The following is a 262817-nucleotide window of genomic DNA, read 5'->3' on the forward strand; positions in this document are numbered from 1 at the left end:
GGTGTCACCTGATTGGGTCAATGTGATGGCCCAGTTCATCCAGATCCTGCTCCTTAATTCAACATTAGGCCAATGTCTCCTCTGGTATAACCTCCTGAAATTGATGGGCCAGCTTCAGCAATGGTCTGTTTCCACTAGCACAGACGCTACCAAACCAGGGATGTTGTACATGCCTGTTACACTGCTATAGCTCCCCACACAAGTGCAGCACTGTGGTGAATCTGACCAAGTGTCAGCAGTTTCCATTAGTGATCATGGTGCGATCAGGACCCTGTTGTGGTTCACACAGACACAGTCCCTGTCCCCAACACCCTGACATATAAGTGAGGCAAAGAGGAAAAGGGGAAACTGAGGCACTGACAGGGATTGACATCAGGGACAAATTTGGTCTCTGACCCATGGGCTTACTCGTATTCACAACCTCCCCCGGCTTACCTGTAAATCACTCTGGGGTGGGGGGAGGGGATGCCTCCCTGATCTCCACCCCACCCCCGTCCCAGCCACCCCTCCAGCCTCTCCACTCTAAGCCCAGAGATGCTCAAGCCAGTGAGATCTGCTGCTCTCTCTCTCTCTCTCTCTCCTCACACCCCCGAAGAGGCCCCAGCAGAGAGAGAGAAGCATTAGCCTCCGTTGCTGGCACTCCTTTTCCTTCCCCGGGCCTGTGGATTAGGGGTTTATCTCCCATCTTGCCCTGGTCCTTGGTTAAAGGCTTAAAAGCTAAAGTCCTCACTGGAAAGCCCCAGCCATGTGGCCAGTCCCATTCATCTGCTTCTGGCTTCCCCACCCCACCCCCTGAGCTCCCCTTCACACATAAAACCGGCTCTCTGCCCTCCCGGGCTTATCCTGCAGTTGGGAAGGAAGAGAGAGGATAGGAGCTGGAGGTGGGGCGGGTAGAGGATGGGAACAGCACAGAGGCCATCAGGTGGCAGTGAGAGTTGGGGATGGAGGGGCTATACCCATAGTCCCCCTTCCTTCCCAGCTAGCCAGATTTCAAGGAAATTTCACCCTCCATCCAAGGTGATCTGAAGGGCATCCTGCCAGCACCCAGTCCCCCCCTCCATGAGCTGGCACCTCCCTGGCTACCGGGAGCAGGTCCTGGTGGGTGGCAGGTGTTATCCTTCCTTCTGAGACTTGGGCAGAGGGCTGTCCATCAGGGGTCCTGTGGGGCAAGCTGGGGGTTCTGCTTCTCTCCAGGCCAGCTGAGGATCCCCTTTTTCCAGTGAGTAACACCAGGTTCTTCAAGAAGCCCCATTGGCATCAACGCTGGCAAGGTGCTACCCAGGAGCAGGGTGGGGGAGGAGGCTTGCAAGGCCTCTCTTGAAGCCCAGTCTGGGATGCGGGCAGGCTGGGAAGCAACAGGAATAGCCCCACAGAACTCCAGGGGTGGCACAAATGAATCTCAGCTCCCTAGCTGCGCTCCCTATACCCTCTGGCCTCCATGGAGAACTGTAAGAGCCTGCCAGGAACCAGCATGGTGCAGCATACTGGCCTCCTCCTGCTAGCACCACTAGCACTGCCTGCTCATGGGCTTTCACATCGTGCTAGCCTCACTGCCCCACCAGCTCCTCTGTCATGGGCTGGCAGCAGTATGCAGGCAGACAGGGTCAGAGCAGCCCCAACAGCTCCTCTGCCATGGGGCAGCAAGGGGCTGTGAACAGATAGACAGACAGGGTCAGAATAGCCTGAAGGACTCAGCTGTTTGTGTCTGCATTTACCCCGTGGGTTGTCTGTAGAGCCAGAGTGATGCAAGTTTCCAGCTTTCAGCCAGAAAGTCCCCTTGAAACAGGGACCTTGCTTCTCCCCACATTGACCAGTCCTGACTTAGCTGCAGACTCCTACCTGCCTTGGGCTGCCACGTCCCATCCCGGACACCTGGACCCCCCCTTCTGCACCCCAAAGCCTGCTCCAGCCCAGTGCCCCCTTCTGCACCCCAGTCCCAGCCCCAGCCCAGTGCCTCCTTCTGCACCCCAGCCCCCACCCCAGCCCAGTGCCTCCTTCTGCACCCCAACCCATGCCCCAGCCCAGTGCCCCCTTCTGCACCCCAGTCCCTGCCCCAGCCCAGTGACTCCTTCTGCACCCCAACCCCTGCCCCAGCCCAGTGCCTCCTCCTGCACCCCAACCCCTCATCCCCATGCCCAGCTGGAGTGCTCATCCCCCTGACCCCAACCCCCCTGCCCCAGTGTGGTGAAAGCGAGTGAGGGTGGGAAGTGCAAGCAATGAAGGAAAGTGGCATGGATTGAGTGGGGACGCAGTCTCAGAGAAGGGCCAGAGACTTGGGGCAGGGGCTGGGAGGGGTGTCCGGTTTTGTGCAATTACAAAGTTGGTAGTTGGGGCGGAGGCAGTACCTTAATCAGTCAGTACACTAATGAGGTCCTGGGATGCATGCACAGGGGAATGTCCCAGGGGGTGGAGAGCTTATTCTTCCTCTGGGTTTGGAATAGAGCTACCACTAACCCTCACCATGGGACCTGCAATTCAGGAAGGAAGGTGATGAATTGAGGGGGAGCAGAGCAGAGCCACAGGAATGATTCCAGCATTAGAAAACCACAAGAATGATTCCAGCATTAGAAAACCAGCCAGGTGGGGCTGGACTCAAGAGCTTAGTCTGATCACAGTATGCCAGTACCTACTGGGAACCCCTGTTTAATGCTGGGCTCTTTGTCTAGCAGAGAACAACCTTGCACAGTCCTATGGCTGGAGTCAAAGTGGCTGCACTTAGAGTGGGACTGAGGGCTACATTTCTGTCAGTGATGGTAAATAAGCATAGGCCCAATTTACCAAGGGCATCCACAGCTTCTTCGTCACTGATGAATTTTAAATTGGAACAAAAAATCAGTCAAGTAGCACTTTAAAGACTAACAAAATAATTTATTAGGTTAGCTTTTGTGGGACAGACCCACTTCCTCAGACCATAGCCATACTAGGACAGACTCAATATTTAAGGCACATAGAACCAAAAATAGTAATCAAGGTGGACAAATCAGAAAAAAAAATAATCAAGGTGAGCAAATCAGAGAGTAGAGGGGCAGAAGGGGGTGGGGAGTCAAGAATTAGATTAAGCCAAGTATACAAAGTAAGCCAAGTATGCAAATGAGTGTGCAAAGTATGCAAAGTAAGCCAAGTATGCAAATGAGCCCCATAGGCCATGTCTACACTAGCCAAAAACTTCGAAATGGCCATGCAAATGGCCATTTCGAAGTTTACTAATGAAGTGCTGAAATACATATTCAGCACCTTGTTAGTATGCGGGCGGCCGCAGCACTTTGAAATTGACGTGGCTCACCGCTGCGCGGCTCATCCAGACAGGGCTCCTTTTTGAAAGGACCCCGCCTACTTTGAAGTCCCCTTATTCCCATCTGTCATAGGAATAAGGGGACTTAAAAGTAGGTGGGGTCCTTTCAAAAAGGAGCCCCATCTGGACGAGCTGCGTGGCGGTGAGTCATGTCAATTTCGAAGTGCCACGGCTGCCCGCATGCTAATGAGGCACTGAATATGTATTTCAGCTCTTCATTAGTAAACTTCAAAATGGCCATTTGCATGGCCATTTCAAAGTTTTTGGCTAGTGTAGACGTAGCCATAATGACCCAGAAAATTCCCCTCCCGGTTCAAACCACACATTAATGTGTCGAATTTGAATATAAAAGAGAGTTCAGCAGCCTCTCTTTCAAGAGTGTTGTGAAAATTCCTCTTCAGTAAGACACAAACTTTTAAGTCATTAACAGAATGGCCCATTCCACTAAAATGCTGGCTGACCAATTTGTGGATCAGGAGTGTTTTATGTCAGCCAGAACTTTAATGGCGTGGGCCATTCTGTTAATGACTTAAAAGTTTGAGTCTTACTGAAAAGGAATGTTCACAACACTCTTGAAAGAGAGGCTGATGAACTCTCTTTTATATTCACATTTGACACATTAACATGTGATTTGAACCAGGACGGGACTTTTCTGGGTCATTATACGGGCTCGTTTGCATACTTGGCTTAATCTAATTCTTGACTCAACCCCCCCGCTTCTGCCCTTCTACTCTCTGATTTGCTCACATTGGTAATTTTTTTTCTGATTTGTCCACCTTGATTACTATTTTTGATTTTCTGTGCCTTAAATATTGAGTCTGTCCTGATATGGTTATGGTCTGAAGAAGTGGGTTTGTCCCATGAACGCTCACCTAATAAATTATTTTGTTAGTCTTTAAAGTGCTACTTGACTGCTTTTTTTGTTTTGATAGTATATAGACTAGCACGGCTTTCTCTCTGTTTTAAATTGAGTGCTTTATGCTCAGCTCTAGCAATCACAGGGAGCAGGGGACCGGGCTGCGTGCGACACAGGCTCAGACTAGAGGGTCACAGTGGTCCCATCTGCCTTGGGAATGTACAAAACCTCTCCAGTGTGTCAGCCCCTGCTGTCCCTGTGTCCCTGAAACTAGCCCAGTACATGGGCTGGAGACCAGCCTAGAGCATGTGTGATGACTGGAACTCTGGTCTGGCTGGGAAACAGACCAGAGCATTGGCTTCCGAGGGCCCCGAACCCACCTCGCTCTCCCAATGTTGAGCTTACCAGAACTGTCAGCCAGGGCCACCCCCCAGCTAGCAGTGGAGCAGGCTGCATGCATGGAGCAGCCTGGCTCTGTTCACCATGCACTCTAACCTCTTTTGGTTAGTAATGATAAAAATAGGAAAATAAAAACCCAGCAACTCCACAACATCCCTGAGCAACACTGTTGAGCACTCATCCCCACCCATCCAGAGCCTAGGCACACTTCAGAGGTTAGTGGCGGGGGAAGACTGTCAAACTGGCCAGCATGCCAAGCTGCTGTGGGGCTTCACTCAAAAAGCCTCATGGCTGGTGCACTTACATTGCAACTAATGATGGGCAGCAAGCACCATAATCCCAGTACCCAGCTTGCAGGGGGATAAGCCCTCCCCCACTTCTCTCAAATGAGATAAGCCACAGATAAAAGTAAGGGGACCTGTGCATGACACAGGGAGCGGGCTCCCAGATGGACCGTCCCTCCTGTTCCTGCAGATGCCCCTAGTGTGCACGGGGGTGGGGATAACACAGGATGGGGGTGCAGCCAGTTGATTCCTACACAAGAAAGCTCTTTGCTGGCATCTGGGCCCTAATGGAAGAGTCATGTCAGATTCGCCCAGCTGTTGTGAAAGCCCATCTGCAAGGGCCCACGCCTGCAGGCGGCTGACTCCAGGGAGGGGGAAACTCATGCGGAATGGCAGATCTAGGCCACTGTGCCAGCACCGAGAGGGGGTGGAGATGGAGGGGCTGCACTGCAGAGTCTGGATCCAAGAAGGGATCAGGAAAACCGTGGCTCTTTCCTGCACATTGAGGGCTGACCTGGGGGTGTGCACCCAGCAGAGGAGGCACTGGCACTGTCCTGCCCGCATGCTGCTGCCAACCTACCTGCCCTCATCCCAGCCTTGGGGGCTGGCAGAGAAGTGACAGATTCCCTCTTCCTTGCAAGCTGCTTCTCCAGCCTGTGCCAGCTCCTCCAGCCATCTGGCTGGCCTGGGGAGGTGTGCAGGTTTGGGTCAAGCAGAGGGAGGGGAAAGGTCCTTGGCACAGCATCTCTGTGTTCTGCCATGGCTTGTGGACTCCCCCACCCCATGCTATGGTCTATGCATGGCTCCTGCTCCCTGCAGTAGCTGTGTTCTGAGAGCAGGAACCTCCATGCTTTTGGGGAAGATGCCTGTGGAAATTCTGTCTGGATGCCCAGACAGCTCCAGGCCCCTTAGCGCCCATACTCAGTGTATGCCATGGGGAGGTGCTCCTGGGAAAGGAGAGGAGCTCAGAGTCTGTGGCTGCTGCACGCCTGGTAGCTGAGAGGGCTCTGACCTGTCTGCAGGGGGTGGTTAGCTGTACAGCTTGGGCAGTGCCCAGGAAGAAACAGGAGCAGAGCTGGGCAGTGGGAGAAGTTCTGACTAATGACGGCTGAACGTATAGTGTGCCCAGCCTGCATGGGCCTGTGCCTCTAGGCCCCACGCACCTTCACAAACTCTCCCTGTTCTGTGGAGAAGGACAAGGAGACCCAGAGAAGGTCAAGCCAAGGTGATGATTCTGAGATGCATTCACAGGAGTGTTGTGAGCAAGTCATGAGAAGTTATTCTTCTGCTCTGCATTGATTAGGCCCCAAATGGAGCACTGTGTTTAGTTCTGGGCACGACATTTTAGGAAAGAGGTGGAGAAATTGGAGAGGGTCCAGAGAATAGCAACTAAAATGATTAAAGGTCTAGAAAATAGGACCTATGAGAGAAGATGAAAAGAACTGGGTTTGTTTAGTTTGGAAGGCTGAGAGGGAACACGATATTAGCTTTCAAGTACCTAAAAAGGTGTTACAAGGAGGAGGGAGAAAAACGATTGTCCACAGCCCTGGAAAGTAGGACAAGAACCAACGGACTTAAACGGCAGCAAGGGAGGTTTAGGTTGGACATTAGGAAAAATTTCCTAACTGTCAGGTTGGTTAAACACTGAAATAAATTGCCTGGGATGGTAGAAGCATCTCCATCATTGGAGATATTTAAGAACATGTTGGATAAATATCTAACTGGGATGGTCTAGATGGTGCTTGGTCCTGCCATGTGTGCAGGGGACTGGACTTGATGACCTCGCGAGGTCCCTTTCAGTTCTTGTGGTCTATGACTCTAAGGTCATCCAGGGCAAAACTGACAGCAGAGCCCATGAGCCCTGATTTTTACCCTTGTTTCCAGTCTGCAGAGCTACCTGCCTCAGCCTACCTGGCAGGTTTCATCCTGCTGAGCACTATTACGCCGGCAGAGTGCTGGGGAGTAGCAAAGGGAGACTCTCTGATCTGGTGGCTAGAGCAGGGCCATGTTTGTGAGGAGATTCTTGTCCTCACACTGCTGGTGGCCTGAAGCAGGTCTCTTTGTACCTCTGCTTGGGCTCTAAGCTCTTTGGGGCTGGGGATGGCTATGGCTCAGGGCCTCAAAAGTATGTAGAAGCTTAGGTCTCACTGAAATCAAAGAGAATTAGGTGCTTAAGTACCCCTGAGGTGCAGGGTCTCTTGGCCTAGAATAACAGAGCCCTTGTCTCAGCCAGGGGCTCACAATTAATAAGAATGTTTTGCAGAGACATTGACTTCCCCCCCTACCCCCCACCACACACACACAACTTCATCCGTTCCTCCAGGGCTCTACCCCATGACTTCACTCCTCCACTCGAACACTTGTCTCTTCCTGCCCCATTCCCCCCCACCTCCTGCCCAGCGTGTCCCCATGCTCAGTCTCTTCCTCCCCTTGCTCCTTCCCCTGCCCAGCACCTCCTGCCCCTCAGTCAACAGCTGGTCCTCACCAGACAGGAGAGGGAACAGCAGATCAGCCAGGTGGGAGGTGCTGCGGAGGGGCAGGAGCTGATCTGCAGGACCCACCACTGGCTGCTGAGAATCCCCCGATGGTCCCTCTAATTTTTTATGTCCTATTGCAGAATGAATGTTGTTATGCACCCCCAGATGGAGGTGATGGGGAGGGGGCTGAGGGGTTCAGAGTGTGGATGGGGACTCAGTGTTGGGGCTGAGGGTTTCAGTGCTAGGAGAGTGTCAGCTCCAACTGGGGGTGCAGGCTCTGAGGTGAGGCCAGTAATGAGGGTGTGGGGTGGAAGCTGCCCTGGGAACAGGACCAGTGCGTTCTCCAGCCCTCTCAATGCTGGCAGCAGCTTCCAACCTGTTCTCCTCTCCACCCACGTCCTACCTGTCCTCTCCAGGCCTCTGTGGCTATGCAGCTGCATGGCTGTGCAGCACTGAGGGAGCTTAGGCAAAGTCTAGACCACTTGATGGTTACAAGGCTGCCAACCAGTTCACACCATCATGTTGTCTAGACTTTGAGCAGGATTAAAAGGCCTGAGGAGGAGGAGCTCCATGGATCTGAAAAGTGTTTCTTTCTCACCTGCAGAAGTTGGTCCAATATAAGATATTGCCCCCTGCTCCCTGGCCTTGTCTCACTCAGGATTCAATGAAGTGGGTAAAAGGTGGGTGTCCTGGCTACACTAGCCCTAGGGAGCCATGCTGGTGGGAAAGGGGAAGAACTGCTTGCATAGACACTTCCCTTTGGGAAGTAGCCAAACAAAATGGAAACAGTTGCTTTTAAACAGCTGAAGAGCCTGTAGAAATGGCCTTCCACACCCACACACCTGCCACCCCTATTGCCTGAGTGCCTGGGTGAGGACTGGATTTCAGAGGCCCAATCATTCTTAACTAACCAGCTCCCATCCAGGGAAGATCAATGCAGCCTGCTAACACAATGGCAACTGGCTAAGCCAATTAATGAGAACCACAGAAATCAATGCTAACAGGCCAAGGCTGGATAAATGACGGCCCCCAGCCAGATACGGCTCTTTGCATTCATTCTCCCCTGTTCTTTATTTGTAAATTGCCAGTGAGCAGCCTCTGGGCCAAACTCAAGCCAAAAGCAATGGACCTTACACTGTACTCAGACTGTTACATCAAAGAAGATTTACTTTCTCTTAGGCCAATACTACACAAGACCTGAAAGTTCATCTTATTACCTTAATTTATGCTAGAGACCACCCGAGGGTTACACTCCGATGCAGTTTATTAAATGCCACTATTGTACTGTAGGATAAAAGGGAACTAGCTTTCAAGCGCACACACACCCCACTTACATAGGTGAACACAAACAGGTAAAAAGTTGCACAGGGACAGCCGAGGAAGCCGAAGTATAGAAGGTCCAGTGTGTCTGGCGGAAGCCATGAATCCAGGGTGGTGAGCTGATTGTGTGACCTCCTTTTCAGCTTGCTCTTTTATCTGTGTAGTGCTTGGGAGCAGTCAGTACCAGCCAGAATGGAAAGAGGAAAAGGGGCCCAGACCCCTGGGCCTCCTCCTGCCTCCCCAGCCAGCTGAGAATAACTCTTGCAGAGAGGTGATGGAAAGAAGAAGTGTCTATAGCTTTGTACCCATTTTTACATGTTTCCCTCCATAGCTCTTGTCCTGTCCCATTGCCCCACAGTACTGTATGACCTTGAGTCATCAGCTAACAGCATGTGGGACTTTGATATTCTCTTGATGTGGCCTCTTTCTCTTTCTTGGGTGGCGTCTTTTGCAAGGCTCAGCTCCTATCATTCTCCAGCCATCAAGGTGCTTCTGGCAGCTGGTTGTCCAGGCAAGCTGGCTTCAGGGACTGATCGCTTTGCACACACCCACATTCACACTTTCCTCACTCACATAAAGGAAAGCTCACTTCAGAGAAAAAAATGTCTTTTACAAAGGAGCAGCCAGGATTTCTTACAGACTCTGATGAAGTGGGTTTTTGCCCACAAAAGCTTATGCTGCAAAATATCTGTTAGTCTATAAGATGCCACAGGACTTCTTGGCTGTGTCTACACTAGCCAAAAACTTCGAAATGGCCATGCAAATGGCCATTTCGAAGTTTACTAATGAAGTGCTGAAATACATATTCAGTGCCTCATTAGCATGCGGGTGGCCGTGGCACTTCAAAATTGACGCAGCTCGCTGCTGCGCGGCTCATCCAGATGGGGCTCCTTTTCGAAAGGACTCCAGCTACTTCGAAGTCCCCTTATTCCCATCTGCTCATAGGAATAAGGGGATTTCGAAATGCCATGGCCCCCGCATGCTAATAAGGCGCTGAATATGTATTCAGCTCTTCATTAGTAAACTTCGAAATGGCCATTTGCATGGCCATTTCAAAGTTTTTGGCTAGTGTAGACATAGCCCTTGTTTTTACAGACTTCTGGTATCTATGCGATGTCTTACTAACTTATCACAGAAAGGTAGCCACATTAGTCTGTATGTTCACAAAAAAAAAAGCAGTCAAGTAGTATTTAAAGATCAATAAAATAATTTATTAGGTGATGAGCTTTCGTAGGGCAAACCCACTTCTTCCAATTTGGAATAGTGATATTCCAGGGGAATATCCCTGTTAGGGGATATGGGTTTGGGCTCTCGGTAGAGTGCCCATGAAAGGCACCCTCATCCCTAACAACAAAGCCAGTCTCAGCAAGAGGCTGTGGTGGAGTGGGGGGAGTGCAAATGCGAGACTCAGGCTAGATATGAGAAACAAGCAGAATAGCTCCCAGTGGCTAAGGATGACCCTGGGGCTACACCTGGCAGGTAACACCTCTGCCCTGAACAAAAAGGAGGGAGGAGCTGAGCGGGGGTTTGAATCAGGGGCGGCAGTTAGAGGCTGGGGGAAGAGAGAGCTGGAAGGCAGCCAGCCAGAAGACGGGGAAAGCTACACCCCAGAGGGGCACCCCTTGGGGTCTTCGCCCCAGGACGGGTTGGAAGGACTGTCTCTGACTGCTGTACTGTCGCTTCTGTGAGAAACTGGGCATCTGTTGCCTAATAAACCTCCTGTTGTACCTGCTGAGTGAGTCATTCCTGCCAGCGGACGGGGTGCAGTACAGGGGGACCCCTGAACCCCATCACAGAGGCCAAGGTGTAAGGTGCTATTGGAGATTGAACTCGGGATGGTGGCTGCTCCAGGTCAGAGTCCTGGGCAAGGCAATCATAGAAACCTAGAATCCTAGGGCTGGAAGGGACCTCAGGAGGTCATCAAGTCCAGCCCCCTGCCTAAAGCAGGACCAACCCCAACTAAACCATCCCAGTCAGGACTTTGTCAAGCCAGGACTGTTCCCTGCTGTCAGTGACACCTTTGGGTCCATAGCTGGAGATCCAACCCATTTGTCTGCAGATTGCCAGCAGGATTGGACTCCCTTCGCCTCACAGAAATGCTACTGCAGATCCTCTCCCCTTTCTGTGCTGTATGGCTGGGCTGGGGGAAAAGACACAAGAACCAGTTCCTTGGTCCCTTTGTGTGAAGCCTGATTGTTTTGGGGAGTGATTTCCCTGTGTGTTTCCAGATCCTTCATTCTAAGCAACAATCACAGCCAGGGGTGGGCGTGGAAGAAAGTGGGTCAGGCACATTGGACACCATGTACTTTTCCTCCCCTCTCACACTCCTTATCACAATCCAGAGGGTAAACAAAACCCCTGTCTCCCCAGCAACGCAGACAGTCACCATGTGGTGCTTACAGCCAAGCTCAAGGTGGGTCAAGCAGCCGCGTGCGTAACAGGGAAAGGAAAACTGGGCCAGTGGGGTCTTTGGAAAACACCCAAGGGAGCAGATAGGAAGGGTGGGTCTGCAGCAAATTGCCTTAGGAGGGGTCTTGGCCCGTAGGGGCTGCCTGCCCCACAAGTAAAGGTGGTCACTATTCATTCCCTGGTGTGGTCTGCTGTCCTAATTACCAAGGGAGCCATCCCTGGTATATACAGAGCGTAATCTGTATGGTTCCCTCAGTAATTGCCCCTGAGTTCAATTCCCTTAGAAGCTCATCACTAGTCGCTGTCAGAAGCCAGGATAGTGGGATAGGTGGCCCACCAGTTCTAGGAGATGTACCTCACTGCTGAGGTACTTTACGGGTCCCTGGTCCACTGAGGATATGAGTCTGTGACAACATCCGTTATGGTGCCTTAGCTTATGCGCTAGAGCTCTGGCATTTAGCTCTGGAGGTAGGGACACCAGAATAGAGGAGACCAGGGGCCATGTTCCCCTTTCTTTTCACTTGCTGTAACAGTCAGTGGTGCAGGGTGGTGGGAAGGTGGGGCTTCAGAGAGAAGAGGTGGTTTGGAGGAGGGCTGTTGTGCCCCCTCCCTTTAGGGTGCTTCCTCTGGTTCTGTCTGGAGGTTCCCACCTCAATCCCTGGTGCACCCACCCAAGATGGTGACCATCACAGAGCCAACCTCTCTCCTGAGGAGTTTCCACTTTCAATAGCTGAGAGAGAAGGATTAGTATCCCCATTACACTGCTGGACAAGCAAGATACAGAGAGTACTTGGTTCACATAGCAGAGCTGGGAATAGCACCCAGACCTCCCTATTGGGTACTTTATCTATTAGTCTATACTGCCTCCCTGAGTTATGTACACAGGTTCCCGAGGGTCATTGCATGGGGCCTTTATGTACAGGGCTGTGGCTAGGATGTTAGAGAACTCTACATTTCAGCAGATGCTTGCTGGGAGAAGAGAGAGCATGTGGAGAAAGGAATGCAGCTGGAACGAACCCTGTCTTGTCTCTCCATCCTTTTCCTGCTTGATCGCTGAGCTGTCCCTGCCCCAGTTGTCGTGGTCTGTGGCTTACAACAGGCTGTTCTCACTCAGCAGTGAGGCTCACTTGGAAAAAATAAAAAGGGCAACATTTTGTTGCTATTTCTAGCCATTTAAACTCCTGCACTGTGAAAAAGAAAGAAAGTTGCCTTGGTGTGGATTTCAGATGGTTGGCTTGTTGGTGGGAGAGGGATAGCTCTGTGGTTTGAGCATTGGCCTGCTGAACCCAGAGTTATGAGCTCAATCTTCAAGCAGGCAATTTGGGGCATAAAATAGATTTTAAAAAAGGGGTTGTTCCTTGGCTCTGCCAAAAGGGTAGGGGACTGGACCTGATGATCTCCTAAGGTCCCCTCCAGCTCTATGAGATGTGCAGCTCCATATTTATTTATGTATGCAGGAGTCCTGATGTCCAGCCTGCTGCTCTAGCCAACGGATCATACTGCTTTCCAGAACAGGAAAGGACCCCAGGAGTTCTGTGTCTGCCCCTCACCTAACCACTACACCTCACAGTCTTCCAAAAGCCAGGAATAGAACCCAAGTGTTCTTAAAGGTCAGTGCTTGCTTTTTCTTTTTCTTTCTTTCTTTCTTTCTTTCTTTTTCATTCTTCACCAGAGATGCAAGAGTTTGGATTTTTTTTTTTAATTCTTGGATTTTCTGCAAGCAAGAGATCTATGTCCATTAGACACAAGAACTAAGAATAACTCTGTCATGAACAAGCTTCTGAACTGGTTTGTATTTTGTGTAGCCTTATTTGTGCATTTTGTGTAGCCATATTTTGCACAAGTCTTTCCCATAACAGCTCTTCATCTTTCCTTGGTTTTTTTTTTTGTTTGTTTTATGATTGTTTCTTTTCACATATTAACAAGCAGTAAAAGCCAGAAACACCAGACTGTTGGGCTACTCTGTTTTTGGACTCATGTTGCATTTGATTATTTTAATTGCTCAAATCTGTGGCATTTAAATCTCCTCCCTGCAGTAAGAGAGAGGGTTAGGGTTGAATAACACCAGGTGTATTGCTTGGTTTTGTCACTTGTTCTTTCCCTCCATTGTTTGGTCCATAACTTTTTAAAATGTTGCCAACTTGATTGCTCCCTGGTAAACTACCAGCCCCACATCCCTGTGCTATCTTCACCCAGTCCCATTTCTATGCAACTCAATGTGTACCATGGCTCCCTCTCATGCCTACTGCACATAGGATAACAACTTACTACTTCTGCCAGAGCAGCTCCATCAGCTTAAGGCAGTGTCTAGATTGCCAAGAACTGTTGGCAAAAGACACAAAAATTGCACAACTCATTTGCATATCTCCTGCGGAAAGTTCTGTTGGGAGAGGCTTTCCTGACATTTGGCCTGGCCACTTGGGGCTAAATGTCTGGAAAAGCCCTCTCTGCCAAAACATCCCTGTTTTCCTTCTTCCACAAGGAAGAAGGGATGTTGGCAGAAAGCTCCCGATGCAGCAGATTTCTTTCAGGATACCTCTGTCACCCAGCAAAAGCCTGCAGTTTAGAGATAGCCCATGTGCTACAGGCTGTGCTGTGGGGCCAGATCCCCACTGGTATGTTGTTACACATGCAAAGACCAGCTACCAGTTTCTGAAGGAGGCAACTGGTGAGACTCCTGGACATTAAGGACAAACCTCAATAGACTGTGTTTGTGTTTATCCTTTATAAAAAGCAATAGTTAAGCAAAGAGTACCCAAACATACTTATTCCATGCATCCGGGAATGGCTAGTTAGCTGCATGATACTGACTAGCTTTTCCAAGCATCAACTGGTTCCTTTGCTGGATGATCCAGGTGTTTATACTTTGGTTGTCCTGGAAACCAGAGGGGCTATCTTTAGGACATTTGAGTATAGCATTCTCTGCTGCCTGGATTAAACCCTTGCATAGCTGTCACATTTCACATCAGAGGTAACTGCATATAAGTGGTGAGCAAATTGATTATTCCATACTGTATATTTCTATCACTTCCTTTCCCCTGGGATCTCAAAGCCCTTTATAAGCATCTGTTAACTAAGCCTCGCAACCACCCAGATTCTGTTTTACAGGAAGGGGAAACTGAGGCACAAAGAGGAGCAAGTGACACACTCTGGAAAAGGAGGAGCAGCAGCAGGACTGGAACTCACCTCTGCAGATGCCAATGGCCGGAATTAACCCCCAGGGCCCCAAAACCAGCAGCAGTGGAGGTCAGACCATGGCAACTCCTTCCCAACCTGCACTGTATTTGTCCCACTCACCCCACACACACTGCTTTGCAGGAAGGGAATTCTTCTTCCAAAGGCTACAAAGCAGCTGAGCAAAGGGCCTTGGCATGGACCCCGCTCCCCAGGCAGCATGATGAGAAGCTAATTGGAACATTGAATTTCTTCATTAAGGGCAGCTCAGGCTCACCCTGGGATATTGGAGAGGAATTAGACAGTGAGAAGCTCCCACGGCTGGCACAGGTGTCATTCCCGTCTGTGCATATGCCAGGCTGGTTACTGTCATTAAGGGAGGCAAATGGAGCTTTATTGAATCACAGCTGCTGCTAATAAGTTCCCTATTAGTCTCAACTGATGCACTTGGGCCAGAGTCCCACTTGGGCTGGGCCAATCTGGGTAGCAAGCTAAGATGCTGTCTCTGCCTGGTTCCTCTCACACAGGGACATAGCTGGCATGTAGCCACAATATGTCTGTCTGTCTTGAAATCATCCCAGGTTGATGACAAATCTGCAACTTCTTAGCAGCCAGGAGTCCTGAGTGCAAGTCCATTGCTCTAACCACTAGATCACACTGCTTCCAGAGCCAAGGACAGATCTGAGGAACCTTACCCTCATCTCCTTCCCTAACCCCATCCACACTCCCCACCAAAAGCCAGCATTAAAATCCAAGAGTCCTAAGTCTCAACCCCGTTAACCAAAATGGCAGCAACAGACTTCAGGGATCATGAGTCCTTGTTCCCTACTTTTATCACTGGCCATCCCTCTAGTCTTGGAGCACAGGACAGAAGGCAGTGTCCTGACCGCATTCCCATGTTTTAGCCACTGGACACCAATGTTCCCCCCTATTTTTTCCATCCATGCACAGAATAATTTTTCTATGTGCATTGAGGCATGTGTGAATGTGCACCACCAGTAGAAATGAAAAGTTTAGCTGTGGGCGCTCCACTTATCAACTGGGCACCATTTGACTCTATCTTTGGGAGCTGCACAAGCAACTGGCTTACAGGGAAGACAGATTGACAGCCTTCCTTCTTAGAATAGAACCCAGTCCCACTGCTGTAACCATTCAGCCAGGCTGCTCCCCTTCTTAGCAGAACAGTCAGAGTGAACAGGGGTGCTGGCTGACAAGTGGAGGCCTGGCAGCGCAGGTGCAAGACTCATTCAAAGACTGGGAGGTCAAACTGCCAGGGGCCCTGCTTGCCCAAACCTCTTGGCTGATCACAAGACTTGCTCCTGAGCCCAATCTAAACACCACCAAAGCTTGCAGCTGTTTGAACTCCTACTTCTGGGCCATGCCTGTCTGCCCCAGAGACCAATCCTACCCCATATCCACAGGCGGGGGCAGTGGGTCCAGTCCTTGGAGCACTAGAGCAAGCAGGGCCTTTGGCTGGACAGAAAGCTGGGGAAGGGGAAACCAGGTGATACTCTTTGTACTGCAAAGCAACTGAAGTATCAGTATCAGCAAAGTGCTGGTGAATGTCTGGAGCAGGTGCAGGGCCAGAGGCGTTCACTGCAGATCCTGGCTCTGATCCTCTGCACAGCAGTGAAGTTCACAGAGTAATCCCGCGCCCCCTGTAGAGTCTGCTGCTTCACCTACTGCAGTCAGGCCCAGACAGATTTAGGGCCCTGTCTGTCCTCAGCCATTCTGCCTTCCTACAACAGCAAAGGAGCAGGAAGCACAGGGCAACAAAGGGGTGGATGCACGAAGATGCTCAGACACAGAGGCTTGAATGTACGAAAGGCGTCAGGTGCGTAAGCCCCTATTTTAGGCACTTAAATTCCAGTTACCAGTTATCGTTACCCACATTCTCCATGCCCACTGCCTTGTGGGTTATCCTGGGAAGGAGCAAGGCTAAGGGAGTAAACCCTGACAGAAAATCCAGAGGGGAGTCCTAAGGCGGTTCTGTGCCAACTTCTGGCATTGACCTGGCAACTGCTGCAGCTGAGCTGGTACCAGACGTAGAGGTTATCCTCTCCTTTGGACTATATAAGTAAAGCCAAGAGGGGGATGCTGGTGTCTGGGCAGATCAGGGTCCCAAAAAAATTGCCCAGGCTCACACCTGGAGAGGTACTCCAGCCTCGCTTAACAGCGTTGAACGAACACAGGAGGTAACAGATACTAGTTATCAGCTCTTGCTCAATTGGTGTAGAGAGCGAGCACCAGGGGTTGCCTTCGACAGTGGGAGAGATCATCGCATCTCACTGGACAGTCACCGCCTGCCTCAAGCTGGGCAGCTCCCAGCCAGAAGGGTACTGTCCCGCCACAGTTCACCTGCCTCACTGGGTGCGTGAGGCTTAAGGTTCCCAAACCTGACAAGTGACTGAAATTTGAGTACCAGGCAAACCAATAAGAAAATCAACAAGAAAAGGAAACCATCGAAGTTTTAAGCTTGCTTGCTGGAATGTGAGAACCATGATGACTGGTTTCACTGAAGATCTTTGGGACATCAGTGACACCTGAAAGACCACTGTCATCAATGAGGAACTGAAGAAGCTCCACGTTGACATTGCTGCTCTTCAAGAGACGCAACTCGCAGATTCGGGATCTCTAAAGGAAAAGGACTACACCTTTTTCTGGCAGGGTAAAGCCCAAGGGAGCATGGTGTTGGATTTGCCATCAGAAACACCCTTCTACAAATGGTGGAATTAGTCATGGGCAGATCAGAAAGAATCCTTCAGGTCACGCTTCAAACTTGCGCTGGTCCTGTCCACCTGATCAGCGCTTACGCTCCAACCCTGTACGCTGCACCAGAAGTAAAAGACAAATTCTATGACATGCTTAGTGCTGCCATAGCGCAAATACCTGCTTGCGAACAACTGTACATTTTGGGTGACTTCAATATGAGAGTTGGAGCAGATTGTGACTCATGGCTTTCCCGCTTAGGCCACTTCGGTGTGGGAAAAATGAATGAAAACGGACAGCGTCTGCTCAGACTTTGCATGTGCCACAATCTGTGCATCACAAACACATTTTTCCAAACCAAGCCACAGCACAGAGTGTCATGGAGACACCCACGCTCTAAACATTGGCATCAACTAGACGTGGTCATCACTAGATGTGATAACCTCAAAAACGTCCTTCTGACATGCAGCTATCATAGTGCCGACTGCAATACAGACCACTCACTAGTTTGCGTCAAACTCAAGGTGAGACCGAAGAAGGTGTACCACTCTAAACCAACTGGAAGGCCCCACATTGATGCCAGAAAGACAGCAAACTCAGAGAGAGCCGAAAAGTTCAGAGTGACCCTCAAGGAGAATCTGCACAGCAGCCCTGGGGGGTGCCGATGTGACAGCCAGATGGCCGCATCTGAGGGATACAATTTACAACATGGCCTTGTGGGTGTTTGGAAGAAGAGCTAGAAACACAAATGACTGGTTTGAAGCTAACGCCGATGAGATGATTCGAGCCATCGAAAAGAAGCGCGCTGCGCTCCTGGAGTACAAATGCTCACCAAGCCAGAGTACCCTGCAAGCGCTCAGAGCAGCCAGAAAAAGAGCACAGCAGACAGCCAGGTGCTGTGCCAACAACTACTGGCTCGAGCTATGCAGCAGCATCCAGACCAGTGCTGACTCTGGTAATCTCAGGGGAATGTATGAGGGCATCAAGAAGGCATTAGGACCCACCCAGAACAAGATGGCACCTCTGAAATCCAAATCTGGTGAAGTCATCACTGACAAAGCCAAACAGATGGAGCGCTAGGTTGAGCACTACCGAGCTGTACTTACGTGAGAACATTGTGGTTGGTACAGCCCTCGATGCCGTCGAGCTCCTACCAGTAATGGACAAACTGGATCAGGAACCAACTGTGGACGAACTGAAGAAAGCCATCGACAGCATTGCAGTAGGAAAGGCCCCAGGGAGGACGGTATACCACCAGAGTTAATCAAGCATGCCACGGACATCCTCCTGGAACCCCTACAGGAGCTACTGTGCCTGTGCTGGAGAGAGGGAGAGGTTCCACAGGATATGTGCAACGCTAACATTGTAACCTTGTATAAGAACAAAGGAGACAGAAGCGACTGCAACAATTACCGTGGAATCTCCCTCCTAAGCATCACTGGTAAACTGTTCACTCGCGTCATCCTTGGCAGACTCCAGAAAATTGCTGAAAGGGTGTATCCTGAATCACAGTGCGGATTCTGCACAGAGAGATCTACCGTTGACATGGTCTTCTCTCTGAGGCAGCTGCGGGAGACGTGCAGGGAGCAGAGAAAGCCCCTCTGTATTGCCTTCATCGACCTGACCAAGGCCTTCGACTTGGTCAGCAGGGATGGACTGTTCAAACTGCTCCACAAGATAGGCTGTCTGCCACAGTTACTCAAGATGATCCAGTCTTTCCACGAAGACATGAGAGGAACCATCCAATACGATGGCACATTATCAGATGTTTTCAGCATCAGGAGCAGCGTCAAACAAGGATGCGTCCTTGCTCCGACATTGTTCAGGATCTTCTTCGCACTCCTCCTGAAGCATGCCTTTGGATGTTCAACAGAGGGCATCTTTTTGCACACAAGATCTGATGGGAAACTGTTTAACCTTGAGAGGCTGGAAGCTAAGTCTAAGGTGCGAGAAGTCCTCATCAGAGACATGCTGTTCGCAGACGATGCTGCTGTAGTGTCTCACACAGAAGACCAGCTTCAGAAACTGCTGGATCAGTTCTCCAAAGCATGCAAGGACTTTGGGCCTACCATCAGCCTAAAGAAGACAAACGTACTTGGTCGGCATGTTGCTGAACCTCCATCAATCAGCATTGACAACTATATGTTAGAGGTTGTCCACAAGTTCGTTTACCTCGGGTCCACAATCACTGACACCCTGTCATTGGAGACTGAGCTAAATAGGAGGATCGGAAAAGCAGCCACAACTCTGTCCAGACTCAGCAAGAGAGTGTGGAATAACATCAAGTTGTACACCCACAGCAAAATGCAAGTCTACAGAGCCTGCATCCTCAGCACCCTCCTTTATGGCGGTGAGTCTTGGACCCAGTACACCCGCCAGGAAAAGAGGCTGAACATCTTCCACTTGCGCTGCCTCAGGCACATCCTTGGAATATCATGGAAGGACAGAGTGTCCAACACCGTCATCCTTGAGAAAGCTGGAATCTCAACCATGCACACCCTCCTCAGGCAGCGGCGGCTCCACTGGCCTGGCCACGTCCACAGGATGAAAGATGGAAGGATCCCAAAAGACATCCTGTATCATGAGCTAGGCTCTGGCAAAAGACCTCCCGGACGCCCCCAATTGCGCTATAAAGGTGTTTGCAAGAGGGACCTCAGGAAGGTAGACATCAAGCAGGACAGCTGGGAGGAGTTGGCAGACGATCACAGCAGATGGAGGCAGGAACTACACAAGGGCCTTCAGAAGGGTGAGATGAGGATCAGACAGCTTGCAGAGGAGAAGCGAGCCCACAGAAAGCACAGTAAGGCCCTGCCAGACACCCTTTACACATGCAACAGATGCAGCAAGAACTGTCACTCTCGTGTGGGCCTTCACAGTCACAGTCGACGCTGCAAGTGATGATTCCAAATGGAACTACGAAGGGCGCGATCCATCATTTACGTAGACTGAAGGATGCCTTCTACTACTACTAAATTCCAGTTTTCACTTCATTGCAATATACAAAACTCTGTCTGAACCCCAGAGAGATTTACAGTCCAGGGGAAGATGGGGGCTCAGTCAGCTAAGTCATGTGTGGGGCCCCATCTGCGAGGCAAAGATAGAGGTTGCCTGCCAGCCCTGCTCTCATTCGCAGACGGAGAAGTGGGGAGGGCTGACCTTGTAACATTCAACCCAGTGGCTAGAGCAGCCCCCTGGGCTGGGGGGAGGCCCATGTTAATTCCCACCAATCTCCAGGCAGTGGATGAAAACAGGGGTCTCCCCAGGGCTGTTCTTAGGACTTCTCGGGCCCCACACAGTACTACTAAACTGGCACCCCTGTGCCTGATGTGGGGAGTATGGGGGGCAGTGAACTTTAAGAGATATGATTTTATATCTTCAGAAACACAGTAGTGAAATATTTTTAAAACAAATTTTAAATTCAAGTCCTGTTGATTCTCACAGCAAATTCAAAAACTGACAGTATAGACATGGATTTGGCAAATGTCAATGAAATGGCTTCTTCTTCTTGGCAGTCACTCGATAACGAGTAGGACATCTTCATGTCACTTACGTATCTGTGAGTCTGTTGATGTGTGGTCAGTCTGATTTTGGAGCCACAGGTCTTATCACAGAAGGGGCAGGTGTTGGTAGCTGCTGGAGGGGCGCAGGGCAGTTTTTGATGCTCTTTTCTTCTCCTTTGCTGCTCCTTCTTTGCTGGTCCTCCACTGCGATGGGACCTCTCAGATTGTGCTGCCCCTTCACAGATTACTGCTCTCCACTGAGGACAGTCTTGGACAAGGTTTTCCCAAGTGTCCACACTGATGCTGAACTTTTTCATGTGCGCCTGCAGCATGTCCTTATATCGCTTCCGCTCGCCCGCAACACTCCTCTGTTCTTCTTCCAACTCAGAAAATAGAATCTGTTTTGGGAGGCACTGATCAGACATCCAAACCACATGACCAGTCCAACAAAGTTGTTGATGAATGATAATGGCTTCAATGCTGGTCATATTTGACTCTTCCAGGTCACTAGTGTTCGTGGGCCTATCCTCCCAAGAGATATTCCGGATTCCTTCATTACCTCTTGAATGGAACTTCTGATGTTCTGTTCATATGTCTGGGAGGCTTTTTCACTTCTAAGCTAACCAGATCCTTTCTGGAGAACCACAGCCACAGAACAGAGATAGAAAGAAGCAGATGCATGTTCTGCATGTGGGTAAGGATGGCCCTGGGTCTCCCACCTTGCCAGAGAGCTCGAACCCTGGAGTAAGGGAATAGTTGGAAGTGGGGCTCCCTGAGTGGCTCCTGTCAACGCTGTTTTCTGGTTGATTAAATACTGACAGTTACAAGGAATGTAAAGGAAAGCCATACCAGGTCAGAACAAAGGTCCACCTAGCCCAGTATCCCATCTGCCGACAGTGGCCAATGGCAGGTGCCCCAGACGGAATGATCAAAAATCAGTCATCAAGTGATCCTTCCCCTGTTGTCTACTCCCAGCTTCTGGCACACAGGAACTAGGGACACCATTTCTGCTCATCCCAGCTAATAGCCATAGATGGATCCATCCTCCATAAATGCATCAAGTTCTTCATTGTCTGTTTGTTTAAACCTTATTATAGCCTTGGCCTTCACAATATCCTCTGGCAGGGAGTTCCCCAGGCTGACTAGAAGAAAAAGAAGGCCGGTACACAAGTCCCCCATTGATATAGAGATAAGTAATCGCTTTCAGGCCCTCTCCACTGGTTCTGCAGTGGTGAATGCTTTGGAAGGAGTCTCACAGGGAAAAAAATTGCAAGGGAACTGCTTCTACTGCAGGACATGGGATGTGTAGTCCTAGAGGTGAGGGTTCAATGACCACCATGCCCAGAAGAAAAAGATGGGTGGTGGTGGTAGGGGACTCCCTCCTAAGAGGGACTGAACCATCCATCTGCCAACTGGACCTGCAATCTCGTGAGGTGTGCTGTTTACCGGGAGCTCAAATTAAGGATGTGACTGAGAGCCTTACAAAACTGCTCAAGCCTTTGGAATACTACTCCTTCCTACATCTGCATGTGGGAACAAATGATACGCCAAAGAATGACCTTGAGTGGGTTACTGCGGATTATGTGGCGCTGGGAAGAAGGGTCAAAGAATTTGGAGTGCAAGTGGTGTTCTCATCCATTCTTTCTGTCAAAGGGAAAGGGCTAGGTAGGGACTGTCAAATTGAGGAAGTAAATGCATGGTTACGCAGTGGTGTCGGAGACAGGGCTTTGGATTCTTCAATCATGGGACGCTGTTCCAGGCACAAGGATTATTGGAAAGAGACGGGGTCCACCTAACCAAGAGAGGAAGGAGCATTTTCGCAAGTAGGCTTGCAAACTTAGTGAGGAGAGCTTTAAGCTAGGTTTGCTGGGGGAAGGTGACTGAAACCCTGTGGGTAGAAAGGAACTTGGAGGCCAGGAAGAAATGCAAAGAGGAATGTACAACAAAAGTGGACCCTTGGTTTGAGTAGTGAGGGCAGGGAGATCGACTGGTTTTCTAAGGTGTTTGTACACCAATGCCAGAAGCCTGGGTAACAAGCAGGAGGAATTAGAAGCCCTGGCCCAGTTCAAGAACTATGACTTGATTGGAATAACAGAGAGTTGTTGGGATGACTCGCATGACTGGAGCACTGCCATGAAAGGGTATAAACTGTTCAGGAAGAACAGGCAAGGGAGAAAAGGAGGAGGAGTTGCACTGTATGTAGGAGAGCACTTTGATTGCTTGGAACTCCAGTACATAGAGGGAGAAAAGCCTGTTGAGAATCTATGGGTCAAGCTTAGTGGTGAAGGCAGCACTGGCGATGTGGTGGTTGGTGTCTGCTACAGGCCGCCAAATCAGGATGATGAGGTAGATGAAGCTTTTTTTGGACAACTGAGAGAAGTTTCCGGATCACGGGTTCTCGTTATTGTGGGGGACTTCAATTACCCTGACATCTGTTGGGAAACCAATGCGGCGGTACACAAGCAGCCCAGGAAATTTCTGGAGAATGTTGGGGATCACTTCTTGGTACAAGTGCTGAAGGACCCAACCAGAGGTCGTGCGCAGCTCGACCTGCTGCTTACAAACAGGGAGGAACTAATAGGGAAGGTAGAGGTGGGGGAAAACCTGAGAAGCAGTGATCATGAGATGATAGACTTCAGGATCCTGACCAAAGGAAGGAAAGAGAGCAGCAAATTACACACCTTGGACTTCAGAAAAGCAGACTTTGACTCCTTCAGGAACCTGATGGGCAGAATCCTCTGGGATGCTACCACGAAGGGAAAAGGAGTCCAGGAAAACTGGCAGTATTTTAAGGAAGTCCTGTTGAAGACGCAGAAAGAAACCATCCTGATGAGCAGCAAGAGACGCATATATGGTAGGAGACCAGACTGGCTTACTGGGGAAATCCTTGGAAAACTTAGGCACAAAAAGGGAGCTTACAAAAAGTGGAAACTTGGACAGATGTCTATGGAGGGGTATAAACATATAGCTCGAGAATCTAGGGCAGTTATCAGGAAGGTGAAAGCACCACTGGAATTGCGACTCGCGAGGAATGTGAAGGATAACGAAAAGTTTCTACAGGCATGTTACCAAGAAGAAGATGATCAGAGAGGGCGTGTGGCCCCTACTGGATGAGGGAGGTAACCCAGTGACAGATGATGTAGGGAAAGGTGAAATACTTAATGCTTTCTTTACCTCTGTCTTCACGGACAAGGACAGCTCCTGGACTAATACGATAAGTGATGCACTGTGGGGTGAAGGTGGACAGCCTTTGGTGGAGAAAGAGCAGGTTAGGAGCTATCTAAAAAAGCTAAACATATAGAAATCGATGGGCCCAGACCTAATTCATCCTAGGGTTCTGAGGGAGTTGGCATATGTTGTTGATGAGCCCTTGGCTTTTATCTTTGAAAAGTCGAGGAGATTGGGAGAGATCCCGGATGATTGGAAAAAGGTAAACGTAGTGCCCACCTTTGAAGAAGGGAAGAAGGATGATCCAGGGAACTATGGGCCGGTCAGTGCCTGGAAAAATCATGGAGGGGCTTCTCAAGGAAATCATTTTGAAGCACTTGGAGGAGGGGAGAGTGATCAGAAATAGTCAGCATGGATTCATGAAGGGCAAGTCATGCCTGACCAATCTGATTAGTTTCTACGATGAGATAACTGGCTCTGTGGATAGGGGAAAATCAATGGATGTGATTTATCTTGACTTTAGCAAAGCTTTTGATACGGTCTCCCACAATATTCTTGTCAGCAAGTTAAAGGAATGTGGATTGGATAAATGGACAGTAACATGGATAGAAAGCTGGCTAGAAAGTCGGGCCCAGGGAGTAGTGATCAACAGCTCGATGTCTGGATGGTGGTCCGTTTTGTAGTGGAGTGCCCCAAGGTTCAGTTCTGGGTCCTGTGCTGTTCAACATATTTATCAATTACCTGGATGAGGGGTTGGATTGCACCCTCAGCAAGTATGCTGATGACACTAAGCTAGGGGGGAGGAGGTAGATACGCTGCAGGGTAGGGACAGGGTCCAGAGTGACTTAGACAAATTGGAAGACTGGGCTGCAAGAAATCTGATGAAGTTCAATAAGGAAAAGTGCAGAGTCCTGCACTTGGGCTGGAAGAATCCCAAGCATTGTTACAGCTGGGGTCCGACTGGCTCGGTAGTAGTTTTGCAGAAAAGGATCTGGGAGTTGTAGTGGACAAGAAGCTGGACATGAGTCAACAGTGTGCCATTGTAGCCAAGAAAGCTAATGGCATATTAGGTTGCATCAAGAAGAGCATTGCCAGTAGATCCAGAGAAGTGATTATTCCTCTTTATTTGGCTTTGGTGAGGCCACATCTGGAGAACTGTGTTCAGTTCTGGGCCCACAATTATTGGAAGGATGTAGATACACTGGAGAGGGTCCAGCGGAGGGCAACCAAAATAATTAGGGGGCTGGAGCATATGACCTACGAAGAAAGGTTGAGGGAATTGAGACTGTTTAGTCTGCAGAAGAGAAGACTGAGGGGGGACTTGATAACAGCCTTCAACTTACTGAAGGGAGGTTGCAAAGAAGCTGGAGACAGGCTGTTCACAGTGGTCACCGATGGCAGAACACGGAACAAAGGTCTCAAGTTGCGGTTGGAAAGGTCCAGGTTGAACATTAGGAAAAACTTTTTCACTAGGAGAGTGATGAAGCATTGGAATGGTCTACCCAGGGAAGTAGTGGAGTCTCCATCCCTGAAGGTGTTTAAGTCTTGCCTCGACAAAGCCCTGGCAGGACTGATCTGATGGGCTTGGTCCTGCTTAGAGCAGGGGGCTGGACTCGATGGGTTTTTTAGGTCTCTTCCAGCTCTGTCGTTCTATGCTTCTGTGATTCTATGACTGTGTATTAAGTGAAGAAATACTGCCATTTGTTTGTTAGAAGCCTGCTACCTATTGAGTCCATTGGGTGATCAGCAACGAAGGGTCCTGTGGCACCTTATAGACTAACAGAAAAGTTTTGAGCATGAGCTTTCGTGAGCACAGACTCACTTCATCAGATGCTTGTCTTGGAAATCTGCAGGGCCAGGTATAAATAAGCCAGAGCAAGGGTGGGGATAACAAGGTTAGCTCAGTCAGCAAGGGTGAGGCTTACTGACTGAGCTAACCTTGTAATCCCCACCCTTGCTCTGGCTTATTTATACCTGGCCCTGCAGATTTCCAAGACCAGCATCTGATGAAGTGAGTCTGTGCTCACGAAAGCTCATGCTCAAAACTTTTCTGTTAGTCTATAAGGTGCCACAGGACCCTTCGTTGCTGTTACAGATCCAGACTAACACGGCTACCCCTCCGATACTTGACATTGGGTGATCACTAATTCTTGTCTTAGGAGAATCACTAAATAACCCTTCCTTGTCCACTTTCTCTATATCTTCTCAGGGTGTAACTTCACTACTTGGAATGTTGACTCAGTCAGAGTCGACCTTCCAGGGTTCATTTTCATGCACCTACCGGTGACATGCAAAATCAAACCATTGGAGGTCAGCTGGCAATTCCTGTACTCGTCAATATCGCAAGGAGTAAGGGAAATCAATTTGAGAGTTTTGCCCATCAACCGCCCTCTGTGAGGACAGCCAGGTAAGTCAACTGTAGATAAGTCAGGTGTAACTTGCAATTGATGTAGCTGGAATTGTATATCTGCAATTGATTTTAAGGTCTAGTGTAGACCTGGCCTTCATTTGGTGAGTGCATCTCCGGACTCATGTCCTGGGCAGCCAGAGGAGCCCCACCACCAGCGCTGCCCATCTGCAAATTGTAGGAGGTGGCAGAAACCTGCCTGCAGCTCAGACGTAGTTGTCTGTTGTGGAGCGTGGGGCAGGGTTAGCTTCCAGCCTCTGGTCAGCAGCGCCCGCTGCCCAACGCCCAGCTGAGTAAATTGTACTAACTCTGCCAATGTCAGTCAGCATGTCCTGGGCAGCAAGCTGGTACACTGACAGTCTGGACTAGAACAAGTACTGGACTCAGGGTCTGCCTAATCCCAGAGTAGCACTCTAACCACCAGGCAATGATCTCCTGGGGAGATTTACAGCTTGCTTCTTGGGGAGCAGGCAGGGGTCCCAAAGCCAGGAAGACAGACAGAAAAGTGACACTAGACAGCCCTGGGTAAGCCCAGGGAAACTGGCCTGGCTCAGGATACCTTCTGAGCTGGCCACTCAGCCATTGTCTCCCCACCCCAAGTCACACCTGCAAACCCTTTCCCCAAGGGAAAGGGAGAGATTTCAGGATCCCACTTGGGGAAGGTTCAGCTGAGCTTTGTGATTCCCTGCAATTTGGCGCAAACCTGCCTGAATCACGCCCACCTGGGGGCTGGGCTATGCCCATCAGGACCTTCATATTTCCTATTTTATAACAATGCCCATTTGAGATTATAACCCCGTTGTGCTAAGAACTGGACACACAAAGTGGGAAAAAGGCCCTGGCCCGACCATCTAACAGTCAAACTGGGCAAGACAGGTAAAAAGTGTGGGAAACTGAGGCACAAAATGGTGACAGATGTTTCCCAAGTCTGCCCTTAGTTCCCTGGTCACTATGGATACCTGCCCATACCTAAATATGCCAGGCGGGTGCCTCCTAGTTTAGTTGCCACACTGTAGCTGTGCCAGCTCCATGGAGCTATTGGAGCAAGAGGGGCCTGAGGAAGGGTCAGTTCTGCCTCAGGCATCACTTTGGCAGCCTCCCACTCTTGACCTGTGCTGGGAATCTCAGGCCCATGCACCCTGAGCACATGTGGGGCCCAATCCTGAGGGTCTGCCAAGCCCCACAACTCCCTCTGATTTCACTGAGGGGACCAGAGCAGGGGAGGAAGGAGAGGGACAGACACCCAGCCCAGAAGCAGTTTATTAAAGACACCCTGACACCACCAAGGTTGGAGTCACGAAGCTGCAGAGTGCTCCCCTAGTGACAATCTAGAAAGCACCGTATCTCTCCCCTGAGGCAATCAGCACCTTCAACGAGCAGGCCCCATGCGCAGCATTGGTCCTTTCGGATTTAACCTCCCCCCATCCAGGGCAAGGCAGGGAGAGGTGGGGTGGTCAGTGCTCTGCTCTGGGCTTTCTGCTTCTTTAGCACTTGTCTCTGTCCTGCCTTGCACATTAAGGTAACCAACTAAGCTGTGGTCTTGGCAGAACTGGGATCCTATTACAAGAATGGAGAGGAAAAGAATTTTTAGGACTAAGCTGCTTGTGCCAAATTTGGATGGACTTAAGGGACCCGCTCCTCCCACAGTCTTAATCTGTGAAAACACCCCTGCTCTGCCACTCCAGGTGAGAAAGGAAGTGTGAGAGACTCAGCTCATGTTGAACAAGGTGAGAGAAAACCTGTCCCACTCTGATCTACAGACAAGCTCCCATCACAACTCCCCTGCCACTTTATGAAGGACTGGGACTCCCCTGTTACAGCCTGGGAAACTGAGGCATGGAGTGTTTACAACCTCACCAAAAGCCTCCAGACTAGCAAGAGAACTCAGGCATCCTGCACTCAGCTGCACTAACCCCTGCACTGCACTGCCTTCAGATGTCAAAGCACCAAACCAAATACAATCACACTGGTGAGTGGCTGGGACACACTGGCTCCAATATTCATGGCTCTATTAAGGTTGAGAGAGTAAACTTTGCACAAGGGCCAAGCAAGTCCTAATCTCTCACCTGGAATCAGTCTCTAAGCAATGTGCAAAGGAGGGCAGTATCGTCAGCACCACGGGTGGAAAACCTGAGGAATGGGGTGGGGGGTACAGTGCAAAATGACTTGCCCAATATCACCCTGCCTGGAATCTACGTGTTTAGAGGCCCAAAACAATGTTCAGGCCACCAGGCACCTAGCAGAGTGTGGCATATAGCCAAGGAGCTTCCAAGCCCTTTGTTCTAACCACTAGCACATGTAGTAGTAGGCGTCCTTCAGTCTACGTAGACTATGGATCATGCCCTTCGTAGTTCCATTTGGAATCATCATTTACAGCGTCAACTGTGACTGTGAAGGCCCACAAGAGAGTGCCAGTCCTCGCTGCATCTACTAGAGCGCGCTACATCCTTATATACCCATCTAGAAATACTTTCTGAGCCTGCTTCTCCTGTCTGTCACACCAGTGACAATCAAAGATCTCACTGAGTTACAGCAACATGCCAGCAGCAAGTGAAATCTCTTGGCTCAGTAAGCAGTTCACTGAGGACTCAGCTGTATATAACATTAAGCCTCCAAGTGCTGGCTTTTTCCAGCGTGCCAGCCAGAGAGGCTCTTAGAGGGCCCAGTATAGAAGTGACCAAGCGGCTCAATGGTGCAGTGTGCTAATCTGCAGCCTTTCACCTCCCCAGCCTGGCTGTAAGGCTTGGGAAGGTCCTATCAGGAAGACGGAAGCAGTGAGAGGTTGGGGGTAAACGCTTTGCTCGCCAGGGAAGCAAGGACCTAGTATGCTCTGACAGGACCCACACTGCATAGGCTGCAGGCCAGACCTGGAGACTCAAAACCCAATGCTCTGGTCTCATGTCCCCAAAGTTTCAATCTTAGAACTAGAGACAGGAGGCAATTGACTACCCTGGCGTTACCCGGCTGGACCCCAAGGTGGCATTACCTGGTCTCACCTGGTCTCACCTGGCCAGATCCCCTAGGGTGGCGTTACATGGCATCACCTGGCATTACCTGGCCTGACCCCTAGGGTGGGTCCTGGCAGGGCGATTACTCCAGTCACTCTCTGCACCTCCTAGACCCAGGGAACTGCCCTGGCTGCTGAGAACATTCAGTCCGGGCCGCCAGTGAATGGTCCGACATCCCTTGGCACCTCCAGCAATGCCTCTAATGCCCTTCTCCAGTTTCTGCCCTTGTCTTGAAGCCAGGTACCAACTACCTAAGCATCATCCCCTGCTGCATCTCTCCCAGCCCGGCCCCATGGCCGCCATCCTTCAGGCCACCTGAGGGCTCTGTTCCCATCTCTCCCAGTCCCATGGAAGCCAGCAGAGCAAGGGGCAGGGCCCAGCTCCGCCTCAGACCAGGGGCCCCTGCTGCAGGGACCAGCCCGGGCTCCTGTCTGGGGCAAGGGGAGAAGATCCCAGCCCTCCTAAGCTGGCTCAAGTGGCACCCTCTAGGTCACAGGAGTCCTCCAACAGTTCCTCTTTGCCAGGCGGGATATGTGGAGCATTAGGAGGATGGGGGAAGAAATCTCAAGGGAGGGGCAAGGGCTTGAATGAGGGGGTGCAGGAGCATTGCAGCCAGGTGGGCAAGGGGCAGGAGTGTCTGGTGGCAGGGGAGGTTGAGGAAAGTGGAGATTCTGGCACAGCATTGAAAATGCACACTTGCTAGGCAAAACAAAAAGCAGTCAAGTCCTTCAGCAAAATGCACCTGCCCAGGTTCACCAACAAACACAGCAGCTGCTAGATTCAAACCCAGGGCCTTCTGCATTAAGGCACCAGTTTCATTTAAGCAGGTTTTCCCCAGCCCCTGATGGCCACAGACCATAAAGTTGCTGGGCCCTACCATTGGAGGCAGATACGCTCCAAGCCAGCCTATTTTGCTCACACAAACACATGTGCCTTCATATGGCACATGCATGCAACAGCACATGCCTCACAGAGTTCGTTGTGCTGCCTCTGGCAGGTTTCCCATGCTGAAGAAATAGCAGGCTGCAGCAGCCGTAGCAGAGCTGAGCTGGTCTCTTGCATGGGTATGTCACATGCATGCACACAGTGCCCGGAGATCCAAATAACTAATCCCTGTGACCCTGAGGTGCCATTCCCAGGAACACATGCCCAGCATGCAGGTCAGGCCCAGGAAGAGCGGCTCAGGCTGACCTGTGAAGCTGGTAGTCTTGCCTAGTGGGTGGAGTACCAGACCACTGAGGCAGTATTCCTAACTGTGTCCCCCGTCACCTTTTTCCTATGGAGACTAAGCTCTCCAGGCAGCGTGTCTCTCATTCTGTGGCCATGCATGAGCTGAATTACCACCATCAGGGGGAGTGCAACTCCCTGTCATGCAGTGCCTGAGGCAAAGTGGCCCTGACCTCAGGCATCTTGGTGCTACTTTAACACACACTAACAAACAGCAGGACAGAGGACAGCAGAGAAGAGGCCCCAGTCCCCTTCAACCAACTGGATCCGGAAACATTCACAAACAGTCAGAGCTGCCGCTGGTCACAGTGTATTCACCTGGGTCCCATCCTTGCTCTCCCAACCATTGTGGCCTCCAGCTAACCCCTGGGGGCAAGGTCTAGGGGAACCCGTGAACCTGCAAATTGGCTCAGCCAGGCTAGATCTCAGCGAGCTTATTCCCCTCACTCCGCATTAATGGGCTCACTTTGGCCAGCAGCTTTCCCACTGACCCACTGATCTTTGCTATTTCAGTCCCCAGCATTAAGAGATTGCAGGGACCAAAGCCCAAGCTGTCCCTGGCTCAGGGTCTGCAGGTAAGAACATTGCCAGGGAGGGTGGGTGGGAGGAGAAAGGAGCTGCCCACTCGGAGCCAGTGACAATTCCACCATCAAAGCAGGCAGCACGCTGCCCCACTCATTGGCACAGGGTCCTTCCTGCAGACAGTACCACAGGCCTCCCCGAGCCGGGTTACCATTGGATCACAAGTTGCTCAACAGTCCCAATCACTCAGACCTCCCTGGAACAACATGCCAAGTGCACTAGATAGATAGCTAGGTAGATAGATAGATAGAAGTGACTATTCAAGAGAGTGGTCTAGTCTGTTGTCATAATAATTAATGATAATGCTATAATACAACTACCAGAGGAGCACCTAGATATCCCAGCCAGCATTCAGGCCCCATTGTGCTAAGAATGGTGTACACACACACACACACACGCACACACACACACACTACACTACATTTAATATTTAGGTGGCCAAAACTACATTACTCAAGGGGGTGAAAAATTGCACACCCTGAGCACTGTGGCTGACTCACTCTCTGCGCAGATGTGGCTAGGTCAACAGCCATTTTCTCCCACCGAGCTCGCTATCGCTGCAGATTGCTGTCACTGTAGTAGGTGTGTCTACACTATGGGGTTACTGTGCAATAACCACAGCCTGGTAGCTCTGCCCTTGTGACCACTGCCTCGGTACAAACAAGCCCACAGTGAGAGATATGCTCTGCCTTGAAGATCTCACTGTCTACATGCACAAGGAAAGAAGGTCAATTAATGCTAAACTACAGATGGGGAAACTGAGGCATGGAGTAACGGCATGGATTTACCCAGGGACACATGGGGATTCTGTGGCAGAACTTGCAATCCGAGCTGACTCTACAGTCTCCTCCAGCCTTTTTCTCCCCATCCCTGAGAAAAGCCTCATGTTGTACCAGGTGGTGGGAGGCTGGCTATCCCAGATCGGACTCCCACAGCACACTGTTTGAAGAGCCTGCCCGGTGAGGCTGCAGATTGTAAATGAGGGCAGGTCTGGGTTCAGGTGCTGCTCTGGGAGCTGCTTTGGCCTGATGGACCACTCTGCCAACAAACTTTGGCTGGAGTCTGACCTTATGGGACACTCTGCATTGACACCAATGTTCCTAGGACCAGAGGATCTGGGCCCCAGCCAGCCGCAGGTGTGTGATGGCCGGACCGGAACAAGACCGTGGCCCAGTGCATTCAGGGCCAGTGCAGAGGCTGTAGCCATCTCCCTGGTAGCCCTAACTTAACAGCCACTGCTCTTGGCTGCAGCCTCTCCAGCTGCTGCATCCTAAGCCTGAGGAGATTGTCTCAGCCATGCCCCTCGCCTGCACGGAGATGAAGGCAGCACCCGCCAGCAGCCAATGCCAGACCCTTGTTGCTCCCCTCGCTCCACTTGGATTGAAGCAAGACTGGATGGCCAAGAGGAGAGCCTGCAGTTTAACAAGTCGCTTTCAATTCTTCTCGTGCCTCCTCTGCCAGAGAGGTAGACATCTCATTAGCAAGGGCTGCCTGCCTTAATGACAGCCTGAGCTGGCTCACCACAGCTGCAGACCAGTGCTTCGGAAGAGCCCTGTAGCAAGGAAAAGGCCAGTGTCCTCACCCACTGAGCTCAAAGCACTTTAAACAGCTGGGCACATTTTGCTCTCCCCAGTAGCAGAGCCAGGCAGGAGCCAGTTTCCCCAGACCCTGAAAACAGTTCAGCTTTAGAACTCATTTACTGGGCTGAAAAGTCAACATCTTGGAAAACATCAAACTGAAGTCTTGAAAAGAAAATCACTTGAAAGGCCTGGTTTCAACCACTTCATTGCAATTTGGCCTATTTGTAATGTGTGTTTTAATTAACTGAGATTTCAAAACACAACCATTGCAAGAACTTCCAAACTTGTTCCAAACTTCCAAATCCTTTTCAAGTTGAAAGATTTGTCAAAACCAACCCTTTCCCATGAAGATTTTCAGTGTAGATTAATCAGCATTTTCCGCTGGAAAAGAGTTTCATACAAAAATACCAACCAGCTCTACCTCTACAGATGGTAAAATTGCCTCAGAGAAGAAGCTGTATGAGTCTGTAGGTTTGCAAAGAAACAAGCAGTTCTATAGCGCCTTAAAGACTAACAATTTTATTTATTAGGTAAGACCCACGTCATCAGATAGGGAAACTGAGGCACACAATAGCGACAGGACTAGAGCGTCTTCTTGTCATCTCATATGATGGCCAAATATGGCCCCAATCAGCTAGACAAATGGTATAGGTGTTCCCAGCTAATCCATGGTGCAGTGATCCATTGCAGGTCCGGCTGGTCATTACTGTGTTTGCAAAAAGGCAGATGGGTTGCTGTCAGACCCCAAAAATTTGTGAGATTCTTCTGTTGTTGTGTGCCTCTTCCCACCCCTTCACCCCAGACACAGACCCCTGTGTCATCAGAAGCCAAATGTGCCCACAGCAGTGCAGCTTCATGAACGTTGCACAAGCGCACAGTCCCATTGCCACAAACTCCCGTGCACAGACGTGATATAAAAGCATGACAGACATGATACATAATCATGCACAAAGCCACATGTGTGTTTGCGTATGTCCACATAACCCAAGGAACACAGACCAGTCAGCACAAAGACACACACAGATGACTAGAAATCCACATACACAGAGATATACACATGACCAGAGATACACACGCCCTCCTCAGGGCCCTAGATGATCCCTGATCACTGACCCTCCTGGGGAAACATTGTCCTGTTTCCTACCAGGGAAGAGGGCATTGATCATAAATTGAATAAGCCTGTAAATAGGCTTATAAAGGGAAGCAGCTGTGTGCATCCTTATTACTGCTCAGTGTTGGCTGTCGAGCTAGCAAAGCCACATCCAAACAGCATGTCAGAAAAATCTCATCATGCACCTTTGCAGGCCAGGAAAGAGCTTCAGAATCGGAGCAGGCTGGGAGGGAGGAGAAGAGGATGAGGATGGTGGACTGCAAGGAAAAAAGGAAAATCATGAGGTGACTTGATCTAGGTGCAGAAGCACCTTCCTAGGGAGAAAACGTCAGGCACTGAATGCTGCTTAACCTAGCAGAGAAAGGCAGAAAAAGAACCAACAGCTGGGAGTCTGAGCCAACCCAAATAAAGTCAGAAATAAGGCAAAATTTCGAATGGTGAAGGTGATCAAGCCTTGGCACATGCTCCCAGAGGCAGTGGTGGATTCTCTCTCTCTCTTGCTATCTTCAGCTCACGACAGGCTGCTGTTCTGAAGGACACTTCAGCCAAACATGAGTTACTGGGGTTTAGGCACGGGTAACCAGGTGTAATCCCTTGGCCTGGGCAATGCAGAAGGTCAGAGTAGGTGGTCTCCTGGTCGCGCTTGGCCTCGCAGTCCATAAACATAGGGGGTGCGTCTACGCCACAGCTCTGTTTCGAAAGGACGGTTTTCGAAATAGAACATCAAAAGACTGCCTTTCAAAACAGAGCATTCACACATGCCAACAGGGACCAAAGGTTCAGTCCGTTCTTCCAAAAGGCCCCAGCGCAATTTCGAAAGTGTGTGTCCACACATACCAGGGCGCTCCTTCAAAAGAACAGGGGCAGAAAGCGGCACGAACAGGCTCGCATGGCAGACAAGCCCTTCCAGGGTTGCCACTGGTCTTCCCTTTAAAGGGCCCTCCCCATAGGCCTTGGTCTGCACACACCAAGGGCCAGCAACCTGTCCCCAGGAAGGTCAGGAGAGAGGGTGGAGGAGGCATTCCAGGCCCCCATGGATCCCGAGCAGCATCCCCCCAACATCAAGGCCATGGCCAATGCATTGGCCTCGGTCCTGGCCACTGTGCTACAGCAGCTCTGGGTGGTCAGTCTACTAGCCGCCCTCCTGGAAGTTGTCCTCAGGACACGACGTCCCCAGCTGGTCTCCTGGGTCATCCACTGCTTGTGGAGCTTCTTCACAAGCAGCGACTGGTGGGATCGGCTGGTGCTGGAGGACTGGGCAATGACCGGTGGCTACAGAACTTCAGGATGGCCAAGGGGACATTCCTGGAGCTATGCCACTGGCTTGTCCCAGTCCTGCAGTACTGTGACACCCGCATGAGGCTGGCACTCCCCCTGCAGAAAAGGGGGCCATCACCCTGTGGAAACTGGTCACCCCGGAGAGCCACCAATCCGTCGGTCACCAGTTTGGGGTGCGCAAGGCCACCATAGGGGCTGTCCTCAACAAGATAAGCCATGGCCAGGTCACACCCATACCGCATGCAGGGAGCAGGGAGCACCCCAGCAAGGGGCATTATGGGGGACTGGTGGGGCATCCCCCGCCGGGAGCAAGGGTGGAGACTGGTGGGGCATCCCGCTCCAGGGACAGGGGTGAACAGGGGTGGGGACTGGTGGGACATCCCCCGCTGGGGACAGGGGGAGAAGGTGGGGAGAGGGCGGGTGTGCAGGTTGCATTCCAGGCCACACTCATGAGTGTGCCCCCCACCGCCCCGCAGGTCATTCATGCCATCAACAAGGTGCTCCTGCAGCCGCTGATCTGCATTGGGAACCTGGACGATGCCATATGGGGGATTTGGGCTTGTTTAGTTTACAGAAGAAAAGACTTAGAGGTGATTTAATAGCAGCCTTCAGCTTCCTGAAGGGGAGCTCTGAAGAGGAGGGTGAGAAATTGTTCTCAGTGGAGTCTGATGGCAGAACAAGGAGTAATGGTCAGAAGTTGAAGAGGGAGAGGTGTAGGTTAGATATTAGGAAAAACTTCTTCACCAGGCGGGTGGTGAAGCATTGGAATGCGTTGCCTAGCCAGGTGGTGGATTCTCCATCCCTTGAGGTTTTTAAGTCCCGGATGGAAAAGGTCCTGGCTGGGATGACTTAGTAGGGGTTGATCCTGCTTGAAGCAGGGGGCTGGACTAGATGACCTCCTGAGGTCCCTTCCAGCCCTATGATTCTGTGATTCTGCTTTGGGGCCCTGGACAGCACCCACATTACCATCAGGGTCCCAGTGCACAGTCGTAGGACCTATGTAAACCAGAAGGCTACCACTCAGTGGTCCTGCAGGCGCTCGTCGAAGCCAACAGCCAGTTCCAGGACAAGGGGGAGGAATGGGTAATGGGGGCTGCGAATAACTATTTATAGGGGAGTGGAACAGGTAATGGGGGCAGGGAGTAACTACAGGGGGTGAAATAGGTAATGGGGGCTGGGGGTAACCATTTACAGGGGCAGAGCTGCCCCAGGTGGGCTTCCAGGGAGCCCTGGGGGTCATCCATGGAGGGGGGTGGCATTAGCCCGCCAGGGGGCTCTACAGGTGTGATCCCCGTCGCCCATGCCCCACCCATCCTGCCTGTGTCCAGTGCCCTATCAAGGGCTGGGCTGGGGCCGGCAGCATGGGCAGGTAGGGGCACAGCTGGAGCAACACTTCTATGGGTTCTGTGGGATTGGCACAGGGGGAGCATGGTGGGGAGCCACAGCCTCCTCCTGCCTAGCCCTGGCCAGCATCCTGTGGGCCAGCTGGACAAGGTTGGCCAGGGGCAGGTGGGCCGGGACCAAGGCAACGAGGTCGGGCATTTGAGGGGGTGGAGTCAGAGGGCAGACTGGGGTGGGGGAGGGAGGTTGGAAGGGGGGAGGCTAACTGGGGAGGTCAGAGGGGGGAAGGTGGGAGGGTGGGGGGGTAGGTAATGGGCAGATGGGGGATGGTGGGGTGGAGGTGGGAAGGGCAGCTGCGGGAGTGGTTCATGATGGGGCAGCAGTCAGGGCCAGGCAGCTGGCCACAGCCTGGGTCAGGGTGTCAAGGTTGGCTGCCACCTGGTCCCAGGCCTGCTGTTCCATGGCCTGCCACTCCCACGGCATGCTGGAAGGGTCCCACAGTGCTATGATGTGGGCCTCATCTCCCATTTCCTCCTCCCCACCCTGGTGGCACTGGGGGATGCCCAGGTGGCAGGCCCAAGCAGGGACAGTATGCGGTCTGGGCTGCTCCGTCTCACCCTTGGTGGTTGGGCTGGTCCAGCCGCTGGCTATAGGAGCTGTGGAGACAAAAGGGAAGAGCAGAGATGGGGGAAGGGCATTAGTCCTGGGCACAGAACCTTGACCCCCCATCCAACCTGGGTGCCCTGTGATGTGCAAGTCCCGGGGTTCCCTGCATGGGTGCCAAGGGCGTGGGCTGTCCCAAGCTGCCCCCTGGTCCCTCCACAGACGGCCGACCTGTGGTGCTGTCCCGCCCATGTGGTGCTGAGCAATGCACTTCAGTCCCCACACCCAGGCCTGGGGAATACGGCCATCCATCTACAGGCCCTGGGGTGGTGGGCATGTGGGAGGGCTGTGGCCACCCAGGGCAGGACTGAACACCCCCTCCCCAGTCCCTGGGGTGGCTGGGGTGTGGGCTACTTACCTGTGGGTCCCTCCAGGAAGTTGGATGAGGTACAGGTGGATGGGGCCTGGCTGGATGGCCCGGATGGCATGTCGATGACCAGGGCTCCCTCTCTGGACCCCTCATCATCACTGGTGGTATCCAGCCTCCATGGGCACCTGGTGCTGGCCGGAGGTCTGGGACGGTCCTCCCCTTCAGTCCCTGTCCCAGGCTCTTGCTCTATCCCCAGGACTGCAGTGTCCAGCAGCACGGCCAGGGGTCCCACCTCCTTGGGCCCAAGGAGGCGGTCCAGTTCTTGATAGTAGGGGCTTTTGGTGGGTGCTGCCCCTGACCGCCAGGACGTGTCCTGGGCCTGGCAGTATCCCTGGTTCAGCTCCTTCACCTTGCACCTCACCTGGAGGTGAATGCCTGGCTGCATAAATGGTGTCACCAGGAGGGCTTTGGCTTCTTTGACCACGGGATGCTATTCCAGGAAGGACTTCTAGCATGATTCTGGGATGCATTAACAGGTGTGTTGTGAACAAGACACAAGAAGTCATTCTTCCACTCTACTCTGTGCTGGTTAGGCCCCAGTTGGAGTATTGTGTCCAGTTTTGGGCACCGCATTTCAAGAAAGATGTGGAGAAGTTGGAAAGGGTCCAGAAAAGAGCAACAAGAATGATCAAAGGTCTAGAGAACATGACTTATGAAGAAAGGCTGAAAGAATTGGGCTTGTTTAGTTTGGAAAAAAGAAGATTAAGGGTGTCATAAGGAGGAGGGAGAAAACTTGTTCTCCTTGGCCTCCGAGGATAGAACAAGAAACAATGGGCTTAAACTGCAACAAGGGAGGTTTAGGTTGGGCATTAGGAAAAAGTTCCTAACTGTCAGGGTGGTCAAACACTGGAATAAATTGCCTAGGGAGGTTGTGGAATCTCCATGTCTGGAGATATTTAAGAACAGGTTAGATAAGTTTCTATCAGGGATGGTCTAGACAATACTTGGCCCTGCCATGAGGGCAGGGAGCTGGACACAATGACCCCTCAAGGTCCCTTCCAGCTGTAGCATTCTATGAGTCTATGATTCTATGGTCTGGGGTCTGGGTGGGGTGACCCCAGCCGGTGAGGCCCGTGGCAAGGTGCTGGAATGCTTCCGTGTTCCTGTGCCGGACCCCTGTCTGCTGCAGGACCTCCTCGTCTGCCCAGAGGGCAAGGAGGTCCCACAGCTCAGCGTCCATCTAAGAGGGGGCCTGACACCTGGGGGGCTGGCTCCCCTCCTGGGAGAGCTCCCCGGTTTCCTGCGGGGCCCCTAGGGTAGGCAGAGGTCAGGGCACTGGCCATGGTGCCAAGGAGGGCGTTCGGCTGGCTGGAGCATCACGATTGCCGGCTGGCTGGGCAGCAGCGTGGGCTCCCTGCTTTCTGCATGCTCTCAGCTTCCTGCCTGTGGGTTTCTGGGAGCCTGCATCCTTAGAAGCAGCCAGACGCTGGAGCCATAGAGCTCCGCTTGTGCTGTGAGTGGTGCCGCCGCCTGACAGCTGATTGCGGCAATGGAGGACTCTCTCTTTCAAAAGAGCAGGCCGCAGAGTGTCTACACTTGCTTTCTTTTGAAATTATCTTTCGAAGGCGGGCGCTCTTCCCATCCCGGGAACAGAGGACCAACTTCGAAAGAGTGGGGGAGTTCTTTCAAAGTTAATTTCGAAAGAGTGCCATGTATGTGTAGATGCTCTGTGGGTTCTCTCGAAAGAACTCGGTTTTCCGACCTGGATTTCAAATGTACTCGGTAGTGTAGACACACCAAGGGAAGGGATGGGAAGCAACATGAGGAACGTGCAGACACACTGTGGATGTTTGCACAAGTGACACTGGTATTTAACCACCACATGCAGGGTGCTCATGTGCGTGTGTATGGGTAACCCAGCTTGTGCACAACTGGCCTTGACTGTTACATCTGTGGGTGCAAGTCAGGAACTGTGTCTGAAGTGCTGCCCCAATGGATGGAAATTGTCTTGTTTGACCATGAAATAATGTGTTCCCCTTGATGTGCTCTGAAGCACAGGTTCTAAACCAGCGCCCATGTAGCCCTGGGGGTACACAGAGATCTGCCAGGTGGTACATCCTCTCAGCTAGCTATTTCCTAGTTTGACAACAGGCCACATTACAAAGCACCGGCCAAGTCAGTACAGACAAGGACTTGTTTCAACAGCTTTTTAAACTAGACACTGAACTGTAAGTACAATATTTGTATTCCAGTTGCTTTCTGGTGTCTGGTAACAATGGGGAGGTAAGCCAGGTGTCCAACAAAGCCTGCTGTGACACTTTCCTATGTTTATGGCCAGTTTTGTAAAGCAGGTGGTGTTTAAGTGAGGGGGCACTTGGGGACAAACCAGACGCCCAAGAGAGGATAGTAGCCTGGGAAGGTGGAGAGCCCTTGCCTTTGGTATCATACAGAATGGCCCCAAAATTCAGCAACCAGATCCCAACAGCCTGTGCTGCAGCCCAAGGCCCACAAAAACAACAGTGCAGATATTTAAGCAAGGCCCCTTCAGTCTGGGGACCTGGGCTGCAGGTGTAACTGCCAACAGGCAGCCTCAAACCTCCCTAAGTGTGTGCATTACACAGGCATTAAACTGCCTGTGCATTATCTGGCCCTGCCAGGCCAGAGGGGATGGGAATGGGGCACCGTTGTGCACTGCTGCCCTCCTGTCCCCTCCCCATACTCATCATTATGAGTGCCCAGGGAAACTCAGTCCACATGCTACCCTTGTCGGCAGGCTCTGCCCCCGCAACTCCCAGCCAATGGGAATGGTGGGGGGCGGTGCCTGCAAGCAAGCCCAGGGCAGCACAGCTGAGCCACTTGCTTCCATCCACCACCACCAAAGGGGCACTGCCCTAGGGAAGTGCCCTGCACCCAAGCCCCCTGATGCAGCCCTGAACCCCCTCACACAGCGTAACTCCCTCCCAGACCCTGCACCCCAACCTGTCCTGAGTCACCCACACTCCAAACCCCTTGGCCCCAGCCTGGTACCCTCTCCTACACGCCAAACTCCTCATCTCCAACACCACTCCAGAGCCCCCACCCCCAGTTGAAGCCCTCACCCCCTTCTGGCTCAACCCACAATCCCCTTCCACCCTCCAGACTCCTCAGTTTTTGCTCCAATCTGGTTCATAGGGGGTCCCACAAAATCTAGTTGCCATGGCTCCCCAGACAAGTTAATCAGGACCTGCCAAGAGCCCTGAGCCCAGACACTGCACCAAGAGACTTGTCTCTGGAACAGACCCCAAACAGAACGCCAGCCTGCAGCTACTGGCCCCAACCTGAGGGCTGAAACTACTGGGTACAGACTGCTTAAGTGCAGCTGCAGATAGAAATACTCACATCCTCTCTGATGTACATGTTTCTTGTGCCTCTGAGCTGCATCTGCAGCTCTCCTTAGCACAGGCCCGGAAGGCGCCGCCAGCGCTAACGGAGAACCAGCCAGAGTTTTTTTTGCCCTGTGCAGGAGCTCAGTGGCAAGATAAGTTGGAGTAAGCTGGAAGCCCCCAGGAGTTTCTGATCTCCTGGTGACCAGGCTGGTTTGAGGAGCCCATGAGACCCCCAAAGCCCTTTACACCCATGTTTGTTTTCCCTGGCAAATGTCATGGGCAGCAGGTCAGGTGGCAAATAACTGGGTCATTCAGAGGTGCCCATTCTGCCCCTAGCATCTGGGTCGGTGACAAAGCTCCTCCAGGCCTGTCTGGTTCTGGAAGTCTGACCAGTCCACCAGCTGTGCCTCAGGTTTTTCAGCTCTGTTCTCCGCCATGGGTTTTTGTTTTTTTTCAGGCAGCCTCATTTTCACTTGCCTTCCAACGTCCTCCAAGGCAGCCAGGGCATGGGAATAATTTAGGTGCAGCCCACATTTCCTGTGGCTCATAGCGACCTCCAAACAGTGTGTGTACAGCTATTGAATGGGCTGGAGACCTATCCCCGCACACCTGGGATGTCAGCTCTCCACCCAACCTCCTCCTTCCAAATATCTGACCTGTAATTTATTTGCAAATTTGACTCCATTAACCATGGATTAAACAGAGACTGGGAGCGGCTCGCAGCTTACAAAGACAGTTTCTCTGTTCTGGGTGTTAATAGCTCCCCATTAGACGCTGACAATGGCTCACATCCCCCTGTCTGATCTGACTTGTTTTTTCCTCTTTTGATAACTACTGTTGATACTGGGCTATTTCCGCCTTGCTGAGTAGACCTTGTCAGCTCTGGCCCTCCCCCTTTACTGGGACCTCACTCTTTAAATACCCCTCTGAAACCACTCCCTCCCGCCACTCATCCATCTGATGAAGCAGGTCTTTGCCCACGAAAGCTTATGCTCCAAAATATCTGTTAGTCTATAAGGTATCACAAGACTTTTTGTTGTTCTCGAAGCTACAGACTAACACAGCTACCTCTCTGATACATCTGTTGACAGGGAGTTAGTGACCAAATAGATTGGACATCTTAATGTAATGGCTGTTTTACCATCCCCTGGCATGCCCAACCCCAGCATGCATCCCTGCAAAGGCCAGTGAAGCGTTTGGCATTTGCTGTTACCTCATTCTTGGTGTGCGAGCTGGGGTCAGTTACATGCATCTACCAGGGTGCCCCTCCCATCCTCCTGACTGCTTTCACATACTAGACTAAGTGGAAGTTTAAAAAATCCTGGATTAAAGGGGGCATCTGAAAGTCCTCTGTTTCCCAGGATGATTTGCATTATCTGAATATCTAGCAAGACCATCCTGGAAGTTAATTTTGCAAAGATGCACAGAGCAAGAAATAGGGGAGGGAGGAAAGGAAGGAAGGAAAACAGACAGCCACATAAGTGGATGCCTTACAGCAGCCATCATCAGTTCCCAGTTCCCTTACAAACAGGGGCTTGCTGGATGTCTATGATTGCTTCAGCCACGTGGGATGAGAATGGAGGGTGGGGGCTGTCAGCAACTCCCAGTTGTGAGGGAGTTCTAGGAGGGTTACCCACTGAACAGGGGTACCCCGCTGTGGAAGATAAATCATCCGTGGCAACTCTCAACTCTCCCTCTGAAATGAACATGCCAGACCTGCAAGGAAGCACAAGTGATTTGCTGGGGAAGGCCCTTTGCCAGAGCTGCCACTGAGTGAGATCAGGCACTGTCAGGTCCTTGGCCAGGAATCAGGATTGAGCAGAGCATGATGCTCAGTGTAATTACTCCTGCCAGCAGCCACAAACGCCTTTCCAGGGCTCATGCAGGGGCAAGATGCTTGGTTGTCCCAGGATGTGGTGCCTCTGCAAGGCATGGCCTGGTCCACTGACTCTTTGTGGGAGCGCAGAACCTCAGAGAGTTTCTTGGCTGTGGCTGAATGCATTGCTTGAGGAAACAGACACATAAGAAACAGGCTGCCAGGGTGAGGGCTGTGGCTCTGAGCACTGGCAGGCAAGTTCTGGATGGGCCTGTCCCGGAGGCTGGAAGTGTCCCTTGGGCCTTGCAAGGGTGGCCACAGTGAATGAAATCTTCATGTAATTCCAAAAGGAACTTGTGCAGCCCAGCTAGCTCCTGTCAAGAGCAGGGCTGGGGAGCGCTACTGCTCTTTTATGGATGTGGGGACCAGGGGGCTTTTGCTCCTGGGTGGGGCAGGGAGCTTGCAGGGCAGCAGGTGCAGGAGGTGCTGGGACACTGGGGCACAGGGAACGGCAGGACCCACAAGGAAAGGTGGGGAGGCAGCAATTGGTTTGAGGGTGGGAGGCTGATCTGGCTGCAGCTGATTTGGTGGCATCTCATAGAGCGGGGATTTTGGAGAGATAGATGTCAGGGCAGAAGGGCAAGTGGGGCAACATAGGGCACAGAGGGAGGTGAGGCTGGCTGGAGGCGAGGTTGGAGGGCACCAGAGGAAGGTGAGGGATTCAGGTGCAGGCTCCTGGGGGTGGCATGGGGGAGAACGCAGAGAGGGGCATGTCAGTGAGGGACAGGGCACTAGCAACAGGGCCAGGGAAGCTGCCAATTCTCTTTCCAAGCCCAGCCACTGGGAAAGTGAGAAAGCAGCCAGCAGTTGTGGTCCCAGTCAGGAAACCGGGCTGGGAACTGGGCATGTGGGGATCATTCCAATGTAACCAGCTTTCACAAGAGAATGTCAAGTCACCAGAAGTGAGATCTTTGGTGGGAAAAAGCCAGCTTAGATGGAAGGTTTGGTGGGAAAGGGGGTGCTAACCAGAGGTGATTTAATCTGGGTGCAATCAAGGCTTATGAAGACTCAGTCAGGAGCCCCAGAACAATCCCCTGAGAAAAAGAGACTTCTCAGGGGTTCCAAATACAGAGCACACCAGCAAAAGGGTAAAGGTGCTACTGGAAGGAACAGGTTCTGTAGAGTGGAGGAACCAAGAAAGGCCCAGTTTTAAAGTAAGTGTCATGTCACTGTGAAGTACAAACCACTCCACAGGATAGTTGTAGCACTTGGACCTCTGAAGGTGCCCTGTGTCCAACGTGGAACCCATCTCCAGATGATGGTGGGGGCCTGGCTCTGGCAGATGGTCCCAGTTCTAGCAGGTCTTTCTGGTGCAATCTGTACAGAGGGGTTGGACTGAGTTACCCAGGGAAAACAGGCCAATATTAACTACCCTCTCCCCCCAGGTGGGCCACCAGGGATGAAGACTTGCTGGCATGCCTGCTGGGCCTTTGGTTAAATATACTAGACCTCAGAATGGCCACTGTTCACTACAGAACAGCCCCACTGACCTTACTGAATGCCAAGCAGAGGAAAATCAGGCAGTGATGCACCTGTTGCACCATGCCTGGCCAGAGGGGGTGTGCCTAAGAGATCTCCATGTCATTACAGGGGGGCACTGATTGATGGGTGTTGGGTTTTTCTAGGACAGATAGATTGCATGCAACATTCCCTATCACCTGCTATTTTGTGTGCTTTCCCCTTGTAGGCACACATAGGAAGCAGCAGCAGCTGCCTGCAAATCGCACTTAATCCCCACCTATCTGGATCAATCTCAACAAAAGTATATGCTCTTTGGAGGCTGCTCTGTGCCCATCCCTGCTTTGTTAATATCTCTGTAATTAATGCCCAGGAGCTGCAGAGAATGGAGCTCCTTCCCTCCCAGGATTCTGCCACCAAAGAGCCCTGCCTCCAGATGCTCACGCTCGTTGCAGAGGGAGAATATTCCAGATCAAGTCACTGAGCCACCCTCCTCCTCTGCAAAATAATCCCCACAGGAAGCGGGGGTCCACACTGTGGGTTTCCTACAGCTTGCTGGCATAGCAAACTGGCCTGAATGGTTTTATTTCTCCTCCACAAAGAGGGTTGGTTTTCTTCTCACTTAATTTCTTTTTCACCTAAAACTATCAGGTCTTGGTGGGAGGAGTCACACAGCCGTTGGAACATTTTTCAGTGAAAAATGCTGATTTGAGGTAATCAAAACCTTTCACTGACATATTGCAGGGCATTATCGAAACTGTTATTTTCCTGGAAGTCACAGAAATGAAGGGCTGGAAAAGGTCACCCAGTCCATCCCCTTTGACAGGCAGGACAAAGCATACTTGGACCACCCCTTGGTAGACATTTGTCTACCCTGGTTTTAAAAATCTTCATATGTACATATTCTATTCTATTCTATTCTATTCTAAACTGGTTGAACCAAAATATTTTCACATGATTGCTCTAGTTTGGCACAAACCCAAAGATTGAAATCTCAGAATTCCCTGGGCCTGGCTGCTCTGAATCACCACCCACCCGAGACCCAGAGACATTGACTGTGAATTCAGGGCTTGCATTGGAGAGCTTTATGCTCAGGGAATGGTGTGGTCATAGGATCAGAGGCAGCAGTTTGTGGTTGGTTCTTCCCTTATGCCTGGTGGGAACTGATCTGAGCCACCCAGCACCTACACCCCAAACCCTCCCCCCTCTGCACTGGCCTAGCTACTGGCTTGGGCATATGAGGCAGAGCCCATGCTGTGCCTACTGACTCCCTACCCACCTGTACATGCTGGACTGGTGACAGGATATCTCACACAGCTGAATAAAGGAGCAGTTTATGCCTTTTCAGACCCCATGCACGGGCACAAGTGGGAACCCAGTGGGGCTCAGTGTAAGGAAGCAAGTGCATTGCCAGGCCCCAAATCATTAACCTTCCTTTAGGGTAATTGCAGTCCCTGAATCTGGCTGGATGACGCCACAGGAGAAATTCCAGGGGGGAAATGGAGCTGGCAGATGAACTCACTGGAGAAAAGGGGACGGATATGTTCCAGGACAGTTTGGCAAGGCCTGAGCAATGGGGCATCCTTACTGCAGTTGCTCGCTTCCAGAATAAATGTGCTCAAGTGAGATTATCAGAACACAATCCCCTCCTCTTCCTGCTAAAGTTTCTGAGTCAGGCAGGCCACCCCTTCTGTGTACTAAGTACTACAATTTGAACGAACACTAGGGGGCACTCAAGCCCCCATCTGCACCTCCATTCTGCACCATCCTCTGCATCAGCTTATCTGGAAACAAAAAAAAGCAGTCCAATAGCATTTTAAAGACTAACACAATAATTTATTAAATGTAAATTATTTTGTTAGTCTTTAAAGTGCTACTGGACTGCTTTTTTGTTTTCATAGTATATAGACTAGCACAGCTATCTCTCTGTTACTATTCACCTTAGCTGGAGTTTATGAGCAGAAGTCCCAACAGAGGGGTCTCATTGTTCAGTGGGAGGCTTTTGCAACAGCTTCATTTCATTCTCAATTTCTCAGTTAGTCTTCCTGGAGCTTCCTCTGTAGCTCCACATCCTGCCCACAGTGCCAGGTGGATTTCCAAGCCGATCACTTGCTGTTCTGGCATCTGTAGTGTTGGAAATGCCCAGAGCCAGACTTGAACCTTCAGTCCCTGGAGATTAGTGCAGGACCTTCTACAGTCTGAGCTAAAAGCTAGCTATCCCTCAGCTAAAGCAGTAGAGAAGACTGAGTCTTTCTCTTTGTAAGTGGCCTCTGTGCCACTACATGGGACAGGGAACCACACCTAGCAGGTGTGTGGGCTACAGTTTCACAATCATTTAGTTCCTGACCCACCAGTAAGCTGGCTGAAAGTGTATATGTGAGTGGGAATTTCATAGAAGAAACACTAAAGCAAATGGTAATTTACTTACAAGCCCTTTGGGAAGCAGAGATGGAGCTGCTGTTGTACATCAGGGCCTTCTGCTCTCCCTGAAAATTTATTAGCATCCAGAACCCAGGAAACACACAGAGAACTGCAAGCAACAAGCTGCTCCAGTAGCATGTGCACTGCTATAAGAGCCTATGCAAGGTGCGAGGCAAGGGGATTAGGGCATAGCAGCAGTGAATAGTCTTGACGCTGATCAGTGTGATCCACCTGCCAAATGGCCCCCAAAACACACCCTGGAGACACACACCTGCCTACATTCAGGATGGGAATGTGATGAAGCTGGATCAGACTTCTGTGAGAAGGATGGCCTGGTGTCCAGAACTAGTGGGAGAACAGGGAAGCTGGGTTGGGCTTGTAGCCACAAGTGTATCAGAGAATTCAACAGTCTTGTGCCTCAGCTCTTCATCTGTAAAACGGAGATAATAAGTCTCTGCCTCCCAGGGTGCTGCCACTATAAGATCTGAAAGTACGGTAACATGATGGAGTAGCTGAGACTATGTTGTGGTGTTGAGAAAGGAGGCTCTGCCCTGTACTTGTCCCAGGTATTGACCTTCTGCTGGAGGCAGGCAATGGGACTTGATGATTGAGTGCTCTGAGCTGGAATGCAAATCCTAGGAAAGCACGGCTCTGGCTACAAAAGATGGCCTCTTGTTACCCAGCCCTGAGTGCAAAAGCATGGGAAGAAAGCCTCTTTGCCTAGGGCGGCTCTGCTACTTTTAGCATGAGTCAAGATGAAGTGGGACCTGCTCTGGGGTTATACTGGGACAAAGGCTGGGAGCTGCATCATGGCTGAGCTGGGCCTGGCTCCAGTTCTTAGGGAACATGCTGGAATTTGTCCCACTAGCCCTGCAGAACCAGCCCAGCTCTGGGGACATCTAGGTTCCATTCTACCTTGCACATCAGCTGCAGGATCTTCATGCTCTAGAAATGAGTTGAATCCTCTCCTCCCTTACACCTGTGCATCCCCCGGCCTGCAGCACTGAGTGCATGGCTGCTACAAAGAATGGAGTTTGCTCCTGCCAAGCCTTTTTAGCAGGTCACATTGAGTGCCACCCAGCTGATTACAGAGCACGCATAGCAAACAGCATGTGTTTCTAATGGTGGTGTACATCCATACATGCCTTGGTGCACATAACAAAATTTATTCCACCCATGGATGATAAAATTAGAGGGAACACTGGCCCAGAACATGGTTTGACTGCACTTTGGCTCTTCCACAGGGTATCCTGGGAAGTGGACTTGGAGTTAGAGCAGCTCTGCACAGCCCCATAACACAGGGATCACTAAGTCTTCTTTAAAGTAACCTCCATCACCCCACAATCCAGGTCCTGTCCTCCTAGTTCAGCCACAGCCCCACCAGTGAAATAGCTGTGAACCAGGCTCCTCAATTTCCAGTGCAGTTGAGTGATGGGTATCGATTCAGCACCCAGCTGCTTTGCCAGAATAAAGTGCTGTGGCTGTTCACAGAATCACAGTTGTTTGTCCTTTTAGCACCTATCTCCCTGTAGGGCCCCTCCCATGTTAGTGAGACCCAGCAGGAAATGGGTGCAGCAGGGCTGTTACGTACACAGGGCTCCATGCACAATTGTGCCATGTACTTGTCACTGGCCATCTCCCCAGTCATGGTGCCAGCTCTGCTCAATGACATAAATTCAGTTATGTCATGTTTACTGCAATTTCAGAGGTGTTCTCTGCAGTGGGTCTTCTGTAATATAGCCTCTCTCCCTCTCTCTCTCTCTCTCTCTCTCTCTCTCTATTAGTGACAGAAAAATCACTGATGCTGGATAATTTTGTTTGCATTAGTGACTGCTGAAGCAAAAATAGAGAACTTTGGGGAGGGGGATCGGCATTTGGTATAGATGCAGCTGGCCCAGAAATCCCAATCCTTATTCTTATGTTGGAGCAGGGCACGGGACAGAGGAAAGCGCAGAACTGGAATGATTTTGCAATTGACACTTCTGTGACAGAATACACCCACTATTGTAGTATATGTTGTACAAGATGCAGGCATTTCTTGGGGAGGAGGGGCTCCTTTTTTTTTTTTGTACAGAGGGACTGCATTTTTTTAAATATAAAAGTGTTCAAAATAGTCATGCAATAAGTGTACCTAAGAGAAGTTAATGAACAATTTGAGTGGAAAAAGTGACTATGAAGACCCACACGAGAGTGACAGTCCTTGCTGCATCTCTTGCAGATGTAGTGGGTGCCTGGCAAGTCCTTATTGTGCTTTCTGTGCACTCGCTTCTCCTCTGCTAGCTGTCTGATCTTCATCTCGCCCTTCTGAAGGCCCTTGTGTAACCCCTGCCTCCATCTGCTGCGGTCATCTGCAAGTTCTTCCCAGTTGTCCAGCTCGATGTCTACCTCTCTGAGGTCTCTCTTGCAGACATCTTTGTAGCGCAACTGGGGGCGTCTGGGAGGTCTTTTGCCAGAGGCTAGCTCACCATACAGGATGTCTTTTGGAATCCTTCCATCATTCATCCTGTGGATGTGGCCAAGCCAGCGGAGTAGACGCTGCCTGAGGAGGGTGTGCATGGTTGGAATTCCAGCTTGCTCGAGGACAGCGGTGTTGGTCACTCTGTCCTTCCATGATATTCCAAGGATGCGCCTGAGGCAGCGCAAGTGGAAGACGTTCAGCCTCTTTTCCTGGCGGGCATACAGGGTCCAAGTCTCGCTGCCATAAAGGAGGGTGCTGAGGATGCAGGCTCTGTAGACTTGCATTTTGGTGAGAGTGTACAGCTTGTTGTTATTCCACACTCTCTTGCTGAGTCTGGACAGAGTTGTGGCTGCTTTTCCAATCCTCCTATTTAGCTCAGTGTCCAACGACAGGGTGTCAGTGATGGTGGACCCGAGGTAAACGAACTCGTGGACGACCTCTAACGTATAGTTGTCAGTGCTGATTGATGGGGATTCAGCAACATCCTGACCGAGTACGTTTGTCTTCTTTAGGCTGATGGTAATCCCAAAGTCCTTGCACGCTTTGGAGAACTGATCCAGTAATTTTTGAAGCTGGTCTTCTGTGTGAGACACTACAGCATCATCGTCTGCGAACAGCATGTCTCTGATGAGGACTTCTCGCACCTTAGACTTAGCTTTCAGCCTTGCAAGGTTAAACAGTTTTCCATCAGATCTTGTGTGCAGCAAGATGCCCTCTGTTGAAGATCCAAAGGCATGCTTCAGGAAGAGTGCAAAGAAGATCCTGAACAATGTCGGAGCAAGCATGCATCCTTGTTTGACGCCGCTCCTGATTCTGAAAGCATCCGATAATGCGCCATCATATTGGATGGTTCCTCTCACGTCTTCGTGGAACGACTGGATCATCTTGAGTAACCGTGGAGGACAGCCTATCTTGTGGAGCAGTTTGAACAGACCATCCCTGCTGATCAAGTCAAAGGCCTTGGTCAGGTCGATGAAGGCTATGTAGAGTGGCTTTCTCTGCTCCCTGCACTTCTCCTGCAGCTGCCTTAGAGAGAAGACCATGTCAACGGTAGACCTCTCTGCACAGAATCCGCACTGCGATTCAGGGTACACCCTCTCAGCAATCTTCTGGAGTCTGCCAAGGATGACGCGAGCAAACACCTTAAGTGGGTATTGTAGTTTCAGGAAAGCTTGGTAAAGGTCTTGTAGATGTTTGTCTTTGTCTGATGGATTGGAGCAAAATCGGTTGTCCCTTAGTGCCTGGCTATATACAATGGATTGTGTAGTGTGCCCTGGATGGATGCTGGAGGCATGTAGATAAGCATAGTGGTCCAAAGGTTTTTGGTATAGGGTGGTATTTATGTGACCATCACTTATTTGCACAGTAGTGTCCAGGAAGTAGATGTCTTGTGTGGACTGGTCCAGACTAAGGTTGATGGTGGGGTGGAAACTGTTGAAATCACAGTGGAACACTTCAATAGCCTCTTTGCCCTGGGTCCAGATGATGAAGATGTCATCAGGAAGCACAGGTAGAGGAGAGATGCCAGTGGACGAGAAGTGAGGAAGCATTGCTCCAGGTCAGCCATAAAAATGTTGGCATACTGTGGGGCCATGTGGGTGCCCACAGAAGTGCCACTGATTTGAGGATATAAATTGTCCCCAAATCTAAAATAAGTTGTGGGTGGAGACAATGTCACAAAGCTCCTCCATCATTTGTGCCTCAGTCTCATCAGGAATAACGTTTCTAACAGCTTGAAGTCCATCTTCATGTGAGATATTGGTGTAAAGGGCCTCTTCATTCACGGTGGCCAAGGTGGTGTTTTCAGGAAGGTTACCACTGACCTGTAGTTTCCTAAGGAAGTCGGTGGTATCTCGAAGAAAGCTAGGAGCACTGGTAAAATAGGGTCTGAGTAGAGAGTCCACATATCCAGACAAACCTATAGTGAGAGTGCCAATACCTGAGATGATGGGGCATCCAGGATTCCCAGGTTTAAGGATCTTGGGTAGAAGGTAAAATGAACCTGTTTGGGGTTCTAGGGTGTGTCTGTGTAGACTTGTTCCTGTGTTTTTATAGGGAGGGTCTTAAGCAGATGCTGCAGTGTCTTTGGGTATTCCTCAGTGGGATCCTGGGACAGTAGCTTGTAGAATGTGGTATTGGAGAGTTGCCTGGCAGCCTCTTTTTGGTAGTCTGTCCCATTCATGATGACAACAGCACCTCCTTTGTCAGCCTCTTGGATGACAGTGTCAGAGTTGTTTCTGAGGCTGTTGATGGCATTGCGTTCTGTGCGTCTGAGGTTCTGGGGTAACCAATGCTGCTTTTTCACAATTTCTGCCAGTGCATGTTGGCAGAAGCATCCTATGTATAGGTCCAGTTTGTCATTTCGACCACTGGGAGAGTGCATGAAGAATTATTTTTCTTGTACTGTAGGTGGGAGGGTAAGTGCTGTGTCTAAGACACACTCATAGTTAGTTTCCTGCTGCTGGCATGCTGGGAAGTCTAGCCACTTTGCTGAGGGGAAGATCTCAGTGGCTTGAGCATTGACCTGGTAAACCCAGAGTTGTGAGCTCAGTCCTTGAGGGGGCCATTTAGAGACCCAGGGTTAAAAAAAAAAAAGAATGGTGCTTGGTCCTGCCAAGAGGGCAGGAGACTGGACTTGGTGACCTCCTGAGGTCCCTTCCAGCTCTATGTAATGTGTGTCTCTTCTATGCTCCAGGGACAGCTCTCTAAGCAGGGAGCTGGCCAAGAAGCTACAGCTCCCAGGGTGCCTTGTGTTTCCCCATCATGCCCTGCAGGCTTCCCCTGCACAGCACAGCAGGGAGAAAGGGAGAGAAACCAGACAGGGTGGGCAGGGTGTTCAGACACCCTTGTGTGTCCAGGTCTGAGATATGTCTTGGAAGTTATCAGTTGAAAATTCATAATTTGCTGGTCAGTATTGTATGGATAAAACCTGTGTGGCAATATTTCTCCTGTATGTTGTTATTAACACACATTACAAACCCCACAGCCCTTCCCAGGCAGCAGTGAGGTCTGTCCTAAAAAGAGAAAAAGGAATGTGTGTGCCTTAATTTGCATTTAAGCAGTAAACAGGGTCATCAGGCAGAAAGGGAAAACAAAGGGAGTTCGAACAGGTGTTACAAAAGCATCAGGGAACAACCTTCTACACAGACTGTTTGGCTCCTCGTTCTCAGCTGGAAATGTTTTGTAAGAGGAGGACTGAAGGTATAAAAAGGAGGGATAAACACCCCAACATACCCCTCTCTCTATTCCTGCCTACATCATTCTGTGGTCTGGATTGTGTCCCAATATGTCACACCAACCTAGGGCCAGGACTTTCTAAAGAGCTCAGAGCATTGGTTGGTCAGTGGTTGGAAACACAGCCCTGAGCTCTATTGGCTGTTTGTCTCTGTGACTAGAGAACTAGGCCAGGATTCAGAAAATCAGGGTGCCATTTCTGGCTCTGCCACAGGTCTGCTGAGTGGCCTAGGGCGAGTGGCTTGCGGTTTCTGTGCCTCAGTTTCCTCACCTGTAAAATGGAGCTAAGAACTACCACAATGGCTCAGACCTATGGTCCATCTAACCTAATATCCTGTCTTCTGACAGCGATCAGTGCCAAGTGCTTCAAAGTGGATGAGCATACAGCCAATCACTGAGTGATCTATCCCCAGTGCAACCAATCACTGAGTGATCTGTCCCCAGTACAGCCAATCACTGTGTAATCCATCCCCAGTGAAGCCAATCACTGACTGATCCATCCCTGGCCATCCGCTCTTAGCTACTGGCAGTTAGATGCCCAAGGAGTGGCCGGGCTTGGGGCCACTGCGGGCCAATAGCTAGTGACAAACCTCTGTCTGGGGGTGGTGCTGCCCTTAGTTGTAAGCTGCTTGGAAATCTAGCAACAAAAAGCACCATAGAAGAGTGAGGGAAGATTATTTCTAAGCAGCCACGCCACGTGCATGAACTTCAATGCCCCAGGCCTCCCTCGGGATCCAGATGGTACCTCTGTCCATGTCTCTGCTTCCTGCTCGTCTCTATCAACCTCCACCTCTTTGGTGTCCCTCTCTGCCAAACCTGGTCTTCCTGCTTTCCCAGAGCTTCCCATCCCCACCAGACTCCTGGCCAGATTGCCCCTCTCCACTTCCTTTTTGCTTCTAATGAACCTGAGCGAGGGGTCCACTCGTTCAGGCTCAACTGAGTATTTCTGAGCCACTGCAAGGGGAGAGCAGAGCAGCTGCAGCTGCTAAGGATCAGGAACCGAAAGAGATGGAGCTGCTTGGTTCACAGGGTAAAATTCCTGGCACCCAGAGCCAGTCTTCTGCTGCCATGAAGGGGCATTTGCACCAGCTGTTTCCAAGCAGCCTGTGGCAGGCCCCTCAGAGCAGAGATGGCTCCAAGCAGTGGCATGTGTGCTCTCTTCTGACTTCACTTGGGAGCCATCAGCATTCCCTGTAAGTGGAGCACTTGGGCAGCCCTCCAGGAGACAGTCTAGTGCGGCCCAGCTGATTGGCAGAGCGCCCACAGCCAGCAGCATGTGTTCCTCTGGGTGGTGCCCACCTGCACCTGTCTTGGTACACAGAACAAAGTTTATTCCACCCATGGATGGAAAAAATTAGAGGGGACACTGCAGCCCCTAAGCATCTCACTCTGCAGCAGGAGAAGCCCTTGTTGGCTGGGGCCTGGCAGTATTAGGAGAAGATGAGACTTAGGATGTGGCTACACTGCAGTCAGGGATGCACCAGAGCTAGCACTGCCCTAGCCAGCACACACACCCAAGAGCAGTGAAGTCACAGCACTGAAGCAGAAGCATGGCCTAGCCACATGAGTACACATCTGGAGTCCACACCACAGCAGGACAGCCTGTGCTGCTCCCTGTCCGTCCCCCACCCCCTGCCACACAGAATCACAGAATCATAGGGCTGAAAGGGACCTCAGGAGGTCATATAGTCCAGCCCCCTGCATCAAGCAGGATCAACCCCCACTAAGTCATCCCAGCCAGGACCTTGTCCAGCCAGGACTTAAAAACCTCAAGGGATGGAGAATCCACCACCTCTCTAGGAACGCATTCCAATGCTTCACCACCCACCTGGTGAAGTAGTTTTTCCTAATATCTAACCTACACCTCTCCCTCTTCAACTTCTGACCATTACTCTTTGTTCTGCCATCTGACACCACTGAGAAGAGTTTCTCACCCTTCTTTTTAGAGCTCCCCTTCTGGAAGTTGAAGGCTGCTATTAAATCACCTCTAAGTCTTCTCTTCTGTAAACTAAACAAGCCCAAATCCCTCAGCCTATCCTCATAGGTCTTGTGCTCCAGACCCTTAATCATTTTTGTTGCCCTTCGCTGAACCTGCTCCAGCAAATCCACATCCTTTTTATACTGGGGGGCCCAAAACTGGACACAATATTCCAGATGTGGCCTCACCAGTGCCGAATAAAGAGGAATAACTACTTCTCTAGATCTGCTCGAAATGCTCCTCCTAATGCACCCCAGTATGCCGTTAGCTTTCTTGGCTACAAGGGCACACTGTTTACTCATATCCAGCTTTTCATCCACCATAACCCCTAGGTCCCTTTCCATCGTACTGCTGCTGAGCCAGTTGGTCCTCAGCCTGTAACAATGTTTGGGATTCTTCCGCCCCAGGTGAATCCTACCTCTCTGAATCACACACACCTACCTCTCTGAATTCTAGGTATCTCTATATCTGCTGCAATCACAACTCTGCTTGCACTGTAGACACACCCTCAGTGAGACATGACCCCACCCTCCAACCGACACTCCCACCCACCTTATCCCCCATGAGCAGGAAGAGGCACAGTTGTTCTAATGATGCCATCTGCTAACTTTGCTCTGAGCCCACTGGCCAGGCCTCTCAGGCAGGAGGACACATCAGCTGGAGAGCAGAGAGGGCTGCTTCCCCCAGTTTGCACAAGGGGCATCCTTGCAGTCCCATGATAGTCAAATCAGCAGCTTTCTCCACCTTCGGAGCCTGGTACCCTGATGTCCCTGGCCTGTGAGCATGTCAATAGGCCACTGGTGGCTGTTGCAGGAGCTGACCTTTGGCTAGATCAAGCCTAGTGCTTGAAGTAGGGATCACAGAATTTTTGGCCCTGGGGGCGATTAGATCATCTAGTCTGAGCTCCTGACCCAGCACCTGCATGTCGACCTCACCAGCCAGCATCAGACCCTGTGATGGTGTGGGGCGTGGAAGGATTTTATTCCCCTGGTTAGGTTGCATGTGTTTCCTCCTGTCCTATAGTAACCCAAGGTGAATGTCTCTGTTTCCCTATGCACAGCATCAATGAACAGTTGTTGGTGATGGAAGTTTCGATGTGATGATTTCTTATATGTACTCAATGGTCCTCCATAGCCTTTGTAACCCAGGCAACCAGGTGACACCTTTCTTGCCCAGGAAACAAGACAAAGGAGGAATGAGGGGCCTGGCTAGTTTTGGAGCTGGGCAGTTGAGTGGGGCAGTGTCTCCGGCTGGAGAAGGGGGAATGATGGCTGGGGCCCCAGCTCCAGAACCCTCTGTGGGGCCCCTTTCCCCAAAATGGATTGTACTTAAGATTTCTGCTTTCTGTTCTGACAAGTTTGTTCAATGCTGTGTCTGTCACCTAATAAACCTTCTGTTCTACCTACTGAGTGAGAGTCACATCTGCCTGTAGATGGGTGGCAGGGACTGGGGACCTCCCCACTCCATGACAGAACCAAGTACTGCAGCCCTCCAACAAACCAACTGTCCCAAGTGGGCAGGGGGGGACTGGTTATAGATCAGCTGTTCCTCACTGATGTATCATAGAATCATAGGGCTTGAAGAGACCTCAGGAGGTCATCTAGTCCAGCCCCCTGCTTCAACTAAGTCATCCAAGACAGGACCTTGTCGAGCCAGGACTTAAAAACCTTGAGGGATGGAGAATCCACCATCTCTCTAGGCAACGCATTCCAGTGCTTCACCACCCTTCTGGTGAAATAGTTTTTCCTCATATCCAACCTACTCCTCTCCTTCTGTAACTTCAGACCATTGCTCCTGGTTCTGCCATCTGTCACCACAGACAACAGCTTCTCTCCATCCTCTTTAGAGATCCCCTTCAGGAAGTTGAAGGCTGCTATTAAATCACCCCTCACTCTTCTCTTCTGTAAACTAAATAGACGCAAATTCCTCAGCCTCTCCTCCTCACCTCATAGGTCTTGTGCTCCAGCCCCTTAATCATTTTTGGTGCCCTCTGGTGAACCTGCTCCAGCACATGCACATCGTTTTTATACTGGGAGGGGGACCAAAACTGGACACAATATTCCAGATAGCAACAAAGGGTCCTGTGGCACCTTATAGACTAACAGAAAAGTTTTGAGCATGAGTTTTCGTGAGCACAGGCTCACTTCTTCAGATGCTGGACCAGTCTGTGCTCACGAAAGCTCACGCTCAAAACTTTTCTGTCAGTCTATAAGGTGCCACAGGACCCTTCGTTGCTGTTACAGATCCAGACTAACACGGCTACCCCTCTGATAATATTCCAGATGTGGCCTCACCAATGCCAAATAGAGGGGAACAACTATTTGTCTAGATCTCCTCACAATGCTCCTCCTAATGTATCATAATATGCCATTATCCTTCTGGCTACAAGGGCACACTGTTTACTCATATTTAGCCTTTCATCAACCATAACCCCTAGGTCCCTTTCCGCTGTACTGCTGCTTAGCCAGTCGGTCCCCAGACTATAAAAATGCTTGGGATTCTTCTGTCCCAAGTGCAGGACTCTACACTTCTCCTTGTTGAACCTCATCAGATTTCTTTTGGCCCAATCCTCCAATTTATCCAGGTTACTCTGGATGCTATATCTCCCCACTATCTTAGTGCCATCTGCAAACTTGCTGAGGGTGCAAACCAGTCCCTCATCCAGGTCATTAATAAAGATGTTGAACAACACCAGCCCCAAAACCAAGCCTTGGGACACTCCACTTGATAACAACCGCTATCCAGATAATGAGCCATTGACCACTACCCATTGGGCCCAACCGTCAAGCCCGTTTTCCATCTATCTTATAGTCCATGGATCCAATCCATACTTCCTTAACTTAGGAGCAAGAATGTTGTGGGAAACGATACCAAAAGCTTTGCTGAAATCAAGTATATCACAGCCATTGACTTCCTCATGTCCTTACAGCCAGTTACCTCATCATAGAAGCTAATCAGATTGGTCAGGCACGACTTGCCCTTGGTGAATCCATGTTGACTACTCTTGATCACTTTCCCCTCTTCCAAGTGCTCCAAAATGGATTCCTTGAGGATCCCCTCCATTATTTTCCCAGGAATTGAGGTAAGGCTGACCAGTCTATAGTTCGCTGGATTGTCCTTCTTTCCTTTTTTACAGATGGGCATTACATTCGCTTTTTTCCAGTCATCTGGGATCTCTCCTGATCTCCAAAAAGTCTTCAACAATAATGGCCAAAGGCTCAGAAATGACGTCTGCCAATTCCCTCAGTACCCTTGGGTGCAATAAATCCATACCCATGGATTTGTGTATATCTAGTTTTTCTAGGTAGCTCATAACTCATTCCTTCCCCACCGAGAGCTTCCCTCCACCTTCCCATACCACATTGTCTAGCACCATAGTGTAGGAACTGTCCTTGTCCACGAAGACGGAGGCAAAAATAGCATTGAGTACTTCAGCTTTTCTTACATCATCTGGCACTAAGTTACCTCTTTCATCCAAAAATAGCATCCAGATGTAGCCAGGCATTCACCTTAGATTCAAATCTAGATTCCCCAGGGCACCCACAAGTGGCTTTTACAAGTGTGTAGAAATTAGGGCACTTGCTTCTGGGTTCTCTGATTGCCCGCCCCCCCACCGTGCCCCCATGAACAAACAGCTCTTCATCACAAAGAATATTCTTCATCACAGGTACATTGTATGGGAGGTCTGAGTCACTTGATAATAATAGTGCAGGGGAGAGACTCTATGAAGAACTAGGTTATTTTGACCCTTAAAAAGACACCTCCTTTTTCTTTGGGGCTGTCGTCCTTTTCAGCCTCATTAGCCTGTTCTGGCTGTAATGGAAACTAATTAATCACCTACAGAAAGCTTTACAGTGGGATGTATAGCTCAGTGGTTTGAACATTGGCCTCCTAAACCCAGGGTTAGGAGCTCAATTCTTGAGGGGCTCATTTAGGGATGTAGAGTAACAGTCTTTTTTTTTTTTTCAAAAAGGGATGGTGCTTAGTCCTGCCAAAAGGGCAGGGGACTGCACCTAATGACCTCCCAAGGCTCCTTCTAGCAATATGTGATGTGTAAGACCCCACCAGGGTCTCTGGGCTGAGGACCCAGTTCTCAGTTTTCCAAATCAAAAAGAAATTTGCCATTATTGCCCAAAATGGTTTAAAATAGGTGGCTGTTGAATGTAATGAGCCAAGTTCAGTCATGGAGCAACACTAGCTAAATTTGTCCTAATGCTTTAGCAGGCAAAAAAATAAGGATGCCGTTAAAGGTGTGACCATAACCAAGTAAAATGGTTAAATGTTACAGCATTAACAGGAGCTGAGCATAGCAGTGTTTCTTGGGCCAGGGTTCCTGGCTAGTTTTCTGGAGCCTGTCTTCAGGCAACTCCCTCTCTGCTCAAAAAATCGTCCTTGCTCCCAGTGGACTCAGAGAAATGCCAGTCTGGATTTTGGAACCTGCTGGGGGTCACAATCTTGCTGAGTCTCTGGTGTACAAAAGTGCCCCTGAGGGCAAAAAACACCAGAGATGAACCCAGAAGCACCTCCGAGCAATCTGAGGTGGTACCAGAAGCCATGTGTGTTTCTAGAATTGGGAGCACTGGAGCGGGACCCACTGGAGAGATGGACAGAGCAGAGCAGATCGGGGTCAGCAACCTTTCTGAGACAGTAACAGAGAGTAAGCCGTGCTAGTCTATACACTATCAAAATAAAAAGCAGTCAAGTAGCACTTTAAAGACTAGCAAAATAGTTTATTAGGTGAGCTTTCGTGGGACAGACCCACTTCTGGTCTGAAGAAGTGGGTCTGTCCCACGAAAGCTCACCTAATAAACTATTTTGCTAGTTTTTAAAGTGCTACTTGACTGTTTTTTCTTTCTGAGACAGAGTGCCGAAATTTGACCTTTTGCACTCTATGTACAGTCCAAGTGCTGGTGATACTTTTCAAAGTCACTAATAGTCCTACTTACAACAGCTTCATTAATATATAAATTAAGATGCAGAGCTTTACTGTTCAGGGGCGGTTGGTAGTGTTAGCTGGTCTTTTGTTAATCCACAGGCAGCATGGCTTTCAACACGTTCCTGGCTGCATGGCAGGAGGGGCAGGGCTGAGTTCCCACCTCGTCTGCTGATGAAAATTGGCTCACATGCCACTCTTGGTACCCGTGCTAGGGGTTGCTGACCCCTGGTGTAGATCTTAGATGTGGATTTCTGCTCATTGGTCTCTGAGTGGAATGGGATTTGGAAGAGCTGGGTATTCCTGGCTCTGCTACTGGCCTACTTGGTGACCTCGGGCTCCTGCCTGTGACTCAGTTTTCCTCTCAGCCTTGAGCTATTGACACTGTCAGCATAATGGGTCTCTAGGTGCTACAGTAACAAGGCTGGTATCTCTCAAATAACACACAAGGAGCTGGTTTAGGATTAAGGCTGATAACCCTCTTTCACCCTGACAATGCACGTGTTTTGCAGTGCATCCTGGAAATGAGCTGATGAGGAGCGAACCTTTGGAGAGCCAGAAGCTGGGCAAGCAATTGTGAGACACCTAGAACTGCTCCCAATTTTTCAAATGTAGCAGTTTTTAGTCAGAAAATACTAATTCAACAAAACCGAAACATTTCATTTCAAATGAAGGAAAACCAAAACATTTCATCCATGTCATGGACATTTCCAATGGGCAGTTATGGAATCTGTTGCTTCAGTATGGCTGGAATATGTCATTGACTTGTATATTAGGTTATAATATTTTAAAAATGCCCAAATATCTACATGTTGTTCCTGTAGTATCTGCACTTTCTATACAACATTAATAATTCACAGTCATAGATTCCAAGGGACCGCTGTAATTATATAATCTGAACAACTAGGTTTGGAATTACTCGAGTTTTATCAGTAAACTATTAGTAAATGTCAGTTTCACTATACACACACAAACTGATGAAAAAAATATGTCCATCAATAATAATGGAAATTTGTAGATAGGCTAAATAAGAAAAATGCTGCTGGGAAATGTATTAGAGTTTGATTTAAGGCTGTTTACTTTGTCTATTTTGGTACATGATGTCGACAATTTGTGTTTTTACAGTTGTGAGCCATTCACTGTTTTAATCTCAACATCAGTGGCCATTCAGTAATTATTGTCTGACCCCACCCCCACCCCCATTTTCCCACAACTGTGAAAAATGTAAATCAAAAGCAATATTTTAAAATGCTTGCAGCTATCCAGCCACGTTATCCATTGACATTATTTTTAAACACTCAAATTTTGACATGCATGTGCACGGCACAGGCTAAAGGACTTTCCTAAAATCATTCCTGTTTGAACTACAGCAGAAGCTGCAAATAATCCCATCCCAGACAAGTTGGGGGTCTCTGCTACTCTTCTTAATGGACAGCTGTTGTCTGGCAGATTCAGCATAGGCCTCCTGGCTTCGAAGCCCAGTTCCGCCACTGATTTGCCATGGGTACACACCATCTCCACTCTGTGCCTCAGTTTCCATCTCCTGGTAAACTGGAAGCCAAGACTTAATTGCCCAGTTCTGCAGGAGGGAACTTGATATCTGGTTCAACCCTACCTGCTTGTTTGGCACAGGCACCATAAGCAGGTGTGGGCATTGCACTGGGTTGCTGTAAACAGCTGGAGGGCAAGAAATGCAGCTGTGGCACCTGCTACCAGACCAGTCTGGCTTGCAGCACTAGAGAAGCAGCTGTAACTTAGACCAGCCCCAGGGCTGCCTTAATTATTCCCTAACCATTCTCTCCTGCAATCAATCACTATGGGGCAGATCCTGGCTCGAAAATTGCCATTGATGCAAGAGGAACCAGACTGGAACCCTATGACCTAAGCAATATTCTGCGTCTGAAATTCCTTAGGTTAAAGATTTTCTTAAACGATTCCAGATGCTTTTATTCCCACCTGATCTTGGGTACCATCAGGCTGAGGGCTGAAGGGTTGGGAAGGGGATGTGAGAGAGAGAGACAGAAATTCAGTAAAAAGCAAATCCCTTGAAACATATGATTGTGCCTCAGAAGTTCAAAATGAAGGAAACCTAAAAAGGCAACATGAGAACCAAACTCCTTTGAAGGTGTCTAGAGATTAGCTCAAGGCCAAGATGGAGGCACAGAGACTTTTACAGTAAACCTCATTAACTCGCAGATCAGGGGGTGGTGGTGAAAAAACCTTCTGAGCAACAGGGAAAATGTTTGATTCAGCAGAAACAAGTATGGGGAGGAGACACAGATACCTCTCACCGTGCTGCTGCTCACCTTTTTACCTGACCCCCCAGGGAATCAAGGATGAATGAAAACCCAAGCCCCTTTTCAGTTTCCTATTTATCTCTTAGTTATTTTGCTGGAGATTTAGCTGAACCATTCAGCATCCAGGCCAAAGGAAAATATAACACCACCAATCACAGCCATGGAGTATCTGCAACTAAGGGAGACCAAAGCCAGCTATGAGCTAGTAGGAGTGTCGTGGGCATGGCTGGGATTCAGTTTTGCTTTCTTAATGTGCACCTGCATTTTCCCCCCTCCTGCCATCCCCCTCAGAAAAAGTGGGGAGTAGAAGGGGGCAGAGGATGAGTTTAAGGGGAATGAGAGGAACTGTAGGGGTTGGGTGCCCTTGTGATCAGACATAGGCTTAGATCAGCATTCCCCACAGAGCCAACAGCTACTTCAGGCCCTGGGGGTAAAGTGGGAGGGGAACATCTCCGCACCCTTGGAAGGGGTGAGCTAAAGGTGGAAAAGGCCAAGGCGGTCACCCTTAACATTAATGGGATTGTGGTACCAGCACGCTAAAGGAGTTGTGGGCCCCCTTGAAAGGCTGGGCTTGGGGCAACTGTCCCTTTTGTGCACCCATGTCAGTGGGCCTGGTGTTCCCTGTAAGCTGAGTGCCTAGTCAGCCATTCAGGAGAGATTCAGGTGCCGCTCAGCTGATTAGCAAAGTGCCCACAGCCGGCAGCATGAGTTTCTATGGTGATACACATCTGCACATGGCTTGGTGCATGTAACAAAATTTATTCTGCCCATGGCTGGAAAAAAATTGCTGGGAATCCTGGTTTAAACCCCAGCTCAGCTTTGTGTGACAGACTGGGCAAACCATTAGGAGCCAAATTTTCAAGCAGCAATCGTCTGAAGTTACAGAAGGAGAGGAGTAGTTGGATATTAGGAAAAACTACTTCCTCAGGAGGGTGGTGAAGCACTGGAATGAGTTGCCTAGAGAGGTGGTGGATTCTCAATCCCTAGAGGTTTTTAAGTCCTGGCTTGACAAGGTCCTGGCTGGGATGACTTAGATGGGGTTGATCCTGCTTGAAGCAGGGGGCTGGGCTGGACTAGATCACCTCCTGAGGTTTCTTCCAGCCCTATGATTCTAAGAGCTTTGCTCCCTTTTAAGGATTGAAATGAGCAGCCAGATTTTTCAAACACCGCACACTCTTGAAAATCTGAAAGGGAGCTGAGCTGTCAAAAAAAGAGTTGCCGGTACTCAGCTGGCTCCCCGCCCCCTCCCACCCACAGCCAATCCCTAACTGGGGCTGCCGAAATGCCAGCACTCAGTACCAGCAAGTATTGGCACAAAAAAAGAGGACTGGCTAAACATAGGGCACAGTAACAGCATGCACTGTGCAGGTTCTTTCCAACTGCATATGCAGAGCAGGAGTCTGCTATTTACTAAGCATGTGGCACTATGGAAAAGTATCCCATAATTCTCTGCTTCTCTGTTGAGCAGGGTGCATGCTGGGATTTTGCTCACTGTGAATTGTGGATTGCACAGCAGAAGTCAATGAAATGCTGGGACTTCAGGCTAGCCACCAGCAGCAGTGTAACCAGCTGAGAGCTGCAAACAGAGGACTGCTAACAAAGGAGTTTGCCTTGGAGCTCATCTTGCGGGGGGGAGCCCCATATTATTATTTGTTTTCTTTTTTATATGCAGTTTTGTCTATCTTCTGCCCTAAAGATCGGCTCTAATATCTTCTGAGGGACTTCTCTGACAAAAGGAAAAAAAAAACGGATAGTGACAAGTCTACTGACAAGTTAGCTGTTGTGACCTGCATGGCATGTGCCATGTTTGTCTTCCTGGAGCATGGTCATGGAAAGTTATAAACTGTTTAGGACGGACAGACAGGGCAGAAAAGGAGGAGGAGTTGTGATCTATGTGAGGGAGCAGTATGATTGCTCAGAGCTCCAGTATAAGGAGGGAGAAAATCCAGTTGAGTGTCTTTGGGTTAAGCTTAGAGGCGGAAGTAACAGAGGTGGTATTGTAGTTAGAGTCTGCTATAGACTGCCAGATCAGGGAGATGAGGTAGATGAGGATTTCTTCAGACCATTTAGTGAAGCTCCTAAATCACAGGCCCTGGTTCTCATGGGAGATTTTAATCATCCAGATGTTTGTTGGGAGACCAATACAGCAGCACACAGACAATCCAGGAAGTTTTTAGAAAATGTTGGGGATAACTTTCTGGTACAAATGCTGAAGGAACCAATCAGGGCCATGCACAACTTGACCTACTGCTCACAAACAGGGAAGAACTAGTAGGAGAAATAAAAGTGGGTGGAAACCTGGTCGGCAGCGACCATAAGATCATAGATTTCAAGATCCAGACAAAAGGTGAGCAGTAACATACAGACCCTTGAATTCAGAAGAGAAGACTTCAACTCCCTGAGAGCTGATGGGCAGGATCTCCTGGGAAGCTAAAACGAAGGGGAAAGGAGTTCAGGAGAGCTGGCAGTATTTTAAAGAGTTCTTGTTGAAGGCACAAGAACAAGCCATTCCAATGCACAGTATGAAAAGCAAATATGGTAGACAACCAGCTTGGCTTACAAGGGAAATCTCTGGCAAGCTTAAACTCAAAAAGAATGCATATAAGAAGTGGAAACTTGGACAGATGACTAAGGAGGGGTATAAATATATGGCTGGAGAATGCTGGGGAGGGTAACCAGGAAAGCGAAACCACAACTGGAACTGCAGCTAGCAAGGAATGGGAATGGCAACAAGAAGGGTTTCTACAGGCACGTTAACAATAAGAGGGTTATCAAGGAGGGTGTGTGGCCATTACTGGATGAGGGAGACAATCTGGTGACAGATGATGTGGGAAAGGCTGAAGTACTCAATGCTTTTTTTGCTTCAGTCTTCATTGACAAGGTCAGCTCCCCAACTACAGCACTAGGCAATGCGGTATGGGAGGGAGGTAGGCAGCCCTCGGTGGGGACAGAATGAGTTAAGAGCTACTTAGAAAAGCCAGAGGCACACAGATCCATGGGTCCAGATTTAATGCATCCAAGGGTACTGAGGGAATTGGCAGGTATCATTGCAGAGCCTTTGGTTATTAACTTTGAAAACTCAGGGAGATAGGAGAGGTCGCGGATGATTGGAAAAAGGCAAATGTAGTGCCCATCTTTAAAAATAAAAGAAGGACAATCCAGCAAACTATAGACCAGTCAGCCTCACCTCAATCCCCAGAAAAATTATGGAGGGGATCCTCAAGGAATCCATTTTGGAGCACTTGGAAGAGGGGAAGGTGATAAAGAGTAGTCAACATGGATTCACCAAGGGCAAGTCATGCCTGACCAATCTGATTAGCTTCTATGATGAGATAACTGTCTCCAAGGACATGAGGAAGTCAATGGCTGTGATATACCTTGACTTTAGCAAAGCTTTTGATACAGTCTCCCACAACATTCTTGCCCATAAATTGAGGAAGTACGGATTGGATCCATGGACTATAAGATGGATAGAAAATTGGCTTGATGGATGTGCCCAGCAGGTAGCAGTCAATGGCTCAGTTTCTGGTTGTCAGATGGTTTCAAGTGGAGTGCCCCAAGGATCAGTTCTAGGGCCAGAACTGTTCAACATATTTATTAATGTCCTGGATGAGGGGCGGGATTGCACCCTCAGCAAATTTACAGATTACACTAAGGTAGGGGATCAGGTAGATACATTGGAGGGTAGGGATAGGGTCCAGAGTGACCTAAACAAATTGGAGAATTGGGCCAAAAGACATCTGATGAGGTTTGTAGCAAGGTGCTGTGGCCTCCTCCAGAATCAGAGGCTGAGGAGGCTGCTCAGAGGCCCTGGTGGGCAGGCCCTGAGCCGGAACACCAGTGCCCTGCCCCTCAGAGGGCGGCACCTAGAGCCAGAAGGGCCACGAGCGGGGCTCGAGACCCATTAAATGCTGGGCCGCCATGCCGGGAGGAGGCCAGGGACCAGGCTCCTGGGTGCCAGGGGTGGGGGACCTCCTGCCACCACCCAGCCTGTCGGCAATAGCTACTCCCCAGCTGCCCAGACCAGCCTGGGCAGCCACAGATAAGGATGGCCCAGGGATGCTACCCGGACTTCCCGGACCTGCCAGGGTCCTCACGCCATTGGAGGGCCCCTCCCCTCAGGCCTGGCCAGGACCAGAGAGACTGCCCAGGGCTAGTTATGCAGGGACCCCGCAAGCACACGATCCCGGAGTTCAGCCAGATGCCCGCAGTGCAGAGGCCTCCAACCACCTAGAGCCCACAGTCCTGCCACCGCTGGACTACCCCAGCGACATCGAGATGTCCAACTGGCTGGAGCCCCCGAAGGCAGACTACTCAGATGAGATCTGCCAGCCGGGACAGCAGACCAGGCCGACTGGGACACCTCGCCTGTGAAGCTAGAGGTAGGAAGTGGCTCGGGGAACGCTCCCCCGAGCCAATGGCGGTGTGTTGCGGTCTGGATCCCCACTGCCAAGCTCAGGTGTGAGCAATCCATAGGGCCCCGGGCCAGGTCGCAGTGGAGTGAGAGTGCCTGAGACCCCCTACCCACTCCCTGGCAGCGTAACCCCTTGCCTCTCTAAAGCCACCCCTGTTTCAGAGAAGGAAATGTGACTACTGCTCCACCCTGGACTGAGGGCTGGGCCTCCAAGCCACTCTTTGTGGAACTGCTGCCCTGCCCCAAACTGAGGGCTGGGCTCCCCAAACTGTTCAATTTAACTGTAGCTTCACCCTGAGCCAAGGGCATTGCTCCCAAACTGTTTGTGGAACTGCAGCCCCGCCGCAAATTGTGGGCTGGTCTTCCCAACTGTGCACTTACCTGCAGCCCTGCCCTGAAGTAAGGGCTGGGCATCCAAGCTGAGGGCCAGGGCCTGTAAGCTGCTGTTTGGCCACTGTCCAGCCCTGGAGTGAGGGCCAGGCTTCCCAAAACAGCTTGTGGGACTGCGGCCCTGCCCTGAGCAAAGGGCGGGCCTCTAACTGTTTGGCTGATGGCTGCCCTGCCCAGATTGTGGGCAGCGCTGTCCAGCTGCTGGCCAGCCGCCAGCCTTCCCTTAAAGGGGACAAAGCCCTTGGCCAGCTAGACCGGGAGGGCGAGCTGTGTTAGCCCACGCCGCCCAGAGGGAGCACTGCCATAGGCCAGGGCATTACAAGGTTCAACAAGGACAAGTGCAGAGTCCTGCACTTGGGACAGAAGAATCCCAAGCATTGTTACAGGTTGAGGAGTGACGGGCTAAGTAGCAGTGCAGCAGAAAAATACTGGGGATTACAATGGGTGAGAGGCTGGATATGAGTCAACAGTGTGCTCTTGTAGCCAAGAAGGCTAATGGCATATTGGGGCGCATTAGGAGAAGCATTTCCAGCAGATCTAGAGAAGTTATTATTCCTTTCTACTCAGCACTGGTAAGGCCACATCTAGAGTATAGCATCCAGTTCTGGGTCCCCCAGTATAGAAAGGATGTGGACGCATTGGAGAGGGTTCAGTGGAGGGCAACAGAAATGATTAGGGGGCTGGAGCACATGACCTATGAGGAGAGGCTGAGCAATATGGGCTGCTTTAGTTTGTAGAAGAGAAGACTGAGGTTTGATTTGATAGCAGTCTTCGACTTCCTGAAAGGGGGCTCTAAAAAGGACAGAGAGAGGCTGTTCTCAGTAGTGACAAATGGCAGAACAAGAAGCAATGGCCTCAAATTACAGAGGGAGGGGTGTAGGTTGGACGTTAGGAAGAACTATTTCACCAGGAGGGTGGTGAAGGACTGGAATGTGTTACCAAGAGAGGTGGTAGAATCTCCATCCCTAGAGGTTTTTAAATCCCATCTTGACATAGCCATGGCTGGGATGATTTACTTGGCGTTGATCCTGCTTTAGGCAGGGGGCTGGAGTAGATGACCTCCTGAAGTCCCTTCCAGCCTACTGGTTTACAAGTACCTATAAGAGTGTTACAAGGAGGAGGAGAAGAGTTGTTCTCATGGGACGCAAAGGATAGGACAAGAAGCAATGGGCTTAAACTGCAGCAAGGGAGGTTTATGTTAGACCTTAGGAAAAACTGTCAGGGTGGTTAAATACTGGAATAAATTGCTGAGGGAAGTTGTGGAATCTTGATCACTGGAGATATTTAAGAGCACGTTAGATAGATCTCTAACAGAGATGATAGATATTGTGCTTGGCCCTGCTGTGAGGGCAGGGGACTGAACTTGATGACCTCTTGTGGTCCCTCCCTGTTCTAGTGTTCTATGATTCTATGGGGAGAGGCCCAGGTAGTTCCCTAGGTAGAAGGCTGTGTGTGGTCTGGAAAGACAGAAAAAGGGGTAGTAACAGAGAGGTAGCTGTGGTAGTCTGTACTCCAACAAAATAAAGCAGCAGAAATGTAGCACTTTAAAGACTAACAATGATTTATTTGGTGATGAGCTTTTGTGGGACAGACCCACTTCTTCAGATCTCTCAGATCCTGAAGAAGTGAGTCTGTCCCACGAAGGCTCATCATTGAATAAATCATTTTGTTAGAAGAGTGGGTAGTTTATTTTTTTTTCCATTATGTGTCTCAGCACAGATAGGGTTGTGCTTGGGAAAGGTTCAGTTAGCACCATGGCAGTTGTAACAGGTAGGGGGAGTGTAGTGGGGCAGAGTAGAGTAACCCGTAAGAGGAGGAACCCTTCCAGGAGCCATTTGGTACTGAGTCTGGCCCCTCCCAGTCACCTGACCAGAACTCAGGAGGCAAGGCCCAGGCTATAAAAGCCCAGCCTGAAGACTCAGTGGGGACTGAGCCTGCAGAGGAACCACAGGCTGGATCTGGGATCCCTGCCTAGGAGGTTGAGGACTGGCCAAGCAGGACTGGGGCCTGGATTGGGCTGCCTGGGCCCCTGCTGGTCCTGGTAACCTCTGGACCCCCATGGAACCTGCCTGCAGAAGACCAGCTGGGCCTAGAGAACCGACCTGAGAACCACCCTGAGCCTGCACCCCAAGCCAGCCGGAGACAACAAGAGAACTACCCTTAGCCTGCACCCCAAGCCAGTCTGAGGCAGTGGAATTGATAAGCTGCTTTCATCTGGATCGGGCCAGCTGGACCTGGAACGCCCACAGCCCCAAGAAATTCACTGGACACAGGGTATGTGCCACTGGGAGGAGACTGGAAGTGGCCCAGAGGATGAGAGAGGACTGCTAAAGGGCCTCGGGTTGGCATGTTATAGTGTGGATTCCCTGCTGGCCCTCACAGCCCCTGGGCCAGGGTGTGGTCGAGTGGACAGGCCCGCATCCCTGCTGCCACCCACCTGCCGGGTGGCATTCTCCCCCTGTCCGCTGGCACAGGCAAAGTGTCTGTGCCCATCTGGAACTGGGTACACTATGTGAACTGGGTGGGTTGCCCAGCCCTGAGCTAGGGCCAGGGATCTCCTGAGTAAGGCAACAACTGGTGAACTGTTTGTTTGCTGCCCCACCTTGAGCTAGGGCCTGGGATTTTTTGGCTGTTTGTTGCCCTGCCTTGCACCAGGGCATGGGCTCTTCTGCTTGTTTGCTGCCCCACCCTGAGAGAGGGCCTGGGCTTTCTAGAGACGGTTGGTTTTGTTGCCCTGTCCTGCACCAGGGCCTTTGCCTGCCCCACCTTGCACTAGGCCAGGCTAGGGCCAGGGGCCTTCTAAGGCTGTGGGCTTGTTGTCACCCTGAGCTAAAGCTAGGCCCTGATATGGGCTAATCTCCCCAGTGCCTGCCTGATGCAAAGTCAGGCTTGTGAACTGCCACCCTCACCCACCTGAGGCAAGGTGGGCTAAGAACTAGTGACTTAGGTGTTTGTTGTGGTACTCGTGGCAGTGGGGTGGAGTGGCTGCCCACTGACCCAGCAGGGGAGGAACCCTTCCAGGAGCCTGAACTGGCTACAGGGAGGTACGGTAATAAGATCGGGACTGGCCAGATAAGAGGAATGAGTTTTCAACAGTTGTGTACGATGCCTTGTTCCGGTCCTGTTCCCAGCCTCAGACTCTGGGAACCTTCACATCTGGCTGTCAGCCTGGAGGGTGCTGTTGTTGAATGCCAGGTTGGTATCCCACAAGACAGCTATCATCCATAATTTAATCCTGGCTGAAGTAGCCAATCTGGCTTGCATTACTGAGACCTGGCTGAGAGTGGAGGGAGGCATGGACCTTTCCCAATTGTGCATGGCTGGGTTTTTGGTACAGCACCAGCCATGGCTCAGTGACCGGAGGGCAGAGTGGCAATTGTTTGTCGGGAGACAATCTCACTGACCAGGGTCTTGATTCAACAAAGTGTTAGATTTGAGTGTTTGTAACTGATTTTGGGTGACCAGGGTAGGCTGGGTGTTCTACTTGTATATCACCTACCTCATTGTATGGCAGATGCTCTGCTAGAGCTGGCTGAGGTAGTCTCAGACATGGTGTTGAGGACACCCAAGGCTTTTGCTTTTGGAGGATTTTAATATTCACACCAAGGCTGTCCTGTCTGTCCAGTCCAAGATTTTATGGATATTATGACAACTTTAGGACTATCCCAAGACATAACTGTCCCCACGCACATTGCAGGTCTTGTGCACGATCTAGTCTTTTGGACTAAGGGTGATAGAGCTCTTGGGATAAAGGATGTGATTACACTCCCTTTGTCATGGGCTGATCAATACCGTGTCAAATTTAGACTATCTGTTAACCGTCCCCTCTGCAGAGGTGAGGGACTGATTAAGATGGTTCACCCCGAGGCTGAAGGACCCAGAGGGTTTCTTGAGGTACCTGAGAGATTACTCAGATGACAGGACCATGTGCCATAACAATGTCCTAGTCAATATGTGGAATACCGAGGTAGCCCAGAGAGTTGATATGATTACTCCTCAGTGCCCTCTTTGAGCTAGTCGAGCCAAATTGGCTCCCTGGTTCTCTGGGGAGCTGATGGCAGCAAAATGATCTGTGCAATGGCTAGAAAGCAGCTGGAGGAGAACCAGAGCTGAGTCCAACCAACTGCAGGTTAGAGGTGAAGTGCGAGCTATGCAGCAGCATCCAGACCTGTGCCAACTTTGGTAATCTCAGAGGAATGTACGAGGGTATGAAGAAGGCATTAGGACCCACCCAGAACAAGATGGCACCTCTGAAATCCAAATCTGGTGAAGTCATCGCTGACAAAGCCAAACAGATGGAGCACTGGGTCGAGCACTACTCCGAGCTGTACTCACGCAAGAATGTTGTGGTTGACACAGCCCTCGATGCCGTTGAGCTCCTACCAGTAATGGACGAACTGGATCAAGAACCGACTGTGGATGAACTGAAGAGAGCCATCAACAGCATTGCAGCAGGAAAGGCCCCTGGTCAGGATGGTATACCACCAGAGGTAATCAAATGTGCCGCGGACACACTCCTGGAACCCCTGCATGAGCTGCTGTGCCTGTGCTGGAAAGAGGGTGAGGTTCCACAGGATATGCGTGACGCTAACATTGTAACATTGTATAAGAACAAAGGAGACAGAAGCGACTGCAACAACTACCGTGGAATCTCCCTCCTAAGCGTCACTGGTAAACTGTTTGCTCGCATCATCCTTGGCAGACTCCAGAAGATTGCTGAGAGGGTATACCCCGAATCGCAGTTGCGGATTCTGTGCAGAGAGGTCTACCGTTGACATGGTCTTCTCTCTAAGGCAGCTGCAGGAGAAGTGCAGGGAGCAGAGAAAGCCACTCTACATAGCCTTCATCGACTTGACCAAGGCTTTTGACTTGGTCAGCAGGGATGGTCTGTTCAAACTGCTCCACAAGATAGGCTGTCCTCCACGGTTACTCAAGATGATCCAGTCGTTCCACGAAAACATGAGAGGAACCATCCAATATGACGGCGCATTATCGGATGCTTTCAGAATCAGGAGCGGCGTCAAACAAGGATGTGTGCTTGCTCCGACATTGTTCAGGATCTTCTTTGCACTCCTCCTGAAGCATGCCTTTGGATCTTCAACAGAGGGCATCTTGCTGCACACAAGATCTGATGGGAAACTGTTTAACCTTGCAAGGCTGAAAGCTAAGACTAAGGTGCGAGAAGTCCTCATCAGAGACATGCTGTTCGCAGACGATGCTGCTGTAGTGTCTCACACAGAAGACCAGCTTCAAAAACTGCTGGATCGGTTCTCCAAAGCATGCAAGGACTTTGGGCTTACCATCAGCCTAAAGAAGACAAATGTACTTGGTCAAGATGTTGCTGAATCCCCATCAATCAGCAGTGACAACTATACGTTAGAGGTTGTCCACGAGTTCGTTTACCTCGGGTCCACCATCACTGACACCCTGTCATTGGACACTGAGCTAAATAGGAGGATCGGAAAAGCAGCCACAACTCTGTCCAGACTCAGCAAGAGAGTGTGGAATAACAACAAGCTGTACACTCACACCAAAATGCAAGTCTACAGAGCCTGCATCCTCAGCACCCTCCTTTATGGCCGCGAGACTTGGACCCTGTATGCCCGCCAGGAAAAGAGGCTGAACGTCTTCCACTTGCGCTGCCACAGGCGCATCCTTGGAATATCATGGAAGGACAGAGTTACCAACACAGCCGTCTTCGAGCAAGCTGGAATCCCAGCCATGCACACCCTCCTCAGGCAGCGTTGGCTCCGCTGGCTTGGCCACATCCACAGGATGAACAATGGAAGGATTCCAAAAGACATCCTGTATGGTGAGCTAGCCTCTGGCAAAAGACCCCCCGGACGCCCCCAGTTGCGTTACAAAGATGTCTGCAGGAGAGACCTCAGAGAGCTAGACATCGAGCTGGACAACTGGGAAGAACTAGCAGACGACCGCGGCAGATGGAGGCAGAGGTTACACAAGGGCCTTCAGAAGGGCGAGTTGAAGATCAGACAGCTAGCAGAGGAGAAGCGAGCGCACAGAAAGCACAATAAGGACTTGCCAGACACCCACTACATCTGCAAGAGATGCAGCACGGACTGTCACTCTCGTGTGGGTCTTTATAGTCACAATAGACGCTGTAAATGAAGTCTTAAATTGAAACTTTAAAGGGCGCGATCCATAGTCTGTGCAGACTGTGCGAGCTTAGTCTGTAGCTGTGTTGACAGCAAAGAAAAAACATCTGTATTCCATCTGCACAAACTGTCCAACAGAACTGTTTTGAGTGTTGTGGGGCCTGTTACAGTCTGGCACTTACGATGACATGGGGGCACTTTCAGCTTCCCACTGTGATCCGTTAGTGAAGCACTTTGCAGCTAAGACCACTCACATTTGATCAGATTTTCACTCTGGTTGCTATGTAAGTCAGGTATAGAGTGTGTTGAGTGCACCATCCAGTCTTTCCTTTTTGGAACAGTTTCAGTTATTGCAGATCAAGGACGCGGACAAGGAGGAGGAGTGCATCTGACCACATGCTCCCTGAAACCCAGCCCTTCCTGGCTAATTAAATCTAGCCGGGAAAGGACCACTGCCTGGTTCCAGAGAATTATTAATGCTTCTTTTAGATCTGGCATAGTTCAAGCTGCCTTGAAAGATTCAGTGTTAAAGCTGCTACTTAAAAAGCCTTCTCTGAACCCACATGATTTGAATAACTATTGCCCAGTTGCTAATGTTCCATTCTTGGGCAAGGTGCTTAAGTGAGCAGTGGCATTGCAACTTCACACATTCTTGGAGGAAACAGACATTTAGATCCATTTCAGTCTTTCTTTAGGCCAGGTTTTGGAACCAAAACCACCTTGGCTGCCCTGGTGGATGACCTATGCCAAGAGATAGACAGGAGGAGTGTGTCCCTGTTAATTCTCCTGGACTTCTCAGCCACTTTTGACACCATTGACCTTATTATCCTTCAGGAACCGCTGGAGGGGTTGGGTATCAGAGGCACTGTTTTGCTGTTGTTACAGTCTTACCTGTCAAGGGCTACGTCTACACGTGCCCCAAACTTCGAAATGGCCACGCAAATGGCCATTTCGAAGTTTACTAATGAAGCGCTGAAATGCATATTCAGCGCTTCATTGGCATGCGGGCGGCCGCGGCACTTCGAAATTGATGCGCCTCGCCACCGCGTGTCTCGTCCAGACGGGGCTCCTTTTCGAAAGGACGCCGCCTACTTCGAACTCCCCTTATTCCCATGAGCTGATGGGAATAAGGGGACTTCGAAGTAGGCAGCGTCCTTTCGAAAAGGAGCCCCATCTGGACAAGCAGCACGGCGGCGAGGCACGTCAATTTCGAAGTGCCACAGTCGCCCGCATGCTAATGAAGCGCTGAATATGCATTTCAGCGCTTCATTAGTAAACTTCAAAATGGCCATTTGCGTGGCCATTTCGAAGTTTGGGGCACGTGTAGGCACAGCCAATATGTTTCCAGAAGGTGGAACTAAGGGGATGTTTGACCCTATTGCAATTGTACTGTGGGGTCCCACAAGATTGTCCTTTATGCTGTTCAACATCTACATGATGCTGCTGTGAAAGGTCATAAGGAGTTTTGGAGGACAGTGCCACCAATATGCAGATACCCAAATTTATTTCCCTGTGACACCAGAACCAGGCATGGTGGTAACTGATGTAAACCTGTGTCTGGGGGTGGTGGTGGATTGGACAAAGCCTAATGAGCTGAATTTGAAGCCAGGTAAGACTGAGGTCCTGTGGATCAGGAGAACATGTATTCAGGAATGTGGCGTGGCATGGCATCTGTTTTAGACGAGGTTACTCTTCCCCTGAAAGAACAGGTACGCAGCTTAGGAGTCCTCCTGGATCCTTTTCTAATATTTGAAAATCAAATTTCTTCCATGGCTTGGAGTGCTTTTGGGCAGCTTCATCTGATACGCTAGCCATGACCCTTCCTGAGCAAGCATGACTTGGCCACAGTGATCCATGCTCTTGTCACGTCTCGGCTGGATTATTGCAATGCACTCTATATGGGACTGCCTTTAAAGAGTCTTTGGAAACTCCAGCTGGTCCAGAATGTGGATGCCCAAGTTTTAACTAATGCGCATTATATGCAAAACACATTATGCCAGTGCTCTGGCAGCTGCACTGGCTTCCAGTATGTTTCCAAACACAGTTTAAGGGCTTGGTTATGACTTATGAAGCCCTAAATTGGTTGGGTCCACAGCATTTAAAGGACTGTCTTTTCCCGTGTGAACCTGCCTGGGGATTGAGGTCAGCTGGAGAGACTCTGCTCTGCTTCCCCCACATAGGAAGAAAAGATTAACATCGACCTGAAGCAGGGCCTTCTCAGCCTTTGCTCCCAGGCTGTGGAATTCTCTTCCCTGCAATATTGCATGGCACCAACATTAACATTTTTTTGGCTAAAGCCACCCCTTTTACTTTTGCTTTTGTTGTGGGGGGTGTGTGTGTTCATGCGCATGCGCATACCTTTTGAGATGTTTTAGTAGGTTTTGTGTCCTTTTGGAGTTTTATATTTTTAAATCTTTCTATATATTTATATTTTTAAAACCTTTTTGTAAGCCGCCTCAAATATTTTAAATAGAGAGGCAGGGTAAAAATATTTTAAATAAATAAGCCCCATTTTACAGGTGAGTAACTGAGATTCAGACTAAGCACTTTGGCCAGAGTCATGTAGGCAGACTGTGGCACAGCAGGGAACTGAATCTGGGGAACTCCAATTAGGAACCTGGGCACCTGGACAAGCTCCTGGATGGAGCATCCCTTGACAAAAGCACACCAGGCCCTGGGCTATGCATGTCGTGATAGATTATTGCACTGCTGTAGCCCGAGGTGTTCAGGCAAGGCTCAACCACCTAGGGTGCAAGGTGCTGTACAAACACAGAACAAAGAGAGAGACTGACCCCAAGGATTTGCAATTCAAGTAAAAATGGTAAAAGAAAATGGATGCATTCCATCTCAGCATTAAGCCCTGCTGGGTGTCAACACCCCCAGACCTTCGTTGACAAACTATAGCAAAGTGAATCAAACCACCTGCTAATTAGCCCAGTTTTCCACTCCAAATGAAGGAAACCTATTGCCATGTCCCTGCTCCTTCCATTCAGCTGTGGGGCTCCAGGTATGGCTGTTGCTACAGAGGAGCTGCATTGTCCACGTGCCCTGTGCTGCAAGTAGATCAAACTAATTAGGAGACAAGGCCTCTGTGTGATACTCACAATGGGGACACTCGCTGCCTGTCGGAAGTGGTGCTTTATTAATGAGTCTATTTCTCACGGTGGGAGATGACGTCTGAAAGCGTCGGCTAGCTCGTCTCTGATAGGACTAGGGTGTATTTTGTTTCCACAGATGTGACAACAGAAATCATATACTGTCAACACACTGGGTTTTTTTCCCACTCTTCTTTAGCTACCTGCTGATTTCACTCTAGAATGACCCACAAAGATGTCTCTTTATAATTGATTAGAGATACTCAAAATAATGCAGACAGAACAGTTTTTTTCTGATGAACAAGGTAGTTGCATTGAAGGGGTTTATAGGGAACATAGCGATTTTAGTGAAATTTTCAGCAGAAAAATGTGGAAACAATTCAAAATCCACATGGTCCTTAGTTCATTTAGTTCAGACTTTATCATTTCAGTTGGGATTTTAAAGTTGGTAAAACTTTTTAAAACTCTTACTTTTAATATTATATCATTTAATGGTAAGTTTAATATTATATGTTACAGCTATGTTATAGCTATTTTCTTTTTAATATTTTCTATATATTTTGTGTTCTGACATTATCCAAATGAAATAGTTCAATGAGCTCATTTGATAAAAAATAAATTAAAAATTTAAATAAAAATAACAAATTTCAAAGCAAACCTGTTTAATTTTTAACCTCCTGATGTGGGGAGGTCTGACTTTTGTGACTTTTTTTTTTTTTAAATCTCCTTAATGGGGTGCCCTAACTATAGGCACCTCTGGACTCAGGCCCATGGACATACAAAGGACAGGTCCTTGCCACATTGTAAACCCAGGCATGTGGACTTGGTGTTTTGACACCCACCCTTGAGCACTCATTTTGCAGTACAAATCTGGTCATTCGGACCCATGGTTCCCAGCCAGGCCATACCGCACTACACAGACCTTCTGTCTCAGACTCGCAGCCACACGGTATACTGACAGGACCTGCACCCAACCCCACCAGGACTTGAGCTCTCACAGGAGTCAGACTGACTTGTGCATGAATGGAAGAGGATCTTGGGCAGACATCCTGGGACTGGTGTGCTGTGTTAACAAGCCTTCAGAGACTGTCCCTGCCCTGAGCACTTATGATCCAAACAGCCATCCATGTTAGGTACTGATGTGGTCCCTGTGACCATAGTAACTGAGTGCCTTGCCACACCTGCTGGGGCAGGGCAGGGCAGTGCAATCATCTGGGGAGCTGAGGCCGCAAGAGGCCCAGACTTTGACGGTTGTGTAGGTGTCACTGCACTTAGAGTCACAGGGCTGCCCTGCGTTAGGGGCCTAAATCTCATGTCCAAAAGGATTTGGGCACTGAGTAGAATAACTCTTGCCACTTGGCAGTGCATTTTAGACTCCTACATGCCTGACCCCTTTAGGCTCCTAAGTCACTTAGGTGTTGCAGTACAATGCCGTGATGCCGGGAGCCTTGAAGGATGTGGGCCTCAGGGAGATGGCCAAGGTCACACAGCATCCATGGTGAGCAGGGAACTGATGTCTGTCTGCCAGGTCCCAGTGCCCTCAGCAGGGCTGAGGGTAGTGGAAGGGGTCCAGATGTATCAGGGCCCCAAGCTCATGTGGAACCCCCAAATGTTTATAGAGGCTGTGTCCTGGGAATGAGCTTGTGAACAGGGTGTTTGCTAACAGAAGGGAGTTTTGAGAGGCGCTCTCCTGGTGAAGGAGGGGGCAATTTATGACACCTTGGGGTAAGTGGCTGTCTAGAGCATGTGGGTGTTTGTTTGGGGGTTGAGAGCTTGAGTTTGTTTGTTTGAAAGGCCATGTGCTCAGGCTGGCAGTTGGAAGCTCTGAGCCTTAATTAGGATTTGAAATCAAAAACTCTCTGCTCATAGGTCGAGCCAATCAGCCAGAGGGAGGAGCTATCAGGAAGGCCAGAGCTTTATAAACCCTGCTAGTAAGTGACCAGTGTGTTTGCTAACAGGAGGAAGTTTTGAGAGGGAAGTTTAGAGGGGGTGCTTGGAGGGCACTAGTTACTTCTGACCACCTTTAGATGTAAAACTTCTTAAAACTATAACTCAAACATTTAAAGAAAAGCCCTCTATATAATCCATAGAATCAATCATAGAACACTAGGACTGAAAGGCTACGTCTACACGTGCAGCCAACATCGAAATAGGCTATTTCGATGAATAACGTCTACACGTCCTCCAGGGCCGGCAACGTCGATGTTCAACTTCGACGTTGCTCAGCCCAACATCGAAATAGGCGCAGCGAGGGAACGTCTACACGCCACAGTAGCACACATCGAAATAGGGATGCCAGGCACAGCTGCAGACAGGGTCACAGGGCGGACTCAACAGCAAGCCGCTCCCTTAAAGGGCCCCTCCCAGACACAGTTGCACTAAACAACACAAGATACACAGAGCTGACAACTGGTTGCAGACCCTGTGCCTGCAGCATAGATCCCCAGCTGCCGCAGAAGCAGCCAGAAGCCCTGGGCTAAGGGCTGCTGCTCACGGTGACCATAGAGCCCCGCAGGGGCTGGAGAGAGAGCATCTCTCAACCCCCCAGCTGATGGCTGCCATGGAGGACCCTGCAATTTCGACGTTGCGGGACGCGGATCGTCTACACAGTCCCTACTTCGACGTTGAACGTCGAAGTAGGGTGCTATTCCTATCTCCTCATGAGGTTAGCGACTTCGACGTCTCGCCGCCTAACGTCGAAGTTAACTTCGAAATAGCGCCCGACGCGTGTAGACGTGACGGGCGCTATTTCGAAGTTGGTGCCGCTACTTCGAAGTAGCGTGCACATGTAGATGCAGCTAAAGGGACCTCGAGAGGCCATAGAGTGCAGCCCCCTACCCCAATGGCAGGACCAAGTACTGTCTAAACCATCCCTGACAGACATCTATCTAACCTGTTCTTAAATATCTCCAGCAATGGAGATTCCACAACCTCCCTTGGCAATTTCACTGTTTGACCACCCTGAGAGTTAGGAACTTTCCTAATGTCCAACCTAAACCTCTCTTGCTGCAGTTTAAGTCCATTGCCTCTTGTTCTATCCTCAGAAGCCAAAAAGAACAAGTTTTCTCCCTCCTTATGACACCCTTTTAGATATCTTAAAACCGCTATCGTGTCTCCCCTCAATCTTCTCTTTTCCAAGCTAAACAAGCCCATTTCTTTCAGCCTTTCTTCATAGATCACATTCTCTAGACGTTTAATCATTCTTGTCGCTCTTTTCTGGACCCTCTCTAATTTCTCCACATCTTTCTTGAACAGTGGCGCCCAGAACTGGACACAATACTCCAGCTGAGGCCTAACCAGCGCAGAGCAGAGCGGAAGAATGACTTCTCATGTCTTGTTCACAACACACCTGTTAATGCATCCCAGAATCATGTTTCCTTTTTTTGCAACAGCATCACACTGACTCATATTTAGCTTGTGGTCAACTATAACTGCTAGATCCTTTCTGCTGTAGTCATTTCTAGACAGTCTCTCCCCATTCTGTATGTATGAAACTGATTGTTCCTTCCCAAGTGGAGCACTTTGCATTTGTCCTTATTAAACTTTATCCTGTTTACCGCAGACCATTTCTCCAATTTATGCAGATCATTTTGCATTATGACCCTAGCCACCAAAGCAGTTGCAACCCCTCCCAGCTTGGTATCATCTGCAAACTTAATAAGTGTACTTTCTATGCCAATATCTAAATCATTGATGAAGATACTGAACAGATCCAGTCCTGACACAGACCCCTGTGGAACCCCACTTGTTATACTTTTCCAGGAGGATTGAGAACCATTAAGAACTACTCTCTGAGTACGGTTATCCAGCCAGTTATGCACCCACCTTATAATAGCCTCATCTAAATTGTATTTGCCCAGTTTTTTTTATAAGACTATCATGGGAGACCGTATCAAATGCTTTACTCAGGTCTAGGTATACCACATCTACTGCTTCTCCCCTATCCACAAGGCTCGTTATCCTATCAAAGAAAGCTATCAGATTAGTTTGACATGATTTGTTGTTTATAAATCCATGCTGGTTGTTCCCTATCACCTTACCACCTTCCAAGTGCTTGCAGATGATTTCTTTAATTACCTGCTCCATTATCTTTCCTGGCGCAGAAGTTAAGCTGACTGGCCTGTAGTTTCCTGGGTTATTCTTATTCCCCTTTTTATAGATGGGCACTATATTTGCCCTTTTCCAGCCTTCTGGAATCTCTCCTGTCTCCCATATTCTTAAGAGAAAATGCATGCAGAAGCCCAGCAGCAGAGTGGGGACTATGGCTACGTCTACATGTGAAGCCTACATCGAAGTAGCTTATTTCGATGTAGCAACATCGAAATAGGCTATTTCGATGAATAACGTCTACACGTCCTCCAGGGCTGGCAACGTCGATGTTCAACTTCGACGTTGCGCAGCACCACATCGAAATAGGCGCTGCGAGGGAACGTCTACACGCCAAAGTAGCACACATCGAAATAAGGGTGCCAGGCACAGCTGCAGACAGGGTCACAGGGCGGACTCAACAGCAAGACGCTCCCTTAAAGGGCCCCTCCCAGACACAGTTGCACTAAACAACACAAGATCCACAGAGCCGACAACTGGTTGCAGACCCTGTGCCTGCAGCATGGATCCCCAGCTGCAGCAGCAGCAGCCAGAAGCCCTGGGCTAAGGGCTGCTGCCCACGGTGACCATAGAGCCCCGCAGGGGCTGGAGAGAGAGCGTCTCTCAACCCCTCAGCTGATGGCCACCATGGCGGACCCCGATATTTCGATGTTGCGGGACGCGGATCGTCTACACGTGCCCTACTTCGATGTTCAACTTCGAAGTAGGGCGCTATTCCCATCCCCTCATGGGGTTAGCGGCTTTGATGTCTCGCCGCCTAACGTCGATGTTAACATCGAAATAACGCCCAACACGTGTAGCCGTGACGGGCGCTATTTCGAAGTTAGTGCCGCTACTTCGAAGTAGCGTGCACGTGTAGACACGGCTTCAATTTCATTTACCATTTTGTTGCCCAGTCCTACAGCTTGGTGAGATCTTTCTGAAGTTCTTCACAGTGTGCTTTCATCTTGACTATTTTGAATAGTTTAGTATCACCTGCAAACTTTATTACCTCACTACTTACCCCTTTCTCTAGATCATTTATGAATAAGTTGAACAGGATTGGTCCTAAGACTGACCCTTGGGGAACACCAGTTGTTACCCTTCTCCATTCAGAAAATCTACCATTTATTCCTACCTTTGTTTCCTGTCTTTTAACCAGTTCTCAGTCCATGAAAGGACCTTCCCTCTTATCCCATGACAATCTAATTTACACAAGAGCCTTTGGTGAGATACTTTGTCAAAGGTTTCCTGGAAATCTAAGTATACTATATCTACTGGATCCCCCTTGTCTGCATGTTTATTAACCCCTTCAATGACTTCTAATAGAGTAGTAAGATATGATTTCCCTTTACAGAAACCAAGTTGACTTTTGCCCAACAAATTATGCTCTTCTATGTGTCTGACAACTTTATTTTTCACTCTTGTTTTGACTAATTTGCCTGGTACTGACATTAGACTTATGTAGGCATCCTTCAGTCTGCATAGATTATGGATGCCTATATAAGTCTAATGTCAGTACCAGGCAAATTAGTCAAAACAAGAGTGAAAAATAAAGTTGTCAGACACATAGAAGAGCATAATTAGTATATTTCGAACCTGCTCATTAACATGCCCCTTTCGAAAGGAAGGGGCACGTGTAGACCCAGCCCAAGTGTACATACAGTATGATGGGGGCTAATTTAGCTACAACTCATCAGAAGAAAGATCTTGGGATTATCTTGGATAGTTCTCTGAAAACACCAACCCAGGCTGTGTCTACACTAGCCGAAAACTTCGAAATGGCCATGCAAATGGCCATTTCGAAGTTTACTAATGAATCACTGAAATACATATTCAGCGCCTCATTAGCATGCAGGCGGCCGTGGCACTTCAAAATTGACGCGGCTCACAGCCGTGTGGCTCATCCAGACGGGGCTCCTTTTAGAAAGGACCCCGGCTACTTCGAAGTCCCCTTATTCCTATGAGCAGATGGGAATAAGGGGACTTCGAAGTAGCTGGGGTCCTTTCAAAAAGGAGCCCCGTCTGGACGAGCCGCGTCAATTTCGAAGTGCCGTGGCCTCCCGCATGCTAATGAGGCGCTGAATATCTATTTCAGCACTTCATTAGTAAACTTCGAAATGGCCATTTGCATGGCCATTTTGAAGTTTTTGGCTAGGGTAGACATAGCCCCAGTGTGCAGCAGCAGTCAAAAAAAGCAAATAGGATGTTAGGAATTATTTTAAAAAGGGACAGCAAATAAGACAAAGACTATTTTACTGCCCCTTTGCAAAACTATGGTAAGCCCACATCTTGAATACTGCATACAGATGTGGTCTCCTCCCAAATTTTGTCGACAGGGCTGTGTCTCCCCACTAGACCATCCTTCCTCTGCGGGAGAAGGGACAACCTAGTCACAGAGACTGTCTCCAGCTCCTCCTTCAGGTGAGTGGCCAAACTGGGCATACACTCCAGCTTCCTTGTTCCTAGGCACTCACCATCACCTCCACAGCCTCACCCAAGGGAAGCAAACTGCCACCATGTAGGGCTCTTTCCACTCCTCCCTCCTGCCCCCCTGCCCAGCTCATGCCACATTAGTGGGAATGTGGAGGAGGGATCAAGAACTAGAGACTAATAAAGGTGACCCAGGCTGTGAGGAACCCCCAGAACCCCTCTATCAAAGTGTTAGAGTCAGTCATTGCAGCTGGGTCCATACTGAGGGGTTCTGTTAGCAGCTGAGCTGCACTAGCAAAACTCATGTCTTGGCCCAGCATGCAATGGGCTCTGCATGTTTTGTGACTGGCCTGGTTTGCCTTGCTGAAGAAGAAGCTCCACTCTGGCTGTAAGAGGCCTGGGTTTAAGCAATTTGTCCAGATTTGGCTCTCTTAGCTGTGTCGGGAAACCTCCTGTAGATTGTAGTGCATTACCCTGAGTATTTTGGGCTGGAGCCTCCTCCCCTGCCCCCACTTAGTGCCTGGGAGTTCCACACACATCAAGCTGTGGGGTGAGGCAATGAATTAAGCAGCAGGTTCCCAGCTGGCAGTCCTGCGAGCAGGTGGGCTTTGCCCCACTTCACTGCCCCAGGGAGCACTCTTGGAGGACTTTGGCCCAAGACAGGGGTCAGGTTCCCAGCCTTTCCCTTCTCTGCCACTGACTCAGGGGGTGACTTGGTAAGTCACTGCCCTGCTCTGTGCCCTGATTTACCCATGGAAAAAATAACATTTCTGTGTCTGGACTTTTATGCAGAAAGGCAGGATCCAATGTCAAGCAACCCTCCCCCCTCACCCTGTGCTTTGTTTTCCCAACAGAGAAGTACCCAGCTGTTCAGCATCCTGGGTACTTCAGTCCAGCTGACATCAGCTGCACATAGGAGGGCCAGGTCAGACCCAGCCTGCAAGGGCATGCTGAGCACTGCCATGGGCTGGCATGCCAATGCTTGCCTGCACTGGTGGGGAATTAGGACATTTTGTTAATTGCATGCACTCATAATGGGGCAGGGGGAAGGGGGAAGAGTCATTTATCTCTGAGTCTATCTGGGAGCACAGGCCAATGCCCTGCCCTGGGAACCTCCTTTCCCCCATGGGGATCTCTGCTGCCACAGGGGTCCCCTGGAGAAACAATCCCAGCATCACTGGAAGGCCTGCGAGGTGAGCAAGTCCCAGGTGGCACCATGTCTTCCCAAGGTGCTGTCAATGCAGGGTACCACCTATAGACAATCCCAGCCTAGGAGTGCACAGGGCTCTGGGCCAACTCCCTTGGAAATTCCCATCCAGAAATGCCAGCTGGTATCATCAAGGCCTAAAATTTGGAGCCTAAAATATCCTAGATTCATAGAACACTAGAACTGGGAAGGACCAAGAAAGGTCATTGAGCCCAGTCGCCTGCACTTATGGCAGGACCAAGCACCATCCCTGACAAGTGTTTGTCTAATGTGCTCTTAAAAATCTCCAGTGATGGAGATTCCAGAATCTCCCTAGACAATTTATTCCAGTGCTTAAGCACCCTGGCAGTTAGAAAGTTTTTCCTATTGTCCAACCTAAACCTCCTTTGCTCCATTGCTTCTTGTCCTATAATATATAACATACCAGACTTATGTTAGCTTTTTTTTACAACAGTGTTGACTCACATTGACGTGGCTGGGGTATACTGAAATGTGAAAGGGAAACAGGCTTATGATTGGTCCTCAGGAGACGGGCTCATTCCTAGCTCTGACTTAGCTCAGGGTTTGGTTCGCTGCTCATGGGCCCAGCAGAAGGGTACAGCTTGACCTTCTGTGGCATTGAGCTCCCTACTCTAAATCCAGCAGCATCTTGTGCACACACCGCTCTTCTGAGCCCGGAGCACCTGGCAGGATGAAGCAGGGGCAGAATGGGGCAGAGACGAGATGTTTGCTGGAAGCCCTGAGAGGCATTCGCGTAATGGTGTTCTCTTCCATGTCACTTAGTATGGAGGTGCCACGCAGCCAGGGCCTGGCCCTGGCACCTTTCCTGTATGTCCTCAGCTCACCCTGAACTCAGGGGATTGCAGCTGGCCATCAGCAGCATGTGTGACTGCAGAGGCTCTGGCTGGGCTGGGCTGCGCTATCCCCACCAAGGGTGTGACTGACTGAATGCTGGAGTTGTCTGCTAGGAAGTTGCTGACTGGAGCAGGTGGGGATGGGACAAGGCTTGTTGCTCTAGCAAATTAACAGGATAGGGTGGGACCTGCAATAGCAAATGCTACTGGGAGTGGGAAAGGGGCTAAATTGCTGCCTTTGAACACATCTCAGAGCCAGGTAAAACCAAGGGGCAGGAGCACAACACTACCCAGAAAGGACCTGGTTCCCCATGGGAACAGCAGAAAATCCAGCATGGGGGAGGGAGCTGAGGCTGAGACAGTCTCTAGGAGGGCTAGGGCACGACAGCAGTCAGAGACCTGAGCCCTGCAGCATGGTCACCCCCTGTTCCCACTGGCTCTGATCTTGTGTCCCTTAACCACTGGCATAGCCCTTGTATTCACATTCCTGTCAGTTTAGGCAAGTCAGGATTATTCACAGAGTGCGGAGTGCAGGACTGGCCCCAAACAGCGCTTCTGCCTTCCTTCCAGGTGGGTGGAACCTCAGGGTGAGGTTCGTGACCCTCTGGGGCTCCTACAACCCTGGATCAGTGACCAAGCACTTCCTGTATGCGGGACACCAGATCTGATCACTTCAGGAGGCAGAGCTAAGACAGCCCATGGTTGACTCCAAGGAGGAAATCCTGTTGTTATTGTATATTTCCCTGAAAGTGCTTCCAGATGAACAAGGCACTAGGTCTGTGAGCTATTTCTCCAGCTGTCCGTAGATTCTTCCAAAATGGCTCCTTTTTATGATGTTTGTTTTACTGTGTGAGTGGGTACTAGTGGGTGACCGCATGTCTATCAATGGGGCGAAGCTATTGTGGGGAGACTCTGCCAGGCAGCTGGGAGTTTTCTTTGGTTCTGAATGTGGTCTCTTTTTTCTTGTACCAGGGAGTTCCAGAGTCTAGCTCCAGCTCCCACAAACCTTTTGTTGTCTGCCCTTGCTAGCAACAGTGTTGTTGTCTATGTGGAACACAGCTCTCATTGGAGCATCTGACAGCAAAAAGAGATGATGTCTCTGGGAGCTGTCAGGCACCCCTATGCTTAGTACTGGTGGTCGATCTTTCAAGGTTTGGTTTGGGGCACCTAATGGGGACACGCAAAATTGAACAGTCAGGGCTCTGCCATCACCCCCAGCACTCCTTACAGTAACAAGGAGTAGGGAAGTCTCCCACAGACCTCCCTTTGGGGGGAGGGCGGTAAAAATCCATTTAAGGTATGTCCACTCCAGCTATGCAATTCTTGTATCTGGAGTTGCATATCTTAAATCAGTTTTTCCCCCTAGTGTACACCTGGACTAAGAGTCCTGTTTACACGCACAAATTCACCTGCCACTGACAACAAGGGTCAGCAATAGCTGCAGCTGATCCTGGTTTAGCAGCCAGTGAACGAGAGACGAGGACAAACCTCAGGCAGCACCGTTACAGACATGCCAGGCGAGTTTTGTGCCACGTATGACTCCCAGGGAAACTTGTTTGGGCCTGATGCCTAGATAAGTCATTCCAGCACAGTTTTACCCAGCCCCCAAAAGGAACCTTCTTCAGCTGCTAAGCTGAGCCTACATCACAAACTCAGACCAGCCTCTAACCAAAGCTTTTCTGCAGCCAAGGCTGGATCTTTCTCCCACTGATCTCAAAGTACTTTGAAAACATTAATGAACTACACCCCACAAGAAGCCCTATGACACAGGGGAGGAGAAGTATCAAGGCCATTTTACAGGGCAAACTGAGGTACATAGCTAGGAATAGAAACCAAGAGCCCTAACTCACAAGAACTACTTCTAACCATTAGGTGGTACTACTTCAAAGCAAACCCCAGCACTCGGCCCCTTTTGTACACAGTGTAGTTGCTCTGAGGTGACTAGGAAATGGCTGGTGAGGGCAAGGCCTGTTACTGTGGGGAACCTTCCCTTTTGTCCCACCAAGAGCTTGCCTTCAGGTGCAGATTCCTCAGGAGGTAGAGTGTGGGGGGGAATGTTTCTGGTGTGAGAGCAGCTCAATACCAAATTCCCTGTCCAGCCCCTTTCCATTGTCTGAGGTTTGGTGACAACATCCCAGCCCACAAGTCCCATCTTTCCCCGGACGGCCGCGACATTTACTGCAGCGAATATCACGCTGCTGAGGACAGGCAGCCTCGAAATAGCAGCTGTACCTGTGAAGCTGCAAAACCAATTTGCGGCTGGGGGCGAAAACACATCACCCCCAGAAAATCAATACGCAAAAAGCTCCAGTGTGAGATAATTGCAAGAGGAGTCTCTTAACGAAGACAAAGAGATGGACCAAAGCCGAGTAGAGAAACCGTCAATAGTGTCTCTAAAATACAATAGGTGACCAGAGCGTGCTGTGGTGCGGGGGCAGGTGAGAACTTGCATAAAGTGGGACCTATGCTGAACTGCCACCCAAATCGAACCTCAGACAGAATTGATGCTCTCCAGTCTTGACCTAACCCCAAGCCTGGACTCAGCCTCCCAAACTCTGACACAGCCCCTGCTGCTGCCCAGCCCCCAAAAGGAACCTTCTTCAGCTGCCAATCTGACCCTACGTCACCAGCTCAAATTAGCCCCAACCCAAATCTTTTCTCCTGCTGGGGCTGGAGCTTTACCCCACGCTCCACCCCAAACCATTCCTGAGGCCCAGAAAAGTCTGGCTAACTCCTCCCTCCCTCACCACCCTCCCTTTCCAATGCTTATTTTACCTGGCTGCCATGGCCTTTCTCAGCCATGGCTGAGGCTCAACATGGACTCCATCTGGCACCTCTGTCCAGGCTGGTGCAGCAGCTCCACCGTCTTTTTTTGTCCCTAGCTTCCTCCATTGTCTCCCTTGCCTGAGCTCCCTGTAGTGCCCTGGAGCTGTGCTGCTCAGACTCATTCCTGCCTGGTTCCTTTTACTGCACTCACTTCCCAGTGGGCTTGGAAAGTGCAGAGCTGGGCTGGCTTCTGCCTCCATGACCCATGTGGGAGCATCTCCCTCAGGGCTGAAGCAGGATCCAGCAGTGCCCAGCCACTACCAACCTGGGCCCCTCCACTGCATAAGAAATACCCAAGATCACCCGTGGCAAACTAGTCTGACCATTCTCACCCCGATGAACTCTTGCCTCTGTCCTACCTCAGAGGACTTGATTTTCCTAGAAAGCACCAAGCACAGAGCAACCATTCCCTGCCTTGCTTCTGCCTTGGGCTCACTGCTCTGCCTGCTGTCAGACAGTGGTAGCCCAGTGCCAAGAGTTCTGCCATAATTCACCCCTCTCACCAGCCTTCTGGCAGAATTACTGAGCAATGCCAGTGTGCCCAGCCTCTCTTCCACCTCCTGACACTCCCTCCCTGGAGCACCTGGCCTCTCTCACCAGGCCCAAGGCGCCAGCCTCTCCTCCTTCAAATCCCACTCATGCTCACTCATTTCTTCCATGAGGCTGGCTCAGTGAAAACAGTGCCCCAAATAGAGCCCCTCAATGGCCATCTGGCCTGGCCTCATCACTGCTGGTCCCAAAGCACTGCAACCACTTTGTATCTACACACACCCCATGGCTGCTCTGGGAGGGGGCCCACTCTGGGTCACCCACTCGGTTTTGTTCAGTCCCTCTTTGCACACACTTGTTTCTCAGTTGCAGCTTTGGCTCCTTCTGGGTCCCACACCAACACGCCACAGGGATCATAAAGACCATCGTGACCCTTCCTACCATCTCCAGGAAGTTGCATACCACTCCACTGGGACCAGCGCAGGCCCCTGTGTGAAGCTTGCCCCTTGCTATGAGAAGTGCTGCCACTGTCCTTTACCCAGCTCAGCTCTGTACCCTCTCAGCCTTGTTCCCCATTCTCCTGCCCCTGTGTACGGGTCATGTACACCAGTGTATGTTGCACACCCAGTCAGACTGGTGGTGAGTGACTTGTGCTGTGTACATCCCTTGTGACTCAGCCTCACCCAGATTGAGTTCTTATCCACACAGGTGGCATGATCCCACCCTGCCTTGTGCCACATGTTCTCTTGTTCCAAGTTCATAGGAGCATCGATTCCCAGACCAGAAGGGACCCCTGTAATCAGCTAGTCAGCACACCGCCCTCTGACTGAATTCCTGTTTGAACTAAAATACGTCTTTCAGAAAATCCAGCCTTGCTTTCCCAAGTGCCAGTGATGGAGAAACCACATCAACATGTGGTAAGTTGTTCCATGGCTGGTTCCTCTGCCTGTTGCAGATACACCCCGTATTTCCAGCCAGTTGTTCTGGACAGAGCACCCCCACTGGCAGAGCGTTCTGACATGGCAGGGTGTTTATAGAAACACTGCATAACCCACACACCTAGGTGTGGGTCACTGTCCCATGGAGTGGCACCTAGACCACTTATAGACAGAAAGAATGAGCCTTCCTGAGAGCCAGCTGGCTTTTTTGCTCCATCTCAAGAGGCTCATTCACTAAGCTCCAGACATCTCAGGTTCAAGTCTTCCTGTAGGCAGTTACAAGTGCACAGAGAAGACATAAGGTGTGGAGCATGGGAGAATGACATCTTGGACCACCAAAGTGTCCCCCCATGTTTCGGGGGGGGTGGGATCTTTGAAATAGATCCCAGTTTATTTTCATTTTGATGGAAAATTATGACAAAGACCAACAGAACTTCGTGTTTGTGGAAATTTCCCACAGATGTTTCTGAGCTCGAGTGGAAGAAACTGGAACTTTTCAGCTGGAAAGTGCTCCAGAAAGTGACACAAACCAAAGGTTTGCAAGACTGCCCAGTGTGTGTCAGTGGCAGCACAGGCCAGAGCGTTTTCATGCTTGCAGCAGCCTCTGGCCAGCACAATAAGGTTGGAGGTAGGAGCGGGATGTTGGAGATCATCATCAGCACTTCACCAGGAGTGAAAACAGGGGAAGACAATGAAGTGCTCTGTGGTTTCCTAGCACCCTGGCCCACTAACCTACTTTCAGCATAATCATAGTTAAGAGCTTGGAGATGGCCATAGCCACAGGGCTATTATGTTTATAAAAACAGAAGAGGAGAGAGAGGGCCACGCAAGCAAGGAAGTGAGGGCTTGTTTTGTTAAAGCCGAGACACTGACACCCCACCTGCTGCTTCTGCAATAAACTGCCAGGGAGCCATTTAACTGGGCAGCAGGACAGGACGAAAGCAATAAAAACAGGCCAGCAAAGCTGATATCTAGAAGCTGGGATGCATTGGGCCAACTCTGGAGCCAAGTGTTACAATTTCGGGGTGTCTACACCTGTCTCCCTTCTCTGTGGCCTGCTCCAAGAACGCTCAGGTCTTCAGCCACCCCCTGGCTCTAGGCAGGGATCTCTGTCCCACTCCCTTCTGCCCAGGGGGTTTTGAAGTTATCCATCTCCCTGCAGAACACTGTGATATCTCCTGCTCACTTGTCTGCCTAACCAGCTCACACCTGTGCCTTGGTTTCTCTCTGCGAGCTCCAAACAGCATATTGCCAGGAACTGTAGGCTCCTCCAGCTCTTTCTAAGCAAGCCCCTGTATTCTTAAGGTAAAAGCGTTACCACAAAAATATAATCAACAGACGTGAACACACACTATGCCCAGCGGCAGCCATCCAGCAGGGTTATGGGGCTCAGGGAAGGGGCCAATGCTTTTCTGACCTTCCCATGAGGGTCGGGGCCCCTTGAACAGAAGGAGCTGTCCATTGGCTGGATCAGAAAGAAAGCCCTGAGGCAATTTAGCCCCATCCACATCTTTGTCTGTTAAAAAGCCAAGTCTTTGTCTGGAAAAAACCCTGTCTAAACCAGTCTGTGCTAGCTGGGGTGCTGACAGAATTGCTGAGCCACTGAGCAAGAAGGGGGTGTGACACTGTGCTCCTGGAAGGATCGGGTCTGCAGGCACCACTGGGACCACGCAGCATCACCCTCGTCTCCCCAAAGCTAGCTCTCAGTGCGGCCCAGAATGTGCCACACGATGTCCTGGCAATGATTTAAAGGGTCCAGGACTCTGGCCTGGAGCTCTTAGCCCTTTTGTATCACTGGGCCCTGGGGCAGTTGACCCCATTGTCCCCCACTGTTGGCAGGCCTGTGTGTGAGCTACATGGGAATGGCACATCTCTGGAGCTGCTCACAGCCAGTGTTATTCCCCTTAATCACACACACACACTGCTTCTAGCTCCTGGAGAGCTGCAGTAAGCTCTCCCTCTAAGAGCTGCATGCATGTCTGGATCACAGCAATGTTTTTAGGGATCATTTTTGTAGAGTGTAATTAGAAAAGTGTAGCAATACAGATGCTTTATCCAACATGGCATCCAATGGTTTTTCCTGGGGTTGCAATATCTGTTGCACTAGCATGAGCAGCTGTGCAAAGGCGAAGCCTGGGTCAGGTTTGGTGCATACTGAGGCATTTCTCTGCTACCAGTGTCAGTCTATATCAGGCAAGTACAGACTAGCTAGTTAAACCCTGTCCAGGACCTGAAAAGTGGGTTATTTTGTGTTTCCAGTCATTGGCTTTGCTCTCCTGGCAGGCTGGAGTTCAGAGCCCCAGGCAGGACAGCTTCTGTGTTTGGCAAGTTTGTCCAAAGGATGAAAGTGAACAATCGTGGGATGACTCAAAGGCCGGACTCGGGGAAGGATACTGGGGCTCCTCCCCTTGTGCCACCCCACCATCCCTGGTCTGGGAAATTCTCTCCAGTCACCTGCAGTTCAAGCAATTCATTGGTAGCCAGGAGAGTGGGGACATACATCAGCTCCAACCTCACTCTTCCACTGCCTCCCCCTACCTGGTACCCCATTGAGCTGGACGCCCCAAGTCACAGAGTCATTGCAGCCCTACATCCCACACCAGAGCATCACCTCTGTCATACTGCAGCATGAATCACCTGCAGATGTAGCTCTGGGACCAATATCAGCCCTGTAGTGACCAAGAGGACTGAGCATATCCAGTGGGTCAGAAATACGCAGTCAACCCCCTACTCCCTGCTTTACTCTGTGTGACCCACCAAGACGCTCCAAGCAAATCTCCTCCCAGGTGAGGGCCTGCTGTGACCTCACTGGCTCCCCGTGGATGCGGGGCAGGATCAGGGCCCCTCTGCTTCATTACTCTCCAGCCCCCTAGCAGGGATCCACAGCTGCTAATTGCTCCTGCAGCCCCCTCTGTGCTCCAACCCCAGCAGCGAGAGCCTTGGGTAAGTCAGGCTGCTTCAAAGGCCCTAGCTAATGGGCCACACGCACTCAGCTAACTAACATTAGCTTTTCATTACATGGCGCCAATTAGTTTGCCCTGATTGACCAGTGTAACCGATGATGCCAGAGAGCCAGGTGACTGTCCTTGTGGTTATATGCCCCTTACATAGTCGCAGCAGTGTGGCCATTACATAAGCAAAGGACATTATGTGACCAGGTTGTGCAAACAAATGATGCTCCAGTTTTAGCTCCAAGCTCTAAGAGGAGTGTAGGCAGCATTACATAGCACAGGGGGTGTGACGGATCAGACACTTCCATGCTTCATGGACTGTCTGATGCTATTTGACCTGCGTCCCTGCATCTTGGGCTCCGAAACTAGCTCAGACCCCTACGACCTCTGCTATGAGGAATGTGCAGAGGTGATCAGATCAGATCAGACCAACAACTGGGGAAGCTTGTGCTCCTGTTGGCAGAGGGGTTTTGAGTCAGAAGAGCAGGGCTTTGAGCCCAGATCAGCTTTCCACGTGTTCTGTCACCATGATCAGTCCTCCATGTCTCAGTTTCCCCTGCTACTCCTTGTCTATTTAGACTGCTGTTCTTTGAGGCTGGGATTTTCCATCACTGTGGGTTTTTACCACACAATATAGCCCTAACTGGAGCCTGCAGGTGCTATTGTGTTACTGGACTGGAAGGGACCATGAAAGGTCATCTGATCCAGTCCCCTGCACTCAAAACAGAACTATGCAATAACTAAACTAGCCTTTGTCTAACCTGTTTTTAAAAACCTCTAATGATGGAGATAATGCAATCTCCCCAGGCAATCTAGTCCCGTGTTTAAGTACCCTGACAGTTAGGAAGATTTTCCTATTGTCCAACCTAAACTTTCCTGGCTGCAATTTAAGCCCATTGTTTCTTGTCCTATCCTCAGAGGCCCAGGAGAACAACTTACCCCTCTGCTCCTTGTAACAACTTTTTATGTACTTGAAAACTGTGATCATGTCCCCGCTGGGTCTTCTCTTCTCTGGACTAAACAACTCCAGCTTTTTCAGTCTTTCCTCACAGATCATATTCGCTTGAACTGCCGTCACTTTTGTTGCTCTTTCCTGGATTTTCTCTAGTTTCTCCACATCTTTCCTGAAATGGGGTGCCCAGAACCAGATATAATATTCCAGTTGCAGCCTAATCACTATGGAGTGGGGAAGAATGACTTCTCTTTCCTTGCATACAACATTCCTGCTGATACATCCTAGTATGATGACTGATCCCCACACCATCTCCTTCTTAGCCCCACATTGTAATAATATCCTGCCCAATGATGACTGAGGTTTCAGAGGTAGCCAGAAATCCCCATGTCCCTGCCCAACTGGACAACACTGCAGAGTGTCCTAAGAGATGTTCTTGTTTTGCTGGGTCATCATTCACTTAACAACTCAAGGCAGAGGCCTCTGGGTCCCTGTAAGGATGTGGGGTGTGGCTGCAGAGCTCAAAGGCCTCCCTCCATACTGGCAAACTGTGCTGTAGGAGACAGCAAGAGCCTGCAGCAGGTTCTGAGTTCAGGGCGCTAGACTGTTTACTCAGAGGGACATTATGTGGCAAATGCTGGCTCTGGGAGCACAGGATACAAAGCCACTATTTCCCCTGTTAAGAAGGGAGCAACAAGAGCAAGGCCAAAAATCAGAAGATTGGCCCCCAAAAACACATGGCTTATCTAGTAACAGAGAGATAGCCGTGCTAGTCTATGTACTATCAAAACAAAAAAGCAGTCCAGTAGCACTTTAAAGACTAACAAAATAATTTATTAGGTGATGAGCTTTCGTGGGACAGACCCACTTCTTCAGATCATAGCTACATCAGAACAGACTCAATATTTAAGGCACAGAGAACCAAAAATAGTAATCAAGGTTGACAAATCAGCAAAATATTATCAAGGTGAGCAAATCGGAGAGCAAAGGGGCAGCTGGGGATGGGGGGAAGTCAAGAATTAGATAAAGCCAAGGATGCAAAAGAGCCCATATAATGAGCTAGAAAATTCCCATCCCAGTTCAAACCATGTATTAATGAGTTGAATTTGAATATGAAAGAGAGTTCAGCACCCTGTCTTTCCAAGCTGTTGTGAAAATTCCTCTTCAGCAAAACAGATACTTTCAGGTCATTAACAGAATGGCCCACTCCATTAACGTGATGACTGACAGGTTATTGAATCAGGAGAGTTTTTATGTCTGTTTTATGCCCACTTTGTCTAAGAGAGTTTGAAGTCTGTCCAATATCCAAAGCATCTGGGCATTGTTGGCACATGATGGCATATATGATGTTAGTTGAGGAACATGAGAATGTGCCCATGATTCTGTGAGTAACCTGCTTAGGTCCAGTGATGGTATGTCCAGAATAGATATGGGAACAAGTTGGCAATGGGCCTTGTTGCAAGGAAAAGTTCCAGGATTGGTGTTCCTGCGTTATAGACTGTGGGTGTTGGTGGGAATCCTCCTAAGGCTGGGAGGTTGTCTGTAAGAGAGAACAGGCATGTCACTTAGGGCCTTGTGGAGTGTGGCATCTTGATTAAGGACAGGTTGTAGGTCATTAATAATGCATGGCAGTGGTTTGAGTTGGGGGCTGTAGGTAATGACCAGTGGTGTTCTGTTCTTGGCTTTTTTGGGCCTATCTTGGAGTAGCTGGTCTCTGGTTATTCGTCTGGCCCTGTCGATTGGTTTTTTTATTTCTCCTGGTGGGTAATTCAGGTTTATGAATATTTGGTAGAGATCTTGTAGTTTTTGGTGTCTGTCAGTAGGATCAGAGCAAATGCGATTGTACCTAAGGGCTTGACTTTAAACTATGGATCTAGTTGTGTGTGCAGGATGGTAGCTAGCTAGAAATGTGTAGGTAAATATAGTGATCAGTGGGTTTCCAATAGAATGTGGTACTGATCAGACCATCCTTGATTTGTACTGTAGTGTCCAGGAAAAGTATCTCTCGCATGGGGTAGTCGAGGCATTATTTGATGGTGGGATGTAGATTGTTAAAGTCTCTGTGGAATTCTTCTAGCATCTCTATACCATGGGTCCCAATCATAAAGATGTCATTGATGTATCATAAGTAGAGGAGGGGTAATAGTGGACAAGAGCTGAGGAATCATTGTTCCAGGTCAGCCATAAATATATTAGCAGATTGTGGGGCAATGGGGGTGCCCATAGCAGTTCCACTAATCTGGAGGTATAAATTGTCCCCAAATTGGAAATAATTGTGGGTGAGAACAAAGTTACGGAAGTCAGACGCCAGACTGGCTGTAGTGACATCAGGGATGGTATTCCTGATCACTTGTAATCCATCTTTGTGCGGAATATTAGTGTACAGAGCCTCTACATCCATGGTGGCAAGGATGGTGTTGTCAGGAACTTTTCCAATGTTTTGTAATTTTCTCAGGAAGTCAGTGGTATCTCAGAGATAGCTGGGAGTGTTGGTGGCATAGGGTTTGAGGAGGGAGCCCACATAACTGGATAGTCTGGTGGTAAGTGTGCCAATACCCAAAATGATAGGGTGTTCAGGGTTTCCAGGTGTGTGGATTTTGGCAAGTAAATAGAATAATCCCGGTTGGGGCTCAGATGGTGTATCTGAGTGAACAAGGTCCAGAGTAGCAGCAGAGAGTTCCTTAAGTAGCTGTTGTAATTTCTTTTGGAATTCCAAAGTGGGATCAGCAGAAAGAGCTCTGTAAAATTTGGTGTTGGAGAGTTGTCTGGCTGCCTCCTGTGCATAGTCTGAGTTATTCATAATGACAACAGCACCCCCTTTGTCAGCTGGTTTGATTATAATGTTTGGATTATTTTTGAGACTCTGGACAGCATAGCATTCAGCATAGTTGAGATTCTATACCTCAAGAACACTAGTCCTGGAACTTTTCCTTTCAACAAGGCTCATTGCCAACTTTGTCCACATATCTATTCTGGAGATACCATCACTGGACCTAAGCAGGTTATTCACAGAATCACAGGCACATTCTCATGTTCCTCAACTAACATCATATATGCCATCATGTGCCAACAATGCCCAGATGCTTTGGATATTGGACAGACTTCAAACTCTCTTAGACAAATAATTAATGGGCATAAAAAAGATGTAAAAACACCCCTGATTCACAAACCTATCAGTCAGCACTTTAGTGGAGTGGGCCATTCTGTCAATGACCTGAAAGTCTGCATTTTACTGAAGAGGAATTTTCACAACAGCTTGGAAAGAGAGACTGCTGAACTCTCTTTTATATTCAAATTCACCACATTAACACGTGGTTTGAACCAGGATGGGAATTTTCTAGCTTATTATAGGGGCTCTTTTGCATACTTGGCTTTATCTAATTCTTGACCCCCTCCCCTCCACTCCCCTGTTCTGCCCCTCTGCTCTCTGATTTGCTCACCTTGATAATATTTTGCTGATTTGTCTACTTTGATCACTATTTTTGATTCTCTGTGCCTTAAATATTGAGTCTGTTCTGGTATGGCTATGGTCTGAAGAAGTGAATGTGTCCCATGAAAGCTCATCATGTAATAAACTATTTTGTTAGTCTTTAAAGTGCTACTGGACTGCTTTTTTGTTTCGATGGTTTAATCTAATAATTTTTCATAATTTCATAATGTATCAGTTTGGTGACTTTCTAACTCCCCTCTGCCCCAGGTGGGTGAGGCAGTCTGGTGGAAAAGCCAGCCTTTGAGGCACACAGAAATGCATGTCTCTTCCTGGGTGCTCAGATGGAAACACCATAGCCCCTCACCTGCCCCCAAGCTGGAGGAGCCTCCAACCCTGCCTATTACTGCCTCAGCCCAGCAGCAGCAATCCTCTGCCTCCTGCTGGCTCAGGACTTCTCTGTCTGTGATCCAGCAAGGCCACGTTCCCACCTCCCTCTTCACCTGCCACTGTCCCAGGACTCTTTCTCTCCTGTGGAGCCATACATGAGGGCCAGGCTCCAGGTCTGTGTTGCTAGCCATGGTGGAGCTTCTTGTGTTATTGCAACAGCACCTCTTGCAGGGGTCCAAACTCTGTGGCTCCATTCCATACTGCAACGTGGCCTCCATCAGCCCCTCGGAGGGGATCCCTGTCCCCACCGGCGCCCCCAGCTGGTGGAGCTGCCAATCCACTGCCTGCCACACCACTGTCCTCACCTCCCTCTAGCCCCCAGATCACTCTGAGTCATCCCACTGTCCCCCATACGCCCAATCCCTCAGCCTCCCTCCTTATCACACATCATCCCCAACACCTCTTTTCCCTGCAAACCCTAAAGCTGTCTCTTGATGCCCCATGTTCCCATTGCTGTAACCCAGAGTCTTTGCCACGCCTCACAGTCTCAGTATCACCCAGCCATGACCCACGGCATGCAGCCACTGTGCCTGGGGGCCTGGCTTTAATCTCATTGCACACTGGCAGGAGGTGGTAGAGTGGCAGCCAACTTCATTGAAGGCAGCCTCCACAAGTGGTTAGACAAGTTGCACTGGCTTCAGCCCCAAGGCCCATACTGGGAGATGGCCGCCATTTTGAATCAGGGACAGTTCACTGAGTTGGCACTTTTCATTGTGAGACAGGCACACACACGCTCCAAATCGCAAGACTCACAACAAAATTGTGAATTGAAAACACTGCAGAGAACAAGGCCGAAGGGAACAGTATTGCCGGCCACATAAGATTGAAAATCGTGAGTCAGGCCTCAAAGAATGAGATTGGATTAAAAATCATCATTTTTGCAGGATGGGTTAAATAAAGAGTTTGAATGGCTGGTTTCTGAGCCTTTAGGTTCATGCTTGGGTCACATTTTGAAGTTTTTATCCACAACCAGCAGAACTAGAACAACTTTGTTTCCTTTAAATTGAAACTGAGATGCTCACGTGATCCTGTGACTCTGGGGACTGGGGCTTGAAGAAAAACACCAAACATTTTGAGACTGGTGATAAAATCGTGAGTGCTGGCAATGGCTGAGGGAGGTTTCTGTTCGCTCCCTAACAATCTGACAGTCTGAGCCAGTTGAAATTGAAATTAACCCTTTTTCACAGCGGAGCGAGGTAAGCAGTGGACTCCTCCAAGGAGCTGTACTGGGACCAGGGCTGTTCAACATAGTCATCAATTATCTGGAAAGGGCACTAAAGAGGGAGGTGGCAAAATTTGCACTCACAAAATTACTCAAGATAGTCAAGTCCAAAGCTGACAGCCAAGTGTTCCAAAGGTATCTCACAAAACTGGATGATTGGGCAACACAATGGCAGGCAAATTCAGCGCTGTAGAGGAATGCATATTGGAAAACATTATCCCAGCTACCCCTCCAAAATGAGCGGGGTCTCAATTAGCTGTTACCACATAAGAAGGCTCTTGGAGTCATTATAAATAGTTCTCTGAAAGTCCTGGTCAATAAGCAGTGGCAGTCACAAAATGCAACAGCCTGTTAGGAATGGGATGGATAATAATATCATAAATACCACAATGCCACTCTCTAACTCCATGATACGTCCACACCTTCAATACTACATTCAGTTCTGTTCACCCTGTCTCTAAAAAGATATATTAAAGTTGGAAAAAAATACAGAGAAAAGCAACACAAATGCCCAGAGCAGTGGGGAACAACTCCTATCTAGGAAGAGATTAAAAAGACTGGGACTTGTCAGGGTAAAAGAGAGATGACCAAGGTGGGATATGCTAGAAGTCTGTACACTCATGACTAGGATGAAAACAAAAAGCAGTCAAGTAGCACTTTAAAGACTAGCAAAATAGTTTATTAGGTGAGCTTTCGTGGGACAGACCCACTTCTTGGGTCTGAAGAAGTGGGTCTGTCTCACGAAAGCTCACCTAATAAACTATTTTGCTAGTCTTTAAAGTGCTACTTGACTGCTTTTTGTTTTGATAGTGTATAGACTAGCACCGCTTCCTCTCTATGACTAGGATGGAGATGGTGAACAGAGAAGTGTTATTTACCCCTATATGTAACACAAGAACCAGGTGACACCCAGTGAAATTAGTAAAGAGATGGTTTGGCAGGAGGGATAGCTCAGTGGTTTGAGCCTTGGCCTGCTAAACTCAGAGTTGTGAGACCAGTCCTTGAGGGGACCACGTAGAGTTCTGGGGCAAATCACTGGAGTTTAAAAAAAAAAAAAATCTGTGAGGGATGGTGGTTGGTCCTGCCAAGAGGAAAGGTGACTGGACTTGAAGACTTCCCCAGGACCCTTCCAGTTCTATAAGCAGTGTGTATCTCCATAAGTTTTAAGATAAACCTAAGGAAATATTCCTTCACACAACACTCAGCATGGTCATTGCTGTGTTAAATAATAACACACTAGAGCTGCGTCTACACGTGCACGCTACTTCGAAGTAGCGGCACCAACTTCGAAATAGCGCCCGTCGCGGCTACACACGTCGGGCGCTATTTCGAAGTTAACTTCGACGTTAGGCGGCGAGACGTCGAAGTCGCTAACCTCATGAGGAGATAGGAATAGCGCCCTACTTCGACGTTCAACGTCGAAGTAGGGACCGTGTAGACGATCCGCGTCCCGCAACGTCGAAATTGCTGGGTCCTCCATGGCGGCCATCAGCTGTGGGGTTGAGAGATGCTCTCTCTCCAGCCCCTGCGGGGCTCTATGGTCACCGTGGGCAGCAGCCCTTAGCCCAGGGCTTCTGGCTGCTTCTGCGGCAGCTGGGGATCTATGCTGCAGGCACAGGGTCTGCAACCAGTTGTCAGCTCTGTGTATCTTGTGTTGTTTAGTGCAACTGTGTCTGGGAGGTGCCCTTTAAGGGAGCGGCTTGCTGTTGAGTCCGCCCTGTGACCCTGTCTGCAGCTGTGCCTGGCATCCCTATTTCGATGTGTGCTACTTTGACGTGTAGACGTTCCCTCGCTGCGCCTATTTCGATGTTGGGCTGAGCAACGTCGAAGTTGAACATCGACGTTGCTGGCCCTGGAGGACGTGTAGACGTTATTCATCGAAATAGACTATTTCGATGTTGGCTGCACGTGTAGACGTAGCCTAGTACTTTTCAGTCATTAGGTCTCAATGCTCATTATGAAAGAAGTCAGTCTCATTTCCCCCATTTTACAGATGGGGAAACTGAGTCAGAGAAAAGCTAAGTGGCTTACACAAGGGCATCTAGTAGGCCAGTAGCCGGACCAGGATTGGGACCCTTGTTTACAAAGTCCCTGACCTTTGTGCTATCCCACAGTGCTCTGACAAGAAAGGAGAGAACCTGTGGAACTATTGGCACAGTTAAGTACCAGTCATTAGGTTAACAGAACCAGAGACTGTACAGACCAACAGATTTGGAACAGCTCAGCTGCAATAGCAGACACATCACCACATTTTGGATGATGTTACCAGTTGACAATCAATGTCAACTTCATGCGGGGCATTTGTCATCCGCTATAGGATCTTGCTTCGTGGAGTGGGAGCCCAACATCCTGAAAAATAAAATTCACCCAACTGTCACCTATTTAACTGGCTGGATTTTCATCTTTTAGCTTAGGGGTTACAATGATGTGTCCAAACTAAGACACTCGAGCCTCCTTTTCATTGATGATATCACCTTCCTGAACAATCTGAGCCCCATCATGCAGGGCAGCAGGTGTTCAGCCATTCTGTATGGCCGAGGGCTTTGGAGTTGCCTGGATAAAGCTATGGAGCAGGAAGTTGTTTGCAAGCATCACGGTGCTGAATTCTGCCTCTCTCATCCAGCTGAAGTGAAGTGGAATCTCTATCCTCTTGTTGCCCCTTTTGGTACTCAGGGATTTGCTAGCTTATTTCTGTTAGCGGAGAAATTGATGCTGTAAAGCCGTGTCTACACGTGCACACTACTTCGAAGTAGCGGCACTAACTTCGAAATAGCGCCCGTCATGACTACCCGCGCCGGGCGCTATTTCGAAGTTAACTTCGACGTTAGGCGGCGAGACGTCGAAGTCGCTAACCCCATGAGGGGATAGGAATAGCGCCCTACTTCTACGTTCAACGTCGAAGTAGGGACCGTGTAGTTGTTGCGCGTCCTGCAACTTCAAAATAGCGGGGTCCGCCATGGCGGCCATCAGCTGAGGGGTTGAGAGATGCTCTCTCTCCAGCCCCTGCGGGGCTCTATGGTCACCGTGGGCAGCAGCCCTTAGCCCAGGGCTTCTGGCTGCTGCTCCGGCAGCTGGGGATCCATGCTGCAGGCACAGGGTCTGCAACCAGTTGTAGGCTCTGTGTATCTTGTGTTGTTTAGTGCAACTGTGTCTGGGAGGGGCCCTTTAAGGGAGCGTCTTGCTGTTGAGTCCACCCTGTGACCCTGTCTGCAGCTGTGCCTGGCACCCTTATTTTGATGTGTGCTACTTTGGCGTGTAGACGTTCCCTCGCAGCACCTATTTCGATGTGGTGCCGCGCAACGTCGAAGTTGAACATCGACGTTGCCAGCCCTGGAGGACGTGTAGACGTTATTCATTGAAATAGCCTATTTCGATGTTGGCTTCACGTGTAGACGTAGCCTAAGTCAGGCATTTCTCTGACTGACAAATGACAAGGGGCTCTTTCCTTGTGCTGAAATCCCCAGGTCTGCCCTAAAAGAGCTCTGTGCCCAAGAAGCCAAACTTACAGCTCCCTCTCCTGACCTTCCTGCTTCGAACCAGCATCCTGCAAAGTGGCGTTCTAGCCTTTCTGTTTTCAGCCAAGACAATTCATCAATCCATGTAGTTCAGTTCTCTTCTGCCATGTGCCTTGGGCAGTCACCTCTATAGTCTGCAACTCTCTAGCTGTGTCTGCACTTGCATTACTCTTTCGAAAGAAGTTCTTTAGTTCTCATTTGTATGCCCCTTTCAAAAGAGAAATGCAAGTGTAGACACAGCCTCCCTTTCATATAAAAAAGCTTCATTGCTTCTTTTGTGGGGCCTGACTCAGGGTGCTTGGCATTTGCGTGGTTTTAACAAGGTCTGTGATTATCTTTAGATCAAAGTTCTGACTGTACCTGTCAGCTCCTTTTGGCAGGATGCTGCCATTTATCTACCACACAGCATAAACCATTCCCCCCCATTTGATGGGGCTTGTAATAAGTATCAGTTGGATGAGGCAGACCATGTGGTACGAGGAGCGATGGGGCCATCCCACCCAGGCCAGGCTGAGAACTTTCCTTTTGGGCTGCTCAGAACAACCTTTGGGTTTGATTATCAAAGCTCTTTGAGCACCTAACTCCCATAGATTCCAGTCTGGGCCAGTGTCCATGATCAAGGAGGGTGATTCTCAGCTGGGGTCCCTAGCTCTCACTAAGCTGTGCGACTGTATGGCCACACACTGGCTATTAAGCCCCACACAGGAGCCCAAGGATGCAGTGGGGCCATGGTTCTCTGCACATTGGCCCTGCTCTGAGAACTGGGGTGCAGAGTGGTACCCCAGGACAGGCAGACACCTGGCAGCCTGTCTTAGCACCTCTGTGCAAGTACAACTGAGCCACAACTTCTGCCCCAGCCTGAGCCCCCAAAGCTGGGACCCACCACCTGCATCCCAAATCCCTCATGCCCAGCCCCACTCCAATGCCCACAACCCCACAATCCAGAGTCAATATCCCCTCCTGAACCCCCAACTCCCAGGCCTGAGCCCCTTCATAGCCTGGAGCCACGTCCTGCACCCCAAACCTCTCATGCACAGTCCAAACCCAGAGCCCCCACCCCCTGCTGTGAGCCCACACCCCTACTTGTCCCAGCCCAGCTCCTCTGCCACACACAGAGCCCCCAGTTAGAGATGAACCCCCATTTACAGCACTCACCCCAACCCCTTGGCCCAATACCCACCATGCACTGCCCGTGCTATGTGATGCAGACCTGTGTATTGGTGCACAGAATAAAAGCCATTCTGTGCATGACCATAAAAGATTAGAGTGAACTCTGCCATGGCCCCCAGGCACTTGTGAGCCCCAGCGCCCCACAAAGTGGGAGCTGTGGCCCTAAGCCCTGGTACCCCCTGGATCCAAAGCCCTGAGCCTGCTGCCCCTTCTCCCCCGATGACTGTAGACCAGAACTCAGCTCTGCCCCACTTAGGCCTGGAGTTTTTAGAGCAGGTGGGCGAGGGGAGCTCAGACAGAAAACAGGTGAGAATTCCTGATGTAGGAGACTTGCCTCTTTGGTGCGACAGACACTACTCTTGGATGACTGCAAAAAGGAGGCAGCATTCGAGCACCTCCTCCCTGGCTTTCCTGCCTGACAGAGCCCTGCCACCCTGGGGAGACAGGCTCAGGAGCACTCTGTGTCATGCTGCTGGCATAATTCAGCCTAACGCTACACAGGTCTGCATCAAACGGTCATTTTCCCCACATTACAGATGGGACCCAGACCAGGGAAGACCTGGTCTCATGTTCACTAGCAGCTAGTACAAAAGGCAGGCATGGAACCAAGGTTTCCTGAGCACAAGGTTGATGCTCTGCCCTCTAGACAATACTGTCCCTGTGGTAGCTAGGCTACACAAAGAGAGGTGTCTGTCGCCTGCCTTGGCCACATTTACCAACCCCCTGATTGTAAGCCCCATAAGCACAAGGCCCTGGCACTGACAGCCTGTCCTGTCCACTGTTTTGCAGGCAGTAGTAGCCAGTTGTTAGAGTCCCTGAGGGCAGCCAGCAGAGGGAGACATGCCTACACACTGGGCCCATGTGTTCTGCCATATAGTTTTTCTGTAGGGCTCTTAGAACCCAGCAGGGCCCTATGCTCTGCAAAGCCCCTAGTCTCAGAAGAGTGGCCAAGATAGTCTGTAGCTCCACGAAAACAAGCAGTTCTGAAGCGCCTTAAAGACTAGCATTTATTTATTAGGTAATGAGCTTGAAGAAGTGGCTCTTACCCACAAAAGCTCATTACCTAATAAATACATTTGTTGGTCTTTCTGGTGCTCCAGGACTGCTTGTTTCCCAGCAGACCTCCTTCGCTCTCACACCGTCATACCACACCCTTGTGCTAGCTCGTTCCCCCTCACACTAACCTGCCAGCTGCCCAAGGTTTGGGTGACCCACGTGGGAGTCAGGAATGGTTTGTGTGTCTGCACCTGTGGCCATAACTGGTCTGCTCTGTCAGGAATCCTTCAGGGGAAACTTGGAGAGGGAGGATGGGGTGGGGGGGCCATCTGGACCGACCTAATCCTCCCTCCGAAGAACATTTCCCCAGCAGGGTCTGGAGATAAGGGCAGCTGAGTGGCAAGAGCACCAAATGGCTTTGGAGGCAGAGGAAAACTGCAGAGAAGCAAAGGAAGGGATTTCTTTAGCGAACGGGTCCACTGCCAAGTGCTGTTAACAAACTCCCCGTGTGGGACAGACCTGAGTGTATTCCATCCCCACGAGGCCTGCATGAGGGGGTAGATGTGTTGTCTCCGCACCCTTTCCTTGGGCACAAGATTTCAGCCTGGCTCCTGGCCCACCTGTCTGCAGCAGGGACTTGGCAACAAGGTGCCCTTGCTAGCAAAAGTTCATCTTTGCTGCATGAAGGGATGAAAGTGAAGTTGTTTGGAGATTAAAATGCTGCTGGGAGCGGAAATGGGAGCTGCTTCTCTCAGCTCGCCAGCCGAGGAGGGAGATGCTCGGCTTCTCAGAAGGAAGGCTAAGCCGGGACTCGGTTGCAGTCTGCCCGTCCATCTGTGAGGATTGGATATTTACTAATGGGCTCTTCCATCAAGCAGAGAATGGTCTAACACGATCAATGGCTGGTGGCTGAAACTGGAAAGATGCAGAATGGAAATAAGGAGTAAATTTTTACCAGTGGAACAATTTCCCAAGGGTCACGGTGGAGCCTCCATCGCTGTTGGCTTTTAAACAGGTCTGTGCTGGGAATGATCGTGGGGCCTGGCACCAGACCAGATGATCCCAGTGATGCCCTTGGGAACATGGACTCCAGGCAATAGGGAGCAGGGTGCAGGAGGTCAAAGCTGGGCTGGTAACCTCTGAGGGGAAGTTATAAGTCAAGGCTCAATGGCTTTCTTAGTGCCAAACATGGCTGCCATTACATTGAAAGAGCAGTGAACACCACATAAACAAGCCAACCACTGTATTATTAAGGCTGGAACATGGGCACTTAGGTCTTAGTACCCTAATGTCCTAATCCCAAGCATCCTGGATTTGGGGTGGGATTTAAAGACTGGTGTCTGTGTATGAGCCATGGGGTCTGTATTTAGGTTGCCCATGGAGATGGAGGCTGCTTGCTGTTCCTAAGAGCTATCAACCCATCCACAGCTGTCCTGGACCACAGTCAGGGGATGTTCAAGGAGTAAATCCCACTAAGGATTTCAGGCTCTTTAGCCCAACTTGGGCCCCTATAAAAAGCTTCGGAGCTAGGTCCAGGTGTGTATGCCCCCAGCATTCATGCTGTGACTTGGAGGTGGGTGGCTTGGGGCCATCTCCAGTAGCAATGGGCTGTCAGGCCTGATGCCAGAAGGTGTCATTCCATTGGCTTGAAGGCACTCTGGGTTAGGCCCAAAGTGCCCACTGGGGGACATTTTCAGTTGCACTGCAGATGCAATGTAATCTAGTGGATGGGGGAGTTAGGTGACCTGCACTCTCTTCCCAACTCTGTCCCTAAGCACCAGAAAAGGCTCCAAGCAGGGTAAGAACTTGCCCAGGGTCATGCAGCAGGCCTACAATGCAGGCCTCTGGCCTCACAGGCCACTGTCACTGTGTTGGGGTCTTTGGGCTTTCCCCAGACATCTAGCAATGAGCACTTTGCTTTAGCAATCCCAGTAGATGAGCATGGCCATCGAAGGGGGACTTCGTCTGGAAAAACAGGATCTCCCGTCTGTCTGCCTCATCCTCCTTAATCCTGCTCTCAGCTGTGTTCCCATGGCTTTCTGGGTAATCCTCTTAGCCTGAGGCACTTCTCCTTCTCAGCTCTAACAGCTCCAAGTGGCGGGGAGCCAGCCACTGCATCCTTGGGATCCCCACTGGCTTTCTGGAGCCTCTGTGGCCATCTTGGACCCGGCAGATCATTGGTTCCCAACCTGTGATCTGCAGACTTCTGGGGGTCCATGAGGATATTGCAGGTAGTCAGTGAAAAAACAAAAGGTAACTAAAAAAGAACATAGCAAATAAGTTTTAAATAAATTGCAAAGTTACAATCAATTATCATTTTTAAATTAAATAGCTTTTAGTAATAAAAACAAAAAAGCAGTTATGTAGTACTTTAAAATGCTACATGACTGCTTTTTTGTTTTCATAGAATCATAGAATCATAGAACAATAGAGCTGGAAGAGACCTAAAAAAGCCATCAAGTCCAGCCCCCTGCTCTAGGCAGGACCAAACCCATCAGATCAGTCCAGGGCTTTGTCAAGGCAAGACTTAAACACCTCCAGGGATGGAGACTCTACTACTTCCCTGGGTAGACCATTCCAATGCTTCACCACCCTCCTACTGAAAAAGTTTTTCCTAATGTTCAATCTGGACCTTCCCAACCGCAACTTGAGACCTTTGTTCCATGTTCTGGCATCCGTGACCACTGAGAACAGCCTCTCTCCAGCCTCTTTGCAACCTTCCTTCAGTAAGTTGAAGGCTGTTATCAAGTCCCTCCCTCAGTCTTCTCTTCTGCAGACTAAACAGTCCCAATTCCCTCAACCTTTCTTCATAAGTCACATGCTCCAGCCCCCTAATTATTTTGGTCACCCTCCACTGGACCCTCTCCAGTGTATCCACATCCTTCCTATAACTGGGGGCCCAGAACTGGACACAGTACTCCAGATGCAGCCTCACCAAAGCCAAATAAAGAGGAATAATCACTTCTCTGGATCTACTGGCAACGTTCCTCTTGATGCAACCTAATATGCCATTAGCCTTCTTGCCTACAATGGCACACTGTTGACTCATGTCCAGCTTCTCGTCCACTACAACTCCCAGGTCCTTTTCTGCAGAACTACAACTGAGCCAGTCGGACCCCGCCTGTAACAGTGCTTGGGATTCTTCCAGCCCAAGTGCAGGACTCTGCACTCGTCCTTATTGAACTTCATCAGATTTCTTGCAGCCCAGTCTTCCAATTTTTCTAAGTCAATCTGGACCCTGTCCCTACCCTGCAGCATATCTACCTCTCCCCCTAGCTTAGTGTCATCCGCAAACTTCCTGAGGGTGCAATCCAACCCGCCATCCAGGTCATTGATAAATATATTGAACAGAACAGGACCCAGAACCAAACCTTGGGGCACTTCACTAGAAACAGACCGCCATCCTGACATTGAGCCTTTGATCACTACCCACTGGGCCCAACCTTCTAGCCAGCTTTCTATCCATCTTACCATCCATTTATCCAATCCACATTCCTTTAACTTGCTGACAAGAATATTGTGGGAGACTGTATCAAAAGCTTTGCTAAAGTCAAGACAAATCACATCCACTGATTACCCCTATCCACAGAGCCAGTTATCTCATCGTAGAAACTAATCAGATTGGTCAGGCATGACTTGCCCTTCATGAATCCATGCTGACTATTCCTGATCACTCTCCCCTCCTCCAAGTGCCTCAAAATGACTTCCTTGAGGAACCCCTCCATGATTTTTCCAGGGACTGATGTAAGACTGACCGGCCTATACTTCCCTGGATCATCCTTCTTCCCTTTTTTAAAGATGGGCACTACATTTGCCTTTTTCCAATCATCCGGGATATCTCCTGATCTCCACGACTTTTCAAAGATAATGGCCAAGGGCTCGTCAACGACATACGCCAACTCCATCGGATGAATTAGGTCCAGGCCCATGGATTTATGTATGTTTAGCTTTTTTAGATAGCTCCTAACCTGCTCTTTCCCCACCAAAGACTGTCCACCTCCATCCCACAGTGCATTGCTTATCGCATTAGTCTGGGAGCTGTCCTTGTCCGTGAAGACAGAGGCAAAGAAAGCATTAAGTGCTTCAGCTTTCCCTACATCATCTGTCACTGGGTTACCGCCCTCATCCAGTAGGGGCCCTACACCCTCTCTGATCACCTTCTTCTTGCTAACATGCCTGTAGAAACTTTTCTTGTTAACCTCTTGTTTTGATAGAATACAAACTAACACAGCTCTGTCTCTGTCACTGTCTTCCAATAACATTGTTAATTGTCCGAAAATCGATGTTGTGTTTACCTTTTTCATTTGATGAAGTGCTCCTAGTGGCTAGAATTGGCTTTGATGGGGGGTCTGCAAATGACTCAGGGGGGTTGATTGGGGGTCTGCAGACAGTTGAGGAGGATGATTGGGGGTCCACACTAACGAAAAGATTGGGAACCACTCTGATAGGTGACTCAAGAAAACAAAATAAAAAGTCTCCCTCTGAGGCAGGCAGGACTAGTACTTGGGGGTCTAGGTTGAAGAGGGTTTGGTGGCCCATGGTCTCCTGCAAATGATCAGAAATAAGCCAAGTGTATAGCGGGGAGAAAATACCAGTCTAGAAAAGTATATTCATGTCACCAGACAACATCTGGGTCAGGCCACAGCTGGAATCCTGAGCACAGCTGTGGTCCCCATGCCAAAGTCTCAGAGGGGGAGCTGGGTTAGTCTGTAGCTTCACAAATAACAAGCAGGCCTGTGGCACCTTAGGGATGAACAAGTGTATTAGGTCTTGAGATTTTATGGGTGAAACCCATGAAAGCTCTTGGCCTATACATTTGCTCATCTCTAAGGTGCCACAGGACTGCTTGCTACATGTCAAGGTAGCTGAAGGCAGATTGGAAATGGGGTGGAGAAGGATTCTTGGGCTGAGCAGGTGAGTAGAGGCTCATCTGACTCCAAAAGGCTCAGTGAGCGAGGCTCGATAAAGTCAAAGAGGGAAGCGAGGGCTACCTATGAACGTATCAGGAGGCTGATATCAGCACATGGACAAATGAGGCCAGGCTGGCAAGGAGAAGAAGGTTTCCACCTGTTAGAAGAAGGAGGATCTGGGGCAGCCTCTGCACAGAAGCTGGGTGGGGGACATTATAGTGAGTCTGAAGATGGCACTGAACAGACCACAGCAAATGCAGGCGGCCAGGCTCAATGAGAGTGTAGGTGGCTGCCCAGGAGAGATTCAGGTGCCCCCCCCCCAGTTGATTAGCAGAGCGCCTACACGCACTCACACCTGGCAGCCTGCATTTCTATTGGTGGTGCACATCCAAACGTATTGGTGCATGTAACATTTATTCTTCCCATGACTGGAAAAAACTAGAGGGAATGTTGTCAGTGACCTGAAAGGGTTGATGATGCCTGTCCAGGATGGGGCACATGCCCAGAGGTGTTGCTAAGGGAAAGGCACTGCCAGAGTTGCCACATGACAAACAAGAGGTAAAACTGAGATCTTGGAGACCTTTGAAATACCCCTGGGCTGTCTCTGAGAAGAGGAACATTACCCCAGCCAAGGGCTGAATCATTCAGCTCTAACTAGCCCTGCAGTTTCACTACTAGACAGGAGTCTTCCCAGCTCCCTGCCTTATGCTGGTGCTCTGAGCTGGTAAAGATGGGCCCTGTCTCACCACACCAGAGGTGGCTGTTTGCAGTGGTGAGTGAAGGAATTCCTTAGAGGAAAGCCAGGGAGTAAGGGGTGCTGCACAGACACAGAGCCTGCCCCAAAGCATTTACAGAGTCAGATAGACAAAGGGATGGGACAGAAAGAAAGAGAAGACTGCACAGTCATCGGAGCAGAGTGAGGGACTAGCTGGGGCCATGGCCCTTCCTCCATTGGAGACCTGGGCACCTGCTATGCAAACTGGCTGTGTGTGTACCCTGCATTGGAGTCCCTCTGGGCAGATTTCACTAAGCTGGGCCAACCCTTGCCTGACAAGGCTGGGCACTGTCCACCAAATCCAGATGGTTGTTTCACAGAGGCCCTGCCCAGGTCTCAAAGGCTGGTGGGGTACACTTCTCCACCTCAGAGGCTTTGGGCCAGATGTTTAAGGTATTTAGGAAGCACAAGATGCAGAGAGCTGTCCGGATGCTTCTGAAAATCTCACAAAGTGCTAAGCTGCCTCTTTAGCATATAAATCTCTTTGGCACTCTGACCCTGCCAGAAGAAAGATTAATTTTGGACCCTTCAACCGTCCCATCCCCACAGCCCAGCCATTCTAGGCATCAGCCCAGTTCTATGACCAGAGTGTCCAAGCACATCCTCATCCTCTTCAAGAGTTAGCCCCATTGCACAGCTGGAGAAACTAAGACAGAGAGTGACTCAGGCCCAGATCCTCAATGGTATTTAGGTCAATGAGAGTTAGGCACCTCTAAAATACATACGGTGATCAGTAGGAGTAGGGTGCCTAAACACCTTGGGTGATCTGGGGCTAAGTGACATGCCCAATGACACATGAATTATGTAGCAGAGATGGGGGCTGACCCCTTTATGAGGCTACAACTCCAACCACTGGATCATCCTTACCTGGACACCTTCTGAGACAGCTGCTAGCTCAGAGAATGCTTTCCACAACCCCAGCCTGTCCCCTGGTTACCCGCACATTCACACAGCAGGCCTTTAGGTGGCCAGGCTGGTTTTCTTGGTTCAAGGAGCGTCAGTCGGAGGACACAATTAAAGAGGTTTGATCCAGAAGCTGGGATGAGCCTTATGGAAACTTCCTAATGACAGGCTTAGCTTTGGAACCTGTCCTTGGGTGGGGTGCTACAAAGAGCAAACCAGTTGTAATTAGCCTGATTCGCCAGGGGAGATGGCGTAATACTAAATTCCTGTTACCGGGAAGAGAGATGAGCTCGGGGAGGGGACATCTTTTACTGGACCAGCATCTGTTGGCAGATGGGGCAATCTTTCACCCGTACCCAGGTCACAGGCAATATGTCAGCATTGCAGTTAAGCACCTGTGGCTGCTCACTTGGGCTCTGTGGTTCTTTACTTCCAGTACAGCTATTCAGGCTTGAACCCTGCAAGTGCCCACCCCAAACATCTGCACTCGCTGGAGCCTGAGTCAGCTGATCCAGGCCAGCAACGAGTGTTTAACTTCACAGGCCACATAGTCCAAAAGCTTGTCCCTTCCCATCAGAAGAAGGTGGTCCAATGAAAGACCTCAGCACCTGGTCAGAGTGGCCATGATTTGCGGTCTGAGTGGGTATTTTGCCTGAATCCCTCACACCCGGGATGGCAGCCTGGTGGGACATGAGTTCACTGCACAAGCTCCTCTAGGGCTGCGTATGTTATGCACCATGGGGCCAGGAGATGGGAGCACAGCAGCCTGAAAGCAGCTGCTTGATCATCACCTTCCTGCAACTCCCTCAGCTCCTCTGGCCCAGCCTCTGACTCTATCGCCCATCAGTTGAAGGGGTAGCTGGGGAGTCTCCTGCCCCGTCCTGTGGCTCAACTGCAGGGCTGTGCCCCAGTGCCGAACACATCTTCATGCCCTTCCCCCACAGGACCTCCTGACGGATGTTCTGGCTGGAACAGACGCAGAGTTCCCTCTATTTTTTCCAACCATGTGTGAAATAAATTTTATGCACACCAAGGCATGTGCAGATGTGCACCAGCAGACAAAACACCGGCTGGCAGCTGTGGGTGGCTGTGGGCAGCTGTAGGCACTCTGCTAGTTATCTGGGCAGCACCTGAATCTCTCCTAGGTGTCCACAAGAGCTCAGCATGCAGGGGACACTTGATGGGGCCATGCTGGGGAAAGGTGCTGTTGCCCTGGCTGTCCCCACTGCTGCTAGGCCCTGGGGTGGGGGTGGGGGTGGGGGATGGACTGTTACTGCCATAAGAGTCCATCCAAATCAGCCAAGCTGCCTAGCACACAGCAGAAAACCACCCTCAGCCGTTCCTGCCAGGGAGCCAAGCCAAATATGGGCAGCCTCTGGCTAAGGGAGACACAGTTGGTTCCCTCCCCACCCCACTACCCCCAGTGCCTGTGCCCAGCCCAACCTGTGATGAACCCTGCCAACTACCTACAACTGCCCCACCAGGGTCAAAGTCAGAGGGGCTCAACTGGGTTCGGTGGTGTCTGAACTGGTGTATCTCTGGAGGTGTGTGTGACTCCAGTCGAGGAGCACTGGCCTGTGAAGACTGTGCCCAGAGGCTCCACCCCAGGCAAGGTCAAGGCCCAGTTTGCAAGGTGTCATACAGATCAGGGGGCAGGAGGTGAGCTTAAACTCAGCTGCACCCTGCCCCTGAGGCCACTGGAGAATTGGACAGACGCACTGTTTCTGAGGGTGGGCTTGCACAGGCTTGGCTGAGCAAATGTAGTTTCACCTGCACAAACCCACAGTGTACATGCGCTGTATGGGGCTTGCACTGTGTGATTAATGTGCAAACCCATTTTGCACAAGCATGTATCTCTGAGAGGTTTCCATCCAGGCAATTACCTTGATGTCATTACCTCAGTCAGAATTTCCTTAGTCTAGACGGTCTAACTGAAGCTCTCCCTGCCACTGTTAAAGGCAAAGGATGTGCTGTACATCCAAGACATTTTAAGATCCATCCCACTCTTTGTAATTCACCTGTTTGTACCTGTCCTCATTTTGTAGTCACCCTGCTTTGGAGATTTATTGTAACAAAAAAAATTCTGCTAACACTCACAAAAAATAACTGAAGCCCAGACAGACATGCAGAGTCACAAAGAACCTCGCTGCCAGAGCATATCAGAAATGAAATACAAATTGTGCACAGGAGTCAGGCACTGAAATGCACCCACCTCTGGGGAGGAGCAAGGACACCGATATGCCCACCACAAACAAGAGGAGCAATATAGCTAATTCATGATTAAAAGGAAAAAGGGAAAAAGTGTACCCAGTGGAAAAAGCAAGGGGAATTTAGGTCAGTGGAATGTAATTAGCCAACTTGGAATTTGGCCAGGATGGCAGCTTTTGTTTTGGTTTGCTTTGTTCCACCACTGTAAAGTTTTTGCTTCTTCCCTTATCAGCTTCTGCATAATTATTTCCTCCTCAGTTGGGTGAGTGTGACCTCGTTGCTGATATCTAGAGCTGCCAGTTCCTTCCGTGATCTGGATCGATCCCTGCCCTGCTGTCAGCATTACGTGGTTATATATGATTCCCCAAATGGTCTCCAAGGGCACAGCAGATGCCCTTTCCCAGGGCAAGATGGCTTCTCATTCCACTTCCCACACAGGGTCTGTCTCTCTAGGTATCCCTTCAGCACAGGGTCTCAGCACTTGAGAAGAGAGGGGATTTGCTAGTCGGCATCTTTCTTCTGCAGGTTGGCACCCCACACTTGCAACTCAAACACACATCAGCCAAAGCCATGTAAGACCCAACCAAGAGACTTCCCTGTGCAAACCCCATAAGTCCCAGCTGCCCCTCTTCTCCCCGACCCCCCACCAGCACCAATCATTCAGTGATTTTCAGAAAAGCTAAGGCAATTCTGATCAATGCTTTAATTACTGCATCCATATGGATCAGATGGATTACACAGCTGGCAGCAGGCCAGCCCAGAGCACTAATCCCTGGAAATGTTGGCAAATGATTGGCATGGGGCAGAGATTTCAGTGAGGCCCCATGGGCCTGGGTGTGTCCCATGCTGTGAGACAGGGTGTGCCCTTTGGAATGTTTTAAGATGGTGCATGGGACAGTTTGGAGGGTGTGGGGATGAGCACCTGAAATATACACAGAGGTGGGAAACCAGATTCCTTCTGCATCAGCATCTGTGTCATACCCGATAGAGACTCGGCACTAGTGAGGCCACATATGGAGTATTGTGTCCAGTTTTGGGGCCCCCAGTACAGAAAGGATGTGCGTGCATTGGAGTGGGCTCAGCAGAGGGCAGTGAAAATGATTAGGGGGCTAGAATACATGACCTATGAGGGGAGGCTGAGGGATTTGGGTTTATTTAGTTTGCAGAAGAGAAGGGCAAGGAGCAATTTGATAGCAGACTTCAACTTCCTGAAGGCAGGAACCAAGGAGGATGGTGAGAGACTGTTCTCAGTAGTGATGGATGGCAGAACAAGGAGCGATGGTCTCAAGTTGCAGTGGTGGAGGTGTAGGTTGTATATTAGGAAAAAGTGTTTCACTAGGGGGTTGGTGAAGCACTGGAATGCATTACCTAGGGAGGTGGTGGAGTTGCCATCCTTAGAGGTTTTTATACCCCAGCTTGACAAAGCCCTGGCTGGGATGATTTAATTGGGGTTGATCCTGCTTTGGGCAGGGGGCTGGACTCGATGACCTCCTGAGGTCCGCTCCAGCCCTAGAATTCTATGACTCCCACTCAGCTCAAAAGGGCAAAAACAGTCAAGGCTTTGCTGTGATGCCATTAGCAATAAGTGACCCTCAGTGTGCTTGGATGAGCTGGTTCCAGGGGATAATACAGGAGTTGGAACCTTTCCCCTCTGGGAAACACGCCTCCCCATGGTGACTCCAGCATCAATGCAGAATGGTTCCCTGGAAGTTGGTGGAGTGACTCCACATGGACACAGTGCCAGCAGAAGCAGAAATTAGTTATACATCTCCAGTTTGTTCCAGTCCACGGAACTCAGAGTCACTCCCTGTCTCCTGTCTGCTCAATGGCCCCAGAGGTGTCCTCAGCTCAGTTCTTACTTCATAAAGCCCTCTTATGAAGTAGGAAAAACTACTTCACCAGGAGGGTGATGAAGCATTGGAATGCGTTGCCTAGAGAGGTGGTGGATTCTCCATTCCTCAAGGTTTTCAAGTCCCGGCTGGACAAGGTCCTGGCTGGGATGACTTAGTGGGGGTTGATCCTGCTTGAAGTAGGGGGCTGGACTAGATGACCTCCTGAGGTCCCTTCCAGCCCTGTGATTCTCTGATTCAAAGTTGGACACGGATGGTGGTGGTGTCTTCTCTCCCATGTGAACTAGAAAAAACAAGAAGTCCTGTGGCACTTTATAGACTCACAGATTTTTTGGAGCATAAACTTTTGGGGGCAAAGACCCACTTTATCAGATACATCTGATGAAATGGATCTTTGCCCACAAAATTTATGCTTCAGTAGAGCTGTTAGTCTATAAGGTGCCACAGGACTTCTCATTGTTTTTGCAGATACAGATTAGCACAGCTACCCCTCTGATACATTTTAACCAGAGAGTTCATCTGGGCCAGGAGATGGGGGAAGAGCGGAGGTGCTGGTTGGTGGGCTTGGTGCTGACAATAGTCCTTCCTTTGACCCTGTGCTAATACATCAGTGTGCTCTGAGTCTCAGAGAAACCACCTCTCAGACATGAGGGAGGCAGCATATTCAAGCCAAGCCACGCCACAATACCAAAGGCCATGGCCTCTTGTACCCACTAGGCTCAGCTTCGCCAGAGTCAGGTGTTTAACTCATGCATCCCAGTCACATCTCAGTTCTGTTCTGCTGCCTTATAATTCATCCCTGCTCTTTCCAGTGGATACTGTAGCTGTCTCCTTTGGACAGCATTGCTGTGAGCTTCCAAACAGTGGTCATGTTCCTCCTCAGAGGTGGCTTCATTTCAGTGCTGAGTGAAAAAGTCTCTGTGGGTGGACTGAGATTAAAACTGGTACTGCTTTCGGGGCTTTGTCTGTTCCAGGCATGCTCCATATCTGTGCACTGGCAAATGGGAGTAACTAGCTAAGGTTGCCAGTCAAAACTTCTCAAGAATATGCCTCATAGTTCCTGGGTTTTGTAGTACCAAAACAATTTGTTTTGCACTGCAAGAGGCTTCCTCAGTATGGGGCTCTGCATACTAATGGACAGAAGGATGTTATAACAATGCAGGCGCTGGCTGACCTTACTGGTAACAGGTATTTTTAATTACACAGGGTGTGTTGTGGTTAGTTATATAACCCTGGAGTTTTTGTTTTGCGTCTATTGTACCTTTACATCTTTGTGTGTCTGGCACAAGAGGAGCCACTGACTGAGGATCTGATGTGTCACCCAAATATTAATTAATAGTAATCATGGACTAGTGGATAAGGTATGGGACTTGTTTATTCCTAGCTCCGCCACCGGCTGTTTTAGCAAGTCCCCAGTCTGCTGTGGCACTAGGTTTGCCCATCTATAAAACAGAGGTAAATAATCCAGGTTTCCTTAGCAAAGCCCTTTGAGAGCTGAGCTAGAAAGCGCTATGTAAGAGCTAGGTTTAATTAAGGAATCTGCTGGTTGTGGCCATCTTGTAATCAGACATACACACTGTGCTCTCTCTTAGGGAGACTGTTTTGGTTCTTTGTTCTTCTCTTAGGCTTGAGGAAAGGGGACTCAGCTCTTGTTTGAGCTCAGAACAGAAGCAAAGATCAACACCCACTTTTTCTCAGGTTGGGGTGGCAATGTTCTGCCTTGGCGAGAATGCCCCTCTCTCCAAGCTGCCAGGACTACCTTGCCAGCATCACAGGATGGGCTTTCAGGACTCTGGGGGATGCATAGTTTATAAATACTGAGCAGATGTGTCAGCCTCCATCTGCGTCTGTGTGTCTATCCAGGTGGAAAAGACTCTGAGGAGGAGGTGAAAGGCAGGGAAGAAAAGAGAGACTCTGAAGAGCATTAGAAATTAAGAAGATCCTATTTGTCCTCAGCAAAATCATCCCAGGCAGCAGTAGGCCACAATGCCCTTCCCTGGCTCTGTGTGTTTGGCAAGCTGCTGCCCATTCCCCTCACCTAGAGTAGCGCTACTTCAACACTTTTTATGGCAGGCCTTGCAACAAGTCAGGGGATAGCAAAGAGCACATCTGTGTGTATATGGGGAGTTTGAGCACTGCACTGGGTGAGGGATTGTTATTCTGCAGAGGACATGCATCATTTTAATGGGAGCAATGCCTAGTTTTTTTCTTCAGATGATCTCACTGCACTGTACAAAGGCTGGTCAGTAGCCTCACTTCCTAGTAGGGGAAACTGAGGCACAGACCTAGGCAGTGACTAGTTCACAGTCACCCAAGCAGACAAGCCAGGGCTCCTGGATGTGAGGCCAGACCAGGCCACACTGCTTACCCTTGGATTATCCCATCCCTACTGAACAAAAGCTTGAATCCCAGTGGGATGGGGCTTACCCAGGACAGTGGAAGCTTTGGGCACATGCACTGCTGAATCAAGCCCAGATGCCTCACCAAGGCAGCTGTCAAACCATCCAGGGAGGGGCTCTTTGAGTTACATACACCAAACTCACATTGTGACCTAGAGCAGGAGTTGAACCCAGCTCTAAGCCCCTGTGAGGGCCATGTGACCTACATATTTACCACAATCTCTCACTCTGGCCTGCTCATTCCTTTGCACCTGTGGCCCTTTCGTTCCACAAATCTCCTCTCTCCCCTGCCTCAACCAAGAAAACACTCCTCTTCAAGCCTTGGCACTCTGCCGCGCCCGGGGCCTGCACCTGGCCACATGGCATACCTCTTCCAGGCTGCTCCCTAGCCAGTGAGCGTGTCAGGTCAGACTTTACTGTCATGGGCAAAGGCACGCAAGACAGGCGTGTGGAACAGATTAGGTCAGGGCTGGGACATCCTGGCTGCTGGAGCCGGCGCAGGGTTCATACGGTGGCTGAAACAACATCAGGTCCCCAGCTGCCAGCGCTGCAGAAACCAGGGCTGTAAATGACCTACTGGAGGAGTAGAGATTCAGATGCCTTTTCCCTGCCAGGACTGTTCCATGCAGCATTTTCTCCACTGCTTCGGCCAATCTAGTGATGCTTTCATCACTTCGCCACAGCAACTCTGCCACAGGCTGCAAGCTCTCACTCATTCCTCTATCCAATGGACACTTTCCAGTGCTCCTACGGCCAATGCCAATGGTAACACTCTGACCTCAGCAGGCTCCAGACCAGGCCCTGTCTCATCCCACCCCCCTCGCTCTGGGATAATAGCTTTTGCGCCATCAATGGAGCTCAAATGGGTTAGCAACCAGCAGTGCATGGGGCAAATGCCCAGCAAGAGACAGCGCTGGCCCCGACCAGCTACCAGTCAACACAGACCAGAAGGGGAGCCAGGTACAGACAGGACAAGGTCCCCTGCAAGGCAGAACTTCTCACACACCCTCTTGAGACCCTTCAGGTGTTTTCTGCCCTTCCTGCAGGAATGGCTGGGGGGATTCTTCTGGCTACTGGGTGAGTTGCCTGGCACCTTCTGAGATCTGCCCCTCCCACTCTCTGACACTGGAGGGAGCAGTGGGCAGTGGTATTTCTTTGGCTGTAGTTTCCTGCTCTGTGGCTTGCAGGTGAGTCATCCCTTGGCATTTGGCTCCAGAAGCCTCTCAGATGCTGGCACTACAGTGTCTGACCTTCGGTCTGGTGTTGGACCCAGGGAGCTGAGAGCTCCCCAGCCTCTCCCTGGCATCCCTCACAACTCCCCTGCTGTCCCTGGTTGGTGCCTTAAGCCTCCCTTCCAGTTGCAACCCTCAATTTAACAAAGCAGCACGAGGCTTTGCAGTATTCAAAGAATGGCTACTTTGGGCTTTGTTCAACCTGGAGCAAAGCTGTGAACACTGGACTCCCATAGTCCCATGTCTGTTTGGTCCCTGGAAACAACCTTTCTGCTTTGCACCAAGCAGAGTATGGCCAGTCAAGGGGAAAAGGGCAGATTAAATTCCTCTTTCTGGCTTTCTCCCCCGACTTCACTCCTTGGCATGGCAAAGCGAATCAGCCAAACTTTCCAGTCTGCCAGGGACTCTAGATGACAGATGACTATTCAATTTCTATTTACAATGACTGCTCGTGCTCTGCTATCCCAGTTCTCACACCACCATTTTAAGGCATGGCACATAATACAGCACTAATAAAAGTCTGGTCTTTGGGTCCTGGCCCACTCAGCTAGTGTGGGTGTGGGTTATAAAAAGCCCACACTAGCAAATGGCCCAGGGCAGTAGCCACTGCTGCCAGAGTCTATTCCCATCAGGGTCACACAGAAAGGATCCTTGGCACAATGCCACAGCACATGCAGCGTGAGATCCCTTGGGCTGTGCACTCTCTGCTGCAATGCCACATTGCCAGCTCACCTGTCCCTGGTCTCTTCTGATGCTGCGGAGGAGAGAGGATAGTGACCGCTGCCCTCATCAAGTGGACTGAAGTGACCTATTGCAACCTTCACTCTCAGCTCTAAGAAAGAGCAGCTGGTCTCAGCTTCTGAACAACGAAACAAATTATAAGGGCCCAGATTAATGATTATAGTTATTTATTGTTTGTACGACTGCAGCACCTAGGAGCCCTAGCCCCACACCACCTGCCACCATGCCAGGTGCCATACAAACACAGGACAAAAACACAGCCCCTGCCCCACAGAGCTCCCAATCAAAGTACTGTATAAGAAAATAGACAACAGATGGGGAATATGGGGAAGCAGTATTTCTTTATAACCTCTTAACGTTTCAGTCTGAACCATTGTGGGATACTAAGCAATTACGGGTTCTGAGGCTAGAAAGGACCATTCCAGTCATCTGTTCCAGTGGTTCTTGGCCTTGTGGCCCAATTAGCACATAGCTGCAGCCCATCTGACACCCTCATGACCCCAGAGGTACCATATATGTCATGTGGATACAGCCCCATAACACAGAGAGCTGCATGTGCAGTCCACAATGGCGGATAGGTTGAGAACCACTGGTCTAGTCTGACCTGGTAGCGCAGATATGAGAACCTCCCAGCTAATTCCTGTCCAAGGGCCATCACTTGTGGCTGAACTTTGAGCACATTATGTAGAAAGACAACGCTGGCCACTACCATGCAGGCACAGAGTGCTCCTTAGTGCACTAGTCGTGTCTTTTTTCAATGTAGCTTTCCCTTCCCGCCAGCCTCAGAGGTTAATGTTGGACAGTTCTCCCTCCCCTAACTCCCAAGGGTTTTAAGATGATGGGAGAAATTGACGACGGTGGGTGTTTGCCCATTACAGAGCCTGGTGCTGCTCACGTGTGTGGTTCCATGCTGATGGGGTGAACCTGAGAGACGCTGTCAGAGAGCCGTGGCCCCTTTAAGAGAGTGGGAGGACAGCACCTGAACTAAGCACCTGTGCTTAGAGGGGCTTAGGGCAAGGCACCTGGACCTGGGAGACGGACATTGACGAGCAAGACGGGGACAGCTACAGATGGGATTCTCTCAACTCCATGAGTGCAGAAACAGGCCCCAGGAAAGCCAAGCTGTGTTGTCCCCAACAGGCCAGGGAGGTCTGGAGGGAATTGATTTTATAGAGTAAAACTTCTGCCAGGCTCTCCCCATGCCTCTGGCTGTGTGCAGGTCTTAAAGGGCCCCGAGAGAAGGAGAAACCGAGGCAGGTTTCCACTGCACCGTGCCCAGCCAGCAGGAGGCGCTTGGGAGGCTGGCTTACCATTTTACAGGTACCCAGTACCTGCCATTCCCATGGAGCCAGGAGCAGGGGCAAAGACATCAAAAGAAGTTGAGAAGCACAGGATGGACTGTAGACTGGAAAGTGCCTGGAGGATCAGGCCGAGCCATGTAACCCTTCCAAGAACAAGGTGACACTGGGCTGGTGTGAAAAGCCCCTGCCCAGGGGCTCTGTCCTGCCCTGTTAATTCACTCTCCTGGCTTGAAAAAGCAGCCAGGTTCCAGGAGCCTGGATCTCATCAGAGAGGAGCCTGTGAGAAGGGGGAAGATGTCTAAGAAAGTGGCTGCAGGGCGCTGGGGCTTGGGGGGGAAGGGGCGGGGCCCAAAGTGAAACTGACTGGCAGTGGGTGGGGCCTGAGCTGGGCTTGTCATGTGAATTTCCACATGCTCCATCGGCTACGGCAGAAAGTAGGTTAGCAGAGCTATAGCAGGGACTGTCAGCCCAGGAGAGGGAGCGAGAGGGGCAGGTACCTGGAGCGGCAGAAGAGGACGCTCCACTTGTCCCTAATTAGGGGAGCAAAACATCAACCCAGAACAAAGATCCAATCCTGAAGGCTTAATTTATCACAGGAATTGCTGTTGTTCTAGGTACCTGGGCTGCATGTTTTCACGATCGGCTCCGCGCAGCCCTGACACCAGAAAGCCCCACGATGCGAGGTAAGATTATTATGATGCATGCACCAACTTTCTCTTGAGTCTCATCTGGTTCTCTGTTTGTGCAGCACTTCCACTGGCATAGCCAAGTCTGGTAACATTATCCTGTGTGACTGTTAAAAATTATGGAAGATTTTTTTTAAAGTGCATTTGAAAAAGCACAGCGCAGTGTGCGAGTTGCAGCAGAATGTTTGTTTTCAGTATGTTGAGAGCTCTTGGAGAGATTTGGCCTATTACGTATATTCCTGGGGGCATTTTTGGTCGTTTTGTTTTTTGTAACGTAGGGTGCACATTTTTCTTACATTACAGTTGTTTTGTGGGATTTGGGAAGAAGATACATCCACTCATTGCTTGGCACACAGAACATGCACCAAATCATATTTTTTTCTTCTATAATCCACTGGTTTAAAAAAGTCTGCACAGCAGACAAGGGAAATATTTTTCCACTGCTAAAGTTGTTTGTTGCTAGGAGGGGTTTGGAACTGACTGTCTATTTGGGTGGAAATACATATGGGTAAATCTGGCTTTCAGGTCAGGGTGATGAACGGTTTGTGATTATGAATTCAATTCTTATTTGTTTTGTTTCATTTTATGCACCAGCTTAGACCTCACTTAGAATTTCGCTGCTAGGAAAAGCTCTTAAGCTCCTTGTCAATATGTTGCTTCTGTTATAGTTTGATATGATTATTACTGTTAAGGCTTTTCATGATTTTCCTTTGAGGGGGGCCGCGGGGGTGGTTAAAAAAGTGTTTTGGAGCAAATGATTTGGTCTGAGAAAAGGAGGAGGGAATAAGTATTCGTTTGAGACTACGCTTCCCTGATAATAACTGACTTGGTCAGAAATTTCCATCCCAATGATGTGTCCATTCAAATCCCCCTGGTTTTATTATCAACGCCAATTGCCAGCCTTCCTTTTGAAAAAAATGAAAATAGGACTCAAAAGAATGAGGTGCCAGGGGAAAACAGAGGAGAGAGAAATTATCTTGGGAACAATCCTGCAGGAAGTGAGATTCTGGACAGATTCTGCCCCAGGAGCACAGAACGGGTCTGATGCCCACTGGAGGAATGCACAGTGATTGGCCTTTTCCCATGGTAGATGTGTATATGTAGTGTGAGGGTTGCGGTGCACCGATTTCATCCTTTCAAGTGAGTTTCTGTTTCCATCCCATTCTGGTGACTTTTCTGGGATTAGCAATGCCTCAGGTTTCCTGGATGGCTGTCTGAGGAGCTGTTGGATGTTGCAGGGTGTGTGTGTAACCAACCTCACACTACTCCTTAAACAGACACAAACTGGTCTGATTTTACTTTGCTGCATAGATCTTCAGTTTCTCCATCCCCCTGGCACAGCATGAAGCAGATGGAAAATGCTGCCATATCAGAGCAATGACGGGTTACAGGCAGTGGTATACATGCCCAGCACAGGGCACAGGCTGGTGGGGAATTGGGCCCATGTGGTCGCTGATTACTTTTTCTGTCTCTATATGACATCCGTGCTTGTTGACAGGAGGAGACTGTTGACATCCTCCTAATTAATATCAGCGCCCAGGCGTTATGTAGCACCTCACATGGCCAACATGCAGCACAGATACTGAGCAATTAATTAGCTGGTGGGTAAATTGTCCCTCCTTTGAATTTTGTGGGGGGTTAGCTGCCTTGGCGGTGGAGGATGGATCATCCGATAAACCTGGCAAGCACAGGTTGGATTCTCCTTTCCAATTCTAGCCAAGGACTGTCTCCATTCGAGGTGTCTTTTTACAACCACCTCTGTACAGATTCCTTCCCTGTTAATTACACTTGGCTGTTTGCTCCTCTCTTGTGCACTGCCCACCCTTCACTGTTCCAACTGGATATGGCTGTAGTGTGTATTGATTGTGAGGCGCGAGGCTCGCGTTGTATAATCCGATTGGTTTTAGTTTTATAAACCTCCCGGCCTCTTGTTTTGAAAGGCAGTGTGGCTCAGAGTGTGCTGTGGGCTTGGCAAGTATTAGAAGTTGTCCTAGTGACCTAGATCTGTCATTAGAAAATTAGAAAGGGGGAGAGGGTAGGAGGAGCTTCCTTTCCCATTTATGCAGCATGTGTACACTCATCTGGATGAGAAGGGACCCAGCTTGAGTTACTCTATCATTGCACGCGATGTGGAGGCACCAGGAACCTTGGCCTTCCTGTTGAGCTGTGGAGTTGTGAAGGACACACTTTGGCCACAGCTTCCACCCTGTGCTGGGAAAGAGATCATATATGCTGGAAAAGTAGCCTGCCTCACTGGGTAATGCCAGAGAGCCAGTTAGGCAGCAGTAACTGAGTCTTCAGACTCATCCAGGATAGGTATGCTGCATAGATGAGAGTAGCCTGGAAATTTCAAAGAATCATAAGAGAAATCAGCAACCAACTCCTGCTGCAATACAGCAGGGCTCTACACCCCACCCCACCCCTACCGCTAAGAGATGCCACATAAGAACAGTGATTCCAGACCCCTGTAGCCACTTACATGTTAAGGGCCCAGCTGTAGCATCCTTACCCACATGAGTAAAGGTGTCAGGATCAGGTCCTCAGTTTCTGTCTGGGACGGGTGTGTCTGTGAGGCATGTCAGTGCACACATAATGTGTATTTGTATAATTTGGGTGTCTGTGTGTATAGGAGTGTGTGTTAGGATTTGGTGGGCTACAGCCCAGAGTTAAGATTTCAGTGGCCTCAGTTGAAATATACATTCTGGAACTTGGTAGCCAGCTGATATCTGCTAGAGAGAGAGAGAGAGATGGATGCATTTATAAACCCAAAACAAACTTCCCTTCTTCTGCCCTTGTGTTTAGGGGGCTCAGTTCCCAGTCCTGCGCTGTTGAAGTTGCAGAGAGTTTTGACTTGCAGGGTGGTAAGTTCTGGCCCCAGCTGAGCATCTCAGCTGGGGTTCTGTCTTTCCCCTATGTAGATGGCACATTGTCAGGGTTGCCAGATTTTCATATTTATGTAGGACACGAGCCCCACCAGCACCCCGGCCACAGGAACCCCGGCTGAGGAATTTTCATGACGAGTCCCGCGTCCCACATTTATGCAAAAATGCCCCGGGGGGCTGGCAAGGTCCCTCCACCCCTACCCCCAGGTCCCTGGGAGGGGATGGGGCACCTTGGCAGCCACGCAGGACATTTTTGCATAAATGCAGGACGCAGGACTTGTCATGGAAAATAGGGACTGTCTTGCAAAGATTGCAGGATGTCTGGCAACCCGATGGCATGGTAGATGCCAGCGAGTCATTCTTCAGGCATGTGCCCTGTATGGCAGCGCACCTTGCTGCTGGAACACTGACAAGCTGCACACACCCTCTCCGTTCTCTTATGTAAAATCTGGGACATGATGAAAAGGCCCTGTGTGCTTCACTCTCGCCCTGCAGGCAATTTGGATCTGAGCCTAATGCAACAGCAAGTCGGCTGTGTCGGAATAAACAAGGGGTGTGACCATCTCCTCCCCACAGCCCTGTGCCAGGGCGTCATCTGGTGTAATTATCCACAGCCAGGATGCAAAGCACAGGCCGTTCCATGCATGGCACCCAGGGGCTGACCTCTACCTCTGATTCCCATTGATGCCGGAGACCCTGTCTGACCTGGACAGCCTGCCCCTAATGGTCAGTGAGTTGTGCCATGGCTGGGGCAGCATAGGGGGCCTCTGAGGCAGGGAAGCTGCATTCAGAGCCAGACTTCTGAACCTGATGCAATGCCTACCCTGCCCCTATCAGCGTGCCATGCACAGCATGGTGGTGTTCAATCTGGCCTGGCACCATCTCACTGGAAGCTAGTCACCTGCTGAACATATGCTCTAGTGCTCCCCAGCCTCTGAGCCACAGGTGGAACCCCCTGCCCTCTTAGCTGAGCACAGGGTTTCTCTGCAACCTGCACAGACTTTCCCAGCAGAGGGAGCTGCTGGCTCTTTTCCCAGGGCCTCTCCACCTGCGCACCACAAACAGATGTCAGGGGGTCACAGCCATCCTGCCCTTCCCATATGGCTAACAGAGACAGGAGGTTCTCCGTACGGAACAGGTTAAACCCTCACCGCCCCTTCTTGTAGCAGCGATTGTCCCAGGAGTGAGCCAGGACAGAGCACACATTGCTTAGTGATCCAGGAGACAAAGGAGTGCCTGTGCATTTTTCAGTGCCACTGTCAGCAGCAGGATTCTCTTATTCTAGCACAGGGGCGCTGCACCTTTCCAAGCTACCTTACCCCCTTCAGGACTCTGAGCTGACCTACCTGCCCCCAAGTTTCACCTCACGGAAAAACGTCTTGATAACAAAATACTGCAGTGTCAGGGCCGACGGAGAAACGGCTGCTTCTCACATTTTCCCATATAATTCTAAAATCAATCAACTGGAATATAAATATCTTACTTACGTTTCAGTGTATGGTAGTGGAGCAGTGTACACAAGTGACTGTGTGAAATTTTACCTTGTTCTACTGACTTTGCTAATGCTTTTTATGCAGCTTGTTGTAAAACTAGGTCAATGTCTAGATGAGGAGGTGAAGTAACCCCTGAAATATTACTGCTGAGGATCTCAAAGCAAGACCTGCTGAACCTCACACTAGCTCACTTATACTGCAGGTCTTGCTTTGAGATCCTCCGCTGAATGTGCCAGATCAGTGAGGTACGCAGAGATGTTTCAGGGTTACTTCAACTCCTCATCTAGCTCTGTTGACTTCAGCAGAGGTGCTCCTCACCAGTGTTCATTGTAAGCTGAGCAAAAGATTCAGGTGTCGCCCAGTTGATTACAGAGCGGCCACAGCTGGAAGCCTGTGTTTCTACTGTTGGTGTGCATCTGCACGGTCTGGGAGCACATAATCAAAGTTATTTTGCACATGAATGGAAAAAGTTAGAGAGAACATTCCTCCTCTCCAGCAAAAGAGGTGAACTAGGCCCTTTATCTCCAGGGAGGAAGTGAGGCAAAGAGAAGGGAAGCAGCTTGTCCACAACACAAGACAATGGAATTGAACCCAGGAGTCCTGATCACCAGTTTCCCGTTCTGCCTCTGAGCAACACTCTGTCCCAAGCCCCTTCCAAAGGCCACTCAAGGAGTTAAGGATGTTGGAGCGACACCAGCCAAGCAGCTGGAAAAAAGCGGGCAATCCTGCTGTCAGAGCTTCAGTTCAGCAGTAACATGACCAGTGACTCCTGGGCAGGCAGCCCTCTCACCCATCTTGAGCAGGGTGCAGGAAAGATTCCCTCTGCTATGAATTAACATCAGCTGGACTCAGCTTAGGCACAGCTGTACCTCCAAGTTCTCTCCTTCGTCCACAGGCTGAGCTCCACAGGGCTAGGTGCTGTGGGGTCAATAGTGCTCAACCAGGTTAGAAACTGACTTAGCTACGTGAAATGCCCCCCCATAGCAGGGAGGCCCTTCTAGGGTCTGAAGAATGCCTAGGATCAATGTAGAGAGAACTGGGAAGATGTGGAGTGATTGGTGTCAGGCACTTAGAAACCATGAAGAGTATGTCCACCCAAAGAAGTGACACTGATTGAATTAAGGCAGTTTTTAACCCAGCTTCCTTAAGCAACTCGGGGAAGTCATGGCTACAGAACACACGACCTGTTCTTGACTACTCTAAATAGCACCCTGGGTGTGTGACCTGGAGAAAGAAAATAAGGAAGTGTGTTTAACTCCTTTCCATAACCCAAAGTACTAGGGGTCACTGCATCACAATCACAGGCAGCAGGTTTAAAACAAGGAAAGGGAAGTGTTTTTTTCACACAGCGCACAGTCAGCCTGTGGAACTCCTTTCTGCCAAGGATGTTGTGAGGACCAAGACTATAACAGGTCTCACAAATGGCTATTAGCCAGGCTGGGCAGAAATGGTGTCTCTAGTCTCTGTTTGTCAGAAGCTGGGAACAGACGATAGGGGAGGGATCACTTGGTGATTTCCTGTTCTGTTCATCCCTCTGGGGCATTCGTCATTGGCCCCTGTCAGCAGACAGGGCACTGGCTAGAAGGACCTCTGAGCTGTCCCAGCCTGGCTGTTCCTAGGGATTTGCTACTGTGAAGGTGCACCCACCACAAATCTATGGTACCAGGCAAGAGAGGTTGGCAAGACTGAGCAGCTGATTGGGCCAGTTTCATGGGTGAGGAGACAGGGCAGAGCCCAGAGCAGGAATACTGGACATCGAGCCCCAACCCCCTGCCACTCCTGGGTCTCTGAATGTGGCAAGTCCCTGGGGCCCAGCCACACTCAGCCATTGATTGGGTCAGAATGAGGTGCCCTTGGATTGGGAGGTTCTGGATGGCTGAAGGGGCCCCGGCCCACACTGCAGGGTGTCTGCATCTCTGGGGCTCCTTAATGCAGCTCAGCCCCACATCTCTCAGAGGGCTAACAAAGATGACCCCAGCCACCCCATCAGCTCCAATGAGCCATTGGTGTTGACTTGCCCAGAGTTTAAATGGCGAGCTAAGAGTCTCCCAAAAGATAGATCAGTCCCTGGAGGGAGCCCACAGAGGGCAGTGTGGCTCTTCCAGATGACGGAGCTATCAGAAATTAACCCAGCACTTAAGTGTATCACAGAAGTCGTGTCTACACGTGCACGCTACTTCGAAGTAGCGGCACTAACTTTGAAATAGCGCCCATCACGGCTACATGTGTTGGGCGCTATTTCGATGTTAACATCAACGTTAAGCGGCGAGACGTCAAAGCCGCTAACCCCATGAGGGGATAGGAATAGCGCCCTACTTCGACGTTCAACGTCGAAGTAGGGACCGTGTAGTCGTTGCGCGTCCCTCAACATCAAAATAGCGGGGTCCTCCATGGCGGCCATCAGCTGAGGGGTTGAGAGACGCTCTCTCTCCAGCCCCTGCGGGGCTCTATGGTCACTGTGTGCAGCAGCCCTTAGCACAGGGCTTCTGGCTGCTGCTGCTGCAGCTGGGGATCCATGCTGCATGCACAGGGTCTGCAACCAGTTGTCGGCTCTGTGGATCTTGTGTTGTTTAGTGCAACTGTGTCTGGGAGGGGCCCTTTAAGGGAGCAGCTTGCTGTTGAGTCTGCCCTGTGACCCTGTCTGCAGCTGTGCCTGTCACCCTTATTTCGATGTGTGCTACTTTGGCGTGTAGACGTTCCCTCGGAGCACCTATTTCGATGTGGTGCTGCACAACGTCGATGTTGAACGTCGACGTTGCCAGCCCTTGAGGACATGTAGACATTATTCAATGTCTCTACATCAAAACAGGGTACTTTGATGTAGGCTTCATGTGTAGATGTAGCCAGAATGATAGAGCAGAGCTCTCACAGAGTGAACAGCTGGCCTGGAGCACATGGCCAATAGACCTGTCACAGCCCAAGGTCATACACGGTACAGGGAGGGAAGAATGCCACTGGGGGAGAATTTGCTGGTTCTGAACATGAAGCTAGGACCCCAGGACCCAAGTGGGTGGGAAAAGGTTCCACTCTCTTGCTGCACTGTAGCCTGAGCCCTGGCTGGTTCCACCTCTGGCTGTTGAAGTGGTGGGAGAGCAGAGAGATGGGTCCAGCACCTTCCCAGCTGTTGCACAGAACTTCCCCGCAACAAAAGGGATCATACTCAGGTCCTGCTGCTCCAAAGCCCCATTGCCCTACTACTCGAACTAAAGGGGACTCTTAGGTCAGAGTTAGCAGTGTAGGGGTTATGACACCCATGTGAGCAGTCCATTCGCCACCCAACAGCAGACGGTGATGCATGTACACACTAGCTTGTTCTCATCATGTAGCTGGAGAGCTCAGGTGGGCAGCTGAGCCTGCCATAGGCTCAGGACTGTAGCAAATCCAGTGCAGAGGAACTGACAGTTATCACAGACTCCCAGAAGATACAAATAACAATGTATTTAATCAGAGCCACTTTAATTTTGGCTTGGACATCTGTGCCCAGAGGCCCCTGTGCTCCTCAGCAAATGGAGACAAACCATAACTGCAGCAGAAAAGGGCTGCACGACCTAAGGGGACAAACAGCTGAGAGTTACAGGCATGTTGCACACTGACCAATCTCTTGGGGGGCAGCTGTGAGCAAAGGTTAGGACCCATAGCTGTCACTGTGAACAGCAGGGGTTTGACAGCTGCAGTTGGAACTGGGTCCTGGGATATGAGGGCCCTGGATTCTAGCTCTGGTTCTGGGAGGGACTTTGGTCTAGCGGTTAAAGGAAGAGCCTGGAAAATCCAGCTCCTAGATAAGAGCCCCAGCTGGGGGGGCAGGATGGAATAGTTGTTAGAGCAGGGAGGGGGAGTCACAATACTGGGTGCTGTTTCCAGTCCTGAGTAAAGAGGTGGGTCTAGTGGGTAGAGCACAGGGGGCTGGCAGCCAGGACTCCTCCTTTGCCATGGTTCTGCCAGGCACAGACATCCAGTGGTTAGAACTGGTGAGTTGGAATCAGGACTCTTGAGGCGCCTTTTCCAGCCCTGGGAGAGGAGTGTGAGCCAGTGATCTGTGAAGTGGGGCCAGGGATACTAGAGTGCTGCGCCCAGTGCCAGGAAGGGAGTGGCAGCTAGTGGTTAGAGCAGCGGGCCACAGGGCAGCAGGAGCTGAGTGCTGGCCCTGGCTCTGCTAGCGATGTATGTAACTCTGGGCAGATCCCTATGTTGGATGGGGGCTTTCTCCTGCTCCCCAAGCTTACAGGAGCATACTAAGGCAGGCAGTAGGCTGCGGTGGCTCAGCCAAAGCCAGGCCAGCGCCCCCCTGCTCTTACTAATGAACCCCGTCCCAGACCTGGCCTTTCTCCTCCTGGCATGAGCTTAGCAAGTCGCTGGTGGGATCACAAAATCTGGAAATGGCCTTGCAGCAGGGAAGGTGAGGAAGTAACCTCATGGGACCCTGGGACCACAGCGCACAGTCAACCTGTGGAACTCCTTGCTGGAGGAGGCTGTGAAGGCCAGGACTCTATTAGGGTTTAAAAAAGAGCTCGATAAATTTTTGCAGGTTAGGTCCATAAATGGCTATTAGCCAGGGGTAAAGTATGGTGCCCCAGCCTTCAGTACAAGGGCAGGAGATGGATGGCAGGAGATAAATCACTTGATCATTGTCTTCTGTTCTCCTTCTCTGGGGCACCTGGCATTGACTACTGTCGGCAGACAGGATATTGGGCTGGATGGACCTTTGGTCTGACCCAGTATGGCCATTCTTATGTTCTTATGGGAATCTTGGTTGAGTTTTGCAGGGTGAATGAGGGAAGCTCCTAGGATGGGGAATCTCGGGTGGACTCCCCAGCTTCTCACTCATCTGGGCCTCTAAGACTTACCCTGCACGAGCCAGGCCCCAGCAGAAGAGGCTGTCCTAGCCTCTTGTACCAAACAGTCGAGCCCCAGCCCTGGAGCTGCTGGCATCCTCTGGGGAACAGCCTTCACCCCCTGTCCCCAGAAGGTCATGAAGCTCCACCCTCTTCTTCATCATTAAAGCCACTTTTTCCTCTTCCCCTGCAGTTCCTGCCATCTCCTTGGCTGGAGCTGCACCCCGTTATGCAGCAGCAGGATCCAGGAAGGAGAGAGATGGGGGGCAGGGTCTGATGCTAATTGCCCTGTTCAGAGGCATTGATACCCTGAAGCATGGTGGGGCAGGGACCTACTTCCACCAGAGGCTTTTGGTCATTAGCCGCTGCACCACGCAGCTGCTCACACTGGATCTTGCTGCCGCAGCAGGTGAGTGGAAAGATGATGCCTCCCGGGCACCTGGGCACTGCCAGTGCTGGGGCAGGCTCACAACCACCTAACCAGACCTCTCCAGGAGGAACTGAGGGAGGGCCAGAGTCTTATCTCAGCAGCACCTGCATCAATATTGAGCTGGGATGAGGCAGAGGTAGCCAAAGGCCCATGCTGGCCCTTTAAGACGCCACTGCCTTCTGTAATGATGTGCCCCTGCTCCCCTCCCCCATTAGAGAAAACTGCATCCCTGGGACTCCGCACCTCTAATCTTTTCCACCCTTGGGTAGCACTTTTTCCACTTATGAGGATTATTTTTTTCTGTGCACTGAGGCATGCACTAATGAAACACTGGAGCTGTGAGAGCTCTGATGATCAGCTCGGCAGCTTTGGAATCTCCCCTGAGCAGCCACAGGAGGGCACAGATTACAGGGAACACTCACAAAGGGGGCAGATGGGCCATAGACAATGGATCCTGTGCAGAGGGGCAGCTGTGGTGGGGCAGTTAGAGCAGGGGAGACTTCAGTTCTCCACAGCTCAGGCCTAGGACGAGGAGAAGCCTGGAGAGAAACCCAGTCTGGCAGGCAGGGAGATGTGAAATCTCCCCTGGCTCTGGAAGAAGTAAGCCGGAGCAGGCCTGCTTGCAGAAGTGCATTGAGAAGTGGTATCAGAGGCAAGAAGTAATCAGCCAGCAGCGTCGCATGCTGTGATGTCAGCACCTTTCATCCAAGGATCTCAAAGCGCTTTTGAGAGTTGGGCAAATACTGTTTAACAGGTTGCACCTCCCTTATCCAGCATCCTCAGGACCTGACAGAATCCAAACAAGAGAATTTGCCAGATGAGGGGAGGCCCAGGGCTTCTGCAGCCCAACAGCCCTGTGCTCCGGGCTGCTGCAGCACCAGCCTCCAGCCTTCCTCCCCTGGGACTCTGGCCCCAGCCCAGGTTCCCAGGGCTGTCACAGGGCTCCAGCCAGCCCCTGCTCCCTCCCTGCCACAGGGCAGGCGGGGGGGTCTAGCTTCCAGCTGCACTCTCCTCCTGTACCTGCTCACTACCTTCTCATCTGGCAACATCTGTGGTCAAAATGGATATTGCCGGAGGAGAAAGCACCAGATTTGAGAGGTGCAACCTGTATGGATGAGGCCCAGAACTGGGCAGTGACTCTCCCAAGGGGCTGGCTCCTCCTTTGCTGTAAATCAGCACAGCGCGAAGTCTCCACTGGCTGAGGAGCAGGCCCTGCAGTAGAGCTCAGAGTAGAACCCAGGAGTCCTGATTTCAGCCTCCTCACCCCAGAGCAGCCCCATGGCACAGCTAGGGTGAGAAACCAGACCTCCAGTCTCCCTGTCACCTTCTGCACCCGCTAGACCACACAGCCTTTGTCCCCTCTACATGCAAGTCTCATAACCAACAGGAGCCTGGAGTTTGCTCACGAACTTTCCTCCTTTATGCTCACCTGCCAGATGTTCGTGATTACATCATGCCTGGAGACACCATCGATTTTCCAGCTGGGCATTCAGTTGTGGGCTTGGATGGCCCAGGGCCCTCTGTGGTTTTCTGAGCATTATTGTGGATGGCTGGGATTTCTGAGATTGGTCCCTGGCAGAGCTGGGGGGCGTGGGGGGCAGGGGCAGAGGAACTTGAATCTTTATAAAACCCTCTGACATAGTGATACTTTGGCTGGGATTTAAATGGGACCCAGAGTGGTCCAGCTGCTCAGAGCCCGCCCCCCAGCTCCAATTTGCCAGCAAGCGCAGCAATGGCAAAGAGCCTTTAGCCACATCAGTCTGGCCATCCAGCCCATTGGGGACCTCCTTGGGGGAGTTCTGGTTCTCCCCACACCTCTGCGAGAGGATGGTGGGAGCCGCCAGGCTAGAGCTGAGGTATCCTGCACTTGCCAGAGGGCTGGGAGCAGAAGGGAGGAGCTGCACAACACGCCCCACCCCACTAATTTCAGGGGTGGCTCAGCGGGGAAACTGAGGCAAAGAAGCAACTTATCCCCAGTCCTGCTGTGAGTCTGTGGATGAGCTGGGAGCCCCAGTTCCTCATTTCCTGCTCTGACTGCTCAGCAATCCTGCTCCCATCTCACCCCATTGCAGCCCTTGGCTGCTGCCATGTCTCAGCCCAGGCCTGGCAGCCAGAGGTCCTGCTTCAGCCCCGGGAGCCAGAATGCACAGGCCCCATGGAGGAACCATAGGCCAAGCTCTTCCTCAGGAAGATCCGGGTACCTTACTCCCAGGGAGGTCAAAGAGGTCAAAGGTGCCTAAACCGCTTTGAGGAGACAGGCCACAGGCTTTGCCAGGTGGCCTCCTGGTGCAGCCTCGGCCCAGCTCCACCGCTGACATCCTCTCTTTGTGTCCCCTTCCCGCCTCTCAGCTGGTAGTGACGGTGACCTCCTGGGGGAAGGGACTGGGTCCCCCAATGTGCACAGATGGTGCTTAGCTCTGACCCCAGGCACCTCCAGGCACTACAGTCATGTACTGTTAATGATGAGCACCCCCGCCACGCGCGCACGCACGCACGCACACACACACAGCCTTACCAGCAGAGGTCGACTGACCCTCCAGCATGGCCACCTGGTCAGAGTGCCAGGTCCCCTGAATATTAACCACTGATATGCCATGGCACCCCTATCCTGCCTTAGACGCTCCTTCAGAAAACCTCTGTGCTACACTCCACAATGCTGTGCGCTGGCAAGGGGAAGTTCCTTCCTGACCCCAGCCAGCTCCTGACATGAAGCATGAGGGCTGCTCACCCCCAGTGCTAGTCACGCAGGGTGACAGATAGGCCAGGCTGTATGTGTCCTGCCAGCACAGCCCTGTTTCCCAGAAGATGGCTTGTTGGAGGTGCTGGAGAGTATTTTGCTCTTCTCTATGGAATAAGGCCTCTGTTCCTTCCCCCTGCTGCAGCAAGACATGCACGGACTAGCTCGCTGCTTCCAGGGTGCCAAGGAGTCCCTGCTGGCTAGCAGAGCCCTGGCGTGTGTGCAGGTTGCATCTGCTCCAATGGCAACACTTTGGGGCTCCTGGGGGTGCCCACTGGAGAGAGAAGGGCCCCACCCTGTTTGTTTAGAGCAGTATCCCAGCAATGAGTGAGGAGGTTTAGCAGGGGGCAGAGGGAGAGGATGACGTGGTGGGCACGCCCAGCTGCCTTTGCCAGCCTGGGAGGAATGCTGTCAGGTTGCCCACACTGGAGCCAAGTCCTGCCTGGCTGAGGGCGTTGCCCACTCTGCCGAAACCTGGGGAGTTGCCTCCTCTGAGTGATGTGTCCCCATTTGTTCAGGAACCCAGGATGGCGGAGAGGAGTGATTGCCCCATTGAATTGGAAGTGCAGGCAGAATGCCAGGTGTGCTGTGGCATGCAGGGGCAGGAGGGTTACAGAAAGTGGGAACATCTGGGAAAGGTTCCTTTCCCAGTGAGGCCTTGGGCTGGTCAGGTCAGGACTTACTTCTACTTCCTATCCATGCAGGGTGCCCAATGCTGGACTTCAAAAAGCAGGAGCTGTTTTCTTAGCACCCTGTCCCACCCCTCCTCCTGAGATGATGATGATGATGATGATAAAAAGGATTCATGTATATTTCACAAGGGTTTTTCTTGTGGCTTTTTGTAGTACTCAGCAACTCCAGACCTTGTTTTAGAGATGCAAAAATCAGGGACATTCCTTGTAGTAAGGGGCTGCCAGAACCCTGTGTCCACATCTCCAGTCCCTTCCCTAGGAGAGGGCAACGGGGAGATCCCAGGCCCCATCTGCACCCTAGCAGGGACCCTGCTTTGCATTCAGCCACATGTGCACTTCTCCAGGGCCCCTTCCCTGGGAGGCATATGGGGATGGAGTCCAGTCTGGGTCACGTGCCAGTGTGAACTTGGAACTCCCAATGTGGAGTGACTCTGGAGTCACACCAGGACAGGTGAGATCTGATCCTGGCACTCCTGCTGAAGGTAGGAAGTGACAGGAACAAGGTGTGACTGACCAACAGTCAAGGCTGCATCCCTGTACATCAGAAGTCGCCTGGCAGAAGCCGCTGGAGGTGCAGCAGGGAGGTGAGGGGGGTGGGAGAGCCTGAAAGATGCTGATTTCCTCGTGGCCCCCCAGGGATCTGTCGGGTGCCATCGATTCCCCCTTTCCCAATAATTCTGATTCGCCACAGCTCAGCCCCGGTGCGAGGAGGAGCCTGGAGAGCGACCCACTCCACCAGGAAGGCCGTGAAAACTCCCGTGGCCGCGGAAGGGTTAAGCCAGAGCCAGCTGCTCACCCAAGCGCATTGTTAGGTGATATTGCAGGCGGAAAGTGTGTCACTAGGACAGCCTGATTTCCTGAGCTTGGCGCGAGCCTGACTGACAGGGCCGGGGCCCAACCGCGGCCGGCAGAAAGGCAACAAACAAGCGGCTGGGCCCAGTGGGCGCGCGGAGGCGGGGCGGGCCTGGCTGCTGTCGTCATTGTTCTGTTTAGCTCCGGCGGTTTATATAACGCGGCGGTTTGAGGCAGGCGAAGCCGCTGGGCGGGAGTTGGGCAAACAGCCCTGGCGAAAGGTGGGGGCCATCGCCATCTTAATTACCGGCTTGGGCTTGGGCTTGGGCTTGGGCTTTTTCTCGCTTTGACCACTTTCTGCGCCCTGGGAATGGGGCCGGGCTGGCTGTCCGTAAACACCTCGTTAAACGCCAGCTGTCACCTTGTCGACACGCCGGTGGTCAGGGGGTGGGAAGAGGCTCCAGCCCTCGGCACTTATCCGGTCCCTAGCCCCGAGCATGAGCATCGGTGAGTTGGTTTTCAGCGGCCCCAGCGGGTGGAGACAGGCTCGTTTCTCCACGGTGCAAAGGGGAAACTGAGGCACGGAGCAGCTCAGCTCCTCAAAGATATTTAGGCGTCTAACGCTTAGGGCATGGTTTCCCAAACGGGGGGGGGGGGGGCGTGAAGCAGCCCAGTTCCTGCCCCCCCCCCATCATTCCCCCCACCTGAAGAAAGAGCCAGCCTTTGCTTCCCACTCTCAGCCCTGCCATTTTACGTGAGTGACCTGGCACAGGTGCTGTAAAAAGCAGGCAGCTGGTGGAGACCCAGGTGGAGCTAGCTGCCTCCTGCAAAGAAGAGTGAGTGTGGGATGGGGTGGAGGAGGAGGAGGGTGGGATTAGATGGAAGGCTGGCCGTTCCTGGCTCAGGTGTGGGGGACAGGGTAAGAGGTGGAGCTGATGGTGCCTGCCTTTGTGGGACGGGAGGGGCTTGGGCGGGCAGCTCCCAGGGCTTACAGGGTTCGGGGAACCAGTTTGTGGGGCTTGTGGTACTTGGGCAGCTGGCCCCAGCATCGCAGTGCTCAGGAGGCTCAGGTTGGTGGCTGACCCCAGCAGCGTGGTGCTCCAGTGGCTCAGGCTGGTGGGTGGGCAGCTGGCCCTAGCAACATGGGGTTCAGGCAGCTTGAGATGGCAGGTGGGTGGCTGGCCCTGGCAGTGTGGGGAGGCTTGGGTGGGCAACTCAGGCAGTTGGCCCATGGTTGGGGCTGGTGGGCAGGGGGCTGGCACAGGCAGCTGATGAGCAGGTGGGTGTCTGGCCCCGCCAACATGGGGCTCAGGTGGGCAGCTCTGGCAGCCCAGGTCTCAGGCAGGCAGGTCTGGTGGCTGGCACAGGGCTTGGGCAGCTGGTTGGCTGGGGCTACACCAGGCACCTGCAAAGGGCCAAGAAAAACTATTTGTGCTTATTTTTAATTTTAAATCACATTTTTATATCAAGTTTTTGTGTTTATTTCAAGTTACAAATTTAATTTTTTGTTAAGGCAGGGTTGGATGATGGTAAAGAAGAGGTGTGGGGAGCATGAGGGTTTCTCAAAAATCAAAAGGTGGGGGTGTGATGCCAAAAAGTTTGGGAGCCACTGGCTTAGAGGATCTGGGTTTAAGTGACTTTCACGAATTTACACAAGATGGTAGTTGCAGAGCAGACACTGACCCAGAGGATGCACTAGTCTATGGAATCTCTCAGTGACCATCTCAGTGGCTAAGTGCTGGCCTGGAACTCAACTGGGGTGCAGCCCTCAGCCCATCATCCCTGTGGGTCTCAGATCCCCATCCATAAAAGGGGGTAGTATTTACGTGCTTTGCAGGGGTCTGCAAGGGGATGTTTAAAATCCATGCTCAGATAGTACAGTGGTGAAGGCCAAGTAAGTGCCTTGCTGGGTAGCTCCAATGGCCTGACTATCTGTCCATCTCTGGCTAATGGCCCACCCCCTCCGAAGGAGCAGGCCACTTGTTCCAGGTAGGAATCCATTAATGGTCCCTCACTTCCTCTCTAATGGCTCCATGTTCATCAGCAGCAGAGAATGGCTAATGAAACAGCCCATGCCCAGCCTCCGTCATCTGGCTTCAGACACACGGGAGACTTCCCGTTAGCTTCACACAGTGTATAAAGAGATGGGATAAATGTAGTGAGGGTGTTGCCTAGGAGTTAGCTCAGGCAATTTGGTGCCATTGTGTCACATGACCTCCTTGTGCTCTGCTTATGTATTGTGTGAGGGGCTAAGGGAATCCACTTCCCCCTCCCTCGCTGCAAGGGCTGGGGAGAGCAACCCAGGTGAAGGTGCCAGGTACTGCCTAACCGCTCTGCTTTAAATAAACCCCTTTGGCAAGCCAGCCAGTGTACTCGTCTGGCTGCCATCACTGTCTGAGCACCCTATGGCAAATCCCAGTATCCCATGGGGCCAGGCAGCCCACTATGCTTCACTCACACCTGGAGAACAGACACACACACACAAAGGCTAAAGGAATGGCTCAGGGTGGTAGTATGGGGAACTCAACCCAGCTCTCCTAAGTCTTTGGCTAGTGCTGTACCCACTGGACCTTCTTGCCTTGGTGGCCTCCTTACTTCCAGATAGCAGAGGCAACAAGTCTTGTTGTCCACCAGTGCAGAGCTGTGTATGAGGCCACGCTCTCTATCTCCGTGCTGTGCTGTCTGCTTCCTCGCAGCATGAAATTAGCCAAACGTCTCTGCTGATGTGAGAGCAAAGAGCTGGGGGAGGGGGTACTAAGAAGGGAGGAAAGGACTGAAAAACAATCCCTTTTATGCCTCCTTAGGAGACAAGACCTGAGAAACCATGAGAGGCTCAGAGCACAGCTGGTATCTGAACATCTACAGAGAGAGCCCCAGTCAGGCTCCTGCTGTCATGGGCTGGGCCCATTTGTCGTGTAACCTCTCCCATGTCTGCAGCAGCACTGAGGTTGCAGGAACAGTCACATTTGATATTTACACCAAAGACAATCCCTTTCCTTTCCAGGAAGTCACCAGCTCTGGCTGCTTGTTTAATTCCTTCCTTTTGTTTACCCTCAGTTGTGGGTTAGCAAGATACCTGGGGCTAACTAGAATGAGGTTTGCTCTGGATTGCATTAAATGATTCAGAGGTACATTACAAACAGAATCACAGCTAAAGGCCATTTTCATGTACAAGTGCTGCAGCGTTTGAGTTAAGGTGGTGTCGCTATTATCAGTTACCAAAGAAGAGAATCTTATTTGATTGTCACTGTGTACAGCACCTAGCGCAATGGAACTGCCATCCTGATTAGGATCTCAAGAAGCCTCTGTAATACAGGTAAATGTGATTGTCTCTTTTTAATTCCTAGCCACCCGAAAGGGCAAAAATTCTCAGCTAAGATTCAAATTGAAAACCCGATTGGAAGTCTGGAAATGTCTCATTCCCTCTGTAACCTTAACTCTGACCTGGCAGGTTTACTCTGTTTCTTGCAGGAAGCAGATCGTTTATAGGTCTTTTGGGACACTCCTGCTTCTTCTTCGCTGTCCCTGTGTTACACAATGATATCAAAGTGCCTTCAGAGTCTGATCTGCTGCAGCAGGTGGCACCAACATACAGCTGTATTCATGCACAGTTATAACCAGAGTACTGGCAGCGGGCCATGTCCAAGTATCCCTGGGCAGTTGTAACTGTCTCCTTAGGATGGGGGCTGTGATGTCACAGGCTGGGCATGCTGGAATTTGGACCAGTGGCTGGGTTTCCTGCCATGCCATCAGATGGATTCTAGAAGGCAAATGATCTGGCAGTGTTCAGCTTGGCAGGAGGTGGAGTCTGTTTGCTTTTGGCTCCACCTCCTTTGGCCTTGGAGGTACTAAACCTGCTGAGCTGGGTACAGGGGGAGCTGCAGGCTCAGGATCAGGGCCTGGGTCACATCTGAATGAGTGATAGTTTGGAAACAAGCTCTGTGATCTTCTGCCTTACCTGGTAGTGAGGTGGGGCCAGGCATAGAGGAAAAGACACCAAAGGGAATGAAATGCTCCTGGCCCTTAGCTGGTGTCTGACATGCTCATCCTGCAAGTACTGCCAGTGCACAGCAAGCCCCCCAGATCTTGTAACTCCTTCCCCTGAGAGGCTCTCTCACCCACTGCAAAAATGGCCCAGGGTTCTCTGCCAGGTCTCCTACCTCTGTCCTGAGACAAACTTGGTTCCTGTTGAATTGCAGGTGGGAGGGGAAGATCAGCGAGGGGAGGCTGCACCCCCTTCACACAGGGGGAGGGTATGGAGCGAGGTTCCGGTGTGCATCCCCTCAGCATTCCCATCCCACTATATTTGTGCCCAGCTGACACAGCTGTGCCACTTTCTGCCACGGGGGCCCAAGGACTCGTGCCAGCCCAACCCCCACCCAAAACAACCCTCACCTGAAAGAAGAGGCATGCACCCATACAGATGCACAAATGTATGCATAACAACATGCACACACAGACATGCACAGTTGCATGTACATGCACAAAGTCGCGCACACATGCAAACACACCCACACATGCAGGTACACGTACCAACACACAAAGACACAGAAAATTGCATGCAAACGAACATGCATGCATATGCAAACACACCCACACAAGCATGTACACATACAAGCATACACACAATGCACACATACACAAACCCATGGACACATGCACATGAGACGAGCCTCTTTCTGGTCCTTGGAAATCCTCAGCCACTGTCTGCAGAAGCTGCGAATCCTGGACCCAGCTGATGGAAGCATTGCATGCTGGGAATGGGGTGGGAAATGAGCCTTGCAGGCCATCTCCCTCTCACAGTAGATACAGAATGAATCCTGTTAAACTATTTTGCCTTTTGCAGGGCTGTGTTAGCTGCTCAGCGCTGGCCTCAGAGTGGCAGTGTGGCCTGGTGAGCAGAGCACTGCCCTGGGGAAACCTGGGAGCTAGCGCTAGCTGTGCTACTAGCCTGCTGGGGGAACTTAGGCAAGTCACTTCACCTCTCCCATGTGTGAGTTTCCCCCTCTGGGCCCCCTGTTTAAAACACTTTGGCTATGTTTACACTAGCCCAAAACTTTGAAATGGCCATGCAAATGGCTATTTCGAAGTTTACTAATGAAGCACTGAAATACATATTCAGCACTTCATTAGCATGCGGATGACCACAGCACTTCAAAATTGACGCGGCTCGCCGCGTCACTCGTCCAGACAGGGCTCCTTTTCAAAAGGACCCCGCCTACTTCAAAGTTCCCTTATTCCTATCCGCTCATAGGAATAAGGGGACTTCAAAGTAGGCGGGTTCTTTTCGAAAAGGAGCCCCCTCTGGACGAGCCGTGTCAATTTCAAAGTGCCGCAGCTGCCTGCATGCTAATGAGACGCTGAATATGTATTTCAGTGCTTCATTAGTAAACTTCGAAATGGCCATTTGCATGGCCATTTCGAAGTTTTTGGCTTGTGTACACATAGCCTTTCAAAGCTACTGATGGGAAGAGACAAGGCTTAGTACAAGGATGCAGGAGAATGGAGGGCCTGCTGAAATAGCCCTCTGCCGCACCATGCTGTGTCATCCTAAGCACTGGAGCTTCCAAACTTCCTAGCGGCACTGGGGTGAGAGGGATGTGTAACTACAAAGGAGCTCTGCCCGTCCCAGAAAGGCCCATCAGCTGGTGGAAGCTGTGATTAGAAGTGGCTGGTAAAGGTGTGCTGTATGGAGGAAGGTGCTGTTCTGGCTGAGTCATGGACCAATGGCTCCAGAGAGCTGGGTTCAAGGTTTGGTGCCTTGGGTAAGTCACATGAGTGTTCTGAGGGAAGAGATCATTCTCCCAGCAAGGGAGATTCTGCACTGCCAACTGACTGCACGTAGTTCTTGGCTTCTGTGCCAGTTGCCCTACCTCTGGAGCTTTAAATAAAAGCAGCTTTGTGTACTCAGTGGAGATCATCCTCTTGTGGTTACAGCAGGTGACAGGGAGGTCAGACTCCTGGGACCCATTCCTCTGCTGAGAGTAGAGGCCCTCGCTACACATGCTTCCATTTCCCCTCCATCAAATGCTGCGGTGGCATGGCTTTAGCGGTGATGGTTCATAAGATGCCCTGAGATCCTGTGCTGGCTGAGTACTTGGTTTGTTGTTGGGCTGTGTGAACAGAGAAAACAGCTACAACCTACGATTGCATGATTGTTACATAGGGTAGAACTCCTCTCTCTCACTCTGCACACACCCTTCCACCCACTCAATGCCTAGTGTTTGTAACCTGCCCGTCACCTTGGTATGTCATCTCCCACACCCCCATTCTGCTTCTTTGCCTGCACTGCTCCCCCAGTTTTGCCCCCACCCCAACCTTCTTCCTTGGACTTCCTTCTGCCCTCTGAGCCCCCTCTTCCCCACTCTGCCAGAGTGGGTGAGGTAGTTGAGGGTGGCATCATAAGAACAGCCAGACTGGGTTACGCCAATGGTCTAGGCCAATGCCGAACAGAGCAGGTCATCATCAAGTGATCCCTCTCCTGTCTCCCATTCCCAGCCTCTGACAGTCAAAGGCTAGGGACACTATTCCTGCCCATCCTGGCCAACAGACACTGATGCCCAACGTCCATGAATGTATCTCATTCCTTTTTGAATCCCATTATACTCTCAGTCTTCATGACATCCTCTGGCAAGGAGTTCCCTAGGCCAACCGTGCACTGCGTGGATTAAAACTTCCTTTTGTTAGTTCTAAACCTGCTACCCATTCTTTCATTGGGTGACTCCTAGTTTTTTTGTTACGTGAAGAAGTAAATCATTTTCCACACCAGTTGTGATTTTATAGACCTCTATAATATCCCCCTTCCCTTAGTCTCCTCTTTTCTAAGATGAAAAGTCCTAATCTTTTTAATCTCTTTTCATAGGGCACCCGTACCTAACCCATCATCATTCTTGTTGCCCTTTGCTGGACCTTTCCTGGTGCAGAGGGTCCCTTAGCAGTACTATGTTTGGGCCCCATCTTTCAAGAGGCTGGTCTCTAGCAGTGGATGGGAAGTCATGTGGTCAGCATGGAGGTGGCCCCTCACGCCAGCTGCCCTTGAGCATCTCCTGCACGTGTCGTGTCCCATGCAGGCCTTTGGAGCAGGTGCAAATCCAGGCCCACGTGGCTCATGGCAACTTTCCCCAGGGACATCCCTGGCATTCCGCAGCAGTGACTGGACACCAGTTACTGCCTGTCTCCAGATGGCAGAGGGAGCCCCATTGCGTGCCAGTGACCCAGAGAGCTGTGTAGCTGAGTCACCTCCTCTCAGGGAATCAGGCAGGTATTGCAGAGCCACCCATCTGGACACTGGACTGGCCCCTGGTTCCATTTCTCAGGGTCCTGGACAGCTGGTGGGGCGTCTGCAAACAGGAGAACTGGGCTCGAGTGGCTGGTGCAGGGAGGCAGGACTCTAGGGTTCTGTCCTTAGCGGGGAGTGCTCTCTGGTGGTTAAAGCGATGGCAGCCTGGGATCAGCCATGGCCTTGGCTGACCAAGACCTCGGGGTTTAAGTCTTATGGGAAAGATGGCAGCCCAGCACCCCCTAGTGCCACAGCTGGGTATTGAGTCAGCAGTGATTTAATGGGCCAGGCCTGAGCTGAGTGGCAGGTGCTCTTTCCCAGACCTTCCAGCCCAGGTAACAGCCTACCAGGGATGCCTGGCACTGCCTGTGGGAGGGGGCTGGCGATCCCTCTCCCTGGAGTGGCTGCCAGGTCCTGCCCCACATTGGGAGAGTGGCTGCAGGGCAGTGCTGTCGGGGCCTGGAGTGGAGGCTGTTGGCCACATCAGGCCCACATGGCTGCCTGCTGTGGAGAGGGAGCTGCAAACTGCAGTAGTAGAGTACTCCCCAATGGCAGAAGGGGCCACTGGGATCACCTGCTCTGCATCACAGGCCCTAGGGCTTCCCTGATTGTCCTGTGTGACCCAGAGCAGCTTGCACAGAACTGTTGCCAGGTGGCAAGGATGGATAGCCCATCTCGTCTTGGTTCCAGTGATCGGCAACCCAGCCAGCTGTAGCAGCCGCTGGGAACAAGGCCCTGGGAGGCTCCCTTTAGCCCCACACTCAGAGCCCCTTGTAGCAGCATGGAAGTACCCCAAAAGTTGCTTGAGTAAAAGTATACCTGTTGGGGGGGCATGTACTTAAGTACATGTCACCGGTGTCCCTCTGGAAAACGAGTGAAAACATGCGCGGACATGCACACACACTCATCTTTATAATACTCAAGCATCCAGACATGAAAGCAGCTGCACGTTTACTTGAGTAACTTTTTGGGTATTTTTCCCACCTCTGCCGGTGGGGAGTCATTCCAAGGGTGGGTTCCAAAGGCCAGTGATGTCAGGAAGAGACTTAGCATTGAGCCAGGACCCAGGACAGTAGAGAAAGCCACTCCTGATATTTTTCCCCACAGCCATTCCCCCCCAGATCATCCACCTCGGGTTTTTATTCCCTTCTAAACTGGGGCTGTAGCTCCTGATGCACCTGGGACAGTTGAAAGCAAGTTCTGGACTGTAGTTAGCTCTGTACTCCCCTGGAATAGATCCTTTCACCACCAGGCATTTGCACCAGCAAGATGTAAAACCCAGGTGGATCCCATGTCTCTTTCTGCTAGAAAAAGCCCCACGGCTGTGGCCAGGTGCCAGCTTGGTTCATTCTGTTCAGTCTTCCCCTGAAAAGTTCTTGGAGGGATTCAAGTGTTTTGCTTTACTTCCTGGGTTTAATGGGTGCTGTGCATTGTTAAGCAGCCCCTATGTTCTATCACTGCAGTGCGGGGGGAAGAGATGGCTGTTCTAGTGGCATGTAAAGCATTCAGCAATCCCTGTTGCCTTCCCGTGGGTTGGGAGGCAGGGTCCAGGGTCCCAGTGGCTTGAAATGCAGGTCCGGGAGAGAATTTGGGTGCAGGGGCAGATTCTTGCTTTGTGTTGGAGAGAAGGGCAGAGCTGAGTGTGTACGGAGAGGTTTAGTCTGAGGCATAGGTTGCTATCAAGGCAGCGAGTGGTCCACAGCTGTACCCTGCAGCAAAGCCAGGGTCTAATGACACGGCTGGTTCTTATGCAGCTGTTAATCAGGCTCTTATAATCCCACCTGCCCTGTATGTGGTTTTTGCAAGGGCAGTGCTGTGTGAGCTGTTCCCAGCCCTACCCACTCGGCAGGCACCTCATCTGGGGGTATCCCTCACCCTGGCAGTTCTGGAGACAGGGCAGTGAGTGCAGAGGAGCTGTGCAGGTAGGACCCTCCATTCCCTTCCTTCCACCATGTCCCCTGCCTCCCTGGCCCAGGACGCAGACCTGCTGTAGACACACCCTGTCCAGCCCACAGACACAGTGGGGCTGGGGGAGTGGGCTCCATTAAGCATACTGGGTGTTTAACACCTGTGTAATGTGAGACTCTGGCCCAGTCATTCTATCCCACAACTGCCCAGTGGGGAGAACTGGGGCTAGAACTAGGGCACCAGAGTCCTTGTGCTCTACCGTCATGAAAGGCTTCACCCTCCTGTTCCCCGGGGGTTGCCCTGGGACACTGTAGGCTGCAGACAGAAGGGGCTTGAAGGGGTGGTTTGATGTACTGCGGGGACCAGGCCAGATGTCAGTGTCCTCCAGAACTTACAGTCCATGGTGCAAAATCCAGGCCAGGCTTGAGGGCTGCCCAGTGGAGTGACCCTAGGCTGCAGAGGTTGCTGGCTGGGACTCAAGAGGTCCTGTTGAAGGCACAAAACCTGGCCCAGGCCTGACAGTTACCCTGGCCCAGGAGTGGGCAATAATTTGTGATGGGGAGGGGGCACTCCAGGAATTATGGAAAGTGGTCCAAGCCTCTGGACTCTTCCATGGAGTAGAATGCGGGGGGGGGGGGTCTGGATGGAGGTTGGGTGCAGAAGGGAGCCTGGGGTAAGGGACTGGGGTGCAGGATGTGGAGGGGGCAAGTTTGGATGCAGGAGGCAGTTGTGACCTGGGGCAGGGGGCTGGGGTGCAGGGTCCAGGAGGGGGTACAGGAGAGGAGTCTGACTTGGAGGAGGGGTGTAGCAGGGGTGTGGGATCTGGGAGGGAGTTGGGACTTGGGGTGCAGTCCTGGATGGGTGCAGATGTTTGTGCTTTGACCTGAGGCAGGGTCTGGGAGGTGGTACGGGTGCAGGAACGGGGGTGCGGAGGTTCAGGCTGTGACCTGGGCTGGAGTACAGGAGGAGAGTAGTGGGTTGGGGGGGGCGAAAGGCTGTGGGGTGCGATGTAAAGGCTCTGGAGAGGAAGTGTTTTCCTAGTTGGCTTCCTGTCCACAGCGTGGCAGGTCCCTCATGCCAGCTCCCTGCCTGTTGAATTCCCACACGCTGCTCAAAGCGGTTGGCTGCAGGGCTATGTTCTCTGTGCACACCGCACACTCCTTTGGGGGGCTACTTCACATGCTACTTCTGCCACAAGCACAGCCCATGCAGCTCTCATTGGCTGGTTTCCGGCCAATGGGAGCTGCGAGATCATGCTGGGGTGGGGACAGTGCAAGACACATCTCTGCGGCATGCAGAGAGCATATGGCCCCACAGCCAGCTGTTTTGAATGGCATGCAGGGGCATAGGTAGCAGGGAGCCAGCCTGAGGGACCTGCTGGGCCGCAGGCCAGTGGTGGGCCAGACCGAGCCCATGGGCTGTATTTTACCCACCCAACTCTAACCTCTGGCTGAGTTACTGACTCTCTCCAGTCATGGCTTAAAGGCCAAAGTTACAGAGCCTTCACCAGTTACACTAGTTTAAACCTGCAAGTGACCCTCACCCATGTTGCAGGGGAAGGTGAACCCCCCAGGGTCTTTGCCAGTCTGACCCCAAGGAAAATTCCTTCCCAACCCCATCTATGGCCAGAGCAGCCCATCCATAGGATGGTTGGAAGTGCTGCCATGGCCTTGTGCTTTGGAAGGCCCTGCAGCAGCCACCCCTGCCATCCAATGGATGGGACCCATGGGACCCAGCACCGCATGGGGGATTATCGGGGGGCCTGTCATGGGGCAGCATCTGAGGTCAGCTCCCCCCACCCCTGCACTCACCATGGGAGTAGGCACAATCCAGCAGCCTGCTGTGCTCTGCCGTCCTCTCCCACCTGCTGTGCTCTGCTTCACGGCAGCAGTGGCAAGCAGATTGTCCCACCCCTGGCTCCAGCCCATCCCCCAGCGATGGGGAAGAAGAGGGGCCACCACTGCAGTGGATATGGGGGGTGACCCCTGCCCTGCACCAGCCCCCCCAGGGAATCACTGGGCACTGTCACCTGGGGAAGGGGTGCAATGGAGGCAGAGCAGAGGTATGAAGAGGTGGAGCCAGGGCCTGGGGGAGTTGCCCTGTCCCCCCTGTCAGGATGGTGCTGAGTCCTGTCCCCCCCATTGGGATGGTGCTAAATATGGCAATCAGTTAAATCCCGAGCATGTGGGCAAGACCCCAGGCAGACCCTGGGAATGAATTTTCTGCAGTAACTCAGAGCCCCCAGCTGGTGCCCTAACCCCAGCATGGAGGAGTTTTGCTGCTGGCCACATCCCAGGGCACACAGCTCCCCCCAACCCCCACCCCCACCCCAGTCCTCCCAGGAATTCAGGCATGAAGCCTGGTCACTTTATTGCCTCCACAGCTCTCTCGCAAGGCTGCTCCTGCCCCTCATCCCTCTCGATTAGAGCCTTTGCCGAACTCAGAGCCAGAACTTGCTGAAGGACAATTTATAGTCACTGGTTCATGGGTCCACACGGGTGCTTATCCTACCCAGTTCTCCCCGTCTAGTAATTATACCTCTGATGTGTTCATAGAGAGTGGCCAGATCTCCCCTGGGCCTTCCTCTGATGAGGCTAAGCCAGCTGAACTCTTTTAGACCCATCACAGCCCCCAGCCCTCCCTCCTGCAAGGCTCAGGGTGCTGGGAGTTCCTCCTCTCCCAGGGTCTTTCACAGCCATTACTCTGCAGCACCCTTCTGTGTTCTGCGTTGCCTTTGACAACAAGCTACAGCTGGGCCAACTGAGACCTGCCGCATTCCTGCCTCACCTGAACCTGGCCTGCCCTGTTAGCTTCCTCTGGATGAGGAGGTCCAGGGCTTGACGCAGGACCAGAACTTGGTAGCACATCTGGCCAGCACACCACCCCACGTCTGGCCCGCACCAAGCATCCCTGTACCAGGAGCTGGCAGTTGTGGGGTGCCTGTTTCAACACAGGACTGGCTGTGGAGGGTGTGGGGGCTCTTGGGAGAGGGAGTCTTTGTACAGCAGAGCTGTGAAATCCTTATCCTCACCTGCCTAGGAGTGAGAAACCCTATCAGGAACCCGCCCTGCTGTAATCCAGCCCTCTCCTGGCTGGGGCCAGCATTTCACTACCATTGCCTGAGCACGCTGGAAACTGCAGCCCCTTCACTGGGCTAATGCAACATCTTCTAGGCCAGGGGTGTCCAACCTTTCTTCATCCAGGGCCACATGGTAATTTTTTACATGTTCGGGAGCCGAACACAAAATAGCCCCAAACCCACCCCCAGGCTTAAACCCCTCACAGCGCCAAACCAAACTGCCCTGCCCCCAGCCTTAGACCCTCTGCAGCCCCAAACCATCCCCTGCCCACCCCCATGCTTAATCCCCTTCACAGCCCCAGCCCCCCTCCTCCCCCCAACTTCTCCAAACCCAAGATTAATTTATCCAGGAGATACATGTACTATGGCAGCTCCATGCTCTGGCCGCCGGGGCTCTACTGTGGGCCCCACGCCCCAGCTGGGTCTCTGCCCCTGGGGCCAGCTGCAGCTCCATGCTCCAGGCACCAGGGTTCTGCCACAGGCCCCAGCCAGAGCTTTGCCTCCGGGGCCAGTGTCAGCTCTGTGCTCGGGCCACCAGGGATCTGTGGTGGGCCCTGTACCCCAGCTGCTGGGGCCCGGTGGCAACTGACCATGTGGCAGCCAGCCTTTTAAAAATGGTACCACTGCCAGCTCCAGGGGCTGGATAAAAAGGCTCTGCAGGCCAGATTCTGGCCCACAGACCACCTGTTGGACACCGCTGACCTAGGCAGTAACCCAAGTTCAGGATCCCCCCTGCCCAGCCTTCTGCAGTGCTGGTCCCTCCGTGGCACTGGGGCAGTTCTGCACTTCTATGCCACAGGTGGTTATGGCTGCAAAAGGCTATAGGAGTTGGGGTGGGTCCCATGGCTGCAAAAGGCTATAGGAGTTGGGGTGGGTCCCACAGCTGCAACAGGCACCCACAATGCCAGGTGGTTGCAAGAAATGCAAACACGGTGCCCTGTTAGAGGCAGAGTGTGCATGCCCCCAGAGGTGCTAGTACCCCTCTGCTCGTCCCTGGTGAGGTCGCAGCTGGAGGCTGTTAGCCAGTTTGGGTCACCAACATACAGAAAGGGTGGAGAGCAGGGGTCAGCAACCTTTCCGAGGCGGGGAGCCGAAAATTGACCTTTTGACCTCTATGTCTATCATATCCCCTGTCCCTTAGTCTCCTCTTTCCTTTCTCCTCTTTGACTCTTCCCAAACATGATTGTAATGGGGATTGTTCCTAGGCTGCTTTAAGGTTGTTTTGTTCCTTTCCTTCGTGGGGCCTTGCTGCACAGGTAGATGGGGGATGGGGTGGCAGGGCTCATTTGAAGGTGGGTTGGGCCTGTGGGAGAAGGGAAGCTGTGAGGGGTGTGGTGGGGAGGGCTGGTGGTGTGGGGTGCATAGTGGAGTGATGCATGGGGTACAGGAGGGTGAATATGAGGGGAGAGGATTTCCTCACCGGGGGGAGCCAGGGCTGGTCTGTGAGCTCCAGAGTGGCAGCTAGGCCCATAGCTGCAGCGGCCTGGATGCCCAGCACTCGCTCCATCAGGGCTTAAACCTGGCCTAAGGCAGCGGGCTGGGTCCTGCACAGCCAGGATTGCCGTGTCGCTTGCCAGATGATCCCACAACCAGAGGGTCTTGCGGAGCTTGGAGTGAGGCTGAGAGAGAGGGGCTGCTTGCTGAGTTCATTTGCCAGGGACACTGAGGAACCAAGATCACATCAGAGGGCTTAAACAGGAGTCTCCAGCCTGGAGAACGGGGTTGGCAGATCTGGGTTCTATTCCCAGCTCTTTTATTGTCCTGCCGGGTGACCTGGGGCAAGTCACTGCCCTGCCCTGTGCCTCAGTTTCCCCAGTCAAATGGGGGTGGTGATACGCCCCTCCCTAAAGGTTTCATTCATGTCTGTAAAGCTCTGTGAGATCCCTGTCTCCACAGAAGGGCCGAGTGTCTTAACTGCTCTGATCCCTAGAGAGGCGAAGAGAGAGAGAGATACTGTGATTAATTGGCCAGGCTTGTCTGTTTTGTTCCCCTCCCTGCTGCAGCCCAAATCGAAGTGATCCCATGTAAGATCTGTGGGGACAAGTCTTCAGGGATTCACTATGGCGTCATCACCTGTGAAGGATGCAAGGTGAGCAGTATGGGCTGTGGCCAGTCCTGGCAGGTGTTATGAGTTGGGAGTTCTCACCCCAGAGATCCAGAGGCCGATGGCCTTGGTTTACACCTCTTTGGCATGATCCCTGTGCTCAGCAGAGATCAGCACAGTGCCAGGGCAGGGGTTTCCAAGTGAGCTTACTCCAGCTAGACACTGACTCCCATGGAAGGTCACAGTTTAGCTTTCCTGCTAGGAGTGCTGTATGGCACAAGTTGGAGACACTGGCTGAGCTGCCTGGGGACAGATCACATGGCACCTCCCTGGCTGTGGTCACCACTCTCACTGGCACACATCTGGGTCCCTTGGAAAACCCCTGGTCCAGTCACTCCCCAGGCAGGTAGAGACCACCTGCAGGATCCTTCCCCCTATGTTCAATGGGCCTCCTTCCCGCACAGGGCTTTTTCCGGAGAAGCCAGCAGAATAACGCCAGCTACTCCTGCTCCCGCCAGAGGAATTGCCTGATCGACCGGACCAACCGGAACCGGTGCCAGCACTGCCGCCTACAGAAATGTCTGGCGCTGGGCATGTCGCGTGATGGTGAGTCACCTTCCAGGGGGTTGGCTGGTGGGTTGCAGGCTGAGCTGCTCAGTGGGAAATAGTTATGCTCTAGTTATAGGGCTGGAAGCTGGGAGCCAGAACTCTGAAGACCTTGGGCAAGTCATGGTCTGTTTCAGCTGTAAGCTCCCTGGAGTGGTCCTAGGGGCATGTGTAACCACAAACAGGCAGACTTGTACCTGGGAACTCTGGAGCTTAGTGCATGAACCTCTACAGTCTGAGCTAAAAGCCAGCTGACACAGCGATATGCTCCTTCTGTGTGCACAGCCCCTACCACAGTGGGGCCCTGATCCCAGCGGGGGCCTTGCTTGCTGCTGCATTGCCAATGGAAGGAAGGGAAAATGCCAACATGGGAATGTACCAAAAGAATCCCCCCAGCCCTGGAGCCCCAGGGCAGTCCCTGCCTCCTCCTGCTCCTTTGACCCCTGCCTGGGGTGGTGGAGTTGTGCTTAATCCACCAGCTCTGCTTTGTTCTCTCCAGCGGTGAAGTTCGGCCGCATGTCCAAGAAGCAGCGGGACAGCCTGTATGCAGAGGTACAAAAGCACCAGCAGAACCAGGAACAGAACGGTGTCTCCAAGGATGACGGTGAGGCCCTGGCGCGGGTCTACCACACCAGTGTGAGCAGTGGGGTCTCGGACCTGGATGACATCTCCCCACTTTCAGAGGGGCTCCTCTTTGACTTCCCCCTCACCCCCGATGGAGGCAACACCTACTACAACCTCGACCTCTTGACCTCAGCCCAGCCCTCTCCCGACCAGTCCAGCATGGACATCAGCGATGCCAAGCTTGTCAAGCAGGAGTCCGTATATGAACTGATGCTCGAGCCCAGCTTCTTTGCCCGCAGCACCCTGGAGGGCAGCCAGCTCACCTCGGATATTTCCATGCTGGAGATCGGTCAGTACCCACCCCCAGGCCCCAGTCATAAGAGGAGGCATGAGGTGAATTTGACAAGGCTCAGCCCAACCACCCATAGGAAAGGTTTACCCCTTGACCTTCAGTGTTGAAAGCACAGTCCTCCACCCCTTAAGCTAAAGGAGCATTTCTGCCAGCTGGGAGCAGTAGTAGGCTATTATCTCAAGTGAGCCCACCCCTAAACCGGGGAGGCGGGGCTAAACGCTGAAAGCAGAAGATGACATGGGGACTCCCAGCCTTTGGTCCTACTCTCTTCAGGAACTTCCTGCGATCCCCTCCCTGTAAGTCTTATGCCCACCAGCAGTGCCCCTGGGAGAGTGTGTCCATGCAGGGCTATTGCAGCCCTGCTACAAAGATGGAGGCTGGAGAAAAGGATTTAAGACTGGCCTGCAGCCCCTCTACCTGGGCAGGAAAGAGGCAGGAAAGTTCTTTGGGGGATAGGGCAGCTGTGGCAGGAAACATCCTCTCCCAGCCCCACCAGAACTGGTCAGCAGCCCTGGAAAACAGTCCCTCAAACACAGCTCCTAATGTCCTTGAAACCAGGGCTCCCTGTGAACTGAGTGCTTGGGCTACCCAGGAGAGATTCAGGTGCTGCCCAGCTGATTAGCAGAGTGCCCACAGTCACCCACAGCCAGCAGCCTGTGTTTCTGTTGGTGGTGCACAGTGGCACATGCCTCAGTGCACACAACAAAATTTATTCTGCCCAAGGATGGAAAAATTAGAGTGAACACTGCTTGAGACTCACACCCATGCCCCACACCCTGATGATCTGCAGTGCAGCCCAGACCCCACTGCCTGAGTTCCAGCTTGCTCCCAACACAAAAATGCTGGGCCAAACCCCCAAGCAACTGGGAACTCTGCAGCAAGGACCAATCCTCCCGCTCTGAGAACACAAGACCCTTCAGATGAATCCCCACTGGCACTGTAGGGCCTAGGACACATTGCTGGATCAGTTCTGACTCCAGCCAGAGAAGGCAGTGGCACATCTAGACATGTGACAGCTCATCACATCACATCCATGGCTGAGAGGCCATGCTGACACGGCACCAGGAGCCCTGGGGCTGCCTACACACTGCATTAGTCCCTGGGGCTGCCGTGTCCACCCTGTAGGGGTCAAGACCCGGTCTCTCAGGCCCTGAGTCTCAGCAGCGCTTTGTGCTTGCTCTGGCAGAGCGGATTGCACAAAACGTGGTCAAGTCCCACCTGGAGACCTGTCAGTACACGACAGAGGAGCTGAAGAGGCTAGCATGGATGCTGTACAGCCAGGAGGAGATCAGGAGCTTGCAGAACAAGGTAATTTGCCCATTGCAGAGGGTCCGTACCTCACCGCCCATGTGACAGATACCCAACTCCTGGCACTAAACTCTGCTGGGTCAGGGAGCACCTATGGGAGCTCCTTATGGGACACCCCCATCTCAGGGCACCTGTTGCATCATATTGGGAGCCTGGAAGGAGGATGGCAGCTTTCCCACTCCAGAGGGGTGCAGCCCAGTTAGCAGCAGCTAGCTGGGTTTGGGGAGGTAGCAGTGTTCCCTGTAAGCTGAACACTTGGATGGCCACTCAGGAGAGACTCAAATGCTGCCCAGATGCTTAGCGAAGCATCCACAGCCTCCCACAGCTGGCAGTGTGTTTCTATTGGTCGTGCACATCTGCACGTGACAATTTTTTCTCCACACATGGATGGAAAAAATTAGAGGGAACCTGGTGTGGACCCTGGGCTGTGGGGTGTGAACCCTACCCTAGTGTGCCCCAAGGAGGCTTGGCACCCTGTGGTGTACAGGCAGGGCACTGTGGGCGCGGCACCTGTCCCTGATGCCCCCCGTTGTGCTCACAGAGCTGCGAGAGCATGTGGCAGCAATGCTCCCTCCAGATCTCCAACGCTATCCAGTACGTGGTGGAGTTCGCAAAGCGCATCGACGGTTTCATGGAGCTCTGCCAGAATGACCAGATCATCCTCCTCAAAGCAGGTGAGCACACGGGGAGACCAACCCCAGCTGCAGTAGAGCTCTTCCCCCTGCCCTGCTGGGGCAGCAAAATCCCCCCTCCCCACAGCATCTAGGCACTGGCAGAGATACACATGGGGACAGGCTAGCCCTTGACTGGTCTTCTGGTGGCACAGTGGGACTGAGCTAGTGCCCCAGGGTCTGGGGAGCCAGGCAAAGTGTAGGGCTGCTGCCAGCTACCCCTGGCCTGGGGGCCAGCTGGGAGGGGGACCTGGCTCCCCACCCTGGAAGGGGCAAGGCTGAGAGGAATGGGCAGGGCTTAGCTCAGTCAGCCCCACCCCCATGCTCTCTCAGAGCCACACTCAGAGCAGTGGCCCAGGGCACCACAGCATTTCACAGGGGTTTGGTGGTCCAGACGCTGCCCTGGCTGGAGCTCCAGACCTCTTTGAAATGCTGGGTCCAGGGGTCTGCTGCCCCCCACAGCAGTGGGCCTGGCTGCTGCCCTAACAGGCCTTTACAGACCCCCGTCAGGGTGTGGCCAGGGCTGGGTTGCGAGATAGTGTGAGAGGCTTCAGGCAGAGCCATCTCAAAGGGCGGGGGGGTGCGGCTTGGGGCAACCCACCCTTCAGGGCCCAGGCCTAAGACAACCTCCCTCCCACCACAGGCTGCAGCCCTTCCCCACCATGCCTGCTTACCCCTCCCCTCAGACAGTCAGGCTGCGATTATCTGGGGCAAAGAGTTGTGCACACTGATCCCATGGGCGGCGGGAACAGCTGTGCTGTGCCGTGCCGCGCTGCGCTGCCCTCCCAACGTCTGTGCCTCGCTTCTCCAGAGCAGCGGGAACCAAGGGGCACGCTGTGTCCTGCTGCTGTGGAACTGCCAGGCCCGGCAGATGGGGAGGGCAGCAGGCACAGCACATCAGGGCGGAGCAGGCTGCTGCTCCCATCACACCCATGGTGTGTGTGGGGGTGAGGGGAGGTAACTCCTGCTGCCATTGCAACGCCAGGCCCTTGGCCCCAGGAAAGCTCCCATCCCTGCTGTGCATAGGATGGTTGGGGTGGCTTCTGCAGGGCCCCCAAAAGTGCAGGGCCTGGGCCGGCCTCCCCAGTACATCCTATGGCTCTGACTTCAGGGCCTCATAGCACAGAGCACACTGGAGATTCCGGGCTGTTCTGGTCTGTGGGGAAGCCTATAAGCCGCTCTCCAGAGGCTGCTGGGCGTTAGAGCCCCTTGGGGCTGCTCTGATTTAGACCATAGAATCATAGAGCCAGAAGGGACCTCAGGAGGTGATCTAGTCCAGTCCCCTGCTTCAAGCAGGATCAACCCCAACTAAGTCATCCCAGCTAGGACCTTGTCAAGCCAGGACTTAAAAACCTCGAGGAATGGAGAATCCACCACCTCTCTAGGCAACGCATTCCAATGCTTCACCACACTCCTGGGGAATTAGTTTTTCGTAATATCCAACCTACTTCTCTTCTTCTGTAACTTCAGACCATTCCTCCTTGTTCTGCCATCTGTCACCACTGAGAACAGTTTCTCTCCATCCGCTTTAGAGCTGCCTTTCAGGGAGTTGAAGGCTGCTGTTAAATCACCTCTCAGTCTTCTCTTCTGTAAACTAAACAAGACGAAATCCCCCAGCCTCTCCTCATAGGTCTTGTGCTCCAGCCCCTTAATCATTTTTGTTGCCCTTCACTGAACCTGATCCAGCACATCCACCTCTTTTTTATACTGGGGAGCCCAAAACTGGACACAATATTCAAGATGTGGCCTTACCAGTGCTGAATAGAGGGGAACAACCACTTCTCTAGATCTGCTTGCAATGTTCCTCCTAATGCACCCTAATATGCCGTTAGCCTTCTTGGCTACAAGGGCACACTGTTTATTCATATCCAGCCTTTCATCCATCATAACCCCTAGGTTCCTTTCCACTGTACTGCTGCTTAGCCAGTCAGCTAAGGGATTCTTCCTTCCCAAGTGCAGGACTCTATCCTTCTCCTTGTCGAACCACATCAGATTTCTTTTGGCCCAATCCTCCAATTTATCCAGGTCACTCTAGATCCTATCTCTACCTTCCAACATATCTGTCTCTCCCTCTAGCTTTGTGTCATCCGGAAACTTGATGAGGGTGCAATCTAGTCCCTCATCTAGGTCATTAATAAAGATGTTGTACAACACAGGGGTAGCCTAGAGTCAGGAATGGCTGAAAGCTGCCTTCCCTGCGCCACCCTGTTGGCTGCAGCTCCTGGAGGCAAGTTTCTACTGGGAAATGTCCAGAGGCTGCTTCTTTGTTCCTTCCCTGCTCTGCCTTCCCTTTCCTCCACTCGCTTCCTCCCCATTGCCTCCCTTTTCTCTCCTCCTTGCCCCCACTTCTTCCCTTTACTCACTTTCCTGCATCCCTTCCCCTCTGCTGCCCTCCTTCCTCCTGGCTCTTATTTACAAACTGAGGTGGCTGTGGCACACATTGAATCACCCGCCCCAGATTCCCACAGGTCCCGCCTCCCACTGTGGGAAGGAGGAGTGGTGGGGGGCACACTCCTGACAAGAGCTGGAGCCTAGAGCATATGGAGGAGCCTGTCAAATCCCACTGGTAATGGTGGGAGGCCCAGGAGGCAGCTCGTTGCACAGGGCATCCAGCTCAGCCCTCACACTGTCTCTCCTGCTTGGGAGGGGATGAGAGGCAGGGACATGTCCTGCACCCACCTCTCCTGGAACGATGCTGGCACCCCTGAGGGCTCTCTCTCTCTCTCTCTCTCACACACACACACACACTGGGAGCAGTCTCTGCCTTCAGGCACGCTCTCTCTCTCTCTCTCTCTCTCCCCACCCCCTCCCCCAACACACACACACACACTGGAAGCAGTCTCTGCCTTCAGCTCGATGGCCTGGTCAGCTTGTTGAATGCAGAGCCTGTTCGCAGACCCCTCTTCCTGCCTGGCCTCCAGCTCATCACAGCCAGCAGCTGGTGGAGCTGGACGAGGGAGAGAGAACTGGAAAAATGGAGGTGCTGGGTGGAGAACCAGGATCATGTAGAGCCACAGCCTGGCTGCTCCTTATCCTCCAGACACGCCCCAGGGGGTCAGATCCGGAGTTTTGCCATGGTTCATTAGATAGCTCAGAGGAAGAGGCAAATCTTGGGTCCAGGTCTGATTTTCAACACCTCCCTCTACTCCCTGCAACTGCAGGGTGCTGGAAGCCTGGGGGTGGTGGGGGACCAGGTGTGTCTCGCTGCATCTTCCAGCTCACATAAGTAACCAGGTGCTGTTCAGATCAAAGCTCTCAGCCCCCAGAGATCCCCTTTCTGCCGCCGACCACTGGGGAAAAGACAGAAGGGACTGATCCTGCCCCAGCCATCTTAGCTGGGATCTTGAAAGTCTCTTCCATCTCTGCCTCCTAGAGGCCCAATCTTCAGCTGTGCTCCAGCTCCAGCTGTGTCAGTGGTGTTGCACGGGCTCAGCCCTTCTGGAAACCCCCATGAACCTAGCTAGTGCTCTCAATGTCAGCCTCTTTGGAGGGCATCAGTGTAATACTAATGCTGGGTCAGCCAAAAACTTACAGGGCAAACCTGTCTCAACTCTATGCCTCAGTTTCCCATTCTGCAAATGTGCAAAATAGCCCAAACCTACCTCCCAGGGACGCTGTGAGAGTTATCCTGTGGCACCTTATAGACTCATGTCTATTGGAGCATAAACTTGTGTGGGCAAAGACCCATTTCATCAGATGCATCTGGGTGCGGCCTGCATCTGACAAAGTGGCCCACGAAAGCCTATGCTCCAATAGATCTGTTAGTCTGTAAGGTGCCACTGGACTTTTCATTGTTTTTTGTGAATACAGACTAACCCAGTTACCCCATGATCCTTGTGAGAGTTAATTAGTGAATGCCTGTGCAGCACCCTGCACATGTGCAGCTCATTATAAACATTTCAGTTACGCTGGCTGTTTTGGATGCATTTAGCTTTCTCATCAGTGCAAAGTGGGTATTAAATGCTCCCGCTGTGATCTGGTAACACTTGGCATTGATGTGAATGACTGGCCAGGTCCAGAGTACTACAGAGTCAAGCCATGTCTTTTCCCTGGGAATTGTCAGACGTTGCCGAGATCTTTAAGCTCAGAAAATGTTTGAAATAAAAAACCCAATGGAAATGACAAGTTCTTGTGTGCATTTTCATGGGGATTAAGACATCTTTCCTGACTGGTTCAGACACTAACCCCATGCTGGAGGGTTGGATTTCCCACTACTGAAACTACTGCTCTTCTCAATGCTAAAGCAACTGCTCTGACTTTCTCCCCTCTAGAAATATCCCAGCAGCCAGAGCCAAGCAGAATCTACTTTTATTATGATGCTTTATGGTGTGTTTTGCAGGAGAGCTGTCATGCCCAAATCACAGACCAAGCCCTTACTGCACCAGGTGCTGTTGTGCTCCAAAGAGGCAGAGGGCAAAGCAGTAGTAGTGAAGCAATTTCTCCAAGCCTACAGGATCCAGGATCACAAGGCTCACCCTGGGCTGCGTTGCATCAGCAAGATTACCCTCTTAAACTATCCTGCATCCACTCAAGTCAAGGAGAGTTTTGCCATTGACTTGAATAGGATCTGGTCCAAATGATGAAGCTGCAGTTGTTCATGCTACCAACGTGACAGGGCCCTCGTTGCACACTAAAACTGTTGATGGGGTCTTAGCAGCCAAGAAGCTTACATCTGTAACTCAAGATGCTAGCTTATCTCCAGCTGCTGACTGTTTTGTGGTTGTTTTGTTTAATGGGCACTGACTCTTACCAGGAAAGTGCCAGGTTACAAGTTGTTCTTTTTAAGGGCCAGCAAATCCTCTGGGTTTCTAATAACCTCTTGGTGCCTTTGGGAGAGCAAATGGGGCTCACTGACTTCCTGGGCTGTATTTAGCTCTGAAAACAGATGAATCAGTTGTATTTTTATGTCCCACTCCAAAGTCCCAAAGCAGTTTTTGGTTTGCATTCAGCACTGGTGCAATCCCAACATATTGCGACTGGCTCAAAATGCAGCACCTGTTTTCACTACCATTTATAACCAAAGTGGAGGTGCAGGAGCATATGTGCCCTTTTGCTGCTGAGGACAGTTGACAGAGGAGCCACCAGTGCTGGGGCCAATGAAGTGAGCTTTCTGTTTGCGTACAGATGATTATTTACCTTTGAGAGCTCTCGCCATGTGTACAGTCCCCGATTCTCCCTTCCTCAGGTTTTCACACATAAGATCCCAATCCTACAATAAGGACCATGCTAGCAGATCATACTGCAGGACTGTGGAGACAAAATCTGGTGCGACCTCCCCCAGATCTGATTCTGAACTGCCATTTACACCAAGGAAAAGCATCCCATTTGGCCCTGATGCAAACCATCACAAGAGGGCTAGGGTGATGGAGAACCAGGTCCTGACTTCAGTGCAGGCTGAACATGTGTTGGGCAATCCTAGGCTAGTCATCTAAGCCAACTTCCTAGACCACAGCCATCCTGTCTAGTGCTGTGCATTGGTTTCCTGATCCACAGCCAGTCTGATGCTGTGCATGGTTGTGAGAGACAGTTAAATAGCCAGGCACCTCCTGCCTACATCTGCTTGTATAGCTACCTGCACTGGTTCTTCCACCAATGTTTCCCTCCTGAAACCTGTGCTCCTCCTTCCAAGTACCATGCAGGTTGCAACACTTAAACCCAAGTGCTGCCTAATTGATATGTCTTGGCCCCTGGAATCTAACCAACCTCTTCATTTCTTTTTTCCATTTTCTTATTTTGTTTTTACCTTCTCTTTTCTTTGTAATCCACTGTTGCTCTGCTCGTTCGATCACTCTGCTTTCCGTTGCTAACTGACTGGGCCATATTTCCCTTTGCTGAAATATCACGGTCACAAATTGAAAAATTGGGATTTTTTAAACATTTTTGTTTAATCATTTGGTATTTTATGTTTGAATTGGGCTTGGCTGGGTTGTTGGTCTGGATCTTTTTTTTTTTTTTTTTTTTGTCCTTGGATGACGGAAATGCTCCTTTATCCCCCTCCTCCTCCTCGTCTGTTGTCTTTCTGCCTGCATTAGGTTGCCTGGAAGTACTTCTCATCCGAATGATTCGGGCATTCAACCCTTTAAATAACACAGTGCTCTTTGAGGGCAAGTACGGTGGCATGCAGATGTTCAAGTCGCTTGGTAAGAGCTGGTTTGTTTGCTTTTGTCCTCACCAGGGTGATGATCACAACTGGGGGGTTATATAGGAAGGGTCCGAGTCACTGCATTAATGCTATGACAATGAGCAACGGAGAGAATATCAGAAGCACCTAGAGGATTTATGAGCACAACGAAAGTCACTGAGTCTTGTTCCCCTGTCTCTCCTCTAGCTGTCTAACACATCTCCATGCAGAATTCCATGGTATTTATTCTCAGAGACTGGATAGTACATGGGGACAATGGCTTATGGGCCCTCGGCTCCTGTTCTGACCTTGCCTAGCTGCGGTGCCTCTCACAGGTGTATCCTGCTAATGGCGGGTTGGTCTTTGTGCCACATCCTAAGATAGCATAGGCCCCGATCCTGCAATGGCATCCACATCCATGAACCCTGCTCCTATTGATCGCAGTGGGCATCAGCAGAGGTGCATAGCTTCTGCCCATGTGTATGCAGTTACAGGGCTGGTGTGATGGACGCCTCCCTTTTTGGCTGTTTCACAAACAGGTGCGTCAATTGAGCAATGTCGGGAAAACCCATCTGCTGTTGGCCGTGCTGCAGCAGGATGAGGAAGGAGTCCTTTGTCATCCAGGTTTAACACTAAACACAATTAAGGGGAAATATTGCCCATGTCCTTAACTCATGCCCAGGGTCTTCCACTTATATCAGCAAGAGCCTGGCTTCTGGGCAGAACCTGGAATTGGCCTTCTGGGTTTCTCCCATTTGCCTCCTTAGTCTCTGAGAGCTGTCCAAGTGACTCCCTCCATCTAGCCTGCTGCCAGAGAAGGGCCTGGAGTGTAGCTGTCATTTCAGGCAGGAGTTGCCCAGCATGGAGAGAGGCAGATCTCTTGCATGTGGCACAGGGACTTGACCAGGATGCCCGCTAATTTTTTCCATCCATGGGCAGCATAAATTTTGTTATGTGCACCAAGGCACGTGTGGATGTGCACCACCAATGGAAAACATGCTGCCTGCCAGTGGCACTGATAGACTCTGCAGGCCAAGGGGCAAGGCAGGAGGGGGGCCCAGCTCCCCACCTCCAGAAGGGGCAGGGCCAAGGGAGAAGGGGTGGGGCTTAGGGCAGTCAGCCCTGGCTCCCACCACACACACTCTTTCAGAGCTACATGCAGATAAGCAGTGCCGTGCTCCATGGCATATCCAAGGGGTCTGGAGCTCCGGGCCCGGGGGCAACTGCCCCCTTTGCCCTTCCTGTCAGTAAGGCTGTGGGTGGCGTGGGCACTCTACTAATTCACTGGATGGCCCCTATCAGCAATGCATGGAAGCACGCAGGGGGCCACGCACCCCCAACATGGGTCCCCCCACCCCTTCCTTATACTCACCGTGAGCACTGCTCTGCTTCCGATGAGTGCAGAGGCCTACCTTGGAGGGGTGCATCCTGGGAGCAGCTCCAGCTAGGAGCTCACATGACTTTGAGGCCGTGCTGCTTCAGAGGATGGGGAGACTGCCCCAGAAGCAGCAGGCAGGGGTGGGGCGGAGGCAGGGCAGGGGCACATGGCCAGTGCTCCCCCTGCAATCCCTGCACCAGTCACCTCTGGTGGCACCAGAATCTTTCCTGGTCGACCGCTAAGCGCTCAACTCATAGAGAACATTGGGCCTGATGTGCTTCTCATTCCCATATCTTTTTGTTAGGCTGTGATGACCTCATCAGTGCCATCTTCGAGCTGGGGAGGAACCTATGCCGGCTGCAGCTCTCAGATGAGGAGATTGCGCTGTTCACTGCGGCCGTCCTGCTCTCTCCAGGTAGGTTGAGAGGGGGATTTTCTGTTCTGCATTCCAGGAGACCTTTGGCTGTGATTCTAGGCAAGTTACCTCTGAACCTTCTCAGGGAAACTGAAGACCCCTTAGATCATTGTCAGGTGGAGCAAATGAAGCATATGGATCTAACTTGATGGAGCCCATGGCAAAACTGCCCAGTGACACCTGAGCTTCTGCTGCCTTAGGGTTAGCAGCAGCAGCCCTGGGCCGTGTCTACACTAGCCCCAGACTTCGAAATGGCCACGCAAATGGCCATTTTGAAGTTTACTAATGAAGCACTGAAATGCATATTCAGCGCTTCATTAGCATGCAGGCGGCCACGGCACTTCGAAATTGACGCGCCTCGCCGCCGCATGGCTCGTCCCGACGGGGCTCCTTATCGAAAGGACCCCACCTAAGTCAAAGTCCCCTTATTCCCATCAGCTCATGGGAATAAGGGGACTTCAAGTAGGCGGGGTCCTTTCGAAAAGGAGCCCCATTGGGACGAGCCGCGCGGCAGCGAGGGGCTTCAATTTCGAAGTGCCGTGGCCACCCGCATGCTAATGAAGCGCTGAATATGCATTTCAGCACTTCATTAGTAAACTTCGAAATGGCCATTTGCGTGGCCATTTCGAAGTTTGGGGCTAGTGTAGACCTAGCCCTGGAGAAGCAAAGCAGTTGTCTGGGAAGCTGTTTGCTTGCAGATCAGGATGCTCTTTGTTGAAGGAGGGGGCTGAGCCCTTTAGAGGAAGAGTCTTATCGTAAAAAAGAAGTCTCACTCCAAGATCCAGGGAGATCTTCCTGATATTCTCCAATTTTGCTCTCTTCCTTCCAGCCTCAAAGCTTTGTAGCACTGTCTAGTCAAGGGTATTTTACTCTCATGCTTCAGGACAAACAACTGATAGCAGTTGAAGTCAGGAAGGAACGGTGATTGTACACAATTGGGTGCGAGTGGGTGGCTGAACTCATGCATCAGGCACTAGCCACCAACAGAGACAGAGTATAAGATCCGTAGCCAAATGGAAAGTCCTTTTAACTTTAAGTGCTGGACAGAGCCCTCCACTTTCTCCATCTTCCATCAAATCTGCTTCTGGAATTTGGAGCTCTTTCCAACCAAGACCCACATGTGAGGGCAAGAGAAGAATGTCATTGCTAGGTGGGAAATGATGACAAAGCAAAGTGTTTATCAGTAGCTCCCTACATGGGAAGAGCAGGAAAATCAGTTAAGGAAATACCCCCTACTCCAGCCCCATAGTGTCACTACTCTGGGCAGCATTCAGATCCATTTCCCGGGGTGACATAAGCTTTGGCTGTCGATTCTCAGATCGCCCATGGCTCACGGAATCCAAGAAGGTGCAGAAGCTCCAAGATAAGATCTACATCGCCCTGCAGCACGAGATCCAGAAGAAACACTCCAGTGAGGATAAGCTCTCCAAGGTAGGGGAGCAGCTAGTTGCAACTGGAGAGGGATTGCACAAGGTCTGTGGGATTGGTCCTCAGCGGGGAATGGGAGCCTTCCTCCTTGTGGGGTTTACAACTAAACTGGACAAAGCCCTGGCAGACAGATGGGAGAAGAGCTTTGGCCATTGATGGATCTGTTAGGTCCTAGGGGAGTAAGTCTCATTCCATAAATGTTAAGGCCAGAAGAGGCCATTAGAATCTTCTAAGCTGACTTCCTGCACAAGGCCCCTGGCACTGAGTGAAAGGACTCCATCCTTTTTAACAGTGCTTCATCAGGGCCTGATTCTGGCATGATCTGGGCTGGGAGGTAGCACAGCCTCCCCACAGAATTCTTCCACTGTCTGGTGAGATCATCATGGCTTAATTATAGTGGAACCTGCTGCTGATGGTGGCTAAGGAAGTCCCCACTCACAGGCCGATGTGTTCAGATGAGAGGTGCTATGGTTTGGGTGCCAGGTGCAGGTCAGGTTTATGTACCTGCCCTTTACAGCACAAGGGCTCAATGTCACTCTCAGGATCTAGTGATTATGGTAACATTAAGTGGGATGGGGAAACCTCAGCTGTCAGTTTTCAAGGCTGTCAAACCAGCACAGCTGCTCCCCTTATTCTCCCAGGCTTGGTTCTCAAGGGAGGGATCCCCATCACTTCCCTGTGAAAACAGCAAGTGCCTAGTACAGGTAGAAAATCTCTCGTCCAGCAACAGCCCTTGTCTAGCAGGACAAGGGATGTTGCTAGACCAGAGGGCACCTGGACCAGAGCTCTCCCTGGTGGGATCCTCACTGGCAGCCCACTCTGGGGAGCCCCAGGGACAGCCCTGGGGCAGGGAGCCAGGTGCGAAGCCTTACTATGGGGGAGCTCGGCTGGGCTTGGGGAGCCCATCCCCAGTCAGGAGCCCTGCCAGGAGCCCCATGGTGGAGACCCTGCCTTTCCAGCAGCTCCACACCATGGGTATCCCTGCTGGGCAGGGGAGCTCTGCACCCCATGGTGGGGAGACAGCTGGGGCATGGAGTCCCAGCAACCACAAAGCAGCAGGGAACTTAGCCAAGCAGGGCAGCCCAGCATTCCCACAGGGGAGCCCTGCAAAAGTGCCCCCCAACCCTCCAGGCAGCCTGGGGGCCTGACTTTCCCTTGTCGAGCAAATCCCCTCATTTGGGACCACTCAGGTCCCTAGGGTGCCAAATGAGGGAGGTACAACCTGTAGCAATGCATTGCCCTGGCTCAAAATGGGGCTTGACCTGGTGCCTCTTAGCCATGGTTCATTACCAGCGGCAGTCACCCAGGTTTAGGGTTTCACACCACGGTGGCTGTATCACTCTTATTATGCCATGCGTTCAGCTTAGGCCTACCCAGTGAACAGACTCACAAAACTTGGGTGTGACCCGTGTACAGTGATGCTGATCCCAAGCCCAAATCTCACTGCCTTTCCCTGCATCTCTCCCCTGTAGATAGTTTCCAAATTGCCCTTGATGAAAACCATCTGCAACCTGCACTTGGACAAATTGGAGTTTTTCCGGCTCCTGCATCCTGAGACTGCTATGAACTTCCCGCCCCTGTACAAAGAAGTGTTCAACTCGGAGCTCCAGTACAGCAACCTGCGAGAGAGCTAGGGCTCTCAGCAGCCAAACTCCATTTAATTTCCCAAAGTCTGGAGAGGAACAGAACCCCTGGGAAGCAGGGGAGCTTTGTTTAACTTAAGTAACCAAACACAAGAGACTCAACAGGGTGAGTTGGTCTCCTCCTTGCCCCATCTCCTCGCTGTGGTTTGCAATAGCTCTTGAATGTAATGCACCTTGAAGGACAAGTGAACTGACTTCGCCATACCAGTGAAATGAATGTGAAATCTCTGCTCCCTCGAGGAGACGATCCAGTACCATATGCAACACCTTTCTTTAGTGCATGAATTCCTATGAGACACAGCAACGAAGGGTCCTGTGGCACCTTATAGACTAGCAGAAAAGTTTTGAGCATGAGCTTTCGTGAGCACAGACTCACTTCATCAGATGCTGGTCTTGGAAATCTGCAGGGCCAGGTATAAATAAGCCAGAGAAAGGCTGGGGATAACAAGGTTAGCTCAGTCAGCAAGGGTGAGGCTTACTACCAGCAGTTGATCTGGAGGTGTGAACACCAAGGGAGGGGAAGCCACTTTTGTATTTAGCCAGCCATCACAGTCTTTGTTTAAGCCTGAGCTGAGGGCGTCGAATTTGCAGATGAATTGTAGCTCAGAAATTTCTCTTTGGAAATTTGGAAATTCTCTTTGGAAATTTCTCTTTGCCAGCTCTGCCCACATATCTACACCAGCAACACCATTACAGGACCTAACCAGATCAGCCACACCGTCGTGGATTTATTCAGCTGCACGTCTACCAATATAATTTATGCCATCATGTGCCAGCAACGCCCCTCTGCTACATACATGGGACAAACTGGACAGTCTCTACATAAAAAAATAAATGCACACAAATCAGATATCAGAAATGGCAATATACAAAAACCCATAGGAGAGCACTTCAGTCTCCCAGGCCACACAGTAGCAGACTTAAAAGTAGCTATCCTACAGCAAAGAAATTTCAGGACCAGACTCCAAATAGAAATTTCTGAGCTACAATTCATCTGCAAATTCGACGCCCTCAGCTCAGGCTTAAACAAAGACTGTGAATGGCTGGCTAAATACAAAAGTGGCTTCCCCTCCCTTGGTGTTCACACCTCCAGATCAACTGCTGGTAGTAAGCCTCACCCTTGCTGACTGAGCTAACCTTGTTATCCCCAGCCTTTCTCTGGCTTATTTATACCTGGCCCTGCAGATTTCCATGACCAGCATCTGATGAAGTGAGTCTGTGCTCACGAAAGCTCATGCTCAAAACTTTTCTGTTAGTCTATAAGGTGCCACAGGACCCTTCGTTGCTGTTACAGATCCAGACTAACACAGCTACCCCTCTGATATGAGACACACGCATGCCATACAACAAAGCAATGGAGCACTCGGCCAAGGACCAGCCCTTGAGCTCCTCATGTTTCCTATGTGTGTGTTGGCTTGTTTTAAATTAAATAAACACCAGGAGGATGGAATGTCAAAGGGGCAATACAGACTTGTTGGGATAGGTGGCTAACCAAAGCAAGCGGCGCTTGGGGAGAAGAGGGAACTCCAGAGCTGAATTGGACTAAAGCTTGGGGAAAAGACGACAAATGTAGCACCTTGCTCTTAAGGTGCGCTAGAGTTAATGACCACCCTGAAGCAGGGTGATGGAACCAGGCCTGTAATGTCAGGTGCTCTGTGGGAAACAAGGAAGTAGGAATTCAACACTGTCTCCTCTCCTGAAGAATCTAGGAGGGTAAATACTTCAAACCTAACCACTTGTGGGGTCTGCACAGGAGTCAGCCTGCTGCAGTCTGCTGTTTGAATGCAGGCCAGCTATGCCTGTCACCCCTCTGGATTCTGTACAGAACAGTCTTGCAGAGAAGTCCTTAAATACAAGGCCGGCCTGCCCTATGCAATCCTGGGCACTTTCTCTTGGTGAAAGCCTTGGCCCCTCTACCTGTGGCCAGCCATCCCTCTCTGGCTGCTGTGCATTGTCCCCCAGCTCAGGGGCAACTGCATCTTAGAGGTTCTGTGTGTATAGCGGCCAAGAACACTGGTGTTAACACAAGCAGTCATTCATTCCGGCCATGGCTGTCGTATTTATTTATTCTACAGTCCTCTTTTAAAGGGACCCCAGCCTCAGATCACATGACCTTCTCTGCGTCTTACTGGCATCCAAAGCTGGCGTGCTTACCCTTCCTCTCGCAGAGGTGTACCCTGCTTGGTGGGGCGTTCACTCCCATTTTAGTGGGGCTGGGCCACAGATAGAAACCGTTGAGCCACCTGCAGTGTTAGCAACCCAAGGGTGGTCTTCTTGCTCAGGCAGTGTTTCACAGAACGAGAGATCCTCAATACAATCCCAGCCAGGGGTACAGTGTCACCAAGGCCTTCCAGGCCTCCTTTGCTGCAGGCTCCCACCCCACCTCTTGCCCGCCTAGAAGGACAGGTAATGTTCCACTACAACGCATGGGACCTCCCAAATGCAATAGGGTTAGGAACAAGTGGTGGACGGTGGTTCCATGGGAGGAGGTTGAATCATCTGGGGCCCTGTTCTCAGGAGCTTTTTGCTACTGGCTTAGATGGTTTTAGGCTTTGCTCTCTGAGTTGAACAGAAACTGGGTTCTCTCTTGGTGGGTCTGTTTAGTAACAGCAGAGTTACTATGCGGTCAGAGGGCAGAGATCATCATTTCCCCTCTGGCATCTTCACCTCCCTGGAGTTGCAGTTGTAGAAGAAGCTGGTACTTCTGAGGGGAAAGGACTGTACCTGTGCAATCATTAGGGGTGGGGGGAAGGCCAACAGACTTCCCAGGCCCCTGAGCAAGATGGGGAGGCTCTGTGCCCCCAGAAGGGGCAGGACCTCAGGCAGAAAAGGCGGGGCCAGGCCGGGCCTAGCCTCGCCCAGCAAGCTCTTCAGCACCACCTGGAGTGCACCACTCAGGGCTCTGGTGGTGATTTAAAGAGCCCGGGGCTCCAGGTACCACCACTGCAGCAGCAGCCAGGAGCCCTGTGGCCATTTAAATTGCCAGGCTCCTCTTCCCCCGCTCTCCCTGTCAGCAGGCCTGAGGGAACCATCTCTTCCAATGCTGCAGAATAAGCCATATGTTGGCTTTACTTCTGGAGAGATTCAGTTGTCACTTTCTGTCAACTATTTTTTCACTTCTGCTCCCAGTATCAATGCCAAATCATACACGGGGAAGCCTCATTGCCAGAGGACCAGAGGTTCCCATGGCTAAGCAGTTAAACTCCCAACTCCTTGCCCCTCACGTGTTCTGCATCTCCCCCATCCCACCAGTAACCAACAAGGTTTGAACCTCTTACCTTCATTTCCATTGTTCTCTTGAGGGGAGCAAGCAACTCCAATAGCCAGGACTAGTTTTCATTCTGCGTGTTGCCCCGCTCCTAAGGAGGAGCATATTTTGCACTTATTCAGGCAAATCAACTCATGAAGTCGGTGGAGACCCTGTCTGACTAAAGGCAGAGTAAAAATGGAGTAAGAACTCGGGACTTTCATTTTCCCTTTAAGCCACAAAATAAGGCTGACCATTATTTCTTTTTGTTAACCACTGTTAGATAGCTATAGCAGGGCATACCACAGTTCTCCACCTGTTTAGTAGTGTGCCCTTCTTCCCCACTGATGGCACGTTCCCAGATTCATTCATGTTGCAGAAGATGGGCTGCTGGCTTTCCCAGTAGCCAGTTGCTATATCTAGTGCCATATATTGTTCTTCACGGCAGCGTTAGTAAGGGTAGGAACATGATAATGCTTATTTTGCTATACCCTCTGATCTCAAAGCTTTGCAGACTTGAAAGTCAGTATTGCCTTTTTCATACAGGGGGTTGTGCCTTTTCTGAAATCCTTTCCAACAGCACTGACTGATCATCAGCATGGAAGGCAGACCTTGGAGCAAGCACAGTGGGGAAGGACTGTTCTTTGTGAAAGGTGCTTTTGTCAGTTTCTGCAAGAGGACAGAAATCCCTTTCTTAAAGGCAATAGCCACAGGTGTTCGGAAATGTTTGAGAAATAAGGCACAACCCCTCCTCCCCTTTTGTGTCTTTGATGTTCTCTGGACAATGTGCACGAGGTTAAAAGTCGCCATTTTCATTTCATCAGTAAAGAAGCCAAGTGAGCACCTTAAAACAGGGAAGACTGAGCCATTGCCATTGAATTGCAATTTCCCGGCTTGCAAGTCAACGCATGGCAAATGGGAGAAATTTTGGATTCAGCCTGAAGGGAAATTTAAGGAAGAGACTGGAAACATAAGACATTGTAATCCTAACTGCAGGAATTGGCACTTTTTTTTTCTTTTTTTAAGGCACTAAGTTATTGGTGAAATGAATTGATTTAATAAACCAGCTAGGTCACCTCAGACTCCAACAACTCAAAGCAGGATATGTGTGATTATTTAAAACAACCTGTTCAGATAAGATCTCCATAGTCAGCTAGGGAGTTTAGGCATATGTTGAAATGAATGGGAGCTGGGCATCTAACTCTGTGCAGCGCCGTTGCACATCTCCATGTAGGTGTGTACTATACATTTGCATATAACTTAACCCCTTGTATAAGCCAGCCCCTAATTTAGCAAACTCAATGTCCCGCACATAGGCTGGTGTCTTTATGCTCTTGTTCTGGCTGCACTGTCCACCTCCTGACTTAGGACCATTCCTCCAGCCCCCACAACGCTTTCTGAAACTCATATATCTTTCCCTTTGTTTCTCCACTCACTTTTGCCCCTTCTGTTCACCCACTTTGGCCCCATGCTATTCCCAGGATAGTTAAGGGTAGTTTTGCCAGTGGGGCCTGATATACTCTCATCTCCCCTTGACTTGTGTGTGTTCTGCACTTTGCAGGATCAAGTTCATTCAGTGGCATATCAAAATAATCATCCTGGACTGGCACAGGAGTGCATCACCTATCTGTCTCACAAATCAATGTCCCAGAATCACAGAATCATAGTGCTGGAAGGGACCTCAGGAGGTCATCTAGTCCAGCCCCCTGCCCAAAGCAGGATCAACCCCCACTAAGTCATCCCAGCCAGGACCTTGTCTATCCGGGACTTAAGAACCTCGAGGGATGGAGAATCCACCACCTTTCTAGGCAACGCAGTCCAATGCTTCACCACCCTCCTGGTGAACTAGTTTTTCCTAATATCTAGCCTACACCTTCCCTCTTCAATTTCAGACCATTACTCCTTGTTCTGCCATCTGACACCACTGAGAATAGTTTCTCACCCTCCTCTTTAGCGCTCCCCTTCAGGAGGTTGAAGGCTACTATTAAATCACCCCTAAGTCTTCTCTCCTGTAAACCAAACAAGACCAAATCCCTCAGTCTATCCTCATAGGTCTTGTGCTCCAGCCCCTTAATCATTTTTGTTGCCCTCTGCTGAACTTGCTCCAGCAAATCCACATCCTTTTTATACTGGGGATGGGTCCAAAACTGGACACAATATTCAAGATGTGGCCTCACCAGTGCCGAATAGAGGGGAATAACTACTGCTGTAGGTCTGCTCGAAATGTTCCTCCTAATGCACCCTAGTATGCCGTTAGCCTTCTTGGCTACAAGGGCATGTCTTGACATTCTAACATGTAATGACCTAACACTAACTCCTTCCCCGTTTGGGAATGACACTGGGACATGTAGGGCTGGAAGTATGGACCCCTCTATTGCTTGAGCTGTGGGAGTAAACCCACTGGCTGGCAGCAGTAAAAGGCACTTAACCCACTTACATGGGTCAGAGATTAGAAATAACACCTGTAAAATACACTGCACCAGTATATATGGTCAGCCTGAGTGTACATGAGATTAAGAGCTTGTTACACTATTTTGGCAATATGAAGAGGACTTAAAGTGCAATTTACAGGTACATTAAGGCCCCTTTGTAACTGCCAGAGTGAATTAAATGAAGACAAGTATAAGTGAGAATCAGGCCTGGTGGCTACACTTGGGCACATGTGCACACCAAGTGATGTAAAGATAACAGGTAGAAGTTTCAAAAGTGCCTATGTGACTTATACACCTAAACACCTTTGAGGCACTTGGTCTGATCACTACAGATTTTGGTGGGAGTCAGATGTCTAAAGCCCTTTGAGGATGCGCGGGGCCTAGAAACATAAGTGCTGTTTTCTAAAGAAACTTAGGCATTTAGGAGCCATAACTTTCAATGAAACTTGGTTTCCTAAGTCACTTTTGATAGTGACACTTGGGAACCTATGTCAGGTGCTTTGGAAAATTTTCACGCTATGTCTTTCTGACTCATGGGTCCATTCTGACCAGGTTTTAGATAGTCAGATGTGTTGAATTGGTTTGTTTTCCTTTTTTATTTAAACAACATAAAAAAAAGGATGAAATTGAGGAACCAAACAAAAGGTGAGGGCTCAGTCTTTCCCAGATGATGATCTAATCTATACATACATATTTTTTGTTCCATACAATTGTTTAGATGAGCATGTTTCCACCTCTAGAGCCCTCGCACTGCATATAAAAAGAAGAAATGGGTAATATATATATTCTTGTGAATGTTGGTGCAAAGAGAAAATATACAACATTGCAGTCAGTTTTGTTATTTTTAACTTTGAGAATGAAAGGAAGAAATGCAAAGCATTTTTCCATCTAACACAATACACACATACCCCCCATGTAGGTACAGACAGACTCCATTGAAATGTTTTACTTTTTAGACTTAGAAAAAAATGCTTCTGTTCTCATTGAATGTCCTGTCTTGTAAGATTGTAATTTCTATTTTTTTAAAGAAAGAAAAAACTAAGAAAACAACGAAACCTAGCAAGGGATGAACAGGGGAGGGGAAATGTTAATTTAAGGAGGACGGGAACTTTGGATTTTTCATAAAAGTACTCTAATGTATGGGAGGACCTTGTAATGAGGTGGATTCTACGGAGATATAGATGTATATTGCACAAGATTTATGGGGAGAAAAATAAAATCTGTTTTGCAGGGGAAAATGTGTTGGAAATACTGAATTTGACTCCTGTTTCTTAGTAGCCAGCCCAACATCCACTGGAATACAGGGCACATCAATACGTACAGGAAGATCAATGTTTCTAAAGTCGATCTTCTGGGGTTTGGTGTAGTGCGCCTAGCAGGGACGCACTAAATTGAATGGTCAGGACATCCCCATCAACCCCGGTGGCAGTCACGAGGAATCAGGGAAGTCAACAGAAGAGTTTTTCCCATCAACCTCCCACTGTGGGGACTGTGGGAAAAGTCAGTCCAAGTCCCCAAATAATTAAATAAGGCTATCTCACTCAAGCACTGTAGTTGACCTCAACTGTTGTGATTAATTTAAGACTCCAGCTACACTATTCTCCTAGCAGGAGTTGCATATCTCAGGTTGACTGTCTCCCTTAGTTTAGACTGGCCCCCAGTGAGAGTCTTTTCATTGATTATAAGAAGCTTTGGTTCAGGCTGTCCCTACAGCCCATTCACAAGGTGCTCAATGTCTAATTTGAAACACACATACTAAGATTCACATGCTTATTGTTCCATGTGTACTCATATGCCTGGCTGAATCAGTATATAGCCTGAAAGAAAGCACTGAAGAGAAGCTGTAAAAGGTCAGTTACTGTCCAGTTCTGCTACCCACAGTTCAGGAAGAATTTTGATAAATTGGGGAAGGTTTTGAGAAGAACTATGAGAAAGATGAAAGGATTAGAAAACGTCCTTTACAATGACACACTCAAGGAGCTCAACATATTTAGCTTAACAAATTGGAAGTTAATGAGTCACTCCTTACAGCCCTAAGTACCAGCCTCAGGAATAAGTATTTAATACTGTAATTTGCTCTTCAGTCTTTCAGAGAAAGATTCAATCCAACCCAAGTTCCAAGTGTCTGGGAACACTCAGGTGGATGATAAAATCACAGAACTCAAAGGAAACTCAAGAGCTCATTGAAGCTAAAGCCACACAAATTCAGACAGAAAATCATGTGTACATTTTAATTAGCAATTAATCATAGGTTATGGTGGATTCTCCATCACTGACAAGAATCAGCTATTTCTCTGAATGCGGCACTATCGGAATGATTGTGGGCCTGTGCTGTACAGGAAAGCAAACTAGAGGGTCACAATCATCCCTTAGACTAAACCATCTTTTAAACAGTAAGCAACTCTTCATTTCTTGGCTTTGTTAATACTTGAAAGTTCATATGGATTAAGGAAGAGTGTGTATTTACAGAATGATAGCTATTGTGTGATAACTCCTTATATAGACACCCTTATTCTAGAACAGAAGGCCTTGTTCCTATTTAGAAATCTGCTTGCAAAAGTGGGTTAGGCTAAACTGCCAACAAGGCACGCTTCCTCCAAAATAAGAGTCCATGCATGCAGTTATACTGGAATAACTTCACATATACACAAACTCTAGAGCTAAGTCTACACTAGGGAAATAAGTCAATTTCAGGTACGCAATTCTAGCTACAGCATTTGCAAAGCTATATTTGATGCATCAGAATCAATTTCCCTAGTGAAGACCTAATCTCTACTCTCGCGTCGACCTCCCATACTCTGCATGATAGTGTGGAGTAGAGGGGTCGACTACTGACCCCAGAGAAATCAATTTGGTCACATCTTCACCAGATATGCAAAATTGAATTCCAGAAGAATGATTCTCACTGGGTCAATCTTCCACTTAGTATAGACAAGCCATGAGAGTATGTGTACACTGAAATGCAACACCAGCACACATACAGCAGGACTGTTGCAGTCTAGCCAACCATCTACTCCCTCTGGGGGCAGAAGAATTCTTCCATTGACCTAGCAGCATCTATACCTGGCCTTATATTGGCTTAACTATGTTTCTCAAGGACAACTTAACTTTCAGGTGTAGATCTGGTCTAGGGTTGCCAATTTGGTAATATTTAAAAATCAGACACTCCCTGCCTTGCCTTTTCCCCCACCCCAATCCCCCAAGACTACACTCATGCCTCTTCACCCAAGGTCATGCCCTGCTCCACCTCCCTGCCCCCCAAACTCCAAGCCTTGCTCCACCTCTTCTCTCAGCCTTACCCTCAGTCCACTCCTCTTCTCCCTTCCTCCCACTGTCTCCAGCTGCTTTTCCCCTTCCAACTCCACACGTGAGTTAGGAGTGACTTGCCTGCTTTGCCAGGGCTGGGAGCTGCAGCTGACTGATGATAGGAGGTAATCCAGGCCAAGTAAGGGTTGTAGTAGTTGATGACCCAGTGCCTCACCTATCTGTAGTAATTGTACTTTGGGTATCCAGTCAGCAGAACTGACCAGAAACTGTCAGGTCCCCTTTTCAATCTGACTTTCCAGCTGAAAACTGGGCACCTGACCACCCTCGCCAGGACTGAACTAAAGAGTGAGGAAAAGAGGTAATGTGGCAGACACACTGCAGCAGCATGGCTACAGCTGTGCCAAGAGGGGAAAACATCCATCACTGTAGTAAATCTAGCAACCCCAGAGGCAGAAGCTGGGCTGCTGGAAGAATTCTCCCCGACACCTGGCACTGTCTGGGGTGGGATGGGGGGCTTAGGCGGTCTCAACAGTGCTTCCCAGGGAGGTGGGCTGCTCACACCCGTGTGCGGTGACAGGGCCGACAGAACCAGTGTTGAACTAACCCTTTGGGCACAAAACCAAGGGATGTGCCTCCTGGCCCCAGAACTGCAGGAAATAGGGGTGCCGTGTGTGCTCCAGCACATCCAGGTTTTACATCTGGCTACCCTGCACCTGGGGGCTCCTGGGGCCAGCCCCACTGCCGGCTCCTCCAGTCCTGGGTCTGGGTCTCCGGGCAGACCCCTGCCAGCTCCATGCACTTTGCTGCCACCCCCAGGTTCTGCGAGCTCGATGGGCTCCGACAGCCCTTGGGGCAGGGTTCCACTGTCCGCTGGCCCGGCTGTGGGCTCCGCAGCACGCCGGCCCGCCAGCCCTTAGGCCCGCCACTAGCCCGGGGCTCGGTGCTGCCCCAGCGCTGCCAAGCCTGGGGCGCTGATGGCCACTCGCCCGCCCAGCCCAGGCGAGTGGGCAACGTGGTCCCGACAGCTGTACATAGGGGCGTAGCGCAGCCCCCCCGACAACAATACTCCAGCGCCACCGGGACCGCCTGGGGGCGCTGAGGGGCAGAGGCCGAAAGTGAAGAGGGCGCAGCCACCAGCACCAGCCGTGACCCCAAGCCACTGCGACGCCTTGTCTGTGCCTTCGCAACCTCGCGAACGAACACCTCTAAGAACATTGTCCCCCGCACGCTACCGTAGCGCCCTCCTAGCCATAGCCAAAACACTGGGCTGCCTCTTTGATCACATGATTCAGGGATGTCCCCACATGACCACCGCGAGGCATCCTGGGTGACGTAGTCATCATTGCAGCTCAGGCTGCAGGGATAAGCCGTCCTGGGACCGCACGTCCCGGCGTGCCCGGCGGCTGTTGCTAAGGGCTGGAGGGAACGGAGGGCTGCCGCTGCTGCGAGGTAGGGGCGATCAAGCGCTGGTCAGCTGCCCTCTGCGGGCCATGGTTGGGCGGCCCCGGCAGGGTCCCGAGGCCGCTTAGTAACGGGAGTAGTCGGGCCCGGCGGCTGGCGCGTGCGGGGCTGTAACCGGGCCGCCCCCGCAGCCCAGGGGAGCAGTTAACGGGGAGGGCGGGAGAGAGGAGGTAGCCGGGCCGCCCCCGCAGCCCAGGGCAGCAGTTAACGGGGAGGGCGGGAGAGAGGAGGTAGCCGGGCCGCCCCCGCAGCCCAGGGCAGCAGTTAACGGGGAGGGCGGGAGAGAGGAGGTAGCCGGGCCGCCCCCGCAGCCCAGGGCAGCAGTTAACAGGGGGTGGAAGACGGGGTAACCGGGCCGCCCCCGCAGCCCAGGGGAGCAGTTAACGGGGAGGGCGGGAGAGAGGAGGTAGCCGGGCCGCCCCCGCAGCCCAGGGCAGCAGTTAACGAGGACGGGAGAGAGGGTAACCGCCCCCGCCCCGCCCCGCCCCGCCCGCCCAGATGCTCAATTAATAGGGTTGTAACCGGGCCACACACACCTAGACCAGGCAGGCAGTTTGTCCAGGAGGGGGTGTAACCAGGTCAGGAGCTGAGATACCCATTTAATGGGAGTGTTACTGGTCAGGAGCCTTCTCAGGTGGCACTGGAGACTAATTGGAGTGGGCACACTTGACCCTTAAACCTCTGCTTCCTCCCCTCACCCCCCATGCTCTGTGCTCTCAATCTGACTATTCAGCAATAAGCTTTCAAGGGTTGGTTCCCTCCTGTATTTCCTCTACTAAGATTTGCACTATAATTTGTGGAGAATTGGGCGTGTAATTGCCTGGTTTGTGGAGGCAATTGATCGTTTTGCCTGTGTGGGAATTCTGCATTACAAGTGTACAGCAAGTAAGAAGGGTGGGTGTGCTGACTTGAAGGCATTGCAGGTGCAAAAAGAGGCTTGGCTGTACATGAATGCAAAGGGAAGTTACATCTGTAATGCATGGGTGTTGCACATATGGTGACTGCAAGGATGGAGGTTTTTTAGTGTGTCTTGGACACAGGTAGATCCAGATGTGCCCCCTCAGTACAGAGGGATGGTTTTCCTGACTCCCATCCACTCTTCTCCTTACTGCAATACCTTTTGCTAACTATATTACAAAACTATTTATCTCTTCCTCTAGTAATAAGATCTTTGTGGCATTTTTCTGCACTAGGAATTTGACATGTAAATAATTGGTAGCTTTTTAACTTTTCTGTGGTTTTAAATTTTATTTTGGGTGTTTCTCTGCTGTGGAGATCCTATTTGAGGAATAGTTGTAATGCAATGTGATGGCACAGAACACCTTCTGCAAGCATTGAGAGCAAGCATGTCAGTAGCACATGTTGTATGTAGGCTTGGCAAAACTTGGTTTTTATTTTTTTTTCTTAGAGGATTTACACAGCATTGCTGAGGTTCTTGTGAGGGTACAGAGCAGGAGATTGGTAGGTGCTCAGGGGCACTCCAATGCAAACCAGGGCTACACTGCCCTGCCAGCAGAAACATTGTGGGGTGGGGACACAGTGGTGGGGGCTGTGCTGATTGATCCTGGATAGTGGCTGCTCACCAGTCTGGCCAGGGCTGCAGTGTCTTGCTGGTGGCCCCTACCTTGTGGTGCTGTGCTGTTTGGCTCTGGTTGGTCACAGCTCCCCATTTCAGATGGGGCTGTGCTGCTCTACCAACTGTGCTACTCCCTGTGGAGGATGCAGCCGTGGGATCTGTGCTCCCTGGTGCTGGACAGTGCCTGCTCCCTGAGCAAGCCACAGCAGTGGGGTCTCTGTCGAGGTGGGGCTCCCTGCCCCCATGTCCAGTGCTGGGGCCAAGGGCTGGGGCGAGTGGTTTGGGATAGGTGATCACTTACCCCTGACAGGTGGCCTGCAAAACACAAAGGCCCTGGTCCTTGCTGACCACTTTCTTACAGGTGCAGCTGCCCCCTGTTGGTCACACTGCAGTACAGCTGTACCCTGTGCTTGCTGCCCCATTCTGGTCATTGCAGAACATTACTGTCCCTGCTATCAGACTCCTCCCTTTCGGTTTAATAAGAAATAGTCAGATTCCAGGCACGTCTTGTTACCCTGGCAAAACCAACCCCTTGCCTTACTTTAAGTTAGGAGAAGAGGGAATTGCATGCCAAATTTGGTGGTCCTAGCTCTTATTGTTTATAAAGAGTTCTTGAACAAACACATTCACAAACAGTCAGACAGACATTTCTAAAATTATATAACATAATTTTGACAGATCATAGTCTATTTTCAGCATTTTAAATTTAACCCGTTTATTACAGTTGCAGGAAACTATGGGGGCAGGCAATAATTATTTAATGACAGTCAAGATTTATCAGGTTTGTTTTATAAGGCCTAATATATGAATTGTTAATATTACAGTCAAAATATACGAAATAAATATTCTGTAGGGAAACTAAGTTCTCAAGTACCATTTTTCTTTCTGCTTGGCTATACATTTTGCTTATTTTTGTTGGAAATTTTTGTCAGTTTGGGTGTGTGTGGTGAAATTAACATTTATTGACATCAATAAAAACTCTTACCCTTTTGAGCCTGGCTATAAGCCATAAATGTCCTTGTAAATCTAATTAATGTAGAACAACCCCTATACTTTCTAATGAACAGAAGTGAAAAGGTGTTTTTGTCCCATCTCTCCCAGTACCTCAGGCTTAGGAGAGTGCAAAACTAAAAGACAATCAGTTAAGATTATGCTTCCTCTCTACCCTGATAGTGAAATTGGCTGTGAACAAAAGTGAAATTAAATGTCTTTATTTTGATTGTCCATTTTCAGGTATTCATACGGTCCCCATTACTGTAGTATCTGAGTGCCCCACAGTGTATTGGGGGGAGCTCTTATCCCTCTGTAAAAGTGGGTGCTGAGTCAGAGAGAGACTAAGGGGTAGACAGTTAGATGTATGTAAGCACCTAATTCCTACTGATGTCAGCATGACTTAGGTGGTGCCTAAATACTTTTTAAAAATCGGTCCCTGAGGGGCTTGCTGAAGGGCACACGGGCTTTGACAGAGCAAGGAATTGAGCCTGGCTTTCCTCAGTAAAGTTACATTCTAGGGACAAAGAATGTAGCCCATACTTGCAGGTTGTCAGGGGAATCTATCTTGGGGAAACAACTACATGAGGAACAAAATATTGGTAACTGATTCTTCAGTCTAGCACATAAGGTAGAACAAGAGCCAATGGCTGGAAGCTGAAGCTAGACAAATTCAGACTGGCAATAAGGCACATTTAATAAAAAAAAGAGTGAAGGTAATTAACAGTGGAACAATTAACCAGGAAATGTGGTAGATTCTCCATCACAGGCAATTCTTAATGTAATAACTTTTTTTTAAAAAAGTCTTCATCATAATCATCAACAAACATGGGCTTAGCACCCATTGGTGTCTTATGTCTCCCTCACTATTTTCTTCCATCTTTCCCTGTCCAGTGCTGAGTGGCTTGGTTTCTTTAGATTAGCTCTGCACCAATCCAATATGTCATTTTCATATTCTCTGTGTGGTTTTCCTGTCCTAGTTGAACTGTCCGCTATGGGCATGTAATCCAGAAGGTCAAATTAGATGACCACTCATGTCTTCTAGCCTTATTATCTACAACAGAGGTCAGCAACCTTGGCACATATGCTAGAGTGGCAAGCAAGCCGATTTTTATCAGCACGTGAGGCAGGCGCTCATCCCTCTTCCCCCCACGTAGCTGTGAGCTTGCTCAAAGCCGTGTTGCCTGTGTTTTAAGAAAAGACCAGCTACTGCTACCAACCACCACATAAATGGTGAAGCTTTGCATTTTAATTTATTAATAAAACTGTTGCAAGTAGGACTATTAGTGATTTTAAAAAGCATTACCAGCACTCAGAGGTCAAAAGGTCAAATTTTGGCACTCCGCCTTGGAAAGTTTGCTGACCCTGATCTACAATTGAGCCTAAACTTCTAAGGATAGCTCTCTTAACTTAAAGAAAGGCAGAACCAGGAAGAAATAAATGTAATTTTAAATTTTCATTTCTGACAACCTAAAATATTACTAACATAGGTAAAGAAATAGATTTATTTATGACATACAACTTTAAAGGTGGTGTATTCCTGTAAGCTTTCTGTGCAAACAGTGTCCTGTTTCTTACACTTTTTTTAAAAAAAGAAAATGTTACCCTCAACAGGATACAAGAGAATTTTTGTATTTTTTTGATATGGAGACAGTAGCAGCTTTCATTCAACTCCACCTTGGTTTTGTGAGTGATGTGAATTGGATTGTAAACTTTGAGTTGTTCATGTTTGCTTATGTGCATAGTAGAAAAGATAAATGCATTTTCCATCTAGGTTTCTTGTAGTTTCCCTTCAGCAAGATGACAGTATATTCAAAAGTCTTGGATGCTTAGAGTGGTGATGCATTTTTAATCTGCTGAAGAAAATTTCAACATGAATGTACGATAGAATTTATGTTTCGGTTAGTAGCTTACATACAACTGCTTCACGAGATTTAAATGTCTATGTGCAGATGAACTGTTCATCTCTTTCTTCCTTAACTATGATCGGTATTTGCAGTGTAGCTGTTTCACCGCACTGGTATCTATGGTGACTGGCAAATGGTGATGGGAGTAGGACTGTGAAATCTGAAAGCTTTTAGTCATAAACCAGCACGTAGGTCGTTCCATTTCAAAGGGTGAGGTGGTAGAACAGTCAGGCTATTGCATCCATGACTGAGCATCCCTTTTAGGATCCTCCCTGCTCACCCCACGTGGGGAGGAGGCTAGAAAAGGTGTCATAAACATGGTCCACATCAATCCTCCTGGCTGGATAATTGCATCCAGTGGGTTCATATCTGTGTGGTCAAAATCAAACAGTAAACTTTGGACCATGGAATATTCTGACTCTAATGGACAGCCGAGACCGTGAATGACCCGAAAGATGCTCAGCAATTATTGCCTGTGTGCTGCAATGATTCAACATTGATATAGCTACCCTGGCAGAAATGCATAGACCAGTAGAAGGACAGCTAAGAGAAGAAGATGGAGGGTACACCTTTTTCTGGAAAGGAACCCCAAAGGAAGAAAAACAAATTCATTGAGTAGGACTTTCCATTATGAACAGACTGACAAAGATGGAATCTGGGGTCAGTGTCAGCATCAATGAGCGTCTCATGGCTCTCCACTTGAAGCTTGCGAGAAACCAACAGGTAGCTGGTGTGAGTACTTATGTACCAACTCTAGACATGGAAGAAGATGTGAAGGAGAATTTCTACACCCAGTTGGACACAGTGTTGAAAGACATTCCCAAAGAAGACAAGATCATTCTTGTGGGGGATTTCAATGCTAGGGGCAGAAGAAATGCAAACCTCTGGCAGACTGCCATTGGGAAAGAAGGAATTGGCAACAGCAACTCCAATGGAGTGCTTCTCACACAATATTCACAACACAAATTTGTCATCACAAATGGCCTTTTCCACCTGAAAAACAAATTTAGAACCTCATGGCAACATTCTCAATCAAAGTCCATGAAGTGCCGGTGCTGTGTTGCTATCTGCGCTTGGGATTGGCATGATATCCTTCTCACACATGCAGTGACTGGCTCTGATGACCACTGGACCGATCACCACCTTATTTGACCCACAATGCCCATTAGGATTGTCACCAAACAGAGAACTTGGAGGAGACTGATCTGGTCTGAGATCAACATTCAAGGCTTGAAGGAGCCCATCATATGAAGTGACTTCCAGATAGTGCTCCAGAGGAAGCTGTTGACAGTACATCCTGAAGATGTGGAAGAATGCTGGTGTCAGTTGAAAAACTGGAGCTCAGTGAAGCATCAAGACTGGTTTGAGAACTATGTGGAAAAGAAAAGCCCTTAGGGCTGCAATGTCCATTACGCTCCCCATTCACCACACAGGGAGGCATAGAGTGGTGAATCATAGAATCATAGAAGAGTAGGACTGGAAGGGACCTCAAGAGGCCATCGAATCCAGCCCCCTGCCCTCATGGCAGGACCAATCACTTTCTAGACCATCCCTGAAAGCCATCTATCTAACCTCTTCTTAAATAGCTCCAGTGATAGAGATTCTACCACTTCCCTTGGCAATTCGTTCCAGTGTTTGATCACCCTGACAGTTAGGAACTTTTTCCTAATGTCCAACCTGAACCTCCCCTGCTGCAATTTCAGTCCATTGCCTCTTGTTCTATCCTCAGAGGCAAAGAAGAACAAGTTCCCTCCCTCTGCCTTATGACACCCTTTTAAATACCTGAAAACTGCTATCATGTCCCCCCTCAATCTTCTCTTTTCCAAACTAAACAAGCCCAATTCTTTCAGCCTTTCTTCATAGGTCATGTTCTCTAGACCTTTGATCATTCTCATTGCTCTCCTCTGGACCCTCTCCAATTTCTCCACATCCTTCCTGAACTGCGGTGCCCAGAACTGGACACAATACTCCAGCTGAGGCCTAACCAACGCAGAGTAGAGCGGGAGAATGACTTCTCGTGTCTTGTTCACAACACACCTGTTAATGCATCCTAGAATCATGATTGCTTTTTTTTGCAACAGCATCACACTGTTGACTCATATTTAGCTTGTGGTCCACTATAACCCCCAGATCCTTTTCTGCTGTACTCATTCCTAGGCAGTCCTTTTCCATTCTGTATGTGTGACACTGATTGTTTCTTCCTAAGTGGAGCACTTTGCATTTGTCCTTATTAAACTTCATCCTGTTTACCTCAGCCCCTTTCTCCAGTTTATCCAGATCCTTTTGAATTATGACCCTATCCTCCAAAGAAGTTGCAACCCCTCCCAGCTTCGTATCATCTGCAAACTTAAGTGTAGTTTCTACATCAATATCTAAATCGTTAATGAAGATATTGAACAGAACCGGTCCCAGAACAGACCCCTGCGGAACCCCACTAGTTATACTTTTCCAGCCGGATTGAAAACCGTTAATAACTACTCTCTGGGTATGGTTATCCAGCCAGTTGTTCACCCACCTTATAGTAGCCCCATCTAAGTTGTCTTTGCATAATTTATTGATAAGTATATTATGTGAGACAGTGTCAAATGCTTTACTGAAGTCTAGGTATACCACATCCACCGTTTCTCCCTTAAATGTGGCTCAGGCAGCTGCTTGGGGGTTTGTGCAGCACATGTTTGGCTTGGGGTCCTCGCAGTGGTGCAACATCTCCTCGGGCACCATGCAGCTGGCTCTGGAGTTGTCCCATGGTGCAGCTGTTCCTTGGGCATCCCGTGGCTCTCAGGGCTGTGCAGCTTGGCACTGGGTGGCTCTGGCAAGTCACTGGAGGTAGCGAGGTAGGGTGCTTGGTTGCAGGGGTAGGGGGATAGGGTGCCTGGCTGCAGGAGGGGACAGGGATCTGGCTGGGGGGCATGTGGTGACCAGGTGTCTTGCTTCTGGACAACATTGCTTTAGGGCCTGGCAAAGTGACATCAACCACAAAACAAAGAAGCACGTGACAAGGCAGAAGTCCAGTGTAAAACAAGGACTCAGAAAAACCAATGGTGGACTGAGTCAGTACGAGAACTCCAGCATCTTGCATACATCAATGATACAAGAGGCTTCTTCAATGTCACCAAAGCTGTTTAAGAATCGAGAAACCGTGGTATCACCCTCCTGAGATCAAAGGGGGTACCTGGCTCTTGAAAGACAATGAAGCCCTTGCTTCTCACTGGAGTAAGCACTATAATGAACTCTTGAATCACTCCTCCACCATGGTCCTAAAATCCCTTGAGCAAATCCTTCGGAAACCACTGAGGGATGATCTTGCAACACTTCCTATCCTGAGTGAGGTCCAAGCTTCCATCAAAGCAATGAAATACAAATCAGCTGGACTAGATGGAATCCCCACCAAAGTCTTCAAAGACCATAAAGAGGTCTCCAAAGAAGACACAGACCACTAGTCAATTGTTCAGGGTTTTGGTATACCACTTCATAATCTTTCCAAATGTTGTTTACATTACTAGCTAGCTACTATAAAGCACTTTGGATAAAAGTGCTCTATATTTTTTAAAAATACATGTGATTTCTGTCAAGTTTTAGCAGGAATTGGTTGTCTCTCCCTCCACACTAACTACCAATCTGGGGCTGAGAACTGGGGGTGATGGGGGTTGTTCCTCGCCCACTGTAGCAGCCACTGAGCTGGGCTGGGAAGGAGGGTGATCATCCCTGTGCCGCAGCAGCTGCTGAGCTGGAGATGGGAAGGAGGAGTTGTCTCTTCCTGGCAGGGGTAGCCCTGGAACTGGGAACAGTTGCATCTTTCTCTGGCTGCGGCAGCCCTGTTCATCCCAAATTTCCCCAAACCCCCTCTTGTTATGCCACTCTTCTCTTCTGCCCGCGCCACCTCCTGTTCCACCAAGGCCGCTACTTCAGCTTGCATGTATGTCTTCACCAGGATTCAGGCACCATATTAGTGGAGGCATGCCTGCACAGCTCCACTATTTAGGGCGGCAGCAATGTTCCTTGTAAGCTGAATGCTTGGGTGGCTAACCAGGAGAGATCTGGGGGCTACCCAGCTGACTAGCAGAGCATCCATGGCCAGCAGCATGTGTTTACTGGTGGTGCACGTAAGCACATGCCTTGGTGCATGTAAAAAATTTATTCCTCCCATGAGTGGAAAAAGTTAGAGGGAATGCTGGTTAGCAGCCCGTCATAAACTGTTTAGAAAGGACAAATGGGGAGAAAAGGAGGAGGAGTTGCGCTCTGTGTGAGGGAGCAGTATGATTGCTCAGATATCCAGTATGAGGAAGGAGAAAATCCAGTTGAGCGCCTTTGGGTTAAGCTTAGAGGCGGAAGTAAAAGGGTTACTGATGGTGTGGTTGATGTCAACTATGGACCACCAGATCAAGGAGATGAGATAGATGAGGTTTTCTTCAGGCGACTAAGTGAAGCTTCCAAATCACAGGCCCTGGTTCTCATGGGAGACTTTAATCATCCGGGCATTTGTTGGGAGACCAATACATCAGCACACAGACAATCCAGGAAGTTCTTGGAGAACGTTGGGGATAACTTCTTGATACAAGTGCTGAAGGAACCGACCAGGGGACGTGCACAATTTGACCTGCTTCTCACAAAGAGGGAAGACCTAGTAGAAGAAATAGAAGTGGGAGGAAACCTGGGCTGCAGCGACAACGAGATCGTAGATTTCAGGATCCAGACAGAAGGAAGAAAGGTGAGCAGTAATATACAGACCCTTGATTTCAGGAGAGCATAGTTCGACTCACTGAGAACGGATGAGCAGGGTCCCTGGGGAAGTGCAGATGAAGGGGAAAAGAGTTCAGTAAGACTTCTTTAAAATACTGCTAGTTCTCTTGAAGGCACAGAAACAAACCATCCTGCTGCATAGTAAGAAATGCAAACGTGGTATGCAACCAGCTTGGCTTAATGGGGAAATCGTTAGTCAGCTTAAACTCAAAAAGGATGCATACAAGAAATGGAAACGTGGACAGCTGACTGAGGAGTATAAACATACGGCTGGAGAAAGCCGGGCACTAATCAGGAAAGTGAAAGCACAATTGGAACTGCAGCTGGGAAGGGATGTGAAGAGTAACAAGAAGGGTTTCTACAAGCATGTTAACAATAAACAGGTTATCAGAGAAGGTGTGGGGCCGTTACTGGATGAGGGAGGTAACCTAGTGACAGATGATATAGGAAAAGCTGAAGTACTCAGTGCTTTTTTTGCTTCAGTCTTCACGGACAAAGTCAACTTACACATGATGACGGTCCTAAACATTGCAGTATGGGAAGGTGGAGGGCAGCCATTTGTGGGGAAGGAACAAGTTCTGAGCTGTCTAGGAAAAACTAGATGTGCACAAGTCCATGGGTCCGCATTTAATGCACCCAAGGGTACAAGGGAATTGGCAGAGGTCATTGCTGAGCCTTTGGCCATTATCCTTGAAGACTCTTGGAGGATGGGGGATATACTGGATGACTGGAAGAAGGCAAACGTAGTGCTCATCTTTAAAAAAGGAGAGAAGGACAACCCAGGGGACTATAGACTGGTCAGCCTTACCTCAATCCCTGGGAAAATAATGGAAGGAATCCTCAAGGAATCCATTTTGGAGGACTTGGAAGAGGGGACAGTGAGCAAAAGCAGCCAACATGGATTCACCGGGGCAAGTCCTCCCTGACCAATTTGATTAGCTTCTATGATGATGTAACAAGCTCTGAGGACATGGGGAAGTCAGTGGATGTGATATACGTTGACTTCAGCAAGGCTTTTGATACGGTCTCCTACAACATTCTTATCCATAAGTTAAGGAAATATGGATTGGATCCTTGGACTATAAAGCTGGCTTGACAGTCGGGCCCAACGGGTAGTGGTCAATGGCTCGATATCTGGATGGCAGTCGGTTTCAAGAGGAGTGCCACAAGGCTCGGTTCTGGGGCCAATGTTGCTCAACATCTTTATTAATGACCTGGATGAGGGACTGGATTGCGCCCTCAGCAAGTTTGCCGATGACACAAAACTGGGGGGAGAGGTAGATACCTTGGAGGGTAGAAAGAGAATCCAGAGGGACCTGGATAAATTGGAGGACTGGGCCAAAAGAAATCTGATGCAATTCAACAAGGAGAAGTGTAGAGTCCTGCACCTGGGGTGGAAGACTCCCAAGTATTGTTACAGGCTAGGGACTGACTGGCTCAGCAGCAGTATGAAGAAAAGGGACCTAGGGGTTATGTGGATGAAAGGCTGGATATGAGTCAACAGTGTGCCCCTGTAGCCAAGAAGGCTAACCGCATACTACGGTGCATTAGGAGGAGCATTTCGAGCGGATCTAGAGAAGTAGTTATTCCCCTCTGTTCGGCACTGGTGAGGCCACATCTGGAATATTGTGTCAAGTTTTGGGGCCCCCAGTATAGAAAGGATGTGGATGTTCTGGAGCAGGTTCAGTGGAGGGCAACAAAAATGATTAAGGGTCTGAAGCACAAGACCTATGAGGAGAGGCTGAGGGATTTGGGCTTGTTTAGTTTACAGAAGATGACATACACCAGACTCACCACTGGGGGAAGTGAGAGCAGGGAACAGAGATTCTGCAGTGTCACCACTGTGGGCAGCTGCAGTGCAATATAGTGGCCACATGGAGTCAGGGCTTTCCACCCAGCCAACCACTAGACAGGTAAATGCCCCCAATGCCATCCTGCACTGACTGCCCCCCTGCCACCTGTGGCCAGGAAACCCACCACCGCTCCACTGACCTCAAACTTCCCAGCCAGCCTTTACCTTAGCCATCCAACTCACCCTGGAGCCAGACTCATTGTTGCAGCCCAGTCCTAACATCCCCAGCTCCCACAGTATTGAGGCCAGGACTTGGCCTGCCCCTCTCCCAGCTCACCCCAGGGCTGGACCAAGCCTTGTGGCCTGGCCCCAACTTCACTGGCTCCCCTTCCTTCCCCATCCCCCCAAGTGCTGGGCCCAGGCTCAGCACTGTGGCTCACCCCTCCCCCCCCCCCCACACCCAGCCAGCCTGGGCCCAGCACCAACCCGGTCCCTACCACCTCACCCTAGGGCCAGAGCTGGGCTCATCACCATGTCCTGGTCTGCCACCTCCCCCTGCCGATATCCCACAGCCAGGCCCATCCCAGCCCCAACCAGCCCGCTCCTCCTGAAGTTCAGTTTGGGCTATTACTGCAGCCTGGGGCAGAGGCTGGGTGGGGAGCTGTGATCTGATCCCATTCCCTAACCTGGGGACAGGCATGGGAGACCAGGCACTGCAGCATGACCTGGCTCCTCCCCCTCACTCCCCAGGACAGGCATGGGCCAGGAGCCACGGCCTCCCCCAGGAACATGCAGAGGGGCCAGAAGCCATAGACTGACTTGGCTCCCCCAACCCAGGGACAGGCAGGGGGTACCAGGAGCTGCAGCCTGACCCACTCTCCCTCTTACACCCCACCCCATACCCTGAGGATCGGTGATGGACAAAGCCTGACCTGCCTCCTCCCCTCCAATACAGGCTGGGAGTTGTCTTAACCTGGTCTTCCCCCCCGCTTCCCCCGCCCCCCCCAGGGATAGGCAGGGGAAGCTAGGAGCTGTGGCCTGATCCAGCTTCCCAAACTAGGGACGGGCGAGGGAGGTTCCAGGAGCTGTGGCCCAAATCATGCCTCCCCGCCCCCGCACACAGGCAGGGGTGGGGGACAGGAGCCTTGGTCCCTACTGCTTCACTCCTCCTCTGCCAAAGAACAGGAGGGGTAGGGTTGGGCAACAAATAAAACTGGTTTTAGTAAAAAAAAAAAAAAAACAATGTACGGGGAAACAGACTCTGGTGTGATGTGGCCCTCTGTGATGGCCGCAGTAGAATCCAGGAATTCTGTCTTGTACATGTTCTGAGTGCTATATTGTTTCCCCTCTCATTAGACTTTAAGAACTGATTAGCATGGGAGCATACTGTCTGCCTTCCTCTGGCCTGAAAAATTTACCCATTTGTTCACTGATATTTCCTTCAGTAATAAATTTTTCTTTCTATTGAAATTTTAACGTAATTGGTTAATTATGTGATTTGGTTCTTTACAAAAAATGTTACGTCCATTGTTAAAAGCAGCTGCTGTAGGTAGGGCCAAATCTAATTTGAATTTATAACTGTCTTCATGCTTTATTTCCTGTTTACACAACCAAAAGAACAAGGTAAGGCAAAAGAGAAAAAAAACTTCAATTTATTCATTGTATTTTAAGTTTAAAATGCCTGTCGGAGTATGAGGGATAGTGGTGGCTTTTTGTATCGTAATAGTTCTTAGGGCTCCAGCTGAGACTATAGATCCAGACTAACATGGCTACCCCTCTGATACTTGACAGCTGAGACTAGGATCCCATTGTGCCAGGCACTGTGTAAACAGCTGGTAAAGGACAGGTCTCCCCCTGAAAATGAGATTTACCTAGGTCTTTCCCAGTGTTCCCTGTAAGCTGGTCACTTGGGCATCTGCCCAGGAGATATTCAAGTGCCACCCAACTGATTTGCAGAGCCTCCACAGTTGTTCACAGCTGGGAACATGTTTCTATTGGTGGTGCACATGCCTTAGTGCACAGAACAAAATTTATTCTGCCCTTGATGGAAAAAAATTAAAGGGAACACTGCACTTTCCTATGCTAAACTGTACCTGTATAGTTAAAGTGATGCAATCTCTCTAGTGATAATGTAGTTACACCAGAATATTTGGTGCCTTATACTGCTTATGGGTGGGAAAGGCAAAATGCTATACTGACACAAATCATCTCTGTACCAGTATAACTGGCCATATCTACACCATCTCTTTTGACATTAAAACTTACATTGCTCTGACTGGCATAAGTTACACCAGCAGAAGCATGGTGCTCTGTTGGTGGGAGATGGGGGTTGGGGTGGATTGGTGCTGCTGTGCCACTGCAAGGAGCCTAGTGTAGACACAGCTTAAGGACCATGCCAGTATAACTAGGTCAGTGTTAAATGAATAGGCCCAGCTAACGGGGAGCTTAGAGGGGAGTTCCCTGGTGAAGGACTGAAATATATCAGGACTGCACTCCCTGAACCTAGTGGTCTGCTAGGCAAGACGGAAAGCTTCTTAATGAGGCTTTGATCCCAAAGCCTCCCTTTGCCAGAAACTGGGAATGAGTTGCAGGGGATGGGTCACCTGATGATTCAGATAAACTCCCCCTGGCGCACCTGTCATTGTCTTCTGTTGGAAGACAAGACTGTAGGCTAGATGGACCTTTTGGTCTGACCCAGTGTGGGGGTTCTTATATTCTAAAAGGGGAAAAAAAATCATCATTGCACAAAATAGACAGAGTGAACTCTCTCATATCCAGCAACCAGAGGACCAGGAGTTTGCTGAATATTCAAATATTCTGGATAATAGAGAGGTATTCCTAGCAATGCATAACGCTAAAGAAAAATAAGATTAGGTATTAAGAAACAAACAACAATGTAGAATAGTAACAGAGAGAGATGTGCTAGTCTAGATACTATCGAAACACAAAAGCAGTCCAGTAGCACTTTAAAGACTAACAAAAAAATTTTATTAGGTGATAAGCCTTCATGGGACAGACCCACTTCTTCAGATCATAGCCATACCAGAACGTGCTCAATATTTAAGGCACAGAGAACCAAAACTAGTACTCTGTGCCTTAAATATTGAGCCTGTTCTGGTATGACTATGATCTGAAGAAGTGGGTCTGTCCCACGAAGGTTTATCACCTAATAAAATTTTTTGTTAGTCTTTAAAGTGCCACTGGACTGCTTTTGTGTTTTTTAAGCAAAAATGCAGGCAGAGTACTTTATTTATTAACAACCTCAATATTGCATGCTGTAAACTTATATTGTATTTACTTTCACTATATTGTACTTATGGAAAATGTAACTAAAATTTACTTTGTGGTTAAAATGAAAACTCTGGATAATAGAATGCTGGATGTGAAAGACTTTACTGTATGCTGGTGCAAAATGTGCACAGACCAAACAGACAAGACAGATAAAGGAACAGGGTCAGAGATGTAAAGTGAGTTGCCTCAAGTCACAGCTATTTAATGGCAGTGTGAGATGTAACGTGTTTGTCATATTAAAGTAAGAGCTGGTTTGTTGTTTCTGTTTAATTTTTCTTTTACCAGTCATTTTTGTCAATACTTGAAATTCTGGTTTAGAACTGTGGTGTCTTTCATTTTTTTCCCCCAACATGGTGTTTACTGAGTGCATGGGTGCATGTTGTTTCTTTCTTTAAATATCAAGTACACAAGCCCAGCAACCCTGGGGTGGGGGCGGCCACAAAGAGGGCACTGCCACGGAGCCTGATAATTCGCAAGGATCTGATGCTATGGCAGCAGTGGCTGGAGCCACTGGCCATTAAAATTGCTGGTGGAGCCCTATGTGATATGCTCCGGCGAACCCTGAGGCTGGTTGACGGGAAGCTAGCCCCAGCCCTACTCCTCAGCCTGAGGCACTCTGTCCCCGCACCTGGTCCAGAGGCCCAACAAGGCTGTCAGCCCCACTGCAAGTAGATGGGGGATCATTGAGCTCTGTAAACTTATTTGTGGTTCACGACCCACACCTGCAGCTTTTACTCATATGGTTAATTCCACTGAAGTCTGTGGAATTGCTGAAGTGAGTAAAGGTTGCACAATTGAGTCCTTCAGGAATTGCGGTAATAAGAATGGTTCTCCTTCCCAGCCACCTCGTTGATCGATCTTTATTTGTAAAGTCTGTTTTTTGCATGACTTTTAAAAATAGTGATGGATGTGTGAATTCTGTGGGAGTTCAGTAATGCAATTTGATTTGGTGCCAAAATTTTGGCTAAAAATTGCCTGTGAAGATAAAGCTATATTAGTTTCTGTGTTGCATCTGTGGTGGTTTTTTTTTTTTTTTTTTTTCTGGTGGGGGGCGGGGGAAGGATGTTTTTTCAAAGCAAACAGACAGCGAGTTAATGATTAAGGCTCGGTCTACAGTGGGAACTTACCACTATAACTACTTCTCTAACTGAAAAATTTTTCATGCATCCAAGTGGTAGCTATAACTATAAATATAACTATATTACTAAATCGACAGACTACTTTTTCCATCAGCATAGCTACTGCTTCTTGGAGGTGCATTTCTTTCCATGTATGTGCTTTTTTTTTTTTTGTTTGTTTGTTTTTTTTTGTTTGGACCTGAGTCCAAACCAGACCCATTTGTTTCAATGATGGGAGCAGGAGAGCAAAGCCTACAGATAATTGGAGAACATGGTAACCTGGGAGATGGGGCAGAAATGGGAGGCAGCATGGGCAACAATGTCAGAGTAAAAAGAGGGTCAGGGCAAAACAGGGAGGCAAGATCAAATCAATATCTTAGATGCCTATATACAACTGTTAGCTGCTGCCCCTTGTTCACTGGGAGCTCCCTTCTTATAGGGAGAGCTGCTGGCTGGTCAGGCCTGGCTCAAAGCCTTGCCTCCAGTCTATTCAGCCCTTGAAGGCTCACCTGGCAGGGAACTCCCCCAATTCACACCTTGCAAACTGCTCTTCTCTGCACAGCACAAGCTCAGGCTCTGCAAAGTAACATAGCTGCACAGACAGATAGACATTCACCCACCAGCTCACCACACAGCCCCCCAAATCCCACACTCACCCAAGCTCCTCTAGGATGCTTTGCCCAGAGGCAAACTCCCTTCCCTGTTAGCTGCTGCCCCCTGTTCGCTTACTTACGGTTACTGAAGATGATCCAGTCATTCCACGAAAACATGAGAGGAACCATCCAATATGACGGCGCATTATTGGATGCTTTCAGAATCAGGAGCGGCGTCAAACAAGGATGCGTGCTTGCTCCGACATTGTTTGGGGTCTTCTTCGCACTCCTCCTGAAGCATGCCTTTGGATCTTCAACAGAGGGCGTCTTGCTGCACACAAGATCTGATGGGAAACTGTTTAACCTTGCAAGGCTGAAAACGAAGTCTGAGGTGCAAGAAGTCCTCATCAGAGACATGCTGTTCGCAGACAATGCTGCTGTAGTGTCTCACACAGAAGACCAGCTTCAAAAACTGCTGGATTGGCTCTCCAAAGCGTGCAAGGACTTTGGGCTTACCATCAGCCTAAAGAAGACGAACGTACTCAGTCAGGATGTTGCTGAATCCCCATCAATCAGTATTGACAACTATACGTTAGAGGTTGTCCACGAGTTCGTTTACCTCGGGTCCACCATCACTGACACCCTGTCGTTGGACACTGAGCTAAATAGGAGGATCGGAAAAGCGGCCACAACTCTGTCCAGACTCAGCAAGAGAGTGTGGAATAACAACAAGCTGTACACTCACGCCAAAATGCAAGTCTACAGAGCCTGCATCCTCAGCACCCTCCTTTATGGCAGCGAGACTTGGACCCTGTATGCCCGCCAGGAAAAGAGGCTGAACATCTTCCACTTGCACTGCCTCAGGCGCATCCTTGGAATATCATGGAAAGACAGAGTGACCAACACTGCCGTCCTCGAGCAAGCTGGAATCCCAACCATGCACACCCTCCTCAGGCAGCGTCGACTCCACTGGCTTGGCCACGTCCACAGGATGAAAGATGGAAGGATTCCAAAAGACATCCTGTATGGTGAGCTAGCCTCTGGCAAAAGACTTCCTGGACGCCCCCAGTTGCGTTACAAAGATGTCTGCAAGAGAGACCTCAGAGGTAGACATCGAGCTGGACAACTGGGAAGATCTAGCAGACGACCGCAGCAGATGGAGGCAGGGGTTACACAAGGGCCTTCAGAAGGGCGAGTTGAAGATCAGACAGCTAGCAGAGGAGAAGTGAGCGCACAGAAAGCACAATAAGGACTTGCCAGACACCCACTACATCTGCAAGAGATGCAGCAAGGACTGTCGCTCTCGTGTGGGTCTTTATAGTCACAATAGACGCTGTAAATAAAGTCCTCAATTGAAACTTTAAAGGGAGCGATCCATAGTCTATGCAGACTGAAGGATGCCTACTACTACTACTATATACAAATGCAAGAAGTATGGGTAATAAGCAGGAAGAACTGGAAGTGCTAATAAATACAACTATGAAATCGTTGGCATCACGGAAACTTGGTGGGATAATACACATGATTAGAATGTTGGGATTAAAGGGTGCAGCCTGCTTAGGAAGGATAGACAGGGAAGAAAGCGGGGAGGTGTTGCCTTATATATTAAAAATGTACACACTTGGACTGAGGTGGAGATGGATGTGTTGAGAGTCTCTGGGTTAGACAAAGATGGGTAAAAAACAAGGGTGATGTGCTGCTGGGAGGACTACTACAGGCTGCCTACCCAGGTGGAAGAGGTGGATGAGGCTTTTTTTAAACAACTAACAAAGTCATGCAGGGCCCTGGATTTGGTGGTGATGGGGGACTTCAACTCTCCAGATGTATGTTGGAAAACTAATACAGCAGGGTACAGACTATGCAGTAAGTTCTTGGACTGCATTGGAGACAATTTTTTATACCACAAGGTTCAAGAAGCTACCAGGGGGAAGCTGTTCTAGATTTGATTTTTAACAAATAGGGAGGAATTGGTAGAGAACTTGAAAGTATAAGGCAGCTTGGGTGAAAGTGATCATGAAATCATAGAGTTCACAATTCTAAGGAAGGGAAGAAGGGAAAACAGCAAAATAGAGATAATGGATTTCAGGAGGGCAGATTTTGGTAAATTCAGACAGCTGGTGGGTAAGGTCCCATGGGAAGCTAAACTGAGGGGAAAAAACAGCTGAGGAGAATTGGCAGTTTTTCAAAGGGACATTATTAAGGGCCCAAAAGCAAGCTATCCCACTGCATAGGAAAGATAGAAAATATGGCAAGACCGCCTTGGCTTAACCAGCAGATCTTGCATGATCTCAAAATAAAAAAGGAATCGTATAAAAAAATGGAAACAAGGACAAATTACAAAGGATGAATATAGGCAAACAACACAAGAATGTAGGAGCAAGATTAGAAAGGCTAAGGCACAAAATGAGCTCAAACTAGCTACAGGCATAAAGGGAAACAAGAAGGCTTTTTATAAATATATTGGAAACAAGAACACAACCGGGGAGAGAGTAGGGCCATTGCTCAGTGAGGACGGAGAAACAGTAACAGGGAGCTTGGAAACGGCAGAGATGCTTAATGACTTCTTTGTTTTGGTCTTCACTGAGAAGTCTGATGAAGGAATGCCCAGCAGAGTGATTGCTAGGGGGAGAGGGGTGGGGCTAGAAGTTGAAATAAAAAAAAAGAACAAGTTAAAAATCACTTAAAAAAATTAGATGTCTGCAAGTCACCAGGGCCTGATGAAATGTACCCTAGAATACTCAAGGAGCTGATAGAGGAGATATCTGAGCCTTTATCATCTTTGGAAAATCATGGGAGACAGGAGAGATTCCAGAAAACTGGAAAAGGGCAAGTATAGTGCCCATCTATAAAAAGGGGAATAAGAATAACCCAGGAAACTACAAGCCAGTCAGCTTAACTTCTGTGGCAGGAAAGATAATGGAGCAGGTAATTAAAGAAATCATCTGCAAGCACTTGGAAGGTGGTAAGGTGATAGGGAACAGCCAGCATGGATTTGTAAAGAACAAATCATAGAATCATAGAAGAGTAGGGCTGGAAGGGACCTCAAGAGGCCATCGAGTCCAGCCCCCTGCCCTCATGGCAGGACCAAGCACTTTCTAGACCATCCCTGAAAGCCATCTATCTAACCTCTTCTTAAATAGCTCCAGTGATGGAGATCCTACCACCTCCCTTGGCAATTCGTTCCAGTGTTTGATCACCCTGACAGTTAGGAACTTTTTCCTAATGTCCAACCTGAACCTCCCCTGCTGCAATTTAAGTCCAATGCCTCTTGTTCTATCCTCAGAGGCAAGGAAGAACAAATTCCCTCCCTCTGCCTTATGACACCCTTTTAGATACCTGAAAACTGCTATTATGTCCCCCCTCAGTCTTCTCTTTTCCAAACTAAACTAGCCCAGTTCTTTCAGCCTTTCTTCATAGGTCATGTTCTCTAGACCTTTGATCATTCTCGTTGCTCTCCTCTGGACCCTCTCCAATTTCTCCACATCCTTCCTGAACTGCGGCGCCCAGAACTGGACACAGTACTCCAGCTGAGGCCTAACCAGCACAGAGTAGAGCAGGAGAATGACTTCTCGTGTCTTGTTCACAACACACCTGTTAATGCATCCTAGAATCATGTTTGCTTTTTTTTGCAACAGCATCACACTGTTGACTCATATTTAGCTTGTGGTCCACTATAACCCCCAGATCCCTTTCTGCTGTACTCATTCCTAGGCAGTCCTTTCCCATTCTGTATGTGTGACACTGATTGTTCCTTCCGAAGTGGGGCACTTTGCATTTGTCCTTATTAAAGTTCACCCTGTTTACCTCAGCCCATTTCTCCAGTATATCCAGATCTTTTTGAATTATGACCCTATCCTCCAAAGCAGTTGCAACCCCTCCCAGCTTGGTATCATCTGCAAACTTAAGTGTACTTTCTATGTCAATATCTAAATCGTTAATGAAGATATTGAACAGAACTGGTCCTAAAACAGACCCCTGCGGAACCCCACTAGTTATACTTTTCCAGCAGGACTGAAAACCATTAATATCTACTCTCTGGGTACGGTTATCCAGCCAGTTGTTCACCCACCTTATAGTAGCCCCATCTAAGTTGTATTTGCGTAGTTTATTGATAAGTATATTATGTGAGACAGTGTCAAATGCTTTACTGAAGTCTAGGTATATCACATCCACCACTTCTCTCTTATCCACAAGGCTCGTTTTTCTATCAAAGAAAGCTATTAAAGTGGTTTCACATGATCTGTTTTTAACAAAACCATGCTGGCTGTTCCCTGTCACCTTGCCACCTTCCAAATGCTTGCAGATGATTTCTTTAATTACCTGCTCCATTATCTTTCCTGGCACAGAAGTTAAGCTGACTGGCCTGTAGTTTCCCAGGTTATTCTTGTTCCCCTTTTTATAAATGGGTTCTATATTTGCCCTTTTCCAGTCTTCTGGAATCTCTCCCGTCTCCCTTGTTTTTCCAAAAATGATTCCTAAAGGCTCAGATACCTTTTCTATCAGCTCCTTGGGGATTCTAGGATGCATTTCATCAGGCCATGGTGATTTGCAGACATCTAATTTTTCTAAGTAAATTTTAATTTGTTCTTATTTCAACTTCTAAACCTACCCCTTTTTCACTAGCATTCTCTATGTCAGGCATTCCTTCAGATTTCTCAGTGAAGACCGAAACAAAGAAATCATTAAACATCTCTGCCATTTCCAAATTCCCTGTTACTGTTTCTCCCTCCTCACTGACCAATGGCCCTACCCTCTCCTTGGTCTTCCTCTTGTTACCAATGTATTTGTAAAAAGCCTTCTTGTTTCCCTTTTTGCTTGTAGCTAGTTTGAGCTCATTTTGTGCCTAGCCTTTCTAATCTTGTTCCTGCATGCTTGTGTTGTTTGCTTATATTCATCCTTTGTAATTTGTCCTAGTTTCCATTTCTTATACTATTCCTTTTTATTTTGAGATCATGCACGATCTCCTGGTTAAGCCAAGGCAGTCTTTTTGCCACATTTTCTCTCTTTCCTACGCAGCGGGATAGCTTGCTTTTGGGCCCTTAATAATGTCCCTTTGAAAAACTACCAACTCTCCTCAGCTGTTTTTCCCCTCAGTTTAGCTTCCCATGGGACCTCTACCCACCAGCTGTCTGAATTTACCAAAATCTGCCCTCCTGATATCCATTATCTCTATTTTGCTGTTTTCCCTTCTTCCCTTCCTTAGAATTGTGAACTCTATGATTTCATGATCACTTTCACCCAAGCATCCTTCCACTTTCAAATTCTCAATAATTTCCTCCCTATTTGTTTAAATTAAATCTAGAACAGCTTCCCCCTGGTAGCTTTTTCAACTTTTTGGAATAAAAAGTTGTCTGCAATGCAATCCAAGAATTTATTGGACAGTCTGTCCCCTGCTGTATTAGTTTCCCAACATATACCTGGATAGTTGAAGTCCCCCATCACCACCAAATTCTGGGCCCTGGATGATTTTGTTAGCTGTTTAAAGAAAGCCTCTTCCACCTGGCTAGGGGGCCTGTAGTAGACTCCTAGTAGGACCTCATCCTTGTTTTTTACTCCTCTGAGTCTAACCCAGAGAATTTCAACCCGTCCATCTCCACCTCTGTCCAAGTGTGTACATTTTTAATATACAAGGCAACACCTCCTCCCTTCTTTCCCTGTCTGTCCTTCCTAAGCAGGCTGTACCCTTCAATACCAACATTCCAATCATGAGTATTATCCCACCAAGTGTCTGGGATGCCAACGATATCATAGTTGTATTCATGTATTAGTATTTCCAATTCTTCTTGTTTATTTCCCATACTTCTTGCATTTGTATATAGGCATCTCAGACATTGATTTGGTCTTGCCTCCCAGTTTTGCCCTGGCCCTCTTTTTACTCTCCCAGTGTAGCCCATACTCCCTCCCATTTCAATTTCATCTTCCAGGTATCCATGCTCTCCACTCACCTGCAGGCTTTGCTCCCCTGCCCCTGTTGAACCTAGTTTAAAGCCCTCCTCAGTAGGTTAGCCAGCCTGTGTCCGAATATGGTCTTTCCCCTCCTCGAAAGGTGAACGCCATCGCTGCCTAGCAGTCCTTCCCGGAAAAGGATCCCGTGGTCAAAGAAACCAAAGTCTTCCTGGCGACACCATCTACGCAACCAAGCATTCACCTCTAGGATACACCTGTCTCTGCCTGGGCCCCTACCTCTGACAAGCAGGATTGAAGAGAATACCACCCATGCCCCCAGAACCCTGAAGTCACTCTTGACCTGCTCAGCGTCACACCTCGCAGTATCATTGGTGCCCACATGGATGAGAAGCATGGGATAGTAGTCAGAGGGACGGATAATCCTCGACAATGCCTGCGTAACATCTCGGATACGGGCCTCCGGCAGGCAGCACACCTCCCAAGATGAAATGTCAGGGTGACAGATGGGTGCCTCTATCCCCCTCAGAAGAGAGTCTCCAACCACCACTACTCTACGTTTTCTTCTTGCAGGGGTGGCAGTAGACTTCCCAGCCTTGGGGGTACGAGGCTTCTCCTCTTCTGTACGGGGTAATTCTTGGTCTCCTGTATCGAGTACAGCATAACAGTTTTCCAGTGCCACGGTGGGAAGGTTCTGAGCAGGGGTGGGACACTGCCCACTGCGAGACGTAACCAGCTGCCAGTGTCCACCCTGGTCCACCTCCTCCAGTGGTTTATCAGCTATCCTGTGCACTGGGACAGTTACCTCCGCAGTCTCCACCTGAATACTATCCAGGAACTGCTCATGGACTCGGATACTCCTCAACCTGGCCACCTTCTCCTGTAGTTTCCCCATCTGCCGCCTGAGAGATTCCACCAGCAGGCACCTTTCACACTGAATATTCCCCTCAGCCTGGGTATCAGTAAGTGGGAACAGCAAGCCACAGTCCTTGCAGAGCCACAGCAGGATCTGGGTAGAAACATCCACGGTCAGACAGTCTGTCTGGCTACAGGAACAAGTGGAGGAGACAGCAGTAGTGCTGGCACAGGTGTTATGGGTCTTCCTAACCATTTTAGTCCTCTCTGTCACACTCCCTCTTAAACTCCCCTGTCTGCAGCTCCCTGTCCGCTTCACTCCCCTGGTTGCTCCTGCCTCTGGCTTTTAAGCCTGCTGGCCTCTCTCAGGCCTTCCCCCTATGAGTCACACAGGGGAAGGCTGATCAAGGGAGCAAAAGGTCAGGCAGGCAGTCCCAACTGCCACTGAAACTGATGGGGTTTTTTTGATAGGATAATGAGCCTTCTGGATAGGGGGAAGCAGTAGATGTGGTATACCTAGACTTTAATAAAGTGTATGATATGGTCTCGCATGATAATCTTATCAAAAAACTAGGCAAATACAATTTAGATGAGGCTACTATAAGGTGGGTGCAAAACTGGCTGGATAACTGTACTCAGAGAGTAGTTCTTAATGGTTCTCAATCCTTCTGGAAAAGTATAACAAGTGGGGTTCCGCAGGGGTCTGTGTTAGGACTGTTTCTGTTCAATATTTTCATCAATGATTTAGATATTGGCATAGAAAGTACGCTTATTAAGTTTGCAGATGATACCAAGCTGGGAGGGGTTGCAACTGCTTTGGAGGATAGGGTCATAATTCAAAAGGATCTGGATATACTGGAGAAATGGTCTGAGGTAAACAGGGTGAAGTTTAATAACGACAAATGCAAAGTGCTCCAGTTGGGAAGTAAAAATCAGTTTCACACATACAGAATGGGGAGAGACTGTCTAGGAATGACTACAGCAGAAAGGGATCTAGCGGTTATAGTGGACCACAAGCTAAATATGAGTCAACAGTGTGATGCTGTTGCAAAAAAAGCAGACATTATTCTGGGATGAATTAACAGGTGTGTTGTGAACAAGTCACGAGAAGTCATTCTTCTGCTCTACTCTGCGCTGGTTAGGCCTCAGCTGGAGTATTGTGTCCAGTTCTGGACACTGCAGTTCAAGAAATTTGTGGAGAAATTAGAGAGGGTCCAGAAAAGAGTGACAAGAATGATTAAAGGTCTAGAGAATGTGACCTGTGAAGAAAGGCTGAAAGAATTGGGCTTGTTTAGTTTGGGAAAGAGAAGATTGAGGGGGGACATGATAACAGTTTTCAGGTATCTAAAAGGGTGTCAGAAGGAGGAGGGAGAAAACTTGTTCTTTTTGGCCTCTGAGGATAGAACAAGAGGCAATGGACTTTAACTGCAGCAAGGGAGGTTTAGGTTGTACATTAGGAAAAAGTTCCTATCTGTCAGGGTGGTCAAACAGTGAAATTGCCAAGAGAGGTTGTGGAGTCTCCATCTCTGGAGATATTTAAGAACAGGTTAGATAGATGTCTACCGGGGTGGTTTAGACAGTACTTGGTCCTGCCATTGAGGCAGGGGACTGGACTCGATGGCTTCTCAAGGTCCCTTCCAGTCCTAGTATTCTATGATTCTGTGAACCTGTCTGCTTTCAGCTGGGATGTTCATGTTTTCTGGCAGCAGTTTCCTGTACAGCCTCTGACAGTGCCAGGTACATCTAGCAGCACGTGTACATTGGTGAGCGGCAAAGCTGTTGACAGGGCACTGGTAATGAAACCTTGAACAGTAACATAACATCCCATTAATACATATGGGGTAATTCATATTTCTCTCACTGAAACTGTTTGAGCCTGCCTACTATGTACAGTTAACCAAACACTGTGCTGAGAAGGCTCTGCTAGCAGTGAAGCTTAGGGATGTAAAATCTGGTTGATTGGTTAACAAGTTAACCAATTGAAGGGGGTGGCATTCAGGGGACTGGGGCTGTTCTGGGCTGGTAGAAGTGCCCTTTTGCAGCATGCCAGGGACCCAGGCTGCTCCATCCCAGCTGGAGCTTCACTGCCTGCAGCTATGCTGCTGGTAACGGGTACTTTGGCACAGCCCCATTTCCTGGCATGCCGCAAGCAGGGGCATGGCAGCCTGGCCGGAGCAGCCCCTATCCACAGCAGGGGGCCCTCTCCAGCCTGGCTAAGCTTGAATGCCCCCACCCCATCCTTGGGACACTGCAGGTAGGGGCTGCTCTGGCTGTGCTGGGGCACCCTACCCCCCAGGGCAGCCCATGGGGCTGGAGCAAAGCCCTGCCTGCTCTGAGCAGGAGGCTGCTCTAGTCAAGCTAGCATGAATTTTTGAGAAACTGTGGCATTTGTGGAATATGGCAAAAATGCTTTTAAACATGAGGTTTCTGTAGATGGGGCTACAGTTACATGCTATTGATCTGATTTCTTTCTTTCTCTAATAGATCCATTGCTGTCTGATTTCAAATTTCTCCAAGGAACGTTTTGAGCAATATGGCAGGTAAAGAGCAGCACTAATACAGAGACACCAAATGATTGAAGATGATACTTCAATAGTGTACAGTGATTGCCCTAGGGGCTTAGGCATGACAAGCTTTATTTTTTTCTCTCCTTTGTCCCTGAAAGACCCTTCTGGCTGCTCCTCTTTTCCTCCCTTACTCCTGATTTACACCATGTCTGTCCTCAAGCTCATTAACTGAGGTCACCATCCTGGCCACAGAAGGCTGGATGTGAAGATGCTGGTGTGGTGGAAGTGCCTCATTATGAACTTTAATCCAGGACTTAATTCTGCTCCCATTGGAGAGAGAAAAAAAAGCAAAGTTCCCATTCACTTTACTGTGAACTGGAATGAATCCTGAGCTTATATGACCTCTAAAATTGACTTTGTTTAAAAAAAAAACCAAAAACTACATTTATACATGGCTTCCTGTGATCTAACAGCCTTGTCCTAGAGCAAAAGGGGTACTGTAGAAATATTTGGGGCATGTGGTCAGTGATGAGAGAATATTTTCTTATGTTGTCTTTCCCCCAACTAGTTTTAAATTGCATATGTACAGCAACCCTAAAATGCAGCCAGCTCTGGGGTGATTGGATAGCAGCCAACTGGCACACAGCATGGTGTATAACAATAGAGAAGAGTAATAGAGGAAATTTTGGCCACTGATAAATGCTTTTAGCAAACTACCATGGAATCGTTAATATCCACACATTACAAAATGCAGAGTAAACATTATAGTACTAAATTCATCTGTTTTTTAAGAGCTCCAGAGCTCATCTGAATCTTTCAGGTTTTGAACATGTTCTAGGAAACCTATGGAACAGATGCACTGGTGGCTTGTAGTAATGGAAATGCTGGTGGATGACACTCCATTGGGGAGAGGGATCCACGGTAATGTAAAGTGGCTGCAATTATATTTGTGGGGAAGGGAGGGACAAAGGGTCTAGCAGGACCCTGAGAAGAGGTTGTGATCGAACTGTTTGTTCATCAGCACAGTAAGTCCGCTCCTATTGCTGGCGCTTCTGTAGAGAGCGGGTAATTAACACCAGAGCAGCTTTTTATCTTCTCACACGGGGATGATGACTAGAGAAGGGAAACTTTCTGGGCGTGAAAGGTCATGTTCATATTCGTGCCTTGTCTTCTGTGCCATTTAGAAGTTTTCCCAGGACATTTTTAATTCTCTTCCTCTGGTTATTTTTAATTCTGTTTACTGAAACTGGAGACTTGAGACAACTAGTCACAATGCCCTGGAATCAAACTTTAATCAGCATTCAGCGGGAAAAACAAATGTTCCCAAACATGTAGAAATGACCACATGGTTGTGTTAGATATACACATGTGCCTGTCTTCCCGGGTGCTAACAGTAGTTTGGATTTACAGAATTTAAAGAGCTGTATTATTTTTTTAAAAATTAAAATCAGAGGCTTAAAAATAAAATGCACAATAGGTGTGCTCTGGCTGTCCCTATTGTCTGTATCTTGGTGTCTGAATTCATGGCTTGCATTGCTAAGGGCAGGTCTGAATAGAAATAGAAATGTTGGATTTGAAGGAAAATAAAACCATGACCCATGAAATTTGACAGTTGAAACATCCCTTATATCTATTGGTTAGGTAGTCCATGAAGCGTTAGTATGACTATTTTTAGAATAACATAGTTCTAGAGGACTTGTTCTCCTAAAGTCACCCTTTTCATTGTTCTGAGGCCTTATTAGCTACAAGGCCACCAGGCCTGAGTTAGGGCCAACGGGACTTTCACTGGCAATATAATAGTCTCTTCTGCAAAGCAAACCTCTGTCTCTGCCCTATAGGAGAAGAGAATCCCTGCTTTTCATCTGATTTGTTTGGTCTGGGTAACCAATATCGACCCGTTTTTGTGCCTTAACAGGCTAGATAAATGCAGATAGCAACCTGGTAGTGGCCATCTCTCACCCTGTCTAAAGCTACTAAGCTCTTGAGCTGAATCTAAGGTCTGGAGTACATTGTATTGCTTCTTCTATGGTCATTCATGCCAGTGACATGCCACTAAATCAAACCAGTGGCGTGTTCCCCTGGTTTTTACTAATGCAAGTGTCTGTATAGGCTGTAGAGAAACAGAGATTTAACCTTAATGTCCAGTGTGAAGAAAAATGCTGATGTTGGCCCACTTAAGTAAATAAACTGGATACCAGGAGCTAGTGATCATCTTCTCTACCAATGGTGGGCATGTCTTTCAGAATAGCTTCAAGGTCCTGCCCACTCTAGATCTGTGCTTCCTATGGGTATTTCCATGCTGGGAACATGGAGCGATGGTGTCATGCTGTTATGATTACTTATTAATATGAGTGTATATGTTTGAATTCACTAAGCTCTATGTGTTTTTTGTTTTGTAGAAAGGATAAATAACTTCCCTCCGCTCCCCAAGTTTATTCCTCTGAAACCATGCTTCTATCAGAATTTTGTTGATGAAATTCCCATAGACTATCAAAGTCTGGTGAAGAGAATTTACCACTTATGGATCTGTAAGTGAAATTATGAAACTGATTTGACAAATTATATATGTCATATTATATTACAGCAGTAATAAAAGTTGCATCTTTGCATTTATTCCTGTTGAATTATCAAAAACAAAATTTTCTTTATAAGCAACTGTGGTGTAATTTGTACCTGAATTACTTCAAAAGTAGTGGCATCAAGTTTAGTTCCATGAACTATAGAGCATGTACTCCTGGGGTAAAGTACTATTCAGTGTGAGCATGGGGATTACCATTTGGCCCTTAAGTTTAAAAGCAAGATCCTGTAATCATATCCACACAAGCAGTCCTTTTGACTTCAGTGGGACTGCACTGGTGTTAGTCTCTGCTCACATTGACCTGATAAAACAATTCATTTGTTTTCAGGAGCGAGCAGGTTATTTTCAAATATATTTATATTTTTTAAATCTTCAGATGTATCTATTAAAATGTATCCATACCTCTACTGCTGTGCTCACACTTACATGTGTCAGCTGACTACTAGTTATAAAACTCCCTTACCCATGTACAATTAAAATTCTACACTGCTAGTATAACCTCAATTCATAAAAATTTTCTCGTCTGCCATAAGAGGGATCTCTAACTTTTTATTATTTTCTGTAAATTCCCTGAGCTTTCTATTGTCTTCTGGAATGCAGAACTCTCCTAAATTGGGTTAGATGGGTCATGCTTCTGTTCTAATCCAAACTGACCAACTGATATTGGCAACATTGCTGTTGCCATGTTGCTTCCAGGATATGGAAAGTAATATCTATTACTGGAACAACTTATATTGGTGAAAGGCACAAGGTTGTGTGCTCCACAGAGCTCTCCTTCAGGTCTGGAAAAGGTAATGAGTGTCACAGCACTGAAATGGATTGTTAAATATAAGTAAAAACAAGTTACAAGAAAAAATTAATTGCCTGCTTCATTTTGAATGGCCTGGCTGCCACTTCTCACAGCTTCCATTGGCCAAGAACAGAGAACTTTGGCTGCTGAGAGCTGGGCAAAGTGATGCCTGAAAACAGTCAATATCAACAAAAATGTCTCACAGGTGGTAACTGGATTACCATTATGAGCAGCAGGTTGCCCACTACTTCCCTATGGATGATAGGTGACTGTTGATAGGCAGTCCTATTCTGAGTGTCAAGTATTGCTGGTCTTCACCATGCACTGAGCTTGTGCTCTCTAGCTGAACAGTTCTGAAATCAGTAACGGAGAGATACCTGTGCTAGTCTATATACTATGGAAACAAAAAAGCAGTCCAGGAGCACTTTAAAGACTAACCAAATAATTTATTAGGTGATGAGCTTTTGTGGGACAGACCCACTTCTTCAGATCATAGCCATACCAGAACAGACTCAATATTTAAGGCACAGAGAACCAACGCTATTGTTGGTTCTCTGTGCCTTAAATATTGAGTCTGTTCTGGTATGGCTATGATCTGAAGAAGTGGGTCTGTCCCACAAAAGCTCATCACCTAATAAATTATTTGGTTAGTCTTTAAAGTGCTCCTGGACTGCTTTTTTGTTTCCATATTCTGAAATCAAAAGTGAAAATTTTTATTTTTTTTTCTTTCTGAGGAATGAAATTCAGTTAGACCTCAGTGGGCAGACATGTAGAAAGGGAAGAATGGACCAGAGAAATGCTCTGGAAGACGGAAAAATCTATTCGCCCTACCAAGCCATTCCTCCCAAAATACCACAGTGCCAGGTTCTCTTCCAGTTACAGAAATAACTCTCATTCATGAGACACAATACACACTTGATGCTGTGGGTTTTATTCCTAGTGTATATATGAGAGGGGGAGTTGCAGGCTGGGCGGGAGGCAGATAAACAACAGGATGTTTTGTCACTTCATTTTATTTTGTTATTTAGAGATGCTGAAAAAGCTTTCATTTTCTTGCCTGAAACTGCTAGTCTCCTCCAGACTGACTAGTTGAATGTTGCATGTTGTAAAGCTGTGTGTGTGTTTAAAAAAAAAAAAAAAAAAAAAAAAAAGTGTCCCTCATTCCATTTAATGGAAAAATGGAAAGACACCAGCCGTTTAGCTAACTGGGCACATGTATATTTTGAGCAGATTTGGACTTTCCACTATGCAGTTTAGACTTCCATCTGCTGGACATTTTCTTTTTGGATTGTTGTAAGTTTCTGGGATGTGGAACAAAGGAGAGAAAGATGGATCCAGAGAGGAGACAGTGGAAAAAGAGAGTGGTACATACTAGAAGGCTGAAAGGTTATTATTTTAATTGAATTGAGGTATATTGAGATTTGAGGAATCCTGTAGCAGAGCTCCCACTACTGGAAAACAAATGCCTGTGCAGATCCCACAGTGAACCTCTTTTGCATTACAGCTGTTATGGGCACCATTGGTTTACTTTAAAGGGTTTTGCGTGTTTTTTGTAGCCTACAAGTTATCAGCTAAACATTCTAGAATCTCCATTTAGTCACCATAAATAGGATTTAACCATTAGCTTTAAAAGAGACTTTTCCCTTTGCTAGATCTTAAGGCATCTGCAAACCAGGGCATTTCATGCAAGTCTTTTGTTAATCTATACTATATCATGGGAGTGAAACCTGCATAACTGAGAAGGATGGGGTTTTTTGTAATTAAAATGGTTTTTGATGTTAACCCCTCCCACTCCCCTCCCCCCCAACCTAACTGTCTGCATAATCAGATACAAGGAAACCTCTTGTTTTGAAGATTCAGCTGTTTATCTTTCCAGTGTGATGTTTTAGGACAATAAGAGCTTGCAAGATCTTACACCCAATTTGATGGTATATCTATGTTTTGGCTAGTTAAACCATGGAATAAATTGCCCCAGAAGGTTGTGGAATCACCATTGGAGGTTTGTTAAAAGCTGTATAGACAAACACCTGTTGTGGATGGTCTGCTAATAGTTAGCCTTGCTGTGAATGCAGGGGACTGGACTAGAATACCTCTCTGGATCCCTTCCACTCCTGTGAGTCTATATAACTTTTTAATTCTCCCAAATGAGTTATTTGATTCCTCTACTGGTATCCGTCCCATTCCAAAGCTGATGATCTCTACCACCAGTTCTTCCAGATTACATTAGAAGCCATGCCTCATGGTCATTGTATTGATAACATCCCCACCAGTCACTTCGTTATGCTAACAATTCCTCCTATAGCAGGGTCTCATTTTGTTATAATACAGGCCATTTGTTTCCTCTCTTTTGAAGCCAGCAAACAACACTACTTTATTCCCCTCCTGTTCTCTCTCATAGTTTACTGCATCACACTAGTGGTGAATCTAATTGGCTGCCTGGCCTGGTGGATCGGTGGTGGTCCTGGTGTCAATTTTGGCTTGGCCATCCTTTGGCTTGTCCTCTTCAGCCCCTGCAGTTACATATGCTGGTTCCGACCTGTGTATAAAGCCTTTCGGTAAGTGAATGCTCACCTTCTTCCTTTGAACAAAAGGCTTTCTTTGGAGATTTGTTCACTAAATGTTGGCCAAGAAGATGGTGGCCACAAGCAGTGCTATGTGTCAGGGGAAAGATTAAGGGAAAATTTTGTTCACAACAATATTTGGTTAAGATATTTTTGGTAATCTCAGGAGTTCATAGGTGAAGCTGAAGTGTGGCTGGTTTGAATCCAGCCCAGGTAGAGACCGACTGAAAGTTGCCACTATTGGTTTTTTTGGTGGAAGTGCCAAAAGCAGGGGTCTTCAACCAAAATAGTGAGAAGAGACTTTTTTTCCCCCAAAATTCAGTTACAAAATCAATACTTCAGGAGCCACAGTGCATATGAATACAAGATAGTCCTTTAATAAATAACTTCAAACTGTACTTTTTGCAACTGCTATTTTAGGAACAGCACACACGATTTGTACCAGTTAGAAAGTTTAAATTACTTTCACCCCCGGATTGGAGAGTAAATGAGGACAAGGAATAGGGGATAGGCTCTTAAGCAGGAGGGAGCAATGCTCACATCACCCTCCATGCCGCCCCCACCCTCACCTCGGCCCACAAACCTTCCCCCCGATCTCAAGGCTTTAGCCCCCTCAGCCCTCAAAAATGCCCCCACCCCACCCCCAGGATTAGCCTTCCTCAGCCAATGAGCTCCTCCACCTGCGTGCCCTGCCCCAATCTGCCCACTGAACTCGGATCTTACTTGCCCACACACTGATCTCACCCTGCAAGCACTCTGGGTCTCCGAGTCTCCCTCCCCTCTTCAATTTCTCAGGCCAGAAAGTGCCTACAACTTTCCCAGCTGCTTCCCACACAGTGGCACTGGCTCTGGACTCACTAGGTCCATGTGGGAAGCTGGGCCAGGTCCTGGGGGAGCTGAGATTGCATTGCGGGATGCAGCTCCAGCCTCTGGAAGCTACCAGCAGAAACAAGGAGGTGCTGCTGCAGCAAAACAAGGAGGAGCTGGGGGTGCTGTGCTGCCCAGGAGCAGGTACCAGCCCTGCAGGAAAGAAAGCTGCACTCGGCTTCCAGGAGGCCTTTCCCTGCCTCTTCCTCCTCCTCAGCAGGACTGTGTGGCTCCAGCAGGAGCAGACTCAGCTGCCCCTCCCTCCATTTTGCCTGCTCGCTTCCCCCACCTGCAGCGTGGGCAGCTCTCTGCCCTGCCGCTGCTTAAATAATGGAAGTACCCTGACAGCCGTGAAACCCACTGCGTGCATTTTAGTGGCCGCAGCACCCAGAGCCACAACTGACTCCTTAAAGAGCCACATGCGGCTCCAGAGCTGACCCCTGGCCTAAAGAGATCCCATTGTTCTACATGCACTACAGAAAACCAAAGTGCATACAATTTAAATAGACAAGCCAGACAATGGGTGGAGGTAGTGGGGAAGGATACAGCCTGCAAGCTCCCAGTGAAGAATATGATGATTAGTATCCATGCCCCCAGAATTCTACCCTTGACATAAATTGGCCTCTTGTTGGCAGGGAGGTCCAGGCCTGAAAAGGCCACAGAAACTTAACTTCCCTCTTTTCCCCATAAAAAGTCCTTTCAGAGCAGGGCTGATGGGCGGGGGGCAGATTGCAGTGAGATCTTGCATTGCTGATGACCAGGCAGTTAGAGCTCTTCTGGGGTTATCCTAACATTGGTTTGGCATGGCACTTTTGCAAACATGAAATCCATATTTTAAAAATAAAAGTGTTGTTATTGCAATTATTAAATGTCTTTGCAGTTACCTAAGCAGTCACATCACTAACTGAAAGAGGCATTCTTCTAAAAGCTTGTGTGAGCTTATTGCTTTTCAGTTCTTTGTGGGAAAACTGACCAGAAACAACTTGCAAAGAAATGGGTTTGTTTTTTATTTTGTTTTTGTTTTGTTTTTTGCTGCTAGCCTCAACATCTAGCTATTCTTTTTGCAGGGGGTGGTTGGCTGCTTAAACAAAAGCAGCCCACAAAGATAAGAGCTTTTCTCAAACTGCTGCAATATATTTTTAAAGTCATCCAACACTTAACGTTTTTTAAAGATTAATCATTTACATTTCTCTAGTGCCTGTGTGGAATTGCAAAGCACTCACAACATCTCTTCAAGGGACTTAAGTGTAATTACCATTTTGTGCAGGAAAAGTAAAGTGCAGAGAGGGGAAGTTTATTTTCCCAAGGTAGTGCATCATGTTACTGGATTGACAGATTGCTGTTAGCTCAGCTACTTTCCCGGACACCCATCTCAGTTGCCTTCTTTGCTATTTTTTTTCATTGGTTAATCATCAAATTCTGTAGTAGTAGTTAATTTAGAAAAACTCAGAAATAGCTGAAAGGAATAGAAACACAGATGAGGGTCCTGATTCAAAGCATAAGCTAAATTTTAAGTATATGCCAGTAGGACTTAAGCTGGACGTGAGTCAACAGTGTGCCTTTGTAGCCAAGAAGGCTAATGGTATATTAGGGCACATCAAGAGGAGCATTGCCAGTAGATCCAGTGAAGTGATTATTCCTCTTTATTCAGCTTTGGTGAGTACTGTGTCCAGTTCTGGGCCCCCAGTTATAGGAAGGATGTGGACACACTGGAGAGGGTCCAGCGGAGGGCGACCAAAATAATTAGGAGGCTGGAGCGTATGACCTATGAAGAAAGGTTGAGGGAATTGGGTCTGCTTAGTCTGCAGAAGAGAAGACTGAGCGGGGATTTGATAACAGCCTTCAACTTACTGAACGGACATTGCAAAGAGGCTGGAGAGAGGCTGTTCACAGTGGTCATGGATGCCAGAACACAGAACAATGGTCTCAAGTTGCGGTTGGGAAGGTCCAGGTTGAACATTAGGAAAAACTTTTTCACTAGGAGGGTGGTGAAGCACTGAAATGGTCTGCCTAGGGAAATAGTGGAGCCTCCATCCCTGGAGGTGTGTAAGTCTCGGCTCGACAAAACCCTGGCTGGGCTGATCTGCTGGGGTTTGGTCCTGCCTAGGGCAGGGGGCTGGACTTGATGGCTTCTTAGGTCTCTTCCAGCTGTATTGTTCTATGATTGTATGTGCTAAGGTTTTTTTTCTGAATTTGCATCAAAATACTCACCTGAAATAATAACAAACTGTGTGCCAACATAGTAGAGATAGATAAAACCACAGCAGCTAGGCTAATTACATTATAGGAAGGCAGAGGAGGATAACTTCTAAAATGAAGGCTAGGATGTGGGGAGGGATAACTCAATGGTTTGAGCAATGGCCTTGTAAACCCAAGGTTGTAAATTCAGTCCTTGAGGAGGCCGTTTAGGGTCTGGGGCATATATTTAAAAAAAAAAAATGTCGGGGATGGTGCTTGGTTGTTCCAAGAGTGCAGGGGACTGGACTCAGTGACCTCTCAAGGTCCCTTCCAACTCTATGAAATATGTATATCTCCATATATTAGGAAATGAAGAGCAAAGGACTTGAACCCTCTGAAACTCAAAGTAAAAAATGAAATCTGAGAAGTCTTAGTTTATTGGGCTATTTTTGGTCTCCCTGCCCTCCCTCCCCCTTTGCTAATTCAAAAGTTCCTGGGGTTTCCAAGTTGCTATCTGAACTCTGGTCAGAAAGCACTTTTCATTCCAAAGTCTGGGAAAAATTACTCCTCTGCATTGCTTGCCTCTGGGGTTTGTGTAGTCAGTTTCTAGTTATTTATTTAATTCTAACAGAGAGGAAGCCGTGCTAGTCTATACACTATCAAAACAAAAAGCAGTCACGTAGCACTTTAAAGACTAGCAAAATGGTTTATTAGGTGAGCTTTCGTGGGACAGACCCACTTCTTCAGACCATAGCCAGACCAGAACAGGCTGAGCCTGTTCTGGTCTGGCTATGGTCTGAAGAAGTGGGTCTGTCCCACGAAAGCTCACCTAATAAACCATTTTGCTAGTCTTTAAAGTGCTACGTGACTGCTGTTTATTTAATTCTGTTTGTGTTTGTGCTGTTGACTGCTGGAAGGCCTATGAGATCATCCTGTTTACATAGAAGTATTTGAAATCAATGTCCTGGGGACAGACTGGCAACCTGTAGAGTAGTTAGTGTAACATTTGTTTAGGCAAGGCTTTCTGCCTCTATTTTCTTTAATCAGGGAAATTCTTTCTGAGAAAGGAATACTGTACCCAAGTTCACCTCTCAAAATTTTCTAAAGGAGATGAGGACTCATCTGGAAAATGTATACGTAGTCTGTGATCCCGAGGAGTCTGCAGACCACAGGCTAGGAACCACTATTCTGTGGTAACTACAGTCCTTTGCAGACCTCTTAGACACAGTCTGCAGGCCCCAGGTTGAAAAACCACTGCTGTAGCTGATTCCCTTATACCCCTTCAAAGTGAGATTTTTTTCACTGTTGCTAGATTATAGTCTATTTAATGGTCCATCCTGGAACATCGTCCTTGCATTGTGATTTGGTTTCAGTATTGAGACGCAGTCCATGTTTAAGGTAATTCTGTCACCGTAAATATGCTGTATACTCAAATCCGGTATCCGGAAGCAGAGTGCCATGAAGGTGCCATTTCACTCTTCTTTAGCATTATTTAACCCAGGCTATCCAGACTCTTTCACACAGGGGGCCAAGTCTTCCATTGACCTGCTCTTTGTGTAGCCATTGGTGAAAGTTTACGCAGACTTTGCACTGGTGTAAATGATTGCGTGAGGTGCAAAAACAATCAGTCCCGAAGGGTTCCAACTTATCTAAGGTCAGTCCCATTCATCTGCTTTTGCCATTTCATACCAGATTTACAGTTGTATTTAGGTGCCTAAAGATACAGATATGTTCCTGGGAAGAATTACATAAGCAACTAAATGAGTTGGGTTCTTAATTCTCCTTAAGTTAGGCACCTGACCTGCTTAGGTAAAATAGGGATTTACTAAAGCTCCTCTCTGCATCTCTGTGTGCTTACATACCTTTGTAAATCTGGCCTAGAACACGGGCCTTCCTTGTTTCTAGAATTCAGTGCATTTGATGTAAAAATATAGTAGGTCACCAGGTTTGAGTCTGTCCAGAGATAAACTTCAGCTTTGGCAAGGAATGTCATTGTTCTAAGAATTGCTGACTAATGTAAGTGGCATTACTAGATGAATGCAGTTCATTTGCTGTTACCATCAGGGCTACCATGGCAGTACGATACGGCTGGAGATCTGGTCCTGTTGCATCAAATGATGGAGAGGCCCTGAAGCACACCTCATTTTGGTATCCACCAAGAATACCTGGACCATCAACATAGATTCTGCTGACCTAATTGAATAGTTTGGCACCTGCCCGACCTGGCCAGGTGTGGAGTTAAAAAAGCAGTTTTCCCTCTGAAAACCACTTCATTCCTCCCACCTCATTACACTCAAATGCACTCTCTGCATGGCTGCCAGAGCTGTTTTTCTTGCTTATCCATCACAGAGCTGGCTTATCTCCTTAACCATAGGCATGTGAACTGACGACAAAGGGCAACAGGGATTTTCCCAGCTAGGTTTCTTCTCAATATTTGCATGTAATGCACCTACAAGATCTGTCTGGATGCCAGCACTTGTGCCCTTGTGTTCCCATGGCCTTGTGCCTTTTCACGAGTGGATGGGTTGAATTATGAAAAGCACAGACATTTAACTGCTTTGAGTTTAGTCATGCAATCAGAATAATGCAGTGTCTTCTCTTCCGCCAGAGGCTGCTCAGCTATTGGTGGACAACAGCATGACTTGCTGCAGGTGGTCATAACATCTGAGTTTGTTAGCTCAATTTAAGGACATAGGTTTTTTTGAGGAGAAATTAAGTCCTGATGATGCAGATAATTGCATGCTTCCATCACTAGAGAGAGAGCAGAGAGCCTTCAAGGTACAAAGCAAGTAGGAATCCGTTGCTTCAGGATGTGTGTGTATGGGAAGGAGTTAGGAACCAGATATAGTGACATGGAATGGTACAAGGTTATAAACGCCATGCATTCTCCCTAACATCCTCTCTCATTTTACAGGTCAGACAGCTCTTTTAATTTTATGGCCTTTTTCTTCATCTTCGGTGCCCAGTTTGTTCTGACTATCATACAAGCAATTGGTATCTCCGGCTGGGGAGCATGGTAAGCAGGATGTTCCCATGTTCTTTGAATGGAGCACTCCGTACGTGTCTTCTCTCAGTCTTGCTGAAGAAATTTTGTCCCTTAGATTCAGCTGACATTTCACGTTTACCTGTATTAAATGCTGCTGATGTGGGTGGAAGTGGTTTGTGGGAGTTGGAGGCAATGATAGAGAAAGGGGTAAAATGAAAATGGGGTGTTGGTTGGAATGAAAGCATGTTCTCAGCTCCTCTCACCTCCCTAAGGTAACAACTAAATGTATTACATGATTTTAGCCTGCATAGGATTTTCATCCTGCTGTTCATTCTGGTCTAGATGTTCCTTCCCTGCCCCACACAAATAACCATTGCTCCCTCCAGATGCCCACACTATTTCAATGGAGAAGCCACACTTGAGTTTGCAACAAGGGTGGAATGAGGAGATGTTCTTATCCTTTCTTACTGTCTTCCATCTGCACATAAGTTTCACTTCATCACCAGTTCCCAGGTGCATCCTTAAATAATAATTGGAGGGTATGTTAACCATCTTCCCTGCTTAGGTGGTAATTTAACCTGCCATCTTTAGAGCCCAGGATGCAAATGCTGCTGAAGCTAGAATAACAGAAAAGAAAGTGCTACGTAAAGTTCTGTGTTTAACCACTACTCCTCACAGTGACCCAGGAGGCAAAGACTTCTCTTTGGAGTCTGGCCTTGAAATTTTAAAAGAGAGAGAAATTGCTGAGCTACAATTCATCTGCAAATTTGACACCCTCAGCTCAGGATTAAACAAAGACTGTGAATGGCTGGCTAAATACAAAAGCAGCTTCCCCTCCCGAGGTTGTTCACACCTTCAGATCAACTGCTGGTAGTAAGCCTCACCCGTCCTGACTGAGCTAACCTTGTTATCCCCACCCTTGCTCTGGCTTATTTATACCTGGCCCTGCAGATTTCCATGACCAGCATCTGATGAAGCGAGTCTTCGCTCACAAAAGCTCATGCTCAAAACTTTTCTGTTAGTCTATAAGGTGCCACAGGACCCTTCGTTGCTGTTACAGATCCACACTAACCTGGCTACCCCTCTGATACTTGCTCTTTCCAAGAGTTCTCCATCCTCCCACCTCAGGCCCAGGGCATGCTTTGATTCCATGGCTTCCAGCTGAGTGCGTCCTCTTGAAAGCCTATGCCCACATGAGAGCCACACAACTCCTATCTAAAGTGCCTGGGAAAGTTGCGCCACATTGCCAGGCATAAAATCTCTAAGGGCTTGAAAGCGCAGACAGAAAGAGACCATCATCTCAGTCTTCCTCTCTTCATGGAGGCTGTATTGCAACTGCAGCTGATGCGTGCAGCACCAGGGCTGGCACCAGCACACTTGGTTTCCAGCACACCAGCATCAGCATGGGATTTCTCAGCACCAAAGGACAGATCTTTTCAGTGCCAATATTCTTCTAGACCTCCATTTTCGCCAAGGTGCAGGTACGTCATGAAGATGCCCTGACCACACTAAGACTGTTGACCTTAAACCTGCTTCAGCACTGAAACACAGCCCCATGGCCGATTCAGATGTGCCTCCAGCCTCTTCGGCACCAGTGCCATAGTCTAAGCCAGAGTTCTCAGCTACTTTCAAGGAGGGCCAAATAATCTCCTGCATATCCCTGCAGGTGGTCATAATATCTGAGTTTGTTAGCTCAATTTAAGGACATAGGTTTTTTTGAGGGGAAATTAAGTCCTGATGATGTGGAGAACTGCATGCTTCCATCACTAGAGAGAGAACAGAGAGCAGCATTTCCTCTGGCAGATATAGCAACATGATCTGTAGCCATATGGGTGGTCGTTCATAGAAATTCTTGGCTCCAGGTCCCAAGCCTACCATCTGAGGTACAACGGATAATTCAAGACCTCCCCTTCAATTGTTTTCTCTCTTCTCCGAAGAGACCAATTCTAGGATCATAAATCTGAAAGTCACAGTCTACGTTAAAATCCTTAGGATTGCATATGCCTGCAACCCAACAGAAACTTTTGAAACCACCTCTCCTCCACCCCATTATGTGCTGGCCTACTAGCTATGTCACTGCAATGACCAATTCAGAGGCACTTTCTGTGGTGACCAAAGGAGGCCCCCAAACTCCTCAATCAAAATCAGGGGAGTTCTAGATATTACCCTGCTCCCAAAAACCGATTTTGAAGGTGCAGTCAAGGGACATCCTACCACTTCATTTCCTGCATCTTTCCCCCATGTTTGGCAACTAGCTATCCCATTTTTTTGCCTTCTTGGAACCACGTAACTACTGACAGATGGGTTCTAGACAGGGAACAACTGGCTTATGCCCTTCAACTTTCTTCCTTCCCTCCCTCTCACGAGCATTTTTAGCTGGAGGTACTCTCGCTCCTGCAACTCAGAGCCATAGGGTGGGTTCTCCAGGTGGACATGGGCAGGGGTTCCTGCTGTTGATTTTTTTTCTGATCCTAAAGGTGAGGGGAGGTGTCAACCCTATTTTAGACCTCTGTGGCCTGAACCAGTACAAAAGAAAAATAAAGTTTTGAATGATTTCCCTTGCCACTATAATTCCCTCTCTGGATCTGGGTGACTGGTATGCCTCCCTCAGTTTAAAAGATGCCGACTTTCGTATTTCAATCAGACGGTGCACTAGGCCCATTCTTCATTTTGTCCTGCGCCGGGACCATTATCTGTTCACAGTGCTACCTTTTGGCCTCTTGTCAGCCCTGAATGTCTTTAAGAAACATGTGGCCATGGTGGCAACCCACCTCATGAAAAAGGGTATCCAGGTACACCCATATCTAAACAATTCATTATCCAAGGGACTGGTGTGCCACCCAGTTCAAAGGGCTATGCACAATGCTCTACAAACATTTCAGAGTCTAGGTTTACTCCTCAATGTACAAAAGTTGACTCTTGTGCCATGCCAGAAGATAGAATTTATAGGTGCAGTTCTCAATTCAACATCACTTACAGTGTCACTTCCCCCGTTTCATTTTCTGGCTGTTTGAGACCTGATCCAGTCTCTCCTGCTCTTCCCCACCCCAACCTCCTGATGCTGCCTGGTTCTCCTAGGGCATATGTCATCCTGCACCTTTGTGGTCCAGCATGCCTGTCTTCAACAACTGCTGCAAATTTGGCTCTCCAAGATGTACCAACAGGGGCAGTCTCGATCAGATGGTAGTCATCCCTCCACAGGTCCTGGAGTCTCTCCAGTGGTGGCTGAATCAGCTCATTGTGTATGCTAGGAATATTCTTTTCACTGCCCCAGCACTCTATATGGTTCTTATAACAGATGCCTCAGTGTTGGGTTGGCGAGCACACCTTGGCACACTTTGAACTCAGGGCATGTAGTCTCCGGAGGAGATTCAATTCCATATATACCTAAAGGAGCTCAGAGCTGTACATCTGGCTTGCAGAACCTTCGTAACACACGTACAGAATTGCTCAGTGTCGGTCCTCACTGACAGCACTACCACCATGCACAGGCACACACACTCATCTCCTGTGCCAGGAGGGGATCATACTATGTGACTTCTCCCTCCAAGCTTCTCATCTGCTGGGGGCACAAAACAAGTTGGCAGACCACCTAAGTGCTCTTTCATCTCGCACAAGTGGTCTCTTCAACCAAGCGTCACCCATTCACTTTTCTGAAGGTGGGGTGCTCCCCAAATAGACCTCTTCACATCTTGACTCAGCAGAAAATGCCATGCATTCTCTTCATGGGCCACAGCCATGGTTCCCTGTCAGATGCGTTCTTGACCCATGGTTGGGCAGCTTCCTATACTCATCTCCCTCGATCCCACTAATATATAGGGACCGCCTGAAAATTTGCCAGGACACTGTGTCCATAATGCTGATAGCCCTGGCTTGGCCAAGGCAGCATTGGTTCTCCAACCTAATGAGTCTCTCAGTGGATGATCCTGTTCTTCTCCCATTACAACCCATTCTCCTGACACAGGACCATGGCCTACAGTCTCTCCACCTCACTGCGTGGCTCCTCTATGGCTGAACTCTAGAGAATTGATATGTTCCCTCAAACTGCAGCACAGCCTTCTTGTTAGCAGAAAACCATCTACTTGTGCCACCTACATGGCCAAGTGGTCCAGATTCTCAGCCTGGGCATTACAGAACAGAATCCAGCCCATACACGTCTATCACTCAGATCCTGGATTACATACCATGCCTAAGACGAGTGGGGAACTCCCAGCCCAGTTCAGATCTGGCCTGTGGCTTGTCTGGATCTGGATCCATAGCATCCAGCCTGCAGCATGGTTGGGGGCATGGAGCCAAGAGCCTTGCAGGCCAGTTCAGGCAAGCCAGGGCTGGATCCAGACCACTGGCTCTGCTAAGGTGGGAGCAAGGGAGCAGCTTGGCGTTGCACGACTGCCACTGGTGAGAAGGGGATGGGGAACAGCAGTGGCCTCAGCAGTGCTGCTCAGAAGCTTGCTCCCATTTCTGTGATTGCCCCATTTCCAGGCATCACTCTCTGGACAAAGGGGGTGCAGAGTCATGTGTCTGGGGATGCTGGCCAGGTAAGTGCACCCCCATTACCCATGCCCCCAGGCCACTCCTGCATTCAATCCAGATCCCTGTTTCATCCCCTTCCTGCACTCTCCCTATCATCAACTTTGCACCCCCATGCTGCCAGCTCCTGCACCCCCTTCTGCCCAGATCCCACACTCCTCTCTCCCTCAGAACCGTCCCGCCCAGACCCCCAATTCCCAGCCTGCTTCTTGGCAGATTCTTCCCACACTGAACCCCCTCATTCTCCTCACACACCAGCCCCAGAGCTTAGAGTGGCCCACAAAATGTACTGGGGCTGGTGTGTGAAGGGAATGAGAAGTGTCTCCTTTTTTGTTTTTTTCACTTGAGGTTCCTCGCCTAAGATATCCGGGAGTAGCGGTATCCTTGTTCCGGGAACACCTTGCAGTAGTTTCACCTTTCCATCCTGGGTGGACCATTGCATGGTCTTCATTGACCCAATGGCAGTGAGGTGCTTGCACAGAGTAGACATAGGGCTAGGCATTTCCTCACATGTGACAGCCACTCCCTTAATGGGACTTTAACCTAGTGTTATCTAAGCTCATGGGGCTGCTGTTTTGAACCATTAGCTGCTTGTTCCTTACTCTACCTATCTTGGAAGGTTGTTTATTTAGTAGAGATTATGTCAGCCTGCAGAGTCTTGGAACTGAGCAGGCTTACGTCTGAACCCCATTATATCATCTTCTACAGTTAACGAAGTACAGTTAAGACCACCCCCAGCCTTCCTCTCCAAGGTGGTCGTGGATACGAATCACAACATTTCTACCTATTTTTTTTTCCTCAAACTCCCATCAGAGTATAGGCCCTTCACTCTCTGGACACGACAAGGGTGCTGGCTCTTTAGGTAGAATGAACAAAGGCTTTCAGAAAGACAACTCAACTTTTTGTCTGGATCACAGATGGAATGAAGGGACCTCCAATTTCATCACAACACATCTCAACCTGGCTCACTGCCTGCATTAAGTTATGCTACATTTTAGCCAACCTGACTGCTCTGGCTCTGAGTGCACACTCGACGTGAGCTCAGTACACCTCAATGGCCTACATAGGACCTGTGCCAATCTGAGACATTTGTAGAGCTTTCACTGCACATTACACAATTCACATGCAGTCTTGGGACAATGCCACATTTAGCAGAGCTGTTGTCCACTTAGTCTCTCAGTAATCCAACTCCCTCCACTCGTGTGTTGCTTGGGACTTTCCACTCTGGGAGTGGATGTGAGCAATCACTCAAAGATGAAAAGATGGTTATGTACCTTCCATAACTGTTGTTTTTTGAGATGCATTGCTCATGTCCATTCCCTCCCACCTTCTCCACTGCTGGATAAGACTATTGGTGGCCTTCCATCAAGAAGGAATTCAGTGGAGGAGGGGTTGGCAGTAGTATATGTCCAGCACCATAACTGTGCCTCTCCAGGGGGCTCCACAAATGGCTGACTGGATGCTGCTGGGGGGCAAAATCCTCCTATGACAGCGCATGCAGTGTGCATACACCACTCTGGAAATGGACGTGAGAAACACATTTCGAAGAACAGCGGTTATGGAAGGGACGTAACCATCTTTTTTTTTAACCCCAGCTTGATTCCACACTGGTACGTATTACGTCTGCACAAATGAAGATAAATCTGGGTCCCTGATGGATGGATGTTCGCCTCTTAAAACCTTCCCGTTCAGCTGGCTTTCTCTAGCAGCTTGGCATTCAAACAGTAGTCGGTGTTGCCAGTGAGGACTTGAGGTTCGTGAATAGGGATATGAAGCAGCAGCAGCTTTACCTGGGCTGCATCTGGTTTTTGCCCTCGTTCTTACCTTTCCATTTGTTTTCCAGAATTTTACAACTCACTCGATTTTTTTTCAGGCTGAGGGTAGAAACAACCTCTCTGACAATGAGACTGAAAACGGAAACTACAGTGATGCTTCTGTGTTTCACTCTCTTTCAGTGGATGGTTGGCAGCCACTATGTTTTTCAGTACCAATGTTGCAGCTGCTGTATTCATGCTGTTTCCAGCCATAATGTTTACAATGTCTGCCGTTGGGATGTTCTTCTATCTCCTAAAGGTAAGTACTTTTAATCGTCTTTCTGACTGGGGTATCGCTATCAATCCTGTGCATCGAAGTTAAAGTGAATAGCCAGCTCAGACAGTGAGAGGGCTGTTCCCTCAGCCATGCCAGATCCGATAGGGCAAATCAGGATGAAAGAGAGTGCAATTGAGAGTTCTTTCCATGCAATGCAACTGTCTCCTTCCCAGCATGAATCCATAGACAGCCATTGATTCTGAAAATCAAACCACTTGAGACCCACCCAATGAGAGAGTGGGAGATTCCTTCCCCAGACCACTTTAAGGAAAAAGACCCTACCAGGTAAGTTGGAGAGTGCCTGGTCAGTACAACAGGAGAGACTTCACCACAGTGTTTCTATTGCACTTCCTGGGAGGAGAAAAGCCAAACAAACCCAAGTCCAGCAAAATGTGTTTTACCTCAGAGCAGCTGACATCATGACCGTTTACCTCTGCAATGTGGGAGTATAGTGTCCTCTTTGAGATCATGGTTTGTGCCACTCCAGTCACATGGTGGTCGTCATCTGTGTGGTAAGATGGCTGAAAAGTCACTCTTCATCCTGCACCTCTACACTAAGCTATGCAATTCTCCTATCCTGTGTCCAACTTTTGCTAGTCTGTTATACAGCAGTTTCAGTAACACTGAGTTATAGGTAAACTGACCTAGTTTGGACAGACTGCTTCTAATATGACTACTATGCAATTCCCCAACCTGAGTTAGTCCCAGTGCTGCGTGGGTTAGAAGACTTTGGCGTAGACCTCATCTAATGGCTTTCCTGTTGTGATTTGATGTGCTGGTCTGTTCATAGTGCCCTTGCTCCTTTTGGAACCTGGACACTTGAACAGAGATTACCAGATATGTGGGACAGCTCTAGGGAAGTATATTATAGTATATTAGACATAAACAAAGGGACCTTAGCCCCTACTGGAAAAGGAGTTAGATACTTACTGCTGATTCTTTGCTTGCTCTTTTGATTACCTATTAGGTACATAAAATTTACCGAGGGGCTGGAGGAAGCTTTCAGAAAGCCCAGGACGAATGGAACAGCGGCTCATGGAGGGACCCCCCGAGCAGGGAAGCTCAGTACAATAACTTTTCTGGAAACAGTCTGCCACAGTATCCCACTGTACCCAACTATCCCACAGGAAGTCAATGGCCTTGAACAGGAACAGCTGTCAAACTGCCTGGATTAACTTTTCTTTTTGGTCTCATTATTATTACCATTTTTATTATTTGAAGAGATCATTTATTCCCACCCACCCCCCATCATTTTGAAGGGTTTTTTAATCCCCTCCTCTCTGTGACTGCAGAAAAATCTGTGCACTCAGCCCATTGTCTCCAGGGCTTTGCACATCTCTGTTGGAACGTGTTGTTTGGTGCACAGTTGCCAGTATTTACCTTGCTGCAAGCAGAGGAACTATTTGCTGCCCTTGCTTGGGGATAGCCTTCAGTGATTAGCACGTGGAAAAGTCTGGTTTCCCCTCTGCAAAGAATGCTTTAAGATGCTCTTCCCCTTGCCCTGTTCTTTCTTCACTGATGCACAACACACCACCATGATCTTCCTGTTACCAAGCAGGAGACACAATCGAAAATGGGCATCAACTGACATCTCCGGATGAATCTTCTGGAATTTGTTTTTCATAGGGAAATGTGTTGTCTGGTGGGATTTTTATTCCTGTTTTTGTTTGTGCTAGTACCATTGAAAGTGGTTGCCAGGGCTCCCTTACTGTTCATAAAGCCTTTGAAGGTCTGTAACCTTCTCCTGAGCTCTGTGTAGTGAGAGAATGCTTTGGATAACTTTGCCCACAATGAGTGATTACTAATCAGGTACAGTGTCCAGCAGAACCTCCTCTCAGCTGGTGAGGTATCCTGCTAATAGAACTCTTGTTTTTTCCCCAGCCTCAAAGGTGGTTTGTTTTTTGTTTGTTAATAAGGTAAACATGCTTTGAAAGTACTAGTTCGTCTCACTTGTCTATTACCCTGGCTTGCCAATGGCATGATTGAAAACCAGTAGAATCACGGACTTCAGTGGGCACAGACTTCATTGGGCTTTGGCTCAGATTGAATCAGTTACATTCACTCTTATGTAAAATAACCATTATAAGACCTAGGCAGCATTTAAATCCCACTTATTCGGTGCTTAGGTTTTGAGCTGGCACCAGCTATCTCCTCCTGATAACATCTCATCCCATTGACATCCTTATGCCGTACATAATCTTCAGCTACAGTTCTGTAACGAAGTGCTAGCTAACTTTTACAAATCTGAATACAAAGAATGATCTGTGTGATTAGGGAGTCTCTAAGTCAGGATTAATCCATCGCTTACTTTGACGTGGCTCCGATCTGACTATGACCCCTAATTTCTTATGCTTGTAAATTTGTTCTCCTGCAACATGTCACCTGTCTACAAAAAGAATAATAATGTTGTAAAATATCCTTCCTTTAGTTATGCAGGGCCGCTGCCCATTTACACAGCCAGCTGTACTGGTGTGTAATGAGCTCCTCTCTCTACTTCAGCGTAGAGGCAGAGAGGTGTTACTGTCTTTCCCAAAGAAGCTGGTTGAAGGGAAGAGAGAGGATCTGTTGGAAGGGTTTTTCCTTGCTGTAATCTAGGCTTTGTCTACACTACAAATGCTTTGATGGTATAACGGTATTGACAGGGTACCCTAGTGTAGACATAATATGGAGATGGAAGATTCTCTGACACCACCACTCTGAATGGCATTAGCTGCCTTGACTGAAGCACTCTTGGATCTGCTTAGCTGTATCTCTACTGAGAGGTTTGCTGACATAACTATGTTGGCTGAGGAGGTGGGGTGGTCATCAGGTGTTTCATATCACATTCCCAATCAACAGAACTATGCTGGCAGAATGTTTTTGTGTAGCTCTGGCCTAGGGTAAGTCATTGTGCTGACTTCCATCCTTTTCTGTTCTCATGTCACCAGTGTTGGAATCTGTAGGCAGAGCAGCTGAATTCCTTTCCCTTTTACACTACATCAGCCCTAGCACTAAAAGCTGCAGTTTCCATTTTCTCCTTAAAAATCTGCTACTAAAATGTTGCCAATCAGCCTGTGAGATTTGGATGCATGATTCCCATTAAATCTGCTGGAACTGAACCTCCAAACTCTTCAGCAGTTTTGAAAGTCTTGGCTAAAGATCCTGCAAAGAGCTAAGAGCCTTTAACTTCCAAGAGTGAGTAAAGGCAGGTTTGGTACTTGCTCAGATCTCTAGATTAGTCCTGGATTAGGCTCTTCCATTCTGATGGGAATCCAGAGTAACTCCATAATTATCAGTGGAGTTAAGCCAAATTTATACTGAGTAACTGGAAACAGAATCTGCCTCTGAACGGCTTTGAGAAGCTTTCCCTGCTGAATGGAATCCGTCTGCAAATGATCTTTTGAAAATGGTCTTAGTTTGTAAGTGCCTTATTCAATAAAATAGTAGCTCTTAGGGGAGAATTCTCCCTCCAGTGACCCTTCCCCACTTTCTTCTTAATTTTATCCTAAATGCATAGATTGTAAATATTAAGTGAAATGCATTACCTTGGAATTTGCGTGACATCTTTTTTACCAGATGGGCCAAAGGAAAAAGCAATTGACTGACTACCACTAGAGGCCAAACCCTCTTTGAACTTTGGTTTACAAACATTTCCCATTGCTGCAAAGCCAGTCTTAGCTGGGCCTCTAACACATTCCTAACACGGGTGGGAGGGTGTGTGTGTGTGTGTGTGTGTGTGTGTGTGTGTGTGTAATTTGCTCATAAACACAAGGACAGATGCTTGGAGCTTTGCTAACAGAATATAGCCCAATCATGTTGCCGAACTTTGAGTTGCCTTCATCTTGTGTGGAGTGTTGCATGGATATTCTTTGCATGCCAGCCATCAAAAGGATGGTGAAAGAGAACTGCATGTTGTTTAACTCCCTGGAAATACGAACATGTTGCCCAGGAGTGCGTCAAAATTCTCAGTGCTTGGGTCCTGTTAATGAAAACAGGAGCTCTGCCTGTAATTCGCCATATTGGGAAGCCTCCACATCCTGGGAGGCACGGAATTTCTTCCACTCCTCTTGGCCTTTCTTTTTAGTGTGGGGTGCCTGAGGGCAAGCTGTAATTCCAGAAAGTTGACTCAATCAATGTGTGCTGCCAGAACTGTTGTGGCTTATTTTTGGAATCATAGCTATATTTTTATAAATGTAATGTTTACATTAGATTTGTAAGGAACTACCAATGTTTTGGAGAATTGTTAACCTGGACTTAGCCAACTTTCAATTTTTGTTTCGCATGATGTTGTGTGGGATGCTTTGTGTTGTCTGTGAGGTTTTGTTGTTTTCCTTGCAGGAGTTAAATAAATCCTCATTTTGTGCTCAGTGACAAGAGCCTGATTCCTTGGAGGTATGTACATATTCTTAGGTGCTTGGAAGAAAATGGTGAATGGGGGTAACTAGATCTCATGATTTCCCTCTCTTACAAATACACCAAAGCCTTCTGGGGAATGGAAGTGTTGGACAAGTAGAGGAATAATGCATCATGAGTGAAACTCAACTTTTTGCTGTGGCCCAGTGCAAGGCATATTCCCTAGTTAATGTATCCTCTCTTAGTGCTTTTCAGCTGTAGGCCTTTGCAATGTCCTTTTACAAAGGCGATACCATTAGGCCCATTTTGCAGATGGGGAACCCCTGAGAAGTCAGTTTTCTGTGCTTCAGCCTTCCAGAAGGCCAATGGCACAGCTGGGAATAGAACCAATATATCCTGAGTCCTAGTTCAGTGCTTCATGAACTGGACAACTCTGCCTTTCCTAAGAAGCACCTAGGACTCAAGCTGTTCCTCTGCAGAGATAAATTGCACTGACAGGAGTTAGAGCTTGAGGAGGCTATTGATCAGCCTTGGGATAAATAGGCTTATGCTGTGTGTGGAATTCAAACAGGTATCCCAACACACGCAACTTGCAGTGGTTTTTTTAAATTAATGGCACATCCTCGAGGTTGCTTACCTTCAGCCATTTCACTTGGAGCCAGAAGAGCAGGTCAAAATTATTGCCTTCTGTCCACATTGCAGCCCCATTTCGTGTGTTCACCAAGACCTACATTCTGGCTTTGCAATTGCTGTTGACTTAGTGGAACTATAATTTGGCCCCAGAGTGAAATTCACTGTATGGGTTCTTTAGAGCACAAGACCCTCGGCACCATTTAGGCAGGGTATAAAGAACATGTGGTGCTGTTGGTGCTGACTCTCCGCAATGAGATGGAGAGGCTCTAATTCTAATGCACCTCTTTGCACTGTTAGTGATTCGTTGTGTTGTATGGTGGCTTGCCGCTGGGGGGACGAGGTGGTTTTCAATCCCCAAGTTTTGGTTCACTTTTATATTACGCTCATGCATCTACAGCTGGGGAAGATCAAGTCATCTTGGTGTGTGCGTGGCCCAGGTTATAATCTGCATCTGCTTGTTTGCCTGACTTTCTGCAACATTCCAGCACCCGTGTGCATTTTTTCCTGAGCTCAAAACATGAATGCTTTGTAACAGAATGGTTAAACTTGGCTGAGCAGTTTGCTTTTCCCTGTGCTTGTAAATAATTGGATTTTGTACTCTCTGCTTATGACATAACCCTAATGAGTTTATACCCCCTGGGATGAGTGCAGGGTTAGCAGATATGTGTTTTCCAACAGCAATACAGTGGCTTTTGTAACTTGCTTGCTAATGCTGTGCTGGATCTAGAGCATGAGTTGTGTTGATCTCCACAATACATGTTTGTGCACTGCCCTTTCACATAGCTGTATTTAATGCTGAATTACAGCATGCTGGAGAATTCATGTTAAATAAAATTCAAATGTTTTGCTTTTCCTGTCTTTGTTTGTTGGATTTAATCTAAGCTCTTGAGCTGGGGTTTGGACATGCTGGGTGTGTTGTGTTATTAGATCAGAGCACTGGTGCCCTGCCCACGGGCCTGATCTGCATAGGCAGAGCCTGCAGGAACTCCTGCTGAAGGTAGTGGACAGTCTGGCTGGGATGGGAGGTGCTTGCAGTAGTATTCTGGCAGAGGTAGAAAAAGTACTCAAAAACTTAAATGAGTAAAAGTACAGCTGCTCCGTGGGGAATATACTGAAGTATAACCAGGAAGGTGATATGAAGATGTCCTACTCGTTATCGAGTGACGGCCAAGACTTAAGTACAAGTCACCTATGTCCCTCTGAAAAACTACTTGAGTAAAAGTATACACACACTCACATTTTTATTGTACTCAAGTAAAGAAGTGAAAGCAGCTGTACTTTCACTCAGGTAACTTTTTGGGTACTTCTTCCACCTCTGGAGTCTGGCGTATCCTGATACTCTAAGAGGGAGAATCACTACAGTTGGTTATGCACTGCTGTACAGGGAGAGGGGCACATTTGTCTTCCCCCTGCAGCAATACATTCTTCTTCGAGTGTCCCCGTGGGTGCTCCACATTAGGTGTCGGGCTCGCCCGGCGCCGCAGATCGGATCTTCCAAGCAGTTTCTGCCGGACCGCGCATGCGCCGGTGCGCGCCACTCCCCCGCGCGCTCCCGGCCACGTGCGCGATCCAGTCCCCGCCAGTTCCTCTTAACCGCCGTCGGCTGCAGACGGAATCCGAACTAGGCTAAGGCCAAGTAGCGTATTCAATGGCTTTAACTGTTTTTCTTTAAAGTTTTTCAGTACTTAGGCTACTGCAAGTTAGCCGGTTGTTATTTTTCAAAAAAAAAAAAAACAACAAACAAACTACAAGCGGGACAGCTTCAATCCAGTCCCAGTAACAAGCGCCGGAGGCCAGGAGCATCGGGCCATCAGCCCTCCTGCTGAGGCAGGCCATCGGACGGGGAAAACAGCACAGGGAAGGTGCTAAGTACCCGCTTAACAACTGAAAGACTCACCAACAATGTCCTCTTCAGGATTTACAAAAAATGTGAGTCCTGCCCAGAGGCAATTAAGGAGAGACAGGGAGATGCGGCTTAAAATGCTGCTTTTGATAAGGCCCTCCAGCCAGACGTGCCGGAGCGGCCGCAGCAGGAGGGACCCTCCGGGGCCCATAAAAGGAAAGCTGCCTCCCTCACTCCATCAGCGCGAAAACGGAGGAAAGTCTCCCCAACCCGATCCCTGCCGGCAGCAACAGCGAGCGGGACGGGAGGAGCGAGCAGCCCCCAGCCGCAGCAACAGCTGATCGGCGGCGGCACGGAGAGCCACGTGGAAGCGGCTCAGCCTCCGATAATCAGCCAGCCGCCCCGCACCGCAGGCAGGGCGGCGGCTTAAAACTGCTTTTCATAAGGCCCTCCAGCCAGACGTGCCGGAGCGGCCGCAGCAGGAGGGACCCTCCGGGGCCCATAAAAGGGAAAGCTGCCTCCCTCACCCCATCAGCGCAAAAACGGAGGAAAGTCTCCCCAGCCCGATCCCTGCCGGCAACAATAGCGAGCGGGACGGGAGGAGCGAGCAGCCCCCAGCCGCAGCAACAGCTGATCGGCGGCGGCACGGAGAGCCACGTGGAAGCGGCTCAGCCTCCGATATTCAGCCAGCCGCCCCGCACCGCAGGCAGGGCGGCGGCTAAACAAGCGCCGGTACCGGCGGCACCACAGGCAGCGGCACCGACCCACGGGGAACCAGCGGTGCAGAGCGCGCAGGCACGCAGCCTGCAGGCACCGGAGGAGACCGTACCTGTGGCATCGCCCTCGAGCGTGCCGAGCTCGGTGCGGACGGGGCCGGGATCCCCTGTACGTCAGGGGGCGGAGTTACCTCCTCAAGGGAGGGGGAAGGCTGCACACAAGAGGAGGCATTGCAGCCCCTCTCCGCACAGGGCTGTGGAGTTGCTTTCTCACAGCCCTCCGCTTATGTTGCAGACTCCAACCAGAAGGCAGGGGTCCCCCCTAGCCTACCCGGAGCCCCCTTCTCCATTTTTTGCAACCAGCCTCACCCTGGCTAGGACCACCTTCACCCTTCCTGGGGTTTGAACCGCTGGACTATTATGCAAAATCGCCCTCTCCAGCCCTCCCCCAGACGCAGAGGGTATGCACCAAGGGAGTGGTCTAGGTCACCTTCCCAAGAACAGTGCCTATACTGCCATGGTCGCCCCTACCACGCGGGGCATAGACACCATCGGCTATCTACTAGGGAAAGATCCCCACAAACGATCTCGTACCCCCGAGGGCAATTGCGACCGGGGACAGAGACTCAAGCATCTCAGGGGGGACTGGTTATGGAACCCTGAGATTTTCCCTCGCAAACCTCTAGTGAGAGGGTGTACTATCACCAGCAGGAACCGGAAGGGTCCAGACAGACGTACCCCAGCGGTTCCTCGCTCTCCTCCCTGGATGAGGCTACGGCCCCGGGGGATGTCCATCCTCCGGACGATCTCAAACAGTTCCAAGAGCTGTTTTACGAGGGTGGCCTTCACGCAAGGCATCCAGACAGCTAAGGTGCAAGAGAAACACCATAAGCTCCTCAAAAATCTGAGACCTCCGGCCTCCTCCAAAATAGCAATACCGCTTGATGACGCAATCTTGGAGTCTGCCACTATGATATGGCAGACTCCTGCGACTATTCCGCCTGTCCACAAGAGAGCGGGGGGGGAAAAAAAAAAAAAAACAACTTCGTGCCGACAAAGGGCACGGAGTTCCTGTTCAGCCACCCACAACCAGATTCCTTGGTGGTGGAGTCGTTGCAATGTGGGGGAACAGACAAACATGCCAAAAAGCTAGAGCTGTTGGGCAGAAAGGTCTACTCCTCCTCCACTCTACTGTTGCGAATGGCAAATTACGCAGCGCATCTAGCGAACCATAATTTCGATAACCACATTAGGTTAACCTCCCTCATGGACTCGCTTCCAGAGGGCAAGAAACCAGTGCTCAAGGCCATCATGCAAGAAGGCTACGCGGCCTCGAGGACGGGAGTTCAGATCGCCCTGGATGTTGCGGACTCAGCAACAGCATCCCCAGTACCACAGGGGTTACGAGCAAGGGCGACATCAACAGCACCAGCAGTACAGAACTCCCAGGCGTCGTTCCCAACACAGCCGTGCGTCCTTGGGGCAGGGCCAAAGGCCACAAGTTTGACACACAGATCCAGGGCTCTGCCATCACTACCATCGCAAGGTCATCCGAAGCGGTTATTCCACCATCGCCTCCGACCATTCTATAACCAGTGGCAAAGGATCACCACAGACAAATGGGTGCTGGAGATCATAGCCACGGGGTATGCCATCCCCTTCCAGTCGCTCCCGCCGCCATGACCTCCACCCAGGCCCCACCTCCAGGAGGCCTCCCACGTAGCGAGGCTCAAGCAGGAGGTAGACCATCTCATGCTCATAGGGGCAGTGGAAAGAGTGCCGGAGCAACTGCAAGGGAGAGGGTTCTACTCGAGGTACTTCCTCACTGGGAAAAAGACAGGGGGCGGGAGGTCCATCTTAGATTTTTCGAGGCCTCAACCGGTACCTGCGCAAGCAACGCTTTCGGATGATCACAATCGCCTCCATCCTTACGGCACTAGACGATGGAGATTGGTTCGCAGCCCTCGACTTATAAGACACGTATTTTCACATAACTATTCATCCGGCTCACCTACGATTCCTCTGGTTTTTCATGGTAGGCAAAGAACATTTTCAATACAAGGTCCTACCGTTTGGCCTCTCCTCGGCCCCCAGAGTCTTCACCAAGCCCTTGGCAGTGGTGTCAGCCTACCTGCACAGACAGGGGGTATTTATATTCCAGTATCCGGATGACTGCCTACTCAAAGGGGCCTCGAAGGAGGAGGTACTACGCATAATATGCATCACAGCAGGCACGTTCTCTTTGCTCGGCCTGGTTATCAATCTGACAAAATCAAAGATAGACCCCACGCAGGACATAGAGTTCGTAGGGGCACGCGTAAATTCTATTACAGCGAGGGCGTATCTACCAGAGACTCACTTTCGGGCCGTCGGCTCCCTCGTGCAAGTCTTCACCTTCAGCCCTACGGTGCTGGTTCTGACGTGCTTACAGCTGCTGGGCCACATGGCAGCAGCGACGTTCGTAGAACAGAACGCCAGGTTACACATGCGCAGCATGCAGCACTGGCTGGCGAGCGTATACAACCCGGCAGCACACGCTGTTCACAGGGTGGCGTCGCCCACAACAGAGGTGCGCAAATCCCTGCAATGGTGGGTAAACCCCAAGAACCTGCTAACAGGGGTACCCTTCCACCAACCACACATATTGGTTTTTCTTACTACAGATGCCTCCCTCATAGGGTGGGGAGCGCACATGGGCGAAGAGGTGACGCAAGGGCTGTGGTCCTCCACGGAGCAGTCACTGCACACAAATATACTGGAGCTCAGAGCTGTGTTCAACGCCTGCAGACACTTTCCAGACCATATAAAAGGCAAAGTAGTCGGGATCAGTATAGACAATACCTCCACCATGTTTTCTATAAATCGGCAAGCAGGAGCTCAGTCCCATGCCTTATGTGCAGAAGCAGTCCGGTCGTGAAACTGCTGCATCGCCAACAATATAACCTTGAAAGCCTCGTACTTCCCAGGCGCTCACAATGTGAAGGCAGACCAGCTGAGCTCGCGTTTCGCACTCACGCACGAGTGGCAGATCCGTCCCGATCTGCTGCAACCAATTTTTCATGCATGGGGTTTTTCCCCAGATAGACCTGTTTGCTACTCAGCGCAACAAGAAGTGCCCACGATTCTGCTCCAGGGCAGGACTGGGACGGGGGTCCCTGAGGGACGCCTTCGCGATCTCATGGAAGGGCCCCCTGCTTTACGCTTTCCCTCCCACAGTGCTCATCCACAAAGTGTTGCAGAAAGCCAGGAGGGAAGTAGCCTGAATGATCCCGATAGTCCCAACGTGGGATCGACAGCAATGGTTCCCCCTACTCCTGCGCATGTCGGACCGGCCACCGATGCCCCTTCCGGTGGCGCCGGATCTGCTCACGCAAGCCCAGGGGTCCATAGTGCATCCGCACCCCCAAGGCCTGCGACTACAAACGTGGTTAATCCATGGCTCAGCTCCCTAGAGAGCACATGTACGGAGGAAGTGCAGCAAGTCCTAGAAAGTAGCAGGAGGACTTCCACCAGGAAGACCTACAAGCAGAAATGGACTCGCTTTACGGCATGGTGTTCTACCAAACAGCTAGCCCCCCTTTTCGGTGCCTATGGCTGTGATATTAGAGTATTTACTGGACCTCAAGAGAGGAGGACTCTCGCTATCCTCATTTAAGGTCCACCTTGCCGCCTTTTTGGCATTCAGACACAGAGAGACAGGGCACACGGTGTTCGCCCATCCCATGGTTACCAGGTTCCTTAAAGGGCTGGTAAACCTATACCCCCCTTGGAAACCGCTTCCACTTTCGTGGAACTTGGACCTGCTGCCTAATGCGAAAAGGGGACCACCGTTCGAGCCTTTGGCCACGGTTTCCCTCTGCCTCCTTATGATAAAGACGATCTTTCTTCTGGCAATCACGTCAGCTCGCAGAGTGAGCGAGCTTGCGGCAGTTATGGCAACGCCACCCTGCGCTGTTTTTTCCAAGGAGGCGGTACCCATATGGCTGCATCCAGCCTTTGTTCCTAAAGTTTCTTTCTGAGTTTCATACTAACGAACCTATTGTTTACCCTCGTTTTATCCAAAGCCTCATAACTCTAACAAAGAGGCGCGCCTACACCTCCTGGACGTGAGGAGGCGCTAGCTTTCTATACAGACAGGACCAAGTCCTTCCAGAGAACGGATAGACTCCTAGTCTCTATCGCTCCCAAATCAAAAGGAGAATGTCTCTCTTCGCAGAGAATCTCGAAGCACATCGTATCTTGCATAAAAATGTGCTACAAACTCAAACAGACTCCTTTCCTGGCCATGCCCAGGGCTCATTCCACTAGGGCGGTGGCAGCATCAACAGCCCTTTTCAAGGGCGTTGCGCTAAAAGACATTTGCAGAGTGGCGACCTGGTCATCCTGTGACACCTTCGCCAAACATTACGCCCTTCACAGGGTATTCCAAGAGGATACCCGTCTCTCGACAGTGGTCCTCTCGGGGACAAGCTGCACATAATCTGATTACCCACCTCCTATCTTGGGTTACTGCTGGGTAGTCACCTAATGTGGAGCACCCACGGGGACACTCGAAGAAGAAAGAAAGGTTACTCACCGTAGTAACGGTGGTTCTTCGAGATGTGTCCCCGTGGGTGCTCCACTACCCGCCCATCCTCCCCGCTCCAGATCTCTGTTTAATGTTTTGCAGGAGCATCCGAGGCGGTTGGTCAAGGAACTGGCGGGGACCGGATCGCGCATGTGGCCGGGAGCGCGCGGGGGAGTGGCGCGCACCGGCGCATGCGCGGTCCGGCAGAAACTGCTTGGAAGATCCGATCTGCGGCGCCGGGCGAGCCCGACACCTAATGTGGAGCACCCACGGGGACACATCTCGAAGAACCACCGTTACTACGGTGAGTAACCTTTCTTTTATGCCCTGTGGGACAAGGTCCCAGCACATATACCTATAATGATAAATTAAACAGAGAGTTGGCTTGCTTAGGTGGAAATAGGGTTTTGTGGGGACTGCTCCAGCTGCCCGTGTGTGCACTATGGCTACCCACTTTGTAACCTGAGGCCCATGAGGGGGTGGGGGACACAATCAGCTGATTCTCAGCTGGGAAGAGAGACAACATCTGGAAGGGGGGCAACAACAGATGTGGCTGGGGCTAGACAGCTGGAAGTGGGTCATTCTCTGCTGGCTGGGGGTGCAGTGGGATGGCTCTGGACTCTTTTCTCTCCCAAGATGGACTTTACTGTGTTTCCTGTGTGAACAAGATCTGTTCCACCCTGTGTCCCAGTTAAACTTCTGTTCTCCACTCTAGCTAGGTAGTGCCATCTGTGGAGTTAGAGGGCTCTGCACTCCAGCTGAAGGGGAGGCTGAATGCTCTAAAGTCAGACCCAAGACCTGGAAAATTCAGAGCTGTGTCATATTCTTGCCCTGGTCACAGCATGCTCAAGAGGGAGACGGTGCTGCCCCAGAGTCCCAAGTGGCTTCAGACAGAGCATCACCCCCACCAGATATTCCCACCCACCATGCAGTCCCAAGGGCCCTGTCCTAGTCAGGGAGCGAGAGGGGAGTTTAGCCTGAGATGCGATATGACCTTCCCCTGTTTATTAGGTGTATGTCTTTGCTGCCGTTAAAACCCTGTAGCTGGGCTGTATTAGGTAACTTGAGCTCACGGTCTGTTTAATTGAGGTGTAGGCTGTTTTGCACAGGCTGTGGGTCTTTGCTATAATTAAACAGCCCTGTACCTCAAGCCCCATAAACCATAGTAGGCTGATACAGGCCAGGTGCAGGTGTTAAATTGCAATATAGATATGCCTAGGAGTCTGCTACAGTCCTTTCTGCAACCAAGACTCGTGTTAGCAGGAGTGTGGTGGGACTGCTGGGTTACAGCCTGGGACTGTGACACTATTGTGCCCCCTTAACTTGCTGCCCAAGCTGTCTCTCAATATTTAGCTGGTGGCCAGCAGCAAAATCTCTCCAGGTGCTGTTATCACTTAGTCCAACAGTAGATGGAGCCATAGACCCACCCAGATTTTTAGCGCTCCCAGAACCACTCATGAGTCCCACAGGCCTCATCCCCATCCTCCTTAGTTCCCAGCCTTGTGCCTCAGGAGTATAACACCCGACGCAGCTCAGCCTGAGCACTGCAAATTTATGAATTGGTTCACCCCTTCATCAAGAAAAGGTACACTCGCCCTTTGCAAACCCTAGCAGCCACTCTGACCAAACACTTCAAACAACCTCACTGGTAAAGATAAACAGTTAAACAAGTTTGACAACAAATGAGAGGCAAAAGGTCAAAGAGGTCACTAAATAAAATATAACCAAGCAATCTAAATTCTAAACCCTATCAGACAGGGCAACAATTACATCAAATTCCAGCCACCTCCCACCCCCTAGATTTTGCACTTCACAGTATAAGGCTTTCTCTCTTAAACCTGGCTCAGCCTCCTCTGTTGGAATCTTCAGGGGTCTTCTCAGTGGCTTTGTTGCTTGTGTAACTGGAGAAAAGGGAGAAGCAAGTAGAACAAGAATGCGGAACGTACAACCCACATCTAGCTTCGCTTCATTGCTGTGAAACAAACAAGAATGCAACCGAGGGTAACCTTTGAATTTCGGGGCCTGGGTCTCCTGTCTAAAATGACCACCAGAGGACCCCCAGAGACCCCCGCACCTGTGTAGTATGAGGAGATTGTATAATGGGAAGGCAGAGTGTATTTCCTGTGTGGGGAGTGACTTTCACTGAACAGCTGTATATATGTGCGATCACCCAGACACTGGGTGCGCAGGCTTTGAGGAGAGATCCCCCTGCGCCTTACTTGGCATGCCAAACAAAGATTCTTCTTCTACTCTCGGTGTGATGAATTAGCTTTGCGCACTGGGCACGAACTACCCCATTGCCATGTCTGGTGGCAACAGTTTTTGGCGTCCCTGGGTGGGCGATCCTAAATTAAAGCCTTGCCCGGATCAACTCTTTGAAGGAGGCAGCAGAGGACGGTATCTGATTTCCAGCGCGCACCGGTCAGCTTACCAGGGAACTCAGTATCCAGAGTCCATGGCCCTCCGACGAGAGACGGCACAAAGGTGCAATGCTAAAACGTAGAAGAAGAAAAAGGGACATAAGGGGCGATGGTGTAGAACCGGTCCTCTAACCAGGTAAGACCCAGTTCCTTTTGTGGACGGAAGGAACTTCCGGGACGCTGGATAGATATTGTGATCTGGGGCACGATAGAGAATAGGTCAAGGACAGGGTACCCTTAAAGATGACACCCCTTTTGGGTTGTGTACTGAAGCATTGGAAGATCATAGGTAGGGACCCAAGAATAAGTCTAAAATGAAAAAGCTGTGCACGGTAGAGTGGCCACAATATACCTTAGAGGGACAAGAGTGGTGGCCACCGGAGGGATCCCTGAACTATAACACTATATTGCAATTGTTTTTGTTTTTACAACGTACCAGTAAATGGGAGGAACGTATGTATGGACAATGCTTTGAATATCTTAGAAATAGGTTAGATCTATAGGGTGAGTGTAAGATGGACAGTAGGAGGGATACTCCTAAAACTAATATTAACTTCTCTGTAAGCCCGGACCCGGAAACCCCTTCGGCCCCACCATCCAAGCCCCCACCTTACAATACAGGGGCTGGGAAGTCAGCCCCTTCGGCTGGCCTGTACCCCCTGACATGAAAGAAAAGGGGTGGCCTTAGGAATACTAACTCAAAAGGTGGGAAATTGGAAACGACCAGTAGCATATTTTTCCAAACAACTAGCTACTGTGGCAAAAGGATGGCCGGCATGTCTTCAAGCAGTAGCGCTACCGCCATCATATTGGAGGAAGCAGGAAAACTTACTCTGGGAGGGGACATTGAAGTTAATACCCCTCATTCAGTTCAGGCCCTCCTGGAGGCAAAGGGGGGGCTGTGGCTCACCCAGTCATGGCTCACTAAATATCAAACTCAGTTATTGGAAAATACAAAAATCAATTTGGTAACTAGTCCTATTTTGAATCCCGCTACCCTTTTACCAGAGACTGGAGCAGAAGAAATTGAGCACAATTGTTTAGAGATTGTTGATGCTCAATATTTGAGCTGCCCTGATCTAAAGGATCAGCCACTTCCCAATGCCGACTTAGAGTGGTTCACAGATGGTAGTTCCCAAATAATAGATGGTCAGAGACGAGCTGGATATGCAGTGGTTAGCCAACATAAAGTAATTGAGGCTCAGCCATTACCGACGGGTACTTCGGCTCAATTGGCTGAGCTCATAGCCCTCACTCGAGCCTTGGAAAGGGCAAAGGGCTTGCGTGTCACAATCTGGACAGATTCTAAGTATGTATTTGGAGTAGCTCACGCTCATGCAGGCATCTAGAGGGAAAGGGGAATGTTAACAGCTCAAGGAGAACCTGTGAAAAATGGAAAACAAATTCAGGCTTTCCTACAGGCCATACAGGAACCAAAGGAGGTAGCTATTGTGCACTGTAGGGCACACCAAAAAAGAAGACGGAGAGGTAGCACGGGGTAATGCCCGAGCAGATCGTGAAGCTAAGCGAGTGGCAAGCACAGAAAGGGTTAACCTTTTGCCCTTGGTTCTCTCCATTCCGATTCCACTAGAGAAGCCACCTTGTTCTAGCTCGGAAAAGCAATTGGCCGAATAATTACACCTGAATTTAAAAGAAGGGTGGTATGTTAGTAGAGAAGGACAAGTACTCCTTCCTGAATCCTTGGTGCGAGAAGTGGTCCTGCATTTCCATCAAGGGACACATGCGGGTCAGGAGGCCCTAACACAGGGGCAAAATATTTCGTAGGAAATATTTCATAGGAAATGGGATAAGGAACGAGGTTAGACAGGCGGTTAGAGACTGTATGATATGTCAGAAAAACAACCCCCAAGCAGGGAAGCCCGTAGTACCATCCCTGCTGCCGTCTGCCCCGGGACCAGGACTTGTGTGGCAAATTGACTTTACTGAACTACCACTTACCGCGGGATTTCGGTATCTTTTGGTACTTGTGGACCGCTTCACAGGATGGATTGAAGCATTCCCATGCAGAAATTGCACAGCCAAAACAGTCATCACAAAAATCCTAAAGGAAATTGTTCCCCGGTTCGGAGTACCAGAATGGATTGAATCAGATCGGGGAACTCACTTCGCCGCTCGATGCGTGGAGAACGTGGCAGAAGGACTTAAACTCCCATGGAAATATCATACCCCATATAGACCACAAGCCAACGGGGTAGTTGAGAGAGGGAATCAGACCTTGAAGAGACATTTGTCTAAATTGTGTCAAGAGACTAAACTCAAATGGCCCGAGGCCTTAACTCCCTCGCTCTTTTAAGAACCCAAATATTACCTAAAGGGAAACTGGGGCTCAGCCCATTTGAAATTGTGGGGGGGAGACCATGGCCAATGAATGTGATTCCTGGTACGGGTATAGAATGGGGAATAGGTGAACGGTATCTCAAAGAATATGTGCTGCTGTTGTCATTTGTTTTGTCTTCAGTGCACAGGTTTGCTCACGATCATCAGCCCATCCCATTGGACCAGCTGCTTCACGACATCCAGCCAGGAGACAGCGTGCTGGTCCGCACATGGAAGGAAGAACCTCTCCAAGAGAAGTGGAAGGGACCCCATCTTGTCTTGTTGATCACTAAGACTGCTGCCAAATTACAAGGGATTAAGCCTTGGGTCCATTTCACGCGTTTAAAGAAGGTTAATGTGCCTGAGGACTGAGTGGACTGTGAGCCGCGTCACACCAGAGGAAGGAGAGGACTTGGGACTGAAATTGTTGTTTAGATGAAAGTAGTGTTTTGATGTAATTAACTATGTGGTATTATCCATTACTATGCATTTGGATATCCGGGATCATCAGTACTGAAACATGGGCAGCACCTCTCTCTCTCCACCTGATAGAGAGCAATTGGTGGGCCCTTTTAGCCACTGCTGCAACTAATAGTACCCATTTTTGTATGGGAAACAGATATACCTTAGGGTCAATAATGACTACCTGTTTTATCGGGATACGCCCCGCCCCCCCCCCCACACACACACAGGCCGTACAGAGTGATACTTCCTTTCGAAATTTTGATATTATGTAATGCCAAGACTCCAATGTTCTTGCCAAAAGGATGGTTTATGATATGCGGCCTTACAGCTTATACTTATGTACCCGCTCATAGTATTGGCGGACCTTGTGCTATAGGTAGGCTTACAATAGGAATAATACCAGGCGTTCACTTCGGCTCCTCCCGTAGAGCTAGGCATAGCCTAGAAACAATCAATGATTCTTGTGACTCTGTTAGCCTCCTATCAAAAACTGAGGCCGCAATGCTTGCAGCCTCATTGGTCGGGGTCCCAGGCTTAGCTACCTATAACTCTGTGCAACTAGCAAAGGTAGCTTGTGCCCTGGCCAAGTCTATAAATCTTACTTCTACTTGATTGAAGACCTAGCGGAGGAATTAGCTGAAGTACGAGAGGGAATATTACAGAACCGAATGGCCATTGATCATCTCCTCTTACGCCATAATCTTGATTGTAAAGATTTCGAGGGACTTTGTTGTTTCAACTAGTCTGATAAGAGCCAAACGATCGAGAATCAATTGTCTAAGCTCCGAGACCTAGCCACCCATATTAAGCAAGATTCAGGAGATGACCGTTGGTGGAGTTGGGGTCTGGGAGAATGGATGAGTTGGATTAAGAGTATGTTTTCCTCTTTAGTAGTCATAGTGGTAGTTTTTCTGCTAGCTTGTTGTTGCATTCAGATAGGTCTCCCTTTCCTTAGAGGAGGTGTTAACCTCCTTCGTCTTCCAGTAGGGATTCACTTGTTGAACAGTGTAACTACAAGAAGGTCAGAGATGCAACCCATGAATCAGGTTTTGAGCAAGGAGTATGAGAAAACTCAATATGGAACATCTTGAGTATTCTCAAAGGGGGGAATTGTAACCAGAGAAAAGGGAGAAGCAAGTAGAACAAGAATGCAGAACGTACAACCCACATCCGGCTTCGCTTCATTGCTGTGAAACAAACAAGATGTAACCGAGGGTAACCTTTGAATTTTGGGGCCTGGGTCTCCTGTCTAAAACAACCAGGAGAGGACCCCCAGAGACCCCCGCGCCTGCGTAGTACGAGGAGATTGTATAATGGGAAGGCGAAGTGTGTTACCTGTGTGGGGAGTGACTTTCACTGAACAGCTGTATATATGTGCTATCATCCAGACACTGGGTGCACAGGCTTTGAGGAGAGATCCCCCTGCGCCTTACTTGGCATGCCAAATAAAGATTCTTCTTCTACTCTCGGTGTGATGAATTAGCTTTGCGCACTGGGCACGCACTACCCCATTGCCATCTCTGGTGGCAACACTTGCAGCATAGATGCAGCAGGAGAAAGAGGCAGCATGGGGCCCCTGTGTTTTGCTTTTTGCCCCTCAGTCTCACATGCTTGGAGAGCACTAGTCCAGGCATGTCTGGGGGGCATTGCTGAGTTCTCAGGCAGGGTTGAGCAATTCCCCTGGTGGGGCTTTATGCAGGTGAATCATTGCACTGTAGCTCGCTTGCTGCGCGATGGCTGTTAATAGTTGTTTGACACCCACAGGGGCATCGGTAACTTCCTTTGCTGTTGTCTCTGGGGTGCTGATAACTGGCTGAATCCCCATCGTAGAGCTTGTTTTAGTGACGACCATACAGCAGTCTCGTAACTTCATATGCACTAATGACATACATCTTTAGACAGTACAGTGACCTTCATCAGATCACCACCTTTCATTCATGTCATACATGGCAAGCTCTATATGCAAGATCAAAATTATAGATATAAACGAGGGATTTGATGGTTGCAGAGCCTTTCCACGAGGTCAGGACTGTCAGGGAGAGCTTTGCCTGTCTGAGGACTGCAGACTTGCACTGTAAATAAGTGCAGCAATGAGTTTGGTCTCTCCACCTGGCCCTTGCCCCCAGCTGCAAACATACCCAGGTCTGATGTGATTTAAGGCTTCTGGCAAATTCTGCTCGATATACATCCAGTGAGCAGAGAAACAGTTGCTGTTGCAAGTGGCAAGGGAAGTGCAGTGGCAGGGCTGTTGGCCCATTCCACTGCCTCTAGCCGAGGCCTGGCACTGCTTTTGACTCATCTGTTTCACAGACACTGAACTTACACCAGTTTAAGAAGTGTCATTTGAAACCTAAAAGCTTTATTTTGAGACTACGCATTTGGGCAGATTTGTAATAAAGGAGGCACCTCGCTCAGCACGTATGTCCCTGGCATGGTCTGAAGGACCACGGGCTCTAGTTCTAGCTCTGCTACTGACTTGCTGAGTGATCTTGTGCAAGTCCTTTCCCCTCTCTAGCCCTAACTCTGCCATGTGTATAATGCATGTACTTACCCCCTGCTTTGAGATGTGAGGTTGGATAAAAGACCTTACATATGAACTGATTATTGTTATTACCAAAGGTACCTTTGGAAAAGTATGTGCTATCCAGAGCTGGTTGGAAAATGGGCTATTATTTTTTTCTCCCAGGAAAACTTTTAAATTTCTGACAAAAGAAGAGACTTACATCTATTTGGGAATGTGGCTATGGTACCTCATGTGAGCCTGAGTATGTCTGCCTAGTCAGACTACGCTTTTCATGATGTACCACTGCCTGCCCTCAGAGGAGGGGTACAGTTGCACCTGAGACTTCCAGGTCATGATGTCTCATGAGAAACGTAGTATAGCTGGGGATCCAGAATCACATGTGAGACTAGGAACGTGCAGTGTCTGGACTACAATTCACATGAGGCACTGCAGCAGGCTGGCCAAAGCTGAATATTTTGGATTTCACCCATAAAATGGAAATGTTCTTTCAAAAGCAGACACTTTTCATGAAAAAATTCTGTTAACTGAAAACAAACCAAAAATATCCTTAGAAATACAGTTCCAAAGGAATCACTTTGACCCCCTCCCCATACAGGATGTAGGGGACATTTAATTTATTAAAATGATCAATAATGAATAAAGTAACGTTTGGTGTGTTCAGGTTTGGGGACAGAACCTGGTTTTGTTTTTTAAATCAAAGCAAGTGAATCTGGCTGTTTTAAATGTGGGGCTGACTGAAAAATGTCCTTCCTGACTCTGACCTGTCCACTGCAGATGACCAAACTAAATGACCAATAATGGGCCCTTCTGCCTTTGAAAAAGTATCAATGTACAAAACACAGCTTTAGAACAAAAGGCCTGCTGTGATTCTTGTATCACTGATAAACAGGAAATGTTATTCTTGTCTGTGCCCTCATTTACAAAGTGAGCTCACGGAGGGAGTTTTTATGGCTGAATTATTTATTTGGGTGTTATCATTTCCATGCTGTTCAACTCTATGGGACCTGAATGAAGCCTCCAGAGTCCCCAGGGAGGGGTGGTTGCAGGCCTGTTTCCCACAGGGAAACCAGGGCATCGCTGGCTGAAAGGACTTTTATGACCAAATGGAAATACTGGATTTCAACCTCTTTTTTTCCAGTTCCTGAAAGTGAAATTTCCATTTGTCAGGTTTTAGGTTTGTCAGTGAAAATTTTTAATTAAACCAAAAGTTAATTTTCATGGGAACAAAAATAACTTCCAGACTTGCTCTGACTCTGAGAGCCATAGAGGGGAAAGGTCATCAAGTCATACAGCCAGTCTGCGGCAGAATCTGGCATTGACTCCTCATCTGTCCTGGGCATTATCTAAAAGCTACTTCTTCCTTCTTGTTCTAATCCCCTTGCAAGGCAGGGGAAATCATGGAAATGCTCTGTCCATGCTTCACTGCAGTGACAGCAGGCTTTGCTGTAAGGTCAGGCATTCACAGAATTTTTAAAGAGGCAAAGGATATGAAACCATTTCATCCTCCTGGATGAGCCCTCGCAGACAGGAAAGTGCCATCCCACCTCATGTGGGCATCACTTGTCACTGCAGCGGCCGTCTCGGGCTCTGTACAAAATATACACCTTATCCAGAACTCAGCCTCCCTAACAGGTTGAGTTTTAGGCTAGGACTTCTAAAAGCACCTAAAGGATTTAGGGAGATACATCCCCTTGAAAGTAATTAACAACACTGAATTTCCCCCTTTAGTATATAGTACCATAGAGCCTGAACTAGCTCTCTCTCAAGCAAATGGAAAGACTGTTTTCTGCGTTTGTATAGCTCCTAGCATGGTGGGGGCCACGTCCATGGCTGAGGTTCCTAAGTTCTACAATAATACAAATAACAGTGATAATGGACATCAGCAGGAACTGGATTAACCCCACAACCCCTTCAGGGAGAACCTCACAGCCTGTGCACAAAGACATTGCTATGTATCGTCTCCTCCAAACATCCGGTATAAATTGGATGGGAGACTTTAGCTCAGACTTCTGGGGCAAAAAGTGGTCACACTGGGTCATCCAAAAGCAACAGACACAGTAAATTGTGTGGAACACAGCTCATTTCCCTTGGCCAGATGAAGTGCTGAGTCAGTCCTGGCACCACTCAGAGCTGCACTTCCAGGCAGTCTAAGTATTTTGAACTGTTCTTGGAGTGCTCATTTGTGCCAGATCTATGTTGCAAATGCCTTTGTTGGGTGGCAGCAGCAAGGCTCAGAGACTGCAAAAGCCAAAACAGGAGACAAAATACCCAGCAGGGAAGAGCTGGTGCAGAATTGATGTTACTGTGGGCTTCAGGATATCCAAGTGAATCAAAGGCAGTTCCAAGTGATTCATCATTTTGTATTCAAGACCCTCCTTTAATGACCCTGTGTTGTTTGTTCCAGAACCTACATGATGCATTGTGGTTTTCTGTGTTCTGGATTCCCATTGTAATGGATCAGCTGTTTATACCCTTGCTCCCATGAATCAGCCTTTTTCCTGCCTGGAGCCTTGCTTTTGGGAACTGCCATCTTTCAGTTGTTCTGATCCTCGCTTTTGAGAATCGACATTTTTTTAAAACCCATGTTCAAGGAGGCAGAAGATGAAACTCTGTCTGACTTTTCAGTGCTGTATGGACCAGACCCTTTAGTCTTGTCTGCCCACTGCTCCAGCCATCCAACCTACTAGCAGGGTCTGCAGATTTTTACTGGGTGTTCCTGGTGCATACAATCTGCCCCAAATGGATAAGAACAATGAAAACCCCTTTCAGCCCCCCACACAAATTTTGCTGTCTGTTCCCTGACTCTCGAGCATCTGTGAGCTGTGCGGGTAAGGGATGGATTTTCTTCTTCCTTCTCTTTTCTGTTTGCCCATTTGCATTATGATCATTGGCTAACCATATTATTCCATGATTGACCTTAGTCCTCTCTGTGGCTTCCACCTCCTATAGAAATTTCACATAAAAATTACTGCTCCCACTTGCAGTCTTTTTACAAAAACACCCAAAGCATAAAGAATTCTGTAACAGCTTGGCCTGGTCCTAGGGTGGGTCTTCAGTAGGATATTCTTCGTAGCCATGTTTATGTCCCTACAGTATTTGTTCCAGAAACTGGATGTTTTCTGTAATAATTGGTGGCCTCAATCAAGTTTGATGGGGCCTCAGTACTAGGTTCGATGGGAACAGAGAAGCAAAACCCACGGGTACGTACAGGAGATGGAGATCTGGGAGAGGGGCCAGAAATGGGTTAGCATGGTTTATAATGGCAGAGAAAAAGGAGGATCAGGGCAAGACTGGGAGGCAAGATCAAATCAATATCCTAGATGCCTATATACAAATGCAAGAAGTATGGGTGATAAGCAGGCAGAATTGGAAGTGCTAATAAATAAATACAACTATGACATTGTTGGCATCACAGAAACTTGGTGGGGTAATACAGATGATTGGAATGTTGGTATGGAAGGGTACAGCTTGCTGAGGAAGGATAGATGGAAAAAGGGAGGAGGTGTTGCCTTATATATTAAAAATGTACACACTTGGACTGAGGTGGAGATGGACATAGGAAATGGATATGTTGAGAGCCTGTGGATTAAGCTAAAAGGGGCAAAAAACAAATGTGATGTCCTGCTAGGAGTCTACTACATGCCACCTACCCACATGGAAGAGGTGGATGAGGCTTTTTTTAAATGACTAACAAAATCATCCAGGGCCCAGGATTTGGTGGTGTTGGGGGACTTCAACTATCCAGATATATGTTGGGAAACTAACACAGCAATACACAAACTATCCAATAAGTTCTTGGACAGCACTGGAGACAACTGTTAATTTCAGAAGGTTGAAAAACCTGCCATGGGGGAAGCTGTCCTAGATTTGATTTTAACAAATAGGGAGGAACTGATTGAAAATCTGAAAGTGGAAGGCAGCTTGGGTGAAAGTGATAATGACATCATAGAGTTCACAATTTTAAGGAAGGGTAGAAGGGAGAACAGCAAAATAGAGACAATGGTTTTCAGGAAGGTGGATTTTTGGTAAACTCAGAAAGCTGGCAGGTAGGGTCCCATGGGCAGCAAGGCTGAGGGGAAAAACAACGGAGGAGAGTTGGTAGTTTTTCAAAGGGACATTATTAAGGGCACAAAAGCAAGCTATTCCTCTGCGTAGGAAAGATAGAAAATATTGCAAAAGACCGCCTTAGCTTAACCAGGAGATCTTGCATGATCTCAAAATAAAAAGGAATAGTATAAGAAATGGAAACTAGGACAAATTACAAAGGATCAATATAGGCAAACAACACAGGAATACAAGGGCAAGATTAGAAAGGCAGAGACACAAAATGAGCTCAGATTAGCTACAGGCATAAAGGGAAACAAGAAGGCTTTTTATAAATACATCAAAAGCAAGAGGAAGACCAAGGATAGGGTAGGCCCATTGCTCAGTGAGGAGAGAGAAACAGTAACAGGAAACTTGGAAATGGCAAAGATGCTTAATGACTTCTTTCTTTCGGTATTCACTGAGAAGTCTAAGGAAGCAATGCCCAACATAGTGAATGCTAGTGTGAAAGGAGTAGGTTAGAAGATAAAATAAAAAAAAGATGAAGTTAAAAATCACTTAGGAAAATTAGATGTCTGCAAGTCACCAGGGCCTGATGAAATGTAGCCTAGAATACTCCAGGAGCTGATGGAGGAGGTATCTGAGCCATTAGCTATCATCTTTGGAAAATCATGGGGGAAAGGAGAGATTCCAGAAGACTGGAAAAAGGCAAATATAGTGCCCCTCTATAAAAAGGGGAATAAGAACAACGCAGGAAACTACAGACTGGTCAGTGTAACTTCTGTGCCAGGAAAGCTAATGGAACAAGTAACTAACAAACTCATCTGCAAACACTTGGAAGGTGGTAGTCTCATAGGGAACAGCCAGCATGGATTTGCAAAGAACAAATCATGTCAAACCAATCTGATAGCTTTCTTTGATAGGATAACGAGCCTTGTGGAGAAGGGAGAAGCGGTGGATGTGGTATACCTAGATTTTTAGTAAGGCTTTTGATACGGTCTCATATGATATTCTTATCAATAAACTAGGCAAATACAGCTTAGATGGGGCTACTATAAGGTGGGTGCAAAACTGGCTGGGTAACCGTACTCAGAGAGTAGTTTTAATGGTTCTCAATCCTACTGGAAAAGTATAACAAGTGGGGTTCCACAGGGGTCTGTATTGGGACCGGTTCTGTTCAATATTTTCCTCAACAATTTAGATATTGGCATAGACAGTACGCATATTAAGTTTGCAGATGATACCAAACTAGGAGGGGTTGCAAGTGCTTTGGAGGAGAGAGTCAAAATTCAAAATGATCTGGACAAATTGGTGAAATGGTCTGAAGTAAACAGGATGAAGTTTAATAAAGACAAATGCAAAATGCTCCACTTAGGAAGGAACAATCCGTTTCACACATACAGAATGGGAAGCAACTGTCTAGGAAGGAGTATGGCAGAAAGGGAACTAGGGGTTATAGTGGCCCACAAGCTAAATATGAGTCAACAGTGTGATGCTGTTGTAAAAAAAAAAAAGCAAACGTGATACATTAACAGGTGTGTTGTGAACAAGACACAAGGGCTACGTCTACACTAGCCCCAAACTTTGAAATGGCCATGCAAATGGCCATTTCGAAGTTTACTAATGAAGCACTGAAATCCATATGCAGCGCTTCATTAGCATGCGGGCGGCCGCGGCACTTCACAATTGACACGCCTCGCCGCCACGTGGCTCGTCCCAACAGGGCTCCTTTTCGAAAGGACCCCACCTACTTCAAAGTCCCCTTATTCCCATGAGCTGATGAGAATAAGGGGACTTCGAAGTAGGTGGGGGTCCTTTCGAAAAGGAGCCCCGTCGGGACGAGGTGCGCGGCGGCGAGGCGCGTCAATTTCGAAGTGCCACGGCCGCCCGCATGCTAATGAAGCTCTGAATATGCATTTCAGCGCTTCATTAGTAAACTTTGAAATGGCCATTTGCATGGCTATTTCGAAGTTTGGGGCTAGGGTAGACACGGCCAAGAAGTCATTCTTCCACTCTATTCTTCACTGGTTAGGCCCCAGTTGGAGTATTGTGTCCAGTTCTGGGTGCCGCATTTCAAGAAAGATGTGGAGAAATTGGAGGGGGTCCAGAAAAGAGCAACAAGAATGATCAAAGGTCTAGAGAACATGACTTATGAAGAAAGGCTGAAAGAAATGGGCTTGTTTAGCTTGGAAAAAAGAAGATTAAGGGGGGACATGATAGTGGTTTCCAGGTATCTAAAAGGGTGTAATAAGGAGGAGGGAAAAAACTTGTTCTTCTTGGTCTCCGAGGATAGAACAAGAAGCAATGGGTTAAACTGCAGCAAGGGAGGTTTAGGTTGGGCGTTAGGAAAAAGTTCTTAACTGTCAGGGCAGTTAAACACTGGAATAAATTGCCTAGGGAGGTTGTGGACTCTCCATCTCTGGAGATATTTAAGAACAGGTTAGATAAGTATCTATCAGGGATGATTTAGACAGTACTTGGTCCTGCCATGAGTGCAGGGGCCAGACACAATGGCCTCTCAAGGTCCCTTCCAGTCCTCGAATTCTGTGATTCTACATGTAAGGAATGTGCCCGCAGGAGCTCAATACTGCTGAAGGAGTTAGTGAATGTTTCTTCCAGAGATCATTTGCATGAAAATACAAAGGTGTGCATATGTATTACCTTGTAAACAAAGCCTGATGGGAGCAGGCAAAGCACTGAAGTTTTGTCTATTGTAAACAACAAGTTGTTGTAAAGTCACAATTTATGCTGTCACCCAGTGTAAGAATTGTGGAATCTCAACAATGCTTGAAGTTCTGTGGGGGTAGAGGGCAGTCATCACTACTGTGTAAGATATGGATTGCAGAGAGCTCCCCCCCCCCCCCCACCAAAGCATTGTGAATGGTGAAAAAGGTGAGGTATAGTGGTTGAGCCAGCTGCCTAGTAAGCCTTTTGGCTCTATAGCTGTAAGACTGGTTTGATTAGTTTGCCCTGACTGTTTACAGGTAGACCTAAAGATGAGTCTCTAGTTATTTTGTGAGAATCCATCTCAGTGGACACTGAGGTGCTGTGGCTAAACCTAGAGGTGAAGAGCACTATAAGCAGAAATCACTGAGAGCTGGAATCAAGATAGCAGTGGGCAGATGGTGGACAGCCAGCAGGCATGGCTGGCTGGTAGGAGGACCAGTGGATGGATAGCAGGTGCGACTGGCAGATGGCCAGTAGGAGGAGTTGTAGGTGGCTGGCAGGCATGACCAGCAGTTAGCTGGTAGGAGGAGCAGCAGGTGGCCAGCAGGAGCAACCACCAGACCAGCACAAAGGTGGCATTGCCTCCAGGTTCAGTGAGGGAGTGCATGAGGGTGATGTGTCAGGGCCTGCGCAGACTGGACCGAGTTGTAAGTGGAGAATTTAAAACAGGGGTATGAAGAAAGTTTGGGTGTGTGAATTGGCTGTTTACAGTATTGGACTGGTGAGCCTGAGAGGCCAAGGACACTGCTCAGTCCATTTGAGCTGGGACAGTTACTTTAGGATTGGTTATGAACTCTGGGTGTGGTATTTTCCCAAGCTTATGCCAATTGACTTTTCTGTCTCTTTCATTAAAAGGTCTTTTCTACACTCTGACTCTGTGTTTGTGAGTGGGGAAGTATTGCCTCCCCAAGGTGCCCAGGGGAGTGTGAATTTCCCAGGCTACTGAGTGAGGGCTTGAGACGGTTCTGTGTGAGGTGGATGAAAAGGAACCCCTAGATGTTGTACCTGGCCTTGGTTGCTGCTGACTCCTTCCAGCAGAAGGGTTGCACAGGACTGAACTTGGAGACTGATGGATGTGTGTGCAAGAAAGAGACAGAGTATGTGAGTTACATAATAAAAGAGGCATGAATGTCGATTACGCACTACAAAAGGAGCATTTGTGATATACTGAGCTATACACAAGACTGGAGTCATGAGTTCTTTCTTGAGTTTCTCAGCTCTGCCCCAACACAGCGTATGATCTGGAGGTAGGGAAGCCTAATGGCTAGAGCAGTGGCCTTGCATTTGGGAGCCTAGGCTTCCAGTTCTGTCTATCCATTTTAGGGTTTTCTACTGGTGACCATCACCCTTGTCTCTGAACACCTTCCATGGAATAGCAGGGAATACCCCAAAACTCTGCTTGGGGTAGGGTTTTATTTGCTAGGGAAGAGGTGGAAGGGTTTTAAGAATAAAAGAGGTGTCACGATTGTGAGAATTGCTGAGGGTGTGAGGCTCTCTGAGGATGGCCTTGCTTCCTAAAGCTGATCAGACTGTGGAAGCCAGGTCCTCCGAACAGAAAGTTTTTTGTTCTCACCTCTCACATGCTTCCTCTGGGCTTTGAGAGCCACGTTATCCCAGGAGAGTGCAGCTGTCACAGTGCTTAGTAGATCTGTATTCTGTCTCTGATGTGGTTGGGGCTTTATCCATTAATTGCTTTGAAGATTAGTACCAAGGCCTTAAACTGGCATCAGAAATAGACTGGGATCCAGTGGAGGGAGCCAAGCAGAGACCTGATGTGCTCGAGGGGGCCTGAGTTTTGGAGAAAGCAGGCAGCCCTGTTCTGTAGTGTGGACTTCACAAATACACAGAGCAGCACAGGCAGACCCTCAGCTGGGGAAAAGGGGTGAGATTCCCTTTCCTGCTGGAATTAAACGAAGGCGTTCGATGCTGCCTGGTCATCAAAGGTTAACGAGGAGCCTATGGGACCCTGAGACGTCACCCCTCTTTGACAAATTAAGGGCCATGCACCTTCAGTGGGGGATGGTGGAGACAAGATTGTCACCAGTTCATAGAAATGCCCCCCTCCCCCTTCTAAGCACCATTGCTTTGGTTAGGCCAGCTGCTCTTCATGGCTCAGTATCTGGATGGTGGTTGGTTTCAAACCGAGTACTGCAAGGCTCAGTTCTGGGGCTAGTGTTGTTCATCATCTTTTTTAATGACCTGGATGAGGGACTGGATTGCACCCTCAGCAAGTTTGTGGACAACACAAAGCTAGGGGGAGAGGTGGATACGTTGGAGGGTAGAGATAGGATTCAGAGCGACCTGGATAAATTGGAGGGTTGAGCCAAAAGAAATCTGATGCAGTTCAACAAGGAGAATTGTAGAGTCCTGCACTTGGGGGGCAGAAGAGTCCCAGTCATTGTTATAGGCTGGGCACCAACTGCTAAGCAGCATTACAGCGGAACATGGACCTAGGGGTTATGGTGGGTGAAACGCTGGATATGAGTAAACAGTGTGCCCTTGTAGCTAAGAAGGTTAATGGCATATTAGGGTGAATTAGGAGGAGCATTTTGAGCAGATCTAGATAAATGGTTGTTCCCCTCTACTTGGCACTGGTGAGGCCACATCTGGAATATTGGGTCCCGTTTTGTGCCCCCTGATATAAAAAGGATGTGGGTGTACTGGAGCAGGTTCAGCAAAGGGCAACAAAAATGATTAAGGGACTGGAGCACATGACCTGTGAGGATAGGCTGAGGGATTTGGGCTTGTTTAGTTTACAGAAGAGAAGACTGAGGGGTGCTTTAATTGCAGCCTTCAACTTCCTGAAGGGGAGCTCTAAAGAGGATGGTAAGAATCTATTCTCAGTAGTGTCAGACGGCAGAACAAGGAGCAATGGTCTGAAGTTAAAGAAGGAGAGGTGTAGGTTGGATATTATGAACAACTACTTCATCAGGAGGGTGGTGAAGCACTGGAATGTGTTGCCTAGAGCGGTTGTGGATTCTCCATCCCTAGAGGTTTTTAAGTCCCAGCATGACAAGGCCTTGGCTGGGATGACTTAAATGGGGTTAATCCTGCTTGAAGCAGGGGGCTGGACTAGATGACCTTCTGAGGTCCCTTCCAGCCCTATGATTCTATGATCTAAGAACTGGTCTTCTCTGGTCTTTCCAACATTTTAGCAGGTGTGGTGGTTGCATCAGGTAAGAATGAGATCACGGAGTGTCCTCAGAAACCTATTAGCAGCTTGGCCTAGTGATCTCCTACAGCAGGGATAGTTTGGATCTCTTCTGAGAGGAGAAGGGGTCTCCCACCATTGCACCTGTGCTACTGGAGAGGGATGAACGGAGTATGCAATGCTGGGCCTGATCCTGTTATATTCTGTAGGGGGGTTAGTGGTGCATTGTCAAAGGCTGCAGAGAGGACAAGCAGCATGAGCTTGGACGTCTTAACTGTGTCCATGGCCAGAAGGAAGTCTTCTGTAGTGCCACTAGAACTGGCTCTGGTCTGAAACCTGATCATGAGGCAACCAGGATGCTAGCTCATCTCAGAAGTTGCTGGTGCTTAATAGTTATTACTTTCTCAGTTATTTTGCTCAGGAGCAGGAGGTTGGAGATGGGTGCCTACCCTACCAACAACAAAAGAAGAAGAACTCTATGTGGACTTCCCCTGAGGGTCGTAGTGAAAGTCTGGACTTCTACGTACCGTGCTTCCACAACCATGCTCAGGCTGACATTATACACAAACAATGCCAAATGAGACACCATCTCAACTATGCTGAACACCATGCTGTCCAGAGTCTCAAAAATAACCCAGACATCATAATCAAACCATCTGACAAAGGGGGTGCTGCTGTCATCCTGAATAAGTCAGACTATGAACAGGAGGCAGCCAGACAACTCTCCAACACCACATTTTACAGCCCTCTCTCCGCTGATCCCACTTTGGAATTCCAAAGGAAATTACAACAACTACTGAAGGAACTCCCTGCTGCTACTTGGGACCTCATTCACTCAGACACACCATCTGAGCCACAGCCTGGATTATTCTATTTACTCCCCAAAATCCACAAACCTGGAAACCCTGGATGCCCTATCATTTCAGGTATTGGCACCCTTACCAACGGACTATCCAGTTACGTGGACTCCCTCCTCAAACCCTATGCCACCAACGCTCCCAGCTATATCCACGATACCACCGACTTCCTGAGGAAATTACAAAACATCGGAAAAGTTCCTGATAACGCCATCCTTGCCACAATGGATGTAGAGGCTCTGTACACTAATATTCCACATAAAGACAGATTACAAGCAATCAGGAATACCATCCCTGATGCCACCACAGCCAGTCTGGTGTCTGACCTCTGTAACTTTGTTCTCACACACAATCATTTCTGTTTTGGGGACAATATATTCCAGATTAGTGGAACTGTTATGGGCACCTGCATGGCCCCATAATATGCTAATATATTTATGGCTGACCTGGAACAACGCTTCCTCAGCTCTCGCCCCTATTACCACTCCTCTGCTTAAGATACATGGATGACATTTTTATGATTTGGACCCATGGTACAGAGGCTGTAGAAGAATTCCACAGAGACTTTAACAATCTACACCCCCCACCATCAACTTATGCCTCGATTACAACATGCAAGAGATACATTTCCTGGACACTACAGTACGAATCAAGGATGGCCTGATCAGTACCACACTGTACCGAAAACCTGCTGATCGCTATACTTGTCTACACCCTTTTAGTTTCCATCCTGCACACGTGACTATATCCATTGTTTACAGTCAAGCTCTTAGGTACAATCACATTTGCTCTGATCCAACTGACAGAGACCAAAAACTACAAGAACTTTACCAAATATTCATAAACCTGAATTACCCACCAGGAGAAGTAAAAAGACAAATCGACAGGGCCAGAGGACTACCCAGAGACCAGCTACTCCAAGATCGGCCCAAAAAAGCCAAGAACAGAACACCACTGGTCATCACCTACAGCCCCCAACTCAGACCACTGCAACGAATTATTAAAGACCTACAGCCTATCCTTAATCAGGATGCCACACTCCAGAAGACCCTGGGTGACATGCCTGTTCTCTCCTACAGACAACCTCCCAACCTCATGAGTATCCTCACTAACAGCCACAGTCTATACCCCAGGAACACCAGTCCTGGAACCTTTCCCTGCAACAAAGCCCGCTGCCAGCTTTGTCCACATATCTTCTCTGGAAATACCATCACTGGACCTAACCAGGTTACTCACAGAATCACGGGCACTTTCTCATGCTCCTCTACTAACATCATATGTGCCAACAATGCCCAGATGCTTTGTATATTGGACAGACTGCTAACTCCCTTAGACAAGGGGTCAATGGGCACAAAACAGACATCAAAACACTCCAGATCCACAAACCAGTTAGTCAACATTTTAATGGAATGGGGCATTCTGTCAATGACCTAAAAGTATGCGTGTTACTGAAGAAGAATTATCGCACCATTCTGGAAAGGGAAACAGCCGAGCTGGCTTTTATATTCAAATTTGGCACATTAACACATGGTTTAAATCATGATGGGAACTTTCTGAGTCACTATAGCGGCTCGTCTGCGTACTTGGCTCTATCTAATTCTTGACCTTCCCCCCAACCCCTCCACTCTCTGATTTGCTCACCTTGATTATCTTTTTCTGATTTGTCCTCCTTGCTTACTGTTTTTGGTTCTCTGTGCCTTAAATATTGAGTCTGTTCTGGTCTGGCTATGGTCTGAAGAAGTGGGTCTGTCCCACGAAAGCTCACCTAATAAACTATTTTGCTAGTCTTTAAAGTGCTACTTGACTGCTTTTTGTTTCACCAGTTGTGGTTCTAATGTTTTTCAGGGCTTCATGAACTTCAGTACATGTGATGGGACAATGCACAGCCAGGGTGTTAGAATGTAAATAATCTAATCAGGGTCACATGTTCTTTTACACAGGCCGTGTCTACACTAGTCAAAAACTTCGAAATGGCCGTGCAAATGGCCATTTCGAAGTTTACTAATAAAGCACTGAAATACATATTCAGCACCTCATTAGCATGCGGGCGGCTGCGGCACTTCAAAATTGACGCGCCTCGCCACCACACGGCTCGTCTAGACAGGGCTCCTTTTCGAAAGGACCCCGCCTACTTCGAAGTCCCCTTATTCCTATGAGCAGATGGGAATAAGGGGACTTCGAAGTAGGCGGGGTCCTTTCGAAAAGGAGCCCTGTCTGGGCGAGCTGTGTCAATTTCGAAGTGCCGTGGCCACCCGCATGCTAATGAAGCACTGAATATGCATTTCAGTGCTTCATTAGTAACCTTCGAAATGGCCATTTGCATGGCCATTTCGAAGTTTTTGGCTTGTGTAGACATAGCTTCTGTTACTGTTGTTTTTCCCATCTATACAACAGAGGTGACAATACTTACCCATCTGGGTAAGCTGCCTTGAAATCAACATGTGAAGGATCAGTAGTATAAATATTCAAGCTTGCATGGCAGTGTCAAGTGGTTTAGGTCATAAACTTGGATTTTGAAAAGCCAAATGTTTTGCTGACAAAAATAGGAATAGAAATCTTCTCTACTGAATGTAAAATAGACGACGACAGCAGTGCTGTGGGAGGTTAAGTGATGCCTGCAGCTCTGAAAACCAAGATAAAAGAAGATGTGTGCATGGTAGCCCTTTCTTGAAACTGACTAGAAACAGACCACGAAACTGACCAGTAGTGAATTACCACAAGGATGACTAAAATAGTTCTGATGGACTTTATTCCAGCCAGCTAGTTGCGCTGTGTTCTGGGAGCTCTCGGGGTCTGTGACTATCTCCTAGCACAGTGGAGCCCTGAGCTTGTTGGGGTCTTTAGCCCCAACCACAAGATAACTACATAATCAAAAGTAATCACAGCACCTAAAGGCTGTAGGAGGGATAGCTTGGTGGCTTGAGCATTGACCTGCAAAATTCAGGGTTGTGAGCTCAATCCTTAAAAAGGCCATTTAGGGCAAATAAGTTCTTTAAAAAAACGTGCCAGGAATGGTGATAGGTCCCACTATGAGGCCAAGGGAGTGGACTAGATGACCTTCAGGATCTTTTCCAGCTCTGTGAGATGCGTACATCTCCATATTACAAACTACTTACTATAAATTACATTTTCTTCCACATTGATAAACTAACTTGTCACTTATGTTGTTAATCACTCTTAAAAGAGTCAAGCTGATTAATAGCATGGCCAGCCCAACTGTTAAAATTTGTAAGTCAGGTCCAAAAAAATTACAAGATTTTTTTTTAAAAAAAAGTTTAGGTAGGGTGATTTTTTTTTCTTGTTTCGCCTTTTTGTTCTGGGTCTTTAAAGAGCTTCATTTTCAAGTATTTTCTCTGCGTCCAAGAAGACTAGAAAATCACATAGTGTTCATTTTTTAGTTTAAAAAAAATTTACCTCATGCTGTGCCAGGGGTGGTGGTGGTGGTCTGGGACATACCAGGGTCACATTAGACAATTTGCTGCTCCTTTATCATCTTAATTCTGGCACAAAACACCAAATCTTGTGAAATAAAGCAGGTGGTGGCTGTACTTGAGTTTCATCTTGACAGTGTGCACACTGTCAAATGGTAGCAAGCTAATGCATGTTTGAGGGATCTTTTCCAACAGTGCCTGGAAGGTAAAAGCATGGTTGTTTATTCTTTTAAAACACTCACCCGATGCAACAGAGAGATAGCCTTGCTAGTCTATATACTATCAAAACAAAAAAAGCAGTCCAATAGCACTTTAAAGACTAACAAAATAATTTATTAGGTGATGAGCTTTCATGGGACAGACCCACTTCTTCAGATCATAGCCATACCAGAATAGACTCAATATTTAAGGCACAGGGAACTAAAAATAATAATCAAGGTTGACAAATCAGAAGAATTATTATCAAGGTGAGCAAATCAGAGAGCAGAGGTGCAAAAGGGTTGGGGAGGAGTCAAGAATTAGATAAAGCAAAGTATGTAAAAGAGCCCCTGTAATGAGCTAGAAAATTGCCATCCTGGTTCAAATCACATGTTAATGTGTCAAATTTGAATATGAAAGAGAGTTCAGGAGCCTCTCTTTCCAAACAGCTGTGGAAGTTCCTTTTCAGTAAAACACAGACTTTCAGACACAAATCTATCAGCCAGCACTTTAATGGAGTGGGCCATTCTGTTAATGACCTGGTATGGCTATAATCTGAAGAAGTGGGTTTGTTCCACGAAAGCTCATCACCTAATTAATTATTTTGTTAGTATTTAAAGTGATACTGGACTGCTCTTTTGTTTTCACCCTGTGCAATTGAGCTCCCCAAAGCTGTGGCTAACACAAGCACAGAGTTCTGCAAATGGACGCTTCCAGGATTACAGTTCTATTGAGCATGAAGGAAGGCATTAAATTCTCTTGCAGTCCTGTCCTAGCTCTTAGCCTTTCTTTATATCTGTGGTCTCTCCACCCACTCTCTCTCTGCTTTGACTCTCCAATTGGCTTTTATAACACAGGTCTTGGGGGAGGGGGAGGAATCATCTTTGCTTATTCATCTGAGGAACATCGAATGCAATATTTATGTTTGATTTACATGAAATGCTTCTAAGCGGTTCTCTGCTCATACGCCCACACACTGTCTGTCACACTCTAGTACACACATAAGGAACTTATTTTCATCAAATTGGTAGCAAATCCTTTCCCCTTTCTGAAGATCTGAATACAGGGGACTTTCCCCAAAGGAGATTTACATACGAGAATATAAAGGAAAGCATAGTGGAGGCAAATGTAAGTACCAGCTGTAAACCCAATGCTTAGAATTGCTCCTAAAGAGGTTTATGGTTACAGCAGCTTCTACTCTGAAGGAATCCTTTAGTCTATTTAGGGAGCAGCACAGCCGTCATGTTGTGAAAGGGACAGCTACCTTAGCCATTAGCACCATCCCTACGGTGCTAGCCAATATAGATTATATATCTGTTTGAATGGAGCTCTGTCAGCCCCCTGGACCTTTTGGCAGTATTTTGTGCACAAAGCTGGCAGTGAGTTCACTGCTTGTGCACAGTAAATTATTGGACTGTGGATTTGAAAACTGGCCAAATGTTCTGCACCCTCTGTTAATGCCAGCTAGCCACGCCGAACACATCATGTGCAAGCAGCAGTTTTCCATCATGGATCAGGCTTTTGGGGGTGGTGGCAGTGGGGCTGTTCTGGTCTGTGCTGGTACTGGACAAGGTTTTGCCTCACCCAATGGCAGAGAAGTGCTGGCTGCAAGTAGCAGAGCTAGGGCAGAACTGTGAGAGGGTTTAATGCCTTCCTTCAGGTTCCTCTCTGCTCAAGCCATAACACTGATGTTGTTCAAGCTGGGGGGCATTACGCTGCTGTCAATCTCCGAAGGTTCTCTTGCTATTAGCCAGGGATAAAGTATGGTGCCCTAGCCTTCATAACAAGGGCAGGAGATGGATGGCAGGAGATAAATCACTTGTCTTCTGTTCTCCTTCTCTGGGGCACCTGGCATTGGCCACCGTCGGCAGATGGGATGCTGGGCTTGATGGACCTTTGGTCTGACCCAGTATGGCCATTCTTATGTTCTTATTAGGGACATGCTAGGGGCAGCAAAAGAGCCCAGAACCTGGTACTGGCTCTGTGCACAGTGAGCGATACTCCCTATGCCAGAGAGTTTGCAAGCTATATAAAGAAAACAGAAAAAGTTTTATTGTTCCCATTTTTACAGGTGGGTAAACTGAGGCCCAGAGAGGTGAAATGACTTGGTCAAGGTCACACAGGGAATCGGTAGCAAAGCTGGCAATGGAACCCAAGCCAGCATCCCAGTTACCAAATCATGTTTCCTTTTAGGCATCCGTATCTGAAAATCAATATCAGCTTCTGTCCATGGATCTGAGAGTGTCTTGTATCCATCTTTGGCGCCTAGCTGGCTCCCATTGTACTATTGTCTTGCGCACCATGCTGTCTTTGTGATATTTAGTCTCCCAATCTCCTGTGTAGCAGAACAGTGCTGTTATCCCTACTGCACAACTGGGGAACTGAGTCACAGGCTAAGTGACTGGCCCAAGGTCATATAAGAAGGCTGTAGCAGAGCAGGGAGCTGACCCAGGGTTTCTCAAGCCAGACCCCCCATCCCTGGAGTAGTCGTCTTCTGTGCCAACCCATCACTTCTGTTACATCCCTGCTGTAGATGCTCAAATACCGTGTCCATCAATGTGGTCCGCAAAAGAAAGATGACCAGATGGATGTGGGAGTTAAAGAGTCTCTGACTATGTGACTCCAGCACACGTGTCCTGAGCAATTTTTACAGGGCAGCCAGGACAGGGGAGCAGCAGTGGCAGCACTGCCCAGAGGTTTCATCCCAGCACGCTGATTAGCCAGAATTCAGAGAGTTTGGGTCTGGGGGGGATTTTCCGCTTAATGGAGCCCAAACAAGGAAGTGGTGGTGGGAGGGCACAGAGGCATGGCATCTGGGGGAGCTGCCCAGGTAAGATGCACCCCTGTCATACAGACCCCATGCCCCTCAACTGCTGCTGCATCCCCCCTTCCCACCCAGGCTCCTTCCTGTAGCTTCCTCCCCCCCACCCCCTGACCCCATCCCACCCCCCCCCCCCTGCACTCTCCCTCCCACCCTGACTTCCTGCCCCATCCCTCACAGACCCCCTCACCCTATCCCCTCCCTTCCAGACCCTGCACTCTAACTCCTCCTGGTGAGACTCACAGCCCCACTACTGCACCCCCCCCCTACTCCTGCCCAGATCACACCCCCCCCAAGCCCACTCCTGCTCCCTCTCTCCCACCCTAGGCCCACTTCCTGGCACCCCCCCCCCAACACTGAATCGCCATCCCAGAGTCTAGAGAATCCCCCAAATGCCCAGCCCTCCTCGCCCCCCCACCCCCCAACAGACTCTGGGGCTGGTGTGGGAAGGGGAATGAGGTCAGTGTCTGTGTTTGTTTGTTGGGAACCACATTGGTGAGGTTTTTTTTTTTCTTATTATTTGTATGCCCCCCCAACTGCTTTGTCTGTGAGCCTTTGACTGTCTGTAGAACCTACTCAAAAATGGTTCTAACCCCTGCCTTAGCATATCCATCCCCCTCAGCCTTCTTTTCTCATAACTAAACAGGCCCAGAATTTTAAGTGGACCTCGGAGATCAGCTTTTCTAAACCTGTCTATTGGTTTTTCTTGATCTCCTCTGGGCTCCTTCCAGCTTATGCACATCATTCCTGAAGTCCCTGGCATGTCCACAGCCTGGACCAACTGAGTGGGACTGAGGAATGGAACTTAGCAATCAAATAAAAAGAGAGGCTGGGGAGGGGTAGCTTGAAGTCCTGCAAGGAGAAGCAAACCCCAGCTTCAGGCATGAGGCCACCTGGATTCTGATGCCCCCTGTGCATTGTGGACTCTTGATTATCCCCTCCACCCTGTACAGGCAATCTCTGTTGTGCAGCTCTGAGCACAGGACTCCCTGTTACTCCTTTCCTGCACTGACTCTGGTGTGATAATGTCAGCAGCCAATCACAATGCTATCTTGTGTCTGGGACTGTGACAAACTCACTCCATAATGAATGAGGCAGGGAGGCTTTTTGAGAGAGTTTGTGTCTGGAGAGAGTTTCAGCTTAAAGTAGCCCAAACAAGCAAACTCCAGGGGGGCTGTGAACCCAGAGGCTGTAATGCAACGAGACACCACTCCACCCCATCGAACCAGGCCTAGAGCAAATGGGACAGTAATAGCCTAGAATAGCCCCTGTCTCTCACTCTCCCTTACACGGTTCAAGTTAGGTCTCTGAGATTGGACCCTCAGGAGCTAAAGGCAACAGATCAAAGAAGATGAAGAGAGGCATGAAAAGCTGCTGAGTCTCAGATCATTTCAGTTGTTTATGGATGTTGCATAAATCTATTGAAATACTTCCATGAGCAGCAGTGGTTGAGTAGATGGCATATATGGGGCTGCAGGGGTGAACAGACAGAGGGGTGCCTATGGGGTTAGCTAGATTGCTGTGCTGGGTTATTTATTGAGCCCAGAGGCAACATCCGTGGTATTACAATTTCAAATGCCCCCAGTCACACTGCAATGGGGCCCTGATTCTGCCTCCCCAATGCCCACTGGCTACAGTGGGAATTTTAGGGGCAGAAGGCCAGTAAGAGCAAAGGCCCACCATCTGTCAGAGGCGAGTGCTCTCGAGTGTGCCAAGTGTACCTTGGCCTTAGCTGTTATCTCCGAGCTGCTCTGTGACCATGGGCCAGTCGCAAAGAGCAAATTTACCCTGCAGCTTCAGGATGGGATGCAGCTCATGTAGGCTGGGCATACCCAAGCCAGCTTTATATATCGGAGCAGTGAAGCTGTGGCAGCAACGTCCAGCTCTAGAGGATTGCTTGTTCCAGGATGCCTTGTCCACCCCCTGCTGCTGGCATGTCACTGCTCCACTGACACACTAACTCGGCATCACAATGGAGTCAGACACTGAGAGAGGTGGAGTACTGACTCTCCTCCCACCCACTGCTTTCCCAGGTTCTTCTGCAGGCTCAGAGCCCTCCATGCACAGTCTCAGCTCATTGCCTCGGCATGAGACATTCTTCACTTCTTAGGATTGCTCATTAACACGGATGGTGATCATTGCTGACCTCAGCTGTCCTCCCAGGAAATGCTCCCCCTCAGCCGCAGTCGCTTGTCATGCCCTGGCATGAATCCCACCTTCGTGTGCCCTCAAAAGAGATGTTGGGTGGGTTGGCTCCGCCACAGTGCCCACCCCAGCACATCAGTCTGCTCCAAAGCCCCTGAGCACCAAGGGGATGATTGTGGATGGTGTTGCCCAACCTGCGAGGTGCAGGGGCTGTGCACTTTGCAGCAGCCTTTGTTGAGACTGTGGGGTGTCCACCCATTGCACTGGCATTTGCACAGGGCACTGTGCCTGGCAACCCAGAGCAACCCTACACCAAACCTGTTCCTAGCAAAGGCCTTCCCTTGGACTTTTACTGCCTCTGTATATGCTATAGCATGATCAGGCCTGGGTGCGAGGTCCTGCAAAGGGGTGGCGTTGCCTAGTGATTAAAGCATCGGCGTGGGACTTGCAACCTGCGTTCTGCTGCTCCCCTCTGCCATTGACTCACTGTGCTCACTGGGGCAAGATGCTTTTTTCTGGTCCATGTCTCAGTTTCCCTAAGTGTAAAATGAGGCTAATGATACAAACAAGAGTCCTGTGGCACTTTACAGATAGATTAAGCAGATTTAGTTGGACATAAGCTCTGGGGGTTAAAAACCACTTCATCAGATACATGTGTGGTCACTCCAAAGCATCTGATGAACTGGGTTCCCACCTACGAATGCTTATGTCCAAATAAATGTGTTCATTTTAAAGGTGCCCCAGGGCTCCATGTTGTTTTTTGCAAATACAGACTAACGTGGCTACCCCTCTGAGACTTGATAGAGTGCTGTGAGTGCTACAGGCAAAGACCACTATTTACACAAGTGTTGTTAATTACTAAAGGAGTGATGCATGCTGAGGAGACAGGCTTCTCTGTTACAGGAGACACTGGCCAGACACACAGTGAGAGGCAGAGCAGAAAGGATGAGACTGATAGAAGGACAGGAGAGGAAAGAGATGCTCAAGGGAGGGAAGGGACCTGAGGTCACCCAGCAATGCTGAGAGTCCCAAGTCATAGCTCTAATGAGTAGCCCCTACTGCCTCCCAATGCAAAGAGCTTTATAATAAAAGACAGCGAGCCGGGGGGGATGGAGAGCGCACTGAGCCCCTTGATGTGCTGGCAGTAACTGGGACACTTCCCTACCCCCAACAAAAATATCCCTCCACCACTCCATTCAGGTTCTACAGTTATGACAGAGATTCCCTGCCTCCAGAGTGGGCCAACACAGCCCTCCCAGCTATTGCCAGTCCCAAAGCCTTGCTTCCTGTGCGCAGCTCAGCCCATGTTCTTGCGTGCCTCCTGCTGCCTGATGGCAGGAGCTACAGAACGGCCGAGATGCAAACCCCAAGGCTCTGCTGCTGAAGCAAGGCGCTCAAAGGGATCATAGGAAGCAACATTTGTCCACAAGCTGTTAATTGTGGGGCTACTTTGCAGAGTGAGGGGCTGGTTCTGCTTCCATAGGGCTATGCTGTGAGGAGGGGTGCTAGGCACTGCTGCTGGAAACACAAGCTTGCGCATATGTAGGAGTGCCAGAGAGCTGGTGGCACGCTGTGTATAGTTGCATGCAACTGGGTGTTGTGGGTGTGTGAGACTGGCTGCCCAACATGCTTGTGTGCGTGTATGAGAGAGAGAGAGAGAGAGAGGGAGAGGGAGATTGGGTGGTGTGTTTGTGCATGCATGTGATTAGGTGCTTTCTGTGTATAGGTTTGCATGTGCATGCGTGCATGCGGCTGGGTGCCGTATGTGGGAGGGTTTGAACAGCTCCAGCCCTAGTCATCACCGACTTAATCCAGCTTCAGACAAAAGAGCAGCTGGAAGTGGCATCTCCTCCCTATTCAATGAGCTGAGGAGTTCTTAGCTCAATGGAGTGCAACATTCAAAGGGAGCCTTGACTCATCTGGTCGGACCTGTCTGCTGCAGGCTGTTGCATTTCACTCAGTCACCCTAGTTCAAGCCCAGTCATGTGCATCAGGCAGCCTGTCTTGATCCAAAGACTCTATGAGATGGACAGTCCACCACTGTCCTTAGCAGCTTTCTCCAGGGTTAGTGGCCCTCACTGTACCTAGTTCTGAATCTGAGCATGTTGGGCATCAGCTCCCAGCTGTTGGTGCGTGTTCTGCCTTTCTCTGCTAAATCACAGACCGCTTTGTGCTGGTGTTTTCTCCCTATGAAGGAGCTGATAACAAAAATGGGCTTTGACCAGAAATTTGTTCCTCGACATTTCCAGTGAAAGTTTTGTTGAAACTGACCAGGCCCCACACATTTGGTATTTGCTAAAAAAAAAAAAGACACTTGCATCAAAGATGACCCACCCTGCCACTTCCTCATTTCACAGGACTCTTGGCTGAGGAATGAAGTTCAGTTCCTCACTCTCCATCAGACAGCCCTGGCTTTCACCAGGCTGCCTGTCGCTGCCTATTCTCTCCCCTGTCCAACCTCACCTGGCAGCCAGTCAGCCCAGGCACTTTCTTGTTGGGATTGGTGTGTATAGTGCCATGAGCAATGGGGCCCAGGCCCTGAGCCTATATACCCATTGCCACAACACAGAGCCACACTGCAATGGTTGGTCAAATTCAAAAGGTCCATCAGCACACTTATTTCTCAGCACTGACTACCCTGTCTTAGGAGGGATGGGTCACCTGCCTCAACAGCACTGGCCAGACCCTGGGAGGAGCCTTTGGGTACACTGCTCCCTGGCTAAGGTGGAAGCACGGGGGATATAAAAATGGCTTTGGCCTTTTGTGACTTTGTGGAAAATCAGGGAGGGTTGGGAGCAGAACTGTTGCCTGTTGCCAGAGATAGATCCTTATGGGGATCCTGGCAGGCTACTTTTCTCACTGGGCAGGGCCCCCAGCTTGGTATCAGGACGCTGTGAGGCTGCGCACCAGGAATCTCTACTGATTAGGAACATGTGCTTGTGGGCTTTACATCTCAGCTGCAGAGTGCATCCAGGCTCGTGTCGTTTGCTAAGCCAAAGCTTCCTACAACCCTCAGATTAACATATTATTTCCAAGCTTCTTGTTTGGTGCTACTGATGCTGTGTTGATTGCAGAGAGCAGGCTCGTGTCTCAGGGACTGTGAGATGAGATCAGCACACACCAAAACAAAACAAAAACGCTGCCTTTTCCCTCCCTCCCCCACAGCAGTAATGAATTTTGCTGCAGCTGCAGAAATCCTCTCCCAGGTTAAAGCCCTATCGCTCCAGTCCATGGCAGAGCTGTGAGCACTGAATCCCACGAGTAATGGGGTTTTTGGCTTTCTAAATGGGATGGAAGATCCCATTGTTCCGCAAAGCCACCTTGCCTTTGGCTTCACCCCCATCAGACAAAGGGCAGGGTAGAGATCACAGCACCAAATGGGTTTGTTTTGGTTGATTGGTTATTTTTGCTGAGGTGGTAAAAAAGATCCTGGCCAGAAATAAGCTGCCATTTTCACAAGAGTTAAAGAGTTCCCTGCTGCAGAAGTGGCACTTTTTAAGCTCATAAGGTAATGTAAATGTGCAAGCACACACAATATTGTCAACTCCAAGTGTTCAACTATCAGGAAGTTGTCACTCCAAAATCATGACATTATCATAAGAACATAAGAACGGCCATACTGGGTCAGACCAAAGGACCATCCAGCCCAGTAGCCTGTCTGCCGACCGTGGCCAATGCCAGGTGCCCCAATGGGGTGGACCGAAGACAATGATCAAGTGATTTGTCTCCTGCCACCCATCTCCAGCCTCTGACAATCAGAGGCCAGGGACACCATTCCTACCCTTGGCTAATAGCCTCTTATGGACCTAACCTCCCTGAATTTATCTAGCTCTTTCTTAAATTCTGTCATAGTCCTAACCTTCACAGTCTCCTCTGGCAAGGAGTTCCACAGGTTAACTATAGGCTGAGTGAAGAAGAACTTTCTTCTATTAGTTTTAAACCTGCTACCCATTAATTTCATTTGGTGTCCTCTAATTCTTGTATTATGGGCACAAGTAAATAACTTCTCCTTATTCACCCTCTCCACACCTGTCATAATTTTATATACCTCTATGACGTCCCCCCCAGTCTCCTCTTTTCTAAACTGAAAAGTCCCAGTCTTTTTAGCCTCTCCTCATACGGGACCTGTTCCAAGCCCCATATCACTCTAGTTGCCCTTTTCTGAACCGTTTCCAGTGCCAGGATATCTTTCTTTAGGTGAGGAGACCACATCTGTACACAGTATTCAAAATGTAGGTGTACCATAGAGTTATATAGGGGCAGTACGATACTCCTTGTCTTATTTTCTATCCCATTTTTAATAATATCTAACATCGTATTTGCCTTTTTGACTGCCTCTGCACACTGCATGGATGTTTTCAAGGAACTATGCACAATAACTCCAAGATCTCTCTCCTGATTAGTTACAGCTAAATTAGCCCCAATCATATTGTAAATATAGTTGGGGCTATTTTTTCCAATGTGTATTACCTTACACTTATCCACATTAAATTTCATTTGCCATTTTTGTTGCCCAGTCACTCAGTTTGATGAGAACAAAAAGCAGCCCAGTAGCACTTTAAAGACTAACAAAATAATTTATTAGGTGATGAGCTTTTCTGCGACAGACCCACTTCTTCAGATCATAGCCATACCTGAACAGACTCAATATTTAAGACACAGAGAACCAAAAATGGTAATCAAGGTTGACAAATCAGAAAAATATGATCAAGGTGAGCAAATCAGAGAGCAAAGGGGCAGATGGGGTGGGGGGAAGTCAAGAATTAGACAAAACCAAGTATGCAAAACAGCCCCTATAATGAGCTAAAAAATTCCCATCCCAGTTCAAACCATATGTTAATGTGTTGAATTTGAATATAAAAGAGTTTGGCAGCCTCTCTTTCCAAGCTGTTGTGAAAATTCCTCTTCAGTAAAATGCATACTTTCAGGTCATTAACAGAATGGCCCACTCCATTGAAGTGCTGACTGATAGGTTTGTGAATCAGGAGTGTTTTTATGTCTGTTTTGTGCCCACTTTGTCTAAGAGAGTTTGAAGTCTGTCCAATATACAAAGCATCTGGGCATTGTTGGCACATGATGACATATATGATATCAGTTGAGGAACATGACAATGTGCCCATGATTCTGTGAATAACCTGGTTAGGTCTAGTGATGGTATCTCCAGAATAGATATGTGGACAAAGCTGACAATGGGCTTTGTTGCAAGGAAAAGTTCCAGGACTGGTGTTCCTGCAGTATAGATTGTGGCTGTTGGTGAGAATCCTCATAAGGTTGGGAGGTTGTTTGTAGGAGAGAACAGACCTATCACCTAGGGCCTTCTGGAGTGTGGTATCCTGATTAAGGATAGGTTGTAGGTCTTTAATAATGTGTTGCAGTGGTTTGAGTTGGGGGCTGTAGGTGATGACCAGTGGTGTTCTGTTCTTGGCTTTTTTGGGTCTATCTTGGAGTAGCTGGTCTCCAGTTATTCATCTGGCCCTGTCGATTTGTTTTTTTATTTCTCCTGGTGGGTAATTCAGGTTTATGAATATCTGGTAGAGATCTTGTAGTTTTCGGTCTCTGTCAGTAGGATCAGAGCAAATGCGATTGTACCTAAGGGCTTGACTGTAAACAATGGATCTCGTTGTCTGTGCAGGATGGAAGCATGTAGGTAAGTAAACCGCTCAGTGGGTTTCTGGTAGAGTGTGGTACCAATCAGGCCATCCTTGATTTTTACTGTAGTGTCCAGGAAATGTATCTCTCGTGTGGAGTAGTCAAGGCATAAATTGATGTTGGGGTGCAGATTGTTAAAGTCTCTGTGGAATTCTTCTAGATTCTCTATACCATGGGTCCAAATTATAAAGATGTCATCAATGTATCTTAAGTAGAGGAGGGGTAATAGGGGACGAGAGCTGAGGAATCGTTGTTCCAGGTCAGCCATAAATATATTAGCATATTTTGGGGCCATAGAATCATAGAACAATAGAGCTGAAAGAGACCTAAAAAACCCATCGAGTCCAGCCCTCTGCTCTAAGCAGGACCAAACCCATCAGATCCACCCCACCAGGGCTTTGTCAAGGTGAGACTTAAACACCTCCAGGAATGGAGACTCCACTACTTCCCTGGGTAGACCATTCCAATTCTTCACCACCCTCCTAGTGAAAAAGTTTTTCCTAATGTTCAACCTGGACCTCTTCAACCACAACTTGAGACCATTGTTCCGTGTTCTGCCATCCGTGACCAGCCTCACTCCAGCCTCCCTTCAGTAACTTGAAGGCTGTTATCAAGTCCCCCCTCAGTCCTCTCTTCTGCAGACTAAACAGTCCCAATTCCCTCAACCTTTCTTCATAAGTAATATGCTCCAGCCCCCTAATTATTTTGGTCGCCTTCTGCTGGACTCTCTCCAGTGTATCCACATCCTTTCTATAATTGGGGGCCCAGAACTGGACACAGTACTCCAGATGTAGCCTCACCAAAGCCAAATAAAGAGGAATAATCACTTCTCTGGATCTACTGGCAACATTCCTCTTCATGCAACTTAATATGCCATTAGCTTTCTTGGCTACAACGGCACACTGTTGACTCATGTCCAGCTTCTCGTCCACTACAACTCCCAGATCCTTTTCTGCAAAACTACGACCGAGCCAGTTGGACCCCAGCCCGTAACAATGCTTGGGATTCTTCCGGCCCAAGTGCAGGACTCTGCACTTGCCCTCATTGATCCTCATCAGATTTCTTGCAGCCCAGTCTTCCAATTTGTCTAAGTCAGTCTGGACCCTGTCCCTACCCTGCAGTGTATCTACTTCTCCCCCTAACTGAGTGTCATCCGCAAACTTGCTGAGGGTGCAATCCAATCCCTCATGCAAGTCATTGATAAATACGTTGAACAGAACAGGACCCAGAACCGAACTTCGGGGCACTCCACTAGAAACCAACCGCCATCCCAACATCGAGTTGCTGATCTCTACCCTCTGGGCCTGACCTTCTAGCCAGCTTTGTATCCATCTTACCATCCATTTAGCCAACCCACATTCCTTTAACTTGCTGACAAGAATATTGTGGGA

The 262817-nt window shown here is 49.3% G+C and overlaps 2 protein-coding genes across 4 annotated transcripts; both read left to right on the plus strand.

The window, feature by feature from the left end:
* Positions 1 to 119531: 119531 nt before the first annotated feature.
* LOC142002259 (nuclear receptor ROR-beta-like) lies at positions 119532 to 162646 on the plus strand. 2 transcript variants are annotated; one of them, XM_074978230.1, is made up of 10 exons: positions 119532 to 119648; positions 147779 to 147864; positions 148284 to 148425; positions 148925 to 149338; positions 150528 to 150649; positions 151191 to 151323; positions 157353 to 157460; positions 159124 to 159234; positions 160553 to 160665; positions 162135 to 162646. In XM_074978230.1, exons 1-10 carry the CDS (start codon positions 119642 to 119644, stop codon positions 162294 to 162296), a joined length of 1398 nt encoding a protein of 465 aa, XP_074834331.1. In that variant the 5' UTR covers positions 119532 to 119641; the 3' UTR covers positions 162297 to 162646. The 2 variants fall into 2 exon arrangements, with proteins under 2 accessions (XP_074834331.1, XP_074834330.1); XM_074978229.1 differs by lacking the exon at positions 119532 to 119648 and adding an exon at positions 133890 to 134016.
* Positions 162647 to 172677: 10031 nt separating this feature from the next.
* Positions 172678 to 222389, plus strand: SCAMP4 (secretory carrier membrane protein 4). 2 transcript variants are annotated; one of them, XM_074978539.1, is made up of 7 exons: positions 172678 to 172700; positions 197963 to 198018; positions 200385 to 200513; positions 203752 to 203908; positions 209874 to 209975; positions 216431 to 216548; positions 217534 to 222389. In XM_074978539.1, exons 2-7 carry the CDS (start codon positions 198012 to 198014, stop codon positions 217708 to 217710), a joined length of 690 nt encoding a protein of 229 aa, XP_074834640.1. In that variant the 5' UTR covers positions 172678 to 172700; positions 197963 to 198011; the 3' UTR covers positions 217711 to 222389. The 2 variants fall into 2 exon arrangements, with proteins under 2 accessions (XP_074834640.1, XP_074834641.1); XM_074978540.1 differs by lacking the exon at positions 209874 to 209975.
* Positions 222390 to 262817: the final 40428 nt, after the last annotated feature.

Source organism: Carettochelys insculpta, chromosome 27 (assembly GCF_033958435.1).
Source record: "Carettochelys insculpta isolate YL-2023 chromosome 27, ASM3395843v1, whole genome shotgun sequence".
In the NCBI taxonomy this organism is placed as follows: Eukaryota; Metazoa; Chordata; order Testudines; family Carettochelyidae; genus Carettochelys; species Carettochelys insculpta.

Excerpts from the sequence above, each read along its gene's own strand:
- LOC142002259 (XM_074978229.1), top strand. Across the intron at positions 147,865-148,283 it reads TCACCTGTGAAGGATGCAAG|GGCTTTTTCCGGAGAAGCCA; the intron begins GTGAGCAGTATG and ends CTTCCCGCACAG. Across the intron at positions 159,235-160,552 it reads GGCCGTCCTGCTCTCTCCAG|ATCGCCCATGGCTCACGGAA; the intron begins GTAGGTTGAGAG and ends GTCGATTCTCAG.
- SCAMP4 (XM_074978539.1), top strand. Across the intron at positions 203,909-209,873 it reads CCTGTGTATAAAGCCTTTCG|GTCAGACAGCTCTTTTAATT; the intron begins GTAAGTGAATGC and ends CTCATTTTACAG. Across the intron at positions 209,976-216,430 it reads ATCTCCGGCTGGGGAGCATG|TGGATGGTTGGCAGCCACTA; the intron begins GTAAGCAGGATG and ends ACTCTCTTTCAG.